Below are 288358 nucleotides of genomic sequence, written 5' to 3'. Positions count from 1 at the left end.
AGGCTCTCACTTCGGAGGATCTGCTCTATCTGGAATTCCTGCAGAAATTCGAGAAGAACTTCATCAACCAGGGTGAGGCGCTTTGGGGGCGTTAAGGCAGTAAGCCCCTTACCCCGCTATACACACACACACACACACACACACACACACACACACGCCTAACCCTCCCGCTCTGTCGCTAGGCCCCTACGAGAACCGCTCGGTGTTCGAGTCGCTGGACCTGGGCTGGAAGCTGTTGCGCATCTTCCCCAAAGAGATGCTGAAGCGCATCCCGCAGAGCGTGATTGATGAGTTCTACTCCCGCGAGGGGGCGCCACAGGACCTCATGTCGGACACCGCGCTCTAGCCCTCCTGCAGCCTGGCCCGCGAACGGGGTCCCGGGACCCTGCGCTCCGCGTCCAAGTCTACGCGCCCCTCCCCATCCGCCGTGGTCGCACTCACCCGAACCAACTGCTTCCGCGCCCACCTGCAGCCCCGCGACGGCTACGGGTGGGGGCTCCCACGCTCCATCCCCCGCCCTGGATTCCCGGCAGTGGGAAAGAACAAAAGGTGGTTCCGTCTGTATTCTATTTGGCTCTGACAGGAGCGTTTGAATTTTTATTTTAAAAGCCCCCAAAATAAGAAGTAACTGAGATGAAGTATTTGTCTTATGTGAAAACAAGATTAACAAAACACTGATAATTGTTAAAGCTGGAAGTGATGGATACATGAGGTTCATTAAACTATTCTCTCCACTTTAAAAAAACAAAGTCACATTAGTATCTTAACAACTGACAATAGAATTCCTCTTAGGGAGATATTTATCTTTGTTAAGAAATATTTTGATAGATTTCTTGGGTGGAACCTCAGCTCAGGGGCCATAAAAAGGACAATGAAGGCCACAAGAGAAGTGTCTGATTATAAACGGCTCTGCCTGAGAGATGCTGGGGAGGTATTTGGTTTGCTCCAGACAGGAAGGGAGGGCAGTTGCTGGGAAGATGGCCTGAGGGACAGGGTTGGGGGGTGCAGAAGGCTGAGGAAAGGCCTCCCCAGTTAAGAAATGGGTGAAGAGCGTCCTAAAACCCAGGATACCTAATGTTCGTTGGAAAGCTGCCTGCTCTTCTGTAATGTCATCCCCTCCTTCTGCTCTGCCCCATCTCCAGTGCAGTCACCACTGCTTCTTAAGATGCAGTGCAGGGCGGGAGGACAAGACTTCAGCAAAGGGCCGAGTTCCATTTCTGGGTCAATGCGTTGTGGAACCAGGCCAGAATTCTTGGATCAAGAGGTGATACCAAAGGAGGCCCACAAATAAAATTCCCATCCCCGAGCCAATTTGCAGTCATTTTAGGGAAAGCTTTTGGGTGTCCACAGGGCATAGAGTTGTTTTTATTTAATAACAGCTTTATTGAAATATAATTCACATACCATACAATTCACCTATTTATAATTGTAAAATTAAACAATTTTTAGTATATTCACAGAGTTGTGCAACCTTCACCAAAATCAATTTTAGGACATTTTCGTTACCTCAAAAAGAAACCTTGCACCCCTGGCCATCACCCCTTAAACCCCTCTTCTGCCTCTTCCCCAGCCCTAGGCAACCACTAATCTTCTTTCTCTCTCTATAGTTTTGCCTATTTGGACATTTCATATAAATGGAATCATATAATATGTGGTCTTTTGTGTCTGGCTTCTTTCACTTAGCATAGTGTTTTCAAGGTTCATCCATGTCGTCGCATGTGTCAGTACTTCATTCTCTTTATTGCCAAATACTATTTCACAGTATGAATATACCACCTTTGGTTTATCCATTCTTCAGTTTGTGGACATGTGGTTGTTTCCACTTCTGGGCTATTACGAAGAATGCTGCTGTGAACATTCATGGTTTTCTGTGGACTAAGTTTTCATTTCTCTTGGGTATCCCAAGGAGTGAAAATCCTGGTGTCAGATGGTAGCTCTCTTTAACCTTTTGAGGAACTGCCAGACAACAAAGCCACTTTCCAAGTGGCTACACCGTTTTATATTGCCATCTGCAGTGGATGAGGGTTCCAGTGTCTCCACATCCTCAACAACACTTATTATCAGACTTTTTGATAATAGCCATCCTGGTAGGTGTGAAATAATATCTCCTTGTGGTTTTGATTTGCATTTCCCTGATGACTAATGATGTTGAGCATCTTTTCATGTGCTTATTGGCCATCTGTACATCTCCTTTGGAGAAATGTCTATTCAGAAATGATTCTTCACCCATTTTTAAATTGGGTTATTTATCTTTTTATTGTTGAATTGTAAGAGTTTTCTATATTTTCTAGACAAAAGTCTTTAATCAATACATGCAAATATTTTCTTTCATTCTGTGGGTTGTCTTTTCACTTTTTTGATGGTGGTTTTGAAGCATGAAAGTTTTAAATTTTTATTATGTCTAGTTTATCTGGTTTTTTCTTTTGTTTCTTTTGATGTCATGTCTAAGACCCATTGCCTAATCTAAGGTCACAAAGATTTATGCTTATAAGTTTTTTCTAAGAGTTTTATGGTTTTAGCTTTTACATTTAGAGTTCATTTTTGTTATGGTATGAAGTAGGGTCCAAATTCATTCTTTTGCATGTGGACATTCAGTTGTCCCAGTACCATTTGTTGAAAAGACTGTTCTCTCCCCCACTGAATTATCTTAGTACTGTTGTCAAAAATTCTAATGTGAGGGGCTTTTTTTCTGGATTCCAAATCTATCCCATGGATCTAGATGTCTACCCTTATGCCAGTACCACACTTTCTTAATTATTCTAGCTTTGTAGTAACTTTTGAATTTGAGAAGTAGGAGTCCTCCCACATTTTCAAGGTTGTTTTGGTTATTCGAGATCCCTTGAATTTCTATATAAATTTTAGGATCAGTTTGTCAATTTCTGCAAAAACGACAGCTTGAATTATGATGAAGATTGCATTAAATCTGTAGATCAGTTTGGGACTTATTAGTATCCTAACAATCTTAAGTCCTTTGATCCATGCACATGGAATATCTTTCTATTTATTTAGGTCCTTAATTTCTTTTCAAGTTTTTTACTTTTCAGAGAATAAGGTTTGCACTTCTTTTGTTAAGTTTATTTCTAGATATTTTATTCTTTTTGATACCATTATAAATGGAATTGTTTTCTTAATTTCATTTTCTGATTATTCTTTGCTAATCTGTAGAAATACAATTGACCTTTGTATATTGATCTTGTGTTCTGCAGCCTTGCTGAACTCATTTATTAGTTCTAATAGGTTTTTAGTGGATTCCTTAAGATTTTCAATATACATGAGCATGTCATCTGTAGAGATAGCTTGACTTCTTTCTGTCAAATCTGGATGCCTTTCATTTCATTTTCTTGCCTCATTTCCCTCGCTAGAGCCTTCAGTACAATGTTGAACAGAAGTGGCAAGAGTGAACATCCTTGTCTGTTCCTCATTTTAAAGGGAAATCACTCAGTCTTTCACCGTTAAGTATGATGTTAGCTGTGGATTTTTCATAACTACCTCTTATCAAATTGAGGAAGTTCATTCTCTTCCAAATTTGTTTGCTTTCAAGTTTTGTTTGTTTATTTTTTTCCAAGTTTGACTGCTTATCATAAAGAGGTGCAGGATTTTGTCAAATGCTCTTTCTGTGTCTATTAAGATGATAATGGGTTTTTGTTCTTTAGTCTATTGATATGGTGTTTTATATTAATTGATTTTCAGATGTTAACTCAATCTTGCATTCCTAGGATAAATTCCACTTTGTCATAGTGTACAATCTTTTTATATTGTCAATCGATTATGAAGTAGACTCTGGTAAAACTTAAAACAAAAGGAAGTTTATTCGGGGTTTGTTAGGACTACAGCCTGGGAAGCACAGATTCAAGCAGCACTTGAATTGTGTTCTGGCCATTGGAGGGGGAAGGAAGGTTTTATAGTCGTGGCTAACAAAGGCAAAGAAAATAAAGGAGGAAGGAATGTCTTTTAACAGATTCCAGGCACAAGGTAATCATCAGAGTGAGGGTCAGTGGAAACAAGCCAGTAAACTTAGGAATGTGGGAGATGACTCTGACAGGAACAGTCTCTGTCCCGATAATCTCATCTTCCTTGAGAAGACTTGCAGACTCATTTCAGGCATTTAATGAGCTCAAAAGTTCATCCTGAAGGAGAAATTTGTTCCTCTCCTCTTCATGTCTGCTTGGCTCCATTTTGGTGCCTTAACATGAGAGACTCCATCTTTTTTCAATTCCACAATATGTTACTGGATTCTGTTTGGTAGTGTTTTGTCAAAGATTTTTGCCTCTAAATTCACAAGAGATATTGGTCCATAGGATTTTTTTTTCCCTTGCAATGTCTCTGTCTGATTTGGGTATCAGGGTAATACTAGTCTCATAAAATAAGTTGGAATCGTTCATTCTTCTATTTTTTTGGGTGGGTGGTGGGAGTAGGGAGAGAAGAGTCTGTATATAATTGGCACTGATTCTTCTTTAAATGTTTGATAGAATTCATCAAACATCTAGGCATGGGCTTTTCTTTGTGAGTAGATTGGGATTTTTATTTCAGTTATTATTACTAATTGAATTTCTTTGTTATAGATCTATCCATATTTTCTATTTACTTCTGAGTCCATTTTAGTAATTTGTATCCTTCTAAGAATTTGTCTATTTTACCTAAATTATGTACATTTTTGGAAAAGAATTGATCATAGTATTCCCCTATAATCTTTTTATTTCTGTAAGGTCTGTAGTAATGTCCCCTCTTTAATTAATGTTTTAGTAATTTGAATCTTCTCTCTTTTTTTCTTGGTCAGTCTAGTTAAAGATTTGCCAATTTTGTTGACCTCTTTCAAGAACCAATTTTTACTTTTGTTAATTTTCTCTATTGTTTTTCTATTTTCTATCATTAATTTTCACTCTAATCTTTATTATTTCCTTCCTTCTACTTGCTTTGGGTTTAGTTTGCTCTTCTTTTTCCATTGTGAGGGTAGAATTTTAGGTTATTCATCTGAGACTTTTCTTCTTTTTCAACATGGCATTTATAGCTATAAATAGTCCTCTAGGTACTGCTTTAGCCACCGCCAATAAATTTTGGTATGTTGTGGCTTTGTTTTCATTCATCTCAAAGTATTTTCTAACTGCCCTTGTGATTTCTTCTTTGACTCATTTGTTATTTAGGAGTGTGTTCCTTAATTTCCATATATTTGTGAATTTCCCAAGTTTCTTTCTGTTACTGATTTCTAATTTCACTCCAATGTAATCAGAGAATATACTTTGTGTGATTTCTATTCTTTTAACTTTAGCAAGGCTTCTTTTATGGGCTTTGCTTTTTGTCTATGTTGCAGAATGTTCCATGTACACTTGAGAAGAATGTGTATTTGCTGTTGTTGGGTGGAGAGTACTATAGATGTCTGTTAGGTGGAGTTGATTTACAGTGTTATTCAAATCTTCTTTTTCCTTGATGTACTTCTGCCTAGTTGTTATATCCATTATTGAATGTGGGGTATTGAGGTCTCCAATTATTATTGTTGTCTACTTCTTCTTTCAATTCTGTCAGTTTTTGCTTCCTATATTTTGGGGCTCTGTTGTTAGTACATGTCTGTTTATAATTGCTATATTTTTCTGATGGATTGACCCTGTTGTTATTACAAAATGTCACACTTTACCTCTAGTTACAGTTTTTTGTGTTAAAGTCTATCTGTCTGATGGTATAAGCACTCCAGCTGTCTTACGTTTGCTATTTGCAAAATATAGCTTTTCCCATTCTTTAACTTTCAACCTATTTGTACCTTTGAATCTAAAGTATATCTCCTGTAGATAGCATGTAGTTGGATCTTGATTTTTATCCAGTTTGGCCATCTCTGCCTTTTGATTGGAGTGTTAAATCCATTCACATCGAATGTTATTATTGATATGGTAAGATGCACATCTGCCATTTTCCTTTTCATTTGCTGTATGTGGCATGTCTTCTTTTGTTCCTCTATCCCTCCTTTAACACTTTCTTTTGCATCAAGTGAATCTTTTGTAGTGTAACATATTAATTCCTTTAACAATGTTTTTCACTCTAGGTTTGAATTATTTTCTTAGTGGGTCCTCTAGGGCTTACCATATACATCTTACCTTAGCAGAATCTATTTCAGATTTATACAAACTTAATTCCAGGAGATAGATACAGAAACATTACTCCTATATATCTCTATTCTCTCTTCCAGTTGTTTTTTTTTTTTGTGCTAGTGTTATACTATTACATCCGTACATGTTACCTATAAAACAACACTTTGTTATAATTATTGTTTTATGTAATTTTATATCCTTTAGAGAAGTTGAGAAGGAAAAGAAGTATATGTTTAAGGATTTTGTTATACTAATCTTCTGATTTATCATTTCTGGTTCTTTACATTTGTTCCTGTGGATTCAAGTTACCATCTGGTGTTATTTTCTTACTCCAATACAGCTTTGCTCCCACCCACTTCCTTTGTGTTGTTATTGTCAAATTTGTTATATTTATATATGTTATAGGCCCAATAATACAATTATATGCATTTTGTTTTATATAATTTCTTTTTAAATCAGTTAAGAGAGGAAAAGAGAAGGAATATACATTTGCATTATCTTTTATAATTACACAATTACCTTTACCAGTGCTCTTTGAGTTTTTTTCTTTCTTTTGTTTCTGTTTTGCAAGGATTCAATTATGGCATAGGGTCACTTGCTTTTAGCCTCAGGATCTCAATTTAGTAATTCTTGTAAGGCAGGGCTGTAAGCAACAAATTCTCTCAGTTTGTGTTTGTCAGGCAATGTCTTTATTTTGTCTTCACTTTTGAAAGATAGTTTTACTGGATATAAGATTCTTGGTTGATTGTTTTTTTCTTTCAGCATTTGGATATGGCATCCCACTGCCTTATAGCCTTATTATTTCTGATGAGAAGTCAGCTGTTAGTCTTATTGGGGTTCCCTGGTATGTGATGAGTCATTTTTCTCTTGCTACTTTCAAAATTTTTTCATAGTCTTCAGCATTTTTAATGTGATTTCTTGGGTGTGGATCTGTTTGTGTTTTCCTACTTTGAGTTTGTTGAGCTTCTTAGACATGTAGATTAATCTTTTTCAGCCATTACTTCCTCAGCCATTACTTCAAGTATTTTTTCTGCTCCTTTCTCTTACTTCTCCTTCTGGTACTCCCATTTTGTGTATGTTGGTGTGCCTAATGATGTCCCATATGTTTTTTTGAGGCTCTGTTCTTTTCTCTCCATTCTTTTTTACCTCTGTTCTTTGGATTGTATAATCTCTAGTGGCCTATCTTAAAGTTTGCTGATTCTGTCTTCTGAAAGTTCAAATCTACTGTTGAGAATTTCTAGTGAATTTTTTATTTCAGTTATTGTATTTTTCAATTCCAGAATTTTGACTTGGTTCTTTTTAAAAAAATAATTTCTCTTTGTTACCATTCTTTATTTCATGAGACATTATCATACCTTCTTTTACTTCTTTTTAGCATGGTTTCCTTTAGTTCCTTGAACATATTTATAATGGCTGCTTTGAAGTCTTGGTTTGTTAAATCTGATATCCAGGCCCTTTCACAGACAGTTTCTGTTGCCTGCTGTTTTTCCTGCTTATGGGTCACACTTTTCTGTTTCTTTGTATGACTCACAATTTTTTTTGTTGAAAACTGAACTTTTTAGGTAATATAGCAACTGTGGATACTGATTTCTTCACCCCTTCTCCAGGGTTTTGTTGTTGTTGTTTGCTTACTTATTTGTTTCGTGATTTGGGTGGACTATTTTAGCGAAGTCTTTTCCTCCCTCAATGTGAAGGCTCTGCCATGATTGCTTAGAGGATGCAGCCCTGGGCATGTGCATGGTCACTCTGGGATGATAGAATTAGCAGGACTCTCTTAGACTGTCTCTTTTCCTGATCTCTCTGTTAAACTGCATGCCTCTGCTTGTATCATACCCAACTTTTAGGCTCTACTAATTGAGCTTACTGCTCTATTTTCAATAATGCCCTAGGGCATAAATTGTTCCAGGGTCTGATGCAATTAAATTTGGATCCCTTGTGGAAGTAGTCTTGAAGTCAGTCTTTGAGATTTGTTCTGACCCAAAGAGGGCTCTTCTAAGCTCTTTTTCCCTGTTTCTCTCTGGTAAACTGGCTGGCCTACAGTTTAGCTTGTTGTTTTTAATTGCTTATCACCAAAATTGCCTCTTAAGTTTGAATGTCCCCACATTCTGTTCCAAATACAGTCAGTTCCTCTGGTGCGAGCTTCGGAGCTCTCAGTCTATAGACTGACTGGGAATAATCTCTGAGTATCTATTGTGGAGCTGAGGGCAGGGACTATGGCTCACATCTCTCAGAGTGACATCCTGCTTTATGTGCAGGTGTGGGGCAGGCGTGGTACCCTCTGGTCCACTCAGTTTGCCTCTCCTAACATGGAACCTGTACCATGAGCAAGTAAGTTTGGACAAGGGTGATCAGACCTCCAATATTCTCAGCCTGCCATGCTTCTACTCTATGAGTGGGGGCAGGATAGAAGAAGGGAGTCCCCAGACTCTTGGCTGCCTTCACCAGGAATTCAGCCTCTACAAGTTGGAGCTGAGGGGCAAGTGATGATTAGAAATGCTGGCAGCCTGCTGCTCCCAGTGAGATACTAGATCTCTTGACCATGAGCTAAGGGGAAAGGGAACACCATTTTCTTGGCCACACCCACCTGGATCAGAACTTCAGTCATTGCTCTGAGATGGGGAGGGAGGCAGTGGGTTGTGGCTTAAGTGCCACAGACTCTCACTCTTCTTACTGAGATTTAGTAGATGTTCTTGAATAAATGTTTCTTCATTTGCTATATGCCCTTAGGAAAATTTCCAGAGATCTGAACAGTTGGTTTGTAAAATAATTTTTACCAGTTATGGTTGTTTTCTGGGGAGCAGGTCTGCAGAGCTCCTCATGCCACCATTCCAGAAGTGGAAGTTGGGCATAGTGATTTGAGACAAACTTATTCCAGGTCTCACAGTCCAAGAGACGTTGGAATTTCATTTTAGATCCCTTTTGGGATCATTTGAATTAAACATGATACTCAGATGCTAGTCTGATTAAATAATCTCCTTGGAACTGAGAGCCTCATGGTAGCTGCCAATCTGTGAGACACTCGGTAGATGGGAGCAGACATCAGCCCAGCTAGCATTCTACTGGTCCTTTGGGATTGCTCTGAGGCTGAAGAAAAGGACCCATCCAGATTTGGCACACTCATTGAGAGTCCTGGGGGGAGCAGAAGGAAATGCCCACATAACTTGGAAGTCTGGTATAAGAGATATGACTTGTTCTCTGTGGTTCCTCTCCTGTGCAGACTCCATCTGCACCCCCACAATGTGGTGGAACCCAGAAACTGTCTTTCTCCAAATCTGGTCTCAAGAGGCAGGTATTCTCTCTCCCACCTGTTGGGACCTGCCTTTCAAGCTTCCTTTCTCCTCCAGATGAGAGGATCTACCCCATCCAGGTAGCATCATTCCTCCCCCTACAACTACAAATGGACACCCCAGGATCCTAACATAAAAGTCAGTCATTCTTATTTCCTGCTCCCTTACTACCATGGCCAGAACCCAGACCTGCCACTCAAGGATTTCAGCTGCTTGCAGCTAAGATCCCCTGTCCTGCTACCATCCTCAGGAGACATGCTAGGCCCTGCCAGACCACAGTGTCAGCCTCCCCCGACCCTAGTCCATGTGAGGGTGTGCCCCTAGTCAAACAAACTGGTCCCAGCACTCAAAGCATAATTCTTTAGTTTCACTTACCTGGCCATTTTCCTGGGGTGAACACCAACCCATGGAAGGACAGCTCAGGAACAGGTTCCAGCATCCCCAGGGGCTTCAGGGTGCCCTGGACCACAAAGTTCCTTTCAGGGACCACCTCACTGGTCCCAATTATTTGTTCCTACAGAGGATTTAACCTCAGGAGCTTTTAACTAGCCAGGTTTTAGTTGAAAGTGATGGAAACTCAATCCAAAAGAGCTTAACTTCAAAAGGATCTTGAGGTGGTTAGAGAACAGGGATGAGGAGCTGGAGTGTGGACACAGGCTCTGAGGTCCTGCCTCCACTGCTCTCTGGGTGTGCCTCCTCTCTTGCCTGGGGGCAGTAGAAACCAATTGCTCAGGAGCCATATCCTTGCCATTCCTTTCCAAAGAGGACATTAACTCTTTCTCTGGGCATTTTCTGCTGTCTGCCCTCCCCATGGTCTCGCTTCCGTTGTTCCACCAGGCACTCTCTGTCTGCTGAGCTGCATGGCTCTGGCTCCAGCCAAGGGGTCTTTAGGGAGAGGCATCCTCTCTTCCCAAGGACTCTGCTCTGTTCCTGTATCCTGCCTCACTCTAGTGACTCCTCTTCCTCAGGATCACCTGCAGCCTCTTGCCTCCCCGGGAAGAGGACTGAGGCAGGAATGACTGCACATGAGAATCACCCAGTGAACTTTACGAAATGCCAATGGCCAGGCTCCAAACCAGATCAGTTCATCTGAATCCGTAGGCATAAGTCCCCTGCATTGGTGTTTTTCCCCCAAGTGATTCTAATATAGTACAGCCAGCGTTGCTGCCACTAGTATAGAGACCTCGAGATACCCCAGGTGAAGATAATGAGGGTGAACTTGAAGAGGTCCTGAGACCCACTCTCCAACCCCATCACACACATAGAGTCTTATCGTTAGGCTCCTAATAATACCCTAGAAGCAACAGCCCACAGAATCCTGCAGCTGCCAGGAAATCCTCAAACTTTGTCCTTGAAAAGCATGATCACTTTATCTTAATTTGAAGCCAGTTGCTAAGGCCACACCTGGGGCACAGAGCCAGTAGGCCTTGCTGGTTTTTAAGGTGCTTGGGAGGGGTGCTGACTTCCACTGGGGGTGGGAGGCAAGTGTGCTGCAGAGGAGGCTCCCTTGGAAATGGGGAGAGGTGCCTCTGGGTGGAGAATCTGCACTTCTGTCCCTCTCTGCAGGTCACAGTGGTCTTAAGAGACCCTCCCCCTCCTTCTTAGATTTTCCCAGGGGAAATGCCTGGAATGTTGGGGCTCAGTGGGGAGAAGGTGGTTAGAAGTAGGCGGTGTGGTCAGTCATGCCTGGGGCCTCAGTAGCCCTCTGATAAGTTGGAGGTCATTCCCCCTGAGAAGGGGTGAGACGTGGATGGTTCAGTAACACTGATTCAAGCAATGTTACCGCTTGGCTACTGTATACTACAAAAGTTAAAAGGCCAACTGAGGAAAATATGGACAACAAATATACATAAAGGTTACTATGTTAATAAGTTTTACAAGTCAATAAGAAACACATTAAGACCCTCAAAGAACAATGAATAAATGGATAATTCCCAGAAAAGAAAAACACTGATAATTGTTTAACTCTTGCTAGTAATCAAAGAGTCAAATTAGAACACCATTTCTACTACCGAAGTAGCAAATATTTATTTAAAATCATAATATCCAGTGCCGGTGAGGGTTCGAATAGTTCCTCTTTTAATAATTGCAAATTTGTAGATAGCACTTACTCATGTTACTCAGCCCGGTCCCACTGCTCACATCCCTTCCCTCCTTGTGAAATGTGAGAATAAAGGAAAACCTCCTTTAGAATGGAGTCAGGAAGCCCTAAAGGGGGCGCACTCACGCATGTGCCACTCGTTGCAGCCTGCAGAACCAGCAGGAAGAAGGAAGAAACAGGGTCTGTTTGTATGGGTTTGTATAAAATTCTCTCCGTCTCGACTTCTTATCCGTGATGATGGGAATGTTACTTTTCTTCTAGTGCAAGGGAGGACCTTTCTCACGTGGGAATTTGATCTCCTGCTTTTAAGAAAAGGAAGATCCCTCTCTGTCGTAGCAACACTAACCTCCACTCGCAACCAATAAGACGCTGCCACAACCTCGAACTCTTGTTCTTCTCCAGTGAACTTTTATTCAAAACTACCCTCCCCATGGGCGACCCCGGGGCGGAATGGTTAAGTTGGCGTGCTCTGCTTCCGTGGCCCGGGGTTCCCTGGCTCAGATCCTGGATGCGGACATGGCACCGCTCATCAAGCCATATTGTGGTGGCATCCCACGTAGAAGAACTAGAATGACCTACAACTGGGATATACAACTATGTCTTGGGGCTTTGGGGAGAAAAAGAGAGAGAGTGAGAGGAAGATTGGCAACAGATGTTAGCTCAGGGCCAATCTTCCTCACCAAGAAGAAAGAAAGAAGAGGGGGGGAGAAAGAGAGAGAGAGGGAGAAAGAAAGAAAGAGAGAGAGAGAGGGAGAAAGAGAGAGAGAAAGAAAGAAAAAAAGAAAGAAAGAAAAAGAAAAAAGTATACTTAAAAAAAAAAACTACCCTCCCCATTTTGCGCCTAAAACCTAAGAAAAGCTGACCTTCCCTTTGTCTCTTAGGACTTGCACGTGGTTCACCATAGTTTGCTTGTCCTAAATTTCAATTTCTCTGCTGTTCCGGAATAAACGCATTCTTTTTTGGAGCTTGCCTCACTTTACCTAAGTTGACAGAAGTACTATAATCCCCATTTTGCAGATGTTCCTTGACACAGGTCAAGGAACTCGCCCGAGTCACACGGCTGATGTGCTGTTCCGCGTCGCTGCAGATGGAAGTGTAAGTGGTATAAAACCCCGCTGGAGGGCAGTTTGGAAACATATCTAGAGCTTAAAAATGTTCATTCCCTTTCCCCCCGTAATTCTACTTACAAGAATCCATCCCAAGAGAACACCCAGCGATGAGCCATTGTTTTCCGCGGCGCGTGTGGAATGACAGCGCGTCTGGTAGATGTGGGGCTGCGGGTGCGTCACAATGTACCTTTAGAACTTGTGGAATGCGGATGGAAGCTGGCTCATAATACGACGCTAAATGAAAAGAGGTCCAAAATGTATATATGATACGTACATCGTAATAGACCTTGATTTCTGTGGGTGATGGGACTGTGATTTTTAATCTCCTCGTTGTCCTTTTCTCTGTTTTTTTTACAATCAGCGCTTATGAATTTTATAATCAGAAACAAAAGCTAGGTGTCTTTCGGCTTGTTGTGTGTGTGTTTGATGCCGAGTTTCCAGGACAGGAGGGCCCAGGAGGTTGGGGTGGCGGTGTTGGCAGCGGCAGGGCCCCTGGAGGCGCCGGCTCTGCCCCTCGAGTGAGGCGGGCGCCCCGCCCCCGGCGGTCTGGAAGCGCGATCGAGCCTCTGCCGGCGGGACCCTGCGGGCGCAGGGTGCCTCTCGGTGGGCGGGGAGGGCAGCCGGGGAAGCACAGCCCCGGCCAACAACACGGAGTCCCCATGCAGCCGGCGGAGAAGGTCTCGAAGGTCTCCCGGAGTGACTCGGAATCGAGGCAGCCGACGTGGGCCGGGATTAGGTGGCCCGGCTGCGGGGCGGGGGAAACCCGCTCAGCGCCTCCCGGGATCGCAGGGCCTGGAGCGGCCCGAGGAGCCCAGGGATCCCGGCTGGGGCCCGGCTCGCCTCCTGAGAGGTGCCCGGGGCCCTCGACGATGGTCGCCTCCTCGTCGCCCCGCCAACCAGCCGGCCTTGCCTCGGTCTCCACGAACGCCCCGGGGCGCGAGTGCCGCCCTCGCCCACACGGCGCCCCTTCACAGGCCGCCCAGCCGGGACCAGCCTCTTCCTCGTCCAGTTCCCCGCATCCTTCCCCGCTTCCCTCCCCACTACCCCACAGCGACTCTAGCCCCGTCGATGAGCGGGACCAGAGGGCGATTGGGAGAGACTCCGAGCTGTTCGCGGCCGCGCTGGGCAACCTGGAATGGTTGCGGTTCTGTCTGAATCGGGACCATGGGGAAATCCTGGCCAATGACAAGGTAAGGCCTTGGGGTGACGGGGCCAGAACACGTAGTGGTTACCTGGTGCAGATCTAGCCATGGAGCATCCAGAGATGTCCTCTCCTGGGTAGATGGTCCTAAAGCACCTTCTGATTGTGGGAGGGCCATTTTAGGGGCACCAGAAAGGGTGAGCACATACTGGAGTGGGAAAAGGGTGTGCGCGACTCCTGAGGCACAGGGAAGAGGGGAAGGGTAACTCCAAGAAATTGCTATCTGGGTTAGGTTGTGCATCCTGGGGCCCCAATCTTGCTCAGCCTCCTCCTGTCCTCCTCTGGCCCCCACAGGGTTTCACTGCCATCCACTTTGCAGCCCAGAGCAGCAAGCTGGCATGCCTGCAGGTCTTGGTAGAGGAGTACAAGTTTCCAGTAAACCTGCCCACCAACAATGGCCAGACCCCTCTGCACCTCGTCATCCACAGGGACAACAAGACCATGGCTCTCCCCTGCATTCACTATCTGCTTAAGCAAGGCGCAGCCCTCAACATGTGAGTCCAGCCTGCCTCAGGAGAGTGGCCTGGAGGCTGGGCAGATAGGAACCGTTCCCCTTTCCAGGCAGCCAGGTCCATGCAGGACAGGTGGAGGGGCTGTGGGGTGACGGGGATTGGGTCCCCACAAAGCAGTCAGGGAGCCCACGTGGTGTAGTAAAGAGATCGGGCTTTGGGAGAGGACAGACCTAGTCCATGTCCCAGCTTTGCCACCTGCTAGCAAACAGTGAGACCTCAGGCAAGTCACTCAGCCCTAAGCCTCAGGTTCCCACACCTGTCAGTACATTGGAATCACCCGGGGAGTTTCAAAAATACCAGTGCCAAAAATACCTTATTCAAAAATAAGACTATTGTGATAATCAAAAAATGCATAGAAAGTACATGGATGGCATATGGGAGGCTGCATTCATTCAAAATATTTATGGAGCATTCACTATGTGCTCAGCACTCTGCCAGAGTTGAGGAATATGGCCATGAACACACAGAAATGGTCCCTGCCATTGTGAAGCTGCTATACTAGTGCAGGAGCAGACAGTGCATCAGCAAACTAATAAATGAACAAAATGACAGAAGGTAGTAAGCGGTTATGAAGGAAATCAAACGGAGTGATGGGGTGGTGAGTAGGTACTCTGGAGAGGAGAGGATCTATTTTGGAAAAGGCAGTCGCCCCTACAGAGTGACGTTTAAATTGGAACCTGCAAAGAGTGAGCTAGCCATGCAAAGAGCCAGGAAGAAGTGTTCCAGCAGAGGGAACGGCATGTGCAAAAGCCATGTGTTGGGAGAGAGTGCGGCAAAGTTGGAGGATGGGGTTGAGGAGGAGGCAGGGCCCAGGTCCTGCAGGCCCTGTGGGCCATGGCCAGCCTCCGGGAAGGGGCAGGAGGGCTGGTTGACTTAAGAGTGGATGAGGGTAGTGGTCTCTGACCTCCAGCCAACCCAGCTCTCCTTCCAGCAGTTCCTAAGTGTCTTATGTCACCAGAATCAGACTTCTGTTCATTTTGTCCAAACCCCCCTTCTACAGTTGAGGAAATTGAGGTACAGAGAGGAGAAGGGACATGCCAGGATCACTCAGTGGCTGGTGGCAGAGCAGGGCTGGAAGCTGGTTTGGGCACATATCTGACAGGCAGATGCCCTTTGTCGTTCCTTTCTGCCCTCTTCCACCTGGTGGGGCCCTCCACAGTCGGACGTGCAATGGCTCCACGCCCCTGCACCTGGCAGCCCGTGAAGGCCTGCTGAACTGTGTGGAGGTCCTAGTGCAAAATGGCGCCAATGTCCATGCCCAGGATGCCATGGGCTGCAAGCCCATCGACTATTGCAAAGTATGGAACCACCGCATCTGTGCCCGGTGAGGGTGAGAACCACCCACAGCCTGCCATCCCTTCCCTCCTCCCAGCCCTTCCCCCAGGGCCCTCACCCAGGGCTGAGCCTTTCAGAGAAGGGTCTAGGAAGCCAGACGGCTAGGGGGAGAAGTCTGCTGAGGAGGCCCCTTCCCAGGATATTATTCCCAGGGCTTTCCACAGGGCCCGGCCCCTTCGGATTCAGCATTGCCCTTCTTCCTTACCCTGAGACCGTGGCTCCTCAGCAGGAGGGTGGTGATCAGACCATCAGACACTTTCCTCTCACCTCAAAAGAAGTACTTAGCCAGAGGGGCCCTGAACAGCAGGAACTGTGATTCTGGCAGCTCCCCACCCCCACCCCCATCCAGGCCCTCAGTGGCAGCCAGTCTTCCCAGCCCAGGTTGAAGCTTGGTCACTGGGAGATGACATGCTCCCACCTTGGCACCAGCTTCTTGAAGGATGCCATGTGGAAATGGGACAAGAAGAACTTTGCTCGTGAGATGGGGAAACTGAAGAGGCTCAAGGACCAGCTGGCCCTCATGGAGCAGGACTACCTGACTGACTATCAAGTAAGGGGTAGGGCGGGCAGGGGCGCCAGGCACCAGCTGCTATCCAGGCACATGAGTAGAGGAGGCAGTGACACCCACGTGGTTAGAAGGGTGGCCAGAAGCAGTCCCAACCAGAAAGAGCCTCCCTCTGCCCCTCCTCTGGCTGAAATCCCACCCATATAAGCCACTCTTTTAGGTCAAAAGTCTCGTCTTGTGTTAGAAAGCAAATACAGCTTAAATTAGCAAATATTTAGAGAGCCCCTCCTAGTGCACTGCCTCCTTCTGGATGAGGAGAATCTCTAATGAGCCCAGGCCCTGCCTATATCAGGACACACACTGGTTAACAGGATCCATCCTTCCAGCAGACACTGAGCTCTCACTCTGCTGGGCACCTGCTAGACCCTGAGGCTCCAAAGACAAATGAGCTGTGGTCCCTTCATTCAAGGAATTTAGAGTCTAGTAGGGGAAATGGGTATATTCCCATAGAGGAGGAAGGGGTTCAGGGGGTGCCAGAGGGATAATGCTTGAGATGAGTCTTTATTTTTTTTTTATTTTAATTTTAATTTTTCTTTTTGAGGAAGATTAGTCCTGAGCTAACTGCTACCAATCTCCCTCTTTTTGCTGAGGAAGGCTGGCCATGAGCTAACATCCGTGCCCATCTTCCTCTACCTTATATGTGGGACGCCTGCCACAGCATGGCTTGCCACGTGGTGCCATGTCTGCACCTGGGATCCCAACCGGCAAACCCCGGGCCACCAAAGCAGAATGTGTGCACTTAACCGCTGTGCCACCGGGCCGGCCCCTTAAGATGAGTCTTTAAAGATGGGCAGGAGTGGGCCATATGAAGGAGGAAAGGGCTGACCAGGCATAGAGAGGCATGAGGCACATGGGAGAGTGGTGTATGCTGAGAAGTGCAAATTTCAGTACAGCCAGGGGGTCAGATGTGAGTTGGAGATTGACAAGCTAGAGATTTGGTGGGGGCCCAGATCAATGACAGACCTTGGCTGGGGAAGGAGGAGGGGAGCAACTAAAGGATTTTAAGCAGATATAATTACATAGGATGCAAGAACCAGAAAACCCAGAAAGAAGATGCTAGGAATCCTAAGTGGATCCAGAAGTAGGGAGGGCTTTGGGGCTGGCAAAATCTAGTACTCCAACTCTGTTCCAGCTGCATTTCTTGCCAGTTTTCTCAGCCCTACCCTCCTCTGCTGCTGGTGTCACCCAGTCCTCAAAGTCACACGTGTCCAGAGGAGGCAAAGCCCATCTGTTCCTGTGGCTCTAAACTTTCCCATAAGCCCCTTGCAGATCTCTCCTCACCTCTCACTGGCCTCAGTTGGATCACATGTGTCCTTCTTGTTCCAAACCCGAGAGCTAAAGGAAAGCCAGCTGAATGTGCTGACTGACCTAGGTCTAAGGTAAGGCTGACGGAATTATGATGATTGGCTTAGCCTAATCAGAGCCTACATCTGGAGCTGGGTCAATCTCTAAACCACCTGAGACTGCTTAGCAACAGCCTGGGCAGCGAGGCACTGAGACAAGGGGGTTAGAATGGGGCCGTTCAGCTCTAGGGGAGGCTCAACTTGAAGTTGAAGGTTGAAGATTCAACTCTAGGGGAGGCAAGAACAGAGAGACAGACCAAGTCATTACCATCCAGCCTGGAGCGCTAGCCATCTGTATCCTCCCTACATGACTGCTCAAGGCTGACCATTTACAGGAAGCCTGCCTGGATTTGCTCCACTCAGTTCCAGGCCTTTCTGGTTTCTCCTTCCAGGGTCCAGGATGCAGTTTGCACTTCTCACTTGCTCCCCCACCACCCATCAAACCAGAGACTCTCTTAGGGCAGGACATGCCTCCACTATCAGACTGGGGACTCCTTTAGTGGGGTGGAGACTTGTTTCCCCTGTAAGCCTCGAGGTTTCTGTAGGGCAGGAACTGTGTCTCTGCCCCAAAGTTGGAGGCCTCACCTGGGAAGGAGGCTGTATCTCCATAAGACTGGAGAAGCCCCCTACAGGAAAGGTTCTGTCTGCCCCTTCAGCCCAGGCTCCCTTCGAGCAGTCCTTATCTATCCATCAGAACAAGGGCTGCCATAAGGCAGGAGTTTCCCCCATCAGACTCAGGGCTCCCCTGGGGCATGACTGAATATGGCCAATCAGACCTGAGGTTTCCAAGGGCTCTAGTCACAGGGCCTCCTTCCACAGAAGCACAGCAGGAGCAGCCCTCCACAACTATCCTGTGCCCTCTGACATTGCAGAAAGAGCACAAAAGTCTGAGAGAGGCTGATTTCAAGAAGTGGCTTCATGGCAAGCGGCTGCCCGGAGGCCAATCCCTGATGGGCAACTCTGAGCAAGAGCCTTGTGCCCTACCCCAGGCCGTTGCTGTCTCCAAGACTCCCAAGCACAGGGGATTGTGGCCTCCCAAAAGCTTCCACCCCTCGCCGGAGGCGCGCCTGCAACAGACTCTGCAGCTCAAGCCGCCGCCCTTGGTGATGCCCAAGCCCATCTACATGCGGCCCACGGTCAGGAGGCCCAAGTTGTGGAACCTTAGCAACAACCCCGCCAGATCCCCCACCATCCAGGTCGGCTACCCACAGGGCATCCGCCTGGGAGTGCATCCAGACCCCTGGCCAGAGCACGACTTCAGCAGCTTCCTCAGGGTGAGGTCCAACGGGCACGGTGGTGCGAGCCTATGCACAGTGACCGGCAAGCTGGTGTCGCCTGTGCCCCGGCTGCCTTTTGAGGTGATAGTCCGCGGGCTGTACCCTTTGGTGCAGCCATACAGGATGAAGGTGCCCCAGGACCTTTACTCCGTCAGCATGAGGGACGTGCCCAGGAAGCGGCACTTGGGCGACGACACCTTCTGGACTGATAGTCTGGCCATGAACCTGCGTGAGACGTTTGATGAAGCCTTCCTGGCAGCTGTGCGAGCCCATCAAGGGCTCCTCACTCTGTCCTCCCCTAAAACCCACCCATAAACTTATTTTGGTAGCCTCTCGGCCTGAGGCAGCCCAATGAAGGCTGAGGCATGGCAATTTGTGTTGTGGATGGGGAGGAAATGGGGGGAGTGCCCACAGGCTTCCCACTCTCAAGCTCAAGGATCGGAGCCCCCTCCCCCCAACAAAAGCCCAGACTCCAGGTTTCCCTTCTCTCCACAAAGAAATCTCTTGGATCTTCCAAGAGATCCAAGTTAGGGCAATGGCCCAAGGCTCAGTCTCTATCCTGGGCCCCAGCATCATAAGAGTAACACCTTGGTGTCCCCTTTGGCCCCCACCCCAACCCAACAGCCCACCAAGGACAAGGCTTCTAGGATGAGGGACCACTGGGAAATTCGGCCTCTTGTTCAGATTAAGTCTTTCCTGCTGCAGGCTCTAAGCCTCACTCTTCATCTCCAGATCCAGAATGGGAGGGGAAACAGCTAATGTGTCACGCTGCCAAGGGCTTCCCTGCCACTTGGGGCTGCCACCCTTCATTCCTAGCTGCCACTGGGGTTTCTGCAGTTCAGGGAGGCAGAGGCGGCATATCTGGGGGAGGGGCCTCCTACGGCTTCAGTTTGAGACTATGACAGCACTTGTACCTCCTCCAGGAAGCTATCCCGGATCCCCTGCTCTCCCCCATACACATCACTATAAACCATTCATTAAACAAACATTTATTTAGTGCTTTCTACGTGCCAGGCACCAAGCCAGGCACAGCTGATACAAAAACTGAAGGACAGTCCCTGCCCTCAAGGAGCTTACAGTCTAGTGGGGAGGTAGACAGGTAAGCCGGCAAGTAAGCCCAGGGTGATCCGTGTGGCGTGCTGGGGGGAGAGGGGACACTCAAAACTCCTGGGAGGAAGTGAAATCTAAGTGGAGAATTGACAGAGAAGGTATCCAGGCACCTTCAGAGCAGAAGAAAGGGGAATCAGAATGGCATCTCTGGATAGAGGAGGCTGGGACCCAGAGTGCAAGGTGGCAAGTGATGAGGTCAGAGAGGCGAGCAGGAACCAGGACACAAGAGTCTCACGAGCCATGCTAAGGGGTCTGGACTTTATTCTGAGGGCAGTGGGGAGCCGTGGAAGGTTGTAGGCCAGGGAGTGCCTTGATCAACTATGCATTTTAGAAAAAGACAACTCTGGCGGTGGGTTAGAGAAGCAGGAAGCTGTCACAATAATCCACGTGAAAGTTGATGGCAGTGGGAGTGGTTCAAATTAAGAGATGTCAAGAAGGTAAACTTGACAGTTTTGAGAGATTGGATGTTGCAGGCAAAAAGAGAAAGCAGGGATAGAAAGCAGGTTTCTGATCTGGCTCCTGAGTGATCTTGGGGCCACGTCAGGTACCCAAAAAAGGCAGGTTTGCAGAGGACAGCAACACGTGTCATCTGGACCAGGAGAGTTGTCTGTGCATCCAAAGGCAGCAGAACTGTGGTTCACAAGACCAGGAGAGATGCTGGGGCTGGAGGTCAACTCAATTCCTCGGCAGAGTCCTTGAAGCCATCAGCATGGATGAGCTCCTCCAGGGAGCCCACGACAGAACCCTGAGAAACCCCACTGTGCATGGGGTGAGTGGAGAAGCCGGCACAGGACACTCAAAGGAGCAGCCAGAGAGGTAGGAGGAGAACCAGCTACAGAAGTGCCAGGGACCTGCGATTCAAGAGGCTGGGGGGAATCAGCCCTGTCCGGTGCTGCAGAGATCCAGGAGGAGAGCAAAAGGGCCTGCTGGATTTAGCACAAGGCCACCGGCAACCCCTGGGAGAGCATGGCAGTGGAGTGAAGGGAGGGGGCGAAGCCACATTGTTGGGGCAAGGATCAAAGATGTGGACAGCAAGGTAGAGCAGGGCCAGCTGCTGGCCCCCAGTGTCCTCTACCCTGTCCTCCCTTGTCTGCATAGGATGAAAGGGCCTGGCAATCTCATTCCCACAGAGAGAAGGTGAAAATGTGTGGCTCCTCCCAGGGAAAGGGAAGGCTACTATTTTTAAGAGGATGGGAAATGCTAAAGCCAAGGAAATGAAGGGCTATGGTGGGACCTGAGGCAGGAAGCAAAGATTTTCAAGCACGGGGGTCCTCCCAGTGGCTTAAAGGTACCACATGAGTGCAGTCCATCTCTGCACCTGCCAGTCTCGCTTTGAGGTGTAGGACATGGCCAGTAATGGCTCTCCTGGGGACTGCATTCCAGTCTACACTGTTGAGTACTTGCAAGGCACTGGAGTTGGGGTGCAAGGTCAACCATGCTGGTCTGTGCTGCGACCTGGCCAGGCTTCTTGGAAGACTGAGTCATCCCTCGAGGAGCCAAGAGCACACAGGAGACAGGGCCAGCCCTGTGTGCTCTTCGAGTGACAAACAGCTCCTCCTGCCAGTCCTGTTTCCTACAAAACAGGCTGTAGCCCAGGCTGCCTGGAAGCCATTTTTATTTTATTTTGTTTCTCCTTGAGCCTGAGATAGAACTCAGCCAGAAACCACTGCTTTTTCCTCAGGGGAAAACTTATAAATAGGATACTGTAGATGTTCTTCTGAAAATCTAACCCAGTCCCAAACTGTCCCCTCTCTGCCCCAAGCTTGACAGTCACAGAGCCTTGGGGAAAGAAGAGATGGAAGAAGAGGGAGAGGTATAAGACAGGCGGCCTCCACCCCCAGCCCCACCCCTGGACCAGACTCAGCTGTTCATCTCTGTCCCTTCGGAAGGGCAGAACCCAAACCCAGAAAAGGAGCCGCTGGAGCAGAAAGGCCAGTCCAGGGCAGGAGATGAGCAGGGAGAAAGGAAGATGAACTTTCAGGGCATTAAGGCAAACAGTGCCACCTAGAATCTTTATTCAAATGGGAATCAGCACTTGGACAGAAATCACAGTTCAACAGCAAAAACTATTTTTCTTGGAAGTGCCAAGCCACGGCCCCTCCCCATGGCCGTCTGCCCAGAGAACTTATCACTGTCTGCTCTCCAGCTTCACAGCTCCTGCCCTGGCTATCCCGGCTGAGCCAGAACCTCGAGACCCACCATGGAAGTGGGCAAGGAGGGCCATAGGGAGCTCAGCTGTCACACAACCAGGTGGACCACAGCCTCCTGCTAAGCAGGCTCTGCCACCCTCCCTGGTGCCCTCTGAGGTCACAGCCTCTAGCAGCATCAGAACTGAGCCAAGCTGAGCCTCCTGAGGAAGGTGGGCATGGGGGCTTCAGGGAGAGTTGAGGGAAGTAGGGCCAGGGCTGGGGGAAGGTGCCTCCCAGGCTCCCAGCCCTGACCTAGTGCAGAGGCCCAGGGCCTGACTCTCCTGATCTTGCCCCTGCATCCCCTCCCCCAGGGGGTCAGTATATCTTCTGACGACTGGGTAGAATGGCCTCTTTGATGAAAGAGAAGACAACCAGGATCCCTAAGCGTTTGCCCCGCTTGCCTTTGGTGAAGTAATTGGAGACCACGTCATCTGTAGAGACACAGGCAGGGAGATGAGTGTGTGCGTGTCTGACTGTGAACACAGCTCTCCCCACCTGGAGCCCAAGTGTCTTCACCACAAGGCTGGGCTCTGGCTCCCCGAGCCAACTCAGGCCTTGCTGGCATCCTCCCACCAGGATCCCTCACAAACCCCTTCTCACCTCCTGGCTGCATGGTGGAGGGCAGGACGTTCTCCCCAGCCGACAGTGACACAAAGAATGCAAACGGGATTATCCACAGACAGAAAGTGAAATAGGCCAGGACCTGGCAACGACAGACAGAGAAGAGGGTGCCCCTGGAGGTGCCAAGAGTGGGCTGGGCCTGGTCACTGGGCACCTCAGAGAGGTGGTCAAGGGTGCACAGAAGACCGCACACCTGACCTCTGAAGGGAGCCAGGGCCCAGGAAGCAGAGATAGGACATCCTCAGACATGGAGATAACTCAGTGGGGAAAGGTCATCTCAGTGGCTGAAGATGACCGAGTGTGGCCACAATCCCCAAATCTAGGTCACCAGGACAAGAAACTCCTCTGAAGTGAAGGAGATAGATCGAAGGCAAAACCATGACCGACCCATACTCCCCAAAGAAGTGACCTGTTCTTCCCCAGAGCTTCAAACTGGAGCAGCAGGGTGTGGAGAGGAGAGAACCCTGGTAGGCCACTGGGAAGAGCTGGGGTTCAAGGCTGCAGCTTACCCCAGCCCTCGAGGTCTGCATCAGACAAGACCACCCTGGGGCCATGTCCTGACCTCAGGGTGTTAGGCTGGGACCCGGGGAAACCCAAAGGACTCACTGTGGGGAGCAGTGTCCTCTCCACCTCAGCCAAAGGGATCCCTGCTGCTCGTCCACACTGCTCTCTAAAATCGCCTATACTGTGTGTTTTTGAAACATGTTATCCCTGAAAACACTCAGTTTCAAACCATAGCTGAGTTCAACGAGCAAATTATGCAAGTCCCCTGTGCTCCCCACCCTGTTAAGAGCTTGATGTACTGAGTGCTTCTTACCTCTGAGAAAGGATAATATTCCTCCGCAAAAAACTGAAATGCTAGGTAATGATTCACCACCACTAGCCCTGTCGAGGGAACGAAGAGGACGTCAGTTCGGAGGGAAGAACATCAAGTTCGACTTCAACCCTCAAAAGGCCCCTGGGAGCTGGGAGCCCTGAGTCTTAGTCTCGACTCTACACCTGACTCAGAGTATGGCTCTGGGCCCACAAACCACTCTCCAGAACTCGGCTTCTCGTCTGTTCAAAGAATGAGCCCCACCTGCCTGCTGCACAGGGCATTTATGAGTAAAACTAGAAGAAAGCTCTTTGAATGTTAGAGAGAGACTTCAGTGTTACAGAATCCGAAGCACCGTGACAAGTGACCCGGTTTTCAGTGGCCATGCGTACTGAAGAGCGCTCCCTCCTGGACGATGTGGGGGCGGGGAGAGGGGTGTGCAGACCTGGCAGAGGGAGTGGCTGCCTTGCGGAAGGAGGCTCACCCCCCTCAGGAATGAAAGGGCACAGCCTGTAGACACTTTGGAGTGCAGTCTTAGGGTGCCTCAGAATTCTGGGGGAGGAGTCCTTCCTTGTCCTGCCCCAGGGTAAGGCACACTGGGCAGAACTGGGACGTTCTGGACCCACACCAGCCTCCTCAGTGTGTAGCCGAATTTATGGGAGAGAGCGAGCAAGCAGATCCTGGGAACTGGCTGCTCAGAGACAGGCACCTGCCTGTTCCCATGGTGAGGGGAAGGGCAGCCACCAGAAGAAGGCTGCCCCCAAACTGAACACCCCTCACATATACCTCACAGCCAACTGGCACGTCCGTTCCCCTTTCTCGCCTCTCCTTCTAAGGCAGGGACCGCAGCTCTTCCTGCCTACCCACACTCTAGTGCTAGGGGACACTGGAAGATAGGGTGATCTTTCAGAAGAACCCTCTCGGGCAGGTCAGGGGAGCCCACTGCTTTGGGGGGCTCTCCCCACTGGGAAGATGCAGAAGGGGCCTGGTCTCCAGGGAAGGGCTCCCCACGCCAACCCCAGCTGAAGAAATCCTTTGGTGCACTCACACCAAGGCCCTCAGGGCAGAGCCGAGTCCTAGCTTTAACACTGCGCCCTCCTTGTGGATAATATTCTCTTTCCAGGTTCTGCCACAAAAATAGAAAAGTAGCTCTTAAAAACCCCAATTCCACCTGATACCCTGAGCCAAAGGCTAAGATGACCAGTGATGACTAATGGAAGAAAAGGCAATCCTGGTAACCAGATATTCTCCAGAACCTTCTCCACGAGTATAAATATCTCTAAGCACCTACTATGGGCCAGCTGAGCCTCCCAAACATCATCTCTGAACAGATGGAGAAGCCAAGGCCCAGGGAGGGGAAATGCCTCCCCAGGGTCAGAGTGGTGGCAGGACCATGGCAGGAGGGCCAGAGGCCTCCAGATATGTTCGTCAACCCCAAGGCAGCAGCTGTCTGCAGCGGGGCCCATGCTTGTCTTGATCATGACATTGGGCCAGAGACTGGATGGGGAGCTGCCCGCCTGCCAGGGAAGGGCTCTTCCTGGCCAAGTGGTTTCTTAGGGGCTACAACTACTCAGCCAACCCACCTCCTCTCTTCCCAAACCCCTCTGCAAACTTACCTCCCTGGGAAAGCCCTCTCTGTCTGAGCCTCCGCCTGCCCCCACCCCCACCCAATTCCAGTCACTAGAGCCAAGGTGGGCTCTCGGCTCCTGATGTGTGAGAACGCCATCTCCCCAGTCAGCCTGGGCTCCTGGGGGACCTAAGTGGTTTGCCTCTTGTCTCTATGTCCCCTTCAGTGCCCAGGATGGAGCTGGGCCCCTCCAGCCACCTCAGCTGCCTCCCCAACTCTGCCCCGCTCACCGCACGACAGGATGAAGTTCGGCGAGGTCAGCATGATGAAGGGGAAGGTCTGCAGGAGGCCAAAGTAAACGAGGTTGGTGAAGAGGCCCACGCCAATCATGCCGGAGGGGAAGCGCTCAAACACATAGAGGCCAATCAGCACCGCCGTGGAGAACTGAAACAACCAAAGGCACACAGTGCAGGGAGCCTCTTCCAGGCAGCCTTCCTGGACTCACTAACCCCCAGCCCACTCAGGGCAACACTAGGTTCATGCTTCAATCTCTCCTCGTTTCCCAGTCACAGGTCTGACCTCCTCAACTAGTCTCTTAGCTCCCAAAGGGCAGCATCTTTTAATGCCATGTCTCAAAGCTTTTAGACAGCAACCCATAGTACAAAAAAGTTTACACTGTAACCCCAACACATACATATATAAGATCAAAGTTCAAATTTCAATTCTAGTCTTTTCTATTCCATTTTTTTTAAAAAAAACACTAATCATGACCTACTGAATCAATTACACAGCCCAATAATGAATTACAGCTGCAGTCTGAAAAATACTGTTCTGAAGGACTTATAGTTGTCACTGCTTAACAAACAGCAGTTGATTGAATGAAGGTCTAATTCCTGTACCAACACCCATGAGCCAGGCCTCTGAACCCAGAGCTGAGAGCTACGGTCTTGTTTCTGCCACTGACTCCCCAGCCCAGGCCAGCATGGAAGAGGTGGCTGACACCACATGACTTGAGAAGCACTGGACTCCTCCTGTCCAAATGTGCCCCTACCCCCACCCCCAGCCTTTCCTGCAGTGGGCAGAAACCTATCCACCAGCAGGCACTCCTGTGGCCTTGACATCCACGGCAAGGATTCTGTCTTCAGGAAGAGAAGCCTTCCATGAGACCTGGGGAGGGTAAGGCTGGGCCAGGGAAGTTGTCTCCCTCTTAAGACAAGTCACATGATCCAATTAGAAAGAGGCCAATGAACAAGTGCTCAGAACTGTCCTAAAGGTTCCTCTCAGTTATAAATGCTGTAAGCAGCACCAGGGCCTAGAGACAATGGAAGACAGCCGAGCAAGGGCCAAGCCATGGTCCTATCAACAGAGAATGTGCACTCAGCTGTCACCTAAGGAACCAAGAACAGGATCTGCAGTGAAGTGATACCACTTGGGGAAAGCGGCCAGGAAAGACCTGCCCCCAGGAGAGCAGACCCAGAAGATAAGGTCCATGGCAGAGAGGTGGGGTGGTACCTCCAGGAAACAGCACGGAGAGAGATGGCTCCTCATTTCCTCCTTTGGAGGCAGGGCAAGAGTGAGGCGCAATCCTGGGGAAAGCTGCCACTTACCCAGATCATGTATTTTATGATCCTGCTGGTGGCCACTGTGTATTCTTCTATCAGTTCTGCCAGGTAATACAGTCCGGCCGCTGCGGGGATCGCAAGAGGGACAAGCAGGGAGAACATTAGCCAGGGTCACTCCCACCATCCTGGTCATCCCTCTCTCTGCAGTTGGGTCCCCATCAACCCTTCACAGACTCCAGAAGGTAAGAAACAAACCAAACAACCCATGTGTGGCCCTCCCAAGTCTGCAGAAGTAGAATTTTGTCAGGGCAACTAAGGAGAGATTTCATAAAAGTAAACAGAAACCTGTATTTGACGCCTGGGCACCATGTTAACCTCCGGCCCATAAAGGGGAATTTCATTCACTCATTCAATGAATATCTGTAGGGCGCTTAGTATGGGCCAGTGCCGGGCTGAGGGTTGAGAATACAAGTACCACAAGACAGGCAAGGTCCCTTCCCTGACCCAGCTTGCGGGGTGGCGGGGGAATAGGGAGGGGAGTCAGACGATCCGAGTGTGACAAGTGCGACTTTAGGGAAAGTACAGGGCACCGCTGGACCATCAAACCCCATAAGGAGGGCTTCCCGGAGAAGGTGAGATCTCAGCTGAGATCAAGAGTAGGAGCTAGCCAGAAGCGGGAACCGTGTCAAAGACAGCAGGAAGTACGAAGGGATGGAGGCGTCGGGTAAAAGGTCGGCGAGGTTGGCCCGCGAGGATGGCCGCGGGCAAGGAGCACCTGAGTCCGCCTCAACCGGGCACCGCTGGGGTGGACTTTGGGACACCTGGAAGGACCCGCGGTCAGGCTAGACTGCTGGGGTCAGCAAGAGGGGCAGGACTGGGCGGGACAGGAGGGGGGATTCGAAGGCCGGGAACACCGGGCAGGGGTCTCCCGGGTCGCTCCGGCGCCCTCGTGATGAGACCCCCGGCGAGCACAGATGCCAGGGCGGGAGCCCGCGTGGGCCGGGGTCGCGCACTCTCACCGACGGCCAGCGTGATGAAGGCCACTTGGATGAAGAGCGACAGCCAGCTCAGCACGTACATGAACCACATGGCGCCCGCGCCCCGCCCGCCCCGCGACCGCCGGGACGGGCCTGCGCGCTCGGGCTCCGGCGACACGGACCCGCCGCACCGCCGCCGCGTCCCCGCCCCGCGGGCCGCCGTGCGCCGCCGCCGAGAGGAGCCTGGCCCGAGCGCCGCCTCAGGCCGGGTTCGGACTAGCGCCGCCTGCCGGCGCGGAGGGCCAACCGCTGCTGCCCCGGGCGGCGCGCTCGCCGGCCGACCGCCAGGCTCCAGAGGCTGCACGCAGGGGACGGTTGGTGACGCATCCTGGGGGAAGCAGCACGGTCCCGAGGGGCGGGGACGCAGCGCCTGTGCAGGGGCTCTGAAGGCAGCCTCCGGCCTCTCCTGTGCGCTCCCGCCCCAGCCTGGAGGGGGGTCCAGGGCAGGGGAGGGCCGCCTGACCCCTCCCCCGCAACCTCCCTCCCGCCAGAAGCCTCTACAGAGCTGTACAGGGCTTTCCCTTGCTACCTCTGGTAACACAGACAAAATTGTTGAGTGCCTGATGTGTGCCAGGCACTGTGCTAAAAGGGTTGGTGGTCTGTTCATGATGGAAATCGACCCGTTGATGGAGATCACTTTATGGATGGGGAAGTTGAGGCTAAGAAAGGGTACTTGACTCAGGTTATCCTTCTCGGGAGCGGCACTGGCAGGAGTTGGGACGCCTTTGATCAGTCATCCTCAAGCCTAATTCTCCCTCTGGGCTGAGTTCCTCTGGGGGTATATTCTGCATCTTTGTATCGCCTGCAACTCGCCCAGTGCTGGTACGCAAGGCGCTGAGTGCATTTGCTCCACCTCTGGGAGAGTGGGCTGAAGGAGCGCAAGAAGCAGGGCAGCTCTTGTCAAGAAGTCTTCCATCTAGTGGCCGAGACAGGCATGCGAAAATAAAGTATGTACGACGGCAGTCGTGTGCTTCTCACTTCAGAATTACTCTTCATGCGTAAAATAAATACACATTCCTCAAAAATTTAAACATAGAATTATCATGTGGTCCAGAAATTCCACTCCTGAGGATATACCGAAACGTATTGAAAGCAGGGACTCAAACAGATATTTGTACATCATAGCAGCACTATTCACAATAGTTAAAAGGTGCAGACAACTCAAATGTCCATCAACAGATGAATGGATAAACAAAATATGGCGTATACATAATGAAACATTATTCAGCCTTAAAAAGCTGTGAAATTCGGACACCTGCTACCACATGGATGAACCCTGAAGACAGTATGCTAAGTGAAATAATCCAGACACAAAAGGACAAATATTGCATGATTCAACTTATCTGAGGTATCTAGAATAGTCAAATTCGTAGAAACAGGAAGTAGAATGGTGGTTGTGGCAGGGGGGCAGAGGGTAAGGGAGAGTGACTGTTTAATGGGTACAGAGTTTCGGTTTGGGAAGATGAAAAAGTTCTGGAGACAGATGGTAGTGATGGTTGCACAACACTGTGAATGTACTTAGTGCCACCAAACTGTACACTTAAAATGGTTAAAATGGTAAATTTTATGTTATGTATAATTTACCATGATTAAAAGATGAGATTACAAAGCAATTATATCAAAATATAGATATGAAAATATTTTTTACAAAACTAAATATGTGATATAATATATGTGCTTCTTTCTTATTGCATAACATAACCAGATCTAATGGCATAATAAAAAATATATATATATTTGGTCTCTGCCCCTAGTTCCTGACACAGAGCTCCTAAAACTCTTGTAATTTCCTGAGTGATGGAGGTGATAGGAGTGCCTCCTGCGCCAGTCCTAAATCCCTTGGAATTTCCTGGAGCATCTTTTGTTCTAATGAGGCAACCCTTGGTGGGCACCTGGATAGCTTCAGGATGGGGGCTGGTCACCAGAAGGACCAAGCCCTAATTAGAAGCTTGGAACTTTCATTCCTACCCCACATCCTCCAGGGAGGGGAGAGGGGCTGGAGATTGAGTTAATAATCAACCATGCCTACATAAGGAAGCCTCCATAAAAATCCCTAAACTATGGGGTTCGAAGAGCTTCCAGGTTGATCAATGCATCCACATGCTGGGAGGGTGGTGCACTTCAACCCCAAGCCGAGAGACAGAAGCTCCCCATCTCAGGACACTTCCCGACCTCACCCTAATTTGCCTCTTCACATGGCTATTCCCATATGTCCTTTATAGTATCTTTTATGATAAATTGGTAAACATAAGTAAGCGTTTCTGAGTTTTGTGAGCCATTTTACGAAATTATCAAACCTTACAGGGGGAGTCTTGGAACCCCCAACTTTGTAGCCAAGTTGGACAGAAGCGTGGGTACCCCAGGGACTCATGACTGGGACTGGCATCTGAAGTGAAGGCAGTTTATGGGACTGAGCCCTCAAACTTGTGTGTGAGGCTAACTCCAGGTAGTGTTAGAATTGAATAAAATTATAGGATATCCAGTTTGTGTCCAGAGAGTTGGAAAATTGGTTGATGTGGGGGAAAAAACCCACACATTTGGTGTCAGAAGTGTTGTGAGTAAAGAAACAGTTTTCCTTTACAACCACAATGACAAAGTAGGGATGAGCGTAAAAATTCCGAAATATCTCCAATCACATAAGATGAGAAAGTCACAGACACTGCTAACCACGGTGGGCTTGTTGCCTGCGTTCATAATGGACGGAAATGTTACATTTCAGATAGAAGTCAGCGCAAATAAAGATGGAAATTTTTTCCCTTCCATCTGTCCTGGGTCCTTGAGTTTGTCTCTCTGAATTCTATATCTGCTGACTTCTAAGGGTCCCCAAACCCGTGGTTAAGAATTCCTTAGAGATATGTATAAGGAGCAGTGGGACCTTAAGTGACTGTGTTTATTTACAAAGCTCTTCACTGCAGCCGTGGGAGAGACTGAAAGCAGCCTAAATGTTCACTGATGGGAAACTGGACCAGTACATTTTGGTACATCACAAAGCTGAGCCATAAAAACAATTGAGGATGTTTTTATGTACCCATGTAGGAGGATTCCCTCTTGCAAAAAGCAAAAGGACGGGGGGTAGGGGTGGCGAAGAATCTACATAGCTGTCTCTTTATACAGAATATCTCTGGAAGGATCCGTTAGAAATGGTAACATTGCTTACTTCCCGGGAAGAGAAAGGGTGGGGTTCTAGAGTAGGAGACAGTGTTTCCACTGTATGTCTTTTTATGTCCTTAAAATATTGACCTATATAAATATTTGTAAATGTGTTACCTATTTATAAATTAAGTTTAAAATTAAAATGTTTGTAGTATGCTGGATCTGCTGGGATGCCTCCAGTTTCCTGCGTGTCCCCAGCCCCTTGGTGAGAAAAGCCACCGTGTAGTGCCTTCCAGGGGAGTTGGTGAACCTTGGATCACGTGCCCTGGTCGCCCCCATGAGCCCATGAGGGGAGCTTCATGCTCAGGTCTTTTCTGCTGGGGACGTAGTATTTGAGACACAGAAGCCTCAGTGAGCAGAGGCACAATAAAAATCTCAGTGTTTTTCCTAAACAGTGTCCTCCCAGGGAGCGAGGAGATATAAAATCTCCCTCACCCCTCCCCAGAGCTGTAGATATGGGAAACTCAAGGCCCAAAGAGGTTAAGAGCATTCACCTATGACTAAGCCAGTATTGGGATTCCAGGGCTGCGCACTTTCACTTCCCCACAGTCTTAGAGCCAAAACTGGCCCCAGGAACCAAGGCTGAGGATTGGCACTTCCTCCGACAGCAGAAAGGGGAAGCCATGGTTTCCTGAGGGCCGGGAGAAAGAAGCCGGAGGCGCTGGCTCCCATCTGCCCCACTGACCCAATAAGGCAGGGCAGGGCTCCGGGCGGCTCTTTGGGGGCCCTGCTTAGGCAGGAGGTTACAAGGAGGGGCAAACCCAGCCTCCCTTGTAAGAGGGATGGGAGGGAGCAGGAGGGCCCCCACACTCGATTTAAAGGACTTAAGAATGAAAGGGTTTGTAGATTCAAGTTTGTTGATTTACATATCCACAGATCTCAGTAACTACATACACTTATTCCAATGTTACACATACTCCTTTAACTTTTGCTAATTCACACATTCATATGTTACCATTTGATGCCCACGTGTATGGGGACCAATTCCTGTATGTCTCATGAAGATGTTCTAGGGGAAATGAGCCCTTTCGATATCGTATGGATCTCTTCCTCAGAAAACAGTAACTGCTAGCGTTTATAGTGCTCTTACTGTGTGCTATACACTGTTCTAAGTGATTTGTATGTATTAACCCATTTAAGCTCACATCTAGAGTAGGAGATAGTGCTATTATTGTCTCTGTTTCACAGATAAGAAATCGAGGCACAGAGAGGTTCAATACCTTGTCTTAGGTCACACAGCTAGTACCTGGAGGAACTTGGGTTTGAGTCTCGGCAGTTTGACTCCAGAGCCACATGGTTTTCTCTGGGCTCTTAAAGTCACCTGCCTTTGCTGAAGGGTGATTCTGCCAGCCTAGTCAGTGCCATTTGGCCAGTGGTCTGGCTCCTGCTTTATCTCCTTGCAGCCTGCCTGGTCCCCTGGCTCTTCCTTTTCCACCTCCGCCCTTATCCTTACGGGAGCTAATGAGTACACCTCAGGGTTCTGGCCTTGGCCAACTGTGGTCACCTCTGGTCCCCTCCAGCATCTTCACTCACTCACCTTCTCACACCCTCTGACTCGTACCTTCACTGTGCCCAAGGCCAGGGACAGGCATTTACTTGGTTCTGTGGTCCCAGTGGTCCACGAGGCTGGGGCCTGTGCATCCCTAGGGGCTGTGCAGGGCAGGGAAGTGTGGAATGAAAGAGCTGGGGGCAGTGGGAGTCTGCAGCAGGAGGTTCCAGAGGCCTGGCTGTGTTGACTGCTGCCCTCTAGGGGCGGCCAGAGAAGCTGGAGGGGACCAAAGCCAGGGGTGGTTCAAGGCCTAGTAACGGAGTTGGGAGAGACAATTGGGGGCCCCACTGCCAGTCTTAGAGTGAGGACCAGGAGGGCAGGCCTGAGAGCGCAAGCACACGTTACACACAGTTGGAGTCAGGGTCCACATCAGCACCTGGGCCTCTGCTGCCCCTGCCTGGCCTGGCTACTGACAAATTGAAATGGCAAGCAATAAGATATATTGGAGTATATGAGGAAGCCATTTGGTATAAACCTAATTTGGCCTGACTTTGTTTTTTCCAAAAGGGCCTGACTGTGGCCGTTGAGCACAGCATTGTATATCTGCTTTAAAACATTTACTATGGCAAGAACAAACGGCCTTAAGAGAAAGGTGCAGCTTCCCCCCACATTGGCATTTCCTTAGGGATAAGCATCTTTCCTTAGGCTAGGAACTGACTGCTGTGCTCTCCTTTGACCACCCAGCTCACCTGTGACCAGTCAGCTCCAGACAACAGAACTGCCACCCTGCTGTGTTCACCGAGACAGCAGACCTACCAGCTGTTTCCATCAATCGCTGTGCCGACAGAGCAGTCTCGCGACTATTATAAAAGGGACATTTCAATCATATGTGAAACATCCTGTTTGGGGGTATATAACCACTCTGTGCACCCCACTTCTTTGGTGCCCTTTCTTCCTTCGGGAAGAAAGGTCCTGGGCCATGGTCCTCAGATTTCAGCTCAGAATAAACTCACCCAAATGTTCATTTATAGATTGATTATGGATTATTTTCATCAACACTACAAACAGCAGTGGTTGTGTGAGAGACGCCATGAAGGCAGAGACAGGCAGAAAGCCGGGCTCCTCTTCCCTCCTCATCCTCTCCTCCCCCTGCATAGCTCTCTTCTCTTTCCCTGCCAGCTCCCCAGCCCCAACAGAAGCACAGTGCCGGGGCAGGAAGATTTAAGGACGTTTTATCCCCCACCCAACTCCACCCCTAACACATACAGTGTCACTGCGTGATGTCCCTTCTGTAAGGTGCCCACACCCAAGGAGGAGTTTTTCCCGCGATGGTCCTTGCAGGCAGCAGGTTTATTGTTTGGCATCTCAGGTCTTGGTTCTGCAGCAGGTCAGCCAGAGCAAAATTCTAGTGAGAGACAAACCACAAATGTTGAAAAACAAGGACCATTGCTGTGTCCACACAATGTATCTGTTCTGGTAATCTAGGCCTCCCGACCCTGTTTCTCCCCTCTGCCTCTGCCCCGACCCAAGCAGCTGCCTGGAGCTCCTGGCACCCCTCCCCCATCCTTGTCACATGCCTGGGGCCCCAGCTCAGGTGGCTGAGTTAAAGAGCTTTCTAGCGGCAAGTCCTCAGAGGGCTCTGTTAAGTGCCTCAGCATTGTCTTGAGCTAAGCTACTAGGCCTGGCGAGACCGTGGTCAGGGCAAGGGGCTGGGGAATGACAGGAAAGAACAGGGAGGGGGACCGGAAGCAGTCTGGGACCTTGGATACATCACACGAGACCCTTGAAGATCCCTCCCTCCCTCCCTCTGTCTCTCTCTCTCTCTGTCTCTCTCTCTCTTTCACCACCCACCCCCCGACACGCACATGCACAGCACAGCCCCTGAGCAGGGTTGTAGGCAAGCAGCCGGCTGATGGTAGTCCAGCCAAGGCTTGGAGCTCCTCTCCAAGGAGAGGAGGCAGCCCCATTAGCCAGGACAGCAGAGAGCCATCACGTTCGCTTCTGTCTTTGGCATAACTCGGATCAGTGGAGTCACGGCTGGAGTATCTCCTGTCTTTATTCAAACAGCCCTGGCGGTCTACCATGATAGGAATCCCGATTAGAAGAAAAGGGACAGCTCTCTCTGTCAAGCTAGCTCTCCTCCTTAGGGAACAAAAGAGGAGGGTAAGATGAATATGTGAGAGGACTAAGAAATGTCAAGGCCCAGAGGAAGCTAATTCTATCTTCCACTTCCCAAAGCAGGCCCAGCGTCATCCGGTATTTGAACACCTTGGCAACTCACTACCCCATGAGCTGTGAGGAAATCTTTCCTTATACTGAGCAGATTGGCCCAGTTTTCCTTCTTGGGACTACTCAGAAAAAGCCTATATATCTAATATAATATAGTTATTAATGGGTAATATTTGCTGAATGTGTCTTTGCACACTAAGTCCTTTGCACAAACTCTCTCATTTAATCCTCACAAAGATTCTATAAAGTAGGTATTATTTTTATATCCATTATACAGAGGAGGAACCTGAGGCACAGAGAAGTTAGGTAACTTAATCAAGTTCACACAGCTAGTAGGTCCCAGGCTAGGTGACCAACTGTGCTCATATACCCAGGACACAGGACTTCCAGGAAAGTCACAAGCAAACTGAGAGGAGTTGGTCAACCCAGTCCCTGGTCTTCCTGGCACTGGCACCCCCATGCTTAACCACAGAGATACCATCAAGCCACATACCATGCTGCAGGAACCAAGGCCAGGAACGGACTGCAGCTCCATGGAGGAGAGCCAAGGTCATCACAGCGCCAGCCACCAAGGCTACGAGAGCAAACACTGTGCCCACTGCGTCTTGGTGTTGGAGTCGCCAAGGAAGACACAACACAGTCCAGCACCAGATGGAACGACGCTTCACTCACACAGAGAAGAGACAGAGCAAGACCAACGTCAGCAGTGGGCGTCGGTCCTTCATCGCCAGCGGGTGCCCCCGACGGCGGGTGCGGCCGACGCAGGGCTCTTGGTCTGTGCACACACCTCTTGTGCCACAGCAAGGAGGACCCTGACCCCTCCTCTGTGGGGTCTGAAACACTGAAAGCTCAGGGCGTGCCTGAGGGCCATTGAGGTACAGGCTAAGCAGAACAAAGGAGCACACAGTGAACTTGAAACAGGGACAGACATTCCCACGCGGGGTGATAAGGCCAGCACAGGCTGTGTAGGCTCTTAATCTCTCAATGAGGAAGTGTTTCAGGCCCAAGGCCTGTGCTCACATGGCCCAGTGAGGGTAGAAAGACTGTGCGTGTGAGAATGCCTCTCCCAACAGGTACACCGCCTTAGAATATCCTCTCTGCAGATATTTCACACACACACACACTCCCCCCAAGTCCTCTCCTTCATCATTCCTCACAGGGAACGCTCTCACATCCCTTTGCCAGCCTTCTCCGCTTTTGCACACTTTTCACGGGAGCACACCCCTCTCCTCCCTGTGCTCCTGGTGGGCAGAGTCAGGCGCTCACAGTTGAGGGGAACGAGCAGGTGCAGGCTGAGGGACTGCCGCTGGATCTCCTCTTCTCCTTTTTCCTTCCTAACCGACACTCTATTTTGTTTAGAGCAGCAATGGACCCTGCTTTTCAAAGCAAAACAAAACTCTTTTATCAGCCTCAGCCCACCCACTGGAGGAGCGGGCGGTGGCAGGAGGAGGAGGAAGTAGGTGCATATGAAATTCAAACCACACGTGGGCACAGTGCCCACGGGGGAGCCCTCCTTGCCTGGGCGTTCTCTCTGTCTGTTCACACAGAGGCAAGGAAGCTTGGAAGTTCCTCCACTTTCTGTGGTGTTCTTGCCTCAGACACAGACTCCTCAGCCTCGCCCATTACACCTTGCCCCATTTTCCACCTGGCAGCCTCCTATTCATTCTTCAAGACCCAGCTCATAGATCTCCTGAGAAGGCTGTGAGAGCATGCTCATTTCTGTATCCCCAGTACCCAACCCAGGCCCTGGCATGAAGAAGTGCTATGGTTGGCAAGAACCATCCCACCTAGAAAGCTGGCCTCTATGCCAGATTTCTCCCAGGTCACACTCCACCCTTGGAGAGGTAGATCCTTGGCTCAAGCTAGCCAAACAGATTCCCTTTCCCAGAACTGGAAAGTGGGCCTGAGACAGAGTTGGATCAGCCTGTGTATAGTGTGTGCCACTTAGCCATTGAGATGCTAACTTGAAGCCTGCCATGTGGATGACAAAGAAGGAAGCCAGGCTGAGGTGCGAGGGCCTGGGCTGATGTGTCAGTAGGATACAGTCGGGGAGGTGTGGCCTGGGCCTTCCAGATCCCAGTTCTAGGCCCTTCCCATCCCCGCTACCTTTCCTCCCATGGATTCTATGAGGCACCACTGAGTTTCTGTTTCTTGCAACTCAAGAGTCCTAACTGCCCCCGGGAGGAGGTTCCCAGGGCCCAATAGATACTGACTCAAGGTTTGGGCCCCACCTCTCCTACTGCTGACCGTGTCGACTCTCCCATCATTGTCCAGCCCTGAGTCAGGTGGTTCTCTGTCCTGGCTGCACAACGTAATGACCTCAGACCAATGGAATCAGACTCTCTGGGCTGCCACCCAGGCAGCAGTGGTTTTTCAAGTCCCTCATTTGCACAGGGCTTCCACAGGGCAGCCAGGATAGGAACCATTGCCCTAGGGAGAAGCAGAACATAGGAGGCCATGGGGTCACCAGAGCCCTGGGTACCACACCCACCGCCCCCTCTCAGGTAGAGCTGTGGAGACATTGGCAGTGGAGGGGCCTGTGTTTGTGGCCAGCCCTGTCAAGCCTGCCTTTCCTCTTCCTCCTCTTCCTTCCAGCCCTTACCCAGCAAAGGGCAGCCCCCTTCCTTCCCAGCCCTACCGGCCATCCCCATGCAAGACACTATGAGTCATGGCTCTGGAACCCTAAAGAATCCTGCTCATCCTGGCCGCTGCTCTGCTCAGACCCTCCTCGACCCCACCCCTGCTTCACTCACCATGCTCTTCCTGTCCCTTTTCTCTGCCTGTCCAGTTCCTGCCAATTTCTCAAGACCCGCTTAACATCCCTCCTCCAGGAAGACTTCCTGAGTGCTCCAGCCCATCAAACCCCTTCTTCTCTGGCCTCCTGTTTGCAGCCAGAGTCCATGGTCTTCACTGGACTCATTTACTGCCTTCTTGTGACTTCTGGGCTTATTGGACTCTCTAGGAGTTGACACGTTGTCTCCCCAGCCAGTCTGTGAGACCCATGTCTGCCCACCCCCAGCCTGACCAAACCCCAGGCGAGGCACGTGGAGATGCTCAGAAGCCCGTGCCCGGGTTGCTGCTCCCAGGCCCTCTCCATCACCTCCCCCCTCCAGAGTTTCAGTGAGGGGCCCTTCCTTAGGAGGGTCCTGAGAGAGTCAGGTTAGATGGGAGCAGGCTTTCTCTCTCATGCAAAGATGTAACTGTGGCCACTGGAATGCATGAGTCGGGGAGGGGTCTAGATTACCTCTTAATTTCCTCCCAAACCTGAAATCTCTGAGCCCAACACACTGGATGAACTGCCTGTCCCAGTCACACTGACTGTCCCAGGCCCCTGCCTGCCCTTGCTCACCACCACCCTCCACGCACCTTCAGGGAGGGCAGCGGCAGTGATGAGAGTCTGAAACCACAGCCAGAAGTCAGGAAGAGGCCAGAATGAGCACGTGACTGGTTTTAGGGCCACTGGTCTGGCTGGCTGTACAGCAGTGGGGGTTGGGGGGGACGAGGGAGGTGGATAGTATGGCCAAGGCAAAGCTGAGAGCAAATCTGTGCCCACCAACAGCAGCAGAATTGTATCTCCTAGGAGCTGCTCGAGTCTCCTCGCCAACCCCGTTTGCAGCCTTGACGAGAGTGGAACAGGCAGCTTGTCCCCCGAGAGCCTCAGGGTCAGGCTAGGGAACAGGGTGTTACAGACCTCAGAAGCTGGCAGGAGACAAACCTCAAGACCCCTGGTGCACTCACACCCAGAAAGGTACGTTCACAGGGAGGCCCCCACACAGCCAGCACGTGCAGGGGCTACAGAGGGGCCTGGAGGCAGACATATAAGTGCAGGGGCCCCTAGGGACTCACTCATAGACATGTAAACAATCAGGAAGGTACCAGACTGACCTAGACACAAAATACACACATGTACAAGCAGACCAACAGACGCAGGCTCTCAGCAAGACACACGGACACAGGCTTCACACCTGATTCATCCTGAGACACCCAAATCAATCTTCCCCCAGTCGGTGGAAGACTGGCTGGTTTGGCGTGGTGACAAGACTTTTTCCCACCCATCTGCTGCCCTTTTCTTTCATCCACCAACCTCTCCTGGAGGCGATCTGAGGCAGGGCCAGCCTTCGAGGCTCTCTGCCCAAGGGCCGTGGGGTTTGGGAAATGGAAGACAAAGTCTAAAGCCAGATGTTGGCACCTTTGCTGGGGTCTGGACCCTGTCCCTTCCATGGAGAGGAGGTGGGTGGGGCAGTGAAGGCAGGCGAGGCTTCCAGCTTTCCCAAGGCCCAGCCCTGGTTGCTGCAGCAGGCCAGGCCTCTCAAGGGGAAGTCTGGGAGGAGAGACCATGGTCCAAGGTCTCCAGTGTCCCCCTCCAGCCTCTCAGTAGTCCCATCGCACCGTCTGCCAGCAGGTCCCATGCATCAGGGCATTCACAGGTAGCCATGCTTCTGGCCACTAGGACACAGCTTCCCGGCCAGTTTTGGGCTCTGGGCCCATGGTCCGGCCTGGCTGTGAGAGCCCTGTTCTCTCTACCTGGGCAGTAGCCTCTCTTGTGGCTGGCTGCCATATGGACACGGATTGGCAGAGCTGAGGGGCCCACCTGGGGACGGTCCCCAGCCCAGCACAAGCAGGGAAGGCCTCTGTGTACTGGAAAGTAGGATTGGATTTGGGGAGGGGTCAGAGCTGCCCCTCAGAGCCGAGCTGGGCAGGCAGATTCTTACTGAGGGCCATCCCCCTGTCTGGGCTGTCACATGTCACCCCAATTATGGCATCTCCCTCTTCCTCCTGTCCACACCACACACACTGGCAGCACGCAGTTCCAGTTCCTCTCACTCTGGCCCTTTGTCTATAGCCCTCCTCCTCCCCATATTCAACAGCCTGCCTCCTCCTCATTTAGGTCAAGGTCACCTCCTCAGAGGGGCCCTCCCTGATCACACTCTAAAATAGCACCCCTCATCCCATTTCTTGTTTCACCTTTCCTCATAGCACTATCAACTACATGTCAATATAGCAGTTTATTTGGGGTTTTTTTTGTTTATTTGTTTTTTTTCTGTCTCTCCCACTAGAATGTAAGCCTCATGAGGGACTTTGGTCTGTTCGGTCCTAGAATTCCCAGCTCTTACAAAGTAGGCATGAAGTAGACACAAAGTATGCACTAACCATGCTGAGTGAACATGAGCAGGTGTGCACATGCATATGACACACGAGTCCTAAATGATGGCCTTGAGCATGAGCACATCCACCACACACACGTACACACACACACACACACACACACACACGAGCTTGCACGCAGAGGCATGCATGCTCTCGTGTCTTACTTGGCCCAGCTCCCCAGATCCCAGGGGGAAGCATTATCACCCACGTTCCCCCATCCAGGCAGCCTCCAGCCGGACTCCACTCAGCACTCCTGGTGCTAACTCGGCCTGACACACCAATCGCACGAGGGGCTTCCCGTGGAAGCGGCGGCAAAGACACCACAGTTGTGGCGGCTGCTAATTGGCTCTGTGTTGGGCCTTGGGTCACCGCTCGGTCAGCCATGGCTGATACCTTCTTCCCACTTGTCTCAGGAAAGGCTCTGCTGTCCCCTCTGCTTAGGGCTCAGCAGGCCACTGAACCGCACATGCCTGGCCACGTGGGACCGGCTGGGCTAGCAAGACCCTCTGATGGTACCCCCACCCCACTCACTCTCGGGAGAGAGCAGAGATAGCTCAGTAAACAGGACTGGCCTTGGGGTGGGCGTTTGCTCAAAGGGTGTGGTGCGCTAACAAAGGTATGCAGAAGGTCCCAAGCCCAAATAGCTAAGCACAACCTGTTACAGTGCCTGAAATGCCACCATTGGAAGGACAGTCCTCTAGGCCAATCTTTGCTCTCCATTAGGGTTTCTCTTAAAATGCACATCCTCTAACTGTGGGGGGGGGGGGGGGGGGGGGGGGGGGGGGGAGGGTTGGAGGGCGGGGGTCCTGAAGAGTGGGAAGAGGAAACACCACTAATTGGAATATTACAACCAATTGATCCTTGCTCATATCCATCTATCAGGCCTCTAAGCTTGATATTGTTATGCCTCAGACACCCTGTTTCCAGGGATTTTCCATGGATTGCTTTCAGAGTAGGGACAGATGCCCCAGCTTGTCACCATCACACACCATCTCTGAGTTATTAGGGTTCTGGGGAAGGTGAAGTGGCTTTTCCTCAGCCAAGGCAGGGATCCTCAATGGGCGGCAGTCTATCTGACTTTCCTTTCAGTGGGTCTTAGGGGTGGAGAGTGGGGCAGTGCCCGGGCCACAAGAAAGCTCAAGACCTGGCTTTCTTTTTCCTATATGGGGGTGCCCACCTCACTCCCCATTTTCATGCCTCCAGAGCCCAACTGGTACCCTTTCACAGTTTTGCCAGAGCCCAAGCTTCCTCCCAGTTCGGGACTAAACTAGCTCTCACTCTCCATGCCATCTTCAAATCTTGCCTCCTCCAGGAAGGCTCCCCTACTGCTCCTCTGGCCAGTCTCATCTATAAGGGATATAGAGTCTTCCAGCAGTTATACAGGGCTAGTGGGCTACAGAGGAGGGCATCAGGGATGTTGACCCCCAGGTGTTGCAGACTGGGAGTCACCACACTAGACCTTTCAGCTGCCATTGATGATTGATAACAGAATAGACTCTCTGTCCAGGGGTCATTACATTCCTAAGGAAATCAAAAGAACAAAGTTATCACCTTATAGCAGGTGGGAGGTACTTATGCAAGTAGGGGCCATAAAATCTATAGAGCATATATACCTCCTAGAGGGTGCATATCCAGCTGGGTTAGCTAATCAGAAGTGATTCAAAGTTACAATATGGCTTCCTTTCTATAATATGGCTTCCCTTATGTCAACCTTGTGTTGAGCTGGTATCAACTTGAGAGATCCTTGTGCAGATGGAACTGTTTTGTCTCACAACTGAAGTGGTGGATACACGAACCTACACGTGTGACACAACTGTACAGACACAGACACACCAACACACTTGTGAACATGGGTACAGGTGAAACTGGGGAAATCGGAAAGATTGATGGGTTGTACCTGTCACTCTCTGGATTGGAATATTGTACTATAGTTGTGCAAGATGTTACCACTGGAGGAAAATGGGATCTCTCTGTACTAGTATTTCTTACAACTGCATATGAACCTATAATTGTCTCAGTAAAAACTATGATTTTTTTTAAAGAAATGTAATTTTATAAAAGGGGACTATGAGTTCCCCACATTTGCCAAGGGGCAAGGCAGGAGGCTGGGACAGAGGAGGCTCCCCCTTTACCCCCCTGCCCACCCCACCCTTGCAGTGGGAACTTCCAGGGACCTCTTCCAGAGGAGGCCTGTTCTGGGAGAATCTGACATCAGGTCTGGGCTGCATAACCCACCCTACTTCGAGTCCTTTGCCCCTTTCTCCTGGGACATAGAACGTTGGCTGTTCAGAAAGTTCTGTGTCCAGGGCTTCAGCTAGGCACCAAAGAACAAATCCTGATGAAGGAGTGGGACAGGCCGCGGGGTGAAAGTCAGTGAAACGTATCCCACTGGCTTTGCATGTCCCAGACTTCCTACAGGAGGTTCAGCCTCACCGCCCTCCCTCCATACTTATCTCTGCGTTTCCTGCTGTACCACAGTGTCAGGAGAGCTAACCGGGTGGGGTCAGATGACAGAATTGGAAATTCTATGATTATTTGAGCACCAGTGGCCTAACCCATCATGACTCAAAGCACGTACCAAGTGCCCCTAATCCACGGAGTAATGGGGCAGTCTGGTAGAGCAGAAAAGGCTTTAGAGTCAGAGAGAACTGGGCTCAAACCCCAGTTTGGCCCTCTTTGAGGCCCCTCACCTCTGAGAACTTCAGCCTCTCTAAAATGGGCATACAGTTTATCTTAAAGGGTGGTGTACAGTTAGGTGACATGAAGCTCCTTCTCTTCTTTCTGATTCCTTGAGACAGCAGGATGAAGGGAGAGCCCTGGAGCCCAGGAGGAAGGAACACAAACCTCCTTGACATCTGCCAAGGGGACAGTTTCCAAAAATAGCTATGTGGGCTGGGCAACTGGAGGCTTCATGGGGCCTGGAATCTCAGGAGATGTCAGAAGACTGGGCGCAAAAGAGCAGAAGCCCTGATGGGAAAACTGCACATCTCAGCAGACGCCCTGGGCTGTCCCTCCTTACTGCCCCTGCAGCCTTGTTTAACCCGGCCCTCAGATGCAAACGAGAGGAGCTAAGAGGAGGATGACTCTTCAGTCTTAGTTAAAACCTGAAATGACTGAATTCACCTGTAAGTGATTAGATTAAGAGTGGAGAATTGAGACAGAAATCAAATTTGATTGTAAGAAAATCATTGCATTTTTGCACCCCTGAGTTTGTGGTCTATAAAAATCGGACCCGCTACACAGGCGCACATTTTCATATATGTACTTCTAAACTGATATACACAGACCATGGATGTTTCACACACGTACAACATCCATCCACTGTGCTGGTAAATGGTTAACAGTAGCTTTCTGGAAAACAATAACAACTACCTGATTTGTAGCAGTTGCTGATTTCCGTGTTGTAAATACTTACACCATGGCAATTTTGAGCCACCAACATGATATCACCGAATGGAAGTTAGAAAGACATACACAATTAGCTCTTTGAGAGCTAGGCAAGCCAGCTCCAGCACAACGCTGCAAAGTTACCTTTCTACGTCTATGCCTCTGCTCAAAAGTGCCTAGATACGCAGGATTGCTTAGGTTTCTTTAAGAATCGAAATTCTAATTCTGTACATATCCTAGTAGAGAAAAATGCATAATTTTTATATCTCAAATACATGCGATGTAGACACATTAGTCACTTAGAAACATATACAAAGACAAGTTCACATTGCCCTGGTATGAGTATTCATAACACAGAAACACACAAATAAACATGTATACATTTACAGACAGATTGATACAAGCCAAAACATGCATATAAACGCAGACATAGACACCCACATGCTCAGGAAAAGGGAATAAACCAACCTGATTTTCTGGGTTTGCTGCCCTGGCCTAAGGCCCCACGCTTCTCAGAACCAGATCTGATCAAGGCAGATAACGTGCCTCTTTTCCTTCTCTTCCCTCAGGTGGCTAAGAAGACTAGAAGGGCAGACTGTTTACTGTGATTCTCCTACAACTGCTTCTGCACTCTGGGGCCTCCGTGCTCCCCGCCCGGCCACTCCTGCCCCTTCTGGGTTGTTCCTGGCGGTCCTGCAGGTCTGGAAGAGCCCTTCCCTTGCTTTATAGCTATGAGCGTCTGAGTCCCACCCCCACCCTTAGTAAGGCAGCCCCTCACACTCTCTCTTTCATTGTAGGAAAGCCAACTCCAGTCTCTGTCTCGGCCTTCATCCCACATCAACAGAGGGGAAGGTCAGCATGACCCCCCACTTGGATCCCTCCCCATGACTTCTGCTCTGCCCTGTCTGTTATCACAGACTGGCAAAATTAATTTTAATAATATGTAATTTTAACTATCTCCAAAATATTATCATTTCAATATGTAATTCATATAAAAATTATTGGAGACAGTTTTACATTCTGTTTTGGTATTATATCTTCCTTGTTCATCTCCTGCCTGGGCTACGGCCCCAGCCTTCTGGATGTCTCCCTCCTCCAGGCTCTTCCCTCCCATTTGTTCTGCTATAAGGAACCTGAAAGATTAATCACCCTAAAGCACAAGGCTGAGGTCACACACGTACTGATAACTTCCCAATGCAGGACAGATTAGGGCAAGATCCTTTTGAGGCCCCTTGACCACTTGCGCAACTCCCACTTCCCCATTTCACAATTTCTCTTCTGTTTTCTCCAAACATCTTTCTCTATCCAATCTTTTCTGCAAATTGTCTCTGCCACAGAATCTGCTTGCTCTCTTCTTTAATTCACAGTGGAGCATTTACTACCTCTCATGTTTGTGATACAGTGCTTTATCATTTATAAGCCCTCTCAAAACTATTTATGGACCTCCTATGATCTGCCTGGGACTGAGGTTAGCCTTGGAAATACAGTGGTGAGTAAAAACAGATGCGGTGTGTTTTCATGAACCAAGTCAACAAAACCTCTTGAGGACCTTGGGCCCCAAAGTCCTCTGCCCAAAATCATAAGTGGATTTGGAAGGGAAGATATTTTTCCACTGTCCTTTTTATCTTCCCTAACCCCTCATGGAAATACGGCCTCCCTGGAGTCTTGGGGACAAAGTGGAGAAGACAGAGAACAAGAATGCGGCTTGCAGATTCTTAGAGGATTTTACCAACCTCTGAGCATGCAGCTGCTGGGATGTTGCAATTCCAGCACAAAGGCGCAATACACTTTCACAAGACCAGACAGAGGTTAACACTTGTCTGCACTGTAACATCTTTCTTTCTTTCCCATTACAGTAACTGCCCACACCTCTAACAAGCAACATCTATCATTTGTGTGAGCCTAGGCTCATTACTTTGATTTCAGATCCTCAGTTTCCTGACTTATAATATGTGGTTAGAAATCTCTGATATTTTCATGGGGTTGTTAGAATGACCAAACAAGATAAAGATACATAAAAGAGCTTTGTAGAACTATAACATACAACACAAATGTATAGTAGTAGTATTAATCTTTTATTCAATGACGTTTTCTTCTTTAAATCAATCATGTGCCATTATTTATTCATAAACAGGCACTTAGTGACTTTGAAATATTCTGGTCTGGATGAATAGGAGACAAGACATAGAACAGTACTGTACAATAGAAATACGTGAGCCACAAATATGAGCCACATGTGTAATTTAAAATTTCCTAGGAGCTACATTAAACAAGATGAAAACAGATTGGCAAAATCAATGTTAATGATATGTAGTTTTAACCCACTATCTCCAAAATATCATCATTTCAATATGTAATTTATATAAAAATTATTGGAGATATTTCTATATTCTGTTTTGGTACTACATCTTTGAAATCCTGGGTGTATTTTACACTAACAGCACATCTCATTTTGGACTAGCCACATTTCAAGCGCTTAGTGGTCACTGTGTTGGACAGCACATGCTAAGAAGTAATGTGAATAAAAATTAGTTATGATCTGTGTAGTACTTTATGGTTTCCCGAACTCTTTTAACATTTAAATCTCGTGTTAGCCTCAGTAGGTGGCTGTTTATCATCTCCATTTTGTGGATCAGCAAAAGCAGTAGCAATTATGTGTAATTCATCCAAAATTATCAGCTAGTAAATGGTGAACTCAATCCTTGTCTTCAAACCTGGGCACTTTCTCTTTTGCTCCCTTTTCTAAACAAGCAATACAAAGGGAAACGTGAATTTTATCTTACATATAAGTTCCAAGGCTCATTGCACTAGCACATGAAAAGCCACATTCTCAAAAGCTTCCAAAAATCTCCTCTCCTCCAAAAATGCTGCCAAGTTTAATCTCACTAGAATCAGCACCATTATTGTAAAAATATGTGTCTGTTGGATTAAGCATCTTCCAGCTCTGATTGTTATGGATGTAAATGATATAGGTGAATGTGAAAGACGACAGGAGTGGAACCATACTAAAACAGGGCCGGGGCAGCTATTCCAGAGGAATTGCCTTGCACGTCTTCTTTTCTTTAACTTCCAAACTGGACCAAACAACCAACATTCCAAAGAAGCCAGTAAGGACAAAAACATCCTGTTTGTGAAGACTAGTGGAACCGGAATTTATTCACGTCCTGATCGCTAACCAATAAAGGAAGCACAAGTCCAGCCTTTTGCCTGATGATCGAACCTCAAACCAGTCTATGAGGCATAAAACTAGCCTGACCTCATCTAGCACCACTGAACTCTTCTTTAATACAACTCACCTCATCCTTCCTTTTCCCCGTAAAAACCCTAAGCCCCCTCTCCTGTAATCGGGACACTATTTGGGTTTCTACCTGAATCTGTGCTCTTGGAACTGAGATTCTTTGATCCCAAATCAACGCTTTGCCTCTTAAACTGCTTCTGTTTTTGTAGGTTGACGGGAGGATAAAAAAAAGCCTATCCCTCTCTCTGATTCACTATCACGTAGTGATTCACTTTTTAATTACTCTTACAGGTTACATTGTAGTGTTTCAGCGTCCCAAATGGGTAAGAAATAAGGTAAAGACTCCTCTCTTCTAGTTTAAAAAGCACATATACGCCAAATGTTCATACCGAAGCATAACCAGTCAGGGAAAGAAGCTCCTAGCGCAGGATTTCCCTATAAGAAGAAGGCAGGCAAGCAGGGGGCATGGGGATGGGAACGGGGGACAGGCCAGCTTGAGGACTGCCCTGCGAACGACTTGTCCCCAGGCTGATGTTCCCGAAGAGATGCCAAGGGCAGCTGACCGCCTCCTGGCCCGCGAAGCTGCCCCTCGCGGGCCCAGACACGCCCGGAAGAGCCCGCGGACGCCCGCAGGAGCCCCAGCTCGACTCCCAGACCTGGCCAGTGTTTTCCCGCTTCGCGCTCCCTTTCCTTTTTCCGACCCTGTTGTAAGGAAGGGGAGCGGGGTGGTGGCTGGAGGGCAACAACCGGCTTGTAAAACCGTATCTGCTAGTTTGCCGGGTAGTCTATGCCCCGCAAACACCCTGCAACGAGGAGCTGCAACGGGCCGGTGGTACGAGCTGGGCTGCCAGGACAGCCTGGAGGGCTTTCGCCCTTCCCCAGGCAGCCTCTAGTTACTCCCGGGTACACGGTCACACGAGTACAGAGGGACGCCTGCGTCGGTGTTTGTGTGTGCACGTGCAACTCCCGCCACCGCCGGGCAGGTGTTGGATTGAACATTAGGGTTCACAGCTTAAGGGGAGGCCTAACGACCCCGAGACTTGCTTGCGCCGCTCCCCTGAGCCCACCCCGCCACCCGGTAGGGGGTCTTGCCCTGCGTGCGTCACTGTGTGCGTCACGGACAGCCTACGTGGCTCACAGCAGTGCGCACGCGCCAGGCTGGGCTGCCAGCAACTTCCGGGTGGTGAAGGATGGGCAGGGCGGTGACGTGTCCAGCGGGTCCCACACGGACACCCCTTTCTGGCTCCTCCGTTTGGGCTCTGGTGTCCATCTCCGGAAGTAGGGTCCCGGGGGTGGGGAAGGGCTGGCCGGGTCCGAAGGCGCCGCTGAGGCCCGCACTCGCTCAGCCCGAGGACTTGCCGGGGCGGGGCCAGCCTGTGGTTCGCGGCGCCACGCCCCGCGCACGCGTCCTCGAAGTCAGCTGGACCGCGCTGGCCTTCACGTGACGCGGGGCGGTGCCGAGCGGGCGGGAGGGAAGCGCCGGCCGGAGGGAAGCAAACGGCGGGAGCGGCGGCGGCTGGAGCGGTAGTATGGCCGCTCTCTACGGGGGTGTGGAGGGGTGAGTGCGGCCGGGCAGAGGGAGTCCGGGTGGGCGGCCTGCAAGCGGCCTGGGCCACAGTAGGTCCGGGGGCGGGACCGAGGGAAGGCTGTGGCCCGGCCCGCAGGCTGGTGGTCCCCCGCATCAGGGTCTGGCCACTTTGTGCTTTTGGGCTGCGTGGCCTTGCGGACGAGGGGTGTGTGCACGCGCGGCGATGCCCTTGAGCGCGCGGGCATGTGCCTTGCAGGGACTGCGTGTACCACGACCACACCCCGGGGGGGTCCTTTGTGTTTCACGGCGGAACCACGCCCCTTTCTCCCACGAAAGACCTGCTTCAACGACCCCCGCTGGAGAAGTTCCTTTTACCCGTTCCCGACCCCGCAGAGAGTTTTGCAGAACAGGTGTCAGGTGTAAAGTTGCTGGTCTGGGGGGTGAGGAGTGGGAGTGTGGTGGCAGCTGTGACAAAGATCTTTGCCGGAGGGTATCTGGGAGCTGGAGCAACTCCGAGCCAGAGTGCTAGCCTATCCTGATGCCTGAAACCTCTCCATTTTTTCGGCACTCCAGGCTCCTCACGCTAGATCCAACCGTCTGTTATTCTTGCGTTTTTCCTGCTCAGAAGCTTCTCTACTGGGCTTTTCGTAATAGCTCTTGCCCCTCGATTTGAATATGGGCAAGACTTTTGCCCTGTCTGGGCTTCAGTTACCCCATATGTATAGGGAGAGTGATGAAGGAGATGATCGCCAGATCCCCTGACGGTGACAACGTTCTGTGAATCGGGGTGTGTCAAATCAGGGCATAACAGGGGGTGGTTGTTGTCTCAGCCAGGGCACTTCCTTTTGAATCTGAGATTGGATCACTTCTTTGGCAGCCACATCTCGCTGTTGACTCAGAGACCCCAAGGTCTTTTTTTCACATGCATCATTAAGGTTAATCTCCCCCATCCTTAATCTATTGCACTTTTTAAAAGAGACTAAGTACAGGAGTTTGCATTGATCCTTGTTATATGCCTTTGTAAGATGTGACCCACTTTTTCAGTTTGTCAAGAGATTCTTTTGGACGTTCAATCTGCCACCTCGTGCATTAACTGTCCCTTGAAACTTCTTGTCGTCTTTGAGTTCGGTCAGCAGGTCTTCACTGTCCTCTTCCGATAGTCCTAAAAGTACTGATGAATAACGAAACATACATCACTCCCCCGCAGACCTCCCTCCAAACTCCCACTTCCCTCAGTAATAAGCATTTGACCATTTAGTTGCTTAAGTAGGTATAAACTCTCCCTGCCATCTGGTCAGGATTTCTCACAAGGGTGTCTTGAAGACCTTGCAGCTGGTGCTGAGTCTTGAAAGGCAGCCTTTAGCTATTGTGAGAGAAGCAGAGAGATGTGCCATTCTCTTTAGTCACATTTACTGAGTACTGCCTCTGCCAGGCCCTGTGCTAGGCGTGAGACTAGATAAACGATCTAGAGCCTAACCTAATGGAGCTTGTAGTCTAGCAAGAAGCAGGCAAGAAAACTCCTAATCACACTGGATACAGAGGAATTTTTGAGAGTTATGGGGACACTGACATGGCTTAACTAATGGAGCCAGGTGGGGAGGGCCACACTTCAGGGGTTTCAAGGATTAGGTGATATATAAGTAGGGTCTTGCAGGATAAGTAGGACATCCCCAAGGGAAGCTGAGCAGGAACTATGTTTCAGTCCAAGAACACAGCAGACACCAAACCACAGAGGTGGATTTGGGAATGGTGATTGGGTTTGCTAAAGCGGTCACCATTGCCCTGGACTCTGTCTGTGACAAGTACTACACAAGCTTAGCTGAACCTGCAGGTTTTTCTGAGCAAGACTGAGTGCCCCCTTGTGTTCTGTAGGGGAGGCACACGGTCCAAGGTCCTTTTACTCTCAGAAGATGGGCAGATCCTGGCAGAAGTGGATGGACTCAGCACAAACCACTGGGTAAAGGCCACACTGAAGGGATGAGCGGGCTTGGTTGTGGTTTTGTTCTCTGTAACTCCTGTTAAGGTGGTGGCTGGGGGCTCGTACAGCAGCCTGTAGGTCATGCAAGCCTTCTTAACTCCTCCTTCCCTTGATTGGGGCCAGCTGATCGGGACAGACAAGTGTGTGGAGAGGATCAACGAGATGGTGAACAGGGCCAAACGGAAAGCAGGGGTGGATCCTCTGGTACCTCTACGAAGCTTGGTGAGTCTGGGGTAGAGCCTGAGAATTAAGTCACAGTGACGCTGAGACAGCGGGTTTGAACTAGATGAGTGAGTGACTTGCAGAGGGAAAGGCTTTGAGGGCTTAGTCTCTGGTCTAGAAACTCACATGATCTTATTCATTCTTGTGGCTTCAGTTGTCGCCTACAAGCCACAAGGATTGGAAGAGCACAGAGTTTTGGAGAGCCACTGAGTGCTTGGTTTGCATCCCAATTTTGTCATTTCAACAGCTGTGTGACCCTAAGCAGGTTACGTACCTTCTCTGAGCCTCAGTTTCCTCATTTGGAAAATGCAGATAACTAGCTATCTCAGAATTGTTGGGAAAGTAAAATGACATGATACATCCCAAGGTGGTTAGCATAGAGCCTGATCTATAAGCACTTGTTAAAATTTAATTAATTAATTAATCAAAATTAAACGTTAGCCGTTATTCCTAGCTCAGACCTTTCTCCCAAGTTGCTGTAGCTCTGGCTAGTCCCTGGACATACCCTCAGTGAGATGTTCTGCAGGCCCAGTGTGTATTCCATGGAGTTTATCTTGCCTCAACTTATCTCACTGCAACTTGCTCTCCTGCCTGATTTTGCTGTTAAGGGCACTCCTGTCCTCCCAAGCTCGATACATGGCATTATTGAATCTCCTCTCTCCGTCCATTCCTGGTCCAGGTTCTTGCAGCCACATCCTTCTCATGGGTCACTGTGTGGGGTGGAAGGAGGACTGGGGCTACATGAGCAGGATGTGCCCAGATGTAAAGAGCAGGGGGCAGGCATCAGGAGGGGAGGGGGTTGAGAAAGGAGCTGGGTCTGGGGCCCTGCTCGCTCGCTCGCTCGCTCACCTCCCGCGTGGCCTAGGGCCTATCCCTGAGCGGTGGGGAGCAGGAGGACGCGGTGAGGATCCTGATCGAGGAGCTGAGGGACCGATTTCCCTACCTGAGTGAAAGCTACTTAATCACCACCGACGCCGCCGGCTCCATCGCCACAGCTACGCCGGATGGTGAGGAGGTGGAGGGATGGGTGAGGTTGAGAACTGGTGTTACTGGGAAAACCCTTTAGATGTAGCTGGCAGAACTTGCTTTGCAAATATCTGGAAGGTGGGCTCCATACTCCCCCCAGTTCTTTTCATTAGCTTAAGTCCCTGTCAGAGCAAGGACTGGACAGGAGGGGGCAGGAAGGGTATCTTGATGGGAAGCAAGGAGTGGAGTCAAACACGACTCCGTTCCAGAGCAGGGCGCCCCTGGGGCAGTGCAGTGTTGAGATGCGGCTGGCTGGTGAAAGCAGTAAGTGCTGAGAAGAAAATGGGAGCAGCTCTGTGATGGGAGCGTGAACAGCGTTGGTATCATGGAATGGGCATTTGAATCTCAGCTCCTATTTTGCCAGCTGTCCCATCTCAGAGAAGTTATGGAACTCTGAGTTTGTTTCCTCATCTACAAAATGGGGGCAAGTGTATTCATAAGGTGGCTTAGGGTATTGATTGAGTATCACTGTGTGGACGGGGTGGTCCCTGGCACATAGTAGTACCAAATAAAGCAGGTAGTCACTTGAAGGCTGGCTGGGCAAGGAGACAGACTCAGGTTCCTCTTTGTCCCCCAGCGAAGGGCTCTTTGTGATTGGAGTTTCTATGAGACCCAGGCCCTCCACCTTCAGGCAGGAAACTAGTTGGGCTCGGTTTCTACAAAACTGGGTGGAGATCCCTTTGCCTGGGGCTGGTTTCTGTTCCGTCTTTCCTCATTCGGAAGCTGTGCTTTGTGCAAGGCCTTGGCCACACTGAGCCTCCTGTGCCCTTTTTCCAGGTGGGATCGTGCTCATCTCTGGGACAGGCTCCAATTGCAGGCTCATCAACCCTGATGGCTCTGAGAGTGGCTGCGGTGGCTGGGGCCACATGATGGGGGACGAGGGCTCAGGTGAGCTCATGCCAGCAGGGCCTCCCTCAGGGTCCTGGACTCTTCCCTTCCTGCGTCTCCCCATCTTCCTCTCCCCTACCATCGGCCAGTTGACCCCTTGGGACTCTCTGGGGACAGCTTCTGAACTGATGGTTCTGAGTAAAGAATAGTGACTATCATAGAGATGGGAATGCTGAACTAGTGGCTGGTCTTACTCTTCAGCAGTGATTTGTACCCAGGATCCAGATTCATGCCTCAGCATAATAGATATTGCCTACCTGTGTTGACTTTTGGAGTCCTTAGGGAGGAGTTGACACTATGCAGGACAAGGCCTCAGATGCCAGGAGATGCCGTACCAGTCTGCTAGTGAGAAAGGGTATAGAAACTCCACTCACCATCACCTCTTCATCGGAAGCAGGTGTACATTTTCATAGGGGCCCTTGGGGTCCAACTCATGGCAGTGACTCCAGTGGTTTGACTGACACCAGACTGACCTTGTTTTATTTTTGGGTAGGAACTGGTGTGACACAGCCTCACCTGTTCTGTCTTCCCCCTCCAGCTTTCCCTTCTGCTGATCAATCAGATACAGTTTAATTAGAGCCCCCAGGCTAGGAATTGGGACACCTAATTTGCTGTAATACCCAAGGTGGTCACTAACACTGTCTAGGTCGGGGTTTCCTTCCCTGTGAGCTCGGGGAGTTTGCCCCATCTTAGCCTTCTGCTCTCTGCAGCCTACTGGATTGCACACCAAGCAGTGAAAATTGTGTTTGACTCCATCGACAACCTAGAGGCGGCTCCTCATGACATTGGCTACGTCAAACAGGCCATGTTCAGCTATTTCCAGGTACTCCCTCTGCCCCTGGTAAACACTCACACTTGGGATAGGGCAGTGGGAGCTGAGCAGGAGTGAATGCAGGGGAGGCACTGGGTGAGTGAAAGGGAAGTTGGGGTGAATTGTGGATCTGAGTTGTAGGATGGAGAAGTCGTAGGTGAGGACAGGATTCACAGTGATGTGGGCAGTGCGTTCCAGGAGGGTGTCAGGCATGAGGAAAGGGTAGGCTGGGGATAAGACTTCATTCTTGGGCAGCTAGATGCTGCTGGGAGGTGAAGGCAGATACCGTTTTAGGCTGGAATGAGAGGTGCAGGGTGAAATCATGAGACAGTGCACACAGAGACAGAGACAGCAGGTACAGTCTGAGCACGTGTTGGACAGTAGGCTGCTTCTGGCCTGTATGGGTCAGAGAGGAGAACTCGTTAAAGAGGTGGGCAGGGAGAGTTCTTGGGGAGGGACAGCCTCCTACCCAGGGCATTGGAGATCGACTGTCCTTGCCTGGGCCATGCTCATTTGTAGTGGGTTAGGAAACAGCGGCTGTTAGCTGGACCAGAGGTCAAAGGTGGGAGAGGAGAAGGAAGATAAGTTTATTTGATAGACATCTCTGAGTGACAGCCATGTAGGTGAGCTGGGGCCTGGACCAGGGAAGGAGATTAGAGATGCTGGGAAGTAGGACCTGTGTTCTCATAGCTCAGGGATTGATGATTAAAGAGGAGCTCTGGCCTGGGCCACGGTGAGGAATAGGGAGGGACCAGGAAGAGAAATCACTTCCTATAGCTGATAGCTTAACTCTATCCTGACTCAGCAGATTGGTTCTAAACCCTACTAATATGTCTACTGCTCCCTCTTTTTATCCTTTAGTTGTTCTTGTAAAGTCATTGCATGGGTTAAATGAGATAGTGTGTATAATATGGTTAATACATTGCTGTAGGGGCTCAAACTTTAGCCCTCCCTTCTCCATTTTAATAGTGTGTGCTGGGCAATCACTGGTTCCTCAGGACCTTCAGAGGCGTTATGGCTGTGTAAGTTTGTTGGAGTGGAAGAAGGACCTTCTTTGGTCAAATAAGTTGGGGAGAAACAAATAGATTTCTTGGGTCAGGACTTCTCAGAGCCTTTAATTTGCTAATGTGCATTGTGACTCTAAGGGAAAAGGTCCTTAGATTCCTTTAACCGAAAAAGTCTTTTCACGAGCACCTCAAGGAACTATAGAACACACTTTGGTGAGCACAGACCTGTGCTCTGCTGCTCCAGGCTAGTCTGTAAGAAGCAGTGGAGTCCATGTTGGGAAAACAAAGAACTTTCCTCAAATGAGAAAGCTAAAATCCTTGTACTCTCTAGAGCTTAAAAAAACAAACATGGGCCAGCCCCAGGGGTCTAGTGGTTAAGTTTGGTGCGCTCCACTTGGCGGCCCGGGTTCAATTCCTGGGTGTGGACCTACACCGCTCATCTGTCAGTGGCCATGCTGTGGCAGCGGCTCACATAGAAAATAGAGGAAGATTGGCAACAGATGTTAGCTTAGCTCGGGGTGAATCTTCCTCAGCTAAATAAATAAATAAATAAATAAATAAAATCAACAAACCAATGTTACTGCATTTGACAAAAAAAAGAAAGAAACCCTAAGGAGACAGTATCATTTCTGAACAGAAAGCCATATATGTAGTTATCATCTCTTTTAAGTGATTGCCACTATGCTATCAGTTGTCAGCTATAACTTCTCTAGGAATCCTATCAAAGACACATGAGCTTCAAAAGAATTAATTTTTATCAGGTAGAGATGGATAATATCTGATTTAATAAAAAAATTAGAACATCTAATTTTTTGTTTTCCCTAATACATAAGTATTATTATTTTTTTTTCTGAGGTAGATTGGCCCTGAGCTAACATCTGCTGCCAATCCTCCTGTTTTTGCTCAGGAAGATTGCCCCTGAGCTAACATCTGTGCCCATCTTCCTCTACTTTGTATGTGGGATGCTGCCACATCATGGCTTGATAAGTGGGGCTCGGTCCAGGCCTAGGATCTGAACCAGCCAAATCCCAGGCCGCCAAAGCAGAGCATGTGAACTTAACCGCTATGCCACTGGGCCAGCCCCCATAAGTATTCTTTTATTAATTAATTTTCCTCAAGAAAAGAAGGAATACATTTTTTTATAAGGTCAAGTGATCAATGTATGAAAAATTTATATTAAGCAAACTAAATAAGTATGGCTTTAAAAATAAAACAACATTATTCTAGCTTTTCTAACAGTAGAGACATCAGGAAGACCAACTTGGGTGAGCAGATTGGGAATTTTCCTTCGCTTCTAATGACTTATCTTGTGTCATTTCTCTGTCTCTCAGGTGCCAGATCGGCTAGGAATCCTCACTCACCTGTATAGGGATTTTGATAAATGCAGGTTTGCTGGGTTTTGCCGGAAAATTGCAGAAGGTACTGGAGGCTGGGCAGGGTTTTATTTGGCTTTGTTCCCCAGACTTCCCTAATTAGGGGGTGGAGTAGGGTTCAGATGGGGACTGGCAATTTCCCTTTGACCAAGTGACCTCAGTTCTCTGCCACCATGGGCCTTAGTTGGAGGCTGAAGGACATGTGGGTTATGTTGACAGTTGTTTTATATAACCTATGTTGACAGCTATCATGGCCTGTGCAGGCTGTATGTCTGTTTCTGAGAAATTTATAAAGTAGTTGCCCTTTGGGCAAATCAATAACTTTTTCTTTTTTTTAAACCAATGATATGTAAAGAACTAGGAGATCATGGAGAGGTTAGGCATATTTGGTTGGGTGTCAGGAGAAGCTGAACCATAGGGCTTGTACATTACTCTTTCTCCACTTTATGGTCCATACTCCCTTAATTTGGATTCTTGCAGCCTCAGGGCATTGTAGGCCCCTCTTAGATCCTGCTGGACTGAGACCCTTTCAGAGCAGAGCTGGGAAGGGGCTGACCAACAGCAGACTGTTGGAAGTGGGTGGGGGCCCCGGCAGGAGCACCAGCCACCTGCTCGAGTGGAGTCCTGGGTGCCCAGAGCTGAGAGACCTTCAGGGACAGACTCAATAACTGAGCGTAAGCTGGAATACAAAGCAGGTGCCAGTGTGCTCTGGTGGGGCTGCCCTTCTCCGGCGCCTGGAATGAGCCACCTCTGTACAGGACACCCCTCCTAGGCTGGAAGTGCCTGGTGAGGGCAGGGGCAGTGAGGACGGAGAGGCAGCTTTGGAGGCTTGCTTACCCACATGCCACGAGGTGGGCATCCATTCCTGACTTAGACGTCTGTTAGTGATAGGTGGTCCCCCCATTGCTGCCCTGCAACAGAGAGAGAGAATAACTCAGGACTGGCGGCTCCTAGGTATTCACCACTCCCTTCCCTTCTCCTCCCACAGGTGCCCAGCAGGGAGATCCCCTTTCCCGTTATATCTTCAGGAAGGCTGGGGAGATGCTGGGCAGGCACGTTGTGGCAGTGTTGCCTGAGATTGACCCGGTGAGTTGAGGTGGGAACTGGAGACTGGGAGCTGCTGGGCCGGATTTGGCCTTTTCTCATTAGGGATGGGACTGTCCCATCAAACTTTGTAAATTGAATATGATTTTAAATGAACTTAGGGTGTGAGAAAAATTCTGTAGAAAGTCTGTAACAAAAAAAGTTCTTTGATCCAGTGCCTCCCCTCTGGCTGGTCTGTAATCTTTATATGTAGTAAATTGGTTTAATGTGGTACATGCACGGTCCCCTTTTCGTCAGTCATGCTTCTGTTTCCCCTGCTTCTTTCCTTCCTCTGTATTGTTGTTTAACCCTTTTCTTTTCCCTTCTCTCCCTTGCCTTTATGAATCTCCCCGTTTTCCTCCCTTTTTTTCTTGAGTCCACTTTCTGGTTCTTGGCTAGAGGGAGAGTAACTGAGATAGGGTGGGCTGACCTTAAGAAACTACCCCCTTTAGCACTGGAGAGGCTTTGTCGCCCCCAATATCCATTTCCGCTCTCCGCCAGGTCTTGTTCCAAGGGGAGATCGGCCTCCCCATCCTGTGTGTGGGCTCTGTGTGGAAGAGTTGGGAGCTGCTGAAGGAAGGTGAGTATGGGGTAGGGGCAGGAGGGAGCAGGCAACGGCAAGGGATGGGGCTGGAAAGGAGGTGGCCCAGGAAAGCTGCTTGCCCCAGGGAGGACCTGGGCCCTGAGGCCTGGACAGGCTGTTGATGCTTCAGGCCAAGGCCCTCAACTTTCACTCTGCCAGGGAGCCTTTTACAATGTCCCGTCCAGCTTCCTTGAACTCTTAAAAAGATGTTCTTTTCCAAAGGATTTATTAAATGAGCCCCACTTTACAGATGAATCTGACTTAAAATCAGAGCTCTGACCAGCATGTGGTGACATCCCCAGTCAGCATAATCCTAGCCAGAGAGAATGAAACGTGCCTTCTTCATTCACCCTTGCAGCCTTGTTTCAGGTGGCTGTGTGATTTCCATTAGACTTTCTGAAGTAGCTTGAGGACCCCTGTTGCTACCTTGGAGTTCCTGGCATCGGCTGCTCGGCAGCTGCTGGCTCCAGTAGCCCACAGCCGTTACTGGGCTCACAGACCCTGGTGCACCATCTGTTAGGGACTCGGCACGTGGGCCCCTCTGGGACTCCACAGGAATGCCTCCAGGCCTGGGCTGCTGCTTTCCCTCCCTCTTTGTCCCCTCCTCCTCCCTGGTCTCCACCAGAAGCTGCTGGTCTCCTCTCACCCCTGTCCTTTTTCTCCAGGTTTCCTTTTGGCGATGACCCAGGGCAGAGAGATCCAGGCCCAGAGCTCCTTCTCTAGCTTCACCCTGATGAAGCTGCGGCACTCCTCCGCCCTGGGCGGGGCCAGCCTAGGGGCCAGGCACATCGGGCACCTCCTCCCCATGGACTACAGCGCCAATGCCGTTGCCTTCTACTCCTACACCTTCTCCTAGGGGGCTGGCCCAGGCTCACCCCCTCCAAGCCCAGTGGACATTGGGTGCTGGAAGGGAGGAAGCTTTTTCTTCTTTTCCTTTTTTTAAAAAAGAGAAACACCTATAGAAGAAAATAAACGCACTTTACCCACTCCCAATTGGATTGTGTTATCAAGCACACTTGCTGTGTACATCCTCGGTGCACCTGCCAGCCCATATCCCAGAAGGCTCAGGAATGGTTTTAGCCCAAGGTTTAAAGCCCCACCCCTAGGTGCTTGGCCCATGGTCTGGAATCTGTCCACCATGCAGTTGGGCAGATAATTTATCTGTGTGCCACCCCTGCCCCACATTAGCGTACTTATATGCTATGTGGCTGCCACTTAACCTGTGATCTCAGTTTTCTCCTATCAAAGTGGGTAGTGATCCCTGCCTGACCATTTTCAGTGAAACTAAATGTTCTTCATGCAAAACATCACCGAGAGTAACCTTAGACATACCACAGTCTCCTGATAGTCCCATGAGGATTTAGGGGACAGGGGACAGTTTTAGTCTGGGAGAATTTTTACCTCACTGGATATGGTACTTAGAGGTAAAAAGGCACATTTTGCAGTTTTTCCACTTGAATGAGTTCTCGAGAGGTTATGAAGATGGCCAAGATCTAAGAAGGGCAACCAGACAAGTAGGTGGCCTACCTGTTCCTAGCAACTCCTAGCCTGTCTCTGCTTAGTGTTTGACACTTCATGTTTGTTGTGTGGCACCAGGCATGATGAACATCTGTGAAGAGCAGACATGGTTCCTCTGGATACTGTGGTTTGATGGGTAAAGACAAGTCCAAAGCTTTCTGTTCATCTGCTCATGCTGCTTGGTGAAGTGTATAAGGCACAATCTTTTTTTTTTTTTTTCCCAGGAAGATTAGCCCTGAGCTAACTGCTGCCAATCTCTCTCTTTTTGCTGAGGAATACTGGCCCTGAGCTAACATCCATGCCCATCTTCCTCTACTTTATATGTGGGACACCTACCACAGCATGACTTGCCAAGCGGTGCCATGTCCGCACCCAGGATCCAAACTAGTGAACCCCGGGCCGCTGAAGCGGAATGGGCGCTCTTAACCGCTGCGCCACCGGGCTGGCCCCTAAGGCATAGTCTTGATCCACAGTGGCTGCCTCTACAGTGTTGAGAGTATGAGCCGTTAGAAGGCATGGGCCATGTCCTGGACATCAGTTCTCAAACTTACGTGCATCAGTTATTCTAGAGCTGGTTTTAAACTCAGATTTCTGTCTTCTCCCCCTTCCTAAGGTGTCTGATTCAACTGGTCAAGGATGAGATGGGGAATGTTCATTTCTACTAAATACCTTGGGTAATTTCTGCTGCAGAGGTCCAGGATCTGCACTTGAGGGAGCTCTACTTGACAGCTTTTGAGTTCTGAGTAGGCCCCAAAGGGGTCGTGGATACTTGTTTCCTAAGTCAGATGACACTGTTATTTCACAGTGTGGAACAGAAAGGCAGCCACTCTCATCTCATCACCTCTAGCCCAACACCGCAAGCTGGAGCTTTCAGCAATAACAACTCAAGCCACGTCCCTTTTGAAGGGACAGCTAGCCATAGTCACATCTAGCTTGGGTCCAAACCACTGGGGCCCAACTCTCAGCAAGTCTCCAACACGTCATCTGGTGAAAAGGTTGTAAAGAGACAAGGACACAGAGGAGGTGCCTTTGCTCTATGTCGTAGTCTTAACACTAATGAGCAGTGAGCTTAGAAGTATTTTTACATGATCTCAGGACCAAGATTTAGCAGAATTTTGGATTTAGAATCTAAAACTCATCTTAGTGAAGAGTTTGTAGATAGAGACCTCCTTATGTTCAGGATACAGCCATCACTCTTCTTTATCATTGTCTAGATTCTACTATTCCAATTTGGACAATGGAGGTTTTAGAGCAGAGCAAGGAGCACATCTCGATTGATTTTTCAGTCCCAGCACATAAGTGTTGAATAAATGTTAGCCGAGAAAATGAAGCTAATGTTAAAGTCAGATGTCTTCCTAGTTCCTTTAGCCAAAGGGGATGTGATGAGGTAGCTTATTCTCCAGTTAGTAAGACTATCAGAGGTTGCCGTGCAGAAAATCCTAAGTGATTTTTGATGCTTCTCCCCCTTTAAACTCATCTCTGTCCCTAATAAGATATCAGGAGCAATTAATGGGATTCCGTATTCCCAAGACATTGGAGATATGTATATTCATCTCATCTGTGCCTGTTAACAGCCTTGTGACAAGGCAAGAGAGCTTGGAACAAGAATTGGACTCAAATGAGGCTTGTGTGACCTCATGAACAGCACAGCATCATCTGTACCATTCATTCAGCATACTCACTGCATGTCTTCTAGCTGTGATAGGTGCTCTAAGGATTGAAAATGAGTATACCCTTACACTTTATACCAACTGAAAGTTGGTGAAGATTTATAGAACTGCAACCTTACAATATCTGAGCTTTTCTGTAACGTACTTCAATTAAGTTTAATGAAATCTATAAAATGAATACAGCATTCACCTCTTCAAGGATGTGAATAGTTCAGGCCCTGTATATACATCACTAGTATCTCAAAAAGCTATAAATAGGCAAGTCAGGTCAGATTTTTTTTTTTCTGGTTTTAGGAAGGAGGCAAAGAAATGAGAGCACTCAAAGCAAAACCCATGGGCTATGGTCTGGTCCAACAATCTTTTTACCATATGATAAAGCCCCTCAGAGAATCACTGGGAGGTTCAAGCTAGGTGTAAACTAAGTAAATACGAATTACCAAACTAATCTCCAAACAGCAGGGACGACGTCTGCCTGTTAACCCAGTAGCCCTGGTACCTAGGACACTGCCTGGTACCTAGCAGGCTCTCAAACTTGTTCAGTCGTTGAAGGGTAGATAGAGAAGCCTTTTGTTTTCTAGATAGGAGTCAGTTTTGCCCAGAAACAGGAGAATAACAGCTATCCAATTTCCCCTCAAGCCCAAGGATTTCCTGTTACCACCTTTGTTCAAAGCTGTACACATTATTGCCACCATGTATTAAATGCCTATTATGTGCCAGGCAGTATTTTGAAATTAAATTTGGTCTAATTTTCACAAGAGCCCCAGGAGGGAGTTGTCGCACCTTTACAAATAAAGCGACCTTCAGGCCACTGGCACAAAGTGGTGGAGGCGCGATTCACCCAGCTCTGTGACTTCCAAGCCAATGCTTTTATACTATTTTGTAACACTATTTAGAATGGAAAATTATGCAACTAAAACTATAATCCATCTTGAGACGAAAACCTCTCACAAACATACACATACCACCCTGTATATACACACATTCACCCCCTGTAGTATGGTATATAATGACTCACTCTCAGGAAAAAGGGTACCACTGCCATCAAATGCATTTTATTCTCATTTTATTAAGATTTTTCAACAGCTGCCATTTGGTTTGTATAGCAAATTTTTAAAAAAGTAACTTTTTTCCATTTTTGATATTTTTATGAAAATTTTCTTCAATTTTAAAGCCCTGCCCCTCCCCCAAAGAAGTATTAAATAACTACCATGTAATGTTTATTTAGGGAAAAAAACGTAAGGAACAAAACCAGCTTCTAAACACTTGCAAAATGGATAAAGGTACAAAGTCAAGACCTGGGCTGCCCCAGGACACCATCAGCACTTCACCGTCCACACCAACAGATGGGTGGGCCATGCACAGACCCCCCTGGGGGCTTCTTGTTCCACAAACTCTACTCCCTTTCTCCTCTTGACCTCCTCTGCTGGCTGTCCTCCTTCCCTTCGAATCAGTCCGACAAAAGCAGCATGATCCTTAATACATGTTCAGCTTTGTAACGAAGACAATACTGTACTTGGAAAGCTCAGAGATCCCCCTATCCAGTCGAGGAGGAAACAATATCCAAAATAGTATTGATGGTTTCACTTTCTGGTCAAACACATGCTCGTACTTATTAAATTATCAGATGCTTCAAAAGTCCTGATATGTAGACAGCACAAAAGTTCCTTATAAAAAAGTTGCAAGATTATCATAAAAATTTCTGCAGCAGTTCAATCTCCTCATGTGGAGCTTCTGATGACAAAGCTGGTTCTGATAAGTAGTTCCTTTGACATGCACAGTAGCTTCCCCTGTGAGTTCTATGTTTTGAGGGTTCCTTTCAGACCACAGGAGGTTGAAATCCAAGTTTAAAAGACTCCCTGCTGACAAAATGTATTATCTATCAATGGGATATTATTCGGCAATAAAAAGGAACAAATTACCAACACACCTTATATGTCATGGATGAACCTGAAAAAATATGTTACGTCAAAAAAGCCAGAATCAAGATACCACACTTTATACAATTCCATTGATATGAAAAGGCAAATTTATAGGGACAGAAGATTAGTGGTTGCTTAGAGCTGGGAACAGAGATTATCCTGTAAATGGGCATGAAGGATCTTATTGCAGGGGGATGAAAATGTTCTAAAACTGAGTATGGTTATGGCTGCACTACTCAGGAAAGTTACTAAAATCACTCAATTGTACATTTGAAATGAGTGAATTTTATGATACGTAAAATATGCCTAAATAAAGTTGGTTAAAAAAAAAAAGTCCTTGCCTCCCAAACCACCCATCAAGCATTAAACATTTCTGAAGGTTCACAATCAATGGGGCAGGATTATCACTTAGTGTTGAGTTACAGAGTGAAAACACTGTCCTATTTTACAGCAAATAGCTAGAATGTTTCTTCATTATTTTAAAATAAAAGGTAGCCAGTAAGAAGGTAGGACTGGGAAAGAAATCTCAGAAAAATCTCACAAAGGAGACTCCTATTAATGACAAATCTAAGGGGGCTTTTTCTTTTAGAGTAAAGATGGTGCATCTGTCCCTTAGCAGATTTCTCTTCTGTCCCCTAGGGGTAGGGTGGTGAATCTCTTAGCTGACACCCTAGAGATCAGTGTATAGTACTCAGCTGTCCTATTGGTATGACCCCCCCCTCAAAACTAGACTGACTGGGGACAGCAGTAGGAGGTTGGGTGGTAAGGGCTGAAGGCCAAGTAGCAAGAAGGAGACTTGAGTGTCTTGTTCGGTCTGCCTCCTACTCCCCTATCCTTTGTCACCAATTGCAGCTTCCAGATGGGAGCAATAAAGACAGAAGATTAAAAACAAAGCGGGGGTGGGAGGGGGACTCTCTCAAAGTTGTAACTAACAAAGTCTGTGGATGAAATTTACAAGGCAGTAGAGCAGTGGCCACAGGAAGTACTCTGCATACTTTACAGGGTGGAGCCAGGAGAACTAATGATCCCTGTGGGCAATGAGGATGGCCATGATTTACACGGGGAACTGTGGGCTGAGGCAAGGCTCCCAAAGCACACCAGACCAGATCAATCCTCCTGTTCTCTCCACCCACTTCCCAAACCAACGAGGTCTGCATTATCCCAGAGAGTGGCTGGGGATATACAGTCTTACCCAATAGGTGCACATCTCCAAATCATGGTCCAATCTGCCAGGTCTCTGCCTGTTCCCATACTGTAACATCACCAAACCAAGAAACATTAGTAACCCGTCATGCTGGGGTCCTTCTAGAATACTTGCCTCTTCCAATCACAGCAGGGTAGATTCCCCATGATGTTTCGACATGGGGTTTTCAGCAGCCCTAATGCAAGAAATTTCAGTCAACCTGTGTCCTTTGACTACTCCTTCACACATCTTTCCTGTCTGACATATATTAATTCCCAGAGTGTTCAAGTGACCTCCTTACTTCCCAGCCTCTCCAAAATCAAGACAGAACTTTGACATTATAGTAACACATGATTTTAGAAACACTGCTTGGTGTTTCACTAAGAACATCTTTTAAGCCGTAGTTGGCATTATAGCCTTAACTAAAGAGACCCCAGCTGTTCTGACTTTGGAAACTACAGGTGCTGCAAAGGTCCAGCCTTTTCCTTATGATCTTTTTTGGTTTGGCCTTATATGTTCCCCACAAGTCAAGTGCTGCAGTCAGAAACTGGCCCATGGCCCCAAAGCTGCAGGTGCTCAGGCCTGGGCTAAATCCATCCAGTTCTCTGCAGTTAAAGGCCGGGAGAAACTGAAAAGGCATTGCCTTTATTTCTTTCTTCCCCCTTGAAGTGCAAGAGAGAAAATGGTTTTCATCTTGGAGTTTTAGAGTCCAATAATCACAAAAATCAGAACTCAATCATTAATAAACTAACACTGGGACCAGCCAGAATTGGCAATTATTAAAAATACATATTCTGCTTCTACACAAATTCTCAAATTTCAACTTGCCAATAAAAAAGTTTCAACAGGGTAGTGGCTTAAACTCAACATCAAATGATCACTTACAAATACCAGCCTCACCCTTAAAGGGCAAAGGTGTCCAGCTGGGCTTGCGCCCAGAACCTCTCCTGGGAGAAAAAGTCTGAGACAGAGGCTCCCAGACTTTCCCCAGTGAAAAGTCCAACAAGATCCACATGCATTTTCTGCTAAGGAGTTGGCAAACTCCAACTAAAGCTGAGCCTGTGATCTGGGTGACAACTGGGCTCCCACCTCATAACATAAAATAGATGGAGAAAAGAGTTGGGCTACAAGAGGAACCACTGGAAGCACAAGCCTACGCATTAAAAACGGGGTCACATTGCTAGCTGATTCCTGATCCCAGAGTCAGCACACTGTGTGTCTGAATAGGACTGGAAAGTCCAGCCTCTAGGTTCCACTGCTCGTCTGGCAGGAAGCTTAGTCCTGACCAAACATGCCTGTGAAACAATACTGAAGACTGACATCTAAGATGGAAGCCCTCAGCAGATGGAAAGTCAAACCCTTTGGACTGCACCTGACATCTTAGCCTATCCCGGTGTCAGAAGAGCAAGCCTTCTTCAGATGAAGAAACAGCTCGATCTGGACCCCTGTAGGACTCTCCAGACCAGGAGCCACACAAGACTCCATTGTACTGTTGGTGATGGAGACACCTACGGTCTAGAAAAGGCTTTTTCTGCAATCCCAATGCATTTCTAACAGCCTTTAGAATTCCGAGCTTGGACAAGCTAATGGAGACTGAAGGAGGAAAAGCAGCCCCAGAAGAGCGAGACCTCTATTTCTGCACTTCCAAGGCCCTCTCCTTAGAGGAAACAACCCCATCTGAAAGCTGAAGCTGGAATAAAGTTTCTTTATTCACAGCCCTTCCTGAAAATGAGTTAAAGAGTTCCATTCTCTTGAGGTAGAGGCTTTGGGAACTAACGTGCACATCTGGCAATACCAGCTCCCTAAGCTACTCTCCTATGATATGTGACCTAACAAGGAAGGTCATTTTCCAAACGATGCCATCCTATAAAATGAGGAAAAGATGTGGGTTCATATTTGAAATCAGACATTAGCCTGTGGCTGTTAAAAGGTCAACAAGGGAGCTCATAAGAAAAAGGAGAAATTCTTAAGCTTTCCAGACCCTAGTCCTCTCCTTCCAACCTCTGTCCCACATCCACATACTGAATTTGCACAGACTTTATTTCAAGTTACATGATCTTTTCCTGTTAGGCCTATCACACAACACAGTAGCAGTCACACAGAAGCCACTGTCCTCCTCAGGCCTCTGCAAGTCCTTGTCCTGGGAGAATGCCAGGACTGGACAGACACGCTCTCTTTTAGACCTGACTTTGCCACCTACATCACTATCACACAAAGGCAGCTCCTGGTGCCCACTTTAGTTCCTCATGAGTATCAACAAAAACTCATGTGACTTATAGGCAGAAAAGATAAAAGGAACATACCCAGAGAGCCCCACCTAGAAAACTTGCAAAGCTGGGTGTGTGGGAATGGCAAAACTTTGTAATTGCTGAAACTATTCTGGCGGGTTACACAGTCAGCTGGTTCAAGCAGGACTCACTCTCCTGGGCTTATTTTGAGTTGTTCTGCATAATTCTGTAAGGTGGGGAGAAGCATCCACACAGTGACTGCAGCTTCTTGCTAGTGTCCTGAAAAATATATTTACTTGTACAAGTGTATAAACCTTTCTAAGGGAAGTAAGATACCAAGAGGACAAAGTCTTCATGGGGCTGGGAAAAAACTGTCAAAACAAACTTAAGATATAACTAACAGGATTCAAGGATGACTTCCCCAGCCTGAAGCTGATGGCCAACACAGCTTGCCTTTCATATAACTTTGGTAACAATATCTTTTCTTAAAAAGAGAGTAAGGTTGGAGTGGAAAGGACACAAGGGACCAGACACCACGAGGGGCAAAGTGGCAAATCCACCTTAGTGCTCTTTTACCTTGTAAAGGACGAGTTTGAGGGTAGCTGTAAACAGAGGCTTAAGAGTAGGCCAACAGTAACTGAATGATTCAAGTGACAATCACCACCACAGTCCTCCCCTTCTGATTTATAACTTTCACCAACCACCAAAAGAGCTACTGAGAACCAGTATGTTAAGTCTGTGTTACGGTTCAGGGCAGGGAGACATGGGCTCACAGGTCATTGGTAATCCCAGGTCATGGCAGGAAACCCCAAGGGTCTGGGGAGCTGAGCGGTGTACTCTGGTTTGTAACGCCTGCTACTTCCACTTGTCCCTCTTCCCGTGCAGCTTAACAGACTTGATAAGTAGTTCTCCAGGTGTTCACTGCCCTTGGTAAGTATACAGCAGGGTGAGAAGGGCATTCTTAAACACCCAGATTTTCTTGGTCAGCTTATTTTGTTTAAACACACACAGCAGAACATTCCTGATGGAGGGGAAAAAAAAGATTACAATTTCCTTAACTCAAAAATCTAGTAATAATAATAGAAAACTCCTCCAAGTGAAAGTCAGTAGAACAAAAGGGAAACACTCAGAGGCTTGCAGAGAAAGACTGAGCACATTAGTTACTCCAGTCACAGTGTCAAGTTAAACCACTGTCCCCTCCCCGCTGTGCACCCCGCCCGCCCCACCCCCTCTTCATCTCCGCATGTTTGTGCAGCGCTGTCCCCAGATGTGGGGACACACAAGTCCTCCTCAAAGCTTTCTGTCAGCTCAGTACTTCACTCCTGGAATAAATTCCTTGGCATCCGGGTTCAGGTTACTTTTGCTCTGAAATAAGAATCAAGAGATAATAAATCCCAAGGAAACCTGCACTTTAAAACTTAATTTCTCCCTGCTTCCATTATTACCAGTACCTTCCTCTCAGCCTCAAGGAGAGAAAAAAAGAGAATTTCTTGCAACTCAGGCTGTTTTTGCTGGGCTGCTTGCAACGGCTCCTGACATACTAAGCCCCGACCAATCTCATCTTCTCCTTCCTGCTTTAGACTCCTGTTCCCTTCATGACGTTTTCATTAGAGGCTTGTAAGTTTGACTCCAAAGATAATTTTTCAATTCACTGAGTACCTTAAATCAATGAGAATCAAAGTAGTCCATCAAGCCAGTTACTACAGTTGCTATTTTTTCATCTTGCTGTACTCTCTTTGCTTATCTACTCTTGTGAATACGCAAAATCTTGGTAAACTGCAGGGCACAATCATTCAGAACACCAGCTGTGTGAGAATTATCTCACTCACAGAATTCTGACATTAAGTAAACATGGAAGGCAGGGAATTCATTTATCCGTTCTTCTAATTATAAGTGGAAAATGGCCTCTTAAGAGTATTTTCCTTCTAAAATGAGCAGGAAATTTTTATAACAGCATCATTCAAAACTATAAATACAGATTTGAGGGATAGTAAAAGAAAGGACAGCAGCAAAAGACAATTTGAAACCAAACCTCTTCCATGTTGAATTTTTTATCCTTAATCCCAACTCTACTTTGAAGAGCCCACTGGGGAAAACGAAAGTTGGTAATGCTGCAACAGTGTTTTCACAGTGCTTTATGAGATGCAATGTATCTTCAATGCACCCTCTTATAATGCCCATGTGATGAGTGAAGAAACGGCAGCTCAGAGGGCTCCAGAGACTTGCCCAAGGTTGCAGGGCCAGCAAAAGAGTCTGTAACTCCAAATCCTATATTCTTCTCCCTATGTCACATGTGGAACTACATATGGCTCTTACCAAAATATCTTCAGAATCGTGACCATCGCCAACCGACAGTCCATTTAACTGTTGTTGCAACTGTCCCATGGCCTGAGGCAGATCTCGTGATGGAATAAACCAGTCTTGGTCTTCTTCATCCAGCATCTCCTGGAAGCAACGGTCCAAAAAGTCTTGCTCCTGCAGCTCCTCCTCCACCTAGCAAGCAAAGGTGAGGAGCTCTGACTTACTGTCCCAGTGGGACTCACCCCTTCCAGTTTTTTCTCCATCCCTCTCTTTCAAAGTTTACTATTCTGCAATTAAGAATGACCTTGTATGAGATCTACTAAGAATTAAGAAGCTTCTGATAACTGACTAGAGAAAAATATAATTTTTAATTTTTTCTAACAAATTCCATCAACAATAACACTGAGGAAATAGGTATTCAAAATAGCAGAAATTCCAGGTCTTTACAGATCTTTTAAGATCTCTAACATGTAACACAGAAATTTTCCATTCATGTGGCACTTACAGAAAATCATTTTAAAGCATGAAAGTCTTTTCTCAATCTTGTTAAGAGTAACATTTCTTAAATTTCCCATTTTATAAGTATGGAAAAGGTACAGGAACCATGTAACTAGACCACTACCCAGATAGTGGAGATTAAATCAAAACCAACTCTCAGCTTCTGGCCCACTTTTCTGGTAATGAGGCCTCTAAGGGAGAAAAATACTTCCAGAATCTTAGAAAGATATAAAAAACACTTTTTGGCATGTCAACAAAAAATGATGTCATCAATGCAGTATTCTTTCAAAACAAGCAGAAATAATAGAAATATTTAAACAATTCCCTATTTCTTAAAGATTACCCTAAACTAAAGCAATATATATCTAGGATATTTTACACCTCTTTGCTGACATTGTCAACTCCAGTAAAGAGCATGGGTCACTCCACAGATTGCGTGTAATTTTAACAGGCCTCCTGCTTCACATTTGACCATCCCTTTCCTGCAGGCTGCCTGGTGACAGATTCGCAGCTCACTAGTGCCACCATGAGAGGGGAGGTCAAGCAGAAATAATCACCCAAACTAGCCAATACAGTTAATCTCATAAACTCAAAGGAAAAGTCACAGGTAGCAAGACTTAAAAACAGCATTTCAATGTTACAATCAGCCACACTGTTTCTGATCTCAAATATATTAGATAGTCATGAAGCTCTTATAATAACCACAAAATATTTCCAAGCCACAAGATTTAACACGAATGCTCACGATCTGCCCTGACTCTCCTCAAGAGCATAACAGTGTGCTCCCCCTTATGAAATCTACCCTTACTCACAGGCACAATCCATGAAAACGTGACCAGGGCACAGGCGTGTGACAGGAAGCAGGGTCTATGTCCTATTCACATAAATCATGACACAGTGTGCCCACTTGGGGTGGAAACTGCTGGCTGCCCCCATTAAACTTGTTCCCTTCTTCCCAGAACACCAGGCTGTTCAGTTAAAAACCACAATTTGGGGGCCAGCCTGGAGGCACAGCAGTTAAGTTCACACATTATGCTTTGGCAGCCCAAGGTTCACCTGTTTGGATCCCGGTATGCACCTACACACCACTTACCAAGCCATGCTGTGGCAGGCATCCCACATACAAAATAGAGGAAGATGGGCTCTGATGTTAGCTCAGAACTAGTCTTCCTCAGCAAAAAGAGGAGGATTGGTAGCAGATGTTTGCTCAGGGCTAATCTTCCTCAAAAAAAGACAAAAACAAAAAAACACCCCACATTTCGCACCTCCCATGCTGGATATGGCTGTATAACTATTCATCACATAACATCCCCATAAGTGATGTGAGTATTTTGGCATCATTTGGTTAAAAGGAGATCCCTTGCTTTGGCTTTCAGTTCTCTCCCTTTGCCAGTGGCTAGACTTCCAGTTATCCTTCAGCTACTCAGCTGATAAATGCCCTGGGGGTGGCAGAGCAACACTATGGAAGGGATCCTGTGGTCACAGAATCACCTGTCTACCTGGAACGCTTACCTTGGGGCTGTTAACATCGCAGCGATATAAGACAATGAATTACTGCTGAATCTTTGGGGAAGTAGTCTAACCTTCCCACACCTAACACACTTCTCTATCTCAGACTCACATTCTGCCAGTCCCTGAGTTCCCATTTGGGGCATGCCAGGCTGGCCTGTCTGCTTACAGCTGCTGTTTCCCAGAAGTCTACACCAGATCACATGGTATTAGATCCTCTTTTAATCAATGTGGTAGAAAAATACCAGTATCTTCCTCCCAAGTACTGTCCCTCTGGTCTCTTACCAGCTGAAGATGCTTCTTGGTCGGCCGAGACCAGGCGTCCGTGTATTTTTAAGTTATTCTAAAGCCAAAGAACCCATGTCTTTTGTAACAGACTGACAGTAAAATAGGAGAGCTGTTGAGTTACACACATCAGTAGGCTTCCACTTCTTTCTTTACCTGTCTGTTGAAATCCTCTTCATTCTCCATCCACATGTACTCTGCAAATGGGTTTTCCTTCTCATCATGCCCATCCAACCCCTGGTCCTCTTTGGATTTTACACTGGGTGATGTATTCGCCACACTGGATCCATTCATCATGACAGAACCTAAACAGGAGCAAGAGAAAGGAAAAAATGATACAAGGATCAAGGAAGTGAAAACTTATAACATCTATATTCTTCCAGAAGCTTCTGAAGTTTTAAGTTAAAGTTATTAACTATAGATGAACAGCAACTACTAGTCTGTAACTGTTATATAGCTAACCATATCCTGCAGTTATCAACTATACAGATGTATAATTCTTTAAAAGTTAAAAGAAAAAAATGTCTAGGCTCAGTTAGCCTTTCTAGGCAAGTGGGGGGCGGGGAATCTTTTCAAGCCAAATTTCTGTAGGTTCTAGAACCTAATGGAGCTCACAAGCCTTCCTTAACAGTTAAATGGGTAGAGAAAGTGCATTCTTAATAAACACTCTAAGCAACTGCCCCTTATTCTGATTCTCAAGCTCTGTTTTTGCTTAAAACACATTTCAAAAAATGGTATATGTTCATTGTATTGATAAGCAAAAAGAAAATTAAGGTCACCAGTTGTCCAACCATCCAACATTAAAAACAATTAACAATGTGGTGCATATAACCTTCCTGACTTCCCCCATGTGTATGCAGATACACACACACATTCCCCAAGTATCCACTCTTACAGGAATAGCATGATGCTCCATCATTTGCTTTTTCTCATTTCTAGGTTAATATAGCCATACTGTGTTTTGGGGTGTTTCCAACGTTCCTGTATTATGAAGGTTGGATGAACTTCTTTTGTTCACCTTTCTAATGATTTCCAAATGATAACTCCTAGAAATACAACTGCTATATTGGAAAGTATGTTTGTTTTTTTAAGACTCTTGATTTATTGCCACATTGCCATAAGAATTTAAATTCTTACCAGTAGTAAGTGCTTGTTCCTCTGCATTCATGAGTATTATTATTTTTGAAACCACTGCCAATTTCCTAAGAGAAAACTTGCAATTTATTATTTACATTTTCATTTCTTTGATATTTACTGAGGCTGAATATTTTGAGATATACATACGGGCCATTTATATTCCTTATTTTGTCACTTTTAGCTAAAGTAATTTTTCTGCTCAAGTACTTTTGCCTACTTTTCTATCAGGGTATATATCTTTTCCTTAAAACAGTTTTTCTATAAAAACTTTTATTATATTTGTCATAAGTTTTATTTTTCATAAAATAATTTATAAATAAAAAATATTTTGTTTGCTTAACATCTTTGGTGGTAGTTTTTGCTGGCCTTAATTTTTGTCTACAGCTTATGTGTCTGTCTGTCTTTCTATGGCTTTTTAAAGTATGTACATTTTTTTTAATTGTTTACACTTTGGCTTCCAAATCCATTTTGGTGTGTTCACCCACATCTGGAAGGTGTTTTTTTTCTGTTCTTTATTTAAATCTCACCCATTCTTCAAAAACCACTGCAGTCTTTACTCATCTCTTCCTTCCTCTACGATCTTGTCCCTAGTGAGCCTGGGGTTAATAATACTTAATTGTTATGTTTCATATGCATAATTTTCCTCTTTCCAATTAGATTCGCAACTCCTAAACAGTAAAATGGAGGTTTACACCTCAATACTAGGAACTCAATAAATACCTGTGGATCATTGTGCTTAGGCAACTTTCCCTTTCTATCCTGTCTCCCTTCAATCTCAACTCCACCCCCTCCCCCATTGTCCTTGGGGTATCTTTAAGTTTTTTTAACAAATAATTTCCTCACTCATTTCTATCTTGGCAACATCCAGGAAAAAGTCTTTCTCTGCTTCTGGATACACTAAAAAATTATTGCTTACTCCCCTTTAAAGTTTTTGCAATTTTCTAACCTGCTATGGACATCAGAAAATCTAATCTTCTTAAAAGACAAGGTGGAATTGTGAAGAGTAAGGAACAGATGGAAAAACAACTCACTGATAGTTCAAAAAGAATTTAAGACAGAATCCCTTTAATTCATTGTTGGCTTAAATAGGGCACCTAGTATGAAATATATCAGTTTAACATTTTAGATAGAGACAAAAGAAATCAATGATTATTCCAAATACTGCTCCATAATAATAATTCCATAAGGCTATAGAAGGGAGGGAACCAGTTCTTTATTTTCACCACTTCCATTTGCAGCATTAGCAATGACAGAAGCAAGTCTGCTCTACATGCCAGGGCAACTGCATACCTAAGTAGGGTATTCCTAAGCACAGAGACTCTTAAAGGTCCTGATCCTTGCTGGGTAGTAGGTCATACAGTTTTATATTTCTAAAGACTCATTTGGCAGTTGATTACAACCAGCACAGTGATTTCACCCCATCAATATGGAAATCATCCACAGAGAATCAGAGTTCAGTTTTCAAAAACATCTGCCTTTGCCCAAAAATTAAACCCTAAGTGCACATGACCATAAGGAAAAAGGGAAGGCAGAGGAAGAAAGAAAATAATTCAAGAGCAAGGCGGAGCACAGAGAAGCAAATTGCAGGATGCAGCCGTTCATGAGAAAGAGAATAGAAAATTACCATAATCTCAACATGAGGATGTTACCCAATTTAATGCAAACACGTTAGAAGAGTTGAAAACACTGAGATACTAGGAAAGTGGTTCTCTCACAGTAGGCTATACAGTACAGATTTGTATTTTATGCCATTCAGCCTGTGTTTTCCATACAATTGGAAAATTTGGTTTCTCTAAAAAGCAGCAATTGAACAACTTTATTTGTATAGTGCTTAACAATTTGTAAAATACCTTCATACCTATGCTCTGACTTAAGGTACATAAGTCCACCTTCACTTTAAAAAAAAAATATCCAGATAGTGCTATATAGGAAGACCAAAGAAGGTATCAGACTCCGGAGTTAAGCAACCTGAGTTCCTGGGTTAGTTTAAGAACAACGCTAGTCTGCAGGCCTACTGGGTAACAGTGAACTGGTGCTTAATGTTCCCCTCGACTGCAGTGGCAGAGTGGGAATGGGGAGATTTTGCTAGAGACTGGTAACTCCTACGTAAGGCATTTGGGGAATGCCTTCCAACTTGGGGAAGACATCAGGTAAAAATAGGACCATTGCCAGTAACCTCCCTGACTCCCGGTTCCAGAATTTCATGTAACAGTCTCTTTCTGTTCCCAGCTCCTCTCCAGTTCACATCCACCATGGCTGCCCTCTAAGAGCACAGTGTTTCTCTAACCATCCTATTTTGACCTTTCACGTTCATTATTTCACTTGATTCCATCCATATCAAGGGATATCATCAAGAAATTCTAGCGTGTAAGGACAAAGAAAATATCCCCAAAGCTTCCAGAGATGGGGGAAATGCCTGGTTACATAAGAAGGATCATGAATCAGAATGGCTGCCACGCTGTCAGCTACTCTATGGAGAGGCCCAAGTCACAAGGAACTGAATCCTGTTAACAACCAGGTGAGTGGGCTTAGAAGTTCAGCTTCTCCCAACTGAGACTTCAGAGGAGACAGCCATCCCAGCTGACAGCTTGACTAACTTCATGAGAGACTGAGCCAGAGACACCCAGCTAAGCTGCTCCCAGATTCCTGACTCACAGAAACTGTAAGATAATAAATGTTTGTTGTTTTAACCTGCTAAGCTTTGGGTAAGTTGTTACACAGCAATAGATAATACAGGCATTCAATAAACGATGACAACTAGCTCTGCCATACAAACCACTAGTTGCCATATCTTTCCTGTTATCTATCAAGAGGACAAATGTGCAGCTTGAAGTAGGTCATTGCTGGAGAAGTTCTTCAACAATTTGACCTCAACAGTAGATAAAAGAGTTTATGTCTGGTCTATGTCTATACTGCATTATGAAATCTAAGAACTATTTGAAACTTACTCCCCCTCCACCTCACTTTCCCTCTTATATACAGGCAAACATGCTCAAAATGGAAAATTACAGTAGTCATTTTGGCTGAAGATGGGAGAGCATGTAGGCCTGTTCATAGTCAAAATAGGGGTGCTAAGGCCTGCCAAGCATTTGATTTAGCACTTTACCATGGTCAAGGGCTTGTGTCTAAAATATCTGGCTTGAAATAGAGACCTCCATTCCCAGCCATAACGAACTTCAGGACTTTAAATGTATCTAGGCTATTTCTAGAATACATGCTTCATCAGTTCAACACTTTGAACATCCACAACTCAGATCCAACATGCTCATACCAAAAACTAGCTATTTTTTGAACGTAAATGAGATTTTTCTGAGGCTATAAACCTGGATTGTGCCCATGATAATAGCTTGACTGTGAAGAATACATGGGACTTTAAACTAAATTACCTGGAAAAAAAATCTATTGAGCAGTTGATATAAAAACTAGTCTCTACTATTCTGTTTACTACAGTTTCATTAACTTTGTTTAGTCTGGTTAATACCATTTTAAAATCAAATATTGTGGTAACAGTTTTAAATTTTATTTCAGTTCAAATATGCTGCCACCAGATTCAGGTTTTGTCCATTCTCAGTTGCATCTCAGCAATTCAGGTCATTAGGTGCACTTGGTCATTAACATCTGAGTGCTATTTACCCTAGGCACTGTGCTTGACTGGTGCTTTGACAGGGTACAAGTTCCTTGCCCTGGTAGTATTTATATTCTCTCAGGAAAGAGACATGCAAATAATTAAGAATAAGTATGATCCATGTCATAAAAGCAGAAGTAAAAGGGACTATTAAAAAACAACAGAAGGACCCAATCAAGTCCAGAAGTGGAGGATGGTTAGGAAAGGTTTCCCTGAGCAAGCAATATTTTTATCAATTCCTGAAGAATATAAGTTAGCAAGCAATAGGGAGAAGAGGGAAAAGCATGTGCAAAGACTCAGAGGCAGGAAGGAACTTTCAGGAACTAAAAGAAGGTAGGTATGCATACCGTTGGAGGGTAAACGAGAACCACTGTGAGAATGGCAAGGAAGAGGGGTGAGGTTGCTGAGGCAGACGGGGCCAGATCATGTAGGACATTAGAGGCTACATGAAGGCTTCTGGATTTCATCCTAAAACCAAGGAAAGCCATTAAAAAGGGTTCTTGGCAGCACAGAGACATAATTCAATATATATTTTGAAATCATTCACGCTGCCATATGGAAAATGGATTGGAGAGACAAGAGTGGATAATGGCAGACCAGTAAGACAGTTAATGTGTTAATCCAGAAGAAAAAAATGGTGGCTGCCTGGATTCACATAATGGCAGTAAGAAGAGAGTAGGCAGATTCCAAAACTATTTTAGGTTATTCTGGGTGACGAACTGGAAGTGAGGAGACAGAGTGAGGGAAAATATCAAGGATAACTTAGGCACAGGCAACTGGGTGGATGGTAATGTCATTCACTGAGCTAAGGAACTCTGTGGGAAGGGCAAACTTTTCTTAGGTGGTGATGGAGAGTGGGGGTAAAAAGGGTGATGAGTTCTATTTTGGACACTTTTAATTTGGAATGCCTCTGAAACACTCAAATGGTGATGTTAAGTAGGTTGTCTACATGCATCAAGAAAAGGAGAGGTCTGGCTAAATACAGCAATTTTGTGTAGTTGTTTATATAAATAGTAACAGAAGTCATGGGACTAGAAGATGTTGCCTAGGGAGAAAAGGCAAAGTGAGATGAGAAGAAGGTCCAAGACCCAGATGTGCTGTATATAAACAATTTAAAAAGTCAGGTAGAGGAGGAGGAGAATACAGGAAAGAAAACTGAGAAGAAGAAGCCAGAGAGTTGAGAAGGAAACCAGAAGAGTGTGGAATCACAGAAACCAAGAGAAGACAGAACCCCAATGTAGTGAGTTGAATGGTAGCCCACAAAAAAGACATGTCCAAATCCTAATCCCTATTACCTACGAAGGCTACCTTATCTGGAAGAGGGGTCTTTGCAGAGGTAACCAAATTAAGGACCCTGAGATAAGTAGATCATCCTGGATTATCCCAGTAGGCCCTAAAGCCAATGATAAGTGCCCTTATAAGAGAAAAGCAGAGGGAGATTTGAGACAGAGAGAAGGAGGCAATGTGACCATGGAGGCAGAGGTTAGAGTGATGTGGCCTCAAGTCAAGGAATGCCGACAGCTACCGGCAGTTGAAGAGGCAAAGAACAGATTCTCCCATGGAACCTTCAGAGGGAGTCCAGCCCTGCTGACACCTTGATTTTTGACTTCTGCCTTCCAGAACTGTGAGAGAATAAATTTATGTTGTTTGTAGTAATTTGTTATAGTAGCCACAGGGAACTAATACATCCAGTAAGGTGGGTGTGTTGAGGTTGCTGAAAGGCCAAGAGGAAGGCTGAGAAGCGTCCAAAGAATTTAGACCCTTGGAGGTCTCTGATGACCTTTATTGAGAAAAGTTTCCACAAACAGAACTGAGAGAGAAAGCCAAGTTGAGGAGGTATGAATTGCAGGTGACGGGAAGCATTAGACAGTTCTTTCAAGGAGTCCGGCTGCCAAGGAAAGGACAGACACTTGAGGGGTAAGAGGTCCCCGGAAACTATTTTTGAAGACTAGAGAGTCTAAAGCATGTTTAAATGTTCACAGAAAGACTCTAGTGGAGAGGGAGAGGCTACAAATAAAGAAGATAGAAGGAATAACTGATAGTATAGGCCATGGGAAGGCAGGAAGATTTGGCTTTTTTGTTTTGTTTTGTGAGGAAGATTGGCCCTGAGCTAACATCTGTTGCCAACCTTTCTCTTTCTGCTTGAGGAAGATTGTCACTGAGCTAATATCTGTGCCAGTCTTCCTCTGTTTTATGTGGGACACCACCACAGCATGGCTTGAGGAATGCTGGGTAGGTCTGCACCCAAGATCTGAACCTGCGAATCCCGGGCTGCCAAAGCAGAGCACACAAACTTAACCACTACACCATCGGGCCGGCCCCTGTTTTTTAATTTTTTGAATAGCTAATACACTCATGTGATTAAAAATCTAAATGCCTCGATTCTTAATTAGTTAATAGATAGTTGCATGGTGAGCATGAAGTCAGAGCCTAGGGAAGAAGAGCATGGAGAGAGAGGTTTTATCCATTACTAAGGCACAGGAAACATCCTTAGCTCACGGCAGGAGATTTCACTCTCCTAGTGGCAGGAGATTTCACTCTCCTAGTGGCAGGAATGCTTCTGTTGCTGCCTGAGCAGTTGCTGGATAAACCTATCAAACGCCAGCATTGTGACTTTCTGTTTTGTCTTCTAATTTTTTGCAGGGTCATATACATGTGTCTGTGTAGACACACAGACACACACACATATACTTACATATACATTTTAAAGCTATATAAGAAATAATTTTATAAAGGCTTTTAAATTCATGTAGAATAGATTTTTAATATGCCATGTTATACTTTATATTAAAATAATTTCTCTGTCTCCTTGCTTTACAAAGTCTTCTACCAAGGAAATAAACCCATCCACTTTTCTCTATCGTTTGGCGGGAAATCAAGGTGGAAAGGAGGCAGGATGAGTAGCTCAGCTTTTTAGGGGGTAGAGTGAGAAGGATACATAGGATGTGCATATAGAGATTTAAAAAATAGGTTCCAGGTCAATCTCTAATTAGAATGATCTTGTGCTCTCTATTTCCACTTCATCTGTTCTCAGAGAAGCTGCATGGACTTTAACAGAAAGAAGGAAGTAATCACCCTGTTAAGCTTTCCTATCTTGACCTCAGTACACAAATGCTCCATTAGTTATCTTCCATTTGATGCAAGAAAAGGGCTTGCAAGTAGAATATCAATGCGCTTGTTAAGCACACAAAAAAGTGAACTCACCTGCAATTAGAAGTTGACAAGAAGCTTTCAAAAGCTTATTAGTTGACAAGAGGAAAATCACTTGGGTTCCCTAACAGTAAAACACATTAAAAACAAAACTAAATTACAAACAGAAGTATCTTCTAAATTCAACTCAAGGCTGCCAGATTAGAAAGACAACATAACCAGAACACAATCTTTCTACTATGGTTTAAAATGTGTCATATACTAACCCATAAATTTGTCCTACTGATGAAAAGGAATCTGAAAATCTGAATACAGACACTTTGGGAAGAATGACAACGCTGAACTTAATTACTCCAATAGTCTACTCCCTGGACCAGAGCCAAGAATACAAAATAGAAGCATACTCAAATAGGACTAAGGACGCATTTAGCAAGTGTTGAGAAGGCATATTCCTATCCAGTGGTTCTCTAGAGTACAAGAGAATCACTTGGAAGCTTTTCCACAATCATACCTTTCAGATATCATGATTTGTTAGGCTTGAGTCAAGGCCCAACATTTGTATTTTTGCTTGTTAACTGCTATAGGTGATTCTGATTATAGAAAGACTAAAGACTAAGAACAATTCCTCTAATACAGGGGCAAACTCTACGTGGAACAGTCCAAATCCCAATTACCCTAAGTTTCACATCAGCAGTTCCCAAATTGGTGAATGCTCTATGCTTAAAAAAAAGAAAAAAAAAGGGCCAAGTAAATTCATTGCTCTGAGAAGTCTTATTTAACTTTAACTACCAAGCATTTCCCTAATTAATTAATTGCCTTAATTATTTATTTATTATCTATTTATTACATTTTTAATCTAACACCTATTAACACCTCACAAACTTTTAGAAACGATGGCTCAAGGATGTTCTGTGATATTACTATTATCCTATTGGAAATGTACAGAACAGACATAAAATGCACTCCATAAAGCATTCAAAGGCACTTCCAAAGGTAGAATGAACAGACTTGATGATAGTCAGAGGCAAGCTCTCTGTACCCCGGACCTGTGCTCAAGTTCTACTTCCTCCCAGGATAACATCAAATGATGGCCATCATAGGGACTTTGACTTCTCCATATCCAGGTCCGAAAAGATATTACATGCTATTAACAGGGACATCTTGTGAACTGAAGTCTTAAGCAGACAACATTTCATCAAAACCATTCCTATGTACGAATTACTACATATGAAATACGTGTAACTTTTTTCAATAACAAAATGAAGGCCTCTGTCTTAGACTGATCTGATGACAGTTTAACTTGTTTTTTTTAAATGCATAATACTATCAGAAATGTCACTATAGAAGCCTGAATACCATCTCTGCCTAAGGTCTCCCCCACCTCCATCCCTATTTCACTTTTGATTACATGTATATATTCGAGTGAGAATTACTCATTATTTGTTTTGGAAACAATCTATTTATAACCTTAGAATTTTCTTGATGGCAAGAATCAAGTCTTTTACAGCTTCTAGCATGCCTCTGTGTACCCACTGAGTCCTTAATAAATAATTTGTTGACTAACTGCCATTTCTAGAATGCTGTATTCTAAATTTCATTGCCTAGGAGGAAGCCCATGCTCTGAGGGGCTAGCATATTCGCTGAGCACTCTTCATTGAGTATTAACAGTTATTCCCCAAAGCCAATGACATCATCACTCAGGAATCTGTTTTTGGCAGGCTAAATTACCCTTGAGGGGAAAGAAATTCCTACTTCTATTCTAGAAAATGTTTTTCTATGTTCTTGTTTACTGTATTAGTGTTTAATAACACCATGTGGCTATAACATTCCTCTCATGAACTATCAGCTAGGCATAAAAGCTTGCCACAGTGGAGTTATCTAAACTAGAAGAAATACATACTGTGGATCCCAACAAAAATCACCAAAAGGGACCACATGCTCACTTTATTTGATATATTTCTACAGAAAAGGATTGTCTACCACGGAAAAGTGGGGAGAAAGGAGCTGAGCAGTTTAAATACATATGTAACCAGGCAGAGAAAACTTTATTCACTAGAAGTCTTTTCAGGAAAAGTACCATTTTGGGTGGGACAAACTCCTTGAAAATTAACTTGGGATAGAAGGAGAGTCCTTGAGGAGCCAGGGTAAGAGCAGAACTGTTCTATGGGAGAAAGGGGAATGTTTCCCTAGCTAATGGAAGCACAGTGCTGGAATAAAGAAGAAGAAAAATGAGTCTAGAGTGGGACATTTCACATAGTGAAAGGCCTCCCATGCGTAATGTGCTCTCTACCCTAAGACTTTTAATTTTCAGTGAAACTAGTAGAGCCAACTAAAGCTTAAGAGCCTATGGATTTTTCGGGTGTGGAAACTATTGAAAAGGCAGGATTTGATGTCTAAATTGTGAGGGCAGAACAGAAGTAGGTCATGAACTGGGGAAGTGTTTGAAGCAAGTTTACCCAGATCCTCAAGGGAAAGAGAGGGCTCCAGAGGACAATCGAGCTACAAACAAGAAACAAGTGATCTACCCAAATACGAGGGAAAAAGATGAGAATATAATAACAGCTCTTCTAAGTACTTCACTAACATTCTCTCTCTTAATCTTCACAACAATCCTATGAGGTATGTGCTGCTATTACCCCAGTTTTTCAGATGAAATCTCTGCCACTTCCTCTGAAATGTTATTAAACACCTTGCCTAAGGTACAATCTAGTAAGTGCCAGAATTGGAGCCTAAGTTTAGGTCTTTCTGTTCCCAAGGCCCATGCTCTTAGCCACTACCCTATACTCTCACACCTCCCACTTTAGCCCAGAATGGCTATGAGATAAAACTCTGATTTTTCTCAGATATTGCTAAGGGGAGTGTGGGAACCAGGCTGAAGAAAAATGCTATTCAATAAAAGGACTACGTCTTTGGAAGGAAAATACAAACAAGGTCATACTATATGCTAGTGTGTTTAAATCAAAATAAATTATATTCTCTACCATAAACATACCACAGCTCCATTTAATTTGAAGCTTGCTGGCACTTTTAGGATGAGAAAGCAGACTTCCAAACAGGTCTATAATCCCTTATGTGCAATTACAAAATCCAAAAAGCTCTAAAAACTAAAAATCTTCCATATGTTTCATGTCAAAACTCAGCTGACACTAAAACTTGGCCTGAACTGATGTGAAGTTATATATAGCCTTCATTTATCCCACATAGTGTGAATACTCCTGTTTTGCTCAGAAATATTAATGTGTATGACTAACGGTGCTGCATGAGACTACTGGGGCATTACATAACACACACAGAAAGTGCCTCTCTAAAATCTGAAAAATTCTAAATTCCAAAACTCATCTAGCCAAAGGTTTTGGACACTCTATGGACTTGTATTCCAAAGCATTTTAAAAACAATTCCCAAAAATGATTAGATCAGAGGTATTCAATCTTTAGGATTTCACCACCAATAGGTTTTCAAAAATACTTTGACAACGTAGGATTAGAATAATTTTTTTAAACTAAGTAAGGATGGTAAAAATATCCTTATCAACATCATTTTATAAAAGGTATTTTGAGACCAAAAAACACAGGAAGACCTCAATTCAATGCAAAAGACAATTCTTTAAATTAAATGAATTTAACTTTATGAAAAACACTATTTGGTCCTAACTTTTCTTATTTTACCACAGGCTGGTGAAAATTCAGCTGACACCAACACTGGTCTGGTCACAGGCATAGAGCCCAGCTAGCTACATAAAATTACTTCAGGAAGTTGTTAAAAATGCAGACTCCCAGGCTCCATACTAGCAGATAATGATTCACAAGGTCTAGTGGTGGGGCCCCAAATCTATATTGTCTTTTAGAAAGCTGGTGGGTTGTTTCCAATGTGCAGCCAAGCTTCCGAACCACTGGTCTAGTCTGTGGGATCCAGTTCTACTCTCCCTTCCTCACCCAAATTGTTCTCTGAGAGGCTAAGGGGAGCAACATAGGGATGTTTCCAAGTAGGGAGTCTGCCCAACTGACTGTTTCTAATACAAGTTATTTCTCCAACAGTCAAACGCTGGACCAGCTGGTCAACTTGAAAAATGAGGCTGTTAGCAGGGGAACAATAGACATTACGTAGTAGACGAGTGAGAAAAACTTGTTGAAGCAAAACTCCTCTATGAAAAGGTATGGCTTCCAAAGTTTCCTTTCTCTTCAACTCAAAGATTCTATATAAAGCCTAAGTTCAGCATAGGTATATTTGTCTTTAGCTAAAATAATAATAATTTAAAAAACATATATGTGTGTGTATGTGTATTATCCATATGTGTGTATTATATACGTGCATGTCTATGTCTATCTACTTATCCCTTCATAGCTGTCTCCCGTGTCCAGCTTCTATGCTAGGTCTATGATTTTGGCCTTTTTTTTCCATCTTCAGAGGGACTACAAGGATTACTAGTATTACTTCAAACAATACGATGACAAATCACTAAAACAATTAAAAACCCACAGCATGCTTGATGTTTTACGTAGCAGACTACATTCTCCAACATTCCAAAAAGATAAAATAATTCTAGAGATTTCTCTATTTTTTGGAAAAAGTTTCTTATTCTCTTAAGCCACCGTTTAAAAGAAATCTTAAGAATGAACATAGCTAATACCTGTAAAAACACAAAACTTTCCATCTAATAAGGACTCAAAGTTCTTTCCCAGTTAAAAAAATTATTGGACCCTTCTAAAGCAAGGCTAAATGGTAAGGGACGGGGGAGACAGAAAGGACATATAAACAACCCCTACTCCCACGGGGTTAATCACTAAATCCTATTTGACCAGAATCCCTTGGTCTTTAACCCTTGCAAACAAAACGGATTTCTTGCACGGTATTTGTCTAGGGCTTCCAACCATAAAACAAGAATTGTGTTATGTCACTGTGTACTGCTATTTACCTGAACTCATCACTATGTTGGCAACAGAGGGTTGAATCTTTCATGATTTGCTCCATAACCTGTCCCCTTCTTATACTCCCAGACCAAATTCAACTTTCTTCTGGAACTAGATTACCAGTATTTACAGTTACTGTACAGCAGTGGTTCTCAAAACATAGTTCCCGGCCCATCAGCATCAGTATCACCTGGGAACTTGGTAGAAATGCAAATTCTCAGACCCAGATCTATTGAATCAGAAACCAGGGGTGGGGCCCAGCAATCTGTGTTGTAATAAGCCCTCCAGGTGATTCTGAAGCATGCTTATATTTGAGAACCACTGGTACACAGCAAGTAGAAAAATGTGTTTCCTTCTGTAGATACAAAGCCAGGGGTACTATATATTCTATCTTGATATGACAATAAACACATCTAATTAGAAGACATAATCTTCTCACAACTCCTACTCTCAATCTAGTGTGTTTTATTTTTATGAGTTAAATAAGAAAAGCCTCAATCAGAGATTTAGTCTGAAATGTATACTTAACAGGCATTAGATCCCATCCAGCTCTGATTTCATACAATACCATTTACATCCTCTTACATCTAAAGCTTGAAAAAAGAATCTTCATAATATGAACCTCAGACACTTCAGGAATTCTATATAATAAAATATGAACTAGGTATGAATATATCAAACTTACTAGAGAAGAAAAGTTCAATTATTTGCTACATCTTAGAATTGCATTCAACGGAGAATTAAAGTTTAGGATTTTTTTCACCTTCATACCTCCAAGTTAATAGAATTAAACCAGAATATACTATTCTTCAAAAGCTTCTAGCTAGGCAAAGTTTTACTATATTACTTCTTGCTTTCAGTGGGGATAAAGCAGAGCCCTGGCAGGCACATTTCGTCTGTCTGCAAGGCTGCAGAACAACATAGTTACATCTGTCCAACAGTATTAAAACAAAGGTGCCGTAAACCCTGAAGGTGAGTGTCATACATCAGCACTAGCCTACGTAATAAAAAGACACCAAAACCACTATCATCAAACAAAAGTAAGCTCTCACTAGGTAATTACGTTCTGTTCTGCCCCTGTTAACACTAAAATCGCTATGTTGAAACTTCACCTCCCCTGAGATTATTGCATTTTAATGGATGGGTGAGACCGGTCTATAGTTCACAAAGAACCTACTTTCAAAAAGCAGGTAATTCCCATGCAACTGTTTCACAGTACAAACAAAAGGAGAGAGCCTTCTAATGATTACTACACAAGTAGCTCAACACATTAAACACAACAAAAATAGCATAAAAGAAAACCACAGACCAACTTCCATGCTACAAACACATACTTTCAAATGAAACGTGAGCAAATAAAATCAAGCAATTTATTTAAAAATAAAACAAAACAAAAACATTTTGATCAAATAGGGTTCAGCCTGGAAATGCAAGGATGGTCTAAAATTAAGAAATATAAAAATGTATTTTGTATTAACAGGCAAAGGAAAAAAAAACCTACATGAGTACCTCAATAGTTGCCAGAAACATATATATATTATGATTCTACTTTTAAAAATGTTTATATGTATAAAAAAAGTCTAAAAAGCAAAAAAATCAGAATGTTTTGGGTAGCAAAATTAAAGATCATTTTTATTTATATTTTTTCTGAATTATTATTTAAGAGTATGGTTTCTTCTATAATCAGGGAGAAATGTTATTTTCATTTACATATTTAAGTCTTTTCTTTTTCCTATTCTTTCTCAAGTACGTGTGTCAAATGTACACTAGAGGGCTTGACTTCCTGCCGCATGAGGCGGTCAGCCCACTTTTGGGATGTGCGCTAGACAAAGCTGCCCTACCTTCACTTTTTTAAAGGTCCTTCTGTAGGAACACAGAAAAAAATATAATCAAGTAAGTTTAAAAATATGAAAAGTGTGATTACAATTGCAAATAATATGGATGCATATGAAAAAATACCGTAAGAGAATATGAAAAAGAAAGCAGCTATTAAAGCAACAGAGACTGACATCTGGAAATGTTGTTTTAAATTGCTTTATTGTTCTCAAAGTATTTTTAAAATACACAAAACTGAGTAAAAGGAGAAAAAAAAGGCTGCCCACCCCTTCCTGGGGCCACTTTTCCAATCTTTGCTACTGTTGCTATGTATTCACCTGATACCAAAAAGATGATAGCCCCTCAGATCCTTTTTTCTTCTCTTTCTCATAATCTCATTTCATTCATTCATTCATTCATTCACTCATTTTTTGAAGAGGTAATACAAACACAATTCAAAAAAATGTTTACATATATAAATATATACAAAGACATATGATGAAATCCCATTCCCACTCCCAGTTCTTTTATTGGTTACTTATACATCATTTCAGAATTTCTTTTTGCAATTACAGCAAATACGAATGTATATTCCTTCTCTCTCTCTCAACACAAACATTAGCAGACTAAACACACTGTTCTATACCTTGTTCCTTTTCTAAAAATCGCAATATATCTTAGAGCTCTTTCATATCAGTACACAGATCTTCATTCTTGTTTTACAACTGTACAATATTCCATGGTTTTGGATGTACCAAAGTTTATTTAACCAGTTACTTGTTAACAAACACTGGAGTCATCCCTATCACGCTATTACAAACAATGCCAAGCATAAACACATACATACATCAAGTTCACTTCTGAATGAGCCTTTCATGAAGCTTCTGAAGTGGTTCAGGATATTAGACTACCACAAGGTCACACGTTCACCAGGCTGAGAAGTTAGCTTCTTTTCTGGTTCTCATATACAGCAATATGTAGCAAAAGACTTAATAATTCCTTGAACCAAGCAATTGTACTCTTAGGGGACTTATGTCACAAAAATAAAGTGACTAAACAAAACACCCAAGATGAAGCCATTTCTATTTAAAAAAAAGCATACATACACACATGCATATGCATGAATATGCATAGAAAGTATTAAATATATCCATCAAAATGTATGGCGGATCTAAGGAGAACTTTGTAGTTTTTCCCCCCTTTTTGCCTATCAATACTTTTTAATTTTACAATGGCAAATATGTACTATTTCTGCAATATAAAATTAAAAACAAAATGTTAATTCAAATTAAACTGGATACATTCCTTCAGTCTGTCTTGTATCTGTACAGTGCTTCAGAGCTCATAAAGTACGTTTATGTGCATCATTTAATTCTTACACTAACCCTATGTATTTTCATTTTATCCAAATGGAAAAGGAGGCAATAGATGGTTAGGCAGTTCTGCCCAAAGTCATTCAAATAGAAAGCTGGCAGAAACAAATTTCAAACCTAGATCTTCTGACTTCAAATCCAGTGTGCTACAAAAACATGATCGCTGCTTCCTTAATTTTAAGAATACCTTGAGAGTTAATCACATAATCAGAATTTGATAAATGAGTTAAAATTACACAGCATAAGGCCTCAGTCCCTAATGCTCCTATGATCAGATCTCACTGAAAGGAGAACATTGACATACAACTCCCAAAACTCCAAAGTCAGAGGAGGCTGTGGGTTTTCAATATCCTCCTCAATAAGACACCTAACTGGCAAACTGTAAGTCTAATATGGGCTAAAAAGCATGCATAAGAAAAGTAGCATCCTCTTAAGCTGGAAGATTCTCACTTTGAAGACAACCTTTGCCTTTGCTACCAGCATAGACTCCTGCTCTGGTTCTGCAGCACCGCGGGGTGTCTCCAATCACCTTATGGAATTTCAAAATATGAATAAGCCATACTTTTCAGGGGAGGGGACGATTAAGAATTTTTTAAAAGTTTGGGACTTACTGACTAGGATGATAATAACTTGGCTATTCTCTCCAAATGTCTCCCCTTCTTTCCTATAAGATTATACAGGTTATTTTACAATGCACATAGAGATCACTGATAAATCTTGGTAATTAAAAAAAAAAATATATATATATATAAATATACATATATATATATATATATATATATTTATTTTTGGTAAGGAAGATTGGCCCTGAGCTAACATCCATGCCAATCTTCCTGTATTTCACATGCAGGATGCCGCCACAGCATGACTTGATGAGCAGTGTGTAGGTCCACACCTGGGATCCCAACCTGTGAACCCCAGGCTGCTGAAGTGGAACATGCGAACTTAACCACTATGACACCAGGCTGGCCCCTGGTAAAAATATATTTTAACTCATCATTCCTCAAACTATGTCTCATATAATTCTGCTCCAAAAGATGTGTAGGTATACTGCAGAGGGGAAAAAGAGAAGTCATGGTCAAATACAATGTACCCCTTTTGGAGATCCACAATTCACAATGGTCATTGACATAATAAAGGCTCTAGAGAGGTCCTGCATTACAGAAACCTTTGTTTAACTCAGTTTATCTTGACAAAAAATTCTACTGTGGCATAATTATTCACACCTTGTGCTCAGGGAAACTGGTTGAATAAATGTAACTATTAATTGAACATCCATAGGATATGGGAAACATGGATCATTCTTAAATCTTTCCTACCACACAACATTAATTCTTCAAAAAGTCCTTGCTTTCAGTCTAGTGAACTCCTTCCTCTTCACCCACCAAAGCCTAACTCAATTAGCACCTCATTTGAGAACTCATCCTCCTCTGCTCCATATATTACTAAATATTCCTTTCTCCTGGTTTAGCTAGCATTTTATTCACATATTACCTCACTTACCACATAGTAAATCAGTTCATCCATCTGTCTCCTCACTAGCTTGTGAGGTCTTTGAGAGTAAGTTTGATGATATTTTCAGTACCTTGAACAGTGTAGGACATATGTGAGCTTCATGATGAAGAAGTAAATAATTTCACTACAGGGTAATAGTTCCCAGAATTCAATACTTGTATTTCTAAACCATTATTGATACCCTATGAACAACTTAAGAATGTTATGCTTTCTCCCTAAAGCTTGCATCCATAACTGAGCAACTGTGGTCACGGTTAACTCAGTTGTGACAGGACCTCTGGCCAAACCGATTCCTAGCTTTTACTTAGGTGATTTTTGTTTCTTTGCTTTTTGTTTGTTTTTTCAATTTACCAGAAGTGTTCAACAAATTTCATTATTTTTTTAGATCTTTGTGCCTTTGCACCTGCTGGTCCCTGCTTGGAACACTGTCTCAAGGTTTTATTCATCCAAAAGGCAAGACTATGCATCCTTTAAGAATCAGCTTAAACAACCTCTTCTCTGGAAAGCCTTCATATCCCCCCATCCTTTCAGAAAGAGTTAGGAATTCCTCAAGTCATATGTTTGTGCATCTGTTACTATATTATCAGGCACTGAACTGAGTGCCAAAGACAGAAGGATGAAGATATGGACCTTGCCCTCATGGAGCTCATGGTCTAGTGAGGAAAACAGCCACATGAACAAATAACCCCACTATAATCATATGAAATGCAACACCAATAGGAAGATTTATGGAATATTATGACATGTATCAATTACTTTGTTTGTTGCTTTATTAAACATTACTTATGATCATGTTAGATAGATATTTGAATTGGACAGAAGTCCATGAAACTCTAAGGATTTCCACTGGAGTTGTCTTCTGAAGAAGTCTTCAGTTGTCTTCTGAAGAAACTGTGTCCTGGGGGCTCTTTTTGTACATGCTACAGTCTGTGGGACAGACAATGCATGAAACCAACCCTACTTTTTTGGCAACAAACAACTGGACCAGGACTCAGAGCCCTAACTAAGGACGATCTATAGGTTGAACTTGAGGGAGATCACCTAGGACAGGGCTTGGCTCAAAATTCTGTCCAATAGGGGCCCTCCGTTTTAGAAAGCAACAAACCTATCCAATCAGATACTTTCTCTTGGGTAATACAAATGGTGGTGAACAAAATAAAAGAAGGCAGGTCTCCAGAGTTCAAATTCTATTCTAAATACTGCTAAGTTATCATTCTGTAAGGTTTTGAAAGCACTACAGCCAAGGGACAATATGGCTGCTGAGATGATTTCCCTTCAAGTTTTCATTAAAACCCTCATCATCAAAGGTGATACGTGTGTGCCTCTTCCTTGCAACCTACAATGGCCTAACACAGCATATTACCACTTTTGAAATTAGGAAACAGGCTTAAAGGCTTCAATAGCTTGACCAAAGTCACTCAGTTGGTAGGTGGCAAAGCCAGAAATCAAAGACCAGGTCAGCCTGATTCTTCTAGAATACCCACCAGTTACATGGGTAAATAGCCTCAAAATCGACTAATGGTAAGTAGAGGCTGACAAAGGTCAACGGAAAGAGACTCAAAAGGAAGAGTTTACGCACAGAGAACAGAAATGTTCTGGAAGTCAGTATTGTGGGGGATGTGAAGAGGGGGCACAATGGGTTTCACCTTGGTCAAGTTAATCTATAATTCTAACGTGGACCTCTCCCCTGAGCTCCAGACTGTCTGTCCCTCTTACTTGAACATAACATCTACAAGGGCAGGAGCTCAATCTCTAGTTTGTTCACCACAGTCTAAAACAGAGCCTGGCTTATAGTAAGTGTTTAATAAATATTTGTTGAATAAATGAATAACTGAATGAATTCTAAAAGAAGCTAAAGGAACATTTTACAGTGGATTAGAGGGAGGGTTACCATGAAAGAGACTCCAGGGGTCATTTACAAGTACAGTTAATCCTCATAATTTGTGGATCTCATATTTGCAAATTCACCTACTTGCCAAAATTCATGTATAACTCCAAAAATTAAGACTCATGGTGCTTTCACAGTCATTCACAGGATTGCACAGAGTGGCAAAAGTTTTGAGTCACCCCTTGGGCATGTTCCCAGCTAAGGTCGAACAAGACAGCATTCTGCCTTCTTGTTTCAGCTCTCACACAGAGATGACTAAAGGACACAGACGGTAGGGGGCAGTGCAGTGTAGTCCAAGAAGCTCTGGCTCTGGGGCCAGTAGGACAGGGTTTGAACCCTAACTCTGGCACCAGTTAGGGGGCAGCCTCAGACAAGTCATTTAACACTTCTGAACCTCATTTTCTCTTTTGTAAATTAAAGGCAATAGAATCTGTCAGGAGTTATATTTAGGATTTAAGATTATACTCGATGTGAGATATTTATATATGTACATATTTTCCCTGCAATGGTTCAGTATTTGCTAATTTGGTGTTCTAGGTGACTTTATAGACCATAATTACACTGACTAATGAGAATCAACTGTAATTATTTATAACAAAATAACAGAAAGATATAGAAAACAATTATTTGGATGGAGTGGAGGCCAGTGGCAGCCTTCAAGAAGACTTTTTCTTTTTTTTTTGGAGGAGGATTAGCCCTGAGCTAACTACTGCCAGTCCTCCTCTTTTTGCGGAGGAAGCCTGCCCCTGAGCTAACATCCGTGCCCATCTTCCTCTACTTTATATGTGAGACGCCTACCACAGCACGGCTTGATAAGTGGTGCCATGTCCGCACCTGGGATCCCAACCTGTGAACCCCAGGCCGCCGAGAAGCGGAACATGCGAACTTAACTGCTGCGCCACCGGGCCAGCCGCTTCAAGAAGATTTTGAAAGAGGACCTCACCAGGCACATATGACGTGGAAAAGGAGAAAGAGCAGCACCTGCAGAGAGAGGTCCAGGTGTGTGAAATAACAGGCAGGTTCAGGAAATGGCACTTCAGAAAGTCCAGAGCAGTAGGACATGAGAAGGTGTTCTGACATGGGGCCACAGTGCTTCTCTGTGCCCTGTACACACCCTGTACTGCAGAACCTCTCCTGCATTGAATTCTTGGTTTACAGGTCTCTTCCATTAAACCGTGAACTCCTTAAAGGCAAGGTCTTTAGGAAGAAATCATAGCTATAGTCCTTTAAATTCACAAATGAGTAATTACTAAAGACAAATACACCCAAAAAGACCGTACAAAAATAACTTCAGTTTTCAACTGCAGCCTTAGACCAATTCACAATAGTGACTAACTCATAGACTGCCAATTTGTCCAGGACTTTTCTTTGATGATTGCTAATAATTCTGTCATAAATTCTTCTTATTGTTCTAGACACATGGGCATTTGTTAGAACAGCTTTAAGATCTTCCTCTTTTTAGTGTGATTTATTAACAGGGCTCAAACATATGGTCCATTAGACAATGCTGCCTCCTCAGAGTAAAGATTCCTTTTCATTCCCTCTATTAGACTTACTTCTCTATATACAAGTCAGTCTTACCATAGTAAAATACAAGGAAGCATACCGATACATATGTTACAAATAGAATAAGAAAAACAATAAGAATTTTTCACAAAAGTTTGCAAAATTCTGGCCAAAACACAGTGGGCATGGTGTTATAAGCAGTGAGTTTATTTCACCACTGAGAACTAGGAAATACAATTCCAATTTATGTAAAGTCATGAAACTCAGCACTGTTAGAATCTACTAGGTTTCCTACACGTGTATTTTCTCTCCCAGACGCTCTCTCACACACACACAGCCTAAGAGGCCCATCAGGCTTATCCCAATACTTCAGTTTCCTCCATGGCCCAAAACAAAACCCTCACTGTCCAACATCTAAACTAATTCTTTCTAAACTCTAAAGTCTCAATTAAAACTAAGTGTGGTGAGTGAGTTCGTCCCCGTAAAATTCTTGGCATAATTTTATTTAGGCACAACATAGTCTGCACTATTATCTAGAAACATATGGCTACAACCAACACTATTGAAACCAAACTGATACACCACGAAGGTGAATACAAATTCTCTATAGAACAGAGAATGTTTTTGAACTGATTCAATATTATATTATCCATAGGCTGAGTGTTATCAAATTACACTCTGCTGTAGAGCTATGGCATGTCCTATATTTTACGACAAACTAGCCTGGTCAGGTCCTTACTTATACGGCAAACTCTCTGCCACTCCGGTTAAGCTGTTTAAAGTATAATCCAATTCTATCTACTTAAAAAAATAATAATACATTTTAAAATTTCTTCCTGCTAGTAAACCCTTCTCGCCTGCATTTTCAGAAATTATCACCAAAACGACAATATTGGGACAAAGACTCTAGAGAGGAAATAATGATCAAATACCATTTTAAGGAAGACAAGAATGGTTTACCCCTGACAAAACAGATTAAAGTTCCCAACCTTGTAAAGCTGCCTGTATAGTGTATTCCGCCTGTCTTGCTCTCACCTTCCAGCTGCCTGGAAGGGGCAAGTGGAAAATGTTAGTTTCCACGAGACAGGAGAATGAAATTTAAGGGGTGGGAGGGGGTAAAAGACTAACTTGCGGAAAGGAAGGCAGAAGAGAAGCAGCCAAGGTCCCTAACTCAAATTAGGTATCAAGAATGAGGGCTGGAGTAAAGGGGGAGATGGAAGAAGTAGAAAAAACTCAGAGAACGCTCGGAGTCCAGAGAATGGGGGAGGGGCGAAAACGCGCAACTCCTCCCCCTTCCCGCCTGGAGAAGGGGACCGGGGGATGCAGCACCGGTCTATTTGCCCAGCATTGTTGCACTGGGATGGGAGGGGAACTCGCAAGCCCGAGATTTCAGTCCGAGCATTAGAAGGGGGCGGAGGGGGCTCAGGGAAGTCGGGGGGCGGGGAAGGAATAGCGCGCCTGTGCGGGGAGAAAGGGACTAAGATCCCCCCTAGCGCCCCCGAGGGGCAGAGGGTAACCCCAGCGGACGCCCCTTCTCGCCGATGGCCGCGACGTGGGACCCGCAGGCTCACCCTCCCCACAGGAGCTCGGGCAGGCGCGGGCCGCCCCTCAGCCCCGACGGCGACAGAAAGGGAGGCGCAGGGCGCCCCCAGAGCCGGGAGAGCGAGGCTTCCCGCGGGTCCCCTCCCCACTATCCCGGGCGCCCGAGCCCACCTGGGCTGACCAGAAGCCCCTCCTCCAGACCGCACTCCGCCACTCCTCCGAGAGCCTCAGCCGTCGCCGCAGAGGTCGCCGTCGCCAGAACAGCCTCGGCCTCCAGTACCAAAGCGTGAGCCACAGCACGGGAGAAGCGCCGCTACCACTCGCCAGGTTACCTCTTACCGCACACTGGCTCCTCACCCCGCCCCCGAACCCAAGCCATTGGTTGCTGGGCACCGCCCCACTCGTCTATTGGACCAAAGAGGATGCCGCTCAGTCGCCTAGACGAGCACGTGTGGTGCTTATTGGTTTAAATGTGAAGCAGTTTCCGCCCACTCCTTCAGAAGTTCCAGCTTCTGATTGGTATTAACGTCTGTCTTTTCGCTCCCTTCGTTCTTTCCCTCCCGGTGGAGCGCCTCCTCGCGGGAGACACCGGCTCTGATTGGCTGAAAGAGGGCCACGCTAGTTCTGGATAGGTATTGGGCCAGGGACGCGTCCAGCCCCCACGTGGGGGAGGAGCCCAAGACGCAGCACCTCTGGGTTTGTTTACACAGGCTCTTGCTCCTGCTTCCTTCCATTGGCTGAGACAGCAGCCCCTCCCACTTGGTTGCGCCACTCAGTCTCGCCAGGAGGGGCGTGGGGGCGGACCTCCGTGGGATTTCCCCACCTGTCAATTATAAAGGGAGGAGCTTTGCTCAAGGCTGGCTAGGGGCTGGCGCTGCGTTCCTTTGAGGAAAACTGGGGAGCTGGGCTCCTTGGAAGGGATGGAAGGAAGCAGAGGACTCTTCCACATTTCTAAAAACAACCTAGCTTCTTGAGTGCTTTAAAAAAAATAAAACCTTATTTTCCCCTTGGATTTAGGGTGTCCAGTCTTTGCTTGCTAAGGACTGTGAATATTATCCCTCAGAAGTGGGGATTTTTTAATGGAAGTCTTACTTTATACATCTTTGTCTCTTCCTACCTCTCATGCTAACGATATACATAACACAAAGTAGCAGCTTAATAAATGATTACACAATGAGTGGATAAATGATAAAAATGAAAAGGGCAGTTAAAGTCAGATTAAATAACAGTGAAATAAATGTTATATACTTAATACAAATAATATAATAAAGACATAACTAAATAAATTCATTCATTCAACAAATATTATTGACCATATGCAATGATGTTCCAGGTTCCGATCTAGGTTCTGGGTATATATTATGAATAAGACAATGAAGATGCACCCATGGTGCTTATTCTCTAGTGGAAGAGACTCACAATGAACAAGTAACCAATAAATAATAAAATCTCATGTTGTGATTAAGCGCTACAAAGAAAAATAAAGCAAGGTTAAGAATGGTTGAGGGAATGGCTATTTTAGGTAGAATGGTTAGTTAAGAGCTGGAAGGAGCAGTGAACAGAAATGTGAATAAAGTGAAGTGAAGAGTGGGAAGGAAGCTGGTAAGCAGGGCCACTATATTACACACCACCAGAATCACTAGTCACATTACTTTATGTGTTTCCAACTTGTGTTCTTAGGTATAGATCATTTTAAGATGCCTACTCTGGTTTTAAGCTTTATCTGATTAAATAATTTAAGTGGATCCTACAAGAAATGTTTATCTCTTTCAGAAAAAAAAGCTGTCTCAAAGATAACTTCCCCATACCCTCCACTGCTTATTTTCCTAAGGTGGTTTTCAGGTGTACAATGAGAGAGGGGCTTACATGATCTCATAACTTTGAAAAACAGGATCTTTAGGTCCATACAGTGTCCTTACACCATCACAAATACTTTTCAAGGATAATTTATTACCAGGATGGTAATGGGATGTAGGGAAGGATCAGTGGGCTCCTGTTGTTTCTCTCTCTACCGCTGACACTGTCTTATAACTTCATGACTGGATATCACAAGTGAAAAAGAGAAAATTTTAAAAGCAGACAGAGAAAAAAGGTACATTACATGCAGAGGAGAAAAGAAGAAATGAATTACAGCAGACTTCTTATCAGAAACTATGGAAGCCAAAAGACAATAAAGAAGAGAGGTAGCTACTTGAATATCTGGTGGTGGTATGCAGAATAAATAGGAGTCCACATGGAAAGATAGGAGACAATAACCAGTCATGAAGTTATAGGGGATGATACCAGTTGGAGAGAGAGACACAAGAGGAGTCCATCAATCCTTCCCCATATCTCCCTGTTGTCATGGTGATAAATCTTCATCCTTGAAGAGTATCTCTTTTATTTTTCTTGTGGTAAAATACATATAACAAAAATTTTGCTATTTTTACCATTTTTAAGTATACAGTTCATAAGTACATTCCCATTGTTGTGCAACCATCACCACTATCCATCTCCAGAACGTTTTCATCATCCCAAAATAAAATTCTGTACCCATTAAACAATAATTCCCTATCCTCCCCTCCTCCATCCCCTAGAAATCACCATTCTAATTTCTGTCTCTATGAATTTGACTATTATTGGTATCTCATATAAGTGGAATCATACAATATTTGTCCTTTTGTGTCTGGCTTATTTCCCTAGTCATGATGTCTTTAAGGTTCATCCATATTGTAGCATGTATCATAATTTCATTCTCTTTTAAAGCTGAATAATATTCCATTGTATGTGTAAGCTGCCTTTTGTTTATCCATCCATCTGTTAATGGAGTTTGACTATTGTGAATAATGCTGCTATGAACATTGGTGTACAAATATCTGTTCAAGTTCCTGCTTTCAATTCTTTCGGGTATATACCCATAAGCAGAATTGCTGGATCATATGGTAAATCTATGTTTAATTTTTTGAGGAACCGCCATACTGTTTTGCACAGCAGCTGCACCAATTTACATTCCCACCAACACTATAGAAGGGTTCCAATTTCTCCACATCCTCACCAGCACTTGTTATTTTCTGTATTTTTAAAAATAATATCTATTCTAATGGGTATGAAGTGGCATCTCATTGTGGTTTTGGTTTGCACTGGCCTAATTATTAGTGACGCTGAGCATCTTTTCGTGTGCTTATTGGACATTTGTATAGTCCCTTTAAGAAATGTCCATACAGGGGCTGACCCCATGACTGAGTGGTTAAGTTTGCCACTCTGCTGCAGGTGGCCCAGTGTTTTGTTGGTTCGAATCCTGGGCACGGACATGGCACTGCTCATCAAACCACGCTGAGGCAGCATCCCACATGCCACAACTAGAAGGACCCACAACGAAGAATACACAACTATGTGCTGGGAGGCTTTGGGGAGAAAAAAGAAAAAAATAAAATCTTAAAAAAAAAAAGAAATGTCTATACAAGTCCTTTGCACATTTTAAAATCAGGTTATTTTTGAGCTTTAGGATCTGTATTTATTCGGGATATTAATCCTTTATCATATATATGATTTGCACTATTTTCTTCCATTCCGTGGGTTGCCTTTTTTCTCTGTTGATAGTGTCCTTTGATTGTGCAAGGTCTGGATAACCAAGTGGCAAGTTAAAAAACGGGTAAAAAGTCTAGAGGCCACCTATACTCCTTGGCTTGTGGCCCCTTCCTCCACCTTCAAAGCGAGCAGTGTAGCATCTTCTCTCCCTCTAAATTCCACTTCCCTCCTTACATTTTCTCTCTCTGACTCTGATTCTTCTGCCTTCCTCTTAATAGGATCCTGGTGTTTACATTGGGCCCACTGGTAATCCAGGATAATCTCTCCATCTCAAAATCCTTCACTTAGTCATATCTACAAAATCCCTTTTACCATGTAAGGTAACATATTCATAGGTTCTGGGGATTAGGGCATGGGCATCTTTGAGGAGACATTATTCAGTCTACCACACACAGCAAGGGGTGGAGACAGGATTCAAATCCAGGTAATTTATCTCCAGAGTTCTTACTCTTAATCAGTATGCTCTGCTGCCTCTATGACAATATGTACATAGTCATAATCATTTTAACACTGAATATGGGTTTAACAAAATTTGGGATATAACCATATTGCAAGGATAGGGAGAAGGAAAGTGTGTAGTGAGTAGCATAAGAGAGCTCATTCCCCATATTTTCACAGGAGAAAGGTGATAGCCTACATCGTCTAACACTAAAAAAATGTCAAGAACAAATATATAACCAAGTTATTAATATATGAGGATATACACATATCGAAAGAAATACGTAAAAAAGTTGAAAAGGGTTGCCTCAAGGGCAGAGAAGTGTACTGGTGATTTTTGCTAAAAGCCTGGTTTAAAAAAAAAACACCTGCTAAAACCAATGGATTTTGTAAAACATATAGGCATCACTTTGGTTGAAGACATTTAATTAGAAAACCCTAAGATGTGAATATGGGAGCCTGTTTATGGAGTTTCTATTTGCAGTGTCCTCTCTGCTGGTCTTTAATCTCATGTTCCCCAGCTCCCTGACCTTGTCTCAGGATCTTGTTACTTGCTTCTGGCTCCTTGCATGATGACTAGATTTGGCTGAGCTCCTCAGCCTTGGCACCCTTCCTTGGACACAGCTTTGGTATTTGTCCTCCAGCTGCAAGTCTGGAACTCTGGGCTTCTAAACCTCCCTTGTCAGCAGGGGGCCAGACGAGGACTAATCTGGCTTTGGTGGGTTCCAAGCACATTATGTGGGCAGAGCACCTCTTTCACATGTTTATGTGGCCTGAAGCCAGAAGTCAGAGACCAAAATCAGAGGCAAAAGTAGAGATCATAGGACAGGGAGTTCATCTGAGGCGCAATGCAGACAGCAGGAGCCAGGCTGTAGAGCAAATATGGGATGAGTGAATATGGGTGGAGGAATGGAAGTTTCTTCCAAGAACAAGGAGTAATAGAGAGGACTGAGGCACTGGGTTGGGCCTGGATTGGGGTGACAAGCAAATGGGCCATAACAAGTGGGTCCTGGATCTGTCATTAAGATCATTAACAAATACCCCAGTATTTTTTCTAGACTCATGAGAAATTGCACTTTTCTTCCTCCTCTAAAGTTAGGCATAGATATGTGATTTGCTTTGGCCAATGAAATGCAAGTGGAAGCAACGTGTGTTATTTCTGGAGGGTACCTTAAGAGCCAGAACAATATATGCCATATCTTCTTCTGACCACAGTGATCACATAGCAGGTGTTGAGATAGAGCCCCCATCAGCTTGGGTCCCTTAAGTAACTACAATGAGCAGAGCCCCCTGCTGACTCATTGGCCATAGAGAATGAGGGACAAACTTTTGTTGTAATAAGACTCTGAGATCTTTGGATTGTTTGTTACCACATCCTGACCTAACCCATCATGACTGATGTACCAGAGCAGTGAATATAAGGCAGAGTCTTTAAGAACTCGATTGGTCATGCCCAGAAAACTAAGTTGATTCTGTGAATCCAAAGGGCAGGAACAAAGCCTCAAATGATGGCAAAGTCAAGAGTCAAGAGTTGAGAAGAGCTGGATGGGGATGACAACAGATTGGAAGTAAAATTCAGAGTTAATTCCTAGGGAAGCAACTGAATTAACATGAGCAATACTTGTCTTGTCTTTATTATTCTCCCATTTCTGATCCACAGGCTGGTCTTGGGGGTTTGAAGGCTCAATGTCAAGTGGACATGAGAGTTGGGGCATCACTACCGTGGAGCTTGTGGAGCTTCAGGTTGGTAGTGCAGGGGGATGTGGGAACATGGTGGGGGTGCTCTGATTAGAGAGAGGGAGCAAACTATTGAACATAAACCCTGAAATGAAGAGGAACTGCAGAAGCACAGCAATGTTGATGACAGGTTCCCTTTGAGCCTTTTGGATGAGATGCTCTGTTTGGTCACCACTGTGTGTGATGGGCAGTGTTCAGATGGAGAAGGATGCACCATTCTAAGCGGGGGGCTGGGTCAAAAGTCAAATGACTGTGGAGGAAGATGGTCTCACCGATTAACAGATTGGCTATGGAGGTGCAGATGGGGCTAATATGGAAAGTGTCCACTATTGGAGGCTAGATCAGAAACATGCAAGAAAGCACTGGAGTTGGAGAGGATGCATTAATTCCTCAGGCTTTCCAGGCATTCCTTGACTTCAAGGTGGAAGTCTCACATAGCAGCAATTCACAGGATGTCATTTTTAATTCTGTACTTTGTAGACTATATCTGGGCTAGTTAAAACTAGTCAAGAAGTATGGTGACAGAGCATTAACCTGAGCACATGCTCTCTGAGCTTTAGGGAGACAGTGTCCACCTGGCAGTTTTGGCTGTCTAGAGTGAATGAGATCAAAAACTCAGAACACTAAAAAGAGGCGGCCTGCCTGGTGTGAACAGAACTTCCTTGCATGTGGCAGCTGCTACAGGCTGTGATGAGACGTGTGCCCTAGCTTCCGATGCACAGCCTTTAGGAAACAGTGACTAAAAGCTGACTTTAGGCTGGAATTCTCATTCCCTGGATAATATTTGACCTCCATCAGGGTCACCTTCCATGAGAAATGGGCACAGGATTGAGATTACCAGAACTGATGTCCCTCTGAGATACAGTTGTTCCCATAACTTTGTTATAAGCTCAGAGTCTAGAGACTATAAAATGCCAGGTGGCTCAGATAAGGTCAGAGCAGAGATAAACAAGGCCTGCAGCCTCTGGATTATAGAGCAACTTCCAGGGATCTAATAAATCACATTGCCTTCTGAATGAGTCATTTCTGTTGCTTTCAGAGTAGGAAAGGAGTGAACGAGCATTAGTAATATCCCATGCCTCTGGATATGATGATAGCTGTATTGAGGCCTTGGTGGTCCCGGTAGGAGTTCTTTACAAAGATCACTGTGGGGTAGGGGCCGGCTCCGTGGCCGAATGGTTAAGTTCGTGCACTCTGCTGTGGCAGCCCAGGGTTCGGATCCTGGGCGTGGACATGGCACCACTCGTCAGGCCACGTTGAGGTGGCGTCCCACATCCCACAACTAGAAGGACATGCAACTAAGATATACAACTGTGTACAGGGGGGGTTTGGGGAGATAAAGCAGAAAAAAAAAAAAAAGATTGGCAACAGTTGTTAGCCCAGGTGCCAATCCTTAAAAAAAATAAAAAAATAAATAAATAAAAAGATCACTGGGGGAGCCAGCCCGGTGGCACAGTGGTTAAGCGTGCACATTCTGCTTTGGTGGCCCCGGGGTTCGCCGGTTTGGATCCCTGGTGCGGACATGGCACCACTTGGCAGGCCATGCTTTGGTAGGCGTCCCACATATAAAGTAGAGGAAGATGGGCACAGATGTTAGCTCAGGGCCAGTCTTCCTCAGGAAAAAGAGGAGGATTGGCAGCAGACGTTAGCTCAGGGCTAATCTTCCTCAAAAAAAAAAAAAAAATCAAAGGTCACTTGGGTCTCACTGGGGAATTGGTGTGATGGTTTGTGAGAAGAGCTTCAGCTTCAGGCTAGAAGAGGGATGCAGCTGCTTGGCAAGAACTCAGGCTGGGCATATGTTCAACTGGACACTTGTACTAGGGAGGGGGATGAAAATGGGTTAGCTCCTCAGCCTCCTTGTAGATGGTGTACATCTAGAATCTCTGGCTTTGAAGTGGCAGGGAAACTGAGGCTCCAGGGGGACCAAGCAATGTTGGTGGGTACAGGCAGAGTCCTTCAGGAGATGCTCTGGTTGTTGGCCTTCAGTCTGGAGAGGCCAAGGAACTCAGACAGCATGGGAAGCATGAGACTAATAGCAGCCGGCTTTGGGCACATTGCCCCAAGAACAGCTGGAATGAAATGGTTCTCTGGGTTACTGTCCTCTCTCCCTCCCCTCCTTCCATTTCAATCTCAGCAATATTACTTCCTCTTTTCTCCCCAACTATTTTTTAAGAAGAGTGGGTCCAGTTAACTGCAAGCCTTTGTTTTGCTGAGTCAAGTATGTTAGTGGTATGTGACCACCCATAGTTCTTCTCCACACCTCTAAACAAACAGTGGACACATATTCTTTAAGCATTGATTTAATGGAGCATCAAATCATTAGCTTCCCCAGGCACCTGTGTGTCCTGCTCTCGCCCTTCTCTACCTACTCGAAGAAGGAAGACTCTGCCCAAGTACAACTGGAATGCAGAAAAATCCTTCTTGTAGCTGAGGCCTGGAGCACAAGTACCAAACATACAGTTCAGTGAAGCATCAATTTGAAGATGCCAGATGGAGAGATGGGAGTAGGAATGAGGCCATAGAAGAGCAGTCAGCCACAGCAAAGACAGGGCAAGACTGGTATGGTTGAACTGTGATAGTCAGATCTTCCACATGTTTGAAATCCGCCTCCACCCCACTCACCATGGGCTAAGTGCAAAAATGTCCCCCACCCCCGTAGACCTCAAAGGCATAGTCTGGCTGATGTGGGCACCAGTTCAGTCAAGTATGGTAGAACAGCTGAGGTAAAGAGATCCAGAAGGAGGGTCCAAAAACTGTCAAGGAGAGAGCCAAGGCCAAGACTGGAGAGGGCAATGGTGTCAAGTCTGAGGGACAACAAAAAGCAGATAAAGCTAGGAAGTCAGGAGCCAGGTGAAAGAAAGGTGAACAACAAAGGCAAAAAAGGGGAAAGAGTGTCTAGACAGGACTTTAAAGAGGGCTGAGATACCCAAAGTTCCTTTGTGTTAGGTGTCAACCTAACACAGGATAGGAGTGGATATTATATAATTAAAGATAAGTGATATAAACAGCAGTTATTTAATGTTAATGGTGCTTTCAATGACCATTTAAGTAACAAGCTAAAACAGCTGTAAAATACATTCGGAATAGTTGGGAAAATAGAAATGGGTACTGGATGTTACCATTAGCAAATTATTTTTCATTTTGTTGGTGTAATGGTGGTATTAGGGTTATTAGAGAGAATATTCTTAATTTTTTAGAGCTACAAGATGAAATATTTAAGAATGAACTGTCATGATAACTGAAATTAACTTTGAAATGGTTTAAAAATACAAACATATATGCACATAGATAAAGTCAGTAGGACAAAATGCTAACTAGTTTTGGATTCAAATAATGAGTGTATGGCTGTTCTGTGTATTATTCTTTCTACTTTTCTGTTTGCTTAAATATTTTTCTTAAAACTAAGAAAGCTAAAGCATTAGCTTTTATAAATAGTTCAATCAGAAACTAAAATACAGCTATGTAATAAATGATTACACTAATGAGAAATCAAGACTACATGGGTGAAAATGTTATCAATTATCAGTGTTAACCAGAAACATTTGGCCAAAGGTCCTTTTAATATAAAGAGACTTTGCAGAGTAAATCTGAGATTAGAGATGGCTGATAAAATAGTTCTAGAATTTCTCCAGCAGTTTCTTAGGTCTCTCGATCTCAGCAATCTAAATTCCTTTGCAAATTAATCTGTTTTAAGGACACTGGGAGTACTGATTTTTTTATTCTTCTGAGTGCTTGTATCTGTTATGTGATCCTCAACATCTATCTAGCATTTTTAATTATGTCGTCATGACTGCCTGATTTATTCCTCAGTAAAATTGCCACCTCTTTAAAGGTCATATTTTAGCATTCTTGATTTATCTACCCGACATGCACACACCCAACAAATATTTATAGATGGACTTTAAAAATTCATGTCGTGAACACGTTTGCAGAGCCCATAAAGTCTACTACCACTACCCAATTTATCTTTTGCAAACCATTATTTTTATATAGTAGCTTGCATTCTGAAAGCAAAGCTCATCTACATTCCCAATGATCAGAAGGGTCCTACTACACTCTGGGAACCGAAATTCCAAGAATGCCTCCAGGTTCCAAATTTACCCTCCTGTAATGGAAAATCCAGCGCTGACCTCTCTTGCTGAGGTGGTAGTTTCTGATTGCACAATACTGTGTTCCCTTCCCAGGGCTGCGGGAGCCCAAACACTCTTTTGAGAATCTCTCTCCTCACTAGAAACACAGGCTGTTCATTTAGCAATTAGAGCTGTCAGCACAGCAAGCCGGCAAGAGAGGGAACAGCTTCTGTCCCTGGGCAGGCAGCCCTTGGCAGAGCCAGGACTTCAGGGCCTAGGGAAATAGGTAGGACAGTGACTCTAATTTGTTACTTCCCTAGCACTTACTTATTTGTATCTTGGCAAATGAAATACATATTAATCACACCTATATAGTAGAGAGAAAAGTTGGACAGGAAGCCTAGGAAGGAAGGAAGAACAGGAATGGTCTCTAAGGGCTCTGATCTAGGTGTTGCTGCCTCATCCATTCACCCCTCCATTCAACACCCACCTACTAACCATCTATTCTATACCAGCTGCTGAGCTTGGTGCTGGGGACTTGCTGGTGAGACGCGACATGGTTCTTTTCTTTGAGGGACACACAGTGAGTGGAAAAGACCAAAACATAAATAAGAGCAATGAGTTTCAGACTTTATGGGGGCATAGAGTAGACATACAAATAGGAATGGAATAAACTGTGGGTCTCCACAGTTTTCACCTGCCCCTTTGCCCTAAGGAGCCAAATTTCCTAACCATTTCAGCACGCTAATACTTTCCAAGCTCCCTCTTTGAGGTTTTTCATCATCTTACCAGGAAAGCCCAAAATTCCTCAAATTTTTGTGGTACCTCGTATTTGTGCATTTTATTTTGGCCTTTAAAATGTGTTGAGCCTGTGATAGCTATTTAAGTGTTACATGTATATAAATCTTGTCTCCCTGAGATACTTGATGGTGGTGATTATCTTGTACTTTCACATAATGGCAAGCATAGTACTAATTATATAACAGTTACTCAATATACTTTTTTTTTTTTGGAGGAAGATTAGCCCTGAGCTAACATCTGCCACCAATCTTCCTCTTTTTGCTGAGGAAGACTGGCCCTGAGCCAACATCCATGTCCACCTTCCTCCACTTTATATGTGGGATGCCTGTCACAGCATGGCTTGCCAAGCAGTGTGTAGGTCCGCACCCGGGATCTAAACCAGCAAAGCCCGGGCCCCTGAGTGGAATGTGCAAACTTAACTGCTGCACCACTGGGCCGACCCCTTAATATACTTTTTGAATGGAATAGTTACTGAATTATTAGAAGGCTCCTCATATCTCTTTCTAGACCTCAGATACTCCATATGAAAAATGAAGAGAATTGCCCTGCCCTCCTTACCCCCTCCTAGAATTGATGCTCAAGGGCTCTGAAGAGTAACTATATCTTGTCTGGATAAGGGTAAATAACTAGTGTTCTCCCTTTCACTGAATTCAAGATAGAGACATCAGGGAAGGATCAAGGGTAGTGCCCTTTGCTATTCAAGACTCTTTACATGCAACTGACAGAAATCCAACTCCCAATTCCCTTAAGCAAAAAAGGAATTTGTTGGCTCATTTAACTGAAAAGCCCCAGAATTAGTACTAACTTTAAGCATGGCTGGATCCAGGTGTTCAAACAATGTCATTAGGCCCTCTTTCTCTTTCTCTCTCAGTTCTGCTCTCCTCTGTGATAGTTTCATTGTTAAGCGGGTTCTCTCACTGTGGTAGGAAAGATGGACACGTGCAGCTTTTGACTTTATGATCTCACAAATTTCAATTCCAGAAAAAGATAGAGCCTTGCTCTCCAACAATGATTCCAGCACATCTCATGCAGTGACTCTGATTGGCTATAATTGCGTCACATGCCTACTCATTTGACTGACTACTGGGGACCATAGGAGGAAGCCTCAATTGTCTAGGCCTCGGTCACCTCCGCACCCCTGCACCAGGATGTGGGGAAGGCCCTGTGATTGATAACACTACCAGAACCACTAAGGATGGGGAAGGGACAGTTCACCAGCAGAAAAGGGATATTGGGCAGACAAAAACCAGATATCCACAGGCTCCTTGATCATTCTCACCTAATCCAGAAGCAGGGAGAATTCAAGTGTGTGTATGGGAGGTAGAACCTACTGAGGGACCATTATTTATCCTTTGTTGGATGACTGCATCTTGACTTCCCTTTCCAAAGGCTGGTGGCATCTAACCAGTAGAAAGTGAGCTGACTGCTCCAATTTGCTCCTTACTAGTTTTCTTCTCCTGTGCACAGTAAGTGATAAGTGGGCTCCAAGCAGGTTGTACTCCTTGTCCGAACTTGTGGGAAGTTATGGTTCATTTATAGGTGGGTCAAGGCATGATACACGGCTAGGTCACCTCAGTGTAAAGAATGGGGGGGCAGGTCTGAAAGATAGCAAGCTTCAGGTCTAGATGGGAGCTGCAGTGCACAGGGCCTGTCTCAAAACCTGATCATAGACTGGGCCCATCGAGGATACAATTTGATGGGCACGTGGGCTCAATTCAGGGGCTTATGGAAGACCATGTCTAAAAGCAAATAAATTCCCCACTGCAACTGCTGGTAGACTAGAGTTACTAATATTTTCCTGGCCCTCTCAACTCCTCCATCCCCTCCCTAGGAAAGAGAAATTACTGATCTGATTGATCAGATTGTAAAATATTAATTGGGTCCTGTTCATTAGTGATCAAAGTCACCGTGGGTTGGAAGATGGTTCACTCACATGATTGGTAGTTGCTGCAGGCTCAGTTGGGGTTATCAACTGGAGTGTCTTGGCTCTATTCCATATGACTTCTCCCTGTGGCTTAGGCTTCCCCCAGCATAGTAACTGGTTCTAAGAAGTATTCCAAGAATAAGGAAGCAGAAGTTACTAGTTCTCTTAGGCCTTGGTTCAGAAGTCCCAGAACACCATATCCACTTCATTCTATTGGTAAAAGCAGTCACAGGGCCAGCCCAGATTCAATAAAAGGAGAAATAAACTTCACTTTTTGATATGAGGAGCAGCATACACAAAAAGGGAGGAATTTTGTTATTGGTGGAGGCCATCTTTGGAGACTAGCTACCACAGGTTGGGCTTTACCCCAATACAATAATATCACATATTTTTAATCTTTTAAAAATATTTCCAACTTGATAATCAAACAATATTATCTTACTTAAGTTTGCAGGTCCTTAATTACTAGTGAGGTTATGAAATATATATATATATATGCCATTTATATTTTTTTCTAGGAGTTGTTATATCTTTGCTCATTTTCTCCTTTATGCTATCTTATTGATTTACAGGAGCTGTTTATATGTTATGGATATTAATCGTTTGATGTTTGTTGCAAATAGTTTCTTCTCACTTGTCTTTTAACTTTATTCATTTTGCTATTTGAAATTTAAAAAATTTTATGTAGTCAAATCTACCAGTGTTTTCCTTTAGGTATTCTGGGTTTCACGTACTCCTTGGGAAGGCCTTCTCTATCTTAAGATCATAAAAATACTTTCCTTCATCTTTTTCACTATGTATAGTTTTCAAATATTTATCTATAGAAGTACTGAGGTTTTCATATCAATTGTATGAAGAAGGTATATATTAACTCCTTATTAGTCATATTTGCTGCACATATATTTCAGATATAGAAATTTAGTAATATCATTTTGGATTGAGTGACAAATTTAAATTTTCATAAAGTTGATTTGCTGACTAGATTTATTCTATGGTAACAATGCTTAGAAGGATTTTCTTTCTGGGATCTGATACTAAATTCTGTTTTATTTCATTGCTTTTTAATATATTTTACTACTTTTTTTTTTTTTAAAGATTTTATTTTTTTCCTTTTTCTCCCCAAAGCCCCCTGGTACATAGTTGTGTATTCTTCGTTGTGGGTTCTTCTAGTTGTGGCATGTGGGACGCCGCCTCAGCGTGGTCTGATGAGCAGTGCCATGTCCGCGCCCAGGATTCGAACCAACGAAACACCGGGCCGCCTGCAGCGGAGCGCGCGAACTTAACCACTCGGCCACGGGGCCAGCCGCTATTTTACTACTTTTTTATATTTCACTCTTTCAGTCATCTGGAGGTTACTTTGAACAGCAAGTTTTACTGTTACTTTGTGGTAAACCATTTACTACAATCACATTCATTAAGTAATCCTCATTCAGTTATTTTAATAGTGTCTCTTTTTGTCATGAACTAAATTTTGACATACTTCTGTTCCATTCCCCATAGTCCAGTTTATAGAAAGATGCTACATTATTTTGACTATAGCTGCTCTATTGTACATTTTAACATCTAGTGGGGTTAGACTCCCCGCTGTGCTGTTCTTTGTTTCAGAATAGTCTGTTTCTCTCACCCAATTATTCTTACTGATGCAGAAGTTGGGCAGTATGCCAGGAGTCCAGCCAACAAGGGTTTCCAGAATGGCTCTAGTGAAGGGACAAGAGATTATGTACTTCTATCAAAAGACGTAAGATGCAACTCAGGGGCCCAAACCTATGTGGGGCGGGCAGCATGAGTTCAAGGTGGACTGAGAAGAGGGAAGGGGGTACCACAATTCTAGGGCTATATGGAAGTCATGGGTCAACAGGGATGGGATATGTTTAATTATTTTTAATTAGTGAAAATATTATTTTAATATTTTTTCAAATTTTAAAAACTATTTTATTGACAAAATGATATGCTATATTAATAAATGTCCAATGATTCAGAAAAATATGAAAAGAAAGGCAAATGTATCCAGAAACACCATTATCCACAGAAAACCCCTGTTAATAGTTCCTCCCACATACCTCTCTGTTTAACCACACACACACGTGCACACATACACACAGATGGGACGACTGTAGACATGGTATTCTCTAATCTTTTTTGCATTTGAAAAATATTGTGGGTATTTTTCATGTTAATATATCTACACTAACATCATTTTAAATACATGTGTAGAATTCCATTGTTTGTGTATATGTCATAATTTATTTAACCAGACCTTTTGTGTTGTTTCCAATATAAAAATACTGGTATTAACACTCTTGCAAATATATCTTTAGAAATTTGTATTATTCATTCCATATGATAATTTATAGAAGTAAAATTGCTGGGTAACTTTCTCCTCAAAAGTAACCATTATATAGAATTTTGTGCTAATCATTCTCTTGTTTTTCTTTATAGTTTACCCCATCTGTATTTATTCCTAACTGCCCACATAGAAGATTTTAAAATTCTTGGTCAAACTTATCTATTCTCCTTTATGATTTATGACTTTTGTTTTATGCTTAGAAATGTCTCTCTCCTCTGTATATTCACTGCACTTTCTTTTAGTACCAGTTTCAATTTTTTAAGTTTAAGTGAAAAAAATCATCTGGAATTTATCCATTTGATTTAGGAATTGAGGTAGGAAATCTAACTAACTTTTTTTCCCAGATGGCTAACTAGTTGTCCCAATAGCATGACTTAGAATAATCTGTTTCTTAGGAAGGATAATACAACCCCTTTTCCTGCTCCCTTGTAGAAACCAAGGAAGATGTGGTTCTGAGCTAAGAATGTAATCCAGTCATTAAGGGCATTACAGTAATCCCCACAGCTTTAGCCAAATCTTTGTGCAACTGAGAAAGGACCGTAAAGAGCCACTGGGTTTCTTTTTCTCAGCAAGCCAGAATGGGCACAACCTGTAAGCCAAGGAAGGGGAGCGAAACTAACAGAGATCTGCATAATAATAACGAGGCCCTCACACTGGTGGGAGAGTGCTCTAGATGAAGAAGTTAAGAAAAGTCCTTTTCCCTTTAAGGATTTATACTGAATTAGGAGTCATGTGTATCTGATTTAATAATCCCCCCCTCCTTTTTTTTTGCTGAGCAAGATTGGCTCTGAGTTAACATCTTTTGCCAATCTTCCTCTTTCTGCTTGAGGAAGATTGTCACTGAGCTAACATCTGTGCCAATCTTCCTCTATTTTATGTGGAATGCTGCCACAATGTGGCTTGACGAGCGGTGCTAGGTCTGCGCCCGGGATCTGAACCTGTGAACCCAGGCTGCCGAAGAAGAGCGTGCAAACTTAACCACTATGCAACCGGGCCAGCCTCATAATAGTTCATTCTTTTGTTCATTCATTCATTTATTCAACAAATATTTATTGAGTGCCTACCATGTGTCATGTGCTGAGGCTGGATTTCAGGCCCCATTCGATCTTTGGCCAGGTGCCCAACTATCTGCAGTGGCTCTGGGCAGGGAAGATATCACTTGCACGGTGACACTTGAGCAAATATCTGAAGGAGGTGAAGGATAATTGGGGCAAGAGCATTCTAAGTAGAGAAATCAGCAAGTGCAACAGTCCTGAGATGAAAACACACCTGAATATTTGAGGAAAAGCAGAAAAGGCCCGCACGGCTGGAATGAAGTAAGCAAGAGGGAGAGCAGTAAGGGAGGAGGTAAGAACAGTAAGCGGGAACGTAGACAGCGCAGCATCTTGTAGGCCGTTGCAAGAACTTTGGCTTTTACTCTCAGTGAGATGATCTGACTTCATTTTAAAAGGATTTTTTCAGTTACTGGGTGAGAATAAATTGTAGGAGAAGCAAGAGGCATGCAAGAGAGACCAGTAAGGTAAGGGATGATGGTGGCCTGGACCAAGGTGGTAGCAGTGAAGGTGGTGAGAAGTAACTGGATTCTAGATATATTTTTAAGGCAGAACTGCTAGGATTTACTGCTGGATTAGATGTAAGAGGTGGATGAGAGGGGTCAAAGATGACCCCAATAATTTTGGCCTGGGAGACTGGAAGGATGGAGTTGTCCATTTACTGAGATAGGGGGCGACATCTCAGTGGGAGGAGGAAGTTTGGGAGAAGATCAGGATTTTGGTTTTGGACCTGTTAAGCTTGAGATGTCTGTTAGACATCCAAATGGAGATAGGTAGATAGTTAGATTTACGAGTCTGGATTCCAGGAAAGAGGCCCAGCTGGAGCCATGACTATGGGAGTTGAAAGTATACAGATGGCATTTAAACCCATGGGACTGAATGACAACACCAAAGGAGTCAGTGTAGACGACGAAGAGGAAAGGGCCCCCACTGGCCTTCTTGCTGTACTTCAAACACATGCAGCTCATTCTTGCTTCAGGTACTTTGAGAAGCATGTTCTTCCACTAGACATGTGCAAGGCTGCCTCCCTCACTTCCTTTAAGCCTCTCTTAGATATCACCTCCTCAGAGGCACCTTCCTTGACCACCCTATGTAAATAGTATCCCTTCTCCTTAAGCCCACCAATCACTTTCTCTCTCTCTTACCCTGCTTTATTTTTCTTCATGGCACTTCTCATTTTCTAAAGTCACCTATTCATTTGTTTACTCATTTATTGTTTATCTTCTTCATGAGGTCAGGACTTTGCTTTTTTTAAAGTATTTTTTTAATCATTTACCTTAGTTTGGGTTTCCCAAGAAGCAGACCTGAGTGCAATTGTTTATATGAGATATGATCCCAGGAAATACCAGTAGGAGTGCGGAGAAGTGAGGCAGAGATGAGAAGGCAGTCAATAAAGGATGCATTATCAAGCAAGTTACCACTGTGGGCAACTAGACCTTAACCCTGTAGGGAAACTCTGGGCCTCAAAGAATACACCGTGAGGGGTGTGGTTGCTGAGATATTAATACACCAATTCCTATTAGTCACCAATAAGGGCTATTTCTAAGATGTCTTAATTCTTATGTACTTCTGGCCTAATGGGCCTACTTGCCCATGGCCATACCATGTTCTGGCTGCTGCTGAGAGTCAACAGGCAAAGAGGGGCAGATCCTGATAACTAGAAGTGGGACGGTGTGCACTATAAAGCCCGAGGGTATGAGGGTGGGGTCACAACACTACCTGCTACACCATTCTATCCCCAGCACCTAGAACTGTGCCCGATACAGGGTGCATACTCAATAAATACACGTTAAATGAACACTGTTCATATACTAAATAAACATCATAGGTGTTTTCTGGGGGAAAAATCATATTTTGCACTCAGCTCTTAAGTTCTCCCTTCCCACACTGTAATTTTCTTTAGTTTTCCTAATCCTTCAGTAGAATGGAATACACTTGGGTAGCCTTGTATGGCGGTGGTGTGGACACTGCAGGAGCAGAATCTGTGGGAGGGATGTGTCCAGGAGCACCAGGGAGAGAAGGAGGGAGCAGGCAAGTGTGGACCAGGGAGGAGCACACGCAGAGAAGATAACTCAGGGAAAAAAGAGGGATGTGTGAAAAAACTTCTACTTTTCCAATGTCTATCTACTAGATGACGCTGACTCCTAGATGGAATATCTTTTCACTCTCTGATTTGAAAAGCCACCATATATCAAATATAAAATTCTATAATTAAATACAAAAACCCTTACGTCTATTTGTGGACTTTATTCTATTTGAGTGATCCTTCTCTCTATTCTTTTCCCATTTGCAAAATGTCGCTTAACTCTTTAAAGCCACCTGTTTTGGGTTTTTTTTTTTCCTGATTGAAAGCTTATAGGATTAGTTCTTTTTCAGTTATGCTTGCCTAAGTATGCCTTCAGTAAGTGGCCCTTGAGCTAACTCTTAGAGGAGGTGTAGGAGTTTGCAGGTAGTGGAAGCAAGAGGTGCAGAAGGGAGCAGACAGAACTTTGTGCGACTGGAGCACAGAGGTCAAGAAGAGATGGCAGGTGGGGAGGCTGGGGTCGTAGGCAAGGTTTGGTGAAGTTTGTGAGGCAGTCTGCATTTTCCACAGATGGCCACAAAATCTCCCATCTCACATGCTTATCTACAATGAGACTTGATACTCTTTCAATTGAGAGGTGAAGTCGATAACCCCTCCTCTTGAATTTGTACACATTTGCTTGTAACCAACAGAATGTGAAAGAAGCAACACTGTGCGAACTCAGAGGCTGTCATAAAAGGTTACGTAGCTTCCACCTTGTTTGCTGGAGCACTGGCACTTGGAACTCTGAAATGTCATGTCAGAAATCTTTCTACCCTGAGGCCACTAAGCTACAAGGAAACCAAGCCACAAGGGGAGGCCGAGGCTACATACAGGTGTCCTCATCAGCAGTCCTCAACTTCTCCACCCAGCCCAGGCAGCTGACGTGTGAGGGAAGGAGCCTTCAGATCAGCCCCGGCACCATCCATGGAGACACCCTCAGGTAAGGCCCCAGAATTAAGAAGCAGAGACAAACCGTTCCTCCTATGTCCTTCCCAAATTTTTGACCCACAGAATCTACAAGTCTAATAAAATGGCTATTATTTTACACTGCTAAGTTTCGAGTGTCTTGTTCCACAGCCATAATAACTGGAACTCCGTGTTGGAGTTTGGGTTTTATCCTGAAGGCAACAGGGAATACTGGAAGTGGTTTCACACTATGGAGTAACCTGGTCACATGTGGGATTTCGAAGGCAAATTTCAACAGTAGTGCACACAAAGCCTCAGTGCTGAACAACTCCAGGGGAGACCAATAATGTGGGATACAGTGTAAGGATGGTGCCTAGAGCCATGCAAAGGAGCAACTCCAGCTGCTGTGCATGAACTGTCAGCAGTCAGCACTAGAAGAAAGTGAACTATTAATGAGGCTAGTGTAATAATCCGGGTGGGAGAAGAGGAGGGCCAGAGCTAGAATTCGGGACATTTCAGAAAAGTGTCAGAGTAGATCCAGCCGAACCACGAGGCAGACGCCACGGGTGAAGCAGAAGTCTGGAACGGCTCACGGAGGGTGGTGGTGTAATGCCCAGGTGCAGGAGGAGTGGCCAGTCTGAAGGGAGAGATGGTGGGTAGGATTTGGACGCACTGAGTTTGAGGTGCCTGAGGAATGTATAGGCATCATGTGGACACACGACAGAGGGCTGGGCTATAAATAATGTCTTTGGGTGTTGACAGTATATATTTAGTAATTAAAGTCATGGAAGCGAGTGATGTGGCAGTTGGAGAAGTTACAGAATGAGAAGAAAGAAGGGCCTAGGGCAGAACACTGAGGAACGAAGATGTTTAAGGGACAGGCCGAGGAAGAGGACCTTGTAAAGGATTTTCTGAAAAGAAATTATTGAATAAGTGGTATAAGAAACAGAAGTGTCTGGTATCAAAATAACTAAGAGGAGAAAATTTTAATAAAAAAAGAAAATGGTCAATAAATTCCATATCTCAAAGAGCAAGGAGGATGAGGACTGAAGAGTGGCCACTGAAGCTGGTAATTATAAGGTTGTTGGTGACTTTGGAGAGAGCAGTTTCTGTGGAGTGCTGGGAATAATGAACAACGGGCCATGGACAAGGACTTACTGCAGAGTGAAAAGAAGCACGAGTTCCCTAAACAGGCAGGGAAAGAGAAAAGAGCATTGAAACCTAAAATGGCAGGGAGAGGAGGGAGAAGGGGTGGGTGAGTGGGACGATTCAGCCCTTTGTCAATTATACTGCAGGGCTTTGTCTGTCAGAGAGGCAGGATGGTGCAGTGGATGGTACAGGCTTCAGAGCCAGGCTGCCAGCGGTTGTATCCCAGCTTCCCCATCGCTTACTAGCTACGTAAGCTTGAGCAAGTTACTTAACTTCTTTGTCCTTAGTTTCTTCATCTAGAAAGTATAATTGTAACCACTTCTTAGGTCTTTGTGAGTGCTTAGAATAGCACATGGTAAGCACCCAATAAATGTTAGCTATCAATATTATTATTATTAATACTATTCTCATCATTACTATATTTGTAAATTTTGGCTTTTTCTCTCAGTAATACGTACTGCTCTTGGTCTAGATCAGTGATTTTCAAAGTGTGGTTCAGGGACCTGTGTGGGTCCCTGAAACTCTTTCAGGGAATCTGGAAGATCAAAACTATTTTCATAATCCAAACCATGATTTGCCTTTTTCACTCTCATTCTCTCACAAGTGTACAGTGCAGTTTTCCTGGGATGCGTGGGCAATGGGATGCGTGATATGCAACAGATTGATGCAGAAACAAATATGAAAATCCCCGTCTTCTATATTAGCCAGATGTAAAAACGATTTTCAAAAATGTAAAAGAATGTGACTTTTCTCACATTTCTTTTGTGTTTTGGAAAAACGGTTAATTTTCATAAGTAAATACGGTTAATTTTCATAAAAGTATGCTATTTATGTTAGTATGTTTATTATTGCTATTTTAGATGATTTCAAGCTAAATATTCAAAAAAATTATCTCTTTTAATTTCCAATACAGGTAATATTCAAAAGAATTACCCATACAAACAAAAGCTCTTTGAGGCCACCAATAATTCTTAAGAGTGTAAAGGGAAACTGACACCAAAAAGTCTGAGAATCAGTGCTCTAGGGACTAAATCAGAATAGGAAATGTTAACCACTTTGTACTCCTCTCTCTGGTCACAAACACTGCTTGCTTTTCCCTAAGGAAGTGATTTACATTCACAGCTCTGAATCTTTGCTTGTGCTGTGCCCTCAGTTTAGAAAGGCTGTTTACTTTTCTTTGCCTGTCAGAACTCTGCACATCCTTTAAGATACCTATGACCCAAATTTCATTGGCTAATAGGGATGTAGGTCCTCAGCTGTGCTTCTCAGAAGCTGCTCAGAATTAAGTGTGCTTATGCTTCTTCCCCATGTCTCTTTCTTATTGTTCACCAAACACAAACATAGAAATAGCCATATGCCAATCTCAGCAGAAGTGAGAGGGCCTTGTCACCTCCACTGTGGCCAGTGTCCTCCATGAGAACCCTTCCTCCCTGCCAAGGGTGCTGCTCTTCATGCTCCCAAGGCTGGAATCCTTGAATGCAACAACTGCACTCTCCCTTCAGTCCTCACTTTATAGCTGCAGCCATGCTCCAATCTGAGCAGAAGTGGGGGGAATTACCCTCTCCCACAATTCTTTGCTAAATTTTGTCGCTTGGGCCCCCAATGACCATTTCATGTTCATTTGCTCTCATAAAACTGCTACTTTAGTTTTGCTCACAAGCCCCTTTCTATCAGAGTCAGACATAGTCTGGGCCTGAACGAGAAACACAATACTCTGTTCTCCATGTCTTCGTCTCTCTTACTCCTCAGGGGTTCAAGCACTAAAAATAGCATCTTTATAATAGTAGCATTTCTGTCAGGTTATGAATTTAAGCTTAGCTGGGATCCCCTGTTAGCATCGTCATCATCATCATTATTCTAATCCTCATATACAGCCATGAATCACTTAATGACGGAAATATGTTCTAACAAATGAGTCATTAGGCGATTTTGTTGTGCGAACATCATAGAGTGTACTTACACAAACCTGGATGGTATAGCCTACTACACACCTAAGCTCTACAGTACTAATCTTATGGAACCGCTGTCATAAATACACTTCGTCACTGACTAAAATGTTATGTGGTGCATGACCGTATATTCTGATCCTCGCGATAATTCTGCAAGGAACATGTTACCCATTGGATTAGTCATCTATTGCTGTGTGACAAATTGCCCCCCCAAACTTTTATTATCTCATAGTTTCTGTGGGTCAGGAGTCTGCACTGGCTTAGCTGGGTCTCCTGTTTGATAGGCTGCAATCAAGGCATCATATGGGGCTATGGTCCTTGCAAGCCTCAATTAGGAAAGAATTTTCTTCCAGGCTGACTCACATGGTTGCTGGCAGGATTCAGTTCCTCACTGGCTGTTGGCTAGTGGCCTCCCTCAGTTCTTTGCTATGGTGGGGCTCTCTAACATGGCAGCTTGCTTCATTAAAGCATGTAAGCTAAGACAATAGAGAAAATCCAGTAAGATACAAGTCAGTCCTTTGAATCCTCATCATGGAAGGGACATCCCATGACTTTTGCAGTATTCTATTTGTTAGAAGCAAGTCACTAGGTCCAGCCCGTTCAGGGCAAGAGGATTACACAAGGGCATGAGCAACAGAATCATTGGGGGCCATCTTGAAAGATAGCTGCCACATACATCTTCCTAGATGGCGAAACTCAATGAGGTTCAGTAAATTGACCAAGGTCGCTCAATAAGTAACGGAAGAGCTGGAAGTCTTTCTGACCCCAAAGCTTACCTCTAGCACTTATTTCACATATTTTTACATTGTGTTTGTCATTGTGGCTATCTCCCTCATCCAGCCTTATTAAGGGCAAGAGATGCTTCTATCCCCTATAGTGACAAAAATGTTAGTGAACAGTTGGATGGGTGAATACATGAATCAATTAAAATAGTCCATGTGTTGGGACTGTGCATACAGAAATCCCTAAACCAGAGTTCAAAATAAAGCAGGAGTGTAAAAGAGAGCATGGATGGGTCAAACTGAGAAGGGAGGAGTGGAAGCAACAAAGAGGCAACCCACATACACTGTTGACCTCAAGGAGTTTTTCCAATTTCTTTTTCCCTCTGAGGGAAACAGCCTATCTCTTTTGGTGAGCAGTGACTAATCCTCTGTATTGTCAGAATTTAGACAGTAGAATGGCCAAGAATGCTCAAAAGGCATTCTGAATAATGCTAGTTCCACTTTCCACCCCAAATGTATTTAATTTATGTATTTACATGTATTTAACCCAGAAAGTCATAACCTACGTCACTGTGCTGCTTAAAAGGGGAAAAAAATGGTAGCTGCCAAAATGTTTATGCTAAAAGAGACTGAAGGAGCAAAAAATTTCATGAAAATTTGGATGTTTGGGTTATTCCTTCACTTTACAATAGTTGGGTGATTAATATATTAATAAAATATTGCCTGCAAAAGGTAACATTACTAATAACCCTGATTTTATCAGTGGATACTTTTGATACACATTTTGTCCAGGTAGTTCTGCTGTTCCTGCTTTTTTTTTTTTGAGGAAGATTAGCCCTGAGCTAACATCTGCTGTCAATCCTCCTCTTTTTGCTGAGGAAGACTGGCCCTGAGCTAACATCCATGCCCATCTTCCTCCACTTTATACGTGGGACGCCTACCACAGCGTGGCTTGCCAAGCGGAGCCACGGTCACACCCAGGATCTGAACCCACGAACCCCGGCCACCGAAGTGGAACGTGCGCACTTAACTGCTGTGCCACCAGGCCGGCCCCTGTTCCTGCTTTTTATGGGGCCTCTGTAAGATGCTTTCAGATATGACTCTATGCTGTTGAAAGGCTTCCACCACTCTTACCAGTTAAGTGAGAGCTCACTGAGAAATAGTTGCTGGACCCATCACTTTCTTTCTTCTCCTGTACATTTAGATTTTTGTGTTTCTGGTCAGGGCCTTGTAGAAGGCACGACTGAAGAACTGAGCAGAAGCAGTAACACTGCAGCCTCTCATGCGAGGGGAGGAAACTAGTAGTCAAGAGGTCTACAACCTGTGATTGTTCGTGATATTCCCACTTCGAGCTGGACCAAAAGTATTGACCCACTTTACACAGCAATTGTCACAAAGAACCCTTTCTGAAAAGTGGGAATGGGATTAACAACACTCCTGGAAACGTAAATTTTCAAAGCTTTCTGTTGACTGGATCTGGGCAATGTAAGAATCTATCCTAGAGAACAATCACCTAACAATCACCTCCGTAACAGTGGTACTAGCTTTTGTTGTTTTCCTAAAAACAGGAGCATAGCAGCTCAAGGCATGAGCAAAGCAGCTAGCTGAGCAATGCCTCCAGGGCCTGGGTACCTAGAGACCTACATTTAGTGGCTAAGCCCTGGGCTCTAACTGTCTGACTATCCCATTCTACTTTCTAGTTCTGGTAATTCAGTTAGGAAACTTACAGAATGTTATCACTGAGTGCCTAAGTCTCCAGAAAATCCTATACTTATGAAAAACGCTTAAATGCTTCTGCCAGATCCTGTAAGTTTGCTGTCACTATAGTGTAGAGAGTTATTATTTGGAAGTTTAGTCTTTAGAGAGGGAGGGTCAAAGGTGACAATCTCCATAGTCGAAGCATTACACAAGTAGTGGCTTTGAGATAGTGGAGCTATGCATTTTTAAAATTTTGCAATTGTCAAGGAGGATTTTTTTTTTCTGTAACTTTTGCTTAAGCGCCCAGGATGTTACTGTTTATAGGATTAGGGAAGTCATTTGTTGTTATCAGGTAGCATTTGCAATTGTTGAGTAAGACTCCTTTAGCCGTAAAACTATGCTAACCACTCCAGGACATTCACTCCTCAGCTCTCTGCTGACAGTACACAAGTTATCATATAGCCTGCATGGGAGTGTGAGGTACAGTTCTATTTTCAGCTCACCCTCTGGCTGGCTCTATAACCTTGGGAAAATCACTTGTAGGCCTTGTGCCACAGACCTGCCATCTATAAAGTAGGGCTGGTTAGTAACCCTCCTCTGGCTAAGTCAGTGGAAGTCATGAATTCTGGAATTGGGCAATTAAGAACTTCAACACGCTCACTGAGAGTCATTTACACATTAATTCTTTTGAACTTTCCTCAAAGACCAACCTTCTTGAACATTTGATAATATTTTTGCTCTAACAACACTTCAACACAGAAAATATAGGATGATTTTTCTAAATTTGGACAGATTAACTAAACTCCTGCCACCCCTACTGCTAAGAGAGAGTGCGTATACATTTTTCCATCTCACATATTCATTTCCATTCCCCCCAGCCACTATCCAGGGTGAACGGAACATCACTTCCACTGGATTTTGCTGTGGAGGGGCTTAGCCAGGATCCATTCATTCTGTCTTAGTCAGTGTATGGAGATGAATATTAATTATTAGAACAAATGAGAATTTTAAAAAAAACAGTCCCACATTTAAGCCTCTCATAAACTTAAAACACCTACACATACTTCATATTATCTTCTTATCCTCATGTAAGGCACTATCAACTAGAGTCGCCCTTCCCTTTGTAACCTAAATAAGATCATCCCAAACGTTCAGTTCCGGTGTTGAGAGCCCTCCTCAAGCTTACCCATAATTTCTGAGGGGCTTACTTTCTTCTGTCCTCTCTGCCCCTGAGCCCCTGCTTCCATGAGTGCTGGCTTTTCATGTTCCAACTGCCTCAACTTCAGCCTCTCCCTTGGTTTCTATAAAACCCCATTCACACCAAGCTTTAGTGAGACTTTAAGATGTGGGAAAACAATTTAAATTTACATATTATTCCATTTTCCCACTCTCTCAACAGACATTTCCCACCAGCCCTTCACTCTATACAGCAACGCAGACTTGTTTTCCTCCTCTTGACTCCTCTCTCCCACCCTTTCTTGCTTGGCCCATCTCTTCTCACCGCTCCCTCTCCCTCTCTCTCAGGAGCAAAGATAAATTCCTCCCATGTTTTCACGCAGGGCAGCTTTTCTTGTGTTGCTAGGGCTTCTGCTCAGACCCACGTTTTCAGAGTCTCACCTTAGACCTCAAAAAGCTTATCAGGGTATTTTCCCAAACAGGTTTCTTTTCCTAAGAGGAATCCTGGTACATGAATTTACTGCTAAATTTTGTCCTCTTTATACTCAACAATGTACATTTATATACACACAATCATCAGCATTTAGAAACTAATTTGTATTCTACTTTTCTCATTATTTTGAATGTACTTTCCCATGTTTGCTACTTTAATAAACTCTCCCAAGTATCAGGTATTTGTTTCCAATTTTATTTTCTTTTGCACTATGAATAGTGCTGCTATAAACATTTAGTTAAAATTGATTTTTCTCATTTGGATTATTTTGAGGGAATATATTCCCAAATGTGGATTATGGGTCAAATATGAATAATTCCATATTTTGTGTTTTGCCTCAGTACTTTCAAAAGCAGTTGTCCTAATAAATAACTTTATCAACTTAAGAGCTTAGCCATTTTTCTTAGCTCTGCCAATATTCTCCTTCGTAATTTTCAACTATGCTTGCAGCAAGGCTAATCTTTTCCCCAAGATATATTCCTCTGAGTTTCTTCATGTATGAATTATTTGGTCATATACTTTGATCTCTTTTTCAGGGAAGTCTGGGTATTGATTTTGTTTTAACATTTTTATTGAGATATAACTCATATACCATCCAATTCATCCATTGAGAGTGTACAATTCAATGAATTTTAGTATATTCACAGAGCTGTGCAACCATCATCACAATACATTTTAGAACATTTCATTGCCCCAACAGGAAATCCTGTACCCCTAGCCATTACTCCCCAACCCCTCCATCCCAACTCCAGCCTTAGGCAACCACTAATCTTTCTGTTTCTATAGATTTGCCTATCCTGGACATTTCATATCAATGGAATCATACAATAAGTGATCCTTAGTGACTGGCTTCTTTCATTTAGCATAAGGTTTTCAAGGTTCACCCATGTTGTAACATGTATCAGTCCTTCACTTCTTTTTATTGCCAAGTAATATTCCCTTATATGGATATATCACATTCCTTTATCCATTCATCACTTGATGGGCATGTGGGTTGTCTCCACTTTTTGTCCGCTACGAATAACGTTGTTAAAAACATACATGTACGAATTTTCGTCTGGACACGTTTTGGGGTATATATGTAAGATTGCAATTGCTGGGTCATATGGCAATTCTATGTTTAACTGTTTAAGGAACTACCAGACTGTTTCCCAAAGTGGCTGTACCATTTTACATTCCCACCAGCAGTGGATGAGGGTTCCAATTTCTCTACATTCTTGCTGTTTGCTAGGGCTGCCAAAACAAAATACCACAGACTAGGTGGCTTAAACAACAGAAATTTATTTTCTCAAAGTTCTTGAGGTTGTAAGTCCCAGATCAAAATATCAGCAGGTTTGGTTTTTCCTGAGGTTTCTTTCCTTGGCTTGCAGTTGGTCACATTCTCACTGTGTCCTCAAACGGCTTTTTGTGGTGTGTGCATATCCGTAGTGTCTCTTCCTCTTTTTATAAGGACACCAGTCATATTGGATTAGGGCCTCATCCTTATGACCTCATTTTACCTTAATTACCTCTCCGAAGGCCCTATCTCTAAATATAATACTGGGGATTAAGGCTTCACCATATGAATTTTGGGGGACACAATACAGTCCATAATACTTGCCAACTGCTGAAGACTAAATGTTTATGTCTCCCCAAAATTCATATTTGAAACCTAATCCCCAGCATAATGACATTTTTTTAAAAGATTTTTTGAAAAGTTTTTATTTCTTCTCCCCAAAGCCCCCTGGTACATAGTTATGTATTTTCAGTTGTGGGCCCTTCTAGTTGTGGCACGTGGGATGCTGCCTCAGCATGGCCTGACGAGTGGTGCCACGTCTGCATCCAGGATCTGGACCAGTGAAACCCCGGGCCGCCGAAGCACAGCATGCGAACCTAACCACTAGGCCATGGGGCCGGCCCCAGTGTAATGATATTTGAAAGTGGGATCTTTGGAAGGTGATGAGGTCATAAGGGCAGAGCCCTGATGAATGGGATTAGTGCCCTTTAAAAGAGACCCCAGAGAGCTCCTTCGCCCCTTCTGCCATGTGGCAAAAAGACAGCCATCTATGAACCAGGAGGGAGGTTCTCACCAGACGCTGAAACTGCCCAGCACCTTGATCTTGGACTTGCCAGCCTCCAGAACTGTGAGAAACAAATATTTGTTGTTTAAGCCACACAGGTTATGGTATTTTTGTTATAGCAGCCTGAACCGACTGACATCAACACTTTTTGCTTATAGCCATTCCAGTGAGTGTGACGTGGTATCTCATTGTAGTCTTGATTTTCATTTCCTAGATGGCTACTGACACTGGACATCTTTTCATGTGCTTATTGGCTACTTGTATGTCTTCTTTGGAGAACTGTTTATTCATATCCTTTGCCCTGATTTATTTCTCTGTTATAACATATATTATTTTTATTGTAGATTATCTGCATTATGGATTAATCATATAGATAGCAAACATACTAGAAGCAAACATGAGAGAATTTTTCTAAATTTTGGGAGTAGTGACAACCTTTCTAAGATTAAAAAAAAACCTAGAAACTTAAATAAAAATCAATTAATGTGAAAATTAAAAGCAATTCATTGCAAAAAACAGTAAACAAAGCTAAAAGACAAGGTAGGTAAAAAATGAGCAATTCATTCACAATGGCCTAATTTCACATATATAGATACATATATAAATATATATTTATAAGTATATAAATAATTAAGGAGAAAAAGACCATTGAATACAAAAATGGGCAAAGGATATGAACAGACAGTTCAAACACAGGAAATTTAAAAAAATTAAGTTTTATAACATACTGTATAGACAGATGTGGTGAAACAGGCACCCTCTTAAATTGCTGTAGCAGCATAAACTGAATGAACTGTATGGAGAGGAATTTGACAACATTTATCAGAATTTTTTAAAGTCCCTACCTTACGATTCAGCATTCAATACCTAGGTATTTAGCCTGTGTTTAGCACATGCCAAGTGGCTGTAAATAAGAATACTAACTGCAGCATTGTTTGTAAAAGAATAGAAAAAAATCGAAAAGCAAAGGAATAGAAAAAACTCGAAACAACAATGTGATGGAATGCTATGCAATCATCAAAAAGAATGAAAGTTGGGGCCAGCCTGGTGGCTTAGTTGTTAAGTTCATGGTGCTCCCCTTTGGTAGCCCAGGGTTCCCACGTCTGGATCCTGGGTGGGGACCTAAACACCGTTCATCAAGCCATGTTGTGGAGGTGTCCCACATACAAAATAGAAGAAGATTGGCACAGAAATTAGCTCAGGGCTAATCTTCCTCACACACACACAGAAAGAATGAAAGTTGTCCAAGATATAGTGGTAAGTGAAGAAAAGCAATGTGGCAAAAATGTGTAGAGTACCGTATGTGTGTGTGTGGGGGGGGGGGAGATTGGGGAAGGAGTATATACATCTGTATATATATATTTACACACACACACATATTTTAATGCACAGAATATCTCTGAAAGGATATGCGAGAAATCAGTTAACAGTGGTAGCCTAAAAGGAAAGAAAACTGAGGGCAGGAGATGATGGAAACTTTTTCATTGCATACCATGTATTTTTGACGCTATTGAAAATTTAGCTATGTTACACGCATTACCCAGTTGCCTTTAAGAAAAAAAAAGAAAAAGAAAATGACGTGCGGACTGTGCTCCACTGTGAATCCCGGCCGCTGGAATTGCAGAGTAATAAGCCTTTTCCTTCTCTTCTGGCCGAAATTGCCCCCATCTCCCACCCGCCATCGCCACGCAGGACTTTTGATATTGGGAGGCACCTTACGGGGGCTCCCTAGTTACCCGTTTCCTTACCTGCTCCTCCACCCGACTGACTGGGAGCTCTTCCAAAGTAGGCTCTGCTTCCCATCCCGGTGTGTCCCCAAGCACTGTGGCCGGCCCTAAATAGGTGTTCTGTAAACAGCAGACGAAGACATACTTACCTAAATAGGAAAAGGAAGAGATCCCGGAAAAATAGAAGCGTGTCCCGAAAGCCTTAGACGTGCAGAATGTGCTTCCCCTCCCCACCTCCTCACTCGCCTGAACCATACGTTTCCAAGGCTGCTAACTCCGAACCTGGACCACTGAGGCGTCGCTGGGCGGCCTGGCCCGCTCTCGCCCCGCCCCCGGCTTCCCGCGCTCCGCGCCCATTGGCCGTCCTTGGCAGTGGGCGGGCCCCGCCGCGCCGAGCCCTGAGCCCCGGGGCCGAAGGGGCTGCGTGCGCTGAGCGCGTGGAGCTGCGCGGGTGCTGCGCGCGCGCCGCCGGCGATGCCCCGCGACCGCGTTCCTGCTGCGGCTGCAACCCGGGCGGCAGCCGGGGCCGCGGCGCCGAGCTCCGTTTCCTCAACTGCCGCGGCGCCGCGGGCTACGGACCCGCTGAAGCGGTGAGCGCCTCCTGGGCTCCCCGCGCTCGCCGGCGGTCAGGGGCAGCTGGCAGTGGGTGGACAGGCAGGGGCGGGCGGGCCGGCAGGGTCCGCGCCGCTGCATCCTCGCGCCATGGGGTCTGGTCCAGATCGTAACCCCTACCCCCCGTGACTGGCACTCACCAGTCGGTTGGTCTTTAGCGCTAATCAAGTCGTGTGTGCGGAGGTGCCCAGCTGGGCACCGGATAGCCGTGGAACCCCTCACGGGCACTTGTCGCTCGGCTTCGCGGTTGCAGCAGCTCTTCGACACTGGACGGGCTGGGTGGACGCGGCACTGTGCGGCGGGTCTTGGGAGAGCACGATTAAGTAAACGATCGTTTACACTGCAGGGGTACTGGGTTGGGAATGGGGTGATCAGGGGTCGCCAGATAGCTTCGTGTTCGCTTCTTTGTCGATGAAATAGCTAGGACGAACTCTAGCTCTTTTTGAAGATTGCTCGTTAAAAAAGAAAATTACACTGTAGAATTGCATAATATGCTGTGTTTCATCCAAAAATAGTTTTTGATGTGAAGGGTAGTCATTTGAATGCAACACTGACACTTTTGTTTCCTATATAGTTTTGAGCGTTCTTATTTTAGAGTAATAGATTTCTTTCATTAAAGGAATTTCTCAAAGTCCAGAAAGATAAAAGAAACAAGCCATACATAGTGCTTTGAGTCATCAGTATTTTTTTTGAGCCATCAGTTTTGAGGGATTCCCGACCGTTTGCTTAGACTTGCTTTCACCCAGAACTGCGTGCCCAGGTTCCAGATTTTGGAATGGTGTAAATAGCGCGTGCGGCCCCGCCCCCATCCCACTTGACAGTAGAGGGAAAGTCGGCCACACCCCGGAGTCCGGCTCGCCTGCGGACTCGGGGCAGTCCCCAGCGCTGGAGAGGCTGTCGCGCCACCCACGGCGGGCAGTAAGATGCCCGCCTGCCCGGGCTGTTTATTGCAGCGATTTATATGTTCCAAGAATCTCCAGAAAGCCAAGCTGCATACCTGTTAGGACGCTGCTCACGTTCCAGCCTGGGGGGCACTTCGTAACAGCATCAGTTCTTTTCACGCTTGTGGCCTGAGTCTGCTTCGGATCCTCCCACTGGAGCAGGCTGAACGGACACTCAGCAGCGTAATTAAGTGAATTTCCCTGACAACTCGATACCAATACTCTCCTGCCCTCTCCCAATCTTTGTGGCGTTTGTGCGAGTTGATGGGAGCCAGGAGTGGAGAGAATGATAGACATTTCTCAGAACGGAATGTCTAGTGTTATGTCATGCTTCTCGGCGGTCGTTTCTAGGTCCAAGTTCTGGTGACATTGTTTCAGCCAGCTTTGCCCTTTCCCAAGCCCTCGTGGGTTAGTCTGAGTTGAAAAGGAGTGTCTATTTCTAATCCTGTAAGGATTAGGAAAAAGGATTGCTGGCTGGAGGAAAAAGTGCTGGAATTTAGTCTGCCCTCTTCCAAAGATCAGAACATTATGGATTTTTTAAAATGAGGGCATATTGGAGATTGTAGAATACTGTAATTATTGTTCTTATTAGGGGGTTGGAAAATAGAAATGCTACTCTATTTTGTTCAGTAATTAGGAAAAGTCTAAGTACTTTAAATGCACCCTTTAAAATTGTGAATGCTGCTGTGAATTCTTCTGTAAAATCAAAAAGCAAGCTTAATCTTTTCTGTAAATCTTTTTCTGCATGTGCTTTAAGGACTTGGGCAGTCTTTTGCTGTCCCTAGTTGTCAGGATTCTTAGTGACTTCTTATTTGGACTGTAAGTGTATTTTCAGGAGGGGAGGGGAGGGAGCTATAAAATATAGTAACTCTTTACCTTTTGTCTCTAGGGGTGTTTTGTGGTGAGAAAGAAAACTTATTTAGTACCAATCTAAGAGAATAGAATGGTTTAAAGAATTTGTTGGAGATTGCTCTTTTTAAAAGAAGTCACCTTGTGTTCATTATGATTTCTAGAATTATAGTATGCTGTATCTCATCCAAAAATAGTTTTTCATGTCAGGGTAATCATTTGAATGCAACACTGACACTTTTGTTTCCTACATAATAAGTTTTGAGCTTTCTTATTTTATAGTAATATACTATCTTTCATTAAGTAAGTTTTGCAAAATACAGAAAAATAAAGAAACACGTATAATGTTTTGAGTCATCAATTTTGGAAGATTACTTTTTCCCAATTTACTTAGGCCTGCTTTCGCCCACAAGTACATACCCAGATTCCAACTTTGAGTTAGTGTTAATAGTGTTGAATATGCAATTTCAGGGAATGGGGGCTTATAGGTTGTATTAAAATTTTTATTTTTCTCCATTGAAATGCAGTCAGCACCAGCAGAGACTGTTACAGTATTTTCTCCTTCAAGAAAGGGAAGTGATGATAAAATGCTTTAATAATTTCGAATAACTGCTAACGTTAAATACTGTGATTTTCTTTTTAATGGCTTTAAGTTGAAAGGCTTTGAGAACTTGAGTCTGTCATCTCTCAGTGACATGTTATTGCTAAGAGAGTTCTTTTTGCCCTGTCTCTGAAGCCTTTACAGCTTCCCTGCAACATTCATGTAAGAGCTGTGGTTTTGATATCAAGGTTCATCACGCTCTCTTTTGACTTTGTGACACGTTACATGTGCAAAATTTTGCAGCTTGAGATTTGGCACTTCACTGGGGTACCTGAAGACTCGCAGGTCAAATCAGTAAAGCATCCTCTGAGTCATTTTCCCTAAGTACCTTATGTTTACTTTCCCACTAAGAATTAATTAGGTTTTTAGAGGGCATATGGCACATTGTTATTAAAATTCTTGAGTTTTTAGATAGATTTTGACCTAGCAATTCCACTTCTAGGAATTTATTCAAGGGAAATAATAATGGATATGTACACAGGGTTAGTTAATGGGATGTTTTGTTGCAATGTTGTTTATCATGATGGAACTTTGAAAAAACAAAATGTCCCTAAATAGGGAAATGGTAAAATAATTTAAATCATCAACTATATGTATAATATAATAATTCATATTACATATATACGAATGTAGTGTAAACTTTTGCAGCCGTTACAAATCATGTTATAGAAGAAATTTGGCAAATGACAAGATGGTCATAATATAATATCAGAGTAAAAAAGAATAAATTCTTAAAAAGCGTGAATATTATCCCATTTAGGTTAAAAGAAGTATAAAAAGATTCTGAAGTGTAGTAAAGATTATACTTGATCTAATATTCAGGCTTGCCACTTTGAGAGAAATTCTTCCGCATAGTAAAGTTTAAAAACCCTTGAGCTTGACTGAAAGAAGGAAGAAAGGAAAGGCTGTACTCACATATCTAGGCATTAAAACCATCTTGTCTTTGAAATAAACATCCAATCTCTAGAGATGAATGGAGAGTTTTCAAGTGTCCCTGCCTATCCACAGGGTTTACTCCTTTCTATTTGATTTGAGCCTTTATAATCTTAATGTAGGTTATAGATTTATGATTTCTAAGGAGTAAAGCCTGGCAGTTTTGTTCTGCGTGTGAACATAAGTTAGCATATGAGTGCGCAAGTTCAATATGTGTGATATGATTGCACTGTGTGTACATCAAAATGTTAAAAGTAGTTATCTCTGATAACCAAAACAAAACGTAACAAATGTTGGAGAGGTTGTGGAGAAAAAGGAACCCTCATACACTGTTGGTGGGAATGCAAACTGGTACAGCTGCTATGGAAAACAGTATGGTGATTTCTCAAAAAATTAAAAATAGAAATACCTTATGACCCAGCCATCCCACTACTGGGTATCTATCCAAAGAACTTGAAATCAGCAATTCCAAAAGTCCCATGCACCCCTATGTTCATTGCAGCATTATTTGCAATAGCCTAGATGTGGAAGCAACCTAAATGCCCATCAACTGATGATTGGATAAAGAACATATGGTATATATATACAATGGAATACTACTCAGCCATAAAAAAGACAAAACCGTCCCATTCACAACAACATGGATGGACCTTGAAGGTATTATGTTAAGTGAAATAAGCCAGACAGAGAAAGACGAACTCTGTATGACTCCACTCATGGGTGGAAGTTAAACATAGAGACAAAGAGAATTGATTGGTGGTTACCAGGGGAAACGGGCGTGGGGAGAGGGCACAAAGGGTGAAGTGGTGCACCTTCAACATGACTAACAATAATGTATGACTGAAATTTCACAAGATTGTAAACTATCATAATTTTAATAAAAAGTTAAAAAAAGTAATTATCTCTGGAGAGATGGGACTTGGGGGTATTGCTTTCTTTATTTTCATTATTTTCCCCAAATTTGAAAATAATTATATTTTAATTTTGGACCATGATAAAGAGGTATGACTTAAAATCTGAAAAAACCTTTTTTTGAGTAGGCAATAATTTCACAGGGTTAAAGATCAAAAAGGTCTACAATGCAAAATCTCCATCTTTCCCCTGTTCTTCACCTCCTCATTTCCCATTCCTCCAATTCACCTACCCTGGGTAATCATTATTATTAGTTTATTGCTTATCCTTCCAGAGATATTTTATGCGTATCTGAGCCAAAACAGATTTACGTTTTTCCCTTGGATGTGTTTGCAGTTTTCTTCCATTGCTTTTTCCACTTGACAGTGTATCATAGAAATCTTTTCACATCAGTAGTACACAGAGAGCATCCTCAATAAAAGGTTTTTTCTAAAAAGTGACTAGCACGGAAAGAGAGAATAAAGACAGAAGATAGACTTTGATGCAAACATTGAAGAGACAATTAAAGGAAGTTTTCTTTGTGGTTGGGGTGTTGAGTACAAGACTGTCTTGCCTAGTGAAGAGGAAATCACTTGGAGTACTTGAACGTGACTTAAGGAATTGTAAAACCTTCCAGTTTAATTAATCATTAAGTTATTTTTTAAGAATTTATTTTCAAATCAAAGTAATACATATACATCACTGAAAAAATAAAGCAGTTCTTAAAATTTTACCAGAAAAGTATGAGACACGTGTTCATTCCTCCTTAGTCCTTGCTTCTGTCCTTGGAAGCAACTACTCTCGACTCTTTTAGTTTTTTCTTCTAGTATTTACCTCTGTCTTTCTAAAAAGTATACTTTATAACTGCTTCCTGATTTCAATGATTTAAGTATTATTTATTGACTTCTTTGATAAATTGAGAATTGATAAATTAAGCTGAGGCTTGAACTCCTTTACTCTCTCCATTCTGCTTGGACTTCTTCCATCCTTTCAGCTGAGACTTTATCCCAATGTTTAATTAATTCAGTAGTTAGCTTTTATATAATTATGACTAGGTAAAGGTGATTAGCTTTTGAGCCAAAAGATAGACTAAGATTGTTTCTTTCATTTACCTGATTTTCTATCAACATATGTTTTTTTCCAAATGCTCAAATGCTGTCAGATGCTCAAACAAATGCAAGAATCTGTCAATTTTATCTTTTCTTTATGGCTTTTTCCCTGTAGATCTCATTCTTCATGCTCTAACTGCTCTGCTTCTAGGTTTGCACCAACCTAAAGATGAGTGTCTTTAAAGAGATAAAGAAAAGAGATTGCATCCGCAAAATAAGAATTGGATGCTATGGAAATAAACAGAAAACAAGAACGGGCTCTATGAAATTTAAAATATGATTGCCAAAATTGAATCCTGAATAGAAGGACTGGAAGATAAAGGTCTCTAGGTGTGGGGCATAGTAGAGTCCTGGGACTTCCCGTCACCCCTCTCCTGGTTTGGATCCTTTGTTATTAGATCCTGTTTTGATTTACTCACTCATTTTGGTAAAGCACTTCATCCAGTTACCTTCTAAGAAAAGATAATTTTTCTAAGTCCTTGCATGTCTCAGCAATGTCTTTATTCTACCCTTATGCTTGAATTGAGTTTAGCTGAGTATGGAAGTCTAGGTTTTTCCTCAGAATTTTTAAGATGTAATTTTAGTGTGTCTGCTGTCAGTATTACTGTTAAGAAATTTGATATCGTTAAGTTTTGTATGCCTTTATTGATGGGTCGTTTTTCCTTCCTGAAAGCTTTTTAGAATCTTCTCTCTGGTATTCTGAAATTTTATGGTTATATGACTGTGATGTGATTCTTTTTTTCATTCATTGTGCTCTGCACTTGGCAAGCCCTTCCAGCCTGAGTCTTTTTTTTTTTCCTAGTCTGGTGAAATTTACTTTCATGGTGTCTTCCTTTTCATTTATTCTGTTCTCTCATTTTCTTTAGTTGGATTTTAGGCCTCTTGGATTGATTCTTTATTTTTCTTGTCCTCTCTCTTCTGTTTTTTATCTCTTTCTCTCTCTTTTTTTTTCCAACTTCTCTGGGCAAGTTTTTCAACTCTATATTCTAGCCCTTCTATTCAGAATTTCATTCTGAATTTCGTAATGAATTTCGTTATGATATTTTTAGTTTTATAGAGCTCTTTCCTGTTCTCTGATTGCTTCTTTTCATAGCATCCTACTCTTATTTTGTGAATGTAATGTATTTTCTTTCCTCTTTTTTTGGTGAGGAAGATTGTCCCTGAGCTAACATCTGTGCCAGTCGTCCCCTACTTTGTATGTGTGATGCCCCCACAGCATGGCTGATGAGTGGAGTAAGTCCACACCCGGGATCCAAACGCACGAACCCCGGGCCACCAAAGTGGAGCATGCAGAATTTTAACCACTCGGCCAGGGGGCCAGCCCCAGCAATATATTTTCTTATCTTTTTTTGTTAGTATTGTAGTGAACATTTTTTTATTGAGGTTGTAATAGTTTATAACATTGTGAAATTTCAGTTGTACGTTATTATTTGTCAGTCACCATATGTATGTGACCCTTTACCCCTTATGCCCACCCCACAACTCTCTTCCCCTCTGGTAACCACTGATCTGTTCTCTTTGCCCACATGTTTGTTTATCTTCCACATAGGAGTGAAATCATGCAGTGTTTGTCTTTCTCTTTCTGGCTTATTTCGCTTAACATAATACCCCCAAGGTCCATCCGTGTTGTTGCAAGTGGGACGATTTTGTCTTTTTGTGTGGCTGAGTGGTATGCCATTGTATATATGTACTGCATATTCTTTATCCATTCATCAGGCAGTGGGCACTTGGGTTGCTCCCACATCTTGCTATTTTGAAAAATGCTGCAATGAGCATAGGGGTGCATAAGTCTCTTTGAGTTATTGATTTCACGTTCCTTGGATAAATACCCAGTAGTGGGATAGCTGAGGCATATGGTATTTATATTTTTTAATTTTTGAGAAATCTCCATACTATTTTCCACAGTGGCTGCACCCGTTTGCATTCCCACCAGCAGTGTATGAGGGTTCCCTTTTCTCTACATCCTCTCCAACATTTGTTATTTTTTGTCTTGGTAATTATAGCCACTGACGGGTGTGAGGTGATATCTCATTGTAGTTTTGATTTGCATTTCCCTAATGATTGGTGATGTTGAACATCTTTTCATGTGCCTGTTGGCCATCTGTATATCTTTTTGGAAAAATGTCTGTTCATATCCTTTGCCCATTTTTTGATCAGGTTGTTCTTTTTGTTGTTGTTGAGTTGTATGAGTTCTTTATATATTTTGGAGATTAACGCCTTGTTGGATATATGATTTGCAAATATTTTCTCCCAGTTCGTGGGTTGTCTTTTCATTTTGTTCCTGGTTTCATTTGTCTTGCAGAAATTCTTTAGTCTGATGAAGTCCCATTTGTTTATTTTTTCTTTTGTTTCCCTTGCCCGAGTAGACATGGTATTTGAAAAGATGTTTCTAAAGCTGATGTCAGAGTATACTGCCTATATTTTCTTCTAGGAGTTTTATGGTTTCGTGTCTTACCTTCAAGTCTTTTTTTTTTTTTTTTTATAGGAGGATTAGCCCTGAGCTAACATCTACTGCCAATCCTCCTGTTTTTGCTGAGGAAGACTGGCCCTGAGCTAACATCCGTGCCCATCTTCCTCTGCTTTATATGTGGGACGCCTGTCACAGCATGGCTTGACAAGCAGTGCATAGATCTGCATGCGGGATCCAAACTGGCAAAGCCTGGGCCGCCGAAGTGAAACATGTGAATTTAACCTCTGCACCACCAGGCTGGCCCCTTACCTTAAAGGCTTTGATCCACTTTGAGTTAATTTTTGCGTATGGTGAAAGATAATAGTCTACCTTCATTCTTTTGCATGTGGCTGTCCAGTTTTCCCAACACCATTTATTGAAAAGACTTTCCTTTCTCCATTGTATGTTCTTGGCTTCTTTGTTGAAGATTAGCTGTCTGTAGATGTGTGGTTTTATTTCTGGGCTTTCAGTTCTCTTCCATTGGTCTGTGTGTCTCCTTTTGAACCAGTACTATGCTGTTTTGATTACTATAGCTTTGTAGTATATTTTGAAGTCAGAGATTGTGATGCCTCTAGCTTTGTTCTCTTTTCTCAGGATTGTTTTAGCTATTCGGGGTCTTTTCTTGCTCCATATGAATTTTAGGATTCTTTGTTCTATTTCCATGAAGAATGTCATTGGGATTCTGATTGGGATTGTGTTGAATCTGTAGATAGCTTTAGGTAGTATGGACATTTTAACTATGTTTATTCTTCCAATCCATGTGCATGGAATATCATTCCATTTCTTTATGTCTTCATCAATTTCTTTCAGTGATGTCTTATAGTTTTCATTGTATAGGTCTTTCACCTCCTTGGTTAAATTTATTCCTAGATATTTTATTCTTTTTGTTGTGATTGTAGATGGGATTGTATTCTTGACTTCTCTTTCTGTTAGTTTGTTATTAGAGTATAGAAATAGAACTGATCTTTGTAAGTTGACTTTGTACCCTGCAACTTTTCTGTAGTTATTGATTATTTCTAGTAGTTTTCTGATGTATTCTTTAGGGTTTTCTATGTAGAGAATCATGTCCTTTGCAACCAGGGAGAGTTTTGCTTCTTCCTTGCCAATTTGGATACCTTTATTTCTTTTTCTTGCCTAATTGCTCTGGCCAAAATCTCCAGTACTATGTTGAATTAGAGTGATGAGAGTGAGCACCCTTGTCTTGTTCCTGTTCTCAGAGGGCTGACTTTCAGTTTTTCCCTGTTGAGTATGATGTTGGCTGTGATTTTGTCATATATGGCCTTTATTATGTTGAGGTACTTTCCTTCTATACTCATTTTATTGAGAGTTTTTATTATAAATGAATGTTGGATCTTGTCAAATGCTTTCTCTGCATCTATTGACATGATCATGTGGTTTTTATTCCTCATTTTGTTAACGTCATGTGTTCACATTGATTGATTTGCAGTTGTTGAACCATCCCTCCGTCCCTGGTATAAATTCCACTTGATCATGGTGTATGATCCTTTTAATATATTGCTGTATTCGGTTTGCCAATATTTTGTTGAAGATTTTTGCATCTTTGAATGTTTGGTAGAATTCTCTAGAGAAACCATCTGGTCCTGGACTTTTGTTTTTTGGGAGGTTTTTGATTACTGTTTCAATCTCTTTACTTGTGATTGATCTATTTAGATTCTCTATTTCTTCTTGATTCAATTTTGGGAGGTTGTGTGAGTCTAAGGATTTATCCATTTCTTCTAGATTGTCTAATTTGTTGGCATATAGTTTTTCATAGTATTCTCTTATAATCCTTTGTATTTCAGTGGTATCTGTTGTAATTTCTTCTCTTTCATTTCTAATTTTATTTATTTGAGCCTTCTCACTTTTTTTCTTGGTGAGTCCGGCTAAGGGTTTGTCAATTTTGTTTATTTTCTCAAAAGAACCAGCTCTTAGTTTCATCAATCCTTCCTTCTGTTTTTTTGTTTTCTATTTCATTTATTCCTGCTCTAATTTTTATTATTTCGCTCCTTCTGCTGACCTTGGGCTTTGTTTGTTTTTCTTTTTCTAATTCTGTTAGGTGTAGTTTAAAATTACTTATTTGAGATTTTTCTTTTTGTTAAGGTAGGCCTGTATTGCTATGAATTTGCCTCTTAGGACTGCTTTTGCTGCATCCCATATGAGTTGGTACAGTACATTTCCATTTTCATTTGTCTCCACATATTTTTTTATTTCTTCTTCAAGTTCTTCATCGATCCACTTGTTGTTCAGTAGCATGTTGTTTAGTCTCCACGTATTTGTGACTTTCCCAGCTTTTTTTTGTAGTTGATTTCTAGCTTCACGGCATTATGTTTGGAAAAAATGCTGGATATGATTTCAATCTTCTGAAATTTATTGAGGCTTGCTTTGTTTCCCAATGTATGATCTATCTTTGAGAATGCTACATGTGCACTTGAGAAGAATGTGTATTCTACTGATTTTGGATGGAGTGTTCCAAATATATCTATTAAGCCTGTCTGGTCTAGTTTTTCATTTAATTCCACTATTTTCTTGGTGACTTTCTGTCTGAATGATCTATACATTGATGTAGGTGGGGTGTTGAGGTCCCCTACTATTATTGTGTTGCTATTAATTTCTCCTTTTAGGTCTGTTAATAGTTTCTTTATACACTTTGGTGCTCCTGTGTTAGGTGCGTATATATTTATAGGTGTTATCTCCTCTTGGTGGAGTGTCCCTTTTATCATTATCTACTGTCCTTGTTTGTCTCTCATTGCCTTTTTTTTTTTTTTTTTTTTTGGTGAGGAAGATTTGCCCTGAGCTAACATCCATTGCCAATCTTCCTGTTTTTTTTTTTTTTTTTGCTTGAGAAGATTAGCCTTGAGCTAACATTTATGCCAGTCTTCCTCTATTTTGTATTTGGGATACCTCCACAGGGTGGCTGACAAGTGGAGTAGGTCCGCACCCAGGATCTGAACCCACAAATCCAGGCCACTGAAGCGGAGCATGCAGAACTTTAACCACTCGACCACAGAGCCAACCCCTCAGCTCTATTTTTTAAGGATTCCAGATTTTCCTTTATCTCATTCGTTGTGTTTTTCATCTCCAACATTTCTGATTTTTTTTATAGTTTCAATCTCATTTGTAAAGAATTCCCTCTCTTCATTAATTTTATTCCTGAAATCATTAAACTGTCTTTCTGAGTTTTCTTGTAACTTGTTGGGTTTCTTTATGATAGTTATTTTGAATTCTCTGTCACTTAGATTGTAAATTTCTGTGACTTCAGGATTGATTTATGGGTACTTGTCATTTTCCTTCTGGTCTGGAGTGTTAACATACCTCCTCATGCTATTTGATGGGGTGGACTTTTGCCATCACGTAATGGTTGTATCTGGTTGCAGATTACACCTGCCACCTCTGGGGGCAGGGGCAGGAGCTGTGTCTCCTGAGCTGTCTGTGACCCCTGGCAGATGTGCCTGTCCATTGGAAGCTGTGCTGACAGGGCCTGTCTGCATTTGCCTGCCAGCTGCTGCTGCTCTACACCTGTATGTGTGGGCGCTCTAGCGGGGATCGCCTGCTCTGGCCGACTGGCTGAACTGATGCACCAGGTGGAGGATAGGGGTGCTTTCTTTCGCGTGCATGATCCCCCAAACCCCCACTCTGCACTCACTGTCTGCCAGCTTGGGCTGCTCAGCTTGGTATGGATGCCCCCGCAATTGCTTAGCTGCCTTGCTGTGGAGCATTCCCACAGGCTGAGAGGCAACTCCAAGAGTGCAAGTGTTCCCACAGAGGACTACCCATTCCCCCTTTCCCTCTCAGAGTTGTGCTTCAGCTGCCACGAGAGGTCCCACCCCTTAGATCACTGCTGCTCAGGGAGGGAGGAGATCTCTTTACCTCCTTCCACTGCCTCCCTGGGAGTGTCCAGCACTCCTACCTTCAGGCATATGGCTGTGTGGATCTCTCAGATGTCTGTTGTGTTGTGTGAATGTCCTCTGTTGGTTTATAAATGTCCTTTTCATTGTATCTTAGGTGGGGGAGACTAAGGGAAGAACTCACTCTGCCATGATGCTGACCTATTTTATCTTTTCTTTTTCTTTTTTTTTTTGGTGAAGAAGATTGTCCCTGAGCTAACATCTGTGCCAATCTTCCTCTGTTTTGTGTGTGGGACACCACCACAGCATGGCTTGCTGAGTAATGTGTAGGTCCGTGCCTGGGATCCAAACCTGCAAACGCTGGGCCACCAAAGTGGAGCAGGTGAACTTAACCACTATGCCACTGGGCCAGGCCCTTTCTTATCTTTTTAAAGATATTGATTATAGTTTTATTTTTTGGCTTTCCTTTTGCTTTTTTCGTTGTTTCTTCTGTTGTTCTTTGAGGTCCTTTTTTCTCTTTGTTTGGCTTTTCGCTTTCTTCAGGGGGAAGCCTCCCGTCCTTTGCTGTGTGGCATATAATCCTGAGTGTCAATATTCTGGGAGCAGGGCCAATGAAGGGAATATGTGGGGAGTCCTCAAGACCACCCCAGGTTCACTGATTCTCTGGGAGGACTCACAGGACTCAGCATATGGTTGTGCTTGTGGATACAGTTTATTACAGTGAAAGGGTACAAAGCAAAATCAGCAAAGGGAAAGGTACAGAGGGCTAAGTCCAGAGGAAACCAGGTGCAGGCTTCCAAGAGTCCTCTCCAGTGGAGTCACGCAGGATGTGCTTAATTCCTCCAGCACACATGTGACAACATGTGTGAAGTGTTGTCTACCAAGGCAGATCATTAGAGACTCAGTGTCCAAGGTTTTTCTTGGGGACTGCTCACATTGGCACCCTCTGCCTAGATTTCCAGATTTCCAGAAGAAAAGCAGGTGTTCAACACAAACCATAGTTTTTGTGCCAGCTATGTTTAGGCACCTTAAACCACTCTTATCAGTTAGGAAATGGTGGGAACCTTCCTAATATCAAAGTTCACAGACAACAGCCAAGATCTAACCTTGCAGGTGGGCTTTTCAAAGGATAGCAGTCTCATGCCTTCCATATGAATTCTTTTCTGCACAGTGACTGAGGGTCCCACAGTTTAATATATGGGCTTTCTCTTAACCTCCTTAGCGTCTGCCTTGTGCCTTATCCTTGCCCTCTACTGGTAGCCTGGAGGCCAGAGCCTCTCACCTGCTGTGGAGCTGACAATATCACCCGTCTGCAACAGAGTGGGAGAGCGGCCCTGGGAAAGGGGTATCCAGACATTTTGTATCAGTAAACCATTGTTGTTTCCTTGTCCTATAACTAAATGAGTGGTTCTCAAAGTGTGGTCTCAGGGAATTCCTGAGACCCTTTGCATAATAATACTGATATGATATTTGCCTTTTTATTGTGAGCATACAGTGGAGTTTTCCAGAAGCTATATGATATTGTGATAGACTGAATGCAAAAATATAAAGCAATGCCACTCTTCTCTTCTCACTAATGTATTTATTTATTTGTTTATTTATTTATTTTGAGGAAGATTAGCCCTGAGCTAACATCTTCTGCCAATCCTCCTCTTTTTGCTGAGGAAGACTGGCCCTGAGCTAACATCCATGCCCGTCTTCCTCTATTTTATGCAAGACGCCTACCACAGCATGGTTTGACAAGCGGTTCATAGATCCACACTCAAGATCCGAACTGGTGAACCCCAGGCCATCAAAGTGGAACGTGTGAACTTAACTGCTGCACCACAGGCCTGGCCCCTCACTAATTTATTTTTTATTTTGGAAAATACACTTTTTTTTCCATAAAGATCATGGGTTTATTATTATTTTTAAATGGACTAATAAATATTTTTAAATTTCTCAGTTTTTCTTAAGACAATAAATATTGATAGATACAACCCTCATAAACAAATGTCCTTTGGAGTCACAATGCCTTTTAAATATGTAGGTCCTTGGACCAAAAAGCTTGAGAAACCTATATCTCCCATTTTTCTAAGTCTAGCAATTTGTTCTTGTACAAGTTATTTATCTACACCTGTGTTGTCCAAAATTGTAGCCACTAGCCACATATAGCTGTTTAAATATAAGTTAATTAAAATGGAATAAAATGAAAAATTCAGTTCCTCGGTCATACTAATGACATTTCAAGTACTCAGTAACCACATGTAGGTAGTGGCTACTGTATTGGGCAGCACAGATCTAGATCATTCTCATCATTGCAAAAAGTTCTGTTGGGGCCGTCCTGATGGCACAGTGGTTAAGTTCGCTTGCTCCTCTTCGGTGGCCCAGGGTTCACAGGTTTGGATCCTGGGCGCAGACCTACACACTGCTCATCAAGCCATGCTCTGACAGCATCCCATATACAAAGTAGAGGAAGATTGGGACGAATGTTAGCTCAGAGACCATCTTCCTCAAGCAAAAAGAGGAAGATTGGCAACAGATGTTAGCTCAGGCCCAGTCTTCCTCATCAAAAAAAAAAAAAGTTCTGTTGCACAGTGCTGGTCAAAGGCATCAGCATTTAGGAGCCGTTCTTATCTCTTTCCCTTATTCGTTTCTACCCCCATGATCTGTGCTTACATTATGATAGCTAAGGACATATACATGTATTATTGGTTCATAAAACATCTTGTCATCACCAAGGCAAAGGGATGGGACAGGCTCTTTTCTAGTACACAGACCCGTGTACACTTGGATTACTCTTGAAGTGGAGGTATGCTGTTCATACAGTGCGACCTGTGCAAAGCGCTATGCAGGGAAGCACCATTCACAACAACTGCAATGTGAATGGCACCCTTTGGAAGTGTGCAGTGCGGTGGCCCTGAGGGCTTCAGAGGGCCAGGATTTGAATCCAGGTTTGTGTAGTTCTACAGTCTGTGCTTTTTTACTTTGGTTAAGATCACCCAGTCAATCCCTTTTGTCCTATATATATGTGCTGTTGAAGGACAATTTTCAAAAATAGGTAAAATCGTGATCCTCATACAAATATAAATGAACAAGTGTTAAAGATTTTATTTAATTAAATAAGGGAACTGGTAAGATGGTACAACCAGTTCAAAGGGAGATTCCAAAGAATAGACACTTTGGGGCCAGCCCCATGGCCTAGAGGTTAAGTTCAGTGTGCTCCCCTTCAGTGGCCTGGGTTTGCAGATTTAGATCCCAGGTGTGGACCTACACCACTCATCATCCATGCTGTGGCGGCAACCCACATACAAAATAGAGGAAGATTGGCACAGATGTTAGCTCAGGGCTAATCTTCCTCAAGCAAAGAAAAGAGGAAGATTGGCAACGGATGTTAACTCAGGGCCAATCTTGCTCAGAGAAAAAAAACAACAACAAAGAGCAGACACATTTATAGATCAGGAATATTGAAAGAATGTGCAAATGAAAGAAGAACTGGCCTCTTCTACAGTAGAGGTGAGTCAGTTGACCTCCACCAGATAGAATTTATGTGCCTAGAGGCAAGAGTTATTTTGCACTGCTATCAGTTTTCTTCAGTAGAAACTATAGTCATGCACTGCATAACGATTTTTCAGATGGACTGCATACACAACGGTGGTCCCATGAGATTAGTACCATATAGCCTAGGAGTGTAGTAGACTGTGCCCTCCGGGTTTGGGTAAGTACACTCTATGATGTTTGCATCTGAAGAAATCTCCCAACGACGCATTTTCCAGAACGAATTTCTATTGTTAAGTAATGCATGACTGTAATAAAATGAAATAGCTCAATAGCAGTGAGAGGCTAGAATCGGATAATCTGGAAGTGTGTGATCTCAACAATCGTAGTTTTCCACTGAGGCACACATTTTCTCCTACAAAACTCATCTAGCAAAGTTTAGATTTTAATTTGCCTTCCCATGTAAAATTATCTATACAAAAATTTTGGTAGAGAAGTTGTATCTATCATTGAGATGAAAAAATTTGTATTCTGGGTTGGTTTTGTTTGCTAGGTTTCTTGCTTGTTTTAAGCAAGTTGTTTAGTTTTATAAGGCAAATCAGTGATGAGCTAACTAGGTAATTTGGAAGGCTTCTGGGGGCCGGCACCAGGGCCCAGTGGTTAAGTTCACGTGCTCCGCTTCGGTGGCCTAGGGTTTTGCCAGTTCAGATCCTGGGCGTGGACCTGGGCCAGTCACTGTCAGTTAGTGGTAGGGAAACCAGTCCAAGACGAAAGTGAGAAGCTGCCTTTTTTTTTTAAACCTATTTTCTTTTGCTTTTTTTTAAGATTGGCGCCTGAGCTAACATCTGTTGCCAATCTTTTTTTTTTCCCTTCTTCTCCCCAAAGCCCCCCAGTACATAGTTGTATATTCTACTTGTAGGTCCTTCTAGTTGTGCTATGTGGGACACCACCTCAACATGCTCCTCAGGTGATTCTCATGTGTGTTTGAGTTTGAGGATGTCGACGAAAATAATCCATAACCAATCTATAAATGAAAATTTGGGTGAGTTTATTCTGAGCTGAAATCTGAGGACCATGGCCCGGGGCCTTTCTTCCCAAAGGAAGAAAGGGCACCAAGGAAGTGAGGTATACAGAGTGGTTATATACCCCCCGTACAAGACAATTCACATATGATTGAAATGTCCCTCCCATAATAGTCACAAGATTGCCCTGTCGGCACAGCGCTTGATGGACACAGCAGGTAGTGGGTCTGCTATCTCAGAGGGCATAGCAGGAGGCAAGCCTATTGTCTTGAGCTGGGTGGTCACAGGTGAGAGCAGCAATCAGTTCCTAGCCTAAGGAAAGATGCTTAATCCTTAAAGGAATGCCAACGTTGGGAGGGGGAGGGAAGTTGCACCTTTCTCTCAAGGGCCTTTGTTCTTACCATAGGGAATATCTAAAGCAGATATACAATGCATGCTCAACAGCCATGGTCAGGCCCTTTTGGAAAGACAAGGTCAGGCCGAATTAGGTGTATACCAAATGGCTTCCTCATATTCTCCAATATATCCTATTGCTTGCCATTTTTATTTGTCAAGGAGCACTTCCTTAAAAGAATGAGGATTCCCTTGAAAAGTAAGCCAGTTCCCCAATACTGTCCTCCCCTCACCCTCCGTGCTCAGAATTTACTGGCACCAGGTGCCAAGGTAGGTAGGGGTAAGATGTGTGTCTGAAAGGAGGGGTGACCCTTCATCTTGGGGTAAGCACCACTAGCATCTGGTTATCTCTGTTTCATGCATCTCTTTATGTATATACACCTGTGTTTAATTTTACACACGAGATCACATTGACACTTTTTTTTTTTCCTGAGGAAGATTCGCCCTGAGCTAACATCCGTTGCCAATCTTCCTCTTTTTGCTTGAGGAAGATTTGCCTTGAGCTAACATCTGTGCTAATCTTCCACTATTTTGTATGTGGGTCACCACCACAGCATGGCTGCTGATGAGAGGTGTAGGTCCACACCTGGGAACCAGACCTGGGCCACGGAAGCAGAGTGTGTCAAACTTAACCACTAGGCCATGGGGCTGGCCCTGACACTTTCTAATAGTTACTTTTTGGTTAATCTTTCCCTTCTTATGTTCTACATCTTAGCGATGGAATCTTATATTAGCAATGAAATATATACATCTTAGGAATGTGTGTGTATATGTATAGAAATATATATTGCTATACTTTTCTTCATGCTCCTATATATGTATCATATATAGATACAACCCATATGACTTTTTCTCTTTTATAGTAAATCAAGTAGTCAAATTTTCTATTACTTCTCTGATCAGTTATTATAGTTTATATTTTGCTAAGAAGTCATTCATTTTCTTTTGGTTTTTAAATTTGTTGCCATGGGGTTGCATATGATAGTCTCTTGCAGCTCTTTGATATCTCCTTTCTTTCTTTTCTTTTTTTTTTTTTTGAAGAAGATTAGCCCTGAGCTAACATCTGCTGCCAATCCTCCTCTGTTTGCTGAGGAAGCCTGGCCCTGAGCTAACCTCTGTGCCCATCTTCCTCTACTTTATATGTGGGACGCCTACCACAGCATGGCTTGCCAAGTGGTGCTATGTCCACACCCAGGATCGGAACTGGCGAACTCTGGGCCGCTGAAGAGAAACATGCGAACTTAACCGCTGTGCCACCGGGCCAGCCCCAAGATATCTCCTTTCTTATTTCTGATCGTATGCATTCTTGTTCAGTCCTCTCCCTCCTTCCCCACTCTGCCAAAATCAGGGTTTTGTTTTATTGTTCTTTCAAGGAACAAGCTTTTGGATTTCTATATTCTTGCTATTATTTTAAACACTTACTCTTAGTTTTATCTTTATTAATTCCTGCTTCCTATTTTATTTTACTTTTTATCCTTTTTCCTTACTTTGAACAATAATTACTTTACATTTTTTTAAACTCTGTTTAATGATAAAGGCATTTAAGGCTCTAAAGTTTCCTCTGAGGACTATTTTAGTTCCTAGTGTGGTATCTCATTGGTCTAAAATTTTCTCCTTTTCATCACCTTCTAAATGGTTTGTAATTTCAGTTCTGGTTTCTTTGATCTAAAGATTATTTAGTAGTATGCTTGTTAATTTTCCAAGTACTTAGGATTTTTTAAAATCTTTTTGTTTTTTGGAATTTTATTGAATGATTAGAGATTATGACATGTAAAATCTCTACCTCTTTAAAATTTTTTTCATCCATTGTTGATTTTAAGTGACATAGTTGCTTGAGCATTTTGAGCATTTTGTTTTTTCACACTTCGTAGAGAAGGATGGAATTACTGATTGCTTCCTCTCAGGCACACAGATACAATATGTGCTGTGTATTTAAGAGTTTTGACACGAATGGGCTACAGAAACAGAACAAGAATTTCTCATCCCAGGAGTTTTCTTATTTGTTTATTTATTTTTCTCTCGACTTAGTTTAGAAGTGCTAACAGCTCCATTTTGAGCTTAGTTTTCTTAGAACAAGGGCAGTTTGGATGACAAAAAGTTAGGAGATGAGGCGCTTAAATAAGCAAAAAGGAAAAAACTTAGGCTTTTTGGATGCAACTGGGTGTTCTGGGCTGTTAACCAAGGTTTAGTAGAAGACTGTTAAGCTCCAGCCAAACGGGGGAGGCCTTTTTGTGTGAAAAGACTGCTGGTGGTTTTATTAGTTTTCCTAAGAATATGGATTGATGCTGGTAGGACTTAAAGTTCATGGTGGGTTTGGGGAGGGTGTGTGGAGGGGAGGATGTCCCACATGGCTGTGGACCATTGATTGGGCCCTCACAGTGTCTTATGTTTTTTAATTAGTTGCCAACACTTTAAAATAAAGCAGCTTCTCACACACACACACACACACACACACACGCAGACAAATCTGCATTTCTAGTGTTTAAAGACTTGGAAGTTCTGAGAAGGCTGGTGTTGCGTTAGCGCATGGCTACAATAGGCTGGTGCTGGGGAGCACTGTCCCTTTAAAGAGGCATGTGTCCTCCATCTAGACTGTCCCCTCCATTTCCCCTCGCCCCCAATATCTAGGCTAAGTGCCAGGAATCATTTATCCTTTGTACTTGTGCTGTGGATTTTCCACTATAGCTTTAAGAAAGAAGGGCAGTATATTTTGAGTCCACTTTACTCTCAAAAGTGGGGAAAGAAAAAGCCTTTTCCATTATTTAAAAAAAAAAGATTTTTGTGTGTATGGGTATAAGGAATATTCCTATGTTTTAATATGCAAACAGTATATCAAAAGAACACAAACTAAGATGGCATTTTGAAAGCAACCATACATAGTAAGCACCATAACTAGTACACAGAAGATACAGTTGGGTTTGTTTTTGAATGTGAATTAAATAAGGGAGGCCACTATGATATGTAGTTATGTATTTGGTAAAAAAACTTTCTGGGCATCAATACCTTAAATAGATAGTAAGTTCCTAAAGCAGTGTCTTTTGAGTAGAGCAGAAGTTATGTATCTGAAATAGGAAAAAAATGTAAATATAATTGGAAATACTATTTCATAGCATATTGAAGATACCACTCAAAACTTAAAAGGCAGGTTACATTGCAAATTTAAATTATTTATGGCATTTTCAATTTAAGCTCATGAAAACACATATATAGATAATATCGCACAGTTAGCAATATTTATGGTGTCTGAAAATTTTAATGGGTTGGAGAACTTTCGGATTTGTTGTCTATGAAAGGGCCAGTATCAAATGACTCATTTTTGTGTGTTAGAAAAATCTGTCAAAAGTTAATGAAAATGGGTAAATATTTATTAGCTTGATTATAGATAGTGTTCCTGGAATAGTAAATAGTTGAGGTCAACACTGGACATGTTGGTGACAACATGTGGGAAGGATAAGACATGGATTTAATCATTTGTTTATTGCAGATTTTACCAGGAATAATTTTAGGTCAAAAGCTTCAGAATGCAACCAATATAGTACTCATCACCATAAACTGGGTACTGATTCTTGAACTTGAGATGATTCAAGGCTTTGCAGGATTAATGGTATACGCAACACACCAGTTTCTAGTCTCCTATATGTAATTTAGGGCTGAAAATGCTTTTTTAACTGTTAAGAAATCAGTCTGTACTTGTCCTTCAAGGGGAAGTGTTTGTCTCAGTTTACCAGTGAAGAATGGCTCGAAGATTTGGCTTTTTTCCTTGGCATTGCAGCTTATCTAAATACTGCAAATATTTCTTTACAGGAGCATTTATAAGGAGTGCCATGTTTATATGATTCAATTCTCCTGTTTCTAGTAAATATATGTTTTTGGCAAACATTTTTTTTGATAAGGAATGATCTGGATCACATTCATATGCTGAAGTTGGTTTCCAGAAATGAAAATTATGGCCTTCACATCGTTCCACAAATTATGAAATTTAAGGCTGAGTTCCAAGGCAGGCTCTTTGATTTTACACTTTATGAAAATGAACTAACATTTCTCAAGGAATAACAATAATGTGAATGGATAGCTACAAATTAAAGTGCTGAAAACTAAATATTATAACATCAGAGCACCAGAATTCTGCAAATACCCTTGAATTATGCTATTACCCTAAATTCAAAACTTACTATGCAAAAATTTCATCTTTGATAGTGCCTGTGTTTAAGTAGAGTTGTTTTCTCTTATGAACTCAATTAAAAAATTACTGCTCTTAGTTCAAGGATTCAGGGCTGAATTCTGTGTTACACCTTGCATGCAACTTTACATTGACATCTTGGTATAGGGGAAAGGCTGTCTTGTTTTTGGCTTTAGATTAAATGTGGCATGAGCTACAAGAAAAATTTAATAATTAAGTGTTCCTATTTTTTAATTTGTATTTTTTCAGTTTCAAATTTATAACTTCTAGTATTGTAAATGCTTGTATTATGTTGTGTGCCTAAATCATAGTTCATTAAAAATAACGATTCTATTTCTGGCATTTGAATTTTCATTTATCTTGATCACTTCAACATTTATGTTACTGGCTTGTCCTCTATGGGTATATAAGTTTGTGACCCTTGTCATAGGTGAAAGGTAAAATTTTAGCTATATCCTTAGGGAAGATGTCTATGAAAATATGATGATCACATCATTCTAATTAATTTTACACTGTTGCCACTTTTTCTTTTTTTAAAAAATTTTTTATTGAGTTAATTATAAGTTACAATCTTGTGAAATTTCAGTTGTACATTATTGTTTGTCAGTCGTGTTGTAGGTGCACCCCTTCACCCTTTGTGCCCACCCCCCACCCCACCTTTCCCCTGTAGCCACTAATCTGTTCTCTTTGTCTACGTTTTTAAATTCCTCATATGAGTGAAGTCACACAGAGATTGTCCTTCTCTATCTTGTTGCCACTTTTTCTTAATTTAGGCACTAACCATATTTTCATGGTAGCTTGTTTCATGGTGGCAGTTTCGGGAAATGAAAATTGAAAATTCCTGCCTATTTATTGCAACATTGTAAGTACATGTTAGACAGCCCAGGATCACGTAACAAGATTTTTTTCCCTTCACCCTTCTCTCACTCACTGCCTAATCTTCAACGAGAATTCCCTGTGAAAGCTTCAGGGCAAAGCATTAAAAAAAAAAAACAACAAAACAAGCCCATAAGCTTTGATAGCATCAGAGGGTCCACCCAGACTCTGTTTAGACATGCAGTTCAGTTCAGGTGAGGATTCCTAGGCTGTGCTGTGTTTTGTAGTAACTCCTGAGTTTTTGTTGTTGCCTCATTGAAATTCTTTGGTTTGGGGACAGATGTCTGTCATCTGTGAGAAGCTGCCTGGTACTCCCTCTCCCCGGCAGTGCTGTCCTCACCCTGGCTCGGGTGCAGCTATCGCTCTGCCTTCTCAATCGCTTGCTCTGTGGGCCTTTTCATGGATTTATAGATCTTGAAGACTCTCTAGCAAAGCTTTTGACTACAGAAAAAAAATTTTTTTCTAGAGTTCTTAAACTAGCCCGAGAAAAAGAGGACAATGGAAAATGTTTTCCTAAATAGTAAATAATTTGTAGCTACTGAATTGTCACTCTTAATATATCCTTTGTTCCTCCCTAAAGTTCAGTGTCTATTTGGATGTTTAAATTATAATCCTGCTGAATGTTTAGAAACAATATATTTATTTAAAGAAACAACAACATCAAGGTGTAAAAGGGCAATACTCCACTCTTCGCATTTCTCCTTGCTCCCTTTTGATCCTTCTTGGGGGTCAGATAGATATAATGGGAGTTGTGTTTCTGAATATGCTCTTCAGTGCTTCTGACGTGTGATCCCTGTGCCAGCAGTTCCCAGCATTGCCTGGGAACTTGTTGGAAATGCCAAATCTTGGGTCCCATCCCAGATCTACAGAATGAGAAACGCTTGGGGAGTAGGATGGGCAGCAACCTGTGTTTTAACAAATGCCTCAGGTGATTGCTATGTACACTAAAGTTTGAGAACCACTGCTCTATATTACTTGACTTATACTTCCGTTAGATTTATACATGGAAACCTATAAAAGTTCTCAAACTCCTTTAGTGTCTTCCTGCTTTCCTTTCATTGCTTTGGGAGTCTGGGACAAACTGTATCTTGTGATGAACTGCAAACGTTTATCTCAGGTGGTTGGGACTTTTCGGTAGTTACAGTCAGTTAACTGCCTTATATGACAACTACTAATTATTGAGCTAATGAGTGAGACAGAGATGCCTTGGGCACTTCCGGAAGTCAGTTAGATCTGGAATCCCAGGAACTATTGATCAGAGGGAACCTAGTTGTGAAATGTGGCCAAGAGCAATTATTCTCATCTTAGTTACTTAATGTAAGTCACCCACTGGAGGAAAAAAAAAGTCTGAGTATATGACTTTGTATGTGAAATTGTATGTTCAGTTTTTTTATTGTTGTAAAATGTACATAACATGGAATTTACCATTTTAAAAGTTTTTTTGGGGGGGGGGTGAGGAAGATTGGCCCTTGAGCTAACATCTGTTGCCAATCTTCCTCTTTTTTTTTGGCTTGAGGAAGATTGTTCCTGAGCTAACATCTGTGCCAATCTTCCTCTATTTTGTATGTGGGTCACTGTTACAGCATGGCTTGATGAGTGGTATATAGGTTTGCACCCAGGATCCAAACTCATAAACCTCAGGCTGCCAAAGCAGAGCCCATGAAATTAACCAGTACATCACCAGGCCAGCCCCCCGTTTTAACCATTTTTAAGTGTACAGTTCAGTGGCATTTAGCACATTCACATTGTTGTGCAACCATCACTACTATTCTTCTCCAGGACTTTTCCATAATTCCAAATTGAAATTCAGTATCTGCTAAGCAATAACTTAATAGCCTCCCTCCTCATAGCCCCAAATAACCACTATTCTGCTTTTTTCTCTATGAATTTGACTATTCTAGGTTCCTCATATAAGTGGAATCATACAATTTTTGTCCTTTTGTGTCTGGCTTATTTCACTTAGCATAATGTCTTCAAAGTTCATCCATGTTGTAGCGTGTATCAGAATTTCATAATTTTAAAGGCTGAATAAAATTCCATTGTAAGTATATACCACATTTTGTTTATCCATTCACCTATGGGTAAACATTTGGGTTGTTTCTGTCTTTTGGCTATTGTGAATAATGCTGCTGTTACCACACAAAATTGGGGTTCACTTGCCCGAGGCACATAAACAAGCCAATTAATTACAGCATCAGCCTTTGGGAAAAGAGATCAGCTTTATTCTATGAGATTGACCTGCAGGGAGATGGGGTGTGTGTCCTCAGGTCTGTCTCCCTGATTCAGGATTTGGGGCGAAATTTAAGAGGTTAGGGAGGACAGGCTGGCACGCAGAAATGCTGGTGGGGCAGGTTTTGATTGGTGGGCTTCAAGCATTTGTAGTCAGGTTTTAAACATTTATGACGGGGTTCTAAACATTTATGATGAGGTTCTAAACTTTTATAGTAGAGTTCTAAACATTTTTGATGAGGTGGGGAAGGAATTTTAACAGCGGATCTTCTTGAACGAGGGACCCCTTGCTTCTCATAAGAGTCCTACTTTCAAGTTCTGGCCATGTCCTGGTCCTTGGGTTCTGCGGGAAGGAGGATCTTTGCTTCTGTGTCATTTCAGGTCATGATTTCCTCTTTTGCACATGCTCTGGCTATGTGACTTTGCAGATTTTCTGAAAGGCAATGCTTTTAATCTTTTTTTTTTCTTTTCAAAGATTAATACCTGAGCTAACATCTGTTGCCAATCTTTTTTTTTCTTCTTCTTCTTACCAAAGCCCCCCAGTACATAGTTGTATATTCTGGTTGTAGGTCCTTCTGGTTGTGCTATGTGGGACACCGCCTCAACGTGGCTTGATGAGCGGTGCCATGTCCACACCCAGGATCCCAACTGGTGAAACCCTGGGCCACTGAAGCAGAGTGCGCAAACTTAACCACTCCACCTCAGGCGGACCCTGAAAGGCAATTCTTAATCACTGTGTTGATAAGAGATGGGGTCAGTTGAACTGGTCCTGGAGGAGCCACCGTTACACTGCTATGAACATCGGTCTACAAATGTCCGTTCAAGTCCCTGCTTTCAATTCTTTGGGGTGTATAGCTAGAAATGGAATTGCTAGATTATACGGCAAGTCTATGTTTAGTTTTTTGAGGAACTGCCGTATTGTTTTCCACAGTAAGTGCACCATTTTATATTTTCACCAGCAGTACACAAAGATTCCAATTTTTCTACATCCTCACCAACACTTCGTATTTTCTGGGTTTTTTTATAATGGCCATCCTAATGTGTGTGAAGCAGTATGTTATTGTGGTGTTGGCTTGTATTTCCTTAATGCTTAGTGATGTTGAAGACTTGTGCTTATTGGTCAACTATATATCTTCTTTGGAGAAATGTCTGTTAAAGTCCTTTGCCCCTTATTTTAATTGGGTTGTTAACTTTTTTGTTTTTGAGTTGTAGGAGTTCTTTATATGTTCTGGATAGTAATACCTAATCAGATATGCAATTTGCAAATATTTTCTCCCATTCTGTGGGTGGCCTTTTTACTTTTATTGATACTATCCTTTGATGTACAAAAGTTTTTAATTTTGATGAAGTCCAATTTATATGTTTTTCTTTTGTTACCTATGCATTGAATGTGTAGATAACTTTGGGTATTATTGACATTTTAGCAATGTTAAGTCTTCTGATCCATTTATTTGTTGAATGTTTTTATCATGAAAGGATGTTGAATTTTGTCGAGTAATTTCTCTGTGTCAATTGAGATGATCATGTGGTTTTTCTTCCCTCTAATTCATTTTATGAAGGTAGTATTATGTTGATACCAAAACTAGACAAAGAATTCAAAAAAGAAAAGTACAGACCAATATCTGTCGTGAATATAGATACAAAATTCTTAACAAAATATTAGCAAATAGAATTCAACAAGATATAAAAGAATTATATACCATGACCAAGTGGGGTTTATTCTAGGGGTATAAGGCTGGTTTAAAATCTGAAAATTAATCAACATAATCCACCATATTAACAGGATAAAGAAGAAAAATCACATGGTCATATTAATCTATGTAGAAAAAAATTTGACAACATTTGATATCCATTCATGACAAAAACTCTCAAAACATAGGAAGAAAAGAGAACTTTCTCAACTTGGTAAAGAGCATCTACAAAAAACCTATAGCTAAAATACTTATTGGCGAAAGACTGAGTGTTTTCTCTTTCATATTGGGCACAAAAACAGTGCTGGAAGTTATAGCAGAGAAAAAAAGGCATACATATCAGAGAGGAAGAAATAAAACTGTCCCTATTTGCAAATTACAGAATTGTTTCCATAAAAAGTCCCAAGGAATCAACAGAAAAACTCTTAGAACTAATGCATGAGTTCAGCAAGGTTACAAGATACAAGAAAAACATACAAAAATCCATCGTATTTCTAAATGCTAGCACTAAACACATGGACACCAAAATTAAAAATACAGTACCATTTGCAGTCACTCCAAAAAAATGAAATGCTTAGGTGTAAATCTAACAAAAAATGTACAGGACTTAAATGTTGAAAACTCTAGAACATTGATGAAAGAAATCAAAGATGATCTAAGTACTTCTTTGCAGAGAAATCATGTGAATTGGAAGACTCTACATGAAGATATTGATTCTCCCCAAATTGATAGACAGGTTTAATGCACTTCCTATCAAAATCTCAGCAATTTTTTGTAGATATAGATAAGATTATTCTGAAATGAATTCAGCAAAGTAGCAGGATACAAAGTCAACACATAAAATCAGTTGCATTTATATATATGAACAATGAACAATTTGAAAAGGAAATTACAAAAACAATTACATTTACAATCGTATCAAAAAAAATACAATACTTAGGAATTAACTTAACCAAGGAGATCAAAGCCTCGTACAATGGAAACTACAAACATTACTGAAAGAAATTAAAGAAGATAGGGGCTGGCCCAGTGGCGAAGCGGTTAAGTTCGCACGTTCTGCTTCTCTGCAGCCGGGGGTTCGCTGGTTCGGATCCTGGGTGCGGACATGGCACCGCTTGGCAAAAAGCCATCTGTGGTAGGCGTCCCGTGTATAAAGTAGAGGAAGATGGGCATGGATGTTAGCTCAGGGCCAGTCTTCCTCAGCAAAAAGAGGAGGATGGGCAGCAGTTAGCTCAGGGCTAATCTTCCTCAAAAAAAAAAAAAAGAAAGAAAGAAATTAAAGAAGATATAAGTAAACAAAAATACATCCCATGTTCATGGGTTGGAAGACTTAATATTGTTAAAATGTCGATATTACCCAAAATGACATACATATTTAATGCAATCCCTAACAAAATACCAATAGTGTTTTTTGCAGAAATAGAAAAACCCATCCTAAAATTCATATGGAATTTCAAGGGGCTCTGCATAGTCAAAATAATCTTGAAAACGAAGAATAAAACTGAAGGATTCACACTTCCTGACTTCAAAATTTACTACAAAGCTACAGTAATTGAAACAGTATTGTACTGACATAAAGGCAGACATATAGACCAATGGAATAGAATAGAGAACCCAGAAATAAACTCTATTTGACCATATATGGTCATTTGAATGGCTAAGACCATTCAATAGGGAAAGGACAATCTTTTCAACAGATGGTGCAGGGAAAACTGGATATCCACATGCAAAAGAATGATGTTGGACCCTTACCTAACACCATATACAAAAATTAACTCAAAATGGATCAAAGACCTAAACATACGACCTAAAACAATAAAACTCTTTGAAGAAAACATATGGCAAAAGCTTTATGACATCGGATTTGGCAATGATTTCTTGGACATGACACCAAAAGTACAGGTAAGAAAAGAAAAAATAGACAAATTGGTCTTCATTAGAATTTTTAAAATTTGTGCATCACCAGAAGGCCTTTCTCCACTGGTACACAGGTGAGCGCGTGGACGAGATGGAGTTCACCGAGGCTGAGAGCAACACGAATGACCTCACCTCTGAGTACCAGCACTACCAGCATGCCACTGCAGAAGAGGAGGAGGATTTCCATGAGGAGGCCGAGGAGGCCTAAGGCAGAGCCGCATCGCCTCAGGCTTCTCAGTTCCCTCAGCCTTCTTCCTCAACTGTTCCTTTCCTGTCCCTCAGAATTTGCGTATTTTTCTGCCTCTATCTTGTTTTTCCTTTGTGGAGGGAAGAGATTCTAGAACAGTGCCTGGCACATAATAGGCACTCAATAAATATTTGTTGTTTGTAGAAAAAAAATTAAAAAGTAAAATAAAATTTGTACATCAAAAGACACTATCAAGGGGCCAGCCCAGTGGCGTAGTGGTTAAGTTCACGCACTCCACTTTGGCGGCCCGGGGTTCATAGGTTTGGATCCCGGGTGTGGACATAGCACCGCTTGTCAAGCCATGCTGTGGTAGTGTCGCACATAAAACAGGGAAAGATTGGCACAGAGGTTGTTAGCTCATTGACAATCTTCCTCAAGCAAAAAGAGGAAGATTGGCAACAGATGTTAGCTCAAGGCCAATCTTCCTCACACACACAGAAAAAGACACTATCAATAGAGTAAAAAAGCAACCCACAGAATGGGAGAAAATATCTGCAAATCATATATTTAATAAAGGATTAATATTCAGAATCTACAGTGAACTGATACTCAACAACAAAAAAGCAAACAACCTGTTTCAAAAGTGGGCAAAGGACTTAAATAGATATTTCTCCAAAGAAGATACATGAATAGCCAATGAGTATATGAAAACATCCTCAACATCACTAATCATTAGGGATAGGCAAATCAAAACTACAATGAGAGATCACCTCCAACCCGTTAGGTTACTATCAAAAAACAGAAAACAAGGCTTGGTGAGGATGTGGAAAAATTGTAACTCTTGTGCACTGTTGGTGGGAATGTAAAATGCTACAGCCACTGCGGTAAACAGTATGGTGGTTCCTCAAAAACATTTTTTTAATTACCATATGATCCAGCAATTCCACTTCTCAGTATATACACAAAAGAATTGAAAGCAAGGTCTTGAAGAGATATTTGTACACCCATGTTCAAAGCAGCATTATTTGCAATAGCTAAAATGTGGAAGCAACCCAAGTGTCCATCGACAGATGAAGGGATAAGCAAAATGTTATATATACATACAATGGAATATTATGCATCCTTAAAAGGAAGGAAATTCTGTAATATGCTACAACATGGATGAACCTTGAGAACATTTTGCTAAGTGAAATAAGCCAGTCCCCAAACAGCAAATACAGTATGATTCCATTTATATGAGGTATTTAGAATAGTTAAAATCGTAAAGACAGAGAGTAGAATTGTGGGTGCCAGGCGCCGGGGGGGGGAGAATAAGGAGTTATTGTTTGATAGGAATAGAGTTTCAGTTCTACAAAATGAAAAGAGTTAGGGGGATGGATGGTGGTGATGGTTGCACCACAATGTGAATGTATTTAATACCACTGACTGAACTGTACACTTAAAAGTGGTTAAGATGGTAAAGTTTATGTCGCGTGTATTTTACCACAATAAAAAGAGAAAAAAATTTCCATAAAGAAAGCTTTAGCCCCAGAGGGCTTCAGTGAGGAATTCTTCCAAGCATTTAAGGAAAGAATAACACCAGTCTTTCACAGACTTTTCCAAAAAATAGAAAAAAATGCGAATACTCCCCATTCCATTTGATGAGGCCAGCATGACCTTGATACCAAAACGTGTCAAAGATATTTTGAGAAGGGAAGATTATATACATGCAAAGTGTAGGAACATAGATGGAAACTTTGCAACATAGATGCAAAATCCCAAATAAAATATTATTAAACCAGATCTAGGAATATATAAAATAGAAAATAAACCACAAATTGGTGTTCCAATTAACACCAAGGAATGCTAAGTTGATTTAACATTAGTAAATCAATTAGTGTAATGTTCTACATTGACTAGAGGAAAGGAGAAAAATCATACGACTATCTTGATAGTCAGAAAGTGCATTTGATGAAATTGAATATCCATTGATGAAAAAGTTCATAGCAACTAAGAAATAGAACTTCTTTGATCCAAACAAAGGGATACACAAAAAAACCCTACAACAAACATCATACTTAATGGTGAAATATTGAAAGCTTTCCTATTGAGATTGTGGATGAGACAATAATGCTACCTATCACCCACGTGTTCAGCATTGTACTAGAGATCCTGACCTGTGCAATAAACAAGAAAACAAAAAACCCTAAACTATACTAAGAATTGGGAAGGAAGAAATAAAACTATAATTACCATAGATCAAATGATCATGTATGTAGAAAATACAAAAGCCGGCCGGCCTGGTGGAGCAGCAGTTAAGTGCACACACATTCCGCTTTGGCAGCCCGGGGTTCACAGGTTCGGATCCCAGGTGCGGACATGGCACCGCTTGGCAAGCCATGTTGTGGCAGGCGTCCCACATATAAAGCAGAGGAAGATGGGCGTGGATGTTAGCTCAGGGCCAGTCTTCCTCAGCAAAAAGAAGAGGATTGGCAGTAGATGTTAGTTCAGGGCTAATCTTCCTCAAAAAAACAAACAAAAAAAATACAAAAGCATCTAGAGATAAATTTTTGGAATTACTAAGTAAGTTTAGCAAGGTTGCTAGATGCAAGGCCAGTATACAAAAATCAATTGCTTTTTTTTATTGCAGCAACAAGCAAATAAATTTTGAAAAAAGATAATATTTTCAAAGGCATCAGAAATATTAAATACCTAGGAATACATCTACCATAATATATGCACTATATATGCAGAAAACTACAAAATGTTATTGTGAGAAATTAAAGACTGATAAAATGGAGGGGTATACCATGTTTATGGATTGGAAGTCTCAATACTGTAAAGATTTCCCTTACCAAGCTGATCTGTTGAGTCAATGCAATCACACCCAAAGTCCAATCAGTTTTTTGAGAACTTGACAAGTTGATTCTGAAATGTATATGGAAATGCAAAGGGCTTAGAATATCCCAGACCATTTCGAACATGGGAGGACTAGCTATATTGGATATTAAGACAATTATAAAGTTTCAGGTATTAAGAGAGTGGAATGTTAGTGGAAGGATAGAAAAATTGACCAATAGAATAGAATTGAGAGCCCAGAAAAAGACTCAGATATATCTGGACACCTGATATATGACAAAAGTGACCCTAAAGAGAAGAGGGGAAAGGACTAATTTTTTTTCGGTAAATGGTGCTGAGACAATCAGATATTATTTTAAAAAGAGAGAAAGATATGAAGTAAACCAACCAAAACTTGACCCAAGCTCACACAATTGAGAAAAATTAGTTCTCAATTGGATTGTAGTTTTGAATGTGAACAGCAAAACAACAAAGTTCCTATGTGATAAGATAGGAGATATCGTCATACCTTTTTTGTAGTAAAAGACTTTTTAAAAGGATGCAAATAACACTAATTGTAAAGAGAAAGAAAGATTAATTGGACTACACTAAAATCAAAATATCCTGTTCATCAAAAGGCACCAGTAAGACGTTGTAAAAAGACGAGCCACAGTGAGGGAACAGATGTTAATATTTGAAAAACTCTAACAGATGATATTAAACAGTAAGCATACAGAATATAGAAAGAATTTCTACAAGTCAATAAGAAAAAGGTAGACAATCCAAAAGAAAATTGGGCAAGAGACTTAAACAGGATTTCACAAAAGAAGCTATCCAATAAACCTTCAAAACAAGTGCTTTTCTTTGTTAATAAGTAGGGAAATGCAAATTAAACCCTTAGTGAGAAATCAGTGCCCATTCACCAGAGTGGCTACAATGAAAAAGACAGAACTCCAATTGTTGATAAGGGTGTGGGGAGACAAACTCTCAGAAACTACTGGTAGAGTGTAAATTGGTAGAAAGTACTTTGGAAAGATGATTTGGCATTGTCTACTAAAGTTGAACATTTGCATACTCTTTGGCCCAGAATTTTTACTCCTTTGGTTTATATGAGGGTAATCAACCATCCCAGTTTGCCTGGGACTGAGGGGATTTCCCTGGACATGAGACTTTCAGTGCTAAAGCTGGGGGAGTCCCAGGCCAACTGGGGGGACATTTAGTCACCTACTGTATACTCAACAGAAACAGATGTACATGTGCACCAGGAAACATGCACAAGAATAAGTAGAGTATCATTATTTGTAATAGTTCCAAATTGGAAACAACCCAAATGTCCTCCAACAATAGAACAGATAAATTACAGTCTGTTCAAACAATCGAATATTATACAGCAATAAAGACGAACAATGGAAATGTAACTATATAGATGAATTTCACAAACTAATATTGAGTGAAAGAACCTATATACAAGAGAATAGATCCTGTATGATTCTATTTATATAAAGTTCAAAAAATAGAGAAAGTAAACTAAAATGTTTAGGAATGTAAGCTTAGGAGGTAAAACTAAAATGAAAAGCAAGGAAGTGATTATCGTAACAGTTAGGATAGTGGGCCTTTGAAGGGGAGGAGAGAATGTTACTGAGAAAGGGCAGAAGAGGGTCTTTGCAATGTTTAATTTCTTGACCTGGGTAAGTTATACAGATACTTGGTTTGTCATGAATTATTGTTATACATTTTTGTTTTGTGCTTTTTTTTCTGTATGTCATATTTCTCAGAGTCCCTCTTCCTTCCTTCCTTCCATCCTTCCTTATTGTCTTCCATCAGAATTATTAAAGAGCAACAATAAAAAGAAATTATTTCTCACCAGGAATACTAGGGCAATATCCTCTCACTGGTTTCCTCATATAAACTATTGTGAGCCTTCAAGCCATTCTCTACAATATACCTAGAATGATCTCCTCAAAATATACCTGTGATTATGGTACTCGTTGGCTTAAAATCTTTCCACAAAGACTGGTTAAATACATTCTAGGGTATCTCCATAAGTGAAATATTCTGTAGTCATTAAAAAGAATGAGGTAGGGGGCCGGCCCCGTGGCCAGGTGTTGAAGTTCACGCGCTCCGCTTCGGTGGCCCAGGGTTTCGCGGGTTCGGATCCTGGGCACGGACATGGCACTGCTCATCAAGCCATGCTGAGGCGGTGTTCCACATGCCACAACTAGAAGGACCCACAACTAAAAATACACGACTTTGTACCCTGGGGCTTTGGGGAGAAAAAGGAAAAATAAAAAATAAATTGAAAAAAAAAGGAGGTAGAGCTCTTTGTACTAATATAGAACAATCTCAAAGAATTATTAAGTCAGAAACAAGGTGCAGAACAGTGTGTTTTAAAAAGGGTAGAGGAATAGATACAGTGGAATTTCATCATATATTCAAGTTACTCAAAATCAACAAATTCATGTAGGTCAAAAGAAGAAAAATATATATTATTAAATAGGGGCAGGGGACTGCCATTGCCTTTTTCCCCACTTTGTGAGTATGTAGTCCATCCCATAACACATAATAGTGTGCCAACAATTTTAAGGGCTTTACTGACCATTTATAGAGAAGAGTTAAGCATAATTCAGAAGACCAGACAAGTGAACAATAGTGGTTTTCTTAGCTATTGTGCAGGGCAATTTGTTTAAGAGAGTGTCTCAGACATTGCAGGATTTTTAGCATATCTGGCACTCAACCATTAAATGCCAGTCATGATTTCTGAGTTACTGGGTCAAACGAAGAACTGCCCCTACAGATCTTCAAGCGTCAGTGGCGGGGTAAGAGGTTAGGAGTGTACCGCCTCAGGTTGAGACTACTAGAGGAAGAAAGAGGAAATAATGGAGGGCCAGAGAGAAAGCTGAGTGAAGAATTAAGAGGAACCGACAACGTGGTCTTTAGGATTGGTTGCACAGAACTGTGTATGCTGTATTTGAAAAGAATTTAAGGGCTTTTCAAAGATTATTTTGACCATAAGCAAGGCAGGAAAGCAGGTAAGGTGGATGCACTCAAGTCCTGTCTGGGGTTTAATTTGGGCTCTCAGTTGCCAGTGGAAGGGAGCTGCCAGGAAGTGGACATGTGTCTGAAGGACTTCTCAGTCTTCCCCTCTGATCCTCGCCCTGAAGCGTTCCCCAGGCACCTGCACTTGCCTTATCTCCCTGGTGCCAGACTATCCCTCCTCCCTCCCAGAGGAGGGGAAGGGGAAATACCCTTGAGAGGGGAGAGCAGCCCTCAGGTGAGGAAATAGGATGGTGACTAATTTAGGAATTCTGATGTGATGCAATGTATTATTAGATTAGACTAAGGAAACCCAGAATGAATGTAGCATAAAGAACTGTCCTAAAACTGTAGTAACTGTGCAAAGTTACACAGGCTTCCTCCCAGCAGGGGCTTGGCTGGACAGCTTTCCTTAGAAAGCTTTTGGGCATGGCCAGCCTTGGTCTAACACGTCAGTAATAGACTGGATTGTGCCCAGTTTTGGTCACCACACTTTAAAAAAGATGTAGATAAATTCAGGAGCCCATAGAAGGTGACCAAAATGATCAAAAGCAGACATAATATCAGCCCTAAAATTGTCGGTGCAATTCTTTCTGGAGCCCAGCCCACAGGCATTGCAAGTTTTCAGTAGCAATACTATAAAAGACCACAAGATGGCAAAAGAACTCCAAAATGCCTTTTTTTTTTTTTTTTTTTTTAAAGCTAGATTTGGGAGAGGCAATTATCAGATAAGATGTTCCCTGATGAAAACAAGGAAAAGAAAGTTTAAGAATGCCTATACGTCAAAACTTATAGAATGATCAAAATACCTGCTCTGGCCAAGTTTTGCAGTGCTTGCTTATTGTTTAGGCGCAGTATTTCACACATGTTAAAGAGCAATACTGTGGCATCTCTTATATGGAGAATCTTAAAAAAACCCCAAACTCATAGAAATAGTAGAAAAGTGGTTGCCAGCGGCTGGAGGGTGGGGGAAACAGAGAGAGGTTGGTACAAGGGTACAAACTTTCAGCTCTAAGATCAATCAGGTCTGAGGATCTAATGTAAAACCTAGTGACTATAGTTGATAACACTGTGTTGTATAATGGAAAATTGCTGAGAGAGTAGAACTTAGATGTTCTCACCAAAAAAAGTATTTATCTGTGTCTGTGTGTGTATTATATATATATACATAGTTAACACATCCATATTTATATATATATATATATATATATACACACACACACACACACAGTCACATGGTGGGATGATGGCAGTGTTGCAAGAAGACAGAGCCACTCTCAGCCAGGGACAGTGTGTGACTACTTGGGACAGAACCCCTTTATCAAAGTGCACTGGACATGTAGCACAAGCAAAAGATGAACCTTTGTTGTGTTAATCTAAAATATATATATGTATACACATATATCTCTAGTTAATTAACTAGGTGGGAGGATTCCTTTCACAATTTATACATATATCAAATCATCACAATGTACACTTTAAAGATCTTACAATTTTATTTGTCAGTTATACCTCAATAAAGCTGAAAAAGAAAGAGCAATTATTGGTAAATGAGTGTGAAATTTGCCTCTCAGACTTTAGCAGACATCAATATCACCTCCTTAGCTTTCTGCCCTCTTGCTCTTTTCCGACCTCCGTCTCTCTGTCTCCTTCCACCAAGACATTACAATATGGGGAAAGCAATACAGTGCAGTGGTTAGGGGCGTGGGGCGTGGAGCGCTGCTGCTTGAGCTCAGACGGAGACCGCCAGTTATTAACTGTGTGAAGTTCAGCAAATTACTCAACTCCGTGTGCCTTGGTTCCTTTTCCTGTAAAATGGGGATGACAGTCATGCCCACTTCATTGGATTCTTCTCAGGATTAAATGAATCAGTATGTGTAACAGCACTTAATACCTGGCATGTAAAAATGTTCAATTTCTATGGAATTAAAGTTTCAAATATTTTCTACCCATTTATGGAGTTACGGTGTTTTAATTTGTTAAGCAGATGAGTGAACTATTTGAGGACTTTCTGTTGTTAAAAACCAAAAACTTCCAAATCAAATTTAGTTGCTTTTGGTGTAAGTGATATTTAATAGCTTTGTTTTTTCTTTCAGTCATGTTTCCCTACTTCCCACTCTTAGATTAATCATTGAAGAGAAGACAGGGATCTTGTTTATTTACTTGGAGGATTTTTATTAAAGGGTATACAATTGTTAAGTATACCCTTTCTTGTTATGAGACAAGAAAAAAAAGAAGGTTTAAAGCAGGATATATTTTTATTTTATAGATATTTGCTGTCAGTTTAGAAGAAGGACCTTTCACTAGTCAAGAAGATTTTTTAAAGGATATGATGCTTTACTTATTTAACCATCTTAGGATCATATTAAAACTATCCAGTGGGCCAGCCCTATGGCTGAGTGGTTAAGTTCTTGCGCTCTGCTTCAGTGGCCCAGGGTTTTGCTGGTTGGAATCCTGGGTGGGGACATGGCACCACTCATCAAGCCATGCTGAGGTGGCATCCCACATGCCACAGCTAGAAAGACCCACAACTAAAAAAATACACAACTATGTACTGGGGGGCCTTTGGAAGAAAAAGGAAAAATAAATGAAAAAAAGAAAAAAAACCAAAATAAAACTGTCTGCTAATGAAATTGAAACTTGTACATTCCCTGTTTAGAAAACAAAACTTTTAAAATAAAATACTTCAGGTATCCAAAAGATATAGTATATTTTTGTATGATAACTATATATTTGTGTGATAAAGTCATAAATATAAAATTAATGTACTTACCACTCAGTTCAAGAAATAAAATATTAATAATATAATACTTAAAAAAATTTTTTTAACACAACCCCTTTTTTATTTTCTTTTCTGGTTAAGATTTGCCCTGAACTAACATCTGTTGCCCATCTTCCTCTCTCTCTTTTTTTTCTCCCCAAAGCCCCAGGACATAATTGTGTTTTCTAGTTGTAAGTCCTTCTAGTTCTTCTATGTGAACCACTGCCACAGCATGGCTACTGACAGACGAGTAGTGTAGTTCTGTGCTGGGAACTGAACCTGGGCTGCCAAAGCAGAGCTTGCTGAACTTTAACCAGTAGGCTGTCAGGGCTGCCTTGAACATTAATGTATTTTGAAGCCTCATCTACCCCTACTGAGCCCATGCCCTGCCCTGAACTTTCCCCATTCTGATTTTTTGATTTATCACTTACATTAAAAAATATTTTACCATTTATGGACATATTCATAAACAATGTATTGCTTGGATTTGCATGTTTGAAAACTTTACATGAACAGAATCATGTTATAGATATTCTTCTGCAACTTGCTTTTTTTTTAGTTAATGTTAAATTCCTGACACTCATCCACGTAGATACATTTAGCTGGAATTCATTCATTTTAACTACTGTGTGGAATTCTATCATGTGACTATACCATTTATTTTATCATTCTTCTGTCAATGAAAAATGGTATTAAAATCAAGAAGACTTTTAATTTTGCTATTAAAAATCAGCACTGGTATGAACATTTTGTACCTGTTTCCTGATACATGTTCAAGACTTTTCTAGGCTACATACTTAGGAGTGTGGTGCTGGAAAGCTACAAATGGTTTTACAAGGTGATTGTTATCCATGTACCTTGCCATCAGCAGTGTGCAAGAGTTAATGTTACTCCATAGCCCCACCAAAGTTTGGCCTCTTAGGTTTAGCCTGGTGTGTACAAAGTGGTTTCTGCTCCAGTCACTCTGGCTTCCTTTGTGTTCTTCATGACTTTCCCACTAAATCTTTCCTCTGCCTGAAATGTTTTCCCACCTGATATCCCCATGGTGTGCTCTTTCACCTCCTTCAGGCCTTTACTCCATTGTCAGGTTCTCTGTGACACTTTTCCTGTCAGTCTATCCCTTAAAAAAATTTAGCACATCTCAGGGGCTGGCCCAGTGGTGTAACGGTTAAGTTCGTGTGCTCCACTTCGGTGGCCTGGGGTTCACTGGTTTGGATCCCAGGCATGGACCTACGCACTACTCATCAAGCCATGCTGTGGTGGTGACCCACATATAAAGTAGAGGAAGATGGGCATGGATGTTAGCTCAGGGCCAATCTTCCTCAGCAAAAAGAGGAGGTTGGTGGTGGATGTTAGCTCAGGGCTAATCTTCCTCAAGAGAAAAAAATTCAGCACGACTCTTTTCCACTCCCCCATCTCCCTTCACTGCTTTGTTTTTCTCCATAGCACTTATTATGACTGTCTTTCCTCACTGGAACCTAAACTCCACAAGGGGAGGGATTTTGCATTTCCTTTTCACAGTTGCATCCCTACAGCTTAGAACACTACCTTGCACATAGTTGACTTTAATAAATGTTTGTTGACTGAGTGGAATGAATCTCACTGAGGTTACATTTTCATTTTCTTGATTATTAATGAGCTTAAGCAGATTTCTGTTGACTATTTATATTTCCCCAACTGTGAAATGCCTTGTCAAATCTTTTGATCCTTTTTCTATCAGGTTGCTTAACACTTTCTTTATTGATTTTCAGGAGTTCTTTGTAAATTCATATTGTAAACTTTTGTTAATTACTAGTATGATAAATATTCTTCCACTTTGTGACTTAATTTTTAACTTTTTTTTTTTTTTTTTTGAGGAGGATTAGCCCTGAGCTAACATCTGCCGCTAATCCTCCTCTTTTGCTGCTGAGGAGGACTGGCCCTGAGCTAACATCCATGCCCATCTTCCTCTACTTTATATGTGGGACACTTACCACAGCATGGCTTGACAAGTGGTGCCATGTCCGCACCCAGGATCCAAACTGGCAAACCCCGGGCTGCTAAAGCGGAATATGCGCACTTAACCACTGTGCCACTGGGCCAGCCCCTATTTTTTTTAAATATTAGTATCTTTTGATAAACAGTTTTAATTCTAAGTGGAGTTCACTAATATTTCCCTTTATGGTTTGTGTTTTTTGATTGTTGTGTAAGCAATTCTTTCCTATCCTGAGGTCATAAAGGTATTTTCCTATATCTTTCTGTAAAAGTTGTAAAGCTTTGTCTTTCACTTTCAAGTATCTAATCGACCTGGAATGGATTTTGGGGTGTGCTGTGAGATGGGACTCCCTTTTTTATTTTTCATATGGAGAGTCATCCTTTCCCCGACTGATCTGCGATGCCACCTCTGAGAGAGAGAGATATATCTAGTTTCCATAAATGCTTAGGTCTTTTTCTGAGCTGTCTTTTTTGTTCCATTACTTTTGTCTCTTTCTGCAGAATGCCACACTTTCTTATATATTTTAGCTTTTAATACCTCTTGATAGCTGGTGGGGTAATTCTCCTTTTCTTATTCTTCTTCCACAGGAGAGTCTTGGCTATTCTTGACCCATCACTCTTCCATATAGATTTTAGAATTAGCTTATCAAATTCCAAAAAATATGCAGTTGAGATTTTGATTGAAGTTCAACTGAATTTATATATGCGTTTGGGGGAGATTTTATGTATATATATATATATATATACGTATATATATCATATTAAGTGTTACTATCTACAAACATAGTATATAGCTCACATTTATTTAGATCTTCTTTAATATCTTTCAATAAAGTTTTTAAATTTTCTCCACATAGAATTTTGCATATCATCTTAAAGATTTATTCTTGGTACCCTTCATTTTTACCATAAATAGTTTTATTTTTTAAATTACATTTTCTGACTTTTTTGTTGATATATAGACATGCAGTTTATTTTGTAATGTGGTGTTATACTCTGTTACTTTGTTAAACTATCCTATTAGATTCTTTGGAGTTTTCTGTATACACAGTTATATCATCCTCAAAGAGCAATCGTTCTTTTCCTTTTTAATCTTTATGCTGTTTTTTTCCCCTTGTCTTACCTCATTAGCTAGAACCTCCTATGTAAGGCCAAAAAAAGCAGGGATGATGGGCATAGTGGGTTGAATAGTGTTCCCCAAAATTCATGTCCATCCAGAACCTCAGAATGTGACCTTATTTGGAAATTGGGTCTTTGCAGATGTAACTAAGGATCGAGATGAGATCATACTGGATAAAGGTGGGCCCGAAATCTAATAAAAAGAGTCCCGATATGAGGCAGAAAAGGACACACACGGACACAGAGAGAAGAAAGTGGTGTGAAGATGGAGGCAGAGATTGTAGTGATGTATCTACAAGCCAAGGATTGCCAGCAACCACTGGGAGCTGGGAGAGAGGCACTTAACGGTTTCTCCCTCGGAGCTTTCCCAAGGAACCAACTCTGCTAACAGCTTGCTTTTAGACCTCCAGCCTCCTGAGATGTGAGAATAAATTTCTGTTGTTTTAAGCTATTCAGTTTGTGGATTGTTATTGCAGCTCTAGGAAACTAATGCAATGGGCATCTTTGTCTTTTTTCTGACATTTGTGCCTTATTTATTTATTTAAATCTCTGTCTCTCTCTCTTTCTCTGTGTGTTAGCTTCAAATTTGAGAGGACCTTATTTTTTTTATTACATTCCTCTAAAAAATTATTTTGGGGGCGGGCCTGGTGGCGTAGTAGTTAAGTTTGCACACTCCACTTTGGCAGCCTGGGGTTCGCAGGTTTGGATCCCAGCTATGGACCTACACACTGGTCATCAAGCCATACTGTGGTGACATCCCATACACAAAACAGAAGAAGATTGGCACAGATGTTAGCTCACAGACAATCTTCTTCAAGCAAAAGGAGAAAGATTGGCAACAGATGTTAGCTCAAGGCCAATCTTCCTCACCAAAAAAAAAGTTATTTTGAATAAGTAGTGTATTCATATGATTCAAGTTTAAAGGTATAAAACAGTATACTCTAGCTACCCTCTGGACACACTGTTCCGCCTCTTATTTTTTTTGTTTTCACTAAATATAGCTCAATGATCATTCCTGATCATTATACAAACAAATTCCTTACTCATTTCTACAACTTCAGAGTATTTTTATTGATTGGATGTACCATAGTTTAACTAATTCCTTATTGGTGGATATTTAGAATTTTCTCAATCTTTTGCAATTACAAATAGTGCTCAGTGAATAATCTTGTAAGTTTGTACAGTTTTGAGTACATCTGCAGGATAAATTCCTAGTAGTGGAATGGCTGTTTCAAAGAGCATATGCTTTTGTCGTAGTGATAGACATTGCCAAATTGCCTTCCACGGAGATCACAATTTACACTTCAAATAGGAATATTCACGTTTCTCCTGCTATCCGAAAGTAGAGCATTCCTATGAAACATTTTGGAAGCGGAAATGGAGAAAAGTGAAGAAGTAATTACCATTAATTTATGTAGGAAATTTTTTTGAGCGTTCCCAGACCCAAAAATATCCTACCGAAATAAAGGGAGATAAAGCCAGATGCTCCCAAACAGAGTTCAAAGCTATGGCGGCTTGACGCTGAGATGCTGAATGTAGTTCCCAGGGAGAGAGCCTGGTGGCGCCACTCTCGCTGCTCAGGGTGCACGCTGCCTCTATAAGGGCTCCCTGCAAAACTGATGCTGAATGCTGTTTTCGATTTTCGCCTTTTTGTCTTGAGAGCCAAAATCCTCTTGAGATTTCTTTTGGTTAGTGAAAACAGGTTCTAGTGTAGGTCTTTTGTAACAGCAAAGTGGCATAAAGCGAACTTTCCGATAGTGGGGGAAACATGCATGGGGCTCCTGATCATCCACACTCCGACCAACATAATCGTGCTTTTTGACCTATGCTCATCTGCTAGGAGACATATGGTATCTCCGTGTAGTTTCAACTTACATTTTCTTAGGAGTGAAGTTGAGCATCTTTTCAAATGCTTAATAGCCTTTTGTACTTCTTTTTTTTGTCACATCGTTTGCCCATTTCACTAATTTTTTTTTCTTGGTTAATTTATAGGTGCTGTATAGGGGAATTAGTCCTTTGTAATATGAGTTAGAAACGTTTTCCTAGATACAGTTACTCTTTAATAATGTTTTTCACACTATCTGAATTTTTGAATTTTTTTATAAATTGTTTCTTTCCTTGGAGCTAGTAGGTAGTTTTGATAAGTGCCAGGTCAGAAAAAAATACGAATTTAGCATGCCGGAGAGGTTTATTTTCAAAGAATCCTTATGTTACTTTGGCAATCTTTGGTCAAAAGTTGAGGGCTGGGCCGGCCTGGTGGCGCAGCAGTTAGATGTGCACGTTCTGCTTTGGTGGCAGGGCATTTGCTGGCCCGGATCCTGGGCGCAGATGGCACCTGTGTGGCAAGCCATGCTGTGGCAGGCGTCCCACATATAAAGTAGAGGAAGATGGGCACAGATGTTAGCTCAGGGCCAGTCTTCCTCAGCAAAAAGAGGAGGATTGGCAGCAGTTAGCTCAGGGCTAATCTTCCTCAAAATAAAAAAGTAAGTAAAAAAATAAAAAATTAAAAGTTGAGGGCTCTTATTCAATATATGTTATGTGTTTCAGGTAAAATTTTAAATCTGAGAACTGTATCCTGACATGTGCATAAATTTTTTAAAGTTTGCTTTGGCACAAGGAAAACACTGCGGTCGTTGTAAAAAATATAAGAAAGTAGAAATAAAAATAAGCAGGGGGACCATCCCTCAATCTCTCCCACTGTTAGCACCAGGCTCTTTATGACATATACTTTTTGATATATGATTACCTACATGTATATTTTTCTTATTAAAAATGGGAACATACTATAGATACTTTAAACTTTCTCAAACTTACAAATCTAAAAAAATTTAATTTTTGAATAGTATTCTATTATATAGATATGAAACAATTGGGTGGTTTGTTCTCACTATTTCTGCAAGCTCACCCTTTTCTTCATGGTCATTGAATATTACCTATTCTCAACACTTGGCCTTGAGCATCTTCTCTTCTCGTTCAGTGTTATCTCCCCAGGTAATCTCATGCGTGGCTCACAGCTTCAATTATTAGATATATGCCAGTGACTTCCAAATGTACCTCTCATAAGCCTTTTCTGAGCCCCAGTCTAGGTATCTAACTGCCTATTTAGCATTTCTTCTTGAGTCAAAGACACCTCAAAGTTTACATATCCAAGCTAGACAGAACTAATGAATCCCCCCTCCCCCAAACCTGGCAGTCTTCCAGTGTTCCCTGTGTAAATGAATGGTAAGATCATCTGTTCCACTGAATAAACCATGAACTTAAGAATCACCTTGATACGTCCTTCACCTGTCCTGCATATATACTGTATTACCAAATCATACCAATTTTTCCTCCTAAATATCTCATCTTTCTTTTTTTTTTAAAGATTTTATTTTTCCTTTTTCTCCCCAAAGCCCCCTGGCACATGGCTGTGCATTCTTAGTTGTGGGTCCTTCTAGCCGTGGCATGTGGGAAGCTGCCCCAGCATGGCCCCCCAAGTGGTGCCACGTCTGTGGACAGGACCCGAACCAGGAAACCCTGGGCCACCGAAGCGGAGCTCGAGAACCCAACCATTCGGCCATGGAGCCGGCCCCCATCTCAAGTCTTTCTATTTCTCAGTGTCTTCACTGCCAACATCTTAGTCTATGCTGTGGTCTTTGGCCAGAGCAACTGGTTTCCTGCACCCAGTCAGGCTCCCATCTTATAAATTCTCTACACCAGGGCTTCTCAAAGTATCTGTGGTGAAGGACCAATTTTTAAAATTTCCAATCTGTCACAGGCCAATATTTTTGTAAAATACAATAAAAACAAATTGTTAGAAAAAGTGAAATAAAAAACAAAGATACACAAAATACAAGGCTTACATTTTTATTAGATTTAACAGACAAAACTGTTCTGTCAAATTGATATAAAAGGTTCTGAACACTCTCGATTTTTGCACTTAACTTGATGTGTACTGTTGTATCCCCAGTGCTTAGCACAATGCCTGGCTTAGAGAAGACACTTAATAAATATCTGTAAAAAGAAAGGCATAACTTTGGCAATTTGGAGAGGTTCAAGTTGTTTCCAGTGATGGGCCATTTTAAATACCACATGAACATATCTGTAGTTAAGTCTTCATTCCTTTAGGATCAATTCCTAAATATAGAATTGCTATAGCCACAGTAGGGGCATTTTTTAAGAAGGATTTTGTTAAGCCAAATTGCCTTCCAGAAATATTGCACCCCCATCAATATTGAACGTGAAGGCTCATTTCTGTTCCTTAGGAATAGGCCTCTTTCTGTGTTGAGCTCCTTCACTCAAGTTAACTGCTTCAGTCTTGGCGGATGTCTTTGAGGTGGAGAGGCACAGCTTATCTTCCCTTTGTCCCGGGTCTGCATCCCAGCGACTGGTTCATTACCATGTGGCATTTACCTTTGTCCTACCTAGAATGGTTGGGCAGAGAGGCAGGAGGGACCTTGGCCCTTCAGGTTCTCCTGGTTCTTTGGGTCGTCCTGGATTTCCATGGGATCTCCCCTTGTGTCTCCTTTAATTTGGCTTTGCGGCAGAAATTTTGGTTTTTGCAACTTAGTAAGGTTAGTGATTATCTTATTTACACCCATTTTGGGATTACTGTCTGTAGGCGATAAAGGTACCTCTTTGCAAGGCTCTATGATATTTCATATTTGCTTTCACATGGACCCATTTGACTGAAGCTTGTTCTTTCTTGCAAGAATTTGATGTCAGAAGTAGCTAATTATATGATGTAGGATACTTTTTTTTTACTTTGAGATACAGAAAACACCAATTTGAACAAATAAATTTATTGTCTTACGTAACTGAAGTCCAGTGGTACAGTGGGCTACAAACTGGTGCAGGTCATCAGTGGCTCACTTGTGTCATTATAGACCCAGGGTTATTCCTCTCTTCATTCTTCTATTCTCAATGGAGGCTTTGTCTCAGGGCTGGCTTCTTGTGGTGGCAAGGGAGCTGCTAGTAACTGCGGGGGCAGAGACTTCCTTGGTGATGTCTTGGAGTAGAGGCAGAGAGGCACTCTCCAGTAAAATGAAATAAATCTTTTCCCTTAGTCTGATGGAACCTACTTAGGTCATGTGTTCACATCTAAGATGTTTGTAAAAGCTCTAAAGCTTTAGGTTTGATAGGCCAAAAGTCAGTGTTCCAAGTAACAGCAGTTTAAGCGGCTCCTTTGTAATCAAGAATTGTTTCTTCCCATCTGGGGATAGAGGGATCATCACGGCATTCTGTATTTTAAGGTCTCTCATTGACACCCCTCTTCTTTTCTGTTATCAATTTATATATTAGTGAGGACTCTGGTTTGCAAGTGACAAATATCCACCTCTAATTCGCTTAAGGAAAATGGGAATTTATTGACACACGGGACTAAAAAGGCTATAGAATAGTCTGGCTTTGGGCATGGCTGTATGTAAGGGTTCAAGCGATGTCATCCATGTCCTCCTTTTCTCTCCAACAGGTTTTCTCTGTTTAGTAGTCATGAGGGCCACCAGAAGCCCAGAACTCACGTATTATCAGACTAGCAACCTTGGCAGAAAGACAGAGTTATCTTCTCGGATAACTCTGGCAGAAAAATCCTAGGGAAGATTCGAATTGGCTACATTCTCATTCCTAAACCTATTACTGGACCATGGGAATGGAATATTCTGATTGGTTAGGTCTGAGTCATGTGTCTACTATGGTCAGAGGAGGCAGATCAGCCACACCTAAACTACTTAGAAGTGGTTCCCCTTGGGAAAAGGGTTTGTTTACTGGAAGAAGGGAGGACAAATGCTGGGAAGGCAAAAATAACAGTTGGTCACTATAATGGTATTTTAACAATTCAGGGAAGGCTATAGAGCAGTAGCCAAATTGTGGTCCCCAGACCTACTGAATCAGAAACTCGGGATGGGGCCAGTAATCTATATTTTAATAAAATCAAGTGATTCTGATGCAGGATGAATTTTGAGAACCAGTGATAAAGAGATTTCAGGGGCTATGGAAATGCAGTGGAGCTAGCAATTAATTCTGGGTATAGGGGAGATGGAATCTAATTTGGGCCCTAAAGGAGGAAGTTGACCTCACTTTGTGAAGAAGTTTCTGTTTCCTACTTTCCAACTTCCTACTCTTCCCTTTGATTGAAGCCTGGCTAATGCCAATTTACCGTATTTATTCTGCCTCTTGAGCCACTGTGTCTCAGCTTTTCTTTCTCCTGGAATATCCTTTTTTTCCTTTTCTTTTCACTGATCAAAACCTAGCCATCCTTGAAGGTTCAGCTCAAACTTTCCTCCCTTCTAAGAAATCTTATCTGATAATCTCAATGTTCGTGCACATTAACTTCTTATATGCTAGGTACTATGATAAGTACTGGAATTGCGTAAATGAATTATATTATCTGGTTTAAAGGATATTGCATATTCTTTAAGATGCCATCAGAATGCCCTCTAAAAAAAGGCTCTACCAGTTTATATATTCACCACCATGTGAGGCTGCTAAGTTCCCTCATCCTCATCACCACTAGATACTATCAGTCTTTCTCATTTTTGCCAATCTGATAAGTGAACAATATCTTATTGCTATTTTAATGTGCATTCCTTTTTTCTTTTTAAAGATTAGCACCTGAGCTGACAAATGTTACCAATCTTCTTTTTTTCTTTCTTTCTGCTTTTTCTCCCCAAATCCCCCCAGTACAGAGTAGTATATTTTAGTTGTGGGTCCCTCTAGTTGTGGCATGTGGGACACTGCCCCAGCGTGGCCTGACGAGTGGTGCCATGTCTGTGCCTAGGATCTGAACCGGCGAAACCCTGGGCCGCCGAAGTGGAGCGTACGAACTTAACCACTCGGCCACGGGGCCGGTCCCCTAATATGCATTCCTTTGATTACTAATAAATTTGAACATCTTTTTTTATTGGCTATTTGAATTTCTTTTTCTATAACTTGCTTCTTTATACCTGTCTTAGTTTGGGCTGCTATAACAGAATATCACAGAATGAGTGACTTATAAACAACAAAAATTTATTCCTCACAGTTCTGGATGCTGGAAGTCTGAGATCAGGGTGCTAACATGGTCAAGTCTGGGGAGAACCCTCTTCTGAGTTACAGACTACCATCTTCTTGTTGTGTCCTCACATGGTAGAAAGAGAGCTAGAGGGCTCTCTGGGGTCTCTTTGGTAAGGGCATTAATCCCAATCATGAGGTCTCCACTCTCATGACCTAATCACCTCCCAAAGATCCCACCTCCTAATACTATCACATTAGGGGTTAGGATTTCAACTTCTGAATTTTCAGGGGAAGGGGACATAAATATTTAGCCCATAACAATATTCTAAGCCCATTAGCTTTTATTTTTTAGATTATCATACAGAAAAATGGATTTTTATTTTGGTGTACAGTTCTTTGCATTTTCACACATATATAGGTTTTTGTAACCACCACCATAATCAGAATAAAGAACAGTTTCATCATTCAGAAAACTCCCTCATGCTAACCTTTTGTAGTCACACTTCCCCTTTACCCATAGCTCCTGGCTACTACTGATCTACTCTCCATCACTATAGTTTTATGGTTTTGACAATGTCATATAAATGGAATCATATAGTATGTAACTTGTTGAGACTGGATTTTTTCACCCGGCATAATGTCTTGAGATTCATCCAAGTTGTTGCATGTATCAGTAATTTATTCCTTGTAATTGCTGAATAGTGTTCCATTGTATGGGTATACCAAGTGTGATTATCCATTCACCCTTTGAAGGACATTTGGGTTGTTTCCAGTTTGGGGCTATTACAAATAAACCTGCTATGGACAGTTGTGTACAGGTTTTTGTGTGAACATAAGTTTTTGTTTCTCTAGGGTAGATACTCAAGAGTGGGATTGTTGAGTTTTACAGTAAATGCATGTTTAACTTTATAAGAAAATGCCAAACCATTTTCTATAGGGTCTATATCATTTTGCATCCCCACCAGCAATGTATCATATTACCCTACTGCCTTTGCCACAGCTAATTAAATTAGGGGTAAATGCCTTAGCTAAAAGGTACATTATGATAGCCAGACCAGTGACTTACGAGTGGAATGAGAATTCTGCCACAAAGGTGACAAGGGGACCCAAACATATTGGAATTTGAGACTTCCAAAAAGAAGAGAAACAGAAGCCAAAATTAGAGGTGAAGCAGAAAGCTAGAAGTACTGAGTCACCTGTATGGTAGACTTATTACAGTAGAGAAAACAATTGTCTGTTTCAAAGAGAATGAGGAGATGACTCAATCAGTGGAGCTTCTGCTGGGTCATGAATGATGAAAAGTTCATATTCCATTGCTCTTTGAAAACTGGCCTTCCAGCAGCTGGGCTGGAGACTTGTACTTTTTTCTTTTCTGTGCAGCCTTAAAATAAACTCTCATTAATTATGGAATGAACCTTTAATATAAAAACTTTATTGAGGGGCTGGCCCCTGTGGCCGAGTGGTTAAGTTTGTGTGCTCCACTTCGGCAGCCCAGGGTTTCACCGGTTTGGACCCTGGGTGGGGATATGGCACCACTCATCAAGCCACGTTGAGGCAGCATCCCACATGCCACAACTAAGATACACAACTATGTACTGGGGGGATTCAGGGAGAAAAAGAACAAAAAATCCAACGACTTTATTGAGATATAATTCATATACCATACAATTCATTCACTGAAAGTGTACCATTCAGTGGTTTTTAGTGTATTCACAGAGTGGTACAGCCATCAGCATTGCACCGCAATCAATATTAGAAACATTTTCATCACTCCAAAAAGAAACTCCATATCCTAGCCAAACAACCTTTCTTATCATGGGGACCAGGTGCAGTTCCTGCTTATCTCTGCATAACTGGTTTCCATTCCCTGCAAGTCCACGGAAGTATTCAAACAGGACAAGCACTACTTACTCCAGGAGCCAGGTATCAAGCCACTTTCTTGAAATTACAAAGCCTTCCTCCCACATGTGACTGTCCACTCTGTTCCTGAGTACAACTCCCATGAGGCCATGTAGTGTGTGATTTCTCCTCCCCCAGGCTGTAAGTGTATGTAACAAAAACTGCTGTCAAACTTATTTTTCCAGTGTTGGGTGTCATGTGTTCAGCCATGCCCATACTCCTAGAGTGGGAGTCCCACCCTCACTAATGGGATGAATAGGAGGAAATTAAGACAAGATGTCCAATAGCAGATTTGAGCAGGAAGAAGAAAGAATCAACACACTGAAAATAGTTAATTGAGATTATCCTGTCTGAGGAACAGGAAGAAAGAAGAGTGAAGAAAAATGAACAAAGCCTAAGAGATATGTGGGACACCATCACACATACCAACATTTGTATAATGTGAGTCTCAGAGGGAGAAGAGAGTGAAAACAGGGCAGAAAAACTTTTTGAAGAAATGATATACAAAGATTTCCCAAATTTGGTGCAAGATATGAAACTACACATCCAAAAACTTTAATGAACAAGAGCAGGATAAGTTCAAAGAGACCTACATGCAGACACAATATAGTCAAATTATTGGAAGACAAAGAAAGAATCTTGAAAGCACCAGTAGAGAAGGGACTTCTCTTGTACAAGGGAGCCTCAGTAACACTGATGGCCAATTTCTCTTCAGAAACCATATTGGCCAGAAGGCAAGAGGATCACATATTTAAAGTGCTAAAAGAAAAAACTGTCAACCAAGAATTCTATATCTGGTAAAACTATCCTTCAAAAATGAAAGAAAGCCCCACTCCTTCGATCTCTGTCACCACAGTCACCACCCCTGCTGCCACCTCCCCAGAAGAGAGGAAGTGGAAGAGGAGCTCACATCACCTGTCATCGGAGTCCCCCAACTGCACTGTCCCAAAGAGTGTAAGATGTTTGCCTGCACCAAGCTTGCCTGCACCTCCTCTCTGATCCAAGTTGGATCCAGAACTGCATCCAGACCAATTTCTGCACCAGTGTTATCTGGACTGGAGAGGGTGCTACAGTGTTTAATGGAGCCCACACAGTGTGTCTCAGCTAATCCAATGGGAGTTTCAGACCAGGGCAATCAGCAGAGGCATTGATACTGCTGCCAAATTTATTGGCACAAGTGCAGCAACAGCAGGAGTGGCTGGTTCTCGTGCTAGTATTGGAGCAGTCTTTGGCTGCGTTATCATTGGTTATGCCAGAAACCCTTCACTGAAGCAGCAGCTGCTTTCATATGCTATCCTTGGATTTTCCAAAGCTATGGGTCTCTTGTTTAATGGTTGCTTTCTTGATTTTCTTTGCCATATAGCAGAAACTACTGCTTAAAATGTTGTCATTCATATTAATTAAGGATGTAATTCCATGTATCTTACTGTGACTCTGCAAACTGTAGTGTTGGCATCTTGGAAATGTATGTTATTTCCAGTCATTTCATTAAAATGAAAACTTTGAAAAACAAATGAAGGAGAAATTCATATATTCCAAGATAAACAAAAACTGGGGGAATTTGTTATTACTAGACCTGCCCCATAAGATGTGCTAATGGAAATTCTTCAGGGTGAAATGAAAGTGCAGTGACAATAACTCAAAGCGAGATGAAGAAATAAAGAACAATGGTAAAGTTACCTAAATATGTAAATATAAAAGCCAGTAATATTGCAAATTTGGTTTATAACACTTTTTTTCTTATATGATTTAAAAAACAAATTCATAAAGCAATAATTATAAATTTATATTAACAGGCACACATTGTATAAAGACGTAGTTTGTGATAATACCAATGTAAGAAAGGTGGAGTTGTAAAGAAGCAGAGATTTTGTATATTATTAACACTGAGTTGGGATAAAATCCATTCTATCTAATATTAGTATTGCCAGTCCTGTTTTTTGTTTGTTTCTGGTGGAATGGTATATTTACTTCGGGTTTGTTAAGAAAGTCAAAGTGTGTGTTTGGAGATATGTTTGGATGAGTAGGTGGAAAGACATGGCTGTTGCTTGTAGAGGCGTAGTTTGGAAAGAATTGGAAGAAAAAGAAGAGGAATTTTCTGGTCCAGACTATTGCTTAATGATTTTAAAGAGATTTTCTCCTAAGAAAAAGTATGTAAGGAAATAGGTCTAAGAAAGACCAAATCTTCTCTATAAAAGTATGAATTTAACACCTCTCACAGAGAGAAATTCATAACAAAGGGTAAAATAAAATGTTTCATCCAGCTTTTTTTTTTTGAGGAAGATTAGCCCTGTGCTAACATCTGCTGCCAATCCTCCTCTTTGTGCTGAGGAAGACATGGCCCTGAGCTAACATCCGTGCCCATCTTCCTCTACTTTATAAGTGGGATGCCTACCACATCATGGCTTGCCAAGGGGTGCCATGTTGGCACCCAGGATCCGAACTGGCGAACCCTGGTCCACTGAAGCAGAACGTGCGAACTTAACCGCTGTGCCACCGGGCCGGCCCCTCATTCAGCTTTTTATTATTGTTATTCATTTGATATGTTTTCCCATTCTTTTACTTTCAACCTATTGTTATCCGAGTCTAAAATGCATGTCCTGTAGACAATATATAGTTGGACCTGTGTTTTTATCAAGTCTGACAATCTCTGCTTTTTGACTGGATTCTTCAATCCATTCACATTTAATGTGGTTACTGATATGGTTGGATTTGTGTCTGCCATTTTATTTTTCATTTTCTGTTCATTTCATGACTTTTCTCCTCTCTTCCTCCTTTATTGCTTTCTTTTGTGTTGTGAATATCTTTCTAGTGTCACATCTTAGTTCTTTTAATGATTTTTTCATTTATAGAAATTTTTTGAATTATTTTCTTAGTTGTTGCTCTAAGGTTTACCATATACATCTTAACTCTTCAGAATCCATTTCAGATTTATACTAACTTAATTATAGTGATCTTTAAAAGCATTATTATGGTATAGGTCTACTGTCTCTTCCCCTTTTTGGTGCTATTGTTTTTTAACATATGTTACTTTATATATTTACAGACCCAAAAATATGTTGTTATAAATATTACTTTATATAATTTTATGTCTTCTAAAGAAGCTGAGAGAAGAAGAACGAATATACGTTTATAGAGTTTGTTACAGTAACCTTATTTACCATTTTTGGTTCTCTTCATTTGTTCATGTGTTTTCAAGTTACCACCTGGTGTCCTTACCTGACTGCAATACAGATTTTCTTCCACTCACCTCCTTTGTGTTATTATTGTCAAATGGATTACATTTCTGTGTGTTACATGCCAACAATATAATTATATACTGTTGTTTTATAAGTTCCTTTTTAAAATCACTTAAGAGAAGAAAGGAGAAGAAATATGCACTCCTATTGTCTTTCATAATTACCTTTGGTTATTTACTTATTTTTTTGCTGAGGAAGATTAGCCCTGAGCTAACACCTGTTGCCAATCTTCCTGTTTTTTTTGCTTGAGGAAGATTAACCCTGAGCTAACATCTGTGCCAATCTTCCTCTATTTTTTTTTTTTGAGTGGAAGATTGGCCCTGAGTAACATCTGTTGCTAAGCTTCCTCTTTTTTTGCTTGAGAAAGATTGTTGCTGACTTACCATCTATGCCAATCTTCCTCTCTTTTATGTGGGATGCCACCACAACATGGCCTGATGAGCGGTGCTAGGACCACACCTTGGATCTGAACCTGTGAACCCTGGACTGCCGAAGCAGAGCATGTGAACTTAACCACTACACCACTGGGCCAGCTCCCTTCCTTTATTTTATATGTGGGTCACAGCCACAGCATGGCTGATGAGTAGTGTAGGTCTGTGCCCAAGATCCGAACCTGTGAACCCCGGGCCGCCAAAGCAGAGCATGCCGAATTTAACCACTAGGCCACAGGGCCAGGCCCAAGGTGTCTTTATTTTTTATGAGGATTTGAGTTACTGTCTGCAGTTTCTCATTTTCTACTTTAATAAATTTCTTTGGTGTTTATTATAAGATAGATCTTGCAACAAATTCTCTCAGTTTTTGTTTATCTGGAATGTCTATTGCACTTTCATTTTTGAAAAATAGATTTGCTGGATATAAGATTCTTGGTTGACAACTTCTTTCTTTCAGCACTCTGAATACATCATTCCACTGCCTTCTGGCCCCCATTGTTTCTGATGAGAAATCAGTATGTATGAGTCATTTTTTTGTGCTGCTTTCAAAATTCTCTTTGTCTTTGTCTTTAAGTGTTTTTACTATGATATGTTTGTGTATGGATCTCTTCATGTTTATATTACTTGGTTGAGCTTCTTGGATGTTTAAATTAATGGTTTTCATCAAATTGGGAAGTATTTGGCCCTTACTTCAAATTTTTTTCTGGAGCCAGCCCTGATGGTCTAGTGGTTAAAGTTCAGCATACTCCACTTCAGCAGCCCAGGTTCAGTTCCCAGCCGTGGAACCACACCACTCATCTGTCAGTAGCCATGCTGTGGCAGCAGCTCACACAGAAGAACTAGGAGAATTTACAACTAGAATAGACAAGTATGTACTGCGGCTTTGGGGAGGGAAAGAAAAAGAGTAAGATTGGCAACAAATGTTAATTTAGGGCAAATATTTCCCAGCAAAAAAACAGTTTGTTTTCTGCTCTTTTTCTTTCTCTTCTCTCTCCTCTCCTTCTGGGACTTCCATTCTGCATATGTAGATGCACTTAATGGTATACTACATTTCTCTGAGGTTCTGTTAACATTTCTCCATTGTTTTTCTTTCTGTTCTTTGGGTTGCATAATCTGCATTGGTCTGTCTTCAGGAGAGCTGATTCTTTCTTCTGCCAGTTCAAATCAATTGTTGAACCCCTCTAGTAAACTTGTCATTTTAGGTATTGTACTTTTTACTGCCACAATGTCTATATGGTTGTTTTTAAAAATTATTTCTCTCTCTTTATTGACATTCTCTATTTGTTGCAACATTGTCATACCTTCATTTATTTCTTTTAGTATGGTTTTCTTTAGTTCTTTCAATATATTTTTAATGGTTATTACGAAGTTTTTGTCTGTTAAATCTAATATCTGTTGCCTTTCATAGGCAGTTTCTGTTGCCGATCTTTTTCCTGTGTATGAGTCACACATTCGTGTTTCTTTGTATGTCTTGTAATTTTTTTTGTTGAAAGCTGGACATTTTAGGTAATATATTGTAGCAAATCTGGATATTGATTATCTCCTCCCCCTGGGGCTTGTTTTTATTGTTGTTTGCTTGTTTGTTTGTCTAGTTGCTTGACTGAACTATTTTAGTGAAGTCTATTGCCCCTGCAATGTGCAGCCTCTGTTCTTGCTCCTCACAGGTTGTAGTCTTGGATGTGCACAAGTCACTCTGGGATGACAGTGTTTTAGCAGGGCTCTTTTACACTGTGTCTTTCCCTGATCTCTCTGTTAAGCTGTCTGCCTCTGTTTGTATCACACCCAGCTTTTAGGCTATATTAATTGCATGCTGATTGCTCTGTTGCTTCTGAGCATGCCCTGAGGCATAAATTTCTCCACAGTCTGATCCAATTAAATTTGGACTCCTTTGCTTGAGTAGCTTTTAAGACCCGTCTCTGACATTTGTTCTGTCCTCAGGAGGCTCTCTTACCTTTTTCTTCCCCTGAATCTCTCTGTAAACCTTGCAGGCCTGCAATTTAGCTGTTGATATCATGAAGCTATCAGCTTCCTCTTAATTTCTTATCCAATTTTTCCATTGTTTCTGAGATCACCCTTAGGCTTGAACTTCCCTATAGTCTGTTTTAAATAAAGTTATTTTCTCTGAGGAGAGCTTAAGAGCTCTCTATTGTTATGGCCTGCCTCTTCCCCTGGGCCAAATCTCTGAGCCACTGCTCCAGAGCTGGTGTTGGGGACAGTGGCCGACTTCTTTTGGAATGACAACCCTGGTGTTTTGGTTTTTTTTGGAGGAAGATTAGCCGTGAGCTAACTGCTGCCAATCCTTCTGTTTTTGCTGAGGAAGACTGGCCCTGAGCTAACATCCATGCCCATCTTCCTCTACTTTATATGTAGGATGCCACCACAGCATGGTGTGCCAAGTGGTGCCATGTCTGTACCTGGGATCCGAACCGGTGAACCCTGGGCTGCCAAAGCAGAACCTGCACACTTAACTGCTGCACCACCAGGCCAGCCCCACAACCCTGGTTTTTGAGCAGGACTCTGGGTGGGGGTAGTAGCCTCTGGTCTCCTCGACTTGCCTCTCCTGGAGTTGACCTTCCACCCTACCAATGTGTTGGGACAAGGCCAATCAGGATCACAGTAGTGATGGCCTGCTTCATCTGAGATTCAGCCTCTACCTTATGAGCGTGGGCTGAGTATAAGAAGGGAGCCCTTAACCTCTCTGCTGCACTTGCCTGAAATTTAGCCTCTATAACCTAGAGTTGGGAGGGAAAAGAACTGTTGGTGGCCTGTCCTTCTGGAGGGATACAGTATTCCTTGGGAGCTGGGCAGCTAGGGGAAGAGGGAGCCCCATATTCTTACTAGTAACAAATGAGTAGAGCTTCCATCACACTGAACTTGGTGGGAGTGGTGAGCAAGCAGGTTGTGGCTCACATGCCACAGACTCTCACTCTTCTTACTGAGGTTTAGTAGATTTTCTTGAGTAAATGTTTCTTCATTTGCTGTATGCCCTTAGGACAATTACAGAGACTTTAAATGGTGTTTTTAAAAAGTAATTGTCACCAGTATGGTTGATTCACTAGGGAGTGTGTCTATAGAACTCTTCATATTTCTATTCTCAATGTGAATCTTTTTCTTCAATTGCTTTTGTAGCTAGTATGTAGACTGTATACATAGTGCTGTAGGGGTACATGAAAATCCTGAAGGTATAGGATTATTCTCATTTTATGCTTACGGAAACTATTAACGTTGCTTAAATTAGAATTCAAGTCAAAATTCTATTGTTTCTAAATCCCAGGTTATTGTTCACTGATTAATATATCATGCTTTTGATTTGTATTTTTAATGAATCGAGACTCTAATCTTCAGATAAGAAGTGCATTCGTTATGCAATGCTGCATAAAAAATTGCCTCAATTGGGGCCGGCCCGGTGGCGCAGCAGTTAAGTTCTCATGTTCCGTTTTGGTGGCCTGGGGTTCACTGGTTCGGATCTTGGGTGCAGACCTATGCACTGCTTGGCAAGCCATGCTGTGGCAGGTGTCCCACATATAAAGTAGAGGAAGATGGGCACGGATGTTAGCTCAGGACCAGTCTTCCTCAGCAAAAGGAGGAGGATTGGCAGCAGATGTTAGCTCAGGGCTAATCTTCCTCAAAAAAAAAAAAAAAGCCTCAAAACTTAATGGTTTAAAACAACAATATGTATTTTTATCCTTACCATTACTATGGCTCAGGAGTTCAGCACTGACTTAGCTAAGCAGTCCTTGCTCAGGGGCCCTCATGAGATTGGTTTTAGGATATTGACTTAAGCTGCAGTCATTTGAAGGCTTAGCTGAGGCTGGAGGTTCTGTCTCCAAAGTGCCCACTGCAGTGGCTGGTAGTTGGCTCTTTGGTGGTAGTTGTTAGCAGTGCAGCCAGGTATCTGAAGGTTACTGTAAATATTCGGTAAGATTACCTTTCGACCTTGTTCCCGGCACAGACAAAAATGAAAAGAAGTTAATCTTGTCAATTGGCTATTTTTTTTTTTTTTTTTACCTGAGGGGTGACTCAAGGGTCACAAGGATTTATGAGCTTGTTTTACAGAAGAAAAAGAATGCCTTAAAAGACCACCAGATAACCAGCCCCCAGCTGCTGCTGCTGCCCAGAAGTCAGATTGTCCAGGGGTTTATTGGGAGTGAAAGAAACACGGATTACCCCTTTGTTTCTAGGAACCCCTCTTGCCAACCCCCTTAGCTCTATAAACTCCCTGCTCTCTTATCTTGTTATGGCGGATTTCAAAGAACCTATTCTCCTGCCTTCTCCTTTTGGCCAATTTGAATAAACTTTTCCCCATCTCCAAGCGCCATGTCTCAGTGACTGGCCTTCTGTGCATCGCACTTGAGATTAAGAGGTTCAGTATCAGGAGGCTTTAATTCCTCCCCTTATGGGCTTCTCAACAGGCTGTTTGGATGTCCTCACGTATGGCAGCTGGCTTTCCCTAGTGTGAGGAAACCAAGAGAGAGAAAGGAGAGTGAGGCAGAATCTATCATTTTTGTGACCTAGACTTGGAAGTCGCACAGCGTCACTCTCACCACATTCTGTTCACTAGAAACGGTTTGCTAAGTCTGTCCTACATTCAAGGGGAGTGGAATTAGGCTCCACCTCATGAAGTGAAAGGTATCAAAGAATTTGTGGGCATATTCAGAAACCACCTTCACTAGAAGAGGCAAACTGATTTCTGGTCACTACTGCACTAGCATTGATAAAAACTCAGAAGAATAACTGCTTGTTCTTGAGTTACTTTCTGGACTTATATATATTACACCTGGATGCCCCTTATAGTCTGGCATAAACGCTGCAAAATTCAAGTACAGTGAGAATCAGGTTTTCTTGATGTTTATGTTCTTTTGCAGAACGTGAAATGGCTCTGGGATTTCTCAAACTTTCATCGTGGCCCTGTGTCTATCCCAATGATTAGATTTGTATTCTAACGACAGAAGGAGGGCAATAGTTGTCCCCAAATCCTATTTATTGGGACACTTGCACTTGAGATAAAATGATGATGAGATTCTTTATGTCATTGAGACAAAGCTTCATTTATGTTAACAAATCACAGGAAAAAGTTTGTGATGACTTTTCTCTTTCTAATACTTTCAGGTATGAAGCCTTGACTGTGCTGAGCAGGCAGAAGCTGAGCTCTAGATAGAGCTGCTCGGTACTTTTTATTTGGCTAATCAGAAAACAGTGGATAAAAGAAGAGGATGGGGAATTGTGCAATAGAGTGATGGTAAGAAGAGGATGTGGGTAGGATAGCTTTTCTTCTGTCAAGAATATTGACATTTTTAGATAGGAATGAAAATTTCTGTAAGTGGTCCTAGGAGACTAGAAGACATAAAAGCTTGGAGTAGCATGGATATAGTAGACTCTAAGATAAAAAATATTTTTCCTAGGAATGCCATAAGTATTGATGAGCATCTTTCAGTTTATAGATTTCTAGACTCACATCTTGTGGGAAAGCTAATCGAGTTTCCTCCCATCCCTTTTACTTGTAAGAAACTGAAATCCAGTGAGGTTCGTATCAGAGCAGGGGCTAGAAAGCCAACTCTTGTGATCCTAATCCAGCATTTTATTCAGTGTTGTACATTGCCTCAAGTGGTTTACAAAGCTTTGCATGCTCTGGTCCCTTGCTATTTTGCCATCCTCATCTTGTCCTTCCTATTTCACTCCACCTCGACTGAGCTGGCTTTCTTGTTATTCCTCCAACACACCCAACATGCTCCTTTTCTAGTGCCTTTGCACTTGATTTGGCCTCTATTGGAAAGCTCTTCTTCCAGATATCTGTATGACTTTCCCTTGTCTTCCTTTATATTTCTGCTCAGATGTCATCAGAGAGGATTTCTTTGACTATCTAAAGCAGTACTGAGCCCTTTCTTCATCATTTTCATCTTATTTGCTTTATTTTGTTACTACATTATATATTTATTTGTTCATTGTTTTTTCCCCACTAAAATGTAAATTGTATGAAAGTAGGTACTTGATTTTTGTTGACTGCTGCTATCTTCCAGCGCTTAGAATAGTGGCACAGAGTAAGTATTCAATGTAATGTAAGTCAAATTATTTCACTCCTTTGCTCAAAACTTTCCCATCTCATAGCCTTTCCATCTCATTCACAGTAAAAAACAAAGCCCTGAAAATGTCCTATGTTATGGACTGAATTGTGTCCCGCCCCTTCCCAATTCATAGGCTGAAGTCTTAACCCCCAGTATGTCTCAGAGTGCATTTGGAGATAAGGCCTTTACAGGAGTTATTATGGTTAAATGAGGTCATAAGGGTGGAGCCTTAATCCAACATGACTAGTGTCCTTAGAAGAGAGAGAGACACCAGGGATGTGTGCGCTTAGAGAAAAGCCCACGAGGACACAGCAAGAAGGTGGCCAGGGGCCCGCCCAATGGCATAGTGGTTGGGTCCCCGTGGTCTGCTTTGGTGTCTGGGTTCACTGGTTGGGATCCTGGGCACAGACCTACACCCTGCTCATCAAGCCATGCTGTGGCGGCATCCCACATACAAAATGGACGAAGATATGAATCTCAGGAAATGTATGGAAGGAAACACATTAAACTTCAATGTTGGTTATTTGGAGTTTTGGCAGAGCTTGTTGGCTTTTTCTTGGTTGTTTTTGGCTTGTCGCCTTTAGCAGGACTTTTAGTTTGAAATGAAAATCTGATAAGATATTTTATAAAAGACTTCTTGGAGCCTTTTCTATGGTTATTTTAATGTGAATAAGAGAAAAACATCTGTTTGGGTGCTATGTAAAACTGATGCATGAGACTCAGGGTAGGTGGTGTAATTTATGTGGTATTGGTAAGGCAGGACTTGTGAATTTTATCAGATTCTGCCCAATGATTGAGTTTTTATGTTGATAGAGTAGAGTAACCTTGCAAAGTCACTCAAGTTCTCTCAATCTAAGGTTTTTCATCAGCAAAATGAGGGCTAAAAATATTTACCCCACAGGTAGATATTTTTATTGTGAAATGACACATGAAATGATTTTCAGTGTTGTTTTTAGCTCAATAGGCTTTAACTGAATTCTAATTTCCTGACATCTTGAGTGTCTATGACATACATCACATGATTGCTACAGGGATGCAAAAACAAAAAGAAACCAAAAAAACGAAGCGAGAGGATAAAGACAGGCAAAATCTTAACGATACAAAGTATTATGATCATATCAAGTGCGAGATGAATATTACCTATGTCAATGCATTACTGAAGGTAAAAATGGTCAGGGAAGACTTCACGGAGGAGGTGAGACAATGCAGGTCTTACGGACGTGCACGACTTCAACAGGACCGGCGCAGAACAGGCAGAGGCACTGATGCGGGCACCTCGTTTTGCGGTTCCGCCTGGAACGCCACACGCGAGAGCGCCCTCTTCCGGAACCAAGCTCCTCTGCCCCTGTCTCGCGCCTCCGGGCGAGCGCGGCGCCCGCGATACGCAGGCGCCAGGAGCAGCTGAGGGCTCGCAAAGGCTCGACAGGCGCGCATGCGTGCAGCCCGCTGGAGGCGGTAGCTTCTTCGGCGTCGAGACTGGAGGCTGAGTGCTAAACTGTGTGGGGCGCGAATGGGATCCGGCTGTTAGTCGGGTAGGCATAGGTAGGACCGCTGCCTGGTGGGGAGCAGGGGGCTGGAAGGCGGGGGCCCGTAGCGTGGGGGTCCTGAGCCTTTCCTCAGAGATCTGGGCCGACTATTGTATCTGTGTCGCAGCGGCTGCGCACAAAATGGCGGCGGGCAGACGGCGGGGGCGGGAGGAGGTTGGGGGACCCCCGGGGATGGGAAGGGACGCTTGGGTGCCCCGCCACTGCGTCGGTTCACCTCACTGCCCCGGAGGGCCGGGTCGGGCACCGGAATGGGACCCCGCTCCAGGAAGAGCCGCTGACGCCGTGGCACAGGGCCGAGGACCGAGAGCAGCCCTTTGGCAAGGCCGTGGCTGCCCCTTCCCCATCGCGCAGGGATGCCGAGGCCGCCAGGCCTGCCGGAGGAAGCGGTGGTGAGGGAGCGCCGCGGAGGGAGTCCCCGTCCCCGTCGGGCCTGGAAGAGAGGCGCTGGAGCTTGAGCCGAGCCCTCTGGCAAGCGACGTTGTGCAAGAAGCGTGGAGAGAAGAGCGTGTTTGTGTTTGGGGCTGGGGAAGGGGAGCTGGGTGAAGGGGGTGTGTTGGGATCCAGCGGCTTCTGCGGGGCTGCGTGTCCGGTGCCTGCCTGGGGCGGGTATGAAAGCAAAGAAAATGTCACTTCTGTGCGGGATACCGAGGGCTCATCGATGGTACTTACTTGCAAATTCCTCCGAGGAATCGCGAATACGGATCATTAGTGATTTATTTTTGTGTGATACCTAGCTCGGGCCCCGTTATGTTAAAGGTAGGGGGAGAATGTATCCCACATACGTGAATCCTTGAGGACGTTTGAAACGGATCTTTTGTTGCTCGAGCTAATTGCGAATGAGGGAGACTCAGATTATTCCAAAATCTTTAATTGAACCAGACAATGAAGGCTGCTTCCAAGTTAATTTTTCCTAATCTTAAAATTTGTTTTTAGGCAATTTGGGGGAAAACATACTGTTTCTAATCTGAAGGCATTCTGAAGGAAAATCTGTTACCAGGTTTCGGCGATTTATCTTGGTTTGAATTCTTTTTCTAACTAGTTTTGGGATTGTGCACAAAATCATTTCTTCAGGTTGTTTCCTCATTTGTTGTAAAGGGTTAACTTAAAATTTTTCAGGGATGATTGATTGCTGGTTCAGATTTGCAATTAAAATTGATAGACTGGAAAAAGAAATTTACAAAAAGGTGATGAGTCTAATGAAGTTTATACAGAAAAGTAAACAGGTAATTTACATTATTTCAACGTAGCTTTAAATTTTGTTGATTATTAAGCATTCTAAACTTGATGGGTCTTATGTTGCATTCTTTTTAAAAATTTGACAGCGTTTCATATACACTTTATTTTCTATCCCCATACTCTGTAATATGGACTTTTAAATAATTATGTGGACTGCAACATGTTAATACACTAAAATATGCTGGGCCATTCTCTCCTTGGTTGTTTGTGTTGGAACCAAGTTAGGGTGAAGATAAAACAGTTGGAAAAAATCACAAAATCTCATTCGTTTTTATTAACTAGTTTATTAACCAGTTCTAGTAACTATTAACTAGTAGAGTATTTATTCATGTCATACATCTCTATTATCTTGAATATTGGTTATGTTTAGTTTTGTAATCTCGTATTATGGAGGTTGTATACAGCAGATACTCTGGTTTAAAAAACACTTCTTACATCAGTGATCACTTTATATTTCATGGCTGTCTCAAAGATTTTCTCTTGGGTGCTCTTAAGAAGGTGATCTCTGGAAATTTTGTTTTTATGTAGTGAAAGAAAATGAGAGACAAATAGTTTAGTGGAAAGAGAATAGGCTTTGAAATCAGAAGATCTGGATTCAAATCCCTGTTTTCCTCTTACTGTATGTGTGAGATTTGGGGTAAGTTAGTTTTTCTGAACGTTTGTTTTCTCATCTGTAAAATGGTGATATTACTACTTCCTACTTGAGATTGTTCTGAGGACTAAGTGAGACTATGTATGGATAGCTCCTATCCTTTGGCACATACGAGATGTTTAATAAATGTTAGCTGTTATTTTTATTACAAATTTTTAAGTGCGTAGGCAGCCATATTTTGATAGAAAATTGTAACCTGTGGATACGCCCTTAGAGGAGTTAGCCTTAAAAGAGGTTTAAAGGAATTTAAATTAAATTGATAGAATTTTGGAGCTGAAAGATCATCTAATCTTTCATTAAAATACTGTGTGCATCTGTAAACTTAATATATGCCTCTCTTGCAGCACTTATCGAAATATATTGTAACCATTTATTTATATGATTGTTGTTTGTCTTTGTATCTGTCCCAGTGCCTGATATGTATGAGATGTGCATGTTGAGTGAATGAACTCAGCTGGTAGTTGCCAGAGCCTGGATAAGAACACAGGCCCTTGGAGTCCAAATCGTGCTCTTTTTACTGTGACTTAATGTGTACTTGTCAAGGTTTGAATGAATCTGTGTAAGTTCTTAATAAAATGCTTTACATACTAAGAAACAGTGCTTCCAGTATGGGTACCCAGTAACATAATTTGGGCTGTTTTGTGAGGAAACAGGAGCTACTGAATGTTGAAATGTGGTGGTTTAGAGATCCTCTAAACTGAAAGTAATTATGTTTGTGGCTAAAGCCAATAAGCCCCTGTTTGTACCCAACTTTACTTGCTCTTTCATTGCTTTAACTTTATTTACTGTAGTCTTTTGTAGTTTATTTGTGGTTGAAAATGGAAGAGACATAGGTATATGGAAGATAAGAGAATAATGGAAAGGAAGGAGGGTGAGGAAGAAGTGAGGTGTAGAAATAAAACACATAGCTATAATGATGATCAGCGAGGGTCAGGAATAACAAAGGATTTGTATTGAAAGAAAAATGTTCAGGGAGTATAGGAAAAAAGGTACACATGTTTTGATATTTTTTTAGTGATTACCTTGGGATACATATATTTTGGATTATTTTTCAGCTCTTTTGAACCCCCTAAATACCAAAATATATTTGTTTCAGTCTTAAGTTCCTATACTATTTTCCTGCCTTATTTCTACAGTCTTCATTTTATTCAACTTTCAGCTAATTTCCCTGTTGATGAGTGAATGTTGCCAACTTCCTTTTCTTTGGAATTTCTTCACTGCTTTAAAAAAATTTTTTTTTATTATGGAAAATTTTAAACATATAAAAGCAGGGTATTGTATCATGATTCACCCATGTACCTATCACCCACCTTCAACAATTACAACCAATGGTCAATCTAGTCTCTACTGTCCACCCTATTATTTTTAAGCAAATCCCATATATCATTCATTAATTTATAGTTCAAAATTTTTCTCTAAGGTATTTAGAGAAGAACATGTTTATTGCACCCAAAATAATAATTCCTTAATATCAGATAGTACTCACATTTCCCCACTTGTCTCATACACCACATGCATACATGTCTATATACCTATATTAATTTAATTTCGATTTCTACTGCAATAATGAAATTTTCAGAAATTACCCAAATCCTAATAAAGGAACAAACACCTACTTGCTTCTTAAGCATTTTGTTTATTATCTAATGTTTTTTGAGCATCTTTTTCAAGTTAGGAGGTATAATTTTAATCTTTACATCAACGTTCTGAAGTGGGTACTGTTTTTATTTCCATTTTTCACATAATGGAACTGAGGCTTATATTAACCAGCTTGTTCAGGGTCGCATTTTTACCAAGCAGCAGGACCAGAATTAAAACATTGAATATAGGGTCCAAGTTCTTGAAGAACACTATGTTACATTAGTGTTAAATTTCACTTATGGGAGTTAACCAGTTTTGCATGAAGTCATTCACTGGCACATCTCCTAGCAGGGTGGGTATCTTCAGATCAGTGGAAATTTCCCCAAAGATCAGATTATTATGGATTGCATAATGGGCTGACTAAGTCAATAGTTAGGGAGTGAACATGATGCAGAAAAAGAAGAGCCAAATCCAAAAATGTGTTTAAGACTCATGCTCTTTAGCATATTGCAAGTTTTCTGCCTGTTGCCATGCTCATAGTCCTTTTTTGACTTAGTATATAACTAAGAAGTTAGATAGTCTGGTGTTGGACTTAAAGAATTGGGTCATTAACTATTTTTTAATGAATTAAAGCTCTGCCTGACAGGAGAATTCCTTGTCTCTCTTTTTTCCCTTCCCTCTCTCCTACACAAACACACACCCCTGTTTTTTTCCTGAACTATTTGAGAATAAGTTGCTCCTTTACCCTAGTTTATTTCCTAAAGATAGGATATTTTCCTTTGTATTCATAGTACAGTTATCAATGTCAGTAAATTTAACATTGATAAAATTCTTTAGTCTACCATATTCTGATTTTGGTGGTTCACCCAGTAGTTGTTTTCCCACCCAGTGCAGTCAGTCTAGGATCAGACAGTTGCATTTAGTTGTCATGTCTCTAGTCTTTACTCTGGAATGTTTCTCTAACTTTTATCTTTTGTGAAGTTGACATTTTTGAAGAATACAATCTGCTTTCTTTTTTTTTTTTATTGAAGATTTCTCATTTGGGATTTATCTGATGTTTTCTTTTGATTAGATTCAAATTAGGTATGTCCCTGGCCAGAAAAATCACGTAAGTGATGCTCTTGCCCCGTGGTATCAGATCTGGAGGTGCATGATGTCCATCTGCCCCTTATGGATGATATTATGTTTGAGAACATTCGGTCAAAATGTTTGGGATTTTCCCCTCCCCCTTGAACTAACTGATCCGTGGAGAGACATTTTAAGACCGTGCAAATGTCCTGCTCGTCAAAACCTCTCTAGATTAAACATGCACAGATAATTCTTGCCTGAACCAATCTTTATTATGATGGTTACAAAATGATGATTTTCCAACTCAGCATTCCCTCTACATTTACCTTGATTGATTGGTATGGAGTTATGGACTCCTGGTTTTTTCAGTGGTTTATAATTTATTACTGTCCAATTCTTTCTTGCTTTCTCACATTTCATATTTATGTATCTTCCACAGCAAGAGCCCTGATTCCCAGCATTACCAAAACATTTACGTATTTGCTCAACCTATCATATGTATGTCTAAAGTAATTTAAGAATTGCTTCATAGCATTACAAAAAAACAACTAACTAAAAATTTGTTTGTAGTTCTCCCTTTTCTCCTAGCTCCACCCAAACTGAGGATATATAAATCAAATAGTGAGTTCATAATTTGGTTGCATTAGTTGTCTTTTTCCTTTTCAGTGGATTATGGTATTCATTAGAAAAATGATTGAATTAGTTTGTTTTCAATTTCAGATTTTTTTCCTTTCTTCCCATCCTTGTTTTAATTTTTTTAAAAATGTAGATTGTTAACATGCTTCTGAAGGTCAGAACTGTGTAGTAAAATGTACTTGATGAAATATCATTTCCATTTCCTTTCAGTACATTGCCCTCTAGAGATAACCAACTTCATTGTTTTCTGTTATCCTCCCTGTTTCTTTTTGTAACCATAAGCAGATTTATGTGTTTTCTTATTTCCACTTTTTATACAAAAAGGAACATTCTATTTATGCTCTTTTATACTTTGTAAAGGCTTTGAGGCATTTGCCATTTTAAGGCATTTGCCATTTTAAGGCATTTGGCCAGATAATTTAGGTATGCTTAATTGAAGATTTTGGCAACCTATTTTAGGCAGATAGGAACATTTTTTGGCTCATGCACTGCATGAAAGAAGTGGACAACCAAATGACAGGGAGGGCAGGGAGGCAATTAGCCCTTGGGCACAGCTGGAACTGGGTAATGAATGTCTTAAACCGTGGATTTACCTCTTGGTCCTGTTTACCTCTGTTATATTGGCTTTGTTTTGTTCCAGTGTGCTTTCTCACTAAGGCAGTAAATACACTGTCAACAGCATTTAAGTTTTACCAACATCCACCACTTTTTTCCTTTCTAGTTTTAAAAAAAATTCCAGGAAAGATTTATTTCAACTTGGATCAGGTGATTTCTTTTGGACTAGTTCATTATATTGAGGATAGCAAGGTAGGCAGGACCACCAGTGGACATCTCAGAGGGGCATCATTTACTATGAATACCGTGTTGTCTTCTAGAGACCCTTTTATGTATGTAGTACACATGATCCTTAAAAAAAAGTACATCTGATTACACTCATATCCCATTTGTCAGAAAGTTGTTTTCCTGGAAATAATAACTTAAATCATTGCTATATGGGGTTGTTAATGCATGTTTCTCTTGGTGATTCCTCCTTGGTATTGTGCATTGGCGAGTTGATCTTCCATTTTTTTCCAAATCTGAGATCATAATGTTTACCAATCCTTTCAGGTAGCAGTGAAGTTTGTGATACCCTTGATGATACCAGATAATTGCTTATTTTTCCTTTCTATTTGACAATTTTCTTGAGGTCCTATATTTTGACATTTTTATATCCACTGATGCTCTCTATCCACACTTGCCGCACCTTCAGAATTATGACTTTCGTGAGACATGAGGGGACAAAACTAATAGTAGGAAGAAGCTGGCTGAGTGGATCTATCTATATACTAGAAGAGATTAGCAGATAGAGTGCCACTTAAACTGAGGAAAGCACAGAATGACATGTACTCACTCTTGTATTAACTGGCCAGTGTCATACCTGCATTCTTAGGTGCGAAAGTGGATTTATATTTTCTGAGGCAAACAGTTGCTCTAATAAAGCAGTACCAAATGAGGTATGTGGTTATATACCTATGTTAATGATAGTTTTTCCTTTGTGGTAAGATTATAGAAAACTTTTTTTTTTTTTTGAGGGAGGTTAGCCCTGAGCTAACTACTGCCAATCCTCCTCTTTTTGCTAAGGAAGACTGGCCCTGAGCTAACATCCATGCCTATCTTCCTCTACTTTATATGTGGGACGCCTGCCACAGCATGGCTTTTGCTGAGTGGTACCGTGTCTGCACCCGGGATCTGAACCGGTGAACCCCGGGCTGCGAAGAAGCTGAATGTGCGAACTTAACCGTTGCGCCGTCGGGCCGGCCCCAGAAAACTGTTTTTATTCTTTTTGGCATGTCATAAGGGTGATTTTTCTTTCTTTTTGGGGAGTGTTAATGAACATGTATTACTCCTTTTAATGTCAGAAAAAACAAAGCTATAAAGTAAACATTTAGTATATCTAGAATACAGCGTGGAAGGGACACCTAGAAAAGATAAATAGGTTCTAGTTGTGATCTTACCACTTAGTTCTAAGGCTTTACTTAATCTATAAACTGGGATTTCCTTCCACACAGGGTTGTTGTGAGGCTCAAATGAGATAATGAATATTAAAGTGCTTTGTAAACCATGAAGTGCTGTATTCACGTGTGGGGTTTGATACAAATCTTTTCATTATAAATCTAATGAAGCCATTATGATCTGATTGACTTAGTTTCGATGGTGCTTTTAGATTTCAGATTTCTTTACCAATTCTATAAAGAAAATTGAGAGACTGCATCAAAATAACAGGCAGTTCTTGATTTGTCCATGGTAGTGGACATCTCAGAAGTATCTTGTGGGATTGAATGGTAGTATCTTTGTAATCCACCAAGCCATTTCTTCATGTTTGCCTCAAGAAATCAGTTTCTAGGTGCTTCTAAAAGAATTTTTGCTTGACATTTTATTGAATATTTCTGGTTTCAGAGTGGAATGTTTTAGTTCTTAAAAGGACATAGGAAAGAGTTTTTAACTGCTACTTGTCAAAATAATAAAAATTTCCTCAGGAGTTCAGAATGTTTTGTGGCCATTAAACATTCTGTTCTTGAAAAGTATTAAATATAAGAAAATAAAATATTAATTCAAAATAGTATAGTTCTAATTTCATAGGGTAGACTTTAGTGTACCCTCCTCCCTTTCTCATCCATGTGTGCATGCACATACACAAAACTAGAAGAAATTATGTCAAAATATTCATGCTAAGTGATAGTTTTATTGATAAGGATTTAATTTATTACTTTTATTTTCTATATCAAGCATATAGTACTTATATAATCAGGAATAAAATTTATTTTAAAGGGTTAATATTATTTAATTGCCATTGTTTTCAAAGGAGTTAATAATTAAGAACTCAGATCTCAACTCAAGATTTTTCCAAGTTTAATGATTTCATAAGTTGGCTATCCTTAAATTCCTCTAGGTGCATGAACCTCTTTATGGCCAAAGCTCCTGGAGTTAAATGAAAAAGGCTTTATAATGGCTGTCTTTGTTTGATTGTTTTCCAGGTGTTAGTGCCAAATTTACCCTTGTTTTGCTGGTTCCTGTTTCTTATCACATTGTTTTCAGGTTATATCAGTATCATTCTCAAAAGGCAGAGAGTTTATTTTCTTCTGTGTGACCTAACCTAATTCTTAATCACAGATTTCTTATCAAGAAATCAAGAACACTTTGCTTGTTTTGCTTAATTTTACTTTCTTCATTTCACAAATTAGTTTTTTCCAACAAAAGGTATAATGAAACAGAGTGAAATATAAACTATTTATTAACAGATAAGTCAGTTAAGTCAGATGGGAAGGAACAGTGTAAGGAATAATGAACTAAAATGAGATTTTACACTGAAATCTGCATTTGTTATTTACACATCGCCTGTTAATCATAGCAAATTACCTGATTTTGGTTTTTGTTAGACCTTGGTATGATAATGTTAGATTTATTGAGAAGGTTTTTTTTAATACTCTTCCTCCCCCATCTTATTTTCTGTTAAAAATGCCATACTTAATATTTAGCACTTCAACTTTTTGTTTTGGAAATGTTCAGACATGTTAAAAGAAGTAGAGACAAAAGGTAATAAATCCTAATGGACCCGTCACTCAGCTTCCATAACAAATATTCTTGCCAGTCCTGCTTCGTCGAACTTCCCTCACCCACCACTCATCCCTGCCCACCCAGACATGCATCCTTTTTTTCTAGATTACTTTAAAGAAAATCCCAAATTCATCATTTCACTTAGTAAGTACTTCAGTCTGTAACATTTGACTCTTTATGCCAGCGCATCAGTGAATTTGTGTGCATAACTGTAGGTTTTCATTTTATGTTAGCCAAAGAAAAACTGTAACTTTACTAAAGCATACTATTATGCAGTTGGAGAGCTTACTTTTTTCTGGACTCTGCATTTTGAGTTTTCTTTTTTTTTTTTTAAGACTTTTACATTATTAGGAATTATTACTTCAAAACATTATTTTATTTTTTGATTTTTTTGCTGAGGAAGATTCTCCCTGAGCTAACATCTGCTGCCAATCTTCCTCTTTTTGTATGTGAACTGCTGCCATAGCATGGCCACTAACAGACAAGTGGTATAGGTCCACACCGGGTAACTGAACCTGGGCCATTGAAGCAGAGCATGCCACACTTAACCACTAGGCCACTGAGTCTGGCCCTCAAGACACTATTTTATGAAGAACATCTGATGTGGGTTTCTTTTACCTCTGGGGTTCTAGAGCACCTATTACATTGTAGTTCCTCCAGGATAGGTTTTTGTTTTCTAGAGATTTAACTGTATTCTTGTGAATCTGTTAAGATAGAAAGAGGTTGTGTGTGAATTGGAATCGGAATTATTTTTGTAATTTCTATTTTTGCTCGTCTCTTACCCTTTTTTTCCTCCCTAAATTTAACTACCTTCTGCAGAAGCAGAGATTTAAAAAATATTGGTGATCAGGAGTGTGATTGTCTGCCTGAAAACCCCTTACTCGATGAAGAAGTGAGGAGAGGGAGAGTAGAACTAACCTTTATTGGGCTGCCCTTATGTCAGACATACATATTTATAGTTTATCTAACTCTGTTCTTAACAGTTATCCAGGGAGGAAGATGGTTTTCCCATTTTACAGATGAGGAAACTGGTGCTCAGAAGATTTAGTAGCTTGTCTAAGATCTCAGTTGTAAATGGTGGATCTGGTACCTTCCAAACCCTGCTTATCTGGTGTATAGAGATAACACTACTAGCTTAGAAATAAGTTTGAAACATTGCGTATATTATTTACTGCATTTATTGAGTTGTGTTAGATTAATAACTTAATGTGTGCCATAGGAGATGATCAAAGAGATTCTTGTCGGGTGGGACTTGGAAAAAATCTTGAGGAATGGGTTTGACTGAGAGAGAGGGGAGTATTTTAGGTAGTGGAATGAGAAGAAAGTATGGAAGCAAGAATGTATTGAAAGCGGTAAGGAGATGGCAGATAGACCAATTTTGCTGTAACGGAAGGTTTTCGTTAAGTATTATTAGCTAGTAAGATGTGAAAGGTAGATTAGGATCAGGTTATATATTAAATGCTAGGTTCACGAATTTGGACAGTGTGTTAGAGGCAGCAGTAAAGTGGTGAAGATTTTTATGTAGAGGAGTGATACTAAAAAGTGTTTGAAGGATATTTATCAGTTAGTGGTAGAGTGAATTGGGATGGAGGCCAGCTATGGTGTGGAGTGATGAGGCCTAGTAATAGGGTGGTGATGGTGGTGAGAGAAAAAGAAAAGTACATATTAGAGATATTGACAGGACTGTATAGACTTTTATGATTAGTTAGAAATGGTGAATAAAATATTTTTGAACCTTGTTGACTGAAGGAATTGCTGTAGAGAGCAGAGGATTGAAAATGAGTAATTTTTGGAAAAAGTTCAAAAGTCAGTAAAAACAGTAGCTAATAGTTGGCATAAGGTTCCTAGCAAATATTTTTTTCTGTCCTCACAGGTGATTTTATCAAATAGTCCTGAGGTTACCAAAGATTCAAATGTTTTAACTGAAGCTATGTTTTGTCTTGATCCAGAATTTTATAACTTTGTCAGAAATAAGCAGTCACTAGGTTTGTTTATTTATGATTTTTAAAATCATTCCAGCACAAAGGACAGCCAGTGGTGTAGTGGTTGAGTTCATGTGCTCTGTTTCAGTGGTGTAGGGTTTGTGGGTCCAGATCCCAGGCTCAGACCTGCACTTTGCTCATCAAGCCATGTTGAGGCAGCATCCCCCATACAAAAAATAGAGGAAGATTGGCACAGATGTTAGCTCAGGGCCAGTCTTCCTCACCAAAAAAAACTAATTCCAGCACAGCTGTCTTATTATAGTATTTTATTCAGAAACTTTAATCCAGGGTATTCTAAATTCTCTAAAATTTGATAAAAACACGTTCAGTAAGGCCTTGTTATCTGAAATCTCACTTCTCCCAGTTCCCTCAAAACTCTAGAAGATACTCATCCTACAGAATTCAACTCAGACATTACCTCTTCCAGAAATCAATCTTTTTCTGATATGTTAGCATTGTCATAATACTGACAAACTGTACTGCAGTTGCTTTGCTTTTTCATGCTGGATTGTTTGCACTTGGCTGTAGGAATCATGTTTTATTTGACTTTACAACTCCAGGGACTAGCATAGTGATTGTCATGTTAGAATCTCAAAAAATGTTTAATGAATGAATGATTTTGAACTTAATCCTTTCCACTAAAATCAAAAAGAAGGGGGAAAAAAGAGATCTCTGGTGATAAAGAAACAATCTCTCAGAATTTATTGACCACAGCAACTGAATACCTTCTCACCCTGTCTCCCAGTGTCATGCAGGATTTGGACGCCCTTTTCTAAGAAGTTTTCCAGTGTTTTCTAACCTACTGACATTGCCTTTTAAGTGCTCCTCTCTGCCATAAAACCAAAACAACTAAAAAAGATGAGATGTACAGAAGTGGTGATAGCAGCAAAAAGTGTTAGGCATGTGGCGGTGTAGGGGAGCTAGTAGCTGAAAATTGGATGGGGCGAAAAGTGCATAGGGAGTGGTCACAGCCACCTAAATTGAGGCCTTGGAGGCCTAGATTCTGAAACCCCTAAATAGGGTTTGTTAACCTTTTTGAGTCATAGGCCTTTTAAAAAAATTGAATGATAGATTCTCTCAGTTTGAATTTACTATTCCCTGCCTCCCCGCCCCCCAAACAAAACAAAACAACGCTTGTCTGGAGTATTGTTTCATCTCTTGGTTTCAACATTAACAATTTACTTTTTGTCTCCAAATTCGGTAGGTCCTCTCCAACCCAGAAAGAGCTTTCTTATCTTTTCTGTTTAGTTCCCAATCCTAGCCACTAAAAACCTTTCGGTAATGTTCTGTCTGAAAAAAAATTCATTTAGGATCTTTTTTTTTTTTTTTAAGCTTTCTTCCTAAGGCTGTGGATGTCATATATTCCATGGCTGGGAGGATAAGAAAAATGAAAAACTCAAAATTTTTTGCCGAGTCACATAATAGGGAGTATTTGTTTTAAAAACATTTAGTTGCATTGTAAAGGATTAGCTTTTCAGCTATTAGGGAACTCAGTTGTCCAGAAAATGTCATTTTCTTTAATGTTTGTGTATAATAAAGATTGTATTTACTGTATCAGGCGTTTTTTCTGAGTATAAATTTCCCCCACTGTCCAAAAGTAGAGCATTGCTATGAAACATTTTGTAAGCCGAAATGGCATAAAGCCAAGAAGCAGTTACCATCAATTTATATGGGAAAAGTTTTTGAGCATTCCCAGACCCCAAAAATAACCTCCTGGCATAAGTTGAGATAAAGCCAAATGCTCACGGACCCAGTTCAAAGCTATGGCGCCTTGATGCTGAGATGCTGAGTATAGGCCATTTCTGCTGCTTGGGGTGCACACTGCCTCTGAAGGGCTTGCTGCAAAACGAATGCTGAATGCTGTTTTCTCTCGCATTTTTTCATAAAAGCAAAAATCCTCTTCGAATTTGTTTTGGTTGGTGAAAACGTACTAATTTTAATGAAGGTCTTTTGTAGAAGTAAAGTGAGCTTTTGGATAGCGGTGGAAACCTGTATCTGGTTATCATTTGTTAACCTTGATTGTATAAATTCTGTGGTATTAACAGTATTTAAAAATTATTGTCAAACCAATGAATGCCATTGTTGGTGAAACCCCTGGGGCTTCATTATTTCTAATAGCAGATTTGGAGTACCTAAGACTCTGTTAGATTGGGACTCTTACATTTCCTATTTTGGGGTTTGAAACCAGCTTGACTTTAGACTTAGGTGATGGTAATACTGTTTATATATTTACATATGTAATACTATTGTATGGGCATTTCATCTTTAATCAGCATTTTATTTTTTGTCCATATGCTAACTTAAAAAATGAAGGTAACTTAAAGGTTTTTTTAATCCACTAGTTCTTATCCTTCCAGTATATTCTACAAGGGATGTATAATATCATTCCTTTTTACAGCTGCAAAATATGGATATACCATAGCTTATTCAACCAGTTTCCTGTCTCTGCAAACCCTCTTAATTGCAGAGCCCTGAAAAGGGAAACTTCCAAGAGATTTCCAACTATATTTTATCATTTTGGTTTCTCTAGTTCTTATGCGATACTACCTCCATCTTAAAAACTGGAATGTTACCTCTGTGAAGGGAGGGATCTGTTCTGGCTTAATAACTTTCTTACTTCCCCACCTAGAGCAGCAATTCAGTTATTTGTAAATGGATGAATAACATCTGGATTTGAAGTTACTCTCTGATGTATTTATTGCTAAGAAGGCTGTTTCTCTAAGTTTTTTATGAGTACCTAGCATTTTTTTAGGATACCCTGAATGACCTAGTATTTGATTTTGGAATTTTATTCCCATGAATTGGTTGAGAAGGCTATAAATTCCTAGCTTCTATTAGGTATTAGCATTTGCATTAAGTGTTTTTACCCTGGGGCATAATGGGTAGGGCTGAAGTTTAAACAAGAGAAAGTGGAGAAAAGTTAAGGGACAAAGAGAGAAAAGGATGCTGATGGTGGGGCTTGCCTGCCCTTAAGTTAGAAAACTTGAAGTATAAATACAAGCATCGTTTTAGTCAAAACATTTTATTTGGACTGAATGTGAATGACAGTTCTAAGAGAGGGGATTAAATAGTAACTTTCCTAAATGATTAAAAATGTGCTTACACTTTTAAAATAAAAAATGAGGGCCAGCCTGGTGGCGCAGTGGTTAAAACATTCGCATGTTCTGCTTTGACAGCCCAGGGTTCACGGGTTCGGATCCCGGGTTCGGACCTATGCACTGCTTATCAAGCCATGCTGTGGCAGGTGTCCCACATATAAAGTAGAGGAAGATGGACACAGATGTTAGCTCAGGGCCAGTCTTCCTCATCAGAAAAGAGGAGGATTGGTGGAGCTGTTAGCTCAGGGGTAATCTCCCTCAAAAAATAAGCAAATAAGGGGCTGGCCCCGTGGCCGAGCGGTTAGGTTCGCGCGCTCCGCTGCAGGCTGCCCAGTGTTTCGTTGGTTCGAATCCTGGGCGCGGACATGACACTGCTCATCAGACCACGCTGAGGCGGCGTCCCACATGCCACAACTAGAAGGACCCACATCGAAGAATATACAACTATGTACCGGGGGGCTTTGGGGAGAAAAAGGAAAAAATAAAATCTTTAAGAAAAAAAAAAAAAAAAGCAAATAAAATAAAAAACGAAAATTGTGCAAATAAAATATGAATAGACTTCTTAAATTTCATTCACAAAGAAAATATAGGATTACTTAAACTTTTTAACCACTGAAGATAATTATTTGGCATGTGTATTGTAGGCAGACTTTTTATTTTAAAAAGTGTATTTGTCAGTTCTTACCAATGCCAAATATTGTGTTTCATGCTTCTGATTTAAAATTCACATCACTGTAGTGAGAATAGAACTGGAGATAGTTGAACACATATATAGTAAAGTTATTTATCATAATTCTTTTAATGATAATACTTTGATGAACTACGTTGTCAGAAACTTCTCTACCAGGATTAGAAATGACATGGTAGCATAAGAAGGTGTTTGAGGATTTTGTATTAGTGGATTACTGTCTGAAAATATTACTAAATACAAACTAAATGAAATAAAATATACTGGACTTTAAAGTCTGAAATTCAGAAGGACTCTTGGGATAAAAGTTAGGAGAAATTGTTGGCTTAAAGTTCAGGAGGATTAAAGACGCTTGTTCTCAGAAAGGAGGTTGGTAAAAGAGACCTATTGAAAGAGTGACATTTGCTTATAATGATGGATTTTCCAGGATAGGCGTGCCAAGAGAGAAACTTTCTTGCGTCTAGCTAGCAGGTCCTGGCATTAGAATACTTAATAAATAACCATGGCTGAACAGGCCTCTGACTTATCTTATTGAGAGAGAAGGGAGAGATCTCTTTGGGAGAGCCAGGACTGTTTAACTTATTACTCTGTCCTCGTTGTATTAGATTTCACAATGGGACTAACCATATAGGAGATCTAGGGTGATTTCTTTTTTTAAGATTGGCACCTGAGCTAACATCTGTTGCCAGTCTTTTTTTTTCTTCTCCTGAAAGCCACCCAGTACATAGTTGTATATTCTTGTGGATCTTTCTGGTTGTGCTATGTAGGACGCCATCTCAGCATGGCTTGATGAGCAGTGCCATGTCTGCACCCAGGATCCAAACCAGCCAAACGCTGGGCCGCCAAAGCAGAGTGCGTGAACCCAACCACTCAGCTATGGGACCGGCCCCTGATTTTTTTTTAAGGCTCCTAAAAAAAATGCAAACAGGCCTCTGCTTATGGATAGTTGAAATTCCTTCATTAAGAAAAGGCCTTTTCATTCTTGTCTGCATGTATATTTTAGACTTTCTCTGAAAAACTGGTGTCTTTTCAGGACTGATATTCAGTGACTGCACACCGATACAGATCTGCCAGTTGTTAAAATGTGGAACTAATTCTGCCTTGATTAGTAATTAGCTGCTGCCCTAAGAGTGCACCTCCACTTTCCCCATTCTTCTAGTCCCTCCCTGAGCACTGCCCCACCACCATCTTGTGCTGTAGCAGCTAAAAATGTAAGGGGGTGGAGGAAGGAGGGGCTCAGGACCCTACTTGCACACAATAAAGCACATGGTACTGTTCTAATTGTTAATGGCTTGTGCTTTACCAATTACTAAATATTTCAGATATCACCCCGTTTTCTTCATATGCATGAAGAAAAACTCAAGTTTGTGAAGTACGAAATGAAAAAAAGTTTTTCGATAAACAGTAGGACATCTCAGAGCCTTTGTTATGCAGTAGGCATTGTGCCCCTCTAAAAAGGGTAACAAGTGCATCCATTTCAAGCTTTCTTGACCAGGGAACTGTTTTGTAGAAGACCTACAATCTTCCAGGACACTAGTTTCTGCAGAATGCAGTTTGTGAAGGGCTGCTGTCTTGCATTCTCTAAACGTATACTTATATCCATATAAGGCAGTTCCAGACACATAAGGAAATACATTGATAGATTTTTGCCTTTAAAGAACTTAAAATGTAGATGCCTCCAATTGACAATTGTTCCCAATTCCATGTGGTAATTAGATGACTGATTGAAATCTGTTCTTTTTTGGTTTTATTATGAGAGAGAAAGAATATTTGGAAGGGTTTGTGTTCCTGAAGTTGTGGAAGTCTGCACCAATTAAGAAAAATGATGCAGAAAGTTTGAGTAACTAGATGACAGACTGCTTACATCAGCAATGGTTATTTTTAAGGACTGGGTAAAGACAGAATTGTTCTTGGAAATATTTTTATTTTGTAGAGGTAGACACAGTTTCATATGACTTATGATCATTTAAAAAGACCTAGAGTTTGTTATAAATGAGCGTTATTTACAGAGAATTTGATTATCATTGTTCAGTGAACTTGTGTGTGCTGCTTGTATCTGGTGAATCAGAAGCCTATGTAATTTTTGTTGTATTTTTATGTCTCATTCTAATTTGAAAATTAATAATCCGTGTATGTTAATAATGAGGACTTTGGATGTGATCATTCAAATAGCTTAGCAAATATTTGAGGGTATTTTGAGTAGAAGTAGAGTTATATGCTTGGGATAAGACAGCAGTGAACACATGCATTTAATTGATGCTAGATTGTTGAAAAAGACCACACATGAATACAAAAATATGACAGTGAAAGATATGAGTCCCCGAATGGTACAAGCAATAATTAAGAAAGTTTGTTGGAAGACTCACTCTGGGCCTTGGTAGTCAAGAAGGCTTAATGGAGGCTGACCTTGAAGGATGAGTAAAATCAAATAAGTCAGGTCCAGGGCAAGGTGGTTTCATTTATTTGTTTTGATTGGAAGAGATGAAGGGAGGTGGGAAGAGAAGAACAGGAGCAAAACCTAGCTGGAATAAGTGCTTGGTTAAATTAGAAAGGTAGAGATTAGCTAGATGGTTGGATCTTAAACAAAGCTAAGAAGTAAAGGGAATGCGATACTCTTGGATTTTTGAACAGAGGAGTGATGTGGTAAAAATGTCCTTTGCAGAGATTAAATGTGGTGGCAGCATGTAAGATAGTTGGAAGGGAGAGTGTTAAGCAGATAAAGCCCACTTCTCAGCCAAATTAGCATTTCACTAACATTACGTATAAATAAAGAAAAAAATATATAGTAGAGTTATGGGTGAAATTGTAGCTTGAACCAGAAAGAAAGTAATGATCATCCAATAGAATGCATAGTGTGGGTTTTCATAGTATGCATAGATGCCTCAGGGCCTCATGTTTCCCACCCTGCATTTCTATCAGGTATAAAAGTAGAGACCTGATAGAAAGCATAGGGGTAGTCTGTGTTTTGTTTCTTTTTTTTTAAACTGGATGAAGGAAGATGAGTTTTGCAGCTGCTGACCTTGGTCCTGAATGACAACTAAAGTAATATTTCTCTGAGAAGTGGTTTGGAATGAGTTATATTGCACTGATGGGCTGGGCAGCAGCCAATTTTAACTAATACAATGCCTGAAAACTGCAAGATAATCTTTCTCACGTCTATTAGTGGTTAAGAGCATGGATTGTGGGGCCAAATTACCTTAGGTGCAAACCTTGGCCCAGCCACTTATTATCTGTGTAAGTTATTTAACTTCTCTTTGCCTTAGTTTCCTCCTTTGTAAAACTGCACAAAGCTCAGGGGATTGTTGTGAGAATTAAATGAATCAATCCATGTAAAGCACTTAGAATAGTCACTGGCACATGGACGGTACTCTATAAAAGTTAATCATTGTTATTATCCATGTATGTTTGTCTGTACTCTCTCTGTAGAGGGAATCCAGGAGAAAGGTGACTGATTTTGTTATGTATTATTACATTGTGTGTTATGGTCAATTCCATGCTACTGCACACTCTTTTGTCAGGCTCTGTAGTCAAGTTATTGGTGACAAATTTTCATCTTAAATAACTTTGTAACAACGGAAACCTAAGCATAGTCTGATTGTCATATGGAATTTATTAGATGTGATTCCAAGGAAAATGTCTTGGAGAAATGTCTTGTAAAATTTTAGTCTTACAGTTCTTGTTTTCATTCTGTGTACATCTGATAACATACATAACATTTCTAAGTATTTTGATGCCTTCTATCTTTTTTCCAGTATTAAAACATGAATCCCCACTGTTTTTCAAGATTATATAAAAGGAGTTTAATTACTGCTCAGCACCTAGGACAGCACCCAGTGCGACACAGTATACCTGAACTCTGGCTTGGGTTTGGGGTTTGTGTTCTGGATTCGAGAAAGAAGAGAAAGTTTTTGGGAAAGTTTAAAATCCTCGTAAACATTTACTCTAAAAGTATATGAAATGCAGAATGGTTTCATGGCTTTTTTCAAAATGTTTTACACTGGCTGTAGAACCCACTTCATGAAGTAGTTTGAGTTAAAATGATCTAATATTTGTGTTTTAACTTTCAGCTTTGTGTTATTCTTGGAAAATTTCGCACCACTTGTGAATTCCTTGAACCTGGGCATTGCAAACCCACTTCTGTTGGGCCCATCTCCTTTGCACTTTGCTCAGATTAAGACTCAGTTGGCGCTTCAGCAGCTGAATGCCGTTGCCTCACATAGTTCAACAACACCTTATACTTTATTAAATCAGGCTTTCTTGAAAATAGCCATGTCGAGACCCAGGTTTAATCCACGAGGAAACTTTCCACTTCAGAGACCACGAGCACCTAACCCTTCTGGGATGAGGCCTCCAGGACCATTTATGAGGCCTGGATCTATGGGTCTTCCAAGATTTTACCCAGCAGGGAGAGCCCGTGGAATTCCACACAGATTTGCTGGCCATGAATCTTATCAGAACATGGGACCACAGAGAATGAATGTTCAGGTAACTCAACACCGAACTGATCCAAGATTGACCAAAGAAAAACTGGATTTTCATGAAGCACAACAAAAGAAGGGGAAGCCTCATGGTAGCCGGTGGGATGATGAGCCTCATATATCTGCATCAGTGGGAGTGAAACAGAGTTCTGTAACACAGGTTACAGACCAGAGTCCTAAAGTGCAGAGCCGCTATACAAAAGAGAGTGCCTCAAGTATCTTAGCAAGTTTTGGATTATCTAATGAAGACTTAGAAGAACTCAGTCGCTATCCTGATGAACAGCTAACTCCTGAAAATATGCCATTAATTTTGAGGGATATAAGAATGCGAAAAATGGGGCGTCGATTACCTAATTTACCTTCTCAGAGCAGAAATAAAGAAACGCTTGATAGTGAGGCAGTTTCGAGTAATGTGATTGATTATGGGCATGCAAGCAAATATGGCTACACAGAAGATCCCCTTGAAGTACGTATTTATGATCCTGAAATTCCAACTGATGAGGTCAAGAATGAATTTCGGTCACAGCAGAACATTTCTGCATCTGTTCCCACTCCAAATGTGATATGTAATTCTATGTTTCCTATTGAAGATGTGTTTCGACAGATGGACTTCCCCAATGAGTCCTCCAATAATCAGTCCTTTTTCCCAGTTGAGAGTGGAACCAAGATGTCAGGCTTACACATTTCAGGAGGACAGTCTGTCCTTGAACCTGTAAAATCTGCCAGCCAATCCATTAGCCAAACAGTTAACCAGACAATGAGTCAGTCTCTCATTCCTCCTTCTATGAACCAGCAACCTTTTTCATCAGAATTAATTTCAGCTGTAAACCAGCAAGAGCGGATCCCACGTGAGCCTGTGATTAATTCATCTAATGTACACAGATCAGGAGGAAATAAAAAGAATTACCAGTCAGAGGCTGACATGCCTATTCAGTCTCCTTTTGGGATTGTGAAAGCATCTTGGCTACCAAAGTTCTCACATGCTGATGCCCAGAAGATGAAGAGACTTCCAACTCCTTCTATGATGAATGATTATTATGCAGCATCTCCAAGAATATTTCCACATTTGTGTTCTCTGTGTAACGTAGAATGTAGTCATTTGAAGGTGAGTGTTTTTAAAGATCACTGTATAATGGTACTCAGCGCCCAAGTTTCCTCTAAATTCTCACATGTATGCTGGTGTTAACCAGGCATTCAGGAAATGGCAGAAATTAATTTCGATTGCAACATCAATGCTTAGTTGTAATCTCAGCAGCCCTGACCTAAGTACTGAATTGAGTGTTAGGTTTTCTGTATTCCTGTAACTAGGCACACCATATGGTTTGTCCATTTAGTTTGAACTTTTGATTTATTATGCCAGAAAATTTATGCAACATAAAATTTACATAACATGAACTATGTACTTATAAAAAGTGTCACATGAGTCACCTTTACTAAGTAAGAGAATCTGTTAGTATGAAAATATAAAAAGTTGGAATAAAACGTTTGTACTGCATACTTTTAATAAGAGACAGTATATTGTAGCCTTGAACATCTTATCTTGGGCTAAAAGACAGTTAATGTCAATTTAAATATTTTCTAACTCTATCTGGACTAGAATTTCTAGTGTTTCATTAGAAGGAGCTTCTTAAAATAACTTAATCCATAGCAAAATTATTTTGGGACCGGCCGTGAGCTCAGAATGAAGTGTCAAATGATAAAAAATTTAGAGAAAGAAATCTCTTAAAAGTAAAGAAGTGCTGGGTACCTTCACGGTTATTATGGTTAGAAGGAAATATTTTACAGAGGTGCCAGAGAGTAATGTAGAATATACTGTTTGATAGTAATCATTGGTGGATTTGAGTAGGACTTTCCGAGTATGTTTTATTTACTTATATGTTTGTAAACCACTGTTTCTTCTATTTCCTATTGTGATTTGTAGATTTATATTATAAATGGTCAGGAAGGAATGGACTTCCCATGGGAATAAACTTTGATTCAAGGCCTTAGCATTGGTTGTATACTTTGAATAGGCTTAAAAATCTATAGATGTTAATTTTCTTGTTTTTTCTCCTTCCAGTGCTGCCCTTGTATTGTTTTTCTATTATCTACTCACCAGGTTTCAGCCAACAAGAGTCTGATACCTAGACCTGATGCTTTTTCTTAAGGTTAACTCCAGCAAAGAAAAGCAGCAGTCTACCTCATTTTAGCCAGACTTGCTAAGTTCTAATAAAATAATAATTGCCTTACCATATCAAAGGGGATAGGAAAGTCTTGAAAAATCTCAGAATTTATAGCACTTAATCTGTAAGTATCCCTGGCCTAGGTACTGAGTTGATTGTTAGGCTCTGTGTGTTCCATTTATTTTGAACTTTCAATTAGTCATGATAAGTCCAGGAAAAATACCTTAAAATAAAGAACTTAAGTTTTAATTTTTATTCTGTAGAATAGAAAAGGTATACATTTATTCAGTAGGTATTTACTGATTACCAGTTTTGTACGTGACTGTAATAGGTGCTATGGCAGAAATGAAGAACTATATAAAATGTAAACATTATTCTTAAGTTTATACAGTCTCACTGAGGAGAAAAATTACACACCTAATGGATTAAAAAAAATTAGAGGGCAACAGATGGTTTGGTGATTATATTTAACTTGCTTGGGTCTGCTCTGGGGGAGAAATATTTAATATTTCTTAATTTCAGGCTTATATCAGTTTAGGCCAGCATTATCAATTTACCAACACCTGTTGTGTATGTAGCAGTATGTAATTAAAAAGAAGTATAAATGTACTTTCTGACATGAAAAGACTTCTGTAGCCTAGTTAGGTAAGACTAATTGAGTGACAGTGACTGACTTCACTAAGTCTGTCTGGACTAGAATGATCTGGGAGGGAAGACTTCGTAGAGTAGGTTGAAGATGGGTCTTGAATGAGGAGTCGACTTTAGATATTCCTGGGGAGGAGAGATGACGTTTCAGATGGGGACAGCAACAATAAGGACGAAGGGCTTTGAAAATCTAGCCTGGGGAGTTTAGACTTGAGGCGAGAGGCCTTGGGAACCTAATTCAGGTTCTTGATATGTGAAGTGACATGTATTTATGAAGAAACTCTATTTTAGGGAGATACATCTGGCTGGCATGTGCAGGGTGAATAGGAATCAGAAGAGATAGGGTAGGGGACCTAATATGAGGGAGGCTTCCCTATTTATTCAGGTGTAAGATGGTGAAAGTTAATATAATATAAAAGTAAGAATGAGGAAAAGAAGTCATTTAGTGATCTTTAGATTTCGCAGAGATTGACTGCCATTTAAAACACACACACCTTTTAACAAACAGCACAATGGACCTAACTGATGAATTCTTCACTACTGGATGACCAAATGATAGGGATTCATGAACATGGACTTAGATGGTACAACCTACCTCTCTTGTTTCTGTGATTTATCTTGCTGCCTTGTAAGTGTGCATATATATGACATTTTTAATATGTAGCCAACACGTGTAAATTACGAATTGCAAACATTTTCTTGCTAAGTAACATCTGACAGCGTGTTCCCCACCTCCCAGTCTTTAAAATTATAGCCTGAAGAAAGGCAACAGTAGAATGTGAAATGTATTTATTTTCTAAATTGGGCTTCAAAGTTAGAAGGGGAGCTGTCCTTGGTTTGGAAGCTATGTCTTTCTGACTGAAATAATTCAGTTCAAGAAAGTACTGACTGACGTAAAAGATTTTTGAGGTAGTTGGAGGATACAGAGTGAGCTCTGATATGGGTAGGTATTTTCACAGTTTGACCATGGGCCCACTTAAATCCACACTCCTTGCAACATCTTCTGCTTAGTAAGTAATTATCACTTTTTCTTTGGAGAGATAGTACTGCTTTTGGACCCTTATCTAATGTGGCTACCACTACTAGAGAGCCTAGAAATCGACATAGATGTATTTACTGAGCTTAAAGCAAGTAATCTCACTGAGTGACGTGGGCCTGTTAAAAGACAGGAGAGAGAGAGAGTGTGTGTGTGTGTCTGTAGAACTGAAGAGAATATGCCTAAAGTAGGGAAGGCGTCAGCATTACCTGATAGTTGCTATATAGAATACATATTCAGTATTACCATATCTTCTTATTTTTTGAAGAAAAGCTGGAAATCTGGATCTGGGGTAACATTTCTGGATTTTTAAATGTTGGCAACTTATTCAAATAAAATACCTTACAGTCCAAATAAATCATACCCAACCCACCACCTGCCGATGTGTCTCTTTGATGTGAACAATGTCCAGTTAGTCTCAAAGACATGGGTTTATTAGTACTAGAGACTCTTAACTGCCAGTCTCTTCTAGCTTTCCATTTCTCTCACTGAGCAGGATATGCAAACATTTCTTTTTTGCAATCCACGGTCGGTTCCATGGCTTAATGAAATAGGTTAGGGTTTGTCATAACTTGTTGCTGAGTATTGCAAGTAGTATGCACTTATTTCCAGATAGTTCTTGACAAGGCAGATTCCAAAATTAGTGTCAACTATGGTTTTAACTGTGGAAATTTCTGATTCGTCTTTAGCAATGGCAGTCTAAAATGTTTTTGAAATGGAAATGAATAATGTTTTCCTCAAGGAAAGGTTTAAAATATGGAACTGTTTATTAAGTTTTCTGCCTATCCAAATGCTGGAGAAACAATAAAACATTGGGTAATATACGTGTTGCTTTTAACTAATTATTTTACTTGGGGGACTGCATCTTTGAAACCTGTATTGGCGGGTTTTGTTTTTTAAATCAGATGTATCTTCCAGGAGCCATTTATGAGTACAGAATGTAATTTTAGGACAGATTTGTAAATGAAGTAATGTATAAGAAAGCATTTTGTTCATTGTAAAGCTCTATATGTAAGGGATATTGTGTCTTTGAAATGGTGTTACTTACCCTTAAATCCTGAAAATAAATTAGATTTGATCAGCAACAGTTTTTCATATTTTTACTAATTTTATCCTTTGCCAGTATAGTGAGTACCTTGTTTGGAATGGTACTGGCCTAAGAGGTAGGATTTTTTGTTGTTAATGTTGTTAGCTTGAATTTTAGAGGTATAAGTCATTCAGACTCTATATTTGGAAGATTCCATTTCAGATATGATTTTATTTATAGAGTTTGGTGTTCTCTAGAGTGTTGTTTTTATATTTGAAATGAGTTCTTTCTGATCTGTGCTTTTATTTTCTTCCAAGTTTACATATATATTTGATTTCAAAATGAGTATCCGTCTGTATGATTTTTAAAATGTTTTCTATGCTGAAATGTTTTAAAATGGCATCACTGAGGTATGGTATTAATTGCCTTTTTTGGAGGCCTTTTATTTTGGTTTGTAAAAATTCTATTGAGCAGACAAGTGCTATTTATAACTAGATTTGTTTAATTTTTTTGAAAAAACAGTGTATGCTGTGTCACTTTAAAAAGTCTAATTAATTTCACTAGTCAACATGAGGAATATTCTAATTTCAGCACTTTTTTCCTTTTACAATAGGATTGGATTCAGCATCAAAATACATCTACTCATATTGAGAGCTGCCGACAGTTACGTCAACAGTAAGAATAATTTTTTCTTTTTATAGGTAGCAGATTTACAAAATAGTTAATGTTTAGGTATGACCGTTTAATACCTTTAGTGTGGTACTTTGGAGAAAAATGTTTTTAGAAAGGTATTGCCTATTTGAAATATTAATTTTATAGAAGTGTGTTTAATCGTTTTCCAAAAGCAGAGAATTAAATAGAATCCTTTCTTCTGACTCCTTTGTAATTTTAATCCCACTGGGTAAACTTTTAATATCATTGGTTCATTCCTTGCTGGCTTGCCTTCTTTGGTATGGTTTATCTATTTCAAAGCAGATAGTCTTCCCTTCTCTTATCTCCCCCCTTTCTCAAAGGGTAAATAACTAAAAACCACCCAAACCAAGCACCTCTGTTTAACTTCAGGTCTAAAGCTTTCCTCTGGCTTATATATCCTACTACATTCTTTGTTTTTTTAAGCTGCATTGTGTTTCTATACCTTAATCTATTTTATTCCTCCTCTACTGATGTATATTTTGGTTCTTATTCCTTTTCTTAAAGCTTATTATCTCTTCCCTCTTTTTGTCTTTGTTGGATCTTTCTGGATTATGACACAATAATAGGTGGTTAATTTGAGAAAAGATACAATGCATCAGAGTTTTAGTATTAAAAATAATAATAGCAATATGTTATTTTGTGCTGGGCATTATTCTAAGTGCTTTACATAATTTCTTTGCTCTTCAAAGCAACACTGTGAGATATACGTATAATGATTATTCGTGACTTTACCGGTGAGGAAACAGGCATAGAGGCAATTTCCCTACTACCACACAGCAGGCAATTGGCACAACTACTCTGTCTAGCTCATGGATCTTTGCTCCTTTTTCCCCTTTGTCCCCTCAACATTTTATTCTGAAAAATTTCTAAGGTGCAAAAAAGTTGAAAGAACAGTAAACATTCACATGTTCTTCATCTTTATTCACCAGTTACTAACATTTGCCACATATATTTTATTATATCTTTATATATACATTTTTTGAACTATTTGAAAATAAATTGCAGACATTATGACACTTCACTCCTCAATTCAACATTTATCTCCTAAGAATAAGGAAATCTTTCTACCTCGGTTATCTGTTAATAACCGCAATATAACACATTTAAGAAGATTAACAATAATTTCATAATGCCTTCTAATATATAGGCCAAATATTCTCACTTGTTTCCAAAATACCTTTTATAAATATCCCTGCTTACCCCCTACCCACACCCCCAATCCAAGATTCAATCAAGATTCATGCATTGCAGGCTCTTTTAATCTAGAATAGCCCACTTTGTGCTTTTCTTTTTGAAGAGGATGTTTTCATGATGCTGACTTCTTTTGAAATATCCGGGAAGATTGTCTTGTAGAGTGTCCTACATTCTGTACTTTTCTGCTTGTTTCCTCATTAAATTCAGGTCAAACATTTTGTGACAGAATCTTTATAGATGATTGTATACTTATTGTATCACGTTGAAACACAGATAATGTGACTTGCTTAGGTTCTTGTTCTTAGCCGTTATGTTAGATTGCCTGGCTAAGAGGTATTAGGCTTCTGAAACACATTTTAAACTAGTTAGGCAATATACTGGCAGTCCAGACTCTACTTTCAGAATAGTGTACATGCTTTATCTGCCCTGGGCAGCAGAGACAAGAACATGTTTTCTAGCAGTCAATGTAGTGAAGATCTAAAACGTTATTACCAACTCTTGAATAATAGTTCACAAGCGCTTATGAATCCATAGACTGGAGAGCTCTGGAAACTTAAGAACTTCTATGTGTTGACAACTAGCTATATTTCCAGCATTGTACATATGAGAAAGCTAAGGCTTACTCAAGTAACTATCTTTCAGATACATGGTCCTTAAGTGGCAGCATCTACACTTTGACCCATCTTGCTTTGATCCCAAAGGTCTTGCTTTTAAACACTATAAGACCAGAAATTTATCTTCTTAGATGGTACAGAGTAACGAAAGTTTTACAAAAATGTAGGAGCAGATGAAACAGAATTATTCATGTTTGACAACTGTTGATGTTAGGTGATGGATGCATTGGATTAAGTTAACTTCTTTTGTCTTCGTAGTTTGTCACCTTATAGTTAGAAGATGCTCCAGGCATCATGATTGTTCTCAAAGCAAGAAGAAGGGGGCAAGAAGCAGGAAGAAATCTGACAGTGGTTTTGCACCTATTTCTCATTGGTCAGAACCTGTCATAGCCTAGCTATCTTCTAAGGAGGCTGGGAAAGAAATATTTAGTTTTTTTAGCCTTTGTAGTAGAGGCAGGTAAGGGAAAAGGGGGTTGAGAATTGCTGTTGAGTTAACCTGCTAACAATATCTGAGATATATAGCAACAAATAAAAACTACTTTACCTTTACAGTCATGTGTTGATTAACGATGGGGATGTGTTCTGAGAAAAGCATTGTTAGGAAATTTTGTCATTGTGCATCATTGAGTGTACTTACGCAAACCTAGATGATTTAGCCTACTATACACGTAGGCTATATCATACTAATCTTATGGGACCACCATTGTATGTGGTGTCCATTGTTGACTAGAACATCGTTAATGCAGTGCATGACTTGCAAAGGTTTTAACTTGACTTTATTTGCCTGCCAGGTGACTTGTTGAAAGAGTCTGCTTCCATTTTCTTACTTGGCTCTCCTCTTGGTTACTGAAATTGTATTCTTGAGTATTGGTGATTTATTGATTTAATCACCATTTCCAGTTAACCTTTAGAGCCCAGATTCTCTAGAAAAGTTGAAGATGAAGATGTCTTTTTCTTAGGCTTCTATGATGTTACTGTTCCTCCTACTTTTTCTTGGTTTCGTTGGTTTGTTTTTGTCTGCTTTGCTCTTAAGTGTTGATGTGCATAAGGTTCTGCCCTCAGCCCTCTTTTTTCTACAAACTCTGTTCTGCATAAGTCTTACTTTCACTACTATAGCTGTGGCTTCTGCTTGCCTGATTTCTAAATATCTCAGTTCTCATCTTTCTTTAATTCCAGATATTTATTTCCAATTGTTTTGAAAACATTCTTGTGTTCTCTCCACTTAGAAATGTTTATTGATTCCCCATTGCCTTTTACTTATGTGCAGCCTCCTTACCTGATTTCAAGGACCTTCGTAATTTGTCTCTGAGCTCCCCTTAAAGGTTTTCCCCCTCATAATTCCTTTTCGTTATTTGCATGCTGCAGACCAGTTCTTGAAATTGAACACAGGTTTTTCCTCTGATCCTTCTTTTATGTATTGCCACTGCATGAAACCTAACCTGATCTATGCTTATTGATAGACCTTTTTAAGGGCTACTTGAAAAGCTACCTGTTCTGTGAATTCTCCCGATTCCTCTAGCTAGATGTGTCTCTCTGAGGACCTCTTTGTACAATGTAAAGGGCACCATTCATGTAGTATTCTGTAGAATGGTTTCCCCTGGAGTTCTCCAAAGTGGGTGAACTCTCTTCCCTCTTTTAATACCTACCTAAGCTTGTGTCTTGTATCTCTCTGTACCTCTTAACACTTTTACATGTACTACCTGTTTTATTTAAATACATTTTGAAGTCTTTAAGGTATGGAGAATGTGTTTTTTTCCCTGAATTGCTTTACTTGCATAATAGCTTGATTATTTATTAATTAGACCCTCAAAATATTTTACTTCCAATAAAATTTTCATATTTTAATGTACTAATAAATCAATATGGAAACTTAGATTTTGAACAGTCCTCGTGATATAGGGAAAGATTCATCGAACCTTATAGTCATATTTTAACTGTTCATTAATATTGTTTATTCTCAAAATAGGTATCCTGATTGGAATCCTGAGATCCTCCCATCAAGAAGGTAATTCTTTTTAGCAGTGATATTATTGGAACTTGGTTTTCTTTTAGAAGTAAACAAGTACTACTTTTTTTGAAGGTATTATTTTAAATTGAGTCCTGTTTTGACCATTTTTACCTTTAAACAGCAGGCAAATCCAACAGTCTCTTTGAGTCTTTTCTTTAATTACCCTGGCTTTAAATGTGATAGCTCCTCTCTGTGAACTTCGATTTTTTTTAGTCTTTTCTAAAAATACTTTATGCTTTTATCATTATTCTATGTTTGTGGGATCTTAAATTGTAAATGCCTTGAAAGCTGGGAATGGTTTCATTAAGCTTTGTAACCCTTAGGGAGTCCCTGTTCAATGTGTATATGCACAAGTACAGCACTCATCTTTTAGAAAAAAATTGTTGAAAAAGTTGTTTATGGGGGCTGGCCTGGTGGTGTAGTGGTTAAGGTCATGTGCTCTGCTTCAGCTGCCTGGAGTTCATGGGTTTGGATCCTGGGTGCGGACCTAACATACTGCTTATCAAGCCACGCTGTGCCAGTGTCCCCTGTACAAAGTGGAGGAAGATGGGCACAGATGTTAGCTCAGGGCCAATCTTCCTCACCAAAACAGAAAAAAGATGTTTATGTAAATCATGTCCTAAATTCTTTCTATAATTTAGTACTTTCAAAACTTAATTGGATATAATAGTGGTACAGGAAAAGCACAAGAAATTGATGATGACATTCTTCTATAAATTAGCAAAATAGAGGGATTAAAGCACATAGAGGGCTGATCATCTGTTCCACTTGTTTCTTATTTATCCACTGAATTGCATTATAACAAACAGGTTTTTGTTTTAAATCAATATATGGTGTCAGAGTTTGTTATTGTTAATAGCCTGTTTTTAAGAAGGTACTTTTGTCATTTAATATACTGTAAATTTACATTAAATTGCCGAATCTTGTGGGGTTTTTTCCGTATTTGTAGAAATGAAGGCAATAGAAAAGAAAATGAAACTCCAAGAAGACGCTCTCATTCCCCCAGCCCTAGACGCTCTAGGAGATCCAGCTCAAGTCACAGATTCCGTCGCTCTCGAAGCCCAATTCGCTACATGTATAGACCAAGAAGTCGAAGCCCGAGAATTTGCCATCGTTTCGTGTCTAGATACAGATCCAGATCCCGTTCACCATATCGAGTGAGAAATCCATTTAGAGGTAGTCCAAAGTACTATCGATCCGTCAGCCCTGAGAGGACATCAAGGAGATCAGTGAGATCATCAGGTACACTTATGGTTGTGGATAATAAAATCTACTTATTTTGGCCAAGCTTTTTAGTTTGAATTTTTTTATTTCAATATTTCTAGTAAATTAACTTATATACTACTGTCAAGATTTAACATAAGTTGACATTTTGAGCTATTTGTCTCAGCTCTTTTTAAACCTTTAAGGTTCTTAAGAAATGAAATATTTTATTAAATTTTAGAGTTGCTGTATGAAATCTAACCCACATCTCAGCCTAGTCTATTCTTCTTCCGTTTATTAACTAGCAGAAGAAATGTGGGAGGATAGATCTGTCCACCCCAAATTTAAAAACCAGGGATATACAAACATCTTAATTTGCCTTAATAATTGATTATAGACTTTTCTTCCATGAGTTAATTTAAAACTTTTTGGAAACTATTCATATTTTCAACCTATGTCTTAATATTGGTTTAGTGACCCAAGAATAGTTTGCATATATAATATATATATTTTGTCTGAGATCTTTTCAGAGGTCTGCAAGGTCTTCTGTTTTCCAGCTACATGTCTGTGTGAAGCCTAATTTTATTTATATATTTCAACCAAAATAATGTGTCCAGCAGATTGGATGCAGAAGCAGATATGAGAATTCATGTGTCTTTTATGCCCAACATTAAAGTGTTTGGGAAAATGTATAATGGTGCTACTCATCTAACTAATTCTTTTTGTTTTGAAAATAATACATTATTTATGTTAACAAAGTATATTATTTAAATGTATTAAATATTTTTAAATTTTTATTTTAATTTCTTGTATAGTAAACATTGGTAAATTTGACAAAAGCTCTTTGGAGTCCTTAATTTTTAAGAGTCTAAAGAGATACTGAACCAAGAGTTTGAGGACCACTGGTATAATAGAAGCTCACTAAATAAAGGAACTTCATCTAGAAGCCTTTTGAGGGAAGAATTAAAGACTAAGCACTTTTTTGTTTGTATTTGCTCCCTATTTGGCCTAACAGTGGCTCTGTGTGATAAATATTTGGGCAGTTAAGAGATTTTTTTATATAATGTGATGAGATGATTCTTACCTTAAGTTCTTTTCAGTTGAAGTTGTATTTATGTCCTTTTTCCTAGATAGAAAAAAAGCATTAGAAGATGTAGTACAGCGATCTGGCCTTGCATCAGAATTCAATAAGCAGAAACATCTTGAAGCACTTGATAAAGGACACTCACCAGCACAAAAGCTTAAAACTGGCAGTGGATCAAAGCCGTCAGTTAAACCTACAAGCTCTACAAAGAGTGATTCAAACTTAGGAGGACATTCTACTCGTTACAAATCAAAGAATCCTGAAGATGACACCTTACCAGAATGTAAACAAGTGTCTGATAAAGCTGTTTCTCTCCAGCGTAAGGTCAGTAGTTCTTTAATTTGTTAGTGCAAATGTGTACATCCACTTGTTGTGATGACAAAGAAAAAACAAAGTTGTCTAAATTTTTTATTTTCATATTTCTAAAAGTTTGAAATCGTGACTTGTTAAATTATGTTGATATATGGAATATTGTATTGTTTTTTCTTATGAATGTAATAAAAGTCTAATAATTCGAAATCTTGTAGCTTACAGATCCTAGAGGTTTGGTATTTGATGTATCAAAAGTGAGAACATTTTGATGGTTTGCTGTTTTTGTCTGGCCTCACAAGCAGATTGTTGTGATTAGTCTTGCTATCTGATTGGGGAAGTGAATGTAATCACCAGCAGCATTAATGAGCTTTTATAATCTTTGTTAAATAAGCTATAAAAGTAGTGAGTCTCTACTGAGAATTGATCATTTTTAATCTGTTGTATACTTTTTGCAGTACAGTTCAGAAGTGAGATTCTCTGTTGCTGAGTGCAGAACAGTCTGTTTTCTGGGTACTGATTTATCAGTGTTTTGACTGTAACCTTTTAGTTACAGTGCTAAGCTATTATTTTATTGTATTTGTTAAACTACTGTTATAATAAATAATGTATGAGGCATCCTGAGAATATCAGAGTAACTCCTAATAGGTCCAGATTATTAAATGTGTAATGTATTAACTGACATTTACTAATATACTATGTAACTAATGTAATAATATATACTATACTATATATTATATACTAATATAACTGTAGTATATTAACAAGTCTTCAGGTATTTAGGTGCACATTGGTCTTTAACATTGTGTAAATACTTTCAACAACTAATACCCTGCTCCAAAGAGCTTATATTTAGAAGGATAATCTTAAAATAATCAACCTATAGTTACAGAATTTTCAAGAGCATTTGAAAGAAATGTTGAGTACAGGGAAGATTTTGAAGAGGCTGAATTAGTCTGTAACATTGTTTTCATTTTGTTTCAAGACTTCTAGATGGTGGCAGTGGAACTTTTCAAAAGTTTTTTTTAAAATTTTTAACATAGGTGGTAAATTTGGTATTATAGTGTATTCAAATTGTATATATTATATATGAATCTTTTAAGGTATTACACCTATTTAGGTATTTTCACTTATAAGAATGAGGAGTAAACAAAGCTGTAATTGCTGCTTCACTAGTGCTGGGCCATGCAAATTCATATAGAAAAATATTCTTTAATAGTTTTGGACCATTCCATAGGTCTTATTTGTTACAAAAAACTTCTAAACAGAAAAGAGCATTTGTGATTGGTTACCTGTAAACTCTGACCACTGATGAGTTTGAGTGGTAAAATATAAAACACATTTCTTACCACCTTTCTTTAGTATTTAAAAAAATCTTTTTTTAAATTGTGGTAAAATATTTAGAAGATTTTTGAAGGACTACAATTAATAGTAGAAGAAATCATACTAGGAATTATTACTATACTTCATGGCTTAATTTGGTTTAGTTTCAATTTCCTTTCATCCCAAAAATAGCTTCGGAAAGACCAGTCTTCACATTATGATTCAGTTCTTCTTATATCTGAGTTACCAGAGGATGGCTGTACTGAAGAAGATATTAGAAAAATATTTCAGCCGTTTGGAAAAGTTAATGATGTCCTGATAGTTCCATATAGAAAGGAGGTGAGTCGTTCAATCTGTTAAAAAAATGCATACAAAGGCATTACTTTATAAAGACTTGTTGGATCTTTTAGCTACTTTTACTACATGTATAATTGTTAATTGAGAGTTATGTGAATGTTTGGATTTACGTGAACAAGGTCCCCAAGTACTGTTTCATATCCTTTAGAACAGAGGTTGACATACTTTTTTGGTAAAGGGCCAGATAGTAAATGTTTTAGGCTTTGCATACCATAGGATTGTAAGTAGTCAACTCTGCCATTGTTGTACCAGAGCAGTCCTAGATATTATATAAATAAATGAGCATGACTGTGTTCAAAAAGACTGTTTATGAAAACAAGTGGAAGGCTGTGGTTTGCCATGCATTGCTTTAGCACATCAGTAAGGTTATACTAAAAAGATGATTTCATTTGTACAGTGCGTTTTGTTTTGTTTTGTTTTTTGCTGAGGAAAGTTCACCCTGAGCTAACATCCATTGGCAATCCTCTTCTTTATTTGCTTGAGGAAGATTAGTCCTGAGCTAATATCTGTGCCAGTCCTTCTCTATTTTTTTTTGTGTGTGTGTGTGTGTGTGTGTGTGTGTGGGACACCACCACAGCATGTCTGGTGAGTGGAGTAGGTCTGTGCCCAGGATCTGAACCTGTGAACCCAGGCTGCCAAAGCAGAGTGCATGGAACTTTAACCACTCAGCCGTGGGGCCGGTCCTCCAGTACATGTTTTTTACATGTGGATTGTATTCCTGTACCTCACATAATAAAGTTCACCAAAATTATGTATAACCCTAGGCTAAACAAAACATAAAGTTGTGAGATAAGACAAGAAAACATAGTTGGTAGTGTTTTCTTTGTTGCAAGAAGCCTTAAAAATATCAGACTTAACAACTGCTAGACCAAATCCTGCCTTCTGTCTGATTGTTCATTGAGCCCCACCTTCCCATTTCTTATTGTTCCATGAGCCTGCCATCGACCCTTGTTGTCCTCTTTTTATCTTGGTAATAATATAGAAATTCTGTAAGGTTAAATGTCCATTTCAAATTACATGTTAGCAAAACAAAAAGAGAAGTAAAAACAACCAAGACTTGAGTTAATGTCGTAGTTTTATGTTCCACAAAGAAGTATTAAGTTATACAGAGAATTTTTAAGATAGATTTTTGACCAGAAATGGAATATAATCTGTTTCATTTAGGCTTACTTGGAAATGAAATTTAAAGAGGCAATTACCGCAGTCATGAAGTACATTGAAACAACGCCTCTTCTGATAAAAGGGAAAAATGTGAAAGTATCTGTTCCAGGAAAAAAAAAATCACAGGTAAAGTGGATTTAGATTTTACTTGTTTCATCATTGTTATTGATTAGTTTAACTTTTTGTTTTAACTGTGGCACATGCAGAAAAATGCATAAAGCATAAGTGTTCACTCAACAGGTTATATATGTATAAATTCAGATATACTGAAATTAACAGCTTCTTTATATATATGTATATATAGCACTATAAACAGTATTAAATGGCAAACAATAGAATAGGAGAAAATACTTAAAATTAGCAAACATGTGAAATGTCTACCTAGGTCACAAACTAAATTGACAACGGGCTTTATATGTTTTTTCCAAATCCTTACACCCTCCCTTCTGCCCAAAAGTAACCCCTGACTTGATTTCTAATACCATAATTGAGTTGTACTGTTTGTAACTCTATAAACAGAATCATAGAACTTCTTTTGGACCTTTTGCTATCTTCTAAGTATCAATGTTTATGAGTTTAGTCTTTCCATATTATTTTTTGTGCTTTAGTTTATGTATCCGTAGGTAATGTCTATGGAAGTACATAAAGATATCTAATAGGTTTTGCTTTGTGTATGTGTGTTATTTTCATTTTTTTTTTTTTATTTGCTGAAAAATGCCTACTTTATAGGGGCTTTATATAAAGCACATATTTTTCAATCAGTAATTTGATTTGGCGATCTAACCATCTTAGTACATATAGAGTTTCCTCATTCTTTGTAACTTCTTTGTGGTATTGGTCTTTGTATGAAAATACCACAGTTATTTTACCAGTTCCTTATGGATTGATACTTAGGTTATTTCTCATTTTTTGTTACTATAAACAGGACTTTACTTAACTTTCTTACATGTGGCTTTCACAGGATCTTTATTTTTTTATTTCTCTTTTGTTTTCTGATTAGTTACTACTAGAGTTACCCATCATCCTAGTTTACACCTGCTACATGCCATCCATTTATTCCCATTGTCCTGATTTGGATAATGAATCATATGATGTTCCTACTTACTGCGAATTTTATTGTTGAGGATTTCTTTTGTTTTCAACTAACAGAAAAATTACCATGGTTTATTAAACAAGTAAGAGGTTTATTTATCATAACAGGAAATCTGCAGGTAGGTGGGCCATGACTGGTGCCCAGCTCCATGGTATCTTCATGGTATCTAACCCCGCCTTTTTGTTTTTCTGCTTCACCATCTTTAGTATGTACTTTGCATCCTCAGTTGTAAGTTGGTTGCTGTACCTTCTGGCATCATTTTAATCTTTGAAGCAGAAATGAAGGAATAAAAATCAAGGGCAAAATGGGTTTTGATTTTTTTTTTTCCACCCTGAGAAGAATGAATGAGTTACCCAGAGACTTTTCCCTACATTTGTTTTACCAGAACTGTGACACAGCCATCTCTAGTTGCATTGGAGGTTAAGGGGAAGCAAGAATTGAATGCGTAATTTAAAGAATTTTAAACTTTATCCTGTAGACAGTTAAATGTTATTCAAGGTTTTGAGCAGGGCTGTGACATAATGAAATAGATTGATTAGAAAGATTCCTCTGGAAGTGATCTACGGAGTGAATTAGTTGAGCAAATGACTCTAAAGGCAAAGAAGGCTTAGCAGATTGATTAAAAGGGAGAAGAGAAAAGGTCTCTGAAGTCCAGTTAGAAGACTCATCTAGTCAACCAATTATCGTTACAGTTATTGTTGTAATAATAGTAATGGTTTGGGGTTAATTAGTAACCTTGAGAATACAAAGGAGAAATTTCTTATACCAGTAACTCTCAAGTAAGACTTTGCTGATCATTACATTTGGAGAACTGGAGAGAAGGTCAGTCTTCCTTAATTCTGAAAAGTTTAATCTGGGAAAATAGGTGAATAGATATATTTAAGGTATTAGTGTATTTTAAATAGATTAAAATAATTCTCTTGGACAACTTTTTGATAAGATTAGTAAGGTGGCAGCATAAATCCAACAGCCCAACTGTATTTACTATCTTGACTTTTATGGTAATGAATCATTGTCATTACTGTAAAAAAGTATCAGCACTGGAAACTAGAAAACATGCCATCTACCTGTCAAAAATACTAATATTCTTCAACTAAGTATGGTTTGGACGGTGCTGAATTGAAGGAGCCTTAAAAGGCTAACTGATGACTCCTCTGTTGTGATAGAGTGGCCTTCCTAGGATTGACTGGAGGGGACCCCCACCAGGACTCTGGTATGGCTTCTTCAGATAGGAAATACGTGGACAGTCTTTTTGGCCTGTTACCACAGGGGATGACATCAAGTTTTCCTGCCAGAGCAAGCCCAAAATAGTCAGGAAGCCCGAACTAGTAAGAAGGGCAATGCTGTAACTTTCTTGGTCCAGATCTTAATTTTGCCATGAATAGTCAAAACCAGGACAAGACTTTTCTGCCCACATTTGATGTTTTATGTTAGGACTGCCTTTGACTCTTTCTGTGATTCTCAGAACATTCTCACCATTTTGCTGCTTCTTGGACTCGATAAAGAAATGTTATAGAAAAGGTAAAAATATCCCATGTCCTTGTATTTAAACCTGAAGGATTAAAATATGGGTCTGCACAACTCTGACAAACTCAATTACCTTGTTTTTGATTATAAGCCATCATAGACCTCAAACCTCAAAAATGATTTTTAACTTTTTTCAGCTACCCTCTCCATTATCACTACCAATAATCTGATGAAAGAAAGCAATTTTTTTTCCCAGAGAAATGGACACGTCCATATTCACAAAGTTTTCCTTAAAGGAGCAGGAGCCCTTGATCTAGAAAAAAGTATGATCAGATTTTCTGACAAACAAAACCCTTGCAACTGTGAAATAGTGCTGCAGCTCAGCACTCTGCAAAAACAAAACAAAACATAAAACAAAATCAAGACTTTTAGTTGAGTGTTTTCAGCAAGATTCATAGGGACATTATATCTCAAACCTAGAGCAAGCAGTCAGCAAGGATCCAAGAAGACTGCGTGGAAATGAAAAACAGTGCTGGGAAGCAGTGAACAGTGGTTTGTGCATTATGGAAAATCTAATGAATAACAAGAAGATAAAACTGAAGAGATACAACCAGAATTCAGAGGAGAATTTGATTTCATTTTAATTCAGAAACTACTACTTAAACCTCTGTCTTGTGCTATCTGCAGAAGATGCAGTGGTGAACAAGACAGATGTGCTTCCACCTTTCTTGGAGCTTATAGTCCATTAAGTGAAGGTTAAAGTGCCTAAGGTGTTGAAAAGGAAAAGCGTGGTGGATGTATCTAGGAGACCTAGTCTGCACATAACTGGAATTCCAGAAGGAGAACACCATTAAATACTGGTGAAGAGTTTAAATTTTGTAGTTATGGAAGGGGACCCTATAGTGATCCAGGCAGAAACAGTGTAAGAGTAAAAAAGAAATAATCTACCCTTAGATAACGTAGCAACACATTCTTAAGGTTGAATGGAAAAAAGGTCAATTCATTGTAATTCAGTACATCCATTTCAAGTCAGATCCTGAAATTTGCGCTAGGACAATATTCTCAGACATGCGCGTTCTCAGAAAGTGTTTCATCTATATATATCTCTCTCTCTATATATAGAGTAAAAATTTAAAAAAATATGTTAAATATATAATCTCTATGTAATATAGAGATATATATGTCTCAATATATAGTATATAATATATTTATATATATAAATATATATATTATAGAGATATATAGAGGTATTACTATCAAAATGAAGAACTTAAGAAATGGAGAAGTTATGATATAAAATGATTGGTGATGAGCAATGAAATCATTTAAACATAGAGTAAAATCTTAATCATATTTTTATAGAACAAAATTGCAAAAGATGTGACTTAAAACTACAAAACAGTAATTTTGGTCTAAAAATCTGTCATCAAGAATTGGTATGTAGCCCAAGGGGTAAAGGCTAAACTTTTAAACTTACACAGAGGAAATCAGTAGTTTCAGCTTTCTTTTAAAATTGAAGATAACTGCTAGCAGAATAAAAGTAGGAGGATGCTTATCTTCTAAATCATTGGGGCGAGGGAAGTGTTCGGTATAAAATCCCATATAGCACAAAAGGAAATGGCAGGGATGCTTAAAAAGAACTGAAAACATAAAATAACATGACAACAGTTATTATGAAGTTCAGATCTGTTTAATGTATTTTTACTGAATGTTCACTAACTGCCAAGCATGATTTTAGGCACTGGAGATAGAGTAGTGAATAAAACAAAGTCCCTCCTCTCACCCAGTTTAACCTCAAGGGGTAGGGGAAGAAATTAAAAGAAATTAAGTATATATACATATTGGGTCTATTAGCAGCAAGTGCTGTGGAGAAAAATAACAGAAAAGGGAAATAGAAGTGCTCTTGTTAGAGAATGAGGAGCTGTGCAGCTTTCAATAAGGTTATGGAAAGTTTCATCGAAAAGGTGAAATTTGAGCAAACACCTGAACAAGGTGAGGGCGCACACCATTCCCTGGGTTGAGAGCATTCCAGACAGAAGGGACAGCAAGTGCAAAAGGCTTTTGAGATCCATGCCTATGTAGCTTGTTTGAGGAATATGAAGGATGTTTGGGGTTGGAAGTAGGGAAGGATAGGAAGAGGTATGTGGTGGTTTGTGGGGGTAGAGAGTGGAGGGAATGTGTGGCTTAAACTCTTATAGACCATTCTGAGTGTTGGCTTTTTCTCTGAGCGTGATAAAAGATTTTGAGTCTAGGAATGGCAAGATCAATCTGGTTCTATGTCGAGAATAGACTAGGGGTGGGCGAACAGGCAAAGACAAGCGGAGACACCTTCATGAGGCTATTGGAGTAATCAAAGCAAAAGATGGTGGCAGATTGGATCAGGGTGATGGCAGTTAGATATCTGAACTATCATAGCGCTATTTGAAATAATATTTTTGAAAGATAGTGCTAAGAAAATGTAGATGAGTGCTAAAAGGTAGGATATAAAATTAACGCCGTATGATGACAAATTGAAGAAAATCTTTTTATTCTATCTATAAATAGTAAAAGGTGATAAGCATTTATACTCTAGGAAGATTTTAGATGGTTTGTCTTGTATTTCTTATGCTTTTGTGATTTTTCTAAATTATGTTTTATATTTAGGGAAGAAACTAAATTTTTCTTCTTAAATATTTTCCTTCATAGAACAAAGAGGTGAAGAAAAAGACAACAGATTCAAAGAAAACATCTGCATCTACTTTAAAGTAAGTAATTCCATGATTTTATATGTGAGAATGAATGTGTGAATTAAAAATTTTTAATTTTTACAACTATTTTTAATGTATTTTATCACCCTGACTCCAGTTTAAATGGGACATCATTCAAATTGAATGATTTTAAACTCTTTTAGATTTAAGCTTTGCATCTTTAGAAGTTTTAGATCTTAGAATTTCAGTCTTTGCTAAATTTTTTTTTCTTTTATATAGAAAAGATACAGATATTTGCAAAACTGTTGAAACTGTGACTTCAGCTTCTGCTAGTAAGTTATTTTTAATATTTCTTCTCAAGATGAGTATATTTTGTCAATTTACTGGAAACTTTTTGCAGGATGATGCTAGGACAACAATATTTTATTGTACTTTAATACAAGAGACCCACATTGGCCCCTGTATTAAGCTAGGGGTTAATACTTAGTACTGTGTAATTATAGAATCTTTTCTGAAATAAATATAAGGCCTTGGTGAGATAATGTATGTAAAATGCCTATCATAGTTTCATAGTTAATAGCTGTTTAGGTTAATTTTGCAATATCTCTCTCCATTCCCTCTCAAAAAACCCACCAGACAAAACATAAAAAAGGTATGTTACAATACTTGCCTGGTCCCCTTTGATTCTGAAAGTCTGCTGAGAGCCAAAAAGTAAACAAACAAGACTAAAAAGAAATAAACATTGTTACACTCATGTACTAAAAGTTGTTTCTTTGTACTCAGGAAAACACTTCAGGTCTTTATTATGAATCTAGCTAAATGAATTTTGCATACAATTTTAATCAACTGGGTTATCTTTCTTTCTCAGTTCATTTAAGATTGGGAAGGTAGAGAGAAAGAAGTTATGGCCAAAACATACACTCTTGAATAATAGTAAGAATAAACAGCTTGATGGTGAAGGACAAGGCAGAAAAGCTAAAATGAAGTAGGCAGAAAATATATTCAGAAAGTTAAGTTGTGTTTTGTATGTTCTCTTTTGGAAAGGCATGTATATAATGTGTTCCAGATTTCTGTTCAGGATAGATTAAGAGTTTTTGGTACTAAAACTAATATTCACTGGGAAATTGGATTGTATAGAAGATCTCAGTTTTCCATAATGTTTAGCTGAATAATGTACTGAAGTTACAGTGGAGAGGACTATGGGCAGCTTCTGGAAGGCAGTAAATTTTGACTGAAGTTTAAATGTGAGCATATAAACACATAGTATATAGTTAGGGCTGTGACTTAACGAAAGCAACGAAATTGAGGAATCACTGTATAGAAGGCCTTGAGGAGTCGTGCTGGGAAGGTTAAATTTGACCCCTCCAACAGCGTTTCTCAGTGCCATGTGTGAGAGATGATTCCTGGAGGGTGTTTTGGATCAGATAAACTTTGGGATATGTATTACAGCTTTGTTTTTTTCCTTAAAAAAACTTTCACAATGCTGTTCCTATACTGGCGCATATGGTAGCCACTCACCACGTGTGGCTACCCAGCGCTTGAAATGTGGCTAGTCCAAATTGAGATGTGTTGTACTTATCAAATATGCATCACATTTCAAAGACTTACAAGGGAAAAGAAAGCATGTAAAATATCTCATCAGTGACTTTTTAAATTAGTCACATGTTGAAATTATATTTTGGATATATTGAGCTAAATGTATTATTAAAAATAAATTCCCTTGTAGCTTTTTACTTTTTAAAAAAAAAAAAACAAAACTTTGACAAAACACATTCGCTTTATGAAAGCCTGCAGGAAAGAAACTTATTTAGCTTTGTTTACCCCCTTCTTTCCAAAGGTTGGCTAAACTGTGCCCCATTTTTTCTTTGTAAGACCTAGTAGTAATTAGTACAGACTCTGGGAAATTGCGATAGGGAATAAAGAACCACTAGTTTAGGATGCTCATATGTATTCGATAAATTAGGAGAGACTGAAAAATCCTATTGAGAAAACACAGTTGGCATTCACTTTAAGATAATTAGTACCTGATATAAAAAGTTTAATTAAAATGGTATGGGATGGTATAATCTGAATTTTTATTTCATAGACTTTTTTAGTGAATAAAATATAAAAATTAAAATAATTTAAAATTTTTAAGGTTTCATGCTAGAGTTTACCCGAAGAGTGTAGTAATAATTGATTATAATAGCAAAACTTAGATGCAGTGATTTCTTTCAATTTGGGGAAAACCGTGAACTTAGATTTCAACATTGCTGAATTTCAGCTATCATAGGATTTCTATTGGAGATATCCTTTAGTCAGCAAATCACATGGCATTGAAAGTGGGATACATAGGAAACTTTTTGTTTAAGGTCTAAATTTTGGGAATGGTCCTAACATCACAAAAGTAATGAGGGAGAAGTACTTCAAGCTAAGTACTTCCTCCCTTCCAATATAATTGAAGAAAGGAAAAAGAAAGAGAGGAGTCTGTAAATAAGACTGAGAAAGTGTCAGGTGAGAAAGATGAGGGTGACGATGCCTTTTGAATTCAGTGATGTCAGATTAAAGAGTGATAGGAAGTTAATTAGGATAGTTTTAAAGATAACTTTGGTTATAAGCACAAATCAAAAAGGACGAAGAAAAGTACAGGGAGGAAGCAAAAACTTAATTTTATCAGAAAGGAAAACTTAAGAACTCTTACCCAGTACTAATTAAAAAGAAATAAAAATATTTAGTGAGCACCTACTATATGCCCATAATTGGAGACACTCTTTAAACTGTTGGGGCACATCAGTGAACCAACTAGGCAAGAGCTCTATTTCCAAGTAGCTTACATTTTAACTTGAGGTAACAGATAATAAACATTAAATAATATGTTTTGTAGAAAGTGAGAAGTGTTATAACAGGATAAAGGTGATGTAGGTGAGTTTGATTTAGAGGTAGAATTTAGTGTGTAGAGTAAGGTAATGATTTGTTAAGTAGAAGGGTCTACTAAGGGGCATAATCTGTGCCAGAAGACAGAAAACAAGAGAAAGAAATCTGCCATGGGTTACACTATTTATTTATACTAGGCAATTTATGTTATCCAACTTAATCTTTCAAACCACGCTGTGACTATAGTTAATTCTGTTTTCATTTTATAGATGAGGAAACAGATTCAGAGAGGTTAAATGACCTACTCAGGGTCACATGAAAGAGAGAGGATTCAAACCCAAGACTGTAATTCCAAAGCTTTCCCTTAAACTACGGTCTCTGAGACTGAAACTTGTTCTTCATCTCCTTTGATTAAGCTCTTCTTTTATCTTCCCCTAATGGTTTCCTTAAAAGTCTGTTCCTCTTCTGTTTCATACTTTTCTTCCTGGTTGATTTCTTTCCTTCCCACATCTTTAAGGACCAGTGATATCTCCCACACGTACGTAAACCTCCTACCCATCAAGTTTACTCCTCTCATTTTTTAATATCATCTAACAGTCACCACTAGGCATCCAATGTAGAAATCCATTAGTAATCCTTTACCCTGTCTTGTCTTCTCTTCTGTCACACCCAGTTGAAATTTAAATAACATCCTTCCTCTTTTCACCTAATCAGTGGCTGATTCAAGTTAGTTCTCTCTTGAATCTACCTCAACTCTCTCTTTCTCCTTTGCTCCATCATATCTGTAACTGTTTTAATTCAGACTTACATTTGAACTTTTGAAGCTAGCCTCCTGACTGATTGTTTTTTCTTCTACTCTCTGCTCTGTTATTCACACAGTTGCCCTGAGGTCTTTTTAAAGCAGATCTGATCATTCCATTCTTAGTAACCCACAAGAGAAAGCCCAGATTGTTCAGCATTGCATAAATGATCCTTTACTCTTTGGTTCCAGGTTACGTTTTCAATCTCTTGTTACTCAACTGTATATTATGTTCCAGCCACTCAGAACAGTTTATTTTCCAGCTATACTATACTATTTCATTTCTCAGTTCTTTATTTATGCTATCTATTTGTGTGGAATCATTGCCTGAATTCAGTTAATTTTACTTGGTAAGCACTTGCTAAGGACCTACTTAGTAGATGCCAGGCCTCGTGCAAGGTACCGAAGATAAAAAATCGATTAAGATGTCCTTTTTGGAGGTGTAGGTGGGGCAAATTGTAATTTATCCTTTAAGGCCCATATCAGATGAAACTTCTTTGTGATACCTTCCCTGACTCTCCTAGGCAGTTAGAAGCTCCCAACTCCCTGTGGTAATACTGTGTACATTGTAAGTCTCTCTCTTTCACTTGGCTAGGTGAGGGAATATTTGTAGTTTTATTTTTCCATCCCTTAATATCTCATGTAATGTAAGAGTTAATGAATAAACATTTGCAGGAGGAAGAGTACAGGCATACTCCAACCAAGTTTGTGTTAATGTTATAACTGAACCCATGGAAAAATTCGTAGTGAATTTTCTGGTTTGTCATCCTTGATTTAATGGTTTTTTTCTTTAAGATTTTATTGGGTTCCTCTTCTTTTTTTTTTTTTTGTAAATGTATCTTTTTCTTTTTACCTTTTCACTTCCCAGATGAAAACAACTCTTTGTTTTAAGTCAGTTATTTCCCCAATAAAAGCACTCTGCCCAAGTAGTTTCCACATGTGAGTTCCTTTAAACCTTTAAGGAAGTGATAACTGTAGTTCTATTTCAACTATTCCATAACGTTCGGAGGAAAGGAAAACTTTCTTTAAAAAGGGGGATGGAAAGAGGGGAATCAAGAAGGAAAAAACAGGCTCATACTGACATTAAATACTGAAAAAGATATCAGAATGGCTAAGAGAAGAAAATAGTAAAATGCTGTTGAGGATGTGGAGAAACTCCTGCATTGCTGGTGGGAATGTAAAATGGTATACCCATTCTCGAAAAGAGTATTGCAGTTTTTTAACTAAATGGACATGTGCTTAGCATAGGACCCAGCAACTACACTCTTGGGCATTTATTCCAAATGAATTATGTTCGCCCACAACCTGTTTGCACAAAAACCTACCCATGAATATTTATAGCCTCTTTATTCATAATAGCCAAAATGTCCTTCAGTGGGTGAATGGTTAAACAAACTATGATGGGGTCTGTAGCATGGAATACAATTCATCCATTAAATGGAATGAATTATTAATACATACAGCAACTTCGATGGATTGCAGAGGAGTTAGGCTGAGTGAAAAAAATCAATCTCAAAAAATATCTATTGCAAGCTTTCCTTTATATAACATTCTTGAAATGATGAAATTCTAGAGATAGAGAACAGATTAGTGGTTGGCAGAGGTTTAGAGGGAGGAAGTAAGGTGGCTGTTGGCTGTAAATGGGTAGCAGGTGGGCTGGCCCCATGACATAGTGATTAGTTCAGCACACTCCACTTTGGCAGACCAGGTTCGCAGGTTCAGATCCCAGGCATGGACCTATATCACTCATCAGCCATGCTGTGGCAGCAACCCACATACAAAATAGAGAAAGATTGGTACAGATGTTAGAGCAGATCTTCCTCAGGCAAAAAAAAGAGTAGTAGGAAAGATGCTTGTGATAGGACTGTTCTGTGTTTTGACTGGTGGTCACAGTAATCTACATTTGTGTGATTAGATTTCATAGAACTAAATACACAGTAATGAGTGTGTGTAACCTGGGAAAATTTAAATGTTGGTAGATTATATCAGTGTCAATTTCCTGTTTATGATATAGTATGTAATTACAAAAAAATGTTACCATTAGGGGAAGCTGGGTGAAGTATATATGAGATCTCTCCCTATTATTTCGTACAACTCCATGTGAACTTACAATTATCTCAAAATTGAGTTAAATGCTTTAATATGCTAATAAAGCTATCATAATTAAAAGTACAGAATAGTTTCACTTATGAGTCTTGATATAAAATTTTTAAGTAAAATTTTAGCATATGGTGTCTGAGAACACGTTAAATGAATTATGTAGCGTACCCAAGAGGGGATCATATCAGGAGTATAAAGATGGTTCAAAATTATGAAATCTGTTAATTCAGTTCACCATATTAAATAGAGAAAGATAAATGCTGAAGGATATTTAGTAAAGTTCAACATCCATTCCTAGCATTCAAAAAAAAATAAACTTCTTAAAGTAAATGACTGCTTCCTTAATATGATAGTGTGTTTCTGTATGCATAGCTTTTATTTATATACATACAAACATACACAATATATCAAGTCAAAAATCAGCGTATGCTTGGGGCCAGCCCAGTGGCACGGTGGTTAAGGTCACACACTCTACATTGGCAGCCCAGGGTTTGCGGGTTTGGATCCCGGTTACAGACCTACACACTGCTCATCAAGCCATGCTGTGGCACCTTCCCACATACAAAATAGAAGATTGGCATGGATGTTAGCTCAGCAACAATCTTCCTCATTAAAAAAAAAAAAGTCAGCATGTGTTTAATAGTGAAACAGAGGAGTCATTCCTATTAAGATTGAGAACAAAACAAAGGATATTCGTCATCACTTCTGAGTTAACATGAATATTGTGCTAAAATTAGCCAGTGCACTACAAGTCAAGAGGCGTAAAATTTGACAAATCCGATACAACATTATTATTGGCAGATATGTATGTGTCATGAAAAACCCAAGTATGTGTGAAAAACCCAAGAGAATGGATTGAAATGCTATTAAATATAATTAGCCATCTTACTTAATGCTCTTAATATAAGACTTCAATTGCTTTATTATATAAAAAGTAACCACTTATATGTAATCTAATAAAATTTTCCATTTCCAATAATAAAAAAGGTAAAAGCTATGAAAAGAAAACTTTAAATACTAAGAGGCATAAAATAGGGCTTAACCGAGTAAACAGTTCATCCTTGGATAGAAAGCTTCACTGCTGTAATATGCCTTATAAAACGTAAATATTATGAACCTAGTAAAAATACCAATGGGATTCTTTTTTCCCTGCTTTTTCTCCCCAAATCCCCCCAGTACATAGTTGTATATTCTAGTTGTGGGTCCTTGTAGTTGTGGCATGTGGGACGCCACCTCAGCGTGGCCTAACGAGTGATGCCATGTCCACACCCAAACCGCTGAAACCCTGGGCTGCCGCAGCAGAGCACACGAACTTAATCACTCGGCCATGGGGCCAGCCCCACCAAGAAGACTTTAAACCATATAAGCTGATTATAAAGTTTATATACAAAAAATTAGCATAGAATGAACATGAAAATTCTACAAAGAAAGAGTAATTAGGATAGACTAGGACTAACAGATGTTAAAATATATTCCAAAGGTAAAAATTCATAAAAGTTTCATATAGTTGCATAAATAGAGAAAAGATCAATAGGCCAGAAGAGATTCCAGAGATATTCCCCAAAACATATGGAACATCATAAATCATTATGGTAATTCAGATTAGCAGGGAAAAGATCAATTATTCATTAAATTGATTAACCAGTTTGTAAAAGTAAAGCGGTTGTAGTATCAAAATAAATTACAGATGGATCTGCAGCCGGCCTGGTGGCACTGTGGTTAAATGCACACATTCCACTTCGGGGGTTCGCCGGTTCAGATCCCGGGTGCAGACATGGCACCGCTTGGCAAGCCATGCTATGGTAGGGGTCCCACATATAAGGTGGAGGAAGATGGGCACAGATGTTAGCTCAGGGCCGGTCTTCCTCAGCAAAAGGAGGAGGATTAGCAGCCGATGTTAGCTCAGGGCTAATCTTCCTTAAAAAAAAAAACAAAATTACAGATAGATCAAAGATTTAAAGTGATTTAAAGTGGTAATTAAAAGTATTGAAAGAAAATATTAAAGATTTGTTGTTTCTAATTTCAAAGTGGGGAAGTCTTTCCCTATCAGGAAGACATTTGACTACGTAAGAAGTATTTTTGCATAGTATTTTGCGTAACTTCTTTAAGAATTATTACCTGTGTGATATAGACTGATTTTCCTAATATATAAAGAGCTCTAATAAATAACAAGAAACACCTCAGCAACGCAAAAGATAAATTGTCAAATGCTAACAATAGGCAGTGACAGAGAAGGAAATAGAAATGAATTAAACATATGAAAATTGATAGAACTTTACTCATAAGTAAAGAAACAAAAAAGTCATACTAGTTTCCATCTCAGATTGGAGTGATTTAGTAACATCTCTTACATACTGTATTTGTGTGACACTGGGGAAGCCCCACTCTCATGTACTATTGATGAGAATATTAATTATTACAACTTTTCTGGAGGACAATTTAATGTTAATTGTTAAAATTTAAATATATGCCTTTTGTCTCAACAAGTCCATGTTGAAGAATTTACCTATGGTTAATAGTTCTATGGGCATACAAAGATGAGTATAGAAATGTTTCTTACAGTGTTTTTCAAATTCCTTGCAGGTTAGCTCTATGCTAAATCTAAATGACGGACGTTATTTGTAATGTTTTTTTGATATATTTTTCTTGTTATTTTAGCCAAAACTGGACAAGCCAAGACATCTACAGCCAAAGTGAATAAATCTTCAGGTATGTTTTCTATTAGAATTCTAGACATATTAGTTACCTTTAAATTATTTAAGAAGTATATAGCAGTAGTCTTGGATTTCATGTGATATAGTACTTGCCGAGTATATACTAATCTTTGAAATTTACAGTCATCTAGAAATTTTGAGAAAGATTTAGTAGATCATGTTCTTGTAATTTAAGATTATTTTGAGATAATTTAACTGGGAAACTATTTCTCATGATAAGTATCAGAGATATTTCCCTCTTTCTGTTTTATTAAGGTCTTCTCTCTATATGCTTTCTTTTATAAAATAGTCCAGATAACAGACTTACAGCAAATTATGTTCTTTTTGTAGTTTTTGTGGACTATAGTGAGTTTTAAAGTAATTATTAATTTTTTTTGTCTTTTCCCTAACCTTATCCTCCTTTTTACTTTCCCGCCTGTTTCTGCTAAATGCTGGTTAATTCAGGGTCATCTTTCTAAGTGGATAGAGATCAGTGTCTCTATAATGGTAGAAAGGAAAGGAAGCAACCTTGAACTAGCAAATACCATTGTTGGTGGCAGATCTAAAATTTTCGTATAGTAGTTTCTTAGAAGCAGTAATCTGGAGGGGTCAGGAGTGGCTAGAAAACTTGTTTGGAATATGCATTTATTTAGCATTTTGATATTACTTTTATAGTAAGTTTATGAGATTCACTGGTGGAGATTTAGGGGAGTGGGTACTAAAGCCTCTAGCCACCCCTTAACTGTTGGAAATTAATTCTAGATATTTTTTTCTTAAGTTTTGGTACCAAGCTAGAAGTAGTAAAGTAGATTGACTTGTGGTAATAATATAGGGATAGTGAAAGAAATACCTTAAGGGCCCACTGGGGCTCGGATTACTGCAGTGTGACAAAACTTGGAATTGACTAAGAAATTAGTGTTTAAGTGACAGTCTACATAAGAATCGGTATTGCTCCTTTTTCAGTGAAGACTAGGGTCCGTCTTTGGATATAAAGGGTGGATTTGTAAACTATTTTGATTGATTTTTGTAGTTATCAATAATTCTTTTTATTTGTATGATAACTTTTCAAAAGCATGATCATATTTTCATAAGTGTCTGGTTAGGTAATTATAGCAATCATCGCCCTTGTTTATAATTGGGGAAATGTGCGCAGAAATAAGTTAATACCCCAAGACTTGACAATTTAATTTGGAATTCAACTTGGATCTACTGACTTCTGATCCTGGACTTTTTCCTCATACTACCTTGCTAGTTGTTATGAATCCTAATTTTCAGAGTTAAATCTCCTGTTGCTCTCTGAATAGAGAGAGTTTTGGCTCTCTGGTGATCTTTTCAGTGACACTTAGATGATGATACATATCATCTTGAAAAATAAGCAACAGTAAATAATAGATGTGTGTGTACAAAAAAGAGTCACAGCAGTTTAAATAGTCCTGTTCACATAGGGCCCACTAGGGATGAGTCAGAGCAATATTTATGTGGCCTGACCATGATGTAGGTGTTCTTACACGTTTTTCAATCAACTGGGAGCCAGGGGAGCGTGGGCTGGGAGGTCCTTAAGTATAACTGCTTTTGGAATCATCAGAAGCATCATGAGATTGTTTTTATATTCTCACAGTTAGTGATTTTGCTTCTATGTTGATCCACACATTAAGAGATTTATTAAACTTGCCTGAATGCTATTTTTAAGTACCCTAGTGGTGAGGTGAATTCTTATTTCAGTGATGTTTTCCTTCCTGAAGAAATTATCATGATTGGTAGATTTAGAAAATGATCTGTGCACCCAAAGATGATAGCATTTTATGTTTTGAATAAAATATAGTCCGTCACTCTTATGTTCTTTGTGAGATTATTTAGGGATTGTTGATACTAGATAAATAAACCAGTTTTGACTACGGCTTTTGTGATTTAGGGAAATCAGCGGGTTCTGTAAAATCTGTGGTAACAGTAGCTGCTAAAGGTAATAAAGCTTCAATCAAGACAGGTAAGACTATTGGGAAGGAGAGGTTTTATTAAGCTTATTCTTAATTCTGCCTTAAAGAATATAATAAATATTATGTCAAAAGCAAGTTTTGAATTCATGTAACTTGTATTATCTAAAAACATCTTGAAAAGTTTAGTAGATACTTTTTTTTTTTTTTTGAGGAAAATGAGTTCTGAGCTAACATCTGCTGCCAGTCCTCCTCTTTTTGCTGAGGAAGATTGGCCCTGAGCTAACATCTGTGCCTATGTTCCTCAATTTTGGGGGTCACCTGCCACAGCATGGCTTGATAAGCGGTGTGCGTAGGTCTGCGCCAGGGATCCAGACTGGTGAACTCTGGGCCACTGAAGCAGAGTGCACAAACTTAACTGCTATGCCACCGGGCCAGCCCCAGTAGATACTTCTTTGATGTTTAAAACCTGACAGTAGGAAACTTTTAATTTTTGATACTTTGACAGTATCTGCTATTGAAGATAAATTTTTGTGTAGGAAACGTTTTGACAGCTTATATAATCACGGGCTGCTCTGCCACTTCCCCCGTATAAATTGTTTAATCTTTGTTTTCCTCATTTTTTTAGAGCTGTCACTTCATATTACCTTCCCCAGCTTGCACAATTCCTCTGATATTTGTTACTTTAAAGAAGACTTTTTCTTGCCATGTTATAAAAATGTATTTTCTCCATAAAGAAATGGAACACTATTTTAAATAAATAAAACGTTAAAACTAACATGCTTTGTTAATTATTTACAAATTAAGTATAAACTAATATATTTTTCCAATAAACTAATGTAATTTTAAAGAACCCTTGTAAAATTATAAAATATGAATTTTTTGTGTGCTTATGGTGTGCCTCTGCCACGTTAGAGTTAAACTTATTGCTCATTAATGGCCATTAACAAAAATTGTATGTGCTTTTAATCTTATTAGTAAACAGATACTGAAAATAAATGGAAATAATAAATATATGGAAAAGAACTGCTTTTACAGTAAAGTCAAACTACTTATTTGCTAATTTATTAGTGTGAAACATGCTCAATGATCAGACTCTTAGAATAATGGTTCAATTCTACTTTTAAAAGCAAAATCTAGTGGAAAGAAGTCTCTAGAAGTCAAAAAGGCTGGCATTGTCAAAAACAAAGACACCAGTAAACCTGTGATTGTATCAGGTAAGCTTGAAATGCTGTCATTCAATGCTTTCTTTTAGTTAGATCATCTTGGTATACATTTGAAGTATATTTTGAAATCATTGCTTAAAAATTTTTTTTTTTTTAAAGATTTTATTTTTTTCCTTTTTCTCCCCAAAGCCCCCCCTGTACATAGTTGTATATTCTTCGTTGTGGGTCTTTCTAGTTGTGGCATGTGGGACACTGCCTCAGCGTGGTTTAATGAGCAGTGCCGTGTCCGCGCCCAGGATTCGAACCAACGAAACACTGGGCCGGCTGCGGTGGAGCGTGCGAACTTAACCACTCGGCCACGGGGCCAGCCCCAAAATCATAGCTTAAAAATTTTAAAGGGATTGTTTTGTTTTTCTAAGAGAAATTTGTATTACCTTTGACTTAAATTGGGTCAGCCTGAAGAAACTTGAAGTGGCAAAATATAAACTAATTTAAGTTCCTGTTTAGATTCATTAGTTTAAATATATTAGCGTGTTTTTCTAGACTATTAAAGCAGACTATTTCATGCAGAAAACTCTGAAATAAAGACCAGTGTGGAAGTCAAAAGCACTGAAAATAGTGCTAAAGAAACTATTCCAGGTGGGTCAATAGAAATTTTATTTTCTTCTCTTATGTTTAAAGATAGAAAATTAAATTTTAAGAAAATAAGGTATTTAATTTTGTGTCCCATATGTATATATATTTTTTAACACCAGGGTCATACCTAAGTGAAGTTAAGAATATTACAGTTCAGATCTTCACTGTGTCTCTTGATTATTCTTAAATTTTGCTCTCAGAAGGACTGAAACTAAACATATTATTTAAAAGCCAGTGTTACTTCTGTAGCTGTTTCCTACTTAAATTCTCTAGTCTTTTGTCAATTGTATACATTTTTATGTAGCTACTATTTAATTCATTGTGGAATAAAGTGGGATCTTGATAAATGAAATAGACCTGTATGAATTCTTATTTTATTTTGTGTCTAAAGAAGCTGCTTTGGAGGCCACAGAAGATGAATCAGTTAACAAGGTCAGCTTTTATTTTTTACTTATTTTGTAAAAGCCTAAGAAATTTTAACACAACATATTTTTCTTGCTAAAAACTTAGGTAAAAAATGTACAGGATTTGGTATGGTGAAAAATTCCAGTCATTTGTGACTTTTTAAATATGGTTTGAGTTAAAAAATCTTGAGTTACAAAGTAAGTCAAAAAAGTTTACGTGCAGATTATCATTAAATGTGCATGTTTTTGAGATTTACTTTTCACCGAGAACAAAATGTTAGGCCAAAATGGGTTTTTGAGTAGACAATAGATTGTCATTAGAACCAACAGAATTTTGTGAAATGTTTTCTTCTTCGTTAGAGACAAATGGAGATAATGTCTCTGTTTAGAATATCAGTTGTTCTTTGCATTTTTAGAGGAGCAAGTGGAGTTTGCAGTTTTCTTTGAAGGACATAAAGCTCACTTTATTGTTCTCCTTTGGTTACATCTGTTATTATAAGTATAATAAAATCTCATTAATTTAGATTTTACTGGTTAAGATCTTGAGATCGTTTGGGTTCTAAGCATAAGTTTATTTTTGACTGGTAGATCCATTCTTCAAGTAGTAACTAAGTAGTGTGTCTTACTATTTTGTTTTAGGAAGGATATTTTAAAGCACCAATAGGGTATTTTAGGTTTACTTAAAGCATTTTAGAAGAAACCATTTATGAATACAATTGACATGCTAGTTAAAAATCATTCTCAACTGGTTTATGAAAATTATAACTTCCTACCTCTCTTTTTTTAAAAAGATAAGTCGCAAGTTGCCAAATTTATTATAGTACACCTTTAAGGATTTCTCTGATGTCCACTAAAGGAAAAATTGGCATTGATATGAGAGAGTCATCTTGAAGAATAAAATAGGTCTGAGAGAAGGGAAGGCAGAAATGAAAGTGTTTACTTTGTAGTGGGGAATGGGTTTTTGGGTAAGGATCCTAAGAGACTAGTTAAGCTTTTTTATATTCCCTGAAGTGATTATTTTATGCAGAGAGATAAAAGGATAGGCACTGATTTAGAGCTTGAGGATATTAGCATCACAAGGCACAGGAATGGCAACAGTGTATGAAAGGAAGGAGTTGTAGTCAGAGACAAGCAAACTTATGTTTTTGAACTTGTATTTTTAAACAACATTTGAGAAAAAGAGAAGTAAAGATCTTGACTAGATGACACATGGTATGTTTGAAATTATTCTATGTACTTGAAGAGAGGAAATTTGCATTTTGTTTTGTTTTTAGTTTGAGATTCACACCAGTCTTCTGAATTGATCAGATTTATTATTAAATGGAGTTTAATTACTAACGTAACATATGATCTGTAGTATAAACTTAAGTAAATGTAAAAGTAGTTAAAGAAATTTTAATGTCAATTCTTAAATTTATTTTGAAGGAAACAGAGGAAATGTGTGTGGTACTTATTTCTAATTTGCCTAATAAAGGATATTCTATAGAAGAAGTTTACAACCTAGTAAAACCATTTGGTGGTTTAAAGGATATTTTGATTTTATCATCTCATAATAAGGTAAGATGATAATAGCTGTTCGTGTTGTCTGCAAGCACATTTTGAAAACATTTAAGTTTACAAAACTAGAAAGAAAGGATTTAAAATCATTGCCTCAAAGTAATTAAGCTATCTCAAGCTAAGGGAGTTTTAAAATATAAAACACAGATATCCCTTATAGTATTATTCTAATCAGACATAGTTTTAATATTGGAAAGAATGGCTTACTAATGTGTCAAAGCTTTGCTCAAAATTTTAGTTTACTAGAAAATGTTTTACATCTTTAGTATGTTCATATAGAGTTTTTAAAACGACTTATAAAATTTTGTAGAGCACTCTTTTACTAATATTTCTTTTATTAATTATACTTAAATGTGAAGTAAACATTTTAAGACTCAGACTAAGGATGTCATCAGTACTTAGAACAACCTAAGTTTATTTGTATGTTTTAAGTCTACTTTAATAATTATGTATTCCTTTTGTAATTTTAAAACAAAACAAAATATATTGTTAATAATGAACAACTTGTGGAAGGTACTTTATAGGAGGTGAGATTTCAGGAAAGTTTAAATAATGGAAATGACGTCAATTAGAGTGGTGGTTAGTAGTGTTCTTACAGTAGAAAGGAGTTCGTGGTCACTAGAGACCTTTGAGAGTAGAGTAGGATATATATGTTTGGTGGTAATTAGAGCCACTGTGCCTAAGAAAACAGAGTAGGAGAGGAGAGTGAGTATAAGTGAGTTATATGCAATTTCACATCATCTTGAAAGTAGGCTGTCTGAATGGTTGCACAACTCTGTAAATATACTAAAAACCATTGAATTGTACACTCAAACAGATGAACTTTATGATACGTGTTATATTTCAGTAAGAACGTTTTTTAAAAAGCAGATTATTTGTGATTAGAGATAAACAAGAATAAAAAGGAATGCATTTTTTAATATAAGAATTTTTTTATGTGACAATACATTGAAATGGGAAATTTTGGGAATCTAGGAACAAATAATTCAAATTCATACTTTACATCATATACCAAAGTAGATATGTAAGTAGATAAATTACGTATAAAATCCACATGCAGAAACTCTAGATTATTATCTGTCTAGGTTTGATTAGAGTTGAGTAGAATTATAATACTTTTCTAGATATTATATGGAAAAATATCAGATTCAGTCATATAAACATTTTAAACATTTGTAAAATTAAAATTAACATAAAGCAAAATGGATATAAAACATTAAAAATATTTGTGTAAAATGGGAAACAAAGGATTCATATCCACATATGCTATAAAATATTAAAAGTTCAATAAATAAATTGACAGATGACAAAAAGATAATTCGTTTTTAAAAGGTTACAGCTATAAACAAATATATGGAAGGTTTCTACTTCATTAACTATCAAACATGAAAGAATGTACAACCTCTTTACTTGCCCAGGTATGAAAATTAAAACCAAAATGTCTGGAGCTACAATTTTACACTTATGAAAACAATAAAATAAAAACTTGGCAATCATTACACATTTCTTTGGTTCGTCTATTTTTCTTTATTAATCAATCATTAAACTTATTTGTTCACTTAACAAATGTTCATTAAATGTCTGTTACATGCTAGATACTGCTTTGGGTACTAAGGGTACAGTGCTGAATAAGATAAATAAGACTTTCCTTAATATCATTTACTAGTATGTCCACTCGTATTTCCCTTTTTAGTATTGCCTTTTATGGGTTCAGCCATTCATTATTTCTTGTTTATGGTTGTAATATTCTGAGTCTGTTTGCCTTACCTTTCTGAAGAATGCATTTTTTACCTTAAAAATAGTTACTAAGTTATTCATTTGCTCTTAAGTATTAAATCTTTTCAAGAAAAAGTAACTTAAATAAGACATTTTTTTTTTCTTGTGATTTCTGTTTTAAAAGGCATTTATAGAAATAAATAGAAAATCTGCAGATTCTATGGTGAAATTTTATACCTGCTTCCCAATATCAATGGATGGAAATCAACTCTCAATAAGTATGGCTCCTGAAAACATGAATATAAAAGATGAGGTAAATAAGAAACTTGCCATAATTTTTACTAGAATATTATTAAATTTTTTAATAGATTTATTGTAGTCTGTTTTCTGGTTTTCTTCTTTGGGTCACATGTTTTCTTTCAGACACTGAGAAAGCTTTCTATCCTCCCAGTCTCCCATGCCGCTGTTAGAGAGTTGCTTCCATATTGAGGGAATCCAATCCCTCATGTATGTTGGAATGGAAAACAGTTGAAAACTGCTGTCTGTAGAGACCTCTATTCTTACCTAACTGCCATTATCTGTCATTGAAACTGAAATCCCAGAGATTATCTTTAATTTTTTCCTCTCATTTCTTAACAACCAGTCTGTCACTAGGTCTTGTCTGTTTTAACTCCCAAGTATTTCTGGAGTTTGTTCCCTCTTCATCCCATCCACCATTGCTTCACCTCTTAAAAACTCCTGCTGACGTAGTTGTTCTTTATGTCTTCTACCTTCAGTTTTGTCTCCCTTAAAACTTCTCCACAAAGTTTTGAGACTGACGTAAAATTCAAATCTATTCAAATTCACCTGATTTAGAGACCCTTCATCGTTTCTGTGTGGGCTACAAACATTTACTATCAACTGCTAAGAGACATAAAACAGAGATATTAGAATCTCTAGAGGAAGGTGGAAATGCACATAACTTGAAATAGCCTTCCATTGAGAATCACTCTAATGTAATGTAATTGCTGAGATTTGTTTGTCAGTAGTGTCAAAAGAGAGAAAAAAAGTTCTTTTAAGAGCCATAGTCTCATAAGGTAAAGTTCCTTTCCTATACATGTAACCCTTCCATTAGCTAGTCTTTCCCAGCTTTGACATCCTTGTCTCATGCCACTCTTGGCTTTTTTATAATTCAACAGCACTAAATCGCTGTCCACTTAATACCCAGTCCTGGTTTTTTTACTACTCTACATCTCTGTTCTTCCTCATTCCCTACTTTGCTTAATCAACTTTTTGTTTCATAATTTGAATTCTCTTACTGTCTGCTAAATTAAATCTCTTATTCTTTATATGTGAGTTTGAGTATCTTCCCCAGAATGGTACCACTTTATTAATCTTTAATGCACTTAGCGGAACAGGCAGGATTAAGGTGTATGGGTAGGTGGGACTTGGGTAACTTGTTTAGGACGAGAGAAAGAGTTTTGGAAGGAACAGAACTTTTGCTGACTCTTCATTTTATGAAATAGTGCTTAATGCTTATTCATATAGGTTATTTTATCATAAATATTTACTAATTAAATATGTGAAGGAGGAAGAGCTTACACCTTCAACCTTCATCTATTTTGCCTTTCTAGGAAGCTATATTTACAACCTTGACTAAAGAAAATGACCCAGAGGTAAGGTTTGCATTTAAATGCTTTTTGTACACTTGATTAGTTGATAGAAACATTGGTTGTTTTATTTGTTCACCTGTTAGGAATTAAAGAAAACCTTAGCACTAATTTTAAAATATTGAGGTGATGGAGGTGTCAGATGGGTCTTCTCTTGGTAAAATTAAGAAATAAAGGGTCATGGTCATCCCTGATGTGAAATATTTTCCAGATGCTGGAGCGATAAGTAGCTTGGGTATATTAAGTGTTTTGAGTAAATATGTTGATAGAAGAAAGATTATACTTCCTGTTTTAGTATATTGTTTTCCCTGATTACTCAAATCTAAAAAACTAAGACCTCTCTATCTTCACCCACATAGTCATTTTCTTACTCTTGGGAGAGGATATCATCTGACCTCTGAAAAATTAAATTGCTGTTAATCCATGTTTTACAGTCTGATACTTCAGCTGTGTTTCTCTTTTTCTGTGCTGTCTCTCAAAAAAAAGCTACAGGCAGATATAGATAAAATTTACAATCGATTTGTACATCTTGATAATTTACCGGAAGATGGACTTCAATGTGTACTTTGTATTGGACTTCAGTTTGGAAAAGTGGATCACCACATATTCATAAGTAATAAAAACAAGGTAACAAGGTCATTCCTATTTTAGCTGTATGTTCTGTCAAGAATATGTAACTGAACTCCATATTCTTGTGGTCTGCAACTTTTAATTCAGCTTCTGAACTGAAGCACCTATAAACATCATTCGGTCTCTTAGCGGAATTATGATAGACCAGCATATTTTCTCCTGGGCTGTGACAAAAAGGAAGAGGTAGTCTCTCTCTCCTCAGAACTCCTAGTTTTAAGGGGAAATAAATCTTGCACAAGGGAGAAAGGTAATTTGTGTGAAGAGCATTATGTTACAGGGAAATTTAGACTTGTATTCATCGTCTTAAGTACCTATGTGACCTTGGCTAAGTTGGTTTACACTTTTAGTCCTTAATTGTACAATGTGAAAGGAGCTACAATGCAAGGTTACCAGGTGTTTTCTAAAGTCCCTTGAAGCCATAAAACACACAGTTAAGTCTCTTTGTTTAGTTTATATGGAAAGAAGTATAAAATGATTATTTCTTACTTACGTGATTTGGCTTCTTAAAAGAAATTGTTAACCTCTACATTTTCTGTGTCCTCCATGTTTAATATTTAATTTAGGTATATATTGGTTATGAAATTAGATTTTGATCAGCCATATATTAGCTAGAAAGATAGGGTTTCATATCAAAGTTGACAATGTTTGCTCATAAAAAGTACCTAATTGACGAACAAGTAGACATTAATTTCTTTGACATGCTTCTAACTGGTATATAGAGCAATTTGGTACTTTAGAAATAGTGTGGCATAGTGTGGAAGGGAGATGACAGATGGCATAAGGAATTCTGAACCTTTACTTAGACATTTTTAATCCTGTTTTTGAAAATAGCCAACATCCTTTTCAATTTTACCTTGACTTTGCAACGTTTGAAAGGTTGTTTTCTCTTGTTTACTTTGAAACGAAAGTTCACCTTACTTGTGTAATCATGTATTTGAAGTCTAGAAGAAAAATATATTCATACTTTTAGAAATCATTAAAGAAATTTTTTTTATTGTGGTAAAATATTCATAACAAAACTTACCATTTTAGCCAGGTTTAAGTGTCGGTTGAGTGGCATTAAGTATATTCACATTCTTGTGCAAGCATCACCAATATCCATCTCCAGAACTTTTCCCTTCTTCCCAAACTGAAACTCCATGTCCATTCAACAATGACTCTCCATTGCCCCTCTTCCTACTCCCTGGAAACCACCATTCTAACATTCTACCTTCTGTCTATGAATTTGACTACTCTAAGTACCTCATATAAGTGGAATCGTACAATATTTGTCCTTTTGTGATTGGCTTATTCCACTTAGCATGATGTCTTTCAGCATGTGTTGTGGTATATGTCAGAATTTCCTTCCTTTTTAAGGCTGAGTAATATTCCATTGTGTGTATATACCCTTTTGTTTATCCACCAATCTGTTGATCAATGCTTGAGTTGCTTCTCCTTTTTAGCTATTGTGAATAAAATACTAGTATGAACATGGGTATACAAATATCTGTTTGACCTCTGCCTTCAGTTTTTGGGGGTATATAACAAAAAGTGGGATTGCTGGATCATATGGTAACTCTACTTTTAATTTTTTATAGGAACTATTCATACTTTTTTTTATCTTCTCCAAAGGCAATTCTTCAGTTAGATAGTCCCGAATCTGCTCAGTCAATGTACAGCTTTCTGAAACAAAATCCACAGAACATAGGTGACCATGTATTGACCTGCACATTATCTCCAAAGATGGACTCATCAGAGGTAAGATTATCTTGTATCAATTTTTGTGCTTTTAGAAAATGAAGAAAGGTGTAAAAATCATTGTCCCAAAGCTAGAAGATGCACTCTGAAGGTAATTTTAAAATTTTAAAATTTTTTAGCATGTTTTTTTCAATAGAGCATTGTATTTTCTAAAATTTGTGTTTTTGATAGTTTTCAAGTTATTACTTTGTTCAACTGTGTTAAGAATTACAGTAAACACTGACTGTACAGAAATTTTTCTTTGAGAAATATAGTCCTGAGTTCCTAGACTTAAAAAAAATGAAACAAGTGAAAATTATGTAAAACCTCTGCCTAAATTGATACTTAACTTCCCAAGCCCTTACTCAGAACCTTGTTCTTACAGCTCGTTTAATTCAACAGCACATTAGGCTTATTGTGAAAGACTTAGCTTTCGTGGATAAGCTAACCTCGTAATCTTAAGCATGTCACATAGTGTCCATTATAGCCACTCAACAAATGATAAATTGGATAGTAGAGACAAATAGACTAATTTCAAGGTATTGTAATGGTCTATCTGAGGAGTAATGAAAGCCTGAGCTAGGCTATAAAATGAAAATAAATCCTGCCCCCAGATTTTTTTATTAACAGTTTTTAATTTACTGTGTTTATAGTGAGTTAATTAATGTCCTTATATTACCCTCTCTTTGACACTACCCCCACCATTTTTGTTACCTGTAATTTTGTTACTTCCACATGTAGTACATTACAACATTTTAGCTCTATAACTAAGGTTCTATAGTTACCCTGCATATGGAGTGTGAAGGCTTGATTCGAAGTACTGAAAATCAATATCTGCATTTTTGCTATCTTGGTTATGAAGATATTTACTGCAAGTTTAAGTTGTAACAAGAGCAGGTCTATAAAGAAGGAAATACAATTTGTGTCTATAACTTGTACACTTGGAGGTGACTTTCTAATATTCCCACTCATTTCTGAAAATGATGCTGTGTTTTTTTTTTCTTCAGTATTTGGATAATGGCTTTCCTGTACAGTTTTAGGAGTTGTTTTTTCTTGTTGAGAAGAGAAAAGAAGACTGTCTTCATGTTACTCAGTTTATAACTTAATTACTATTTGTTGAATAGAATTTGCTCTCTTCTTAGAGCTATTCGTCTGACTCCTTGTTCTAAACTTATGGCCATTAGCTTTGTAAAGCAACTACACATGGTCCCCGACTTAATGATGGTTCAACTTATGATATTTCAACTTTACAGTGGTGCAAATTGGTAGACATTCAGTAGAAACCGTACTTCGAATTTTGAATTTTGATCTTTTCCCAGGCTAGTGATTTGATTACTCTTGTGTGATGCTGGGCAGTGGCAGTGAGCTGCAGCTCCCAGTCAGCCAGGTGATCGAGAGGGTAAACAACCCATACACTTAAACCATTCTGTACCCATACAATCTGTCTTACACTTTCACTAGTGTATTCAGTACATTGCACGAGATATTCAAAACTTTGTTATAAAAGAGGCTTTGTGTTAGATGATTGTGCCCAGCTGCAGGCTAATATAAATGTTCTGAGCCTGTTTAGGGTAGGCTAGGCTAAGCTATGATGTTTAGTAGGTTAGGTATATTAAATGCAGTTTTGACTTAACAATATTTTCAATTTATGATGAGTTTATTGGGACAAAACCCCATTGTTAAGTCAAGGATGATCTGTATACCCTTTGATTTTCTTTTTATTGCTCTTCTATGTTAACTTCGGTTGTTTCTTGATTCTGTGTGTCCCAGTCTTTTTGATTACTTTTCTGTTTGCTAGAGTACATCGTCAAATAATTTTCCCCAGAAAGTATGTGTGAGTAGTGAACTTCCTGAACCTCTGCATATTTGAAAATGGCTTTGTTTTGCTCTAACATTTTATTGATAGTTTATCTGGGTGGAGATTTCTGTGCTCGAATTATTTTTCCTTTCATCATTTTTCTTAACTGGGATTGTTAAGGAGAAGGCTGATTCCAGTCATACCTGTATGTATTGTTTTTCTCTCTGAAAGCTTTTAGCATTTGTTCATTAATTCATTAAACAAATATTTATCTAATTCCTTCTCTATGCCAGCACTGTTTTAGAGATTGGACTACATTGATAAACGGAGGAGTCAATGTTCCCATCCTCGAGGAGCTTATATTTTACTGAAAGAGACAGACTATAAAAAGATGGGAAATATATATATATATATATATATTTATTTATTTATTTATAATCCTTTTATATGTATATATGTATGTAATGTCAAATGGTGAAAAGTGCTTTGTAAAGTGATATGGAGACAAATAAATCAAGATAAAAGGATAGATAGAGACTGATGGATGAGGGGATGTGTATTTTGGAGTGGTCAGAGATAGCCCCTCTGAGGAAGAGTTACTTGAGAGACCTGAAGGAAGTCAGAGAGCAAGCTCTATGAGTATATCACGGAGAAGAGGTTTTTAGAAAAGCAAGAGCTAAGGCCTTAAGGATATATTTGGTGATTCAAGAACTCTAAGGAGGATCGGTATGGCTAGTGCGTTGAGCAAGGTTTTATCTTGGTTTGGGAATTATTTTTTCCCATTCCTGCATAGAACACTCAGTTAATTTATAAAATCTAAAGATTAATGTGTTTCTTCACCTGAGGAAAAGTTTTCCTCCTCTTATTTCTTTGATTATTTCTTTCAAATTTTAATGTTTTATCTTTCTGGAAATAACACCTTTACTGATTTTGTGGATTCTATATCTTATTCAATTTTCCTGTATAAAAAGTCTTCAGAGTATTCTTTAGAGTTGTTTTTAAAGTTCTTCACTTCTCTGAAATATCTTCAGCCAGTTTTGTATGCTTGTTTTGTTCTCTCTTGTGCATTTGTTTTTCTCTTTTATTCATTTATGACTAAAGAAGCAGGTTAGCTAATACACATATGTGGTATAGATTTTCTCTGCTACCGTTCAGGGTTTTTTCCTCTCTCTCTAACAAGTCTCCCCTGTGAATGGGAAGACTACGTGTGAACACTGCATGGGGCGTATCACCTGCCATCTTAATTTTGGTTATCTACCATTATAATATAGACCTGATACCCCGCCAGATAACCCAGTAAAAGCAGGCCTTTACTCTGGCACTTCCAACACCCACCTCAGGAATCCTCTATAGGATTCCTCTACAGGCACATTCTTCAGTTTCTTTAAAGTACAGTTCTTGGTTTTTAATCTTAGAAAATCTAGGAAAGACAGTTCTCAACTCAGAGTACACGTGATTCCTATGGAAAAAGTCTTCACCTAGGATATGTAAGCTCTAGATGGCAGACGTTTTTGCTGTTTTGTTCACTGATGTGTTCTGAATGCCTGAACCAGTGCTTCATTTATAGGCACTGAATTTTAATTCCTGCTTCTATTTTGGGCTCTAAGACATTGCTTTTCTTGGTGGTTCAGATATGTATTTAAAAGGATTATTGTTAAATTTTGTTCAGTACTTCTCCGTGTCTTGAGTAGAAGGCTTTTTAAGTCAGCTGGTCTACCTTATAAAAAAAATCTTTTTAAATAATAATTACACAACAAAGATGTTGATTTTTCAGATTCTTTTTATTCTTAGCTAAAGGTGGTGTTTCTAGGCTTTTAAAGTTCAAAAAAATTCTTATTTATATCAACATTAAGGAAACTTATTTTTCTCCTTAATTGCTGTGTCAGTTATTCAGTATAACCTAATTTAGAGCTCTTTATCGAAGGAGAAAAAAATTCTAGAACCTGATAGTTATGTGGACACTGAAAACTAACTCTTTTCATTTATTTTTAAGATGTGGTATCTTGATTTTTAGCTTAAATTTTAAGAACTGAGAACATTGCGTGGATGGGTTAAATATTTAAAATCCAGTAGAATAGCCTCTAATAAAATGTGGAATTATGTTACAGGCTCAAGCTGAGACAGACCCAGGACGAGGAAACGAAAGGTATGTTGCTTTAAGTTTGCTAAAATTTTCATATACTATTTAGTTAATTACTGAAGTTTATTCCTATATTTTATAGTAATTCTTCACTTGTAGCAAAAGTTCATGTCTTTCATGTTCATTTTGTGTATATATGAGTGTTCTGGGGGTTTTTGGCTTTGTTTGACCTAGGAGTTTTTGTTTTTTGGTCTCTTTCAGGTGTTTACTGATTTTTTTTTTTTTGAAAACTGTATAAACACATTTTGAATTAAATATTTAAATATGACTTCTTTATGCATTATTTTGCTAAGACTCTTGAACAACTCGACTCCGTTATCAGTATTATACTCTTCTTGTTAGATTTTTTTAATTCAAAAATAGTTAGACACAGTATAGTAAAATTTTAGTCTTTTTGTATAATCTTTTAAAATTTTGTTGGCTTAAAACCAAAAAGATAATACTCAGTGTGTATTTTGATATTTTTTGAAAACAACTGGGATGAGGGAAGGGATATTTATAAAACAAAATAATATATACATTGCTTTATATTTTTAGAGGATGAAAGCTTTTTCTTCAGAGTCTTCACAACTAGTGACACAACCTTGTTTTGACCACATATAGTACACTCTTAGTAACATTCTCATCCTCATGAATACTACCCTTATCACCATCTTTGGCCCAATTAATAACTTCTCTTTTACTGCTCTTTGTTGGGAATCAGTGATTTAGAATTCTTTCCCCTCTTTTATGCTAAGTAATTTACCCTTAGGTGTTAGAGTCAGTGTAGTAAGAGCTTATCAGTTTGAAAGAACAATTTGAAAGTATGTCAATATGGGAAGTTTATTTTATTTGATGCACCATCTAATTTTAAGATGCATGAAAAACAGGATGTCTTAATGGATTTTTCTTCTCAGTAATTAATTCTTATAAAATGAGACTTATAAATGGTAAAGATGATTATGAGTACATTAAAAAGTATTGGTAACTTAAACAATAGGTTTGCTGTTTGTGTCATCACAGACTTTTTTAAGTTGCATATCATCATACCAATATATTTGCATGCCTGAGAAGTAATACCAACAGCGATGTGACATAAAAACCACAGAGGGCATTAATAAGTAACAATGCCACATGTTATAGACAGACCTACAGTTTGGCCACAGTAACTCCGACTGCTAAGTAAATCGTCTCTTCCAAAAATCATTTTATGTATTTCATTTGACAGAGTTTCTTTCATGTCTGCAAGAATAGCTATTGTCTGTGTTTTGGTCATTTTCTTCCTCTCTTTGTTTTGACTTCTTAATGAATTTACACTGATAGTTATATAATCTTACAGATTTAATTTTAAAAATTCTGGTATTAATAACTTCTTAATTCCCATTTCACAGTCATTTTTTTCTGACTTATGTGACATTAAGGTGTGAAGTGTGGCCCGACTACTGCACATTTCTTTATTGGAGTAAACTGATCCTGAGAAAGTATTGGTGTTTGTGTGTGTGTGTGTGTTTTTTAAAGCACTTGTGGGTGCTAATTCATCATGAATATGATCTTTTTGTTTATAATTAGTGTAAAGGAATTAAATATATTTCCAATTTAAAGGCAATCTTGTGTGAAGATGTTAATTTAATAATACCCTACATTTTACCTGTTCTCATCCCTCTCCATGTAAACATGTTTTATTTATCATGTGATTAAGGCTCCAAATAAGGATGCTAGATGAAATTTTCACCAACTCATTAGTAATGTTGGGAAGTACCCAGTGGCCCTCTGAAATAAATACCAATCTTCAGTATTGTTAGATCTCAGTCTCAAGTTTCTCAGAAAGCGTATGGTATAGTGTTAACTTTTGTTCTCATGCCCAGCTTTCATTGTCTGCCTTTTCTGAAGATTTTGAAACCCTGGAATTATGGGGGGTATGAGAGTGAAACCAAGGCTGGGAAATTAGATACCTATATCCTGAATGCTTTCCTGAAATCGTTTTTTGTGCCGTTTCCCAGAATATGATGTGTTTTCCTTCTATCTTGTTAAAAGATTGGTTTTTTTACTTTAATGTTAATATTTCATTTATTTGACATCTCAGACTGACTTTCTGAGCTAACTTGATGAACACTGATGGTTTTTCTCATATTAGTGAGAAGTATTAATCTTTGGTCAGTGAACTCTATGATTAAAGCACTGTGATATTAAAAGACCTGCACACAAGAACAAATAGGGAATTAAGCCATGTTTCCAAATAGGTCCATGGTCTCTCCTTGAAGTGTGGATCTACATAGTGATTCATTTTGTATAAAAGATAATAGCTTTCTTTTTTAATTGAAAAACTTTAAATATGCTAAGCGGAAGGACTTGCTATATCCTGGAGCCAGGAATCAAAATCTCTGTTGTTACCCGTCTAGCCTAATAGATTGATGTTTTTGTATAGCCCTAATTTGTAAATAGGGTTAATGTGCAGTTCTGTAATGAGGTGGGAATTTGAATTTAATCTTCATTATTGGAAATGAGGTTTGTAATTTAAAAATGAAAACATATTTTGAGAAATACTTACATAACTGCTGTAACTGAATGTCACAACTTTTTCTTATCTTTGTCGTATTTGTGCTTGACTACAAGTTTTATTTTGACTAGTCCAAAGAATTTGGAACACTTAAAATCAGCCATTGGTATTTTTTAATATAAGGGATGTGAATTATTTCAAATAAAAACCCTTAAACCCTTTCAGCATACAAAGGGTAGCTTATACAAATGAATAGAATATGTATTGATTAAGGTCTTCAGTTATTAGCTGTTTAACTTAAATAAATTCCTCAAACTGTGCCTTTACAACTCTTCATCAAGAGGTGTTTCTTTGATCTTTTAGAAGTTTTCTCCTTTGCAAGTTTAAACTTAACATCTTTGGGAGGAGAACCAGTTTATTGGCTCAAGTGATTAGACCCTGATGTGGTAGCACTTAACTTTTTCCAAATTTCTGAAATATTAATGTCTCAGGACACAGCTACTCATCATCTTACGTTAACTAAAGGATATATGGCTACCCTTTGAGAAGCATATCAAGGGGAATGCGTTATTCCCCCCTCTTGAAAAGCAGGAGGAAAAAAAGGGTCAGTACTCTTTAGTATGAGATATTGTTATGGCATGATCACTTTCTGGTCTGTCCCCATCCTGCTGCTTCTAATGTAATTAAGTGAGTGTATTTGTTAAACTTTGTGTTGATAGCACGCTGAACGTTGTCTTCGGAAGCTAGGATTTTCCTTGTTACTTTTCAAGATAACCTCTGATCTATGGAGCGTTCATATAAAAATAGTTTATTCTGTCTCTGCCACAGTGAAAGTGGTTGAATTAGAGAATCACACAGTTTTGTTTACTTTGGATTTGAGAAGACCGTGATGAATAAGATCAATTGTATATACTTGTCATGTATTTCCTCTGTTTCTTCTGAATAATTTCACTTAAAATTTTGTTATGTGTTAGAATTTTAAATTATTCTCTGTAACTAGAAAGACTTCTTTTAACATATTCCTTCGCATAGTGTAGCCAAAGGCACATATTATAAAAAGGAAGACTGTATTATAGAAGACTACATGTTGATGTTAAGGGGATTCTATCAGTTTCACCTCTAACTTTAAATCTTCAACAGAGTACTTAAAAGATACTTCCAAAGAAAGGTTTCTTTTAAGTATTATTAATAAATACAGTTCTTGGGAAATTAAAAACAAATCTCTCTCACATCCAGAAAAAGAGATGACATGGTTAAGATTATGGGCTTTTCTCCATAGTTTCTGTTTATGGTCCTTTTAGGTGAGATTCACTTATAAAATTTTATATTTCAGTGCATGGATCATTAGTTTCATTATAGAATTATGCACATATTTTATTATTTCAGTTACCCATGTGGAAAGATAGGACCTAATAATAATTTGAGATGTCTCAAATTTACGTTCGGCCTTCTGATGTCAGTTGCAAACTTGACACAGAAGGAAAAAAACTGGTTATAATGTACATGAGTAAAAGGATCATATCAATGGTCATAATTTTGCCATTATTTCCTTTGAACTAAAAAGAAATCTTCAGTGCAATGGAGAATCTCTTTAAGTTTTATATTGTTCACGTATTTGCGTCAAAACATCTTAACCATTTTAATGCTGATTGGCTGGATTTCCCAATGTTTATCACTTATGCATCAGGAAGTCTTAACAATTGGCATCAACAGGATTATTTATAATGGTTGAATTCTCATCATAGTTTGATTTTTGTTTGTGTTTTTGTTTGTGTTCTTTTTTTTGTTTGTTTTTAAATACTTTTAGCCCTGACTTGAAAAACAGTCCAGTTGATGAAAGTGAGGTGCAAACAGCAGCTGGTAGTCCCTCTGTTAAACCTAGTGAGATTGAAGAAGAATTTATTCCCAGCATTCAAACAGAAACTTCTGTACTGCAGGAAGAGCCTTGTGAGGAAGAACCTGAAAAAGTACCATGTGACTCTGACTTTGCTATTGAAACTTTGGAAGTTGAAACTCAAGGAGAGGAGGTCAAAGTGGAAATTCCTCTTGTAGCATCCACTCCAACCAGTATTGAATTATTCACTGAAAATTTAGAGGAGTCTGTTTTAAATCAGCAGATGTATACCAGTGACTTTGAGAAGGAAGAGGCAGAAATTATTAACCCTGAAACAGAATTATCAACATCTGATAGTACATTTATAGAAGAAAGGAACATCAAAGGAATTCTAGAAGAATCTCCATCTGAAACAGAAGATTTCTTTTCTGGGATTACAGAGTCTTTGATAGAAGCTGTAGCTGAAGAAGACAAACATGAAAGTGTTTCAGAAATAGTACCATCTGCTTGTATTGTGGCCTTAGTACCAGGAATTTCCACTGGGGATGAGAAGGCAGTGAGTAAAAAGGGAATTTCTGAAAAAAGTAACATGGATGAAAAGGAGGAGAATGAATTTAATACTAAGGAATCCAAAATGGATCTGCAAATAGGCACAGAGAAGGCTGAAAAAAATGATGCTAGAATGGTTGCAGAGAAGTTGGAAAAGATTGTAGCAGCAATGAAAGAAAAGCCTGCAGAAAATGCTGTGACCAAGGTGTATCCAAATAAAGGAGTGAGTCAGGCCAATAAGCCTGATGAAACTAGTAAAACTAGTGTGCTGGTTGCATCGAATGCACCTAGCAGTAAATCAAGCATCAAGGCTGGTATCGTTTCTTCTCCAAAGGCAAAAGCTACAGCTTCAAAATCTGAAAACCAGAAAAGTTTTCTGAAATCTGTACTCAGAGATCAAATAAATGCTGAAAAGAAACTTTCAGCCAAGGAATTGGGTCTACTTAAACCTACAAGTGCCAGGTCAGGCTTGGCTGAAAGCAGCAGTAAATTCAAACCCACTCAGAGCGGTATTCCCAGAGGAGGCAGTGGGAGGATCTCAGCCCTGCAAGGCAAGGATTCTAAACTGGATTACAGGGATATAACAAAACAGTCTCAGGAAGCAGAGGCTAGACCTTCCTTCATGAAACGGGATGACAGCAACAACAAGGTGAGGAGGGTAGGAAGAATGGCTCAGTGTATCTTTGAAGTGATTGGTTCTCCTGTTGTAGCTTTGGAGTAGGAGGTGTAATCTCCTCACTCTACCCGAAAGCTCCCATTTCCCTTTCTTAAACAATTCCACTGACTTAAGCTAATAGACATTTAGAATCATAAGCTCAAGCTCATAATTTATTAACAGGTTTGAAAAACATTATTTGAATGAAATGTGGTCGGAAATATAACTTTGTGGTTTAAGAAAAGTCATAAGTGAATCTTCTGAGATGATGTAGCACTCTGCTTCTGAATGGGAAACCATTTTCTCTCATAAATTGAAGCTTCTTTATCAGCTTACTGATTGCCCAACTTAGACATTGTGGCTACAGGGAAGAAAAGATCAGTAAAATTGAATTTAACTATAACTTATAGAGATGATGCCTGTGCTGTTAAATGATTGTTAACTTAGTTTGGTATACCTGTTAAATATTTGCATAGTTGAATGTGTTTGGATAATGTTTGCCGTTTGAATTCTTTTTTTTTTTTTTTAAGAACATTAGTAACCTAGTTGTAAATTTTGTTTTTCTGTATTTCTTACTTAATATTTCAGACTTTCGCTGGGCAAAACACAAAGAATCCTAAAAGCACCACTGGTAGAAGTTCGAAATCTAAAGAGGTGAGAAACAGTGTGCTTAATAACACTAACCCTTCTGTTCCATCCCTCCATAGAAGAGTTCATCTCCCTTATAGCTTATGTCTCTCCTATAATAATTAGTATGATACAGAGCAAGGAAGAGGAATGAGATGTTTTCTTTTTGACCCTACCACCAGTTTTTTGTTTTTTGTTTTTTTGAAGAAGATCAGTCCTGAGCTAACGTCTGCTGCCAATCCTACTCTTTTTGCTGAGGAAGCCTGACCCTGAGCTAACATCCGTGCCCATCCTCCTCTACTTTATACATGGAACACCTACCACAGTGTGGCTTGCCAAGCGGTGCCGTGCCCGCACCCGGGATCCGAACCGGAGAACCCCGGGCCGCTGAAGCGGAACGTGCGCACTTAACCACTGCGCCACCGGGCCGGCCCCCAGTTTGTTTTTTGACTTTGAACCTGGCTAAATAGTTTGTGTGCTTGGTGCAGGGCAAAAAGTTACACAGGAGTGGAAAGAGAATTAGAGTTGGAAAATACCTTCAATCTCATCTTGACAGAAATAGGTAATAAACACAGAATAAAATCAGATGTTGAAAGGACACTAGCGTTTGACGCGAGTCCTCCCCATTTTGTGGAACTTCCAAAGAAGTGGTCCTTCAGGTATGGCTCAGTTTAAACTACCTGGATGAGCTATAAAATTTACTTTCCTAGTACTGAGTTCTACTGCCAAATAAATGTCTTACATTTTATATTTAGTTGTTTAGTATTTTAGATTTCCACTGTTTATAGAATATTTTTTCAGTCGTTTTACTTTTTTCTACCATTAGGGGACGAATTTGGGCCTATTTTATTGGGGCGAGGAGAAGTGTTAGTTTAACAGCGTAAATGAGATTATGGTTAGTTCCATTGGCTTAATAAGTTGGTAGTACAATTGCTTACAGATTTTTCCTCCCAAAATTACTGGGTATATATTCTACTGTGGTCATTATATGTACTGGTAATGGATCATTGATAGCATACTAAATGTGTAGGCTGCCTGCTGGGAATTTATTTTCTTTAGTGTTGGCATCATTTTTCAAATTACAGGTACTATTTATTTCAAGTGCAGTTGTATTTGACATTCAGTCTGAGTAATTTTTCATATAACTTTCTCAAAATATAAACTTTCTATCTGAATGTTGCATGTCTTAAAAAAATGTGTGTGTGTGTGTGTGTATATATATATATATATAAATTCAGTGGAACAATCTAGTTAACTCTTTACTCTCTAGCTATATTTGAGGTGCTTTTAGTGGTCCATTAAGTCTCTTAGAACACTTAGATATGGTTAACATATGGAATAGTAAATTCTTTGTATTATATTGTTTGATAAATGCTTTGAATATAGTATTTTTGTGCATCATATTTCAAAACTCATGATCATTTAGGAAATAATTATCTTACTGAATTAAGTAAAGGTGGAATTAGATTGATTTTGTTAGCATTTTACCTTTGGCATTGCGTACTTTGTGAATTCTAGCTAATTCTTTTGTGGACTTTTTAAAATAATACTAATTTCAGTCTTTAGGAAACTTCCCTACACTGAAATTCTCACAAAGGATACTTCAGGCACATTTACTGGGACTATTTGGAACCTAGCTAGTTATTGGTAGTTGTTCACAATGCTGTGATTGTTTTTTTTTTTACCTTTCCAACAGGAACCATTATTTCCGTTTAATTTGGATGAATTTGTTACTGTGGATGAGGTTATAGAAGAAGTGAATCCTTTTCAAGCCAAGCAGGCTCCACCAAAGGGGAAAAGGAAAGAAGCTCTCAAAAATACCCCTTCCTCTGAACTGAACTTAAAGAAGAAGAGGGGGAAAACTTCCGCCCCTCGTGTCGTTGAGGGAGAATTATCTTTTGTAACATTGGATGAGATTGGGGAAGAGGAAGATGCAGCTACACATTTAGCACAAGCTCTGGTCACTGTAGATGAAGTAATTGATGAAGAAGAAATAAATATGGAAGAAATGGTAAAAAATTCAAATTCACTTCTTACGTTAGATGAGTTAATTGATCAAGATGATTGCATTTCTCACAGTGAACCTAAAGATGTTACTGTACTGTCAGTGGCTGAAGAACAAGATCTTCTCAAACAAGAACGCTTGGTAACTGTGGATGAAATTGGAGAAGTAGAAGAGCTACCTTTAAATGAGTCGACAGACATAAGTTTTGCCACTTTAAATACTAAAGGAGATGAGGGAAATACTGGAAGGGATTCCATTGGATTCATTTCTTCTCAGATGCCTGAAGACCCTTCTACTTTAGTTACTGTAGATGAAATACAGGATGACAGCAGTGATCTGCATTTAGTGACTTTGGATGAAGTAACTGAAGAGGATGAAGACTCTCTGGCAGACTTTAACAACCTTAAAGAAGAGCTTAATTTTGTTACTGTTGATGAAGTTGGAGAGGAAGAAGATGGAGACAATGATTTAAAAGTTGAATTAGCACAAAGCAAAAATGACCATCCCACAGATAAAAGAGGGGATAGAAAAAAGAGAGCTGTGGACACAAAGAAGACGAAACTTGAAGCCTTGTCCCAAGTGGGTCTAGTAAATGAGACTGTTATGGAAGAAGATCTGAAAACCATGATTGAAAGACACTTGGCAGGTAGATACTTGAAAGTGGTATTCTTTCTGTTTTACGGGGGGATTACATTTAAAATTTCAAAAATATGTGTTGTGGCATTATTAGTAATTTCACCCTATGTTGACATAAGCCAACAAATAGTTATGGTCAGTGATAATTTCCAAAGAAATATGTACAAGTTGGACAGGTTTCTCTTAGTTACAGAGCAGGCCTTGCCCCAAGTTGTTATACCTCAAGAAAAGATGACAAAATCAGAAAGCAAATTAGAGTGCCCAAATAAGAATTGGAATGAAAATATTATCTTTGTATTATTAGGAAAACACACCTTTTCATAAGTAGAAGGATGTTTATACTAAACTGCCTCCCAGTTCTTACTTAGCCTTAAGATGTAGAAAAATTAGTGAAGGTACCATTTTGCTTTTCAGTAAATATTTTAATAGTATAGAATGGTAGATCAGCTTACTTTCGGTACTGGAGGGAGATCAAAATGATTTTCAGTAAGAAAATCTTGGAAGATTTAACTAAACTAAGAATAAAAAATAATAAGATGGTCCCGCAGTCTTAAGGAATAAAATAGAAAAAGATGTATAGACTTTTTGGGAAAAAGCAGGTGGGAAGGTAAAGTTTGGAACAAGGTAAATGGGAAAATAAAAGGAGAATGTTTAAAACTAATGTTAAGTATTTTTTAATAGAATTCCCATATTTTATATTAGAACTAGGTTTCCTTCCCAAATTTGAGTATTATTTTGTTTGCAGAAAAGGTGTTAAAATTGTTAATCAGAATTAAAAGCAATTTAAATGCTGTTACTATAGCAGTAAATTAGGCTTTCTCTTTGAAGCTAAAGTGCCAACCAAGAGAGTTAGAATTGGGAAAACACCACCATCGGAAAAAGCTGTTGTGACAGAACCAGTGAAAGGTGAAGAGGCCTTCCAAATTAATGAAGGTAAAGCAGGATTGGTGAAAGGGGGGAGGAGAGTAATACAACATGAGGTGGTGGTTGAAGTTCCAAAGATCTACTATCTAAGAAGAAAAGTAGAAAAACAGTGAACTAGAGTAATGGGTGGGGAGAAAGGTAGCCTTATAATAATTAGATCGGCATAAAGGTTTTTATCTTTGTAATGTAGAGAGATAATGAAACATAATGGAATGGGATAATAGAATGACAGATGATCCTCTTATAATAGAGTGTGACAATTTATGGAAATGATCCATGAAAGGTTATTCCTACCATCTTGCAGCCTGAAGTAGAAATCATTTATTAACCAGCTCTTATTCGTTCGCCAGATCCCTTGTTTTGTGGATGTTGCCAAGCAGCCAGCCAATGAATTAAATAAGATGTCTTAATAACATTAATAAAATTTATGTTGAAACAAATAGGGAATAATGTCTACTGAGGAAGAGTACTCTAGTCATTCAATAAATGTTTGTCATTGTGTCCATTATATTCATAGCAAAATGCTAAAAAGGGTAGAAAAGAAGAAAAGCACACAGTTCCAGATCTCAGGTTTACTGATTCAGAGAGGTAAAGCAAAAAATCAACTATTGATATGACTTAACAGTACTGTACCATTCTCTTTGCAAGCACCCTCCTTGCCCTCTTGCTTTTCCTTTCTGTCTTCTCTAAGGAAAAATAACGGACTGTGATTCAGTTCCAGTTCATTGAATCTGATCTTAGTTGGGCCCTCAGTGCTGCTCCACAGCCTATTACAGGCCTTCTTCCTTTCCTCATGTCCTAACCAAGTGTAACGTAAGTCTTTTTCCCTTTCTGCGTCACCTAGCCCATTCCTCACTGGATAACCTTACTTTCATTTCTATTTACCACAGCAAATATAGGATCTCCCCTGTCTGCCAGCTTACGTTTACCTACTTTGGCTCTGCACACGTAAAGCATAGCCAAGTCTTTCCCTTTTGAAAAACCATGCCCTTAACTTTGGAATCCTTCTAGCTCCCATCTTTTCTTCTTCCTTTCAGAGAGCAAAGCACCTAGAAAGAACCACCTGTTTTTATTTCTTCATCTCCCATTGAACTGGATGTATTTTGGTTTCTTTCTAAACCACCTTCTTGAAATTGATGTTGATAAAGAACCTTCATTGGGTTGTTGTCCTACTTGATTTAAAATCATTACTTTTTTTTCTTGTTAAGATAGTCTTATTTGACTTCTCTGCATCATTTGTTACTATTGATAATGCCCTCTTTCTTGAAACTCTCCCATGGCCAAGTGGGTACTCCTCCTCCTTTGTCTATTCTTCTCCATAATCTCTCCTTGATACTAAGCCATGGTTAGTGATTTAGTAATCTGACAAATAACTCCTAGCATGATTTCATGAAGTTTATCCCCCCGGGATTTCTGTTGGAGTAGGGCAGCTTCAGGTGTACCAGCTTGTGTAGAACTGCCTCGACATGTGAACTGAAGAATAGAGAACTGTTTATGTAACAATTCCTGTTAATGGACAGTATTTTTGACAAAAAAATCTAACTTAAGAAAAGGTCACTTTTTAACAATTTTAAACTTAAAATATTTGTTTTAATCTGTTTAAAGTGTTATATAATTTATTATTATTACATAAGTGTGCCTTTGGAGTGGCAGGAGCAAATGTGTTTGAGAAAGTTTATTACTCTGGTGAGGGAATAAACTTTTGGAGGAAGAGACTGGAGGCTATTTTAACCATTGGGTCAAGAAAAGGGAGATAGCCTTTTTTTTTTTTTTTTTTTTTACCAATTCTTTAGGACTTGATGACCAGTTAAAATGCAAGGAATAAGAGGAGAGTAAATATGATTTCATAGTTCCTAGCCATCCCCTCAGATTTCGTAAAGAGTAGTCCAGTTGCATGGAGAGAGCACTGAACTTGAAGTCACAAGTCTTGGTTCTAGCCTCTGTCACTTACTAGCTGTGCAACCTTGGGCATATCAGTTTCTTACCTCTCTTGGTTTTGCTTTCTCCACGTGTAAAGAAATAGAAAGGTCAAATCATTATTATCCCTGTCTCACGTGAGGTAAAAGCTAAATGAATGTTATATATGTGAAAGGGATTTGTCAAGTACTACACAACAGTAAGATATTTCACCTGCTGGGGATAACTTGCTTGGAATCAGTTCCCATTTTTGTCATCCCCCAAGATCATTTTATGCAGAGTCTGCTAGTATTGAGTGCTTTTTACATGTTACTCACTTTGCTGGGCTTTAATGTTTGTAATTTCACTTGGATTCTGTCTAACAAGGGTCTTAGTCCATAATTTTAGGCTCAGTTTTTCTTGGTTGGAAGGGCCTCAGTACAGAGCATCAGAATTTTCTGCTTATGTCCTTTTCCCCTTAATTCACACTCTTCCCCCAACCCCGCACTTTGCATACACAAGTTAACTCTTACCGCTAATTCTAGAACTTGAACTTTTTCCGTTACCCTTTAAATTCTTTCTGGAACAATAGAAGTAAAATATACCCTTAAATCCATTTAATGTGGTTGAATAAACTTACCCATTTATTGCTTACGTCAAAGAACCTTGGAAGAATGGTCAGGTGGGATTAACCAAGGAGGGTTTACTTAAAGAGATGAACCATAAATTAATCTGTGACAGCAGGGATTAGCTCATGTTAGCTTCACAAAGTCCATGAATCTATTTTTAATAACTTTTTTTCCTTAAAAAATTTGATGACTTAGTTGATGAGGAGTCTGGATTAAAGGATTCAGAACCAGAACAAAAACGCAAGAAGACAGAGGACTCTTCTTTAGGGAAATCAGTGGCACCTGATGTCCCTGAAGGTAAAGTAAAAATGACACTCTTTTCCTTATCCATACGAAATAAAAATTCAGTACCATCGTAAGTGTTCTGTTGTTTAGATAGTAGAATAACCTTGCTTAGATGATTATTTTAGAGCATAAATTAGCAAGTTTTGCACATTGGCATTTCTGAAAGCAGTTTATTAGGCTGTCTTTTTACCTGGCAAGGATATTTTTATTGCACTCTTGAAATCTGGGATATGTCTCTTCTTTTTTTCTTGGCTGCTCTGGTAAGAATTGAGGTATACTTGCCCAGGCAGAAATTCTAGTTAAGTAGAGCATGCTGAAAAGCTTAGCTAGCAAACTTTGTTCATGGCCACCAGCTAAGATGAGCTGGGGGCATCTCATTTGTTTGTTCAGCATATTCCTCAAGCAGGCGGCTGCTTATTGTTCTGCCTCTTCTTCCTGGTTTATTTTAATAGGGGATTCCTAAGAGGTTTATTTCAAAGGCTATCAGGTTCTTTTCCAATAAATTGCTATTCTGAAAGAATTCACTGGCATTCCTGGAGGCTCTGGAATATTACAGAATTTGTTAAAAAATAAAATAAAGATCTTGGTTTTGTGATTAAAGGCTTAATTGCTCTTGATCCCTGGATATATAGCAGTATATATTATGTTTATGTGTAAGTGTATACTGTGCTTAGTAGGTTTGTCATGTTTAGATCAATTAATCAACACAGCTATAGATAAATTATCATTAATTTTCTTTCTTTCTCTTCTCCCTCTCTTCTTGTCCTCTAGATTTAGACTTTCTTGTACCGAAGGCTGGATTCTTCTGTCCAATTTGTTCCCTTTTCTACTCAGGTGAAAAAGCAATGACAAATCACTGCAAGAGTACACGTCATAAGCAAAATACAGAGGTACTTTGTTTTATTCTTAACTCCTCCTAAAATCTTTAGGTGGTGGTATTATAATCAAACTACTTAAATGTCCACCCAGAATGTACATTCTTTGCTCTCTGGGAGAACTTTTGAAGGCTTGTGCCATTTTGTTCCTCTTGGGTCCAAAATCCTATTCCTCTCCTTCACTTGCCCATAACTTCCAGTCTTTATTCGTTTTCCTCTGGCAGCGTTTGCCAGAGTAAATTCTGCAGATTACGAGTCCCAAGTGACACTCTAATAAAGTGTGGGTAACTGTATATTCTGGTGCCTTCTTTCAGAGTCATGGACACATAGAATATTAAACTTTCTGAATTGTCTAGTCAGAAAGAATCCTCTTAACTTTATTTAATCCATTTCCTAAACTGATTGAATCCCCACCCCACCCCAACAATCTCACCCCGTCTTTTTTAGTTGTGCACATCTTTGAGAAGTCCTACTCTGGAGAATCATCATTAGCTCTAGTTGAAGCAATAGTTCTGATTCCTCATGGATATTTGAAAGTTGTCTTACACATCCTCTATTGAATTTCTGGCACAGATACTCATTTAACATTTACTGAGCTGTTATTTGCTGGACGCTATTTAATCCCCTCATCAACTTTATGAGGTGGATGCTATCATTTCAATTTTAAAGATGAGGAAATAGGCTTAAAGAGTAGCTAAACCCAAGTATCATATCCCAAGGTCACATAGCTAGTTAGTGGCAGACCTAGGATTTGAACCTAACTCTGTTTTATTCTAGGCTCAAGCCCTTAATCATTGTGCTATGGTACCTGTGCTCTTAAGTTTTTCATGTCGTTTTTCCATTTAAAATCTTCCACTGGCTTCTTATTACACTTTGAATAATATCCAAACTACTTGTGGGTCTGTAAGGCCCTAGATGACCTGAGTCCTTTCTGCTTCTGTGACCTCACTGTTTTTTATTTCTCCCTGTGTTTCAGCTTTTCTGGCTTTCTTTGCTTTAAATATTTTTCATACGTGACAGGCCCATTTGCTGCCTTTGCACCTTTATAGTGTTGTTTTTTTGCCCTCTCCCAATCCCAACCCCACTTGTATAGTTGGTTCTTCCTTTTAGATCTCATCTCAAATAATCAGCTTCCCAAAAAGGCCTTTGCCTAAGAAAGACTTAGCTAAAGTAGAACACTCCCTCCCCCCCAGAAAAGTGTCAGCCTCAGTCACTTACCTTGTTATATTTCTTTCCTTCGTAGTGCTTACCACCAACCAGAATTATGTTCTTTATTTGTTCTCTTATTGTTTCTCTTCCCCTACTAGAATGTAGCTCCATGAGGTAAAGGGCCTTACCTGTCTTGTTGACCACTGAATCCCCAAGCACCAAGCATAATGTCTGGTATATCATAAATATCAGGTGACTGATGAGTGAGAGGAAGGAATGTGAATGTAAGACACTGTGTTTCTAATCTTTATTTTGTAGGATTGGGCTCTTTTAAATTGTAAATACTGTGAACTATATTAGATATGTTTGTACATAGAACAAACCACATCTAATAAATATTTTATATTGTATGTTGCTTTTAACAGAAGTTCATGGCCAAGCAAAGAAAGGAAAAGGAGCAGAATGAGGCTGAAGAAAGAAGCTCTAGGTGATTGGGGCAAAGGGGAAAGAATTCATTAGAAATTCGTTTAGGGTCCAGTTGATTTGTGTATTTTTGTTATCATTTAATTTGTAATTTTTGTTTCAGAAGCAAATATTCATGTTGTACAAATTTCTGATTGCCCTTGATGTAGAGAGACTGATGGGGAAAGTATGATGGGTTTGATTTTTATATCAAATCATCAGGCATGGAGAAATATCTTTTAGAAGTGTTAAAATAAATGTTCCTACTGTATATTTAAAATACCATCTTGTGTTTGTGGCTGATTTATTAAAGACGTGCTTGCCTCTGGTTGCAGACAGGCTTCTATATAACTGCTGTGATTTGGGATATTTGGAGAGTCTTTATATATTCCTGAAAGTCATAGCATGCCAGTGTTTCCGTTTGCTTCAACCATCCATGTACAGGTCAAAGCTTTTTTTAAACTCTCTATTTTTCTGGATAAAACTAGATTATAGCATGTTTGCCCAGGTAGGTTTGAGTAAAACTTTGCTTGATTTTTTTTCGTGTGTTGGGAAGATATTTTTTCTGCTGTAACATCCACTCTTTCTGTCAGGACTCATTTAAAGTATCTCCTAGCAAGTCTTTTAGTATTAGCTTAAAACCACAAAAACAAAGCAGCCTGTATTTTCTGTGGACCAGTGGACTTGCTTTTTAAACCATTTGAATTATTATTTAATATATTTGTAAGAAGTTGTAAAGGTACAGAAAAATACTTCAGTGGATTATTAGATGCTGGACACAGCCTTTGCACTGCAAATTTTTAGATTAGGGCATGCTTCAGACATAAGCCTGCTGATTTTGAATTGTAGTATCTGATTCTTCAGCTCTTCCAAGATTGGAATGCACCAATTAATAATGGAGGGTGAGTGGAGGGAAATGAAAAACAGCTACTTTTTTAGATCTCTTACTCCCATCACAGCACAAGAGTCACCTCACAGTCAGCAAGAGTGAAGTGAAGAACAAAAAGCAGCACCTTTTTGTTATTGCTCACCAAACGCACTGCACACTCTGTTCAGGCTTAGCCACAGCCTGGGCAAAATTATGAAGTACTACACGCCACAGACTAAGGAGTGGGGTGAGGAGGAGGAGGATGGCTTGTGAGTGCCAAGAGTCTGTTGTAACTAAAACTGTATAGGTGAGTGAGGTAATGAGGGAGAAGAGCTCCTAAAAGGTTGGAGAGTAAGGTGCCAGCGTGCTAAAGCAGCACAGTCAGTCAGAGTAAGTGGGAACCCTACTTCTGAAGCTTCTTTTCCTGAAACTGCTTCTGAAGCTTGTGAACCAGAGGAGTTAGGGGCTTCTTTAATCTTATTTGGGTCAACCTGGGAGTATAATCTTAAGAATTTAAAGTGTGAAACTCTTATCTCCTTTAAATTAGTTATCTGGAAATTGGGATTCTAAATTAGAATAAAAGGAACTGCTAAAGTATAAAAGTGGTAGGGGTAATTTTTGTGTTTTATCCTAGTGACAGATGTTGATGGTTAGCTATACATAGTAAATAATGTTCTTTTCTGTTGCTTTTTGCACTTAGGACTGGGAATTTTTATCATAGGGCTCCAAATAGATTTGTGTGTGCTTTTCTAAAAATAAACATACACTCTTTGCATATAATTTTAGAATCGTTCTAGGCTTTTTCAGAAAACCTTAAAATACCTCCCTCCTTAATTTATACTACACATATGGGGTGTGATACACATAGCAGTTTCTGCTTACTAGTTGGTCAAGGTATATAATTGGATTACAGCTTACTTTTAAGCTTCTGTCATTTTATTATCTAAATACCAAAGCAAGAAAAGATTTCATTCAACACCACCTCTATAAAAGTTTTTAGATTTTATTACCCTTTCTGGCACAGAATGCTGTAGAAGTTTGCCTTTGCAAAACTGCTCTTTTTGAATTCTTTCAAAAAAAAAACTTATGAGAGTCAGGTTTTAAAAGCTTTAAATTTTTATTTTAAAGATTTTGGTTTTTTTCCTTTTTCTCCCCAAAGCCCCCGAGTACATAGTTGTATATTTTTAGTTGTGGGTCCTTCTAGTTGTGGCATGTGGGACCCCGCTTGAGCATGGCCTGTTGAGCGGTGTCATGTCTGTGCCCAGGATCTGAACCGGCGAAACCCTGGGCCACCGAAGCAGAGCACGTGAACTTCACCACTTGGCCACAGGGCCGGCCCCAAATTTTTATTTTAATACTTTATTATTTGTGGGAAATATCAAGCTTGTTAAAAAGAATAGGCTAATTTATCTATATATAGTAATTACCTAGTTTCAACATTATCAACTCAAGGCCAAATAAATACGTATATATATATCTATCTCTTGACTCTCATTTCTCTTGTATTTTTTTTTTTGAAGAGTGGCACCTGTGGTGCCCGCCTGATGGCACAGCGGTTACGTGCGCATGTTCCACTTTGGCAGCCTGGGGTTCACCAGTTTGGATCCCGGATGCAGACATGGCACTGCTTGGCAAGCCATGCTGTCGTAGGCGTCCCACATAGAAAGTGGAGGAAGATGGGCATGGATGTTAGCTCAGGGCCAGTTTTCCTCAGCAAAAAGAGGAGGATTGGCAGCAGTTAGCTAAGGGCTAATCTTCCTCAAAAAAAAAAAAAAGATTGGCACGTGAGCGAACAACTGTTGCCAATATTTTTTTTCTTCTTCTTCTCCCCAAAGCTTCCCCAGTACATAGTTGTGTGTTCTTGTTGTGAGTGCCTCTGGTTGTGCTGTGTGGGATGCTGCCTCAGCATGGCCTAATCAGTGGTGCCATGTCTGCACCCAGCATCTGAACGAGTGAAACCCTGGCCTGCTGAAGCGGAGCATGCAAACTTAACCACTTGGCCACAGTGCAGGCCCTCTCTTGTATTATTTTAAAGTAAATCTCAGCATGTCATGTTACCCATAAATGTTTCATTATGTATTTCTAAAAGATAAGGATTCTTCTTAACATAACCAATAATATTAAAAATATTCCTTATTTAAATGAAAATCAAGTTCAGATTTCCTACTGTCTCAAAAATTATTTTTGTTTTGTTTTATTGTATATGAATCAAGATCCAGTAAGGTCCAAACATTGTGACTAGTCTGATGAGTCTTCTAAATTATTTCTAATATATAGACTCACTTCTCTCCTTAGAATTTATTTGAGGGAAGAAATGAGATGTTTGGTTCTGCAAAGCCATGCTGCTCAAAGTGTAGTCTTTGGATCTAATGCCAGTCCACGAACTGTCAGTAGCAGTTTGTGATGACTTACATATAGAAACTGAGAGTGTTTAGAAACTTTATCACAGTTTGACAGCGCTTTTATCTGTTTGTCTGTTGAATCTAATAGTTAAAAAATTGAGGTTTGTAAGGAGTTTTTCTTTGCTGAGGAAGAGTCTTCCTGAGCTAGTATCTGTTGCCAGTCTTCCTCTTTTTGCTTGGGAAAGATTCGCCCTGAGCTAATGTCTGTGTCCGTCTTCCTCTGTTTTGTATGTGGGTCACCACCACAGCATGGCAACTGACGAGTGGTGTAGGTCCACACCTGGGAACTGAACCGGGGCTGCCAAAGTGCAGTGCCCCAAACTTAACCACTAGGTTATGGGGCTGGCCCCTGTTTTTAGGAGCTTTTTTATTTCATTATTTGTATTTTATGAAGTATTAGTCTGATGGGAAATTAGGGGGAAAAAGAAAAGAAAAATAAACTGATCCATCACATAGTTTGAGAAGCGGTATTCAAGGGTTTCCCACAGTCTGGATTTTGTTCATTGCCACCCTATAGTGTAATTTTAACATATTCCTCTGTCATTTATATGTCTTATAAATTGGTGGTTGAATATAGAAACTTGACCAGAATTTGATTCTTTTTCTTTCTTTTTGGCAAGACTGCTTACGACAGTAATGGGGTCTTCCTGATCAGGTGGCAAAATATCTGATTGCCTTCTTTGGACTTTTAGTAGCAGTTGATATTTAAAGCTTTGATGCATTTATTCATTGAGGATTGCAAAACCGGTGATACTTTAACTCTATATTTGTTCTTCATGTGTAAGCTGGAATACTTTTCTGAAAAGAGAAACTTCCTCTCGTCTGCTATTTGGTTACTCAGTGCTGTAATTTGTATAAGAAAGACATAATAAATATTTGATGCTTTTCCTTTATTTACAAGTTTTTTCAAAATGAGTTTTCTTGATATCCACCACCTGTGATAAATTCTTTTTAAGTATTAATTTGAACTCATAAATTTTTAACATATTTGATGTTGGAAACCTCTGCAGTGTTAGCCTTATTAATACTCAGATAGTCTCATTTGTGGCCTTTCTGATTTGGCCCATCATTCCTTTTAACATGACACTACTAATTTTTATAGGCTTCTTGCTATCTGTATGAAGATGTTGCAGGCTCACCTTGTACACTTCCTGCTCCAGACCTGCAGTCAGCCATTTCTTTAAAGAACAGTGGCTACTTAGGATGTTCATTGCTTCTGTGGTGGTTTTGCTTTTCAGTGGACAGAAATTGGAAATGTATTTTTTGTTTTTAAGATAAAATGCATTATGATTGTACTGATTCTTCTAGTTCAAATTTGGGACTTTTCAGGTGTTTATTTACCTCTTCTATCTTAAATCTAGATCTTTTTCCTATGTTGGGAGTTCTAATTCTCAAGGACATCACATTGATCAAATTAAACTATCAGAAAACTGCTTAGCTCTGTCTCACTTTATATACATCACAGTCAGAATAACAATATTAAGACCACAAGTAACAATGTGATTATTAAAAACAGTTAAAATTACTTTTCAGTTTTGCATTTAGGGTATATTCTAGTAAGATATACATTCAAATTATAGGGCTTTCAAGTTGCTTGGAATAGTTCTTCTTTGGTAGTTATGTTACCATCTAGATTAACATCGAGATTCATTTGTTTAATTTCATTTTTTGTTTTTAGGGGTTACATTTTTTAAATTTAAAGATTTTATTTTTTTCCTTTTTCTCCCCAAAGCCCCCTGGTACATAGTTGTGTATTTTTAGTTGTGAGTCCTTCCAGCTGCGGCATGCGGGATGCCGCCCCAGCATGGCCCGATGAGCAGCGCCACGTCTGCGCCCAGGATCTGAACTGGTGAAACCCAGGGCCACCGAAGCAGAGCGTGCGAACCCAACCACTCGGCCACAGGGCCGGCCCCCTTACATTTTTTAAATTTAATTTTGTGTTACTAAAACATTTTAAATGATTCTAAAGTCACACATATAAAACAAGGTATATTCAGAGAAGTCTGGCTTCTTTCTCACTGCATCCTATTGCCTCCCTTCCTGATATAAATAACCTTTCTTTGTTAACTTTGTGAGATATATATATATAAAAGCAAATTTATATCCATAGGATAATCAGTTTTAATACCTTGTGTCTTTGCTAACCTAAAAGGGGAACCAGTGACAACAACAGGAACAGACGTTGAAGTAGGTGAGAGACAGGAAATGTCTGAATCCTGTGTAAACCTAGGAGGGGGGAATTTGCCAGATGCTGAACCTTTCAATTTATAGGTCACAAAACTGATGGGATTAAATTACAGTAAGTTCCATAGCTGACAAGAAGTATACCTTTTTTTTTCTGAAGATCTAATTTTTTTCCTTTTTCTCCCCAAAGCCCCCCGGTACATAGTTGTCTATTCTTCGTTGTGGGTCCTTCTAGTTGTGGCATGTGGGACGCTGCCTCACTGTGGCTTGATGAGCAGTGCCATGTCCGCACTCAGGATTTGAACCAACGAAACTCTGGGCCGCCTGCAGCGGAGCGTGCAAACTTAACCACTTGGCCACGGGGCCAGCCCCAAGAAGTATACCTTCTGATAAAACTTTAGGATTTTTTTTTTAAAGGGATGGTTTTTATAAGAAGAGTTTTAAAGATTTAAAAAGAAAGATGGGGAAAAGGGTAACACATCCTATGCCACAGAGTCCATGAAAAATTAAGGTACTAGGATTGACTCCCTACCACTTTATTCTGCTCTGACACGTATAAATCTTCATCAGCAAAAACGTTACAGGTTTCTGAGATAAGGTGCTGAACTTTAAGAAAAAAAGTGTGTAGGTATGTGTGTATTTGTATATAAATAATGTTCCTATCCTTTTCAAGGGCTCACATGAGAACCTGAGCCAGTAAAAAGATACTTGACAACTTCACCTGTGGTAAATGCTTACTGCGTGGCCATAGACATTGAGAGTTAACATCATGGAGAATTAAAATAAATGACAACATTTAAAGGAGGTGCTTGGTTAGAAAGTAAAGTGGAATTAAACCGTTGTAAGTTTTCACATTATTTGTGAAGTGGTGTAAAATAAACTCAAGATAGAGTAATAAACATCTCTGTCTACATTAAAAAAATAATACAAATTGATATGGTTAAAAAGTCAATAGAGAAGACAAAATGGATCATTAAGAAATAGTCTAACCCAAAAAAAAGACAGGAAAGGGAGAATAAAGAACCAAAGAGACAAATAGAAAACTTAAAGAAAGATGGTAGACTTTTACCCAACCATATCAGTAATTTAATTGAATGTCAATAGACTATACATTCCAGTTAAAGTGTTGGATACTTTAGGCAGGAATTGGAATTAATTGGTTATCACATCCTCATTTGGACAACATCTTTGCACTCTAGTTGGGCCCTAAACCTTGGAGATGAAGGATTTGATTTTCTTAAATTTAAGTGTCTTACAGAAAAAGTAACACAACCATTGAGAAAACAACTCTGGTTACTGTAGGCATGTAAATAATTTGTGTGGGGAAAAAATCTCACATATAAGATGAGCTCATTTCACAAACTAGACGCTGGAACTGGAGTCAGGAGTGAAAAAAGAATTTGGTTGGTAGAATGTGTGCTGGTAGATTTTAATTCTCATAACTTAGGAGTAAGTGAAAGTATGAATCGTGTTTATCTGCTGGACTGTGCTAAATGTTTTACAGCATTCTTTCTTAATCTTCAAAATAATTCTAGGAATTAAATGCTGTGCTAATACCCATTTTACTTATGAGGAAGCAAGCTCAAAGAGATGGTCATTTGCTCAGGGCCATACAGCTATCAAGTGATAGAAATGGGACTGGAAACCAGTACATCTTTTCCCCAGCACCCATGTTCTTCCACCCTCCAGAGTTCTGGTCAGCTGGTCAGGCCCCTTGGAGTCATGAGGATGAGTAGTTTATAGATAAACATAGCAATGTAGCTGTATTGGCAGGACCAGGGATCAGAGGGGGGAGAAGGGTGGCCTTTCTTGCGTGGGTGTGGAGTACTTTGTTTCAGTTACCTGCAAAAGCATTAGTGGATAATGTGGAAAACTCTGGTAGCTCACTGGTAGGACTAATCTCCAGTCTCTGGTGGGGTGAGATATTTTATCACTAATATTGTTTAGAATTGTTTGTAGCAAATGATGATGATAAAAAGCAGATGTAGTCAGTTTTGTTATTTTTAAGTTCTCTACCACCTGCACCCTCCTTTTGCCTCCATGGAGTAGACTGTGCCCATTGCCCGGCCTTTAATGCGTTCCTGCTAGTGGGGCTGCTTTCCTCTAGAGGTGGCAGCCCTCCTGCATCTGGGGTCTCTCCTTCAGCTCTGCAGAACAGCCATAGCCTTCTGAGCATCTCCTGACTTAAAACGAAAGGCTTCTGGGCCAGGGAGTTGGCTGGTGCCTTTTTGTAAAGACTGGCCAGTGGCTCGGGTAGAAGTGTAACTACAGCACCACCGCTCTTCACCCAGCTTGGTTGCAGTGAGCACAGCCCCATGGCCTCAGTTTATGTAGGCCCTTGAGTTACTCCTAGCCATGAATTAAGGACCAGAGAAATGATGCGTGGTCTCATACAGCCACCCACAGGGACTGGCTGGGAGCTGCACTCTGGTGTCATCTGCCCTACAATGGCCCTGGAGTCTGAAACTTCCTCGTTTTCAGTCCTCCAACTCCAAGAGGCCTAAGGGAGGTTTGCAAAGGTGAGGTTCTAACTTTGGCACTGAGGTAGTTATTCTGCAGTTAGAGAAGTGGCCTCGCACTTTGCTGTGAGCTGCTGACTCTTGTTAAGTGTGACCCAGCCAGGTTTTCCTAACTCAGCGTTCAAAGCTCTGTTAGGAACCTGATGAATACTTACACGTAAGGAAAGTAAGTTTAACAGAACACTGCTTGATCTTGCTATTTTTCTTCTATGAGCCCTTAAGTAATTGGCTTGTATTTCAGGGCTTTTTTATTTATTTAAGAAATATATTCTGTGTCGTTAAACTTGGAATTTTACTTGTTAGGAAGAGCTGCACATGCCAGAAGGGGCACCTGTGACCGTCGGACTGTTTAAAGAAAGGCAAAATCACATCTCCTTTATGTTCATCCAGGCCCTTTCTCCTTGAGTGGAATAGCTTAGCACCTAAGTGTTAGAAACTTCCAATCTCTTCTATCAAGCATGTCAATTAAATGGGCATACAATGTTGCTCCCAAACCTGAGAGTCTAGTGTTGACGTCTGGAGTAGTGAAGTTCAGAGGTGGAGGTGAATGGTGCCTTAAGAGGGCTTCTGCATGTGGGTACTGCTGGTTGCTTATGAAGCATTCATTTCTCCCCTTCCTTCAGAGTAGCCCTGTGCTTCGGAATCGTTGACCTCAGGCAAAGATCTGCACATGGGCCTTGATTCGTTTGAGCCAATCAGTAATCCCATCCACCTTGCCAGGGTGATTTTCCAGTTTGAACCAGAGAGGTCCAAGGGGAAGTTTGCCCAGGACTCCTCAGAAAGGAGAAGCCTCCTTTGTATAAACCCAGAAGCAGCCATGGTTCTAATTTTAGGTAGCCCTGAGTGCTTCTGACTGCTGTCCTCCAACCACAAGAGTCTCTAGGCTTTGGAAGGAACACGTGCCATGGCCAGTAAAGCAAAGACACAGTACATGCCTGGGCTCAGGATGACATCCTTATACTATTGGATCAGCCAACATGGAAGCCACTTTACCTCTGGATTTTCAGTCCTGAAAGCTAATACTTTTCCTTATGTTTAAGTCAGTTTTCTCAAGGTTTCTCTTGTTGAACTCTTACAGCTTTGTGTATTGAGTGAGGGAGTTTGAACTTTATCCCATTTCAACAGGAAATTTGCAGAGACTTTTGAGATGAGATCTCAAAATCACCTTAACACAGTGCCTTTTACATGCTGTCCACTTTGGTGCTGATGTAAGAGAAGAGTTTAATTTCTGTCCTTCGTCCAGTGTGATATTGCTGTGTTTCTTGTTCGTTTGTGACTGATGTCCAATAGACACCTGTACCTGTTCATCTCCCCAGCATTGCCCTAAACATCCACACACACAGTCTGCTGCTTCTGCACACCCCCACCTGATTCCTAATGCTAGTGGTTGGGATCTCCACACTGACTAGAGTTTCCATACTTTTTAGGCTGTTTTGTTGCAGCTTTCTCAGCAGCAGGATCTCAAGGCTGAGGGAACTTCAGAGGTCAGCAAAGCCAGTTCTTAGATGCTTAAAGTTTCTCCATGGTATTCCCACCGCTGGGTGTCCACTGAAGGAGGATTTCTAGGTCATGGGTGTTCCTGCTTTAGCTAGTCCCGTTTTTAGATAGTTCTAGTTATTCTAAATCTCTTCCTAGGATTCTGGTCCTGTAAACATAGAGGTAATCCAAACGAAAAGTTATCAGCTCAGGGTTAGGAACTGTTAGATATTTTCTGTTTGCCCCACCTGATCCATTCTCTACCTGTTTCCACCCTGCTTTCTGCCCCAGGAGGCTAACCTATGTGCATTGCATCCCTTTCCCCCTGCTCACTTCCGACTGCATTTGAACAATGAGGAGCCAGGGCAGGAGATTGAACAGAGGAAGCTGGGTCAACAGAGGAAGTGAGGGCATGGTATTTCTTCTGGCTCCCTCCCTATGGGATCACCTTGGTCTCACTTTGTTCCTCAACCGACGATCACTGTTTCCATCAAGGTCGCATTCTTTATAGGATTTTCTCCTGGGTTTCGGTAACTAGTAACTACTGTTAGTAGTCCTGGGGTTCTGAGCTACCTGTTGTGGTTCCCCTCGAGCCTGTGCACACCTTTGTAAATAGTCCGTTTATTAAACCTTCCTCAAGTTGTCTTAACATCAGTGTGCTGTCTGTTTCTTTTTGGGACCCACACTGATAGAATAATTGGTCACTGCAAGTGGCTCCAGGAAACTAACTTTCAAAACTGGGCTAACGTTAATTTAAAAAAAAAACTGGCTATGTTAATATCAGATAAATTAGACTTTGAAGTAAAATACTAGAGACTATAAGGGACATTACATGATGATAAAAGGGTCAATCCACCAAGAAGATAGAGCAAATCTAAATGTGTATACACCAAGCAACAAAGCTTCAAAATACATGAAGCAAAAACTGATAGAGCTAAAAGGAGAAATAGGCAGATCCCAGTTACACTTAGGGACTTCAACACCTCACTCTCACCAATTGATAGAACTGCTAGAGAAAATCAGCAAGGATACAGAAGAACTGAACAACACCATCAAATCAGTAGGATCGAATTGACTTTTATAAAACACTCAGCAACAGCAGGATACACATTCTTTTCATGTGCCCGTGGAGCATACCACCACATAGACCATAGGGCTATAAAACAAACCTTGACACATTTCAAAGAATTTCAACCATACAGAATACGTTCTCTTGATTATAATGGAATCAAACTAGAAATCAACGACAGAATGACAATAGGAAACCCGCCAAACACTTGGAAATTAAACAGCATATTTATAAATAATCCATGGGTCAAAGAAGTCTCAAAAGAAAAATACATAGAAATGAGTGAAAATGAAAACATCAACATCTGTAAGATACAGCTAATGAAGCACTGAAAGGGAAATTTATATAGCACTGTGTACTTACATTATAAAAGATCTCAAATCAGTAAGTTCGTAGCTCAAGCAACTTGAAAAAGAATAACAAAATAAACCCAAAGCAATCAGAGGGAAGGAAATGATAAAGAGCAGAAATGAATGAAATTGAAAAGAGGAAAATGAGAGGGCAAAGTTAATGAAACATAAAGCTAGTCCCTCAAAAAATAAAGTTGATAAACCTCTAGCAAGACTAACAGAAGACACAAACTACTAATATCAGGAATGAAACGAGGAAACATTACAACAGATCCTGCAGTCATTAAAAGAATAAAAAAGGAATACTATGAAGAACTCTAAGCTCAATTCAACAACTTAGAAGAAATGGACAAAATCCTTGAAAATCACAAACCACCAAAACTAAGACAAAATGAAGTAGAGAACCTGAGTAATCCTAAAATTGAATTTGTGATTATAAAATACTGTCAAAAACAATATCTCCAAGCCCAGATGGTTTCACTGGAGAATTTTATGAAACATTCAAAGAGTTGATCTATACAGTCTTTTCCAGAAAAAAGAAGAGTGAACACTTGACTCGTTATGAGGGATTTATTCCTGCTGTACAAGGCTGTGTCAATATTAGAATATCAATGTATGGGCCGGCCCAGTGGCACATCGGTTAAGTGCGCACATTCTGCTTCGGCGGCCTGGGGTTCGCTGGTTTGGATCCCGGGTGTGGACATGGCACCGCTTGGCAAGCCATGCTGTGGTAGGTGTCCCACATAGAAAATAGAGGAAGATGAGCATGGATGTTAGCTCAGGGCCAGCTTTCCTCAGCAAAAAGAGGAGGATTGGCAGCAGTTAGCTCAGGGCTAATCTTCCTCAAGAAAAAAAATATATATCAATGTAATCCACCATATCAGTAGCCTAACAAAGAAAAAACCGAATGATATCAATTGATTCAGAAAAGGCATTTGACAAAATTCAACACCCATTCATTGTAAAAACTCTCAGTACACTAAAAATAGAGGGGAACTTCCTCAATCTCATAAAGAGGATCTACCGAAAAAAATCTACAGCCAGCATCATGCTTAATGTTGAAAGATTGAATGCTTTCCCTCTGAGATCAGGAACAATGAAAGGATGTTTACTCTCACTACTGCTATTCAATGTAGTACTGCAAATTCTAGCCACTGCAAGAAAAAAAAATAAAAGGCATACAGATTGGAAAGAAGAAATAAAACTATCTCTATTTGCGGATGACGTGATTATCTACATAAAAATCTTTAAGGAATCTACAACAAAACTCCTAGAATAAGTGAGTTCAGTAAGATACAGGATCAACACAAAAGTCAATTGTATTTTCTATTTACTGACAACAAACAAATGGAAACCAAAAATTTTTTAATTGCAATACCATTTAGATTGCTCCAAAGAAAGTTACTTAGGTATAAATGCACCAAAACATGTATAGGATCTGTATAATGAAAATTATAAAGAACTGGTGAAAGCAGTTAAGGGAGATCTAAATAAATGGAGAGATTTATTATGTTCATGGATTGAGAAATTCAACATAGTAAAGATATTAATTCTCCCCTAAAGTGTTCTATAAGTTTAATGCACTTCCTGTCAAAATCCCAGCAAGTTTTTCTGTAGACATAGACAAACTTATTCTAAAGTTTATATCGGAAGGGAAAAGCCCTAGAATAGCCAAAACATTGGTGAAAAAGAAGAATAAAGTGGGAAGAATCATTTTCCAGTGTTAAGGCTTAGTATATAGGTGCAGTAATCAAGAGAGTGTGGTACTGGCAGAGGGAAAGACACACAGATTAGTGGAACAGAATAGAAAACCTGAAAATAGATCCACACAAATATACAGAATTAATTATTTATAAAGGAGCAAAGACAATTCAATCAGAGTAGCCTTTTTAAAAATAAGTGGTGCCGGAATAAATGGACATCCACCAGCAAAGTAAGAACCTTGACCTTCACACTTAAATTAAAAATTCAGACCATGGATGGGGCTGGCCCCGTGGCCGAGTGGTTACGTTCTCGCGCTCTGCTGCAGGCAGCCCAGTGTTTCGTCAGTTCGAATCCTGGGCGCAGACATGGCACTGCTCATCAAACCACGCTGAGGCAGCGTCCCACAACTATGTACTGGAGAGCTTTGGGGAGAAAAAGGAAAAAATAAAATCTTAAAAAAAAAAATTTAGAGCATGGATTTAAACATAAAACATCAAACTATAAAACTTTTCAGAAAAGAACATAAGGAAAAATCTTCAGGATCTAGAACTTGGCAAAAGTTCTTAAACCTGATACCAAAAGCACAATCCACAAGAAGAAAAAAATGGATAAACTGGATTTCATCAAAGTGAAAACTTTCGTGCTGCAAAAGGCCTAGTTCAAAGCATGGAAAGACAAATTTTATAGGCCAGCAGAAAGTATTTGCAAATCACATATCCAACAAAGGCCTTATACTTAGAATGCATAAAAACGTCTCAAAACTTTTTAAAAAATCCAATTAGACAATCAGCAAAATACGTAAAACATTTCACCAAAGAGGATATACGGATCACAAATAAATGTGAAAACATAGTCAACTTCATTAGTTGTTAGAGAAAGGCAACTTAAAACCACAATGTGATATCACTACACAACTATCAGAATGGCCAAATTGAAAAACAGTGGTAATCAGGGGCTGGTCCGATGGCTGAGTGGTTAAGTTCAGTGCTCCACTTTGGTTGCCCAGGGTTCCCTGGTGTGGATCCTGGGCGCGGACCTACATACTGCTCATCAAGCCGTGCTGAGGCAGCACCCCATAAAGAAGAACTAGAATGACTTAGAACTAGGGTACACCTATGGACTGCGGCTTTGGGGAGGCAAAAAAAAAAAAAGATTGGCAATGGATGTTAGCTCATGGCTAATCTTACTCACCAAAAAAGCATACCTTTAAAAAAAAAAATAGTGATAGTTGTACTAAATGCTGGCAAGATTGTGGAGAAACTGGATTACTCATACATTGCTGATGGGAATATGAAATGGCACAGTCACTCTCGAAAATAGTTTGACAGACCCTTTCAAAACTAAAAATGGACTCACCATATGACCCAGCACTTGCACACTTGGGCGTTTATCCCAGAGAAATGACTTATTTTTATACAAGAACTTGTACTTGAATATTCATAGCAGCTTTATTTATAATAGTCCCAAACTGGAAACAACTCAGATATCTTTCAATAGGTGAATGGTTAAACAAATGTGGTACATCTATACTATGAAATACTATTCAACAACAAAATACAAACTGCTGATCCACACAACTGGGATGAACCTCAAGGAAATTATGCTGAGTGAAAAAAAGCCAGTCTCAAAAGCATACATACCACGTGATTCCTTTTATATAACATTCATGAAATGACAATTATAAAAATGGAGGACAGATTAGTTATTGACAGGGATTAAGAATGGGAGAGAGGGTGAGTGTAGCTACAAAAGGTAACACGAAGGAGTCTTGTGACCATACAGTTGAGTATCTTGATCATAGTGTTGGTTATGCAAGGCTACCCATAACAATTGCACAAAACACAGAAATGAGTGCTCATATAACTGGTGAAATAAAAAAGGTTTATGGGTTGCACCAATGCCATTTGTTGATTTTGATATAGTTTTATAGTTGTTTAAAATGTTAACATTGGGAGGAACTGGGAGAAGCGTGTGCAGGACTTTCCTGTACATTTCTTTGCAACATCCTGTGAATTTGTAATTATTTCAAAATGAAAAGTTTTAAAAATTGGATTCTGGGGTCGTGTTGATCATATATTCAAGGAGTGCGTAGATAACCTCCTTGCCAGGGGTAAACAGGACACAGTAATCTGTGGTGTGCAGTGTCATCACAATTATTCAAATTATCACCAGTGGCATCAAGGAATGAAGTGCAGGTGGAGGGCAGGCATTGGAATACCAAGTATCTGTGGCACTTAAGTCGCTGTGACAACAATAGTGATTATAAAGTCTCTGAAGTCAACTGGTTTCTTAGGGCACCGGAGAGCATATTTAGGGAAAAAGGGAAATAAACATTATGAGCATACAAATAAAACAGGCATGAAGAACCGGAAGGCCTCTACGGCAGCTTCAAAGGAGTTCCTTGTCTCCTGGCATCACAGGGCAGGTAAGGGTGAGGAGCCCCTGATATGAGATGTTCCCCTCAGGAACCTGCCGGCCACTCAGTAGTTAGTTGACTATGTTCAACCTTTCCCCTCGTGGAGGGTACAGTGCTTTGTGCTCATCAGGGATATACACGTGTTTCGGGTATGGATGTGCCTTCTCTGAACTGAGGGCTTCTCACAGTACCACCATTTGTGGCCTGATAGGTGGACTGATCAATCACCACGAAATAACACCCAACATCACTTTGACAAGGAGACACGTTTTTTGGTCAATGGACATGTGGGCCAGGGGCTCATAACCACAGACTTTACAAGTTTTACCATGTGCTCCATCACCCAGAAACAGCTGGCTTGATAGGTAGAACAACCTGCTAAAGATTAGTTATGGCACAAATTGGAGATAAACTCTTGGGAAGTGTGGATGTCGTCCTACAGGTGCTTTGTATGCCTTAGACAGAGGCCAATATGTGGTACCATCTCCTCCATGGCCAGAATGCTTTGGTTTGGGAACCCAGGAGTAGAGGTGGGAGTGCTCCCTCTCACTGTTACACCTACTAACTCACTTGAAGGATTTTTTCTTCCCACCTCTGTGACCTTGGCCTCAGTCTTTTTGGAAATCCAAGTGTCCAAGAGAAGAATGCATACACCAGGAAATAAGGGCATGATTCTAATGTATTGGAGGCTGAGACTGCCCTCTCACCTTTTGGGCTTCCTGATGCCCCTAAACCAACAGGAAGGGAAAGGGGTCATCGTGCCTGAGGGGATGATTAGTCTTGTTTACTAGGGGGAAATCACGTTGCTGCTACACAGTGGATGCAAGAAAGACTATGTCTGCCACCAAGGAGACTCGTGGGAATGTCTCTTATGATTCTCTTGCCCAATAGTCCTGGTCAATGGAAAACTGCAGCAATCCAGTAAAGACAAGACCAGCAAGGACTCAAATCTGCCCATCCTTCATGCTGGCAGAGGGTAAGAGTAAGACGGAATGACTAGTGGAAAAATTCCCTTGTCATTATCAGCATAGGCCTTATTACCAGATACAGAGGTGGAAACTATATCAGCCATGTTATATGATTCTTTTTTTAAAATCTCTTTTCTCACTGTTATCTTATACGACGCATGTCACAAACTAAGGATGCTCTGACAAGTACCCAATTCTAATACCATTAAGAGGCTTTGGTTATGTGGGTAGGTTGACCTCAGAGCCTGGGTTTAAAGGGGATCATTTTAGAGGGGAGAGTGTTCTCAAATGTTAGGGGTGTCAATAGGACCTGACTTTTGGATCAGACATTGGGCAATGATTGGGCAGGACAGAAGAGCAGCGGTGAAGTGCTGTGACTCTGGGTAGGAAACACCACCATGCTTTGTCCTGCTGTTTCAGCAGGACCTGTGGCCCAGCCCTGTTTTTCTTAAGCCAAATATGTGAAGAATCTCAAGAGATCTTGCTCAGCTGACTCTATAAAAGGAAAGATCTCGGGAAGGGTGGGGATTCGCCAGGGTCAAGGAATTCTGGGGGTTCCCTGAGTTTGGGGAAGCCTGGTTAATAGAGCATGCTGTGAAAAGCCCTATAGAAATCACAGAGTTTGGGCCTTGAAAACCGGTCATCGCCCCGGCCGGCATCCGTCCCCAAAATGATTCTCCCTGGGCTTTCCTTCTGTATCTGCTTCTCCAACTAGTTGTTTTGTGTTGGTCAGGATTAGGTCCCATATAGCAGGTCTCTTCTTTCTCAGTTCATCTTCTGAGAGATGGAATTATCCCGAAGATAAGTCAAGTCATTACCAGATGCATATCTTTGAGCTAACGTAACTCCCCAGATGTCCAGAGAGTGGAAGTCTCTCCTCCTCACCTCAGCTTGCGTCTGCACTAGAATCGTCATCTCCATTAATCATATTTTCCAGTTTCCGCTCTCCTTTAATCCTCACCTAGAGCCTTTCTTGCATGAGTCTTGGTGAGGATTTCTCTTTTTTTTTCCTTTTTTTAAAGATTGGCACCTGAGCTAACATCTGTTGCCAATCTTCTTTTTTTTCTTCTTCTCCCCAAAGCCCCCAGTACACAGTTGTATATTCTAGTTGTAGGTCCCTCTGGTTGTGCTGTGTGGGATGCAGCCTCAGCATGGCCTGATGAGCAGTGCCGTGTCCCCCCACCCTGGGATCCGAACCGACGAAACCCCAGGCCGCCAAGGCGGAGCGCGGGAACTTAACCTCTCGGCCACAGAGTCAGCCCCTTGGTGAGGATTTCTATGCAGGAGTGCATCTTCTTGATCTGTAGGACTCTCTCTCCTGCCTTCTGGCAGTTATGCCTCTTTGAACAAGGAGTATCTTTCACCACTTGGTTGGGTTTATGTAAATATCTCTACTGTTCAAACCTCAAATGCTTCTGCTGTGGTCTGAATGTTTGTTTCCCCCAAAATTCATATGTTGAAATCCTAACCCCTGAAGGTGATGGTATTAATAGGTGGGGCCTTGGGAGGTATTTAAGTCACGAGGGTGGAGCCCTTATGAATGAAATTAGTGCTCTAATAAAAGAGGCTCCATAGAGAGTCTTAGCCCCCTTCAGCCATGTGAGGATACAATGAGGAATCTGCGGGGCCAGCCCGGTGGCCCAGTGGTTAAGTTCTTGCACTCTGCTCCAGTGGCCCAGGGCTTCACTGGTTTGGATCCTGGGCGTGGACATGGCACCGCTCATCGGGCCATGCTGAGGTGGCGTCCCACATAACACAACCAGAAGGACTTACAACTAGAATATACAACTATGTACCAGGAGGCTTTGGGGAGAAGAAGAAGAAAAAAGAAGATTGGCAACAGATGTTAGCTCAGGTGCCAATCTTAAAAAAAAAAAATTTGCAAACCAGATGAGAGACCTTGCTAGACCGTTTGGCATCCTGATCTCAGACTTCGAACCTCCAGAACTATGAGAAATAAATTTCTGTTGTGTATGAGGCACCTGGTCTATGTTATTTTGTTATAGGAGCCCGAATGGACCAAGACAGCTTAGATTTCTACAGGTGTCAGAGATCATAAATATTATTTATGTCTTCATTTCTAAAGATTTGAGCCTATGAAGTACTAGTTACACATTCCAATAATGATAATAACAATAGTAGCTAACATTTATGGAATGCTCACTATGCACTGAGGACATATAATGTGTGTAAAGCGCTGTATTAGAGTTCTCCAGAGAAACAGAACCAACCAGAATATACATAAATACATAGAGATTTCTTACGAGGGATTGGCTCTCATGGTTGTGGAGGCTGAGAAGTGCCTTGATCTGCCATCTGCAAGGTGGAGGCCCAGAGAAGCCGATGGTGTAGTTCCAGTCCCAGCCCAAAGGCTGGAGAACCAGGGCAGGGTGGGGCGGGGTGGGATGGGTGGGGATGGAGGTTGCTGCTGGTCTAAGTCCTGGTCGGAGACTGAAGGCCCAGAACCAAGAGCGCTGAGGTCTGAGGGCAGGAGAAGATGGATGTCCCCGCTCAAGCAGAGAGCAAATTTGCCCTTCCTCCACCTTTTTGTTCTAATCAGCCTATTCAGGCCCTCGACAGATTGGGTGATGCCCACGCACATTAGTGAGGGTGATCTTTACTCAGGCTACTGATTCAAATACTAATCTCTTTCAGGAAGACCCTCACAGACACACCCAGAAATAGTGTTTCACCAGCTATCTGGGCATCCTATAGCCCAATCAAGTTGACGCATAAAGTTAACCATCTCAAGCACCTATCCTATTAGGCAGATATTCCTATAGTCCCCATTTTACAGACAAGGAAACCAAGGCTCAGGAAGGTAAGGTAACTTACCCGAGACCACACAGCCAGTTGGAAAGAGAGCTAAGATATGAATCCAGGTAGTCTGACTCCAGAGTCATCCTTTTACACTGCTGCCATTGTTCCTTTCTTGTCCTACTGGTTTTACAGTTTTTAGCTGAATATCACTTCCCTCCCCTTCTCCCCAACTCCTCCCAATGCTCTCTTTTTCCACTTACAGCCAATCTCTAGACAGTCTTCTCAGGCCTGTGAAATGTACTCCATCTGGATTCAAGAGTGCATTCATCTGGCATTTCAGATTGTGACACAGAAAGCCCAAGCCTGTTCTTTGACTCCACCTAGGTCAGTGGTTCCTGGTCTTTGGTCTGCGTAGCAATGATTGGGGAGCTTTTAAAAGCCAGATTCCTGGGCTGTTCACAGAGATTTTGATTTGATAGATCTGGGAATGCAGGAGTCTCCTTTTTTTACTGGAAGATTCTGAAACAGGAGACCTTCAGATTGACCACACTTTAAGAAACACTGATAAGTCAAAGATTCTCTTCTCTTGGTGTCCTTTCTTTTCCAAAGTCCCAGCCTTCAGCCAGGGAAAAAATGCTGAAAATGCCACCGGTTTGTTGCCCTCTTAACTCCTGGAAATGTTCTTTATGCCTTTTCTGGTGGTGTCTCCCTGCAAATCAACAGGGGTCCTTTGGTATGTGGAAAGCTCTCCGGCTCATCTCTGCCCTGAGACACGCAGCAGGGACCCCTCACACCTGCTCGCCCTGGTCTGCATCAGCTCCACCGCTGCCCTCATTCTGCGCCTTAGCAGGGAGCCGACCATCACCAGGACCTGACTCTTCCCCCTACTGGTTTCCTCACATTTGCTAAGATTGGTGCATCCTGGGCTGTTGTGGCCTCTTCCAGAAGATGAGATAACCTCACTTCGGAAAAAATTTATTTCCTGTTCTGTCCCTCACTCATCACCTTAGTTTGAATCTCCTTTCTTCCTTAGAAGCCCCCACTTCCCCTGTCATTCTCTCTCTCTCTTTCTGGGTGTGTGTGTGTGTGTGTGTGTGTGTGTGTGTGTAGGCTTTCCTTCATCCTGTCTAGAGACTCCTCATCCTCAGGAATCAATTCAAAAGGAGGCCTGTGCATGCAGACGGACCCACTCGCATTGCTCCCGGAGCTGCGCTCCCTGCACTGCGGCAGACAGGCTGCTCTCCACTCCCTGCTTGGGGTGAGGGCTACTGGGGGAGTTTCAGACCAGAGGAACCAACCCTCCGTTCTGAACATACTCCTTTCCACTGTCTCAGCAGCCACGCCTAACCAGATAATAACAGTTTCTATTTATTGAGTGTTTACTAACTGTTGATTATGGTAGATTCTCGGAAAGGTCCCTTTCATGGGAAATTGAAAGTCCCTGACACTAACCATGAGTTTTTGTCTCAGGCGAAGCGGATGAGGTGATGGGAGTGTGACCAGGGTCTGTGGTTCTTAGCAAGCTTCACAAACATCTGCAAGGCAGAGAACATAGCAATCAGGTAGTGTTTCCAAGCTCTCTCTTTGGAGAATTGACCCTTCTCTTTCTGCTCTGAAACAATAAGCAGTAGAAGTGGTCTGAATGCCTGTCCTTGATGACAGTGGTCTGGTTGCATCATCAGAGGCTCAATGTATTAGCTTCCTATGACTGCTCGAACCGACTGTCACAACTGTGGTGGTTAAAACAATGAATTCATCCTTTCACAGTTCTGGAGGCCAGAAGTCCAAGGTCAAGGTGTCAGGAGGGCTGTGCTCCCTCCTGAGGCTTTGGGGGAGAATTGGCTCCTTGCCTCCTAGCTTCTGGTGGCTGCCTGGCAGTCCTTGACATGCGGCCCCATCACTGCAATCCTTGCCTCCATCTTCATGTCAGCTGCTCTGTGTGTACCTGTCAAATCTCCCTGTGCCTCTCTCTTTTAAGGATACATGTGACTGCATTTGAGGCCCATTGGGACAATCCAGGATAGCATCCTCTCAAGGTCCTTAACTAAATCACTACAAGTTTTGCCATAAAAAAAGCTAATATTCACAAGTTCTGGAGTTTAGGAAGTGAATATATCTTTGTGGAGGCATTTTTTCTGCCTATCACACATGGCTATGTGAGGTAGGTACCCTCTGCTGTCAGCCCCCAAAGACAGACCAAGGCAAGGCTAGCCCATGGCTCTGGACAGTCCAGACAGTGGACGGATCTCACCTTCAGCAGAGACAGGAACAGAGTGGACGTCTTTGCATTTGATAGGAAGTAAAGCATGAATAAAATCTCTTGACCAGGGGCCAGCCCCGTGGCCGAGTGGTTAAGTTCATGCCCTCCGCTTCAGCAGCCCATGGTTTCACCGGTTCGGATCCTGGGCACGGACATGGCACTGCTCATCAGGCCATGCTGAGGCGGCATCCCACATGCCACAGCTAGAAGGACCCACAGCTAAAAATATACATCTACGTACTGGGGGACTTTGGGGAGAAGAAGAAGAAGAAAAAAAGTCTTTTGACCAGCCTCTGTATCCTGCCGTGTTGTAATTTCTTACCTGCTATGATCCAAAAAAAAAAAGTCCTATCTAGGCCAGAGAAGAGAGGCACCTCTGGTTTTGGAAGATCCTAAAATAGTGCTTTGGGTCCATTTTATTCTCAGTTTATCCTCACTACAAACTATGATTATACTCATCTTACAGATGAGGAAACTAAGGCTCAGAGATGTTGAATCTGTCAATGCTATATGGTACTGGGATCTAACACGGTTTCCATCTCTACTTCCTGCTGTTAATACACCCTGACCCACCGGATTCCTCTGCCCAGAACACAGAGCATATGGTCCCAGAAGACCTGAGCTCACAGAATAAAAAATGGATTGCCCTTGGAGATTCAAATAATTTTTCCTTAAATTGCCCAATTTGGAAAGGGCTCTACTTTTTTGTTTTCTTTCCCAGAGGAGAAACCAAACTGTAATTTCAGAGAGAGTTTTAAGAATTGAACGTACCAACTGGTAAATATAGGTAAATCTAAGCAAATCTTGGTAAATCTGGGTAAATCCTTCTATAACCTTGGGGATGAGGCAGGGATCACTTATCAAGACAACAAAGATAGAAGCTAGAAGGGAAAGGACTGATAAATTTAACTGTGTGAAGATGTATAATTTCTGCATGTCAGCCAGGCTATCTACAGGGTAGAATTTATCTCTTAGGAGTTTTCTGAGCTGAAGCCGATGGACTGCGTATTTAGTATCTCCAGCTAGAGATCCTGACTGTGGGCCGGCTATGGTCTAGGAGAGTCACCAGGTATAATTGTTCAGTATGCTACCTGTGCAGCCATACATGGCAGCCCTGATGATTATTCTCTCATGATGCTCCAAGTAAGGGATGGACTCCAGCCCACAAAAATCACCCTGACAACAACAACAACACACACACACACACACACACACACACAGCCCTAGACCTCACCTTGTCCTCCCAGGAATTTTCTGGGTGACATCACAGCTCTGACTCCTCATATTCTCCACTCCTTCTTCTTTCCTGGTCTAATCCCGACCATAATTCTAAAGGAGAGAAGGTAGGCAGAAATATGAGACACTGGTGATGCTTAATATACTTTGAATGCAGTAGCCGAGGTTCTTCTGCAGCAAAAAGTAGAACAATGCTTCAAGTTGGGTCATGCTCCTTCTGGCAGCTTTGGAGGAGGCACGGTATAAATGTTGGTTAAATGAATGAATCAGTTAGTTACTTCATCCAAGCCAAAGGTTTTTTCTCCCAAGCAAATTGTGGAAGGATTCACTATAAAGACCCTGGGTATGTCAGATGGACTCTTGGCTGCTAGCAACAGCAATGGAGCCTGGGCATCTGAGGCAAGAGAGGGTTCCAAAAGAGCTTTAGGGGCTCACAGAATGGACGGAAGCTGGCAGCCTTGGCTTGGGAAACGGACAGGACTCAGGGCAGCAGGAGCCACAGCTGTGATCCCTCGTCCTACAGCAGGAAAAAGCTGGTCATTCTCTGTCACTGCAGCTGCCATGTCTGACTTCCTGAAGCCCCTTAAGGATTTGCTTCAAGTCCCAGAAGAGCGTGCCCAACTGGCTGAGCCTGGGCCACTCTGCACAGCGATGGGGAGAGGGAGGCCCTGGCTCTGAAGCTTCCAGAGAGAAAGAGGCAGGCACTTCTGCTCCCCAAGACTGACTACTCATGAGAGCGGTGGGAGGGTGTTTCAGGAAGGAGAGGTGGAAATCTGGGAGCCCAAAACGGGAAATGCCTACCTCTGAGGTCATCTCTCAGAGTTTGCAGGCTGAAAGATTCATGAGGAATGGGATCCAGGAACAACCAGAAAGGTCTCTCTCTCTCTTGTTCCCTCCACGTCACTCCCTGCTAGTGATCTCTTTTTTATTTTATTTATTTTCTTTTTTGAGGAAGATTAGCCCTGAACTAACATCTGGTGCCAATCCTCCTCTTTTTGCTGAGGAAGGCTGGCCCTGAGCTAACATATGTGCCCCTCTTCCTCTACTTTACATGTGGGATGCCTGCCACAGCATGGCTTGACAAGCAGTGCCATGTCTGCACCTGGGATCTGAACCTGCGAACCCCAAGCCGCCAAAGCAGAACGTGCTCACTTAACTGCTGTGCCACCGGGCCGGCCTCTAATGATCTCTTTTTTTTCTGATTACAGAACTTTGTCCACTTTTCCATACATGTGGCTCCTTCTGAGCCTCCAATGTTATTAATCTCAGCTCCAGCCACACACAGAAGCTAGCATCTGTCAGTCCCAATTCCAAATTCTTGGGAGAGATCATCAGATTGGATCAGGATGGACCAGGTGTCTTTCCCTGTGGCCAAAGGGTGGTCTCAGAGAATGTGGTTCTTCTCAATACAGAAGACACCTCAAATGCGTCCTACACATTGCAGAATCAAGTTGGGGTGCATTCTCACTAGGAGTTCATCTGTACAGACTTGGCTGTGCTTAAAAGGTTTGAGGAGAACCTGCTGTCTGAATAAAGAACATAGAGAAGTTGCCAGGGGGATGTTTAACCTCTAAAGAAAACTGGTTCTCTTCAAATCATGTTAGTCACACCATATTTGCAAGCAGCTAGGTGCTTCTTAGATCCGATTTTAGCTCTGCCGTGGAGCAGGTTTATGTTACTTTATGCATCTGAATACAGCCAAACTGTACTTCTTTAAAAATAGACCACAGTTGGGGCTTTCCCTACATCAACAGGGCCTCCTGCCCTTCTTCCCAGTGGAATTGAATTTTATTCCCTACTTGGTACCCTTCTCTAAAACTTGAATCTGGCAAACGCCTGCCACATACAAGGCGCCCTATAAATGTCAGTTAAATGAGTGAATGAAACAGTCAATCAGTCAATCACTTCATCTAAGCCAAAGGTTTTTTTTTCCAGCAACACACAATGGCCAAGTTCAGCAGCGAGAAACTCGATCTCCTCCACCTGCTCTGCAGAATACCCCTCCCGCTTCCTCCCAGCGTTACTCCTCGCCAACCCCACTCTCACTGCCTTAGGCCTCATCCTGGTCATCTCTCCCTTTTTTTTTTTTTTTGGAAGAAGATTAGCCCCGAGATAACTGCTGCCAATCTCTCTCTTTTTGCTGAGGAAGACTGGCCCTGAGCTAACATCTGTGCCCATCTTCCTCTACTTTATATGTGGGACGCCTACCACAGCATGGCGTGCCAAGTAGTGCCATGTCCTCACCTGGGATCTGGACTGGCGAACCCGGGCCGCCGAAGCAGACCGTGCGCATTTAACTCCTACGCCATCTGGCCGGCATGGGACCGTGCCATTTCTGCTCACCATTGTGTCCCCAACCGCCAGGACAGTGCTTGCCATGTTTTAGGACTCCACATACACCTGTTAAACGAATGATTGACTTTTAACCTCCCTTTTCTCTCTCCCTCATCCACATAGTATGTTAGAGGCGAAGAGAAGAGGAGGCACAGATTGCTGCAGGAGGACCCGAAGTGACCACAGGAGGTGTTTGCTCTCTGATCTTACAATTAAGACCTTTGGGGGAGTGTTGCTTCCCCCCAGTACCTCCTTATGGGGCAAAACCAGCCCCCTGTCTGCAGCTGACCTCTCGTGCCCTGGGTGTGTGCTACCCCCTGCTCTTCTGGGAGAGAAGCTTTGCTGACAGCTGCGCACCCATCCAAGTGGCCCGCTTTAGAAGGTGAGTCACCCTCCTGCTGGGAGTGTGGATCCTCGCAGCTTCCGGAAAGCGGTTTAGCAATAGGTACTGGGACCAAAAATAAGGCATGTGCTGCGACCTTATTATTCCAAGGCTAGGAATCCAATCTGAGGAGTCGGCAAAGGGAGGCCCAAGATGGGTTTATATCCATGTTTTTATGTAAAAAACTGGGAAGAGCCTAAATGTGAAACAATAGGAGAAAGCTTTGTGACTCTAATACATTCATATGCTAGAAAATTGTAGCTGTTGAAAAAATTGTTTATGAAGAATTTTTAATGATGCAAGAAAATGTTATATGAAAAAGCAGGACACAGAACTGCATATACACTCTGATCCCGGATGTACAGTAAATACTGTAATTTCTATGCATATATACATACATTCAGAGGAAAAAGCCTGGACTGGTAAATAGCCAAATGTTAAGACTCTTTTTTTCAGACTCAGAGATTTCTTTCTTTTATGCTTTGGTGTTAAAAGTAGCATGTGTTGCTTTTGCAATCGCAAAAGAGGCGGGGGCAAAGTTTTTAAGACAGCCGGTGCTGCGGGTCAATGAAATTCCTGAGCTCGGCGCTTCCCCTCGGGAAGGCGCTGTGCCTGCGCCTGCTCCCCAGCCCGTCCCCCGAGCGGTCCCGCTGGCTCCGAGGGAGAGTGCTCGCGGCGGCAGGAGGCGACGGGCTTGGCGCAGCGCACGGCCGGAGGTGGAAGGTCAGGGGAGGGGCTGAGCCTGTCTCCTGTCAGGAGCGAGATCTGGGCTGCGCTGGGCACCCGGAGCCCTGGTTCAGCCCCCAGCCATCGCGGCCGCCGCCCAGTGCGCTCTTGCACGGCCAGGTGCAAAATGCCGTGTCATTGGGAGAGTCTGCGGCTGGAGCATTGAATTACAGCTCAGCCGAGCCCGGGGAGGGCGGCGCGGGTGGAAGATGAGCAGAAGCCCCTGTGCTCCTCGGAGCGCCCGCTGACCAGCGGGCTAAGCGCAGCCGGGGCGGGGACCGAGTGTAGCCGCTGGAGCAGCCGGGGCTGGCCTTTCCTCTTTAAGAGCAGCAGATCTGAGCCGGGAGCCAGCGATCCGAACCGGTCTCCCTCCGCCAGCCCTGTCGAGGGAGGGGACCCACGAACTGCGCCTAGGCCCTCCCCGACCTTCCCCAGCCCTCTCCGCGCCCTGGGCACACGGGGCCCTCACACCTTCCAGTCATGCTGAGGGTCTTTTTCCTTTACGCCGAGAACGTCCACACCCCGGACACCGACATCAGCGATGCCTACTGCTCCGCTGTGTTTGCAGGTAGGAGGGGCCTGCGATCCCCGCCGGGCGGGGAGGGTGGGCGTCGGGGAGGGGACGTCTCGGATCTCTACTCCGGGCAGCGCGGGGATGTGAGACACAAGACTCCACGCCCCGGCCAGACTAACTGTGAGGGTTACAAAGACACACATTCTCAGGGAGGGGCGACTCAGAGGGAAACTGAGGCAAGAAGGGAGAGGTGGCTGAGCAGCGGTTCCTCAGGGCCTGGAAGCTGAACCTGGGCTGGGGCTAAGGGGGGCCTGGAAGGCGGGGCCAGCCTCTCTCCTCTGTCTTCTGGATCTCTTAAAGACGTCTTTCGGCGCTGTGGGCGGCAAAGCGCTGTACTGCAGGACTCCCCTCCTCTCCGGGGGAGGCTGGGTCCCAAGCCTATTTATAACCCATCTCTCTGCCGGCTGGGCCTGGGCCTGGCGGCTGTCCTGTCTTCTGCTCTCTATCACAGGCTGGGCTGGCAAGGAGGTGGCCACTGGCGGCAGAGGCACTGCCCACCCGTCCAGGGATCCTACCCTTGCTCTGTGCACAGGATGGGGGAAATTTAGCAGCTGACACAGCTGTCACCAGCACCAACCTCTAGGGACTTTCTTCCCCTCACCCCCACAGACTGGAGCATGTGGGAGGTGGCATCTCCTTCATCAGACTGGGGCTTCCTTGAGCAAGGGAGCCTGCTGTCCTCTTAGATTGGGACGTCCACAGGAAAGTCTTCACATGGTTATGACGGGACTTTTCCTCCAGGAGGTGAGGCCCGGGCCCTGTCTGCTTCCCTGGGAGCCCCTCAGGGCCAAGCCAGAGCTAAGGTCTGCACAACTGGGTCTGTGGGGGTGGAGCCACCCTGGGGGAGAACACTCAGCGGCAAGTGTGAGCCCCTCCACCGCCCCTTGTGGGTTCCCTTTCAGCCTCCATTACCTGTCACTCCCCTTCTCCCCAGAGATCTGGCCGCATCCCAGGCCCCCAGAAATCTGAGCAGTGGCTGGCCCCTGGCAATCCAGCAGACTTTCCCTTTCAGTTCCACTAGCTCCTGGATCTGCCTGGTCCCAGAGGCCCGTGTGCACATATGCTCCCAGACACACACCCAGGAGTGCATGTGACACCTGCGATGTTCCTGCGGAGACCGCAGGCATGTGTCCCTACAGCTCACACAGATGTATCATAACAGACACACACACACTCCTGGGTGTGAGATTTGGGGCTTCTGGAGGAGTTGCTGAATGGGGCTGTGGCCTAGCGAGCAGCAACACCAAGAGAAGGGACAGAAGGGGGTGGGAGGTAACACTCTAGCTGTGTTTTTTCCCTGACATGCTGTTTCGACTAGTTTCCCACAGTTGCCTCCAGAGATGACCTTTATCAAGGTGTTTCCAGGGAGAAGACAAGGGCATGAGAGGGGAACCCCCACACTTCCTCTGCATCCTCAGCCCCAGGCAGGCCAGGCCAGTGGTTCACCTGCATGGCCCCGGCTAGCCGGCTGGCTGAGGGCCCTGGGCTCCACCTTGCACAATGCTAGGAAGCACCATCACACTATAAACATCCTCCTGGCTGAGGGAGGGAGGAGACTGTCGCTGTGGAGGGAGGGGGACCCTGTGCATTACACAGACCCTCCAGCGCCAGCGCCCCTCCCCCATCGCAGTCCCCCAGCCCAAGGGCTGAGCAGGCTTTGTGAACGGCACCCTCTGGAGCTGTCCAGTACACAGATGGACCCCGAGGGGCCACCTTGGAGCCCCTGCCCCTGTTCTCAGGGGTCTTGCCTCCTCTGGTGCCCACTCAGCCTGAACCAGATTTTCCTCCACCTTCCCTGACTCCCCCCCCCCAACCAAGCCCATCCACCTACCTGAACACATACACACTTGCCCCATCCTTCCTGATCCCCCGACCCAGGCCAGGCTTGGGACCCTAGTAGGAGAAAGGAA

The 288358-nt window shown here is 41.1% G+C and overlaps 7 protein-coding genes, 2 long non-coding RNA genes and 1 pseudogene across 24 annotated transcripts in view; 6 read left to right on the top strand and 4 right to left on the bottom strand.

Annotated features, from left to right (window-relative positions):
• The window catches only part of ATP6V1B1 (ATPase H+ transporting V1 subunit B1), a 28395-nt gene extending 26808 nt beyond the window's left edge, over window positions 1-1587 (top strand). For both annotated transcript variants that reach the window (XM_046662615.1, XM_046662614.1), the window contains 2 exons: window positions 1-72; window positions 183-1587. The exon at window positions 1-72 is cut by the window's left edge and continues 58 nt beyond it. In XM_046662615.1, coding sequence (XP_046518571.1) covers window positions 1-72; window positions 183-346 — 236 coding nt within the window. In that variant the 3' untranslated portion in view covers window positions 347-1587. The remainder of the gene's footprint in view (window positions 73-182) is intronic.
• Window positions 1588-8290: 6703 nt separating this feature from the next.
• ANKRD53 (ankyrin repeat domain 53) lies at window positions 8291-19224 on the top strand. The gene is given in 8 exon segments (XM_046661832.1): window positions 8291-8332; window positions 13056-13229; window positions 13231-13295; window positions 13626-13764; window positions 14070-14269; window positions 15447-15611; window positions 16052-16172; window positions 18403-19224. Coding segments are annotated over 8 exon segments (1626 nt in total). The 3' UTR covers window positions 19123-19224.
• A 556-nt stretch (window positions 19225-19780) lies between these two features.
• Window positions 19781-27865, bottom strand: TEX261 (testis expressed 261). The gene is made up of 6 exons (XM_046662191.1): window positions 27690-27865; window positions 26716-26795; window positions 25399-25552; window positions 23545-23612; window positions 22707-22809; window positions 19781-22537 (listed from the first exon to the last, which is right to left on the bottom strand). Exons 1-6 carry the CDS (start codon window positions 27757-27759, stop codon window positions 22422-22424), a joined length of 591 nt encoding a protein of 196 aa, XP_046518147.1. The 5' UTR covers window positions 27760-27865; the 3' UTR covers window positions 19781-22421.
• A 19002-nt stretch (window positions 27866-46867) lies between these two features.
• NAGK (N-acetylglucosamine kinase) lies at window positions 46868-57837 on the top strand. 5 transcript variants are annotated; one of them, XM_046662635.1, is made up of 10 exons: window positions 46868-47010; window positions 49752-49836; window positions 49981-50079; window positions 50945-51086; window positions 51883-51993; window positions 52704-52816; window positions 55143-55230; window positions 56173-56270; window positions 56769-56847; window positions 57516-57837. In XM_046662635.1, the coding sequence occupies exons 1-10, from the start codon at window positions 46883-46885 to the stop codon at window positions 57704-57706; spliced, it is 1134 nt and encodes a 377-aa protein (XP_046518591.1). In that variant the 5' UTR covers window positions 46868-46882; the 3' UTR covers window positions 57707-57837. The 5 variants fall into 5 exon arrangements, with proteins under 5 accessions (XP_046518591.1, XP_046518588.1, XP_046518593.1 ...); XM_046662632.1 differs by having other exon boundaries at window positions 46868-47058; XM_046662637.1 differs by lacking the exon at window positions 46868-47010 and adding an exon at window positions 47732-47909.
• Window positions 57838-61084: 3247 nt separating this feature from the next.
• Window positions 61085-92762, bottom strand: PAIP2B (poly(A) binding protein interacting protein 2B). Its single transcript, XM_046661559.1, has 4 exons — window positions 92592-92762; window positions 70118-70266; window positions 67685-67861; window positions 61085-66733 (listed from the first exon to the last, which is right to left on the bottom strand). The coding sequence occupies exons 2-4, from the start codon at window positions 70256-70258 to the stop codon at window positions 66677-66679; spliced, it is 375 nt and encodes a 124-aa protein (XP_046517515.1). The 5' UTR covers window positions 70259-70266; window positions 92592-92762; the 3' UTR covers window positions 61085-66676.
• Window positions 92763-120295: 27533 nt separating this feature from the next.
• LOC124239144 (uncharacterized) lies at window positions 120296-124066 on the bottom strand. Of its 2 annotated transcripts, XR_006888557.1 has the most exons (4): window positions 123911-124066; window positions 123054-123217; window positions 122323-122421; window positions 120296-120635 (listed from the first exon to the last, which is right to left on the bottom strand). It is a non-coding gene; the product is annotated as an uncharacterized LOC124239144 (long non-coding RNA). The 2 variants fall into 2 exon arrangements; XR_006888556.1 differs by having other exon boundaries at window positions 123054-124066.
• On the top strand, window positions 122754-260503 carry ZNF638 (zinc finger protein 638). 3 transcript variants are annotated; one of them, XM_046660563.1, is made up of 28 exons: window positions 122754-122891; window positions 200957-202472; window positions 206851-206912; window positions 210705-210743; window positions 211696-211988; window positions 213080-213357; window positions 214858-215004; window positions 216187-216309; window positions 221429-221487; window positions 221710-221762; window positions 229841-229891; window positions 231788-231859; window positions 232937-233023; window positions 233543-233611; window positions 234000-234040; window positions 235438-235569; window positions 237470-237598; window positions 238899-238940; window positions 239421-239561; window positions 241176-241301; window positions 245187-245224; window positions 249502-250726; window positions 251321-251386; window positions 253056-254010; window positions 254829-254933; window positions 257645-257746; window positions 258506-258624; window positions 260184-260503. In XM_046660563.1, the coding sequence occupies exons 1-28, from the start codon at window positions 122776-122778 to the stop codon at window positions 260247-260249; spliced, it is 6252 nt and encodes a 2083-aa protein (XP_046516519.1). In that variant the 5' UTR covers window positions 122754-122775; the 3' UTR covers window positions 260250-260503. The 3 variants fall into 3 exon arrangements, with proteins under 3 accessions (XP_046516519.1, XP_046516520.1, XP_046516522.1); XM_046660564.1 differs by lacking the exon at window positions 122754-122891 and adding an exon at window positions 182250-182349; XM_046660566.1 differs by lacking the exon at window positions 122754-122891 and adding an exon at window positions 182256-182339.
• LOC124239143 (ATP synthase F(0) complex subunit C3, mitochondrial-like) lies at window positions 172035-172438 on the top strand (annotated as a pseudogene).
• Window positions 260504-280341: 19838 nt separating the features above from the next.
• LOC124239525 (uncharacterized) overlaps window positions 280342-288358 on the bottom strand; it is an 8729-nt gene continuing 712 nt past the window's right edge. The window contains exons 2-4 of the long non-coding RNA XR_006888649.1: window positions 288280-288341; window positions 282431-282525; window positions 280342-280471 (exon numbers count right to left, since the gene is read on the bottom strand). This is a non-coding gene — a long non-coding RNA (uncharacterized LOC124239525). The remainder of the gene's footprint in view (window positions 280472-282430; window positions 282526-288279; window positions 288342-288358) is intronic.
• Window positions 285841-288358, top strand: part of DYSF (dysferlin) — a 209954-nt gene continuing 207436 nt past the window's right edge. For all 8 annotated transcript variants that reach the window (XM_046661644.1, XM_046661642.1, XM_046661643.1 and 5 more), the window contains exon 1: window positions 285841-286442. In XM_046661644.1, the coding sequence (XP_046517600.1) occupies window positions 286355-286442 (88 nt within the window). In that variant the 5' untranslated portion in view covers window positions 285841-286354. The remainder of the gene's footprint in view (window positions 286443-288358) is intronic.

This window comes from Equus quagga, chromosome 5 (assembly GCF_021613505.1).
Source record: "Equus quagga isolate Etosha38 chromosome 5, UCLA_HA_Equagga_1.0, whole genome shotgun sequence".
Taxonomy (NCBI): domain Eukaryota; kingdom Metazoa; phylum Chordata; class Mammalia; order Perissodactyla; family Equidae; genus Equus; species Equus quagga.
This window is presented reverse-complemented; position numbering and strand designations above follow the sequence as displayed.

What these genes read in the sequence shown, in the direction of transcription:
- TEX261 (XM_046662191.1), bottom strand. Translation starts at nt 27,759, where the DNA reads ATGTGGTTCATGTACGTGCTGAGCTGGCTGTCGCTCTTCATCCAAGTG. An exon ending in CTTCATCACGCTGGCCGTCG is followed by an intron (nt 26,796 to 27,689) that starts GTGAGAGTGCGC and finishes CGATCCCCGCAG; the next exon opens with CGGCCGGACTGTATTACCTG. An exon ending in CTCCACCATGCAGCCAGGAG is followed by an intron (nt 22,538 to 22,706) that starts GTGAGAAGGGGT and finishes GTGTCTCTACAG; the next exon opens with ATGACGTGGTCTCCAATTAC.
- NAGK (XM_046662632.1), top strand. Translation starts at nt 46,883, where the DNA reads ATGTTCCCGAAGAGATGCCAAGGGCAGCTGACCGCCTCCTGGCCCGCG. An exon ending in TTCCTTTTTCCGACCCTGTT is followed by an intron (nt 47,059 to 49,751) that starts GTAAGGAAGGGG and finishes TGTGTTCTGTAG; the next exon opens with GGGAGGCACACGGTCCAAGG. An exon ending in CCATGTTCAGCTATTTCCAG is followed by an intron (nt 52,817 to 55,142) that starts GTACTCCCTCTG and finishes TCTGTCTCTCAG; the next exon opens with GTGCCAGATCGGCTAGGAAT.
- PAIP2B (XM_046661559.1), bottom strand. Translation starts at nt 70,258, where the DNA reads ATGATGAATGGATCCAGTGTGGCGAATACATCACCCAGTGTAAAATCC. An exon ending in AAGAGGATTTCAACAGACAG is followed by an intron (nt 67,862 to 70,117) that starts GTAAAGAAAGAA and finishes TTTGCTTGCTAG; the next exon opens with GTGGAGGAGGAGCTGCAGGA. An exon ending in ACGATTCTGAAGATATTTTG is followed by an intron (nt 66,734 to 67,684) that starts GTAAGAGCCATA and finishes TTCTTATTTCAG; the next exon opens with AGCAAAAGTAACCTGAACCC.
- ZNF638 (XM_046660563.1), top strand. Translation starts at nt 122,776, where the DNA reads ATGCCCCGCGACCGCGTTCCTGCTGCGGCTGCAACCCGGGCGGCAGCC. An exon ending in TAGTTCCATATAGAAAGGAG is followed by an intron (nt 215,005 to 216,186) that starts GTGAGTCGTTCA and finishes TGTTTCATTTAG; the next exon opens with GCTTACTTGGAAATGAAATT. An exon ending in CCAGGACGAGGAAACGAAAG is followed by an intron (nt 245,225 to 249,501) that starts GTATGTTGCTTT and finishes AAATACTTTTAG; the next exon opens with CCCTGACTTGAAAAACAGTC.